At 37.2% G+C, this 288,358-nt stretch overlaps 1 protein-coding gene and 2 long non-coding RNA genes across 6 annotated transcripts in view; all 3 read right to left on the bottom strand.

Annotated features, from left to right (window-relative positions):
* Window positions 1-25,571: 25,571 nt before the first annotated feature.
* LOC105475739 (src kinase associated phosphoprotein 2) lies at window positions 25,572-239,196 on the bottom strand. Of its 4 annotated transcripts, none has more exons than XM_011731226.3 (13): window positions 238,968-239,196; window positions 220,883-220,988; window positions 220,236-220,261; window positions 210,076-210,183; window positions 96,022-96,099; window positions 94,946-95,029; window positions 85,363-85,487; window positions 84,431-84,494; window positions 83,941-84,078; window positions 48,868-48,945; window positions 43,339-43,451; window positions 28,596-28,697; window positions 25,572-28,159 (listed from the first exon to the last, which is right to left on the bottom strand). In XM_011731226.3, exons 7-12 carry the CDS (start codon window positions 85,438-85,440, stop codon window positions 28,605-28,607), a joined length of 564 nt encoding a protein of 187 aa, XP_011729528.2. In that variant the 5' UTR covers window positions 85,441-85,487; window positions 94,946-95,029; window positions 96,022-96,099; window positions 210,076-210,183; window positions 220,236-220,261; window positions 220,883-220,988; window positions 238,968-239,196; the 3' UTR covers window positions 25,572-28,159; window positions 28,596-28,604. The 4 variants fall into 4 exon arrangements, with proteins under 4 accessions (XP_011729528.2, XP_070951047.1, XP_011729527.2 ...); XM_071094946.1 differs by lacking the exon at window positions 238,968-239,196 and adding an exon at window positions 230,428-230,783 and having other exon boundaries at window positions 25,572-28,221; XM_011731225.3 differs by lacking the exon at window positions 238,968-239,196 and adding an exon at window positions 230,428-230,782.
* On the bottom strand, window positions 120,853-137,944 carry LOC139362823 (uncharacterized). Its single transcript, XR_011622253.1, has 2 exons — window positions 128,210-137,944; window positions 120,853-128,110 (listed from the first exon to the last, which is right to left on the bottom strand). It is a non-coding gene; the product is annotated as an uncharacterized lncRNA (long non-coding RNA).
* Window positions 239,197-285,795: 46,599 nt separating the features above from the next.
* LOC105475740 (uncharacterized) overlaps window positions 285,796-288,358 on the bottom strand; it is a 7,563-nt gene continuing 5,000 nt past the window's right edge. The window contains exon 3 of the long non-coding RNA XR_011621673.1: window positions 285,796-286,322. This is a non-coding gene — a long non-coding RNA (uncharacterized lncRNA). The remainder of the gene's footprint in view (window positions 286,323-288,358) is intronic.

Raw genomic sequence — 288,358 nt, forward strand, 5'->3', positions numbered from 1 at the left:
CCTAGTCAGGAAGCTGAGGCAGGAGAATTGCTTGAATCCAGCAGGCAGAGGTTGCAGTGAGCTGAGATTGTGCACTGCACTCCAGCCTGGGTGACATAGCAAGACTCTGTCTCAAAAAAAAAAAAAAAAAATATATATATATATATATACACACACACACACACACACACATATATATTTACATATATATACACACATATAAATTGCATCTGTACTGAACATGTGCAAACTTTTTTCATGTTATTATTCCCTAAACAATACCATATAACAATTATTTACATAGCATTTATATTGTATGAGGCATTATAAGTAATCTAGAGATGATTTAAAGTATTTGGGAGAATGTACATAGCTTACATGCAAATGGTACACCATTTCATATCCACAGATTTTGGTGTCTGTGGTTGTTCCTGGAACCAATTCCCTGTGAGTACCGAGGAGCACCTATACATATCACATGCTGCTTATTCATTGATCGGTGGGTGGACACTGCAGCAGTCTCCATCCCTTGCCTACTGTGAATAACCCTGGTATGGACATGTGGTATCCTGCTTTTATATTTACAAACTCTTCACTAAATTATCAGATTCTCACAATGACCTTGCGAAACACATACCATGATTACGTTCTCATTTTTCAGATGAGGACACTGTGACTTTATACGGCCATGTTTCCATCGTTAATACTGCAATTTGGGGAATTAATGAAGGGCTTGGGGAGCATACCTCACAATGCCAAGGATTCACTCCAAGTGTGGGCACACATGCGTGTGTATGTGTGTGTGGTATACGTGTGTGTATGTGAGTGCAATGTGTGATGCGTATGTGAGTGTATGTATGTATGTGTGTGTGTTTGTATGTGTGGTGGATGTGCGTGTGGTGGATGTGTGTGTGGTGTGTGTGTGATGCGTATGTGTGTGTGGTGTGTGAGTGTATGCGGTATGAATGTGTGTGATGTGTATGTGCGTGTGCATGTGATGTGTGTGTGTGTGTTGTGTGTGTGTGCGGTGTATGTGTGATGTATGTGTGAGTGTATGTGTGTGCTGTCTGTATGTGTGTGTGGTGTGGGTGTGATGTGTATGTGTGTGATGTGTGTGTATGTGGGTTGTGTGCGTGTGTGTGATGTGTGTGTATGTGTATGTATAGTGTGTGTATATATAGCTAGGTATAGACATAGGATAGAAATACTAATAGAATACATGGTTTTGTCCGTGATTCCTGGCCCATAACTCCCATAGCCCTTTTGTTATCATGTTGGGTGCTTTAGGCCTCAGAAAACAGAACCCCTCTCTCTGACTTTCTCCTGCCCTCCTTTTTCCCACTCCTTTTTCTCCCCAAGGCAGGAATATTCCCCCACCTCTTTCTTGGAGCTGACCCTAAAGAAAATTTCTGAGCTACCTTGCCTGACCGTAGGTCATAAGAGCCCCATTTCAGAAGGGGTCCCGCCCTATCCCTGGGGAAGGAAAGCCACACAGAGAGGCCAAGAAGGATCTGGACAGACAGGCCCTGCTGGGCTCCCCACTCCATCTGTTAGTGCTGGATGGTACCCTTTGTGTCCAGTCACCTTTCCACATGGTTGTCCATGCTTCCATCACACCTGTCCAGTGATATCTCCATAAAGGCCAAACAGGATGGGATAGGATGAGCTTTGGGATGGCTGAGCATGTGGAGATGTGGAGGGTGGTGCACCGGGGAGGGCTGGGAGCTCTGTGCCCCTCATGTGCCTTCTCCTATGCGTCTTCACCTATATCTTTCCTACTGTTCTATATGATAAACCGGTTAACATAAGTGTTTTGCTGAGTTCCGTGAGCCACTCTCGCAAATTAATCAAACCCAAGGAGGGGATGATGGGATCCCCAATTTATAGCCGGTCAGTCAGAAGCACAGGAGAGACAACCTGGGGCCTGGGGATCAGCACCGGAAGTGAGGTGAGTCTTGTGGGACCGAGCCCTCGGTCTCAGTGGGATCATCTGTGGTCTCCAGGTGTGTCATGTCAGAACTGGATTGGAGGCCCCTCAGCTGGTGTCTGCTGCAGAACTGATTGCTTGTTGGTGGGGAGAAATCTCCACATGTTTGGTCGAGAAGTCTTCTGTGTGGATCGTTGTGGTGTGAGGGAAGAGGAAAAATCATTTGTGTTTTTTCCTATTCAGACACAGAAGCTCAAAGTTCACAGTTACTATACAATCAAGCAGGGTTTGAATGCAGGTTTTCCCAAATCAGGAGTACTTGAATTTCAGCTCCGGTGGCTAAACACGGGGACCACACATGTCCTTCATTTGTTTTTGACGGGGAAAAGAATACTGTTTAGAAGAGTCTCCTCCCCAGGACTTCATTGAATAACGGAAGGTGGGGGTGACACCCTTGGTTTCCAGAATAATCTGAAATATTCTCAGGGGTCCTGAGTGAATATAATGCTAATCCCCATGAAAACTTTCCATTCTGGGGGTTCCTGAGGCCTGGGGTAAGAAGGAGGGGATGCATCCCCTAAGCTCATGATGGGGAGGCAAAGAACCCCATGTCTGTCCCCTTAGACAGCCTCCTTCCCCTAGAGAAAAGGGGGCTTGATGCCCACAGAACACAGGCTGGATGGGAGGTGGGGGCGTGAAGAGGCAGCCTGGACACTAGTTCCTGGGAGGACTGGTACCCACAACTACCCCACTAACCTCGCCCGCAAGAAGAGCTGTCCCTGAGCCCTGCTGAAAGGCTCCAAAACATTAAATGCCTGCAATTTTGACATGTCAGATATTTAATAAGGAACAAATTAGCACTTGGGTCTTTTTTTTCCCTGAGACAATCCAATTTCTATGCCAGGCACCAACTTCTATATTTCAAAATGCATTTTTGAAGGTTAATTAGAGAAGCAGCAGAGATAGTGTTTTCCAAGAGGGATTTTTCTAGTTCCTTCCAGGTCTATGGATGGCAGAAAAAAATAACTTTCAGACACTGTAAATTGAGTGCGTGAAGCTGTGAGAATAAACCCATCTCATTAGTCATTGTGTCAATTATAGTATCTAAGGAACAATTTTGTAGCAATAGCATATTTATTTGATGTTTCAAAAGCTACCTGGACCCACTGTTAGGAGGTATTGGCTCTTAATGCTCCGAGTACCTCTTTAACAAAATGGCACTCCATAAAAATTTAGTGTGTTCCTACTGTAATTAAATGGCCCTAGTCATTTTTGCATTTATGATATAAACTATAATGGCTGTAAAATCCCGCAATTAACTTTCCTTGCGCCAACATTTCATACTTGAGAAATTCTCATTACAAATTTCATTACTGATTCACTTATCTGTAATTTGTCCTACGTAACCTAAAGAATATTAACAAATTTAGAGTCACTTTTGCTCTATTAAAAACGAAATATAAAAGTCTTTCACCTAGTGAGTCAATCATGATACTTCAAAGACCCCCTGAATGGGTCAAGTGTGATGGTGAGGACGGGAAGGAAAAGAGAGAGCGCATTTGATTGGAAAGAGCGAAGTGGATGTGGAGGAAAGTAAGCGGATGTCACTGAGCTCGCTGGCCTCTGCAGCGACCAGGCACAGACACACTTGAGTGAGTCCAGGGAAAGTGAACCGAGCACTGGAGAAACGACTGGGGAAGTAAATGAAGGGCCGGGGTTTCCTATCGAGGGGCCCGGAGCGCTTACCACTTCTGCTTTGGTTCTGCTCTCTGGTGCTCCTTTCTCTCTGGGGTCAGGGCTGGCTGGAGTGAAGCCTGCCGCGGTGGAACCCGCCCTTCTGCCAGGTTGCTTTGGCAGGAAGTCTGTCTAAGAAACTTCGCTATTACCAATGGCAGTGGCAAGACGGAAGAGGAATTCAACTAAGAAGGTCCCCACCTGAGGGATACGTGTATTTCGATTTTCCATCTCTCCAGGCACGGTTGTCTTGAGGGGGAATTCGGAGAAACTTTCCTCCTCCTTTAAGCCTCCTCTTCCCACACTTTTAAGGCAGAAACAAAAATACATCCACATTAAAGTGAAGTGAAAGTTGACTGACCTAGTGTCAAGGGCCCTGAATTCTCATCCTCGTGCTGTCATGATCTTGCCGGTGACTGTGGCAAGTCTTGTGACCTGTCTGGGCCCCAGTGGCCAGACTAGGAAAGGGAGGAGTTTCACTAGGATGACAGCTGAGACCTTATATTCTTCCAAGAACAGTTCATTTTCTGGTAGAGAAAGCCAAGAGCTTCTCTTTACCCAACAAATGGGTGACATGGGGTGCCCTGCCAGCCGCTGGGTTCAGCACAATGATCTCCACGAGCAGCAGCCTGCGTAAATATTTTCCCCAATAGCATCTATTCCAGCACTTCCCTGCCTTCCATAACTACATTTATTTTATTCTAATTTGTAATTAACTTTTACAAAATTAAGTTGGAGATGGAAAATTACTGTCCCAACATAAATAACCCTGCCGCTGAATGTGACAGTGTTAACGCAATCAACAATACGATTCATAAAGAAAGAAATGTTGTCATACTTATTACTTCTGTGTGCTCCATCTTTTATAGAATATTACTGTGTGAATTGAAATTTTATATGATTTAATAAGCCTCAAAGAGATATTATGGCCAAGTAACCACATAACTGTAACAAATCGTCCTCCTCCCTCATTACAGAGCCTTCCCCGCACGCGGGGCTCTCGCTCTCATTATGAGTGGTGTCTTTGACAACCCAGGGCCCATTAAAAACACCTTGAAGAAAGCATTCACCACGCTGTGGAGCTTCACAATCTATACCAGGCTGGAATCCTTGAGGGTGGAGTTATCAAATGAGGAAAAAATTCCTTTCATTTTTCATCCTAAGACTCAGGCAGCAAACATGTTATCTGGCCCTATAAGCACCCCCATGCTTCTGTGAGACCCAAGCAGGTTCTGCATCACCACGACAGCCGCGGAGGTCAAATCATCAAAACAGCAGCAGACGAAGGGGTTTATTGCTCCTCCAAATCTTCCGCTGGTTTTATAGGGTTACCAGTTTAAAGTTTCTTTGTTTTCAGAGCATCAGACCTCCCATCTGTAGCTGATAGCCATTTTTCAAAGGTTTCTGGCTCACCCAGGAATTCATTAGGGTGGACGAGAAAAGAACAGTGGATAGAATAGACCAGCAGGGCAATCTAAGCCCCATTCCCTGTCTCTTTACATTGGTTCTTGGTCCCCGTGACTCATCCCAACTCCCTTGCATTCCAATCTGGAATGTGAAAGCTGGAAATGTAGGTGCTCTGTAATCACAGGCAGTGGTTTTCTTGGAGCCTGGTGTGATTTTTGTAGCTTGCAGCAATATGTGGGACACACTTGCACTGAAGAATTTAATGACTTGTTTTACTGCTGCCTGCCATCAATATTTATCTACATTAACTGAAGAAAGGCATTACTCGAAATGGCGTTTCACACCTCTGAGCATTATACAGTAATTCTAAAGTCATACGTTGTACCAAATTCTCTGGGCAAACACAGAGATACAATATGAATGCAAATAATCCAAGTTGAAGTTTTTAAAACTTGAATTGTCTGCAGCAATCTGGAAAACCAAAATCAAAATGACTCGAATTGCTATGTCTGGGAATGACTGGATTAAAAGCAATGGAAACAATTGTTTCTCAGCTTGGTTTTTCCTGAATTAGCAGGAGCACATTTCAAGTATGTTTAACAGAAAAGAAAAACTGGGCCGGGCACAGTAATCCCAGCACTTTAAGAGGCCGAGGTGGATGGATCACCTGAGGTCAGGAGTTCAAGACCGACCTGGCCAACATGATGAAATCCCACCTCTACTAAAAAAACAAAAATTAGCTGGGTGTGGTGGCAGGTGCTGAGATCGCGCCACTGCAACTCCAGCCTGGGTGGCAAGAGCAAAACTCTGCCAAAAGAAAGAAAGAAAGAAAGAAAGGAAGAAAGAAAGAAAACCTGACCAGGTGTTAAGACAATGCAGATGCATGTCATGCTTCTTTCTGCACTCAGGCAAGGAAGGCTGAATTATCCTTTCCATTTCCCCTCACCCGCCTCTGCTGGTTAGTTTTTCTCTCTCAGTTTCCCATTGCCAGAGAGCCCTTCTCTGACCATATTGGTCAAATTTCTTGGCTTGCATTTCTTCAGTGGACTTATCTGAAGGAATCTTTTCTGTTACATGCTGGCGTGTGCACTTGTTATTTGCCTCCCCTGCCCTCAGCGAGGAAGCTCCCTGAGGGCAGAAACAACCCTGGGTTCCTCACGTCCTGCACGGAATCCCAGCACAGGCCTGGTATGTGGCGGGGGCCACTTAACATCTGAAGAATGAATTATTATCCACACTGGGAGAACATGAGCTTAAAGCACAGCAGGCATTTCTAGTGACTATACAGACCACATCATTTTGAGCAAACAGCTTTAAAAGGATCATCTGAATATCTTATGCACAAGCTTTACTCAAAGACCAGGGTTTTCAAGGGTGAAAGAATCTGGGAGATCAGTTGCGCCAACCCTTAACCTTACAGAGAAGGAAACTCAGTCTCATGGAGATCAAGAGGCTGGGTCAAGGGTGTTCCGTGCTATGCAGTAGCGGAAGTACCCCCAGAACTAGGGCTACTGGCAGTCTGATGGCTCAGGGCACCTTCTCATGCCCCGGATTCTGTCTCCAAAGACATGCTCTGCAGACAAGCTCTTCTAGCGTGGCTTAACTTTCACATTCTGGTCTGAAATGTTCTTCCTATAATTTTCCCATCTTCGGAAATTATGTTTATGGGACATCTGGGCAAGAGAATTGGTTCTCAATTCATAATAGATAAGGTTTACATTTTTATTAATGGAATTAGAACTTCAGAGAAACTTTATAACTGCACTACGAACCAACCATACTTAGATTTTATATTAATCCTAGATTACTCACCTAGTAACTTTATACACTTGGGAGAAACGCAAAAATTGGAATTAGAAACAGTGAACAGAAGGACACATGTTCAGTCTGATGCCCAGTTTTTCTGAAGTTGTAAAATCCTGCATTATTTAGGGGTTTCTGTGAAACAGGACTGATGTATTGCATATTTTCTTTCAAAAAATAAAGTGGAATTAATCTCTTTCATTTTAAGGCATGCAAGCACTCCTTGAATAAAGCAGAGATGCCTCAGAGTATGAACTGCCAGGCTAAGAGTCACTGAATTAAGAAGCTAAAAACTAGTAGGTAAGACCTTGTATATATCAGCTCACATTCAGCCATGACTTTTAGCATGACTTATAGAGTGATTTGTATCTCTTAAATAAATAGATAGGGATAGATTTTAAAGGGGTCAAGAAGAAAAACCTATTTTGAAAATATTGATGCATCCTGCTGTTAGCAGAAAACAAGGGAAAGGATCTGTCTAGTGTCCTAGGCATTAGCATTCATAGCAAATAAAATTGACTACTAAAGTATCTTTGCTCTAAATGTCATCTGCATATCAACAGTTCTGAATAAAATTAATCGGAAAAGTAAAGCATGGCTTATTAATATGGGGCAGAATCTTTGGAAAAGAGGAAATATGTAAAGCTTTCAACAGCCATTCAACATCAAATCAATATCCCATTTTCTTAGTGATTAATTCAAAATGAGCATCAGCTCTTAATGTTTTAACTGATATATTAGCTCAATCTTTTATTTACTCTCTATACTTCCAATACAGGATAATTTTAGTGTCAGTTGATCATCTCATTGATATTTCCTGTACTATGGTCAGTGGAACCCACATACATGAAAAAAAATGGTTTTAGGTATCTCAAAATCGGAATACAGAATTATTTTGTTCATTCTTTCAGGCTAATAAGCAATGACAGGTATTCAAAGAATGAAACTGTCAGCACTGTGACTCCCACTGTTGTTGGCATCATAATCTGTTTCTTAGTAACACTTGGTCTGAGTAGCAGTAATAGAATTAATTATACTTCATTTTGCTGCCTTTAACAGTATTGACCAAATTTAAGAACAAATGAGAAGTGCTTATCAAGCTTGAAGAAAATAATCCATCAGTGGCACAATTTAAATTCTCTGCAGTTCTCTTATTAATCAAAGTAACACTTACTATCCTATCTCCACTTCCCATTAACAGTCATTAAGCCTTGCTGCTGATTGAAGCAATTTCTTTAGGGATCTCAACCTCATTTTTAAGAGAACCTTCTTCAGTGCAAAACAATATCATATAATTGTGGTAACTTAAAAGAGAGGAATAAGTTTCTTCAATCATATTCTGACCTTGATATTTTTCAATGGTGTAAGTTCAAGAAAGTATACAACTGGATTAGAAACTTCAGGCAGTGGACGGGCCGCCACGGCCTCATCACCCAAAGGAGGCACCAATCCAACAGGCATGGCATGGGTAGACTTGGGTTAAACACCTTAACCACCTCCTCCAATCACCATCGTTTTATCTCTCACAGTGTTAGATGCATCTCAGAAGCAGGAAACACATCGGGAAGGGTTTACTAAGAATACTTTGTCTTGGCTATGGCTCTGGGTAAGCACATGGTGGAGAGGTAGGAGCAAGAGGTCTGTGGCCAGAAGAATTTGAGGTGGCACTCAACACTGCTAACCCATGGGAACCTGAACAATTGCCTAGTTTTTCTCTGAAATGGAAATAATATCATCTGCTCTGCTTACCTTGCCAAATTGTTGTGGAAAGCACATGAGAAAATGTGGATGGAAGTCCTTTGAAATTGTTAGACATTATACGAGTGTTAACTATTTTATACCTAGAAGTCACGGGAAGTGTTTCATTCAACTCTATCCCCAAATCCTTGCCCAATGTTGATGCATATTATTGTTGAATTAATGCTGGAGTAGCCCTATTTATAAAAATGAGAACAAGATAACCCACATTATTAAAATGAAGTAATGGTCTTTTACAAAACACCTGTACTATATGTGGAGGGAATAGGCCATGAACTTACAAAACAAGCGTCTAGGGCAATGGGCAAAAACAACATTTTACTAGAATCAGGGAAATCTGGAGGGCAATGCCTTTGGGCTAAAAATAATTATGGGATCAGCACAATTTTGAAAATCATGAGCTTAAGAGGAAACAGCCCAGAGAATGTTGGTGATTGGGCAAGAAAGGTAAAGCAATCCCTGCCTGCCAATTTGGTCATGCCAGGAAAGATGGTAGAGTTGGAACAGTTTCCATCCCAAAGGGCCCACTGCCTTCTGCCCCATGGAATTTAATGTCAACACCACTGACAGCAGCTTCTGCAGCCAAGCTGCTAATAGACAAGTCACCAAGTTGAATGCAATGCAATCATGTATCAGGATGAGGGGTGGGCATGGGAATTAGGCTGTGAGACTATATCTTATCTGCACTACAAATGTGTTGTGTTAAAGCAGTCTCTCCTCCCCATCTACTTAAACCCTTGGAAATCAGTATTTCCTTCTGGTCATTCATTATAATTCACTGTAATCTCAATACTTATAAAAGCCAAACACAACATGGCACTGGTTATAAAGTTTTAATCAGGTAAAACACTCAGTATTCATTCTGTTCAATTTTATCAGTGAGAAAACAGGCTCAGAGAGGTCCAGTGGTCTCCCTGAGGTCACCCAGCTGGGCACTATTGGGCATCTTTAGTTAATTTATAAGTGACCCTGCTCCTTTGAGTAGCCTTCTGAGATGTTGTAAAGTTCTTCTCTTTCCCCAAGAGAAGGCTGTGTATACCTATGGAGCAGACCTGAAGGGTGCCCTCAGGAAGGACCTCAGCACTTCTGTCCCCTTCTTATGTCTGTGCTTTAAATGCAGAGCCCCTCAGCCGGGCGCAGTGGCTCACACCTGTAATCCCAGCACTTTGGGAGGCTGAGGCGGGTGGATCACCTGAGATTGGGAGTTCAAGACCAGCCTGACCAACATAGAGAAACCCTGTCTCTACTAAAAATACAAAATTAGCTAGGCGTGGTGGCGCATGCCTGTAATCCCAGCTACTCGGGAGGCTGAGGCAGGAGAATTGCTTGAACCTCGGAGGCAGAGGTTGCGGTGAGCCAAGATCGTGCCATTGCACTCCAGCCGGGGTAACAAGAGCAAAACTCCATCTCAAAAGAAGTAAAATAAAATAAAATAAAAGCGGAGCCCCTTTGCTTTTGGTTTGCTGAAAAGATCAGGGCTTCAGAGACTGGACAGCCGGGATAGATCCATTATTTTCTTTTAATGGCCAAAGTCCTTGGAAAGATAAATCAAGACCTGGATCTGAATTTGCTTGGCCAGCATAGACATGAAGACACCTTTCAATAGGCTCCTGGGCCTGATGCATAAAGACGACTACATAATCAATGAAGAGAGGGAACAGCCGCAGCTGCTGAGGACCACTGCTGCTTCCAGCTGCAAACCATGCCCCACTCTCGAGATGTGCCCATGAGAACAGGTTCAGTGGGGAGCAAATTTTCTATCCTTGAAGAGATGAAAGGTACCATCCACCACTTAATTTCTGAGAAGACATTAAATGTATGATTCTCATCTCTAAGAAATGAAACGCTGAGCTGGATTTTTGGATCAATGGAATACCTACTCCTGTTAAAGCACTTAAAAAGGAAAACATCTACAAAATGTCCCATTAGGCTGACAAATTTATAGCAGTATGAAAAGTGTGCCAGCAGTTTCAAAGCCGAATAGAGCGTTGTGTTTAAAGAGTATGAATGGATCTGAGTTCAGCAATATTTCATCTACATGAACAAGTTTAGCTATCACATCTCTTCCCAATATTTCCCACATTTACTTTTAACTATGCGTATGTATGCCATGACAGAATATGGACATCATCTTTAAAAATAAGTTGTAAAATGAATGATATTAAATGGACTTTCACAGCATGAAGACGTGGAAATATATTCTCATCTTGATGTGTGGGGCTGTACAGGCATAAATGCCATCAGCATTAATGGTAATTATGTGCGTAAATCCCCATGCTCTCAATGAGAATATGCCCCTTAGTTTGCAAGTACAATGACTGGCTCATTTCTGAGACTAGAAACAGCTGAGACTTCACCCCCTCTAACTGGGAGAGAGACATGGGGTAGCTGAGAGCATAAAATCTGATCACCCACTTTCCCAAAACATGCAATTCAAGCACTTTAAAACTCCTTCACCTCAGAAACACTGAAGATGTAGGAAAAAGCCTCACACTGCTGTCTGAGTATCCCGGCGATTTATGCTGTATCATTCACAGGTTCCTGTCACTTGCTAGGGCGGTTACACTACAGGAGCTATGCGCTCTCATAACAAACTCATTTTATTATGTTCTGATAACGATCGAGGATAATATTTTTCAGCCAACTCAGAAGAGGCTGTTTACAATAAAATTTTTCAGAAAGTAAGCAAATTTAGCATCCTGTTCACCAGAGCCAATATATTCTAATCTTATTAAAACAGGCAGGCAGATGACAGAGCCCAGGAAAAGGTTCATGTCTTCTCTTTTCAATTCTTAAATTAATAAGGCAGTGTGACCCAAGTGCTTGGTTAGGCTTCACCTTACACGGTAGGAAAACAAAAAAGTCTTCTTGGCCAAAAAGTCAGAAAGCATTAACAGAAAGGGTCGCCCGGTTATAACTTTACAAACACTTCATCAGGGTAAGATGGAGCAAAGTGACATATGTAATTAAAGTATACTAAAGAAAACAAGTCATTGTGGCTTTCAATTACAATGGTACTAAGAAGCAACCATATTATTTCTACAAACTATTTTCACTTAGCACAGTTCAGATGGAATTATTGCCATGACCTTTTAAAAATGTGAAAGAGTGAATCAATACCCTTTCAGAGGCAAGATTGCAGGAGCCGAATTGGCCATGCAGTAATGGTGTGTATTTCTGCATCAGAAGGCAGTTGAAACCTAATTATCGTCAATCACATACAAGGTAGCTCCACGTACTGATGAGCCTGTGCAGGCAGCAGCGTGCATGTGAGGGTCTGGGTGTGAGGGTCTTCAAGATAGACGAGCACGTGTGCTAAAGAGGGCAGGGATCTTGGATGCTTTGGGCCAGTGGAGTGGGGCTTACAGGTGAGTTATAGGGACTGTCACTCATTTACAATAACTAACACTGGCCCGTCAGAAACAGCCACCTGTAAATGATGTATGAGTGGCTGGCAGCCTGCCATCCCCCAATAGACCTTGCAGCCAAGAATCACATTTTATTGTCGAGGTCACTGGAATGCTTACTTGGATACATGCCATATATTATTTAAAAATAACAAACAGCCAATCAGCAACATTTCTTAAGGCTCAAGGGCAAAATAGCCAACCTGCTTTTAGAAAATAGGAAACGAACATCCAAGATCCATTTTAGCAAGTGATTTTTTTTTCAATTGCTTCTCTCCAGATACAAAGAAGCAACACTCTGGAGAGGCCTGAGAGTGGTGACACGGTGTCAGATGGGGAGAACACGTATGAATATTCACTTTTCCTAAGCTGCTTCAGACACGATGCCAGCACAAACCAACAACAAAAGCAAATGCCTTGCAATCAACAATAACGGCAGCCCCAACTGCCAGACTATGAAAGCCATGGAAACCAGTTTGCACAGGAAGGAAGGAAGGATCTTCAGTTTGATTTTTCCATTCAATTGCATAATTCTCAAATCTGCCTGAGAATGGTAAAATGATCCTCTGTACCATGGCAAATGTTTTTCTTGCACAATCAATCTATTTATATGCTATCAGAAGATCATATTATGTTTTTAATTTTATTCAGTAGCCTAAATATGGGTAGAAGTCTCAACATTATGCTATTATATTTCAACACAAGAAATACAGCATTATCAAATGTTATAGATATTAAGCCATGAAGAAATGTTTGGATAACCTCTTGCAACCTTTCTTGAAAATTAAAAAAAAAAAAACAGAAAACTACTCTTCTATAACTGTACAACTGTAAATGTTGTCCCCTCTAGTATGGTGTCGAAGATCTCTGCAACAATCAGCCTTCACAGCCCTGCTCCACTGGCCCCCACTTGTTCCCACAGAAATGAAAGACTCGGCATATTTGTTACCATTATACAGTAATTGGACAATCTTTTGTTCAACGCTCTTAATGTTCTTAGAATAAAAACATTAAAAACACACTTAAAAAATAGGAATACTCATTACACACAAGCAATAGTTTTTAATTTAGAAAAACAGTCTAATTGAAATTACATTTGTTATGCAGACACTACCAATAATTATCTTGGCTTTAAATATGCAAACCCAAAGATTCCTTTTGAATTGGTAACTCTTTTCAGAAGTGGCCACTACTAGTTGAATTCAGTGATCCAGGGACCCGTTGGTGATATCAGGTGGTCCCCAGGTGTATCAGATGGCCTCTTAGAGCGGCTGTGGTAAAGCATGTGGCAGTCAGTTCAGCAACTGAAGAGTTCCATGAGAGTCCTGCCCTAGCAGGAAGTCACCACGCTGCTCCCAATCACACCACCTCAACTGCAGAATTCTTGAAGTACACAAATCCTCTCCCCACATTGTAGCCTCTGGCCTCTAATATGCTCATCGCAAATAAGAGAGACAAGGAACAAGTGATGTAACTAAAGGTTGAAATCCTGTGCCTACTATTGCTCAGGGGTTTTGAGGAGATCACCACTGCTGAAAGCAGTGACTTACAGGTAAGAAGGAACTCTTACAGGATTCCATAACTCACTTGCTGGGCTCAAAAACATCGCGCAAGAGCCTCTCTCTTAAATAGCTCATGGCCAGAGACAACTTTAACACCTCTTCTGTATGATAAATCATGTTATTGCAATTTATGTGACACTAATATCTACTGTACAGTAACCACTCCAAGTCCTCTTAACCGGAGGCTTCTCAACATACTGATTTCTAATGCCCCACAAGTGCCAGAAAGTGATTGCTGTTGACCATTGTCTTGTTTTAATGTCCCTTAAATAATAATAAACTTGAATGCTAAAAAAAATTATTGTCATTCAGGAATATATTTCTTGTAAACTATTGTATGATGTAAAAAAAAAAATAAATTTCCCTCTTGGCAACTTAATTTGTAGATAACTGAGGTTGTTTGTAGATAGGAGTCCTACATTGAATTTGGAATCTATGTGACTGTTTAATGTCATTAAGGGAATATTGTATTGGTTACAATGGCTCAGTAAAGTAACTGGTTTCTATGTGGTTCTATCAATCTATTTCTGTAACACCGTACACTAGTTTTCCCCCTAGAGTACCCCTTGTAATGCTGAGAAAGTGTCAGAAATAATGACTGTCTACCTATATCTGCAATAAAACGTAGAGCATGGATATTATAGTTGTAAGTATCAAAGATTTATTTCATGACTGCAGGTAATGATGAATCTTTTAGCACAACTAATGTCTGGAGGAAACCTCTCTTCTTCTCTGAGCTGTCACATGGAGACTATTTATAGGGCCCTTAGTGCTGTGGGGTTTTAGCATAAAGAGGCAATGTGTCTAAGGTGCCACTGGATGGAAATGTTAGCAAGGGCTTCCTCTCATTGAAGATCTTTTAGTAGATGGCATTAGATTCCCTCTTTGTGTGTTTACGTCCCCCCAAAGACAGGGGACAGATGTTTAACATCAGCCCATTAATCCCTTAGCCCAGGTTCCTGTGACAGCACAAACCCAACAGAATGAGCCCTTTGCCTTTGCTCAGTGTAAATGCCGCAATTTACTGCTGATTTACAGAACAGGGTCAGGCCATTAGAAACTTGGCAATCTTCAGTACAGCTGGAAAACAATATGCATGATAAGCTAAAATCCAATACCTTCTTGCACTAATTAAATGGGTTCCCACCAGGACAAAAACACAAATTACAATACAGGGCTTTTCTGCATCCCTATGCATTTTTCTTCAGCTGTGACCAAGCTTTATTTGTATATTTCTTTTGGATATTAGGTTTTGATTCACTTCCACTATTTAAAGATTGTGTTCATATCATAGTTGTTCACTGTGTCATTCCACTGTAACACTGTTTCCAAATCAGTTGATAATAACTTGTTTTCCTCTGGTGTGAGCAGACAAGTGTATAAACAAAAACACAGATATGTCCTGAGAGCCTTTCTTGAATCTCCATTATATAGATGTGCAGGTCAGTTACAGCTCTTCTTTTAAAATAAACCAAGATACTATCAAAAATATTATACAAACCCCAAATAGCTTATTCTGGAATCAAGACAATGAATTTTATTGCAGAAACTCTTTCATAACAACATAGGACAGTAAAGGAGCGGGAACTGGGTTTGAGAATGAGCACTGCTTTTCAAAAGAGTGGAACTTACAAAGATATTTCATACAAAGAGTTAATACGGGTGCAGTACCTCTTATTTTCTATGGCTCATCTATCAGGATGTGTCTCCGGCCCCAGTGCAAAAAAAAAAAAAAAAAAAAAAAAGACCTTCTATAAAAGCAAGCACCCAGATTATGAGTCTATGAACCCCATGGCTGCCCAAGATTTTCCTGAAGAGTGAATAATATTTAGATCATATGTGGGTTGCCTCCAGATCACCCACTGAGAAGCAGAAGCAAGATTTTGAACAGCTGGAGGTTTAAGTACAAAACAAGAATAGCTACAGGCTTTATCTTGGATCCAAACGGTATGAATAATAATCATCATAAAGAAATACCTGGTAACTATAAATCTCATCAACCAATGTAAAAGAACATTCTAAATCTATTAATATTTTCAAAGACATTATCTTTCCGCCACCCCACTGCTTTGTGACTTGTTGTATCAGCTATATTATTTGCCTTAAAGCACCATCTAAGTGTTTTTCTTCCCCTGTGAGGGGAATCTTCCACAACCTTCGCAAGCTACAGCCCACTGCTCCCCTGCAGGAGGACTGGGGTATCATTAACAACCAAAGACACTTCAGGCACAAGTTGAAACTCCAGTGTTTCCAAACCTTCCTGCTTCCCATCAAAATTCATATCCTGTCACTGTTCTAGGAGCAGAAAGGCTTCTCATTATAGCATCATTCCCCTCTTGCAAAAAACACTGATTGCTGCACTGGTGGCTTTGGAAGGCAAAGATGTAATTTAGCAAAATAATGTACCATGCTGATTAATTTAATGTAGCCCATGACTAATTATGGTAATTCATTACATCTACAATTAGGCTAAGTAATTTATTGCACTGCAGTCTCATAAAGCAGAGGATTTATATCGAGTTTTGAATGTCACCCAAAGGACATTTCTGTACCTTGTCTTTACTGAAGCGGAATAAGGCTGCCAGCTGAGATGAGCCAAAGAAAAAAACCCCCCCACCCCCGCAACTTACGCACTGACACACACTTTGCCATTTTTGATGTTTGTATTTTGCAACTGAATTCAAGTGCAAGGAGAGTTTTTCCTGATCTCCTCTTTCTTTCTCCTCCTCAGACTGTGCCTTTGTCATGATTTGGTGTTGTTTTTGTTTGTATGCTGCATACCAGTTTCCTCTCTGTAAGCTCTGCAGACCTGACACAGGAAAGTGAACAATATATAAAAGCTACTGGGGTCTTCCCAAATATTATTTGCAGGCATTTGGTGGTGATCAGAGAAAACGGGTAATTGTGCTACTGAGGTCTGTTGCTATTCCGCAGATAGTACTGCAGTTGACTTCAACAAAGACCTCATCTTCTCTTTGCCGCATGAAAAGGGGACATATCCCCTCACTTAGGAAAGACGCAAACATAGCATTATTTTGAAATACAGCCTTGCTTGTACCCTGCAGCGGGGTTTGCTCCAGCGATGGGGTACTTTGGAGACCAATTTGTTTAGCTGATCACTGTCTCTTTGACGTGGCTGCAAATGTTACCTTTCTTTTTCAATCAAAAACACAGCAGGGGGTGCCATCTGTTTGGCACAGGCCTTAGCTCACTTCCCCAGTGCCTTTTTGTGCAGATCATTTTACGTGGCAATTTGCTAAAATCTTTCATTCCTTGGTTTTACTAAATATAAGTTTCCAAAATGGGCTGTTTTCTCAGAATGTCAGCAAGACTCACAAATGAATGCAGTTTTTCCTGAACAGCCAGTATCAGACCAAATGGAGCATTTTTCAGACTTCTTTTTTTTTAATGAACAAATACCTCACCGTCATCTGATTGTTTACTTAAAGCCGACATGTTTACTGAGGATGGTGAAAACACATTTACCCTACTGAATTTCACTTCGTTTTCTTTGTTTGGCTTCTACAGAGGTGCACTGTCACCAACACAGGCATCACAATTTTTAAGATCCTTGAGAGAATAGGTAAAGCAAATGCATAGATAGAGCAACCATATTAAATAGTCATTAGGAAACAACAGCTAGCAAGAAAGTGGTTAACTATTTTCCCCAGCTCAGATGCTGTTCAAAGCAATGAATACCCACCTCCCCCCCGCCCCCCCAACAACTCCAAGTAGGAACAGATGATCAGCACCACGTGCTGAAGCCACAGGGATGCGCGTGGATTTCCAAGTGCTTTGTAGAATACAAATGAATTATCCTCATTCTTCTCCTAGCAGAGCATATAGGCCAGACCTCATTAGAATTCAATATCACTCTGCTTTTCTAATGTTAATGTACCAGTTATATAAGAAATACGTGTGTTGGTGGGGCGGGGGCTTATTCCACAATTATGTTCAACATGATATCATAATTCTGAAAACTGGACATAATCTTTATTAAAGGAAATTATTGCATTTTGCCATTTTATCTTTTGTTTCTAATGTAACTTAAATTCCCATTCTAATAGTGGATTATAAGGGCCTTAATTCTTTGTGTCTCTCTTAAAGCTGCAGCGACTACAACACTACAGGCTTTATGGCTTTTTAAAAAATGCCGTGACTAAAGATCAGATTGTGAGGGCTCCACGTCCATCTCACCGTGAAAGGAACACAGCACATTACATTAATAAACAACTGTAGGAGTTTTCTTCATCCAGGAATAACTCAGGGCATTAAGGCTTGAGGTCTTTTGTCTAGAGTGCAGCAAGAAGTAATGAAAACAAAAACACCAACACATAAAAATACAATTTATGCCCTTTTATCAAGGGAAGAAAAAGTTGGTTAACGTTTGAAAAGGGAGCAGTAATGTAAATTTATTGACAATTTTATTGTAATAATTAGATGTTTACACAGTCTGGACATTGTGGCTAAATCACTTCTAGCATGTTTATTTGCAGGGAGCTGTTTTCTGGGCAATGCGGCAGGTTCATTAAGAAGACATACTGTATTAGGATTCAAAGAAACAACCAGCTCCCATTCTCCCCTTCCCAGTTATATGTGTGTGTGTATAGTTTTAAATATATATATATTTATAAATAATGAAGTAAAATACAGAATTCCCTTCATAAGAAAAACAACTTCCCTCGTGGCCCCAAAATAGGTTGAAAATAAATTTTGTGTTGGCTATCTTAATACACAGCATTAGAAAGACAATCTTTAATCACTATAACTAGTTTTTAATACCTAGTGTGTAAATGGCAATCTGTTTTTGACTAAGAATAAACTATGGCAGAGCATTACAGCAGCTCTTGCTTTACCCTTTTCTTCAAAAAACAAAAAACCCCATGGTAATTGTTTTAGATGAGATGCTTCTCTTCTCAACATTTTTTTTAAGAGAAAAACTCAGAGAGAAATATTTCTCTTAAGCAGCCTCGAACCAGATTAATGGATTAAAATTGCACATTTGAATAATTTGACTAAATTTATCTCTATGTGGCTCTTTCATTTTTTGTGTGTTTCTATACTAATCTTTAATATGTTGCTCTGATATGGTTTTCATGTTTCCAAACTGAGCTAAATGAAAATGACAGATTTTCAGTTATGCAAAAATAGCAATGAAGTGTCAGTAAAAATACATTGTGAACAAAATAATCTTTAGGAAAGATGTGAAATGAGAATAATCTTATAGCATGAAATGGGTCCAATAACAGAAGAATATTCAGGCAATTGTATCAATTTTTAAAATTCCAAAACTGTTTAAAAATTAAGGCACTAAATGTTAAGCTATGTTTCCAGCCTCAGTATACATCCATTAGAATTAAGTAGTATCAATATAGAGTATTTATTGCTATAGATCACAGCATTAGGAGAAGCAAAGGATGGTATAATTATAGCTTGAAATTCTCTACTATAATCATTTAGGAAAAGTTTATAAAACAGACTTATCTTTAATCACAGTTGCCACAATTTAATGTAGTCTCATTGTTTTCCTTTATCAAAGAGTATGTAATGATAATAATATAAATACATTATAAAAGTAATAGTTTCCCAGCTTAAATTGGTAAGGTTAAGATGGTAAGAGAAGCTTGGATTTTAGAAAGCAGTAATAGCAGGTACACAATGTGTCTATTTTTTTAAGCTGATAGAATTGACTAATGGTTCAAAATAATCAAGCAATCACATCATAAAGCACCATTTTAAAGAGAAGTGCTAAGAATTAACTCTATACTATCATGACATCATCAGATGTTACCAGAATTATGTACTACATCACGCTATAGATTACAATTGCTAGACTGGAAAATGGAATCTTCGGCAACTCTGCATAACAAATATACTTAATAATCTTAAATAAACTCAAACTTACTTTGATATCTTCTAAGTAATTCACATGAGAAATGAATTTTTAAAAAATCAGATCATGAAAGCCATTATTATTTGAAGGAATATGCTCAATATTTTAGATAATTTAAATTATTTAAGAGTCTTTTGCATCTTTTATTAGCTTTGCCTAAAGTTACAACATTAAAGCATTAAGGTTACATGTAATGAGGTCCTGGTTTGCCCTTATTTCTAGCCCCATATTTTCACAAACTACAAACCAAGATTAGTGCTATATTACAAGGCTAATTAGAGAAAATAAAATTGTGTCACTCCTAGATATGCATCTGATGTTTTTTAACTAGAAAGTGTGTATTCACACACAAACATTCATAGATACCCATCTGGAAGAAATAGTTAATAAAAGGATTAGATAATGGGCAAAGGAAGTCAGTACAAAAATTTTCCTTAGAAAGTCAGTTTAAAAAAATTAATTCTCTGCTAAGTCCAACCAACTACAAACAACATACACCTAAAGACTATTATTAGCAGATTGGTGGTTTTACATATCATGAGAAAAGTTTATTTAGAAACTTTATAGACAGAAGTAACATCTCTGTGATTAAAATCACCATTAACAGAAATTGACCATAGCTTGGAAGCCAATGACTTGATTTAAAAATGCATTGAAAACTAAAGGAGAATCAAATCTCAAACTCCTCTAGGATTATTTATATCAATTTTTACTACAAATAATAATACCAAGGGCTCACTACAATTATTTCAAGTAGTATTACAGCCAATGCTGAGTATCAAAATTTTTTTCCCTTGCTAGCTTTCGGTGCGAAGGAGACATTATTTGATCATTGTTTCATTTCAGTTCTCGTATCTTTAAATGCAGGAAAGCCATGTTTGACACTACTATTGATTTTTCAAGTCACTTCTAAACATAATCTCACTTGAGCCTAACCACAACCCTGACAGGGCAGAGAGAACAGGCACCACTGGTATTCCGCAGGGAAGGAAACCTATTCTAGGGCACAAGGCACTAGCGAGTGAAACTAGAATTTTGGTTGACTCCAGTTCCAGTGTTCTTACTACTACTCACTTTCAGCTGAATACTGCTGGTACAACTCTGTCCCCAACTGAAGGAAAAAGAGTCCTTACTCCTAAAGGGGTAGGGGGTCACTCTCAGCTTCCAGAGTTATGTTACCATAACTGGTAGCAACTCTGTAAAAGATGTTCACATTATTCATATACACAGGTCTTTGCTTCCCCTCACACTTAATTCAGTAGCTACAAGCACTTCGGAATTTTTTAAAAAAATAAATATTCTTATCTGAAACAATACTGAAACCCTTGCATTTCCCTCCCCGTTTATTTTTAAAATATATACAGAAGAAAAGATTCCCAGTTTGTTTCCCAGATAATCCGTAAGGTTCAGATATCACAAAATCAGAGAACCTTTTATGTCTTAGGACACTGCCAGTGGCTTAACCTGCTAAGAGCTGTACCAAGGTAAGGTTATATGCGGCTGTCCTTCTCCTTCCCTGTGTTTATGCCCTATCTTATTTAGACTATGAATCTACTTGGGAAAGACTACGTCAAATTCTATGTTTGAAATACCCCTTGCACAGGATGGCACTTAAATGTAATTTATTCAAAATGGAATCATTTAATTAGATAGGAAGAAAAATAGCAAGCCCTGAGACGATAATAAAGAATAAAGCAAATATGCTGACCAACTGAAACAAAGCAACAGAGATAACACCACACACTCACAAGATTGCTACATTTCAGTTTTTCAATTCAGGATGCTTATAACAGGATAAACACACAGTTACACATCTTGTTTTTTTGCTGGATTCCCAGAAAGTAGAGGGCATACTTGACATTGTGAACTCTGCAGAGCGGTAAGAATTATAAAATCTCATGGCTCATATGATTCCAGCTCCTTGGAATAGCCTGAGGAGGAGGAGGAAAGTGGCACAAGGAGATGAAAGCAGGGAGCAACAGAGACTCTACGGACCACAGGCGCTTGACCTGGGAATTAGGAATTAGTAGGGTATCCTAGATGGGACAGGTTATTTTACACCACTGAGATCTACTTGGTGGGCAGCTGGAGATCAGGATAATGCAGTCATCCGCTCCTTGTCCTTCAGAAGCATGATGTTCTGAGTAGTCGGCATGGAAACATTTCAAATAACTCTACAGAATGAAATACCCCTTGAAAATGGAACTTTAGTACACCCCTTTCTCTTGGGCTATAAGACAGTCAGTACTACAGGGTATATTTTAGACTGTGAGAGGGCTCAATTTTACCACCTCTCTGGTTAAATTCTGGAGCCTAGTAGTGAATGTTAGTCCTTACTTATCTCTTAATCTTTTCACTCTCCCCACCCCTCAGCCTCCAATCACTGAAGTACAAAAATATTTAAAAAGGATTTCTTCAAAAAACACAACAGAAGTCTTTATGAGGCCCAGTACAAGGCACTACTTGGGTGTCCATGGAATAAGACCTTGTACGTACTTATGTATCAGATATTCCAATGAAAATTCTTCTTAAACAAATTCATATCTCAACAAGTAAAAGTCATGTCAGACATTGCCATCACTCGGTTACAAAATTATACATGTTTTACAATGAAGTTTACTGATTGTACGGTTTAATAATCCTTTAAACCATTTTTTTAAACCTATGAATTAAAACCCATCCCCTAAAAAACAATTATTTGAGACAGAAGCAGCTGGATTTACAGTCCTCTTCAAGGCTCCCCCGGCTGGTCCCTTTACTGGGCTTCACATTGGAGGAGGTGGAAAGGATGGGAAAAGGTCCTTAGAAAAGGGTCGCTTTGGCTTGGTGTCCTCTCTGGACTCTGCTGTTTTGATTGACTTCCTATTTTCATCGGGACTGGAAGGTCAAGTGTTCCTGCATAGAAGTTTCTTCTCCATTGCAGATCAGCTGCTTTGGATATATGATCACCATGGTATGCTTTGCTGACTAGTGAGCCAAATTCAGCTATCCAATGGTCAATTATTGAATGATTCTTTTCACGTGCTTCAGATTATTTTATAGAAATGGTGACATCATTAGTGGTCAACAAGCATTTGTTGTATGACTATTATATGCAAAGAATCTAAGTAAGCATTTGGTTTGAATTCATCACAGTACTGCACAGCAGAATAGTGTTGAATTCAGGGGAAAGAGGCCGGTATGAGGCTTGGCTGGATAACTCACTACCCTAAGGCTTTGAAGACAAATTACTTAACCTGTTTCCTAATCGGGAAAATGGTAATGAATAACAGAACTTACTTCATAGGGTTGTTATAAGAATTGAATGAAAAGTGCACAGCATGACAAATAGTAAACACTCAGTAAATGTTAGCTGTTACTATTACTAGTCTTAGTTAAATTGTTATCATCATGTTTGATGTGATAAAGAACACAAGATTTTCTAAATAGACTCCCATGGGAGCTGGGAGGGGAAGGTAGTGTACGGGAATCTGCTTACTTGTTGGAATTTTCTCTTCCACGAAAGCAGCTGTCTCTAACCAGCATACGCTAGTGTCATTAATTTACTCCTTTGAGAGTACCTGTGTGACACTTTCCTTAAACAAGAAGTAAATTGCAGTTCAAGCTACAAAATGGCATCTGCTTTTACTCTAGCAGGAGTGATATTTTTATATTAGAAAGTTGAGGCCAATAAACAGAAAACAGACAAGGGCTGTGCTATATTGCCTCTCTGAGTAAAGGATAACAAAAAAGAAAACTGGAAAAAACAAAACAAAACAAAAAAACAGGAGAGAAACCTAGGAAAACACCTTCTAAAGTCCCAGCATTAGGAAAGGTACTTAAGAGATGGGCTTTGGGAGCAGTTTCTATATTCATACCTTTGCACATATTCAAGTGTTTTGGCTTGCTCAACTTCCAGCCACCTCTCTCAACACCAAAGACCTAAACTGAGCAGTAGTATGACTAAGGCGACTTTCTGCATTTACGGTTCCTTTCATCTTGGGGACTCAAAGCACTCCAGTTAACGTAATCATACAACTTTAAATAAACAGGGAGTAAAAGTTAACAAAAAGGACAAAAGCTAAATTATGATTAGATTTGGCGGCAACTGTGAAACATCCCACTTACTTGCAGAAATTTTTGATCTGCCCAAGGCAACAGCTAGAATGCTTTCAAGATCAGATGCAGGAAAGGCTTCTCTGATATTACCCAAGTGGAATGCAGGGCAGCAGTGATTTGGGATGCTTCACTGCAAAGTGAAAGTAGATCACTTGCCCCAAGGTGCCTGAGGAGGCACTTGTGCCCCTTATTTGAGGTCACAACACTGAACACAAAGAAAGAAAAGAAGGAAACATCTAAGGACAATGTACCACAATTCAGCATTCTTATTATTCACAATCTCACTCAATTCTGTTATAACAATAAAATCCAACCTACTTGTTGATAGTATTACGGGATATACTAACTGTATAAAGCCATTTTCACTATTAAGTTTACTAGTCAAGTTCTTTTATTCTTAAATCTTAGGTCTTGAGATATTGTGGGGTGCCAAATCAGTTAATTAACAAATATTTACTGGATCCACACCATATAATGTGTACCATGCTAGCAATAAATGTTTGTGTATAAGTAATGGTAGAACAGATTCTACTAGCAGAAACAAGAAAAAGCCACTCAAACACAGCATTAACAAAATGTCATTCCATGCTACTGTGATCATATAATTTTTAAAGTATTTATCTCCTCATAAAATAGTATACTATCACGGGTTCTAACACATATTCTGGAAGAACTCAACTCTAAGGCAGTAGGTATATAATAAACTGGCTAAAGCTGAGATGTCTAGAAATCTCTTGTTTCCAATCCAGAGGATAAATTGTTGTGCATCTGAGTATCTATTAAACTTTTATAATAATATTTTAACAATATAGTGCTTGTTTCTCTGTATTTTTGAATACTAAGTATATTACTGATAAATGAGGTCACATTCATCAAATGTTTTTATTTTATATATATATACACAGTGTATACACACACACACACACACAGACACACACACACACAAAGTATTCTTTCAACCTTTGAGTGAAGCTGTGTTTTCCATATCTTGATCATGTGTTGATCCTCACTCTTCACCACCTCTTTCTTTACCATGTGGATTGCTTTTCAATATTCATGAACCTATTAAACTCAAGATAAGTAAAAGTGATCTCTATATGGTGTGTGTCTGTAACTCCAACAAATGAAATACAAATGATTGATTTATCTGAAATTTAGAACTTTACTTAAAAATTCTCATAATGCTTCACTCAGTCTCACTGATGAAGTTCAAGCTCTTAAACAACATGCACATTAGGGTTAATTTTCTTCTAATGGCTGAACTGCAAATCTGAATCCGTAATATATAACTCAGTTCTATTTTAAAGTATGACCCTGGATAGTACCAGTTTATGAATGAGTAGCAAGTAGTAGGGTGCAGAAATTACATGAAATTATATAAAAAGTAGAAATCATAAGAACCAAGAGTGAGCCTTTGTACACGTTTAAGAAACATTTGAATGGATGCCCTACTCTTTGTGCAAGGCTATATTCAAAGTGGTTGTGTATTGACAGCAAAAGTGAAACAAAACAAAACATAAAACAGTAATGAAATCCTACATATATAGATTTCACCTACACATGGTTGAAAAGTGATTTTTTTTTCCCATGGTCCTATAATACTTTACATAATTATCTGTAATTAAATTAGCACACAGTAAAAATAATCAGCTTACAATAAAACAAAGTATTCAAAACACTTGCTGGACTAAATGACATTCTTTTTCCATAAAAGAAAGTGTCATATGCAGCAAAGTGGCAAAAATAGAATGGAGTGAGCTGTGTTAAGTGTAAATCCTAAAGCAATGAAAGTCATTTGTATTATCCTTACTTCTTTGAATAAATTCAGATGACAGCCCTATTTCATTTCTTCATTCAGTTTGGAGGCCAGATGGCATTAGAATCATTTACTTCACCTTGTTGTGCTTAATTACTACAATCAACACACTATTTTCCAAATTAATCATAACAAAGTAATTTCATTAGTAACACAGCAGGCTGTTGAATTATTAGCATCATAACAGTTTGCAAACAATTAAACTTTATTTGAACCTTAAAAATTTGCAGAGTGGAACATTATTGTAAGATCTAATGGCAATAGAGTACAAATTCAGTACAGAGCAAATAATCAAGCAAAATGCTATATAAAATATGACTTACAATCACCTTTGAAAAAAATTAGCTCTCTAACTGTTCACAGAAAAACAAATAAAAGCTAAGCAAACATAATGAGACCATAGCAATTAGAGTATTTTCTAACAAGCCATGTTGTTTAAATTCGTATTAATGATATTATTATGATCTTGAAGAGTAAGTGATATATCGTCAAGGGTATAAAGAAAAGTTTCTCCCTGGTTTGTATACAAATGATTTCATCAAATGAATATAAAGCAGTCATGAATTGAAAGTAATGATTATTTGTCTTGTCAATCCAGTTTTAAGTCTTTTGTTTCCTTTCTTATGTCTCCCACCTATATTCAAGTTTTAAAAGAACAAAGGCCGGAGGAGTTCTGAACAGAAATAACACCTTATTTCTGTATTGTCACTGTTCATGAGACTATCTGGCTTGGAACTGTTGGTCATCACTTGGCAAAGGACTCCCTCTCCTGGATTAACTGTAAAAGGAGGCAGAGATCTAAACTCTTTCCATCATGGGCGAGTTTGTGCCATGGGGGAGGGGTTTCAAGTGGTTTTGTCTGCAATGAAAAGCTGCTGCCATCTACTGGCCTAGGACTAAAAACTTTTCAGCCCAAAGCACAAACCCAAATCTACAAAGGCTACATTGTCATTGAAAACAACGGCTTTTGCTTTTCAGCTGCTCAAGTTTTGAAAACCAGTCCACTAAATTCGTCTTTGGTTGTCCAACTTTTGCCAAGATGATTTCAGTCTATTTCCATGACACTATGTGAGGAAAAGGTAACAACTGCACAAATGTAATTTCTGAAAACTTCAACTTCACAATGTCTATATATATAAACTTGTTTACTCACAATCCCTAAAATCAAATTCCTTTTTTTTTTTTTTTTTACATTTGAGATTGGATGATCATGATATTGAGGGGATAATGGTAAAACAGACCCTCTCAAACACTGCTTATAAACGGTTTTACACAAATAATGGAGATTTTAAAATATTACCAGCTCAGATGCATGGTTAGAATCTTTATAAAGCAAAGATATTGAAAAGTTCCAAAAAGTTAATACTTGATAAGTAATGATTCAATATTAGCAGTTTATGTGTATTCCAAATAATTAATCAGCAATGCATTTTGACATATGTTAAGGCTATATTGGTATCTCACAGACATTTTAAACACCTCTGATTTCAAATATACATGAAAAGGTAATTATATGATTCCATAAATCTTGCTCAGGCAGCACAGAGTATAACTCAAATGTCAGGCTAAAACTACCTTTCTGCTCACCTGTTGGTACATGCTACCATTGGGATTTCTACACTCTCCTCTCCAAACTTCTTTTCTTTTCAGTGCTCTGAAGTATATAGAAAAATCTCAAATCTGCTGTTCTGCAATGGGACGTACATAGGATAGCAATAAGGCAAGATAAGAGATGCTTGGTTATGCCTTTTTACTTTGAGAATACATTGAGATTCTGGTTGTTGTTGTTTTTTTTTTTTTTTTTTTTTGAGATGGAGTCTCACTCTGTCGCCCAGGCTGGAGTACAATGGCGCGATCTTGGCTCACTGCAACCTCTGCCTCCTTTGTTCAAGCAATTCTCGTGCCTCGGCCTCCCAAGTAGCTGGAACTACAGGCGCATACTACCTGGCTACTTTTTGGTAGAGACGGGGTTTCACCATGTTGGCCAGGCTGGGAGATTCTTTATACCATTTTGTTACTGGTAGGATGGAATTTCTTATGAATTTTTTGTTTCATTAAATTTAAACAAAAGTACAGTAGAAAATGTTGCCAGGCCCATCATCGCACCAGGATATTTGTATGATAAAATGCTTTGCATGAGTCATACTTCTGGTATGTACTTGTGTTGCAGGTGACAGCACACTGCCATTTGCAACTCCATCATTTTTTCTTTCTTGTGGCTGTATTTAATAGGAAGTAAATGTGTGAAAATAAATAATAACAATAAAGTTACCTACAAAGCTTGAACATTCTTTAGCATTCTTTGTTTAGCAACCACATTATTTAGCATCAACCAAAAAAACTTGCATGATACATTAAATTTAAAATGCTATGAAATTATATACTACACTCTAAAAATAATTGATTTCCAATGATTAAGAAACATTACAACTCACACCAGAAGTAGCAATAGTAGCCTACTATACTATAGTAGACTACACGGTATGTATAAAATAGTGATGAATTCTTCACACAAATCAAATGGGTAAATAAAAACTATAATTATTTCTTTGCAAAATAGCAACAGGTATAACTTTACTGGTTGCATCTAATTTACATTCATACCCTTCATTTAATTTCACATCAGAGGAATATTTTAATGAGCGACTGCATAAAATAACAGTTAAAGACAAGTAATGTTTAACAAAACAAGGAGAGGTTAGGAGCTGTCACCCGTGCTTTCATGATACTTCTAAATCCAAAGCATTTGCAGACAAGCAGAAGAATTTTCCTTTTCTGCAGAAGAAAGGGAAAGCTGCATTTTAATTTTTGATTCAGTTGAAACTTGATTTTTCCTGCTTAAAAAAAAATTACACTTTTAGCCAAGGAAAAATGTATTTTTACTGAACATTTTGTCAATTCAACTCTTCAGAAAGGCCATAAAAAGTGGTATTTTACTGAAAAGGAGGAAGTTTGGGAAAACAGCTGGTTACTATCAAAGGAACTTTCTCTAAATAATCTATTCATTTCCAAAGTAAATTCCAAGAAGTTTTTATTTAAAAAATTCTTATTTTAAAAATTAAATCAGATCAAATAAAACAAAAAAGATTTGGGGGCACAATCTTTGTGTTATCAGAAAACTCTAAAGACTTTTAAAAAGAAAAAGACTCATAACGAAGAGACCAAGAGAACATATGAGCTATTACAGAATATTGGATTAAAATGTACTTACCCAGGACTCTCAAATATCATACATCTCCATTATGTAGGCTTTAGGCACCAAGCCAATGGCTCCCTTCATTTCTCCTACCCACCAGCCATATCTATTGTATTCCTAATTGAAAACAATATGCAATATTAACCTTTAGACTGGTGTAAGTACAATGTCGTTTGTATGCAACTTCTTAGAAATGTTATTTCTATTTATAAAGTTAAAAGAACTTGAGCTGCAAATGTAAACATTTTCATCTTTTTGTTTCTGGACACTTTAAAATGCTGTTAGGCAACGATTTAAATTAAGGTATAACACAAAGCCTGTTTATTACTGGGCACAGAAACAATCACTCATGATGAAAACCTAGAAAATGAAACTACCTCAGGAAGCCTTCTCTCGGGGACACCCTCTCTCCACAAAGCCTGGGGACACCTTTAGAGGCTATAGAAGGTTAAAGCCAGGATCCTTAAGCTATTATATTTGCCTTCAAGAAGCTTATCATCTAGCAAGGATAAAGTTTTTTTTACAATAAACTATTTCTTAAACTTATATGACTTAAAATGATTTAGAATGTTGACAGAGGTCTGCCCCTTCTCAAGAAAATCTAATATACACACTTTAACAGATAAATTAGAGAATAAGGAAACACTAATAATACCAAAAAAATGCTTAAAAAATAATTCACAAACAGGTTCCTTTAAAATAGTTTCCCTAAGGCATTTATTATTCCTTTATGATTGGCCATAAACTACCTTAGATAAAGGATAGGTAGAAGGAATTTAAAGGTGGTGTTAGAGTCACCCTTATAGTGGAAGATCAATAGGAAATAAAAGTATCGCAAGTTATAAAGGCAAAATATTAATCTAGCTCTAAAACAGAGTGGTTGATGAGTCACCTCTGCATTTACTTTGCAACCTGAGATAAAAAAACCTATGCCTCCTTTTCTCCCACTTTTTCCTCCTTTGACAGATACACCACTGCTTTAGGCATTGTGAATACTCCATAACCAGTCTCATATGTCTGCCAGATTGACTAATGTATTTTTATCTCAAATTTATTTATGTGCAGTGAGATACAAACAAAGTAAAATGAATTACAAGTTTCAAGAATAATATCTTCCAAAAGCAATACTCTTCACAAGCACTGTAGTGCTCAAATTTAATTTTTCATATAAGACAAATTTTTAACATCAATCCCAAAAGTAATTTAACAGGTTATGATTTTCCAGCATCTGAGTCATAGATAAATGTGCATATGTATATTGAGTTATATGTGGGGAGGGAATGTTAATACTAGTACAGACTTAACATTTGTATTGATTAGTATGCTATTGACCATCAGAAAGGAAAATTATGCAATTCTTTAATAGAAATGTAGCATTACATTAGCGTGTATGTATTGATATGTAGTCTATCAATAGAGAGATTATAGGATAAAATCCATAGGCACTTTTTCAAACAGTGGGCAGTATCGGGATTAGGTTTATTGGAAGAACACAGTAGAGGGGGAGAGGGGAGAAAAGACCACTCCTGCAATTGTTATTCTACTGAGGGCACAGCTCTGGCTTGTGAGGCAGTAAACTCAAGATTTTAAGTTTTAAACTTTTAAAGTTCACTGATAGTGTGAACTTAGTGGACAACTAAGCAACGAGGATACTCTGACGCCCAGAACCCAATGATGGCTATAATCTATGCAGGACATATTTATCAGAAGAAAATACTAACTTACTGAAAGTCATGATTAGCAACCATTATATCTTAATAGGTACCTAATAAAACTGCCCTTTTCTAATTTTAAGGCAACGAATACAATTACAGCCTAATGCTTAAAAAACACACGGTACTTAACAGTTTCACAGACTACTGTAAGATTTCAAACTGGATAATTGACAGGGTAGGTCTGAGTGTTAAAGCTCTCACTCAATGCTAACGTAAGATTTTTAAACTGATTATTTGGAATGAGAAAATGAACTAGCCCTCTGCTCCCCAACGACAGACACAGAAAACATTCAATGAGAGGACATGTTATTGGCTTAAACTTGCTTCCAGAGAATGGCCCTCAATCTGGGGGTCAATGCTTCAATTCAAATTACAAGCCAGAAAGTTATTACTTTATAATATTCTACTTTGGTCATAGTCTGTGCTATCAATTAAAGGCATGTTATCATTTTCAAAAAGCTGCTCACACCCAAATTTAAGAAATTAGTTCCCAAGAAATCACATCAACAAGGGCAGACTTCACAGTCGAGAGAATTCTGTGCTACGGTAGAATAGTAAGATTTATTAACTACAAAGCATAGTGGTAAACAGCAGGGAGGAGCTTAATCAACTATGAACAAATCCCTTAAAAGTAACACTCTAGGGAGAAAAAAAGGTTTAGACTAAAATAATCTTAAATGCTTCACTTAATTTAAAATAATTGAAAAACACAGGAAATATACACTTCATAAAAATACTCTAAAATATCAGATTTAAATCAGAAAAGGTAAAACTAAAAACCAGAATATTTATTACCTTATATTTGTAAAGAATTGCAAATTATATTCCTGTTTGGATTAATGCATTATGATCAAATATAGTGAGGTAAAAATACAGGAGGCAAATTTATGGATTTACACTGCAGCCATTAGAGTATGTTGACAAGACTGCAAATACAGGAGCTTTTTACTTTTATCATTATCATTCTCTGTATGAGCCTCCTGAGCAACATGAATCCCAATTAAACCATTTGCTGCCTATAAATTGGAATGAAAATGCTTCTTGGAGTACAGTATTCTAAACTTTGGCCTGAACATTCAATATCATACAAGGTTTCCTTCTGAAAAAGAAAATCTGCCCGTCTTTGCCTTTTCTCTTTTCCGCCCCCAAACAAATGTGATTATGAATAATATATTACTTACAGTGGAAAATAATGCAACTGATACAATGTTGTTTTCCAGTCCACAAACTAATTATAGTATTGTTCTATAAAGTCACAGGTGCATCATTTAAAAAACAAAAAGGAAAACTCTCAAACTTTATCTTCTTAGCAAACAAAAAATAAAAAGACAAACCATGCCAGGCTGTTGTCTAAATCTTTGAAAGGTTAGGAAGCATCACGTAATCTTTATGGAACACAAGGTCTCAGGTACAAGGAGGTCTGCCATCTGGTATCCTTCACCTATTCAGCTCTTAACATCAACTGAAATGCTAACATAGGCAAGTGACTGTACTTCAGGAGGACTGATAAAATAATGAAGAGTCCTTTAATCTACAGGAAACCATTCTAGTCAATTTATAAGAAATATTGCATCCCTTTGTAGGACGTGTAATTATTTTCTATTAATCATGTGCTATAAAGCTACATTATGCGGTTATTCTGTTATCACTAGAAAGAGGCCTGCAGTCAGCTTCTGACAATGTTAGGTAATTACTAACACAAAGCTGCTTTCTCCTCCCGCAGTAATGCTATCAAGATCCAGAGGTGTAGTGATGCTTATTGTATAAAAATAGTACTCAAAAGAAATTCAGTATCTGCAAAATGGATGGCTTCAAGGCAAAATGTAGTGTGGCAATCAAAGAAGCAAACAAAAGCCAAACTTGCCCAGTAATCTGAGAAAATAATCGTAAGGCGGTAGTGAATGCTTGTGATCTAACTCCCATGTTTTCAATTTTCATACCACTATAATCATTTTGTTTGTTTTATTTTGTAGTTGAAATTTTAGGCCCCAATTAATATTTATTGAGCAGTAAGAGTGACTGGGTAAGAAGGCAGGAAAAAGGACTAGTTATGACAAAGTGAAACAGAGACTTTATCCAACATAATAGTAGTATTTACTCATTAACTAAATCTTCTTTCTCTGCTGGAATATTATTTTACACTTAAATAAGGCCCAATATTTACTGAAATCTTTTTCCACCATGACTGTCATTTATCGAGTATGTTAATCCACTTTCTGCCAATGATATGGTAAAAGAATGCTGACTTAACAGCAACCTAAAACATTAATAAAATTTAATAATGTGCTAACCCTTTCAGAAATTAGTTACCGATGTATTTGAAAGCAACAGGTGTTTGCAATGTTAAAAAAATTTTGTGTCCTTTTTCCAAACATGTATCTGTGCTTCAAAACACACCAGCCTTTTGTGAAAATGAAAGTAATTTTATTCACAAAATATAAAATACAGCAAGTTTAAGAACCAATGGACTTGACTGTTGTTTTCTAAGTATTCTTCATTGTGATATCTTTATTCATAAACACTGTAGTACTATGAAGACTAGATACCTATTTAAAGTGTATAAATACTTTCATCAAGGCTACCTCTTTAGTCTCTTTTTTATTAACTCTTATTAGAAACTTTGTAAGAATCTTCTCATTTCTCATACATCCATCGTTTCAAAAGGTTATCTTTAAAATGCACAACAGGAACTGCACAACCTCGGTGTTTTACTATTACTATCTACACATTAACTACCTGAATCTTAGATTCCTAACTTGTTAAATGAGGAAACTGACACAATCTTTAAGGACCTCCATGATGTTTGAGCACCACCATTCAGGAACCTGACTGAAGACACTAAGTTCCCTAGTGGTGTACTGTTTTTCCTCCTTGCATTGTCTACTCCATTTTTAAAGCAAGAGAGACAAAGACAAGGAAGCTGACAGTAAGAATTTAATTCTCATAACAAATTTTAGTTTATATCCCTGAGTCATGATATATTTAATTCCATTTTCTACAAAGTCGACAGTTACAATACCATAGAGTAAAAACTGACATTCAGACTGATGATTCGCAGATAATGTTAAGCAAAGAAGACCATGTCATGCTCAGTAGAGAGTGACTTTGGTATACAGTGTACAGTATTTTACCCACCGATACATGACTCTATTAACTGTTCTCAGGTTCATCCATTCCACTTTATTCTCACTGGCACCACTAATTCAGGCCTTCATCACCTTGCCCTGGATTACTGCATTATCACTGCTACCTCTCTGTTCTTTCCAGGAACTCTTTTCATCAGTTTACCCTGCTGCTCAAGAACTTACACTAACTCTCCACTGCATTAACTATAGACTTTAGCTTGTTTCCACCCTGCTAGCAACCTTTTCCTGTCACTGTTCTAGCCGGCACAGTACAACCTTCTGCACTACACTCATTCTACCTCTGTATGTAGTGCTCGCTTCCCAGAGACATCTCCTCTCCCTCAGCCAAATCCTGTCCAATGACTAAGACCTGACTAACTCAGTTGTCATGAAATTTTCTCTGAATTAGCTAATCCATATTTATATCTCTCATTTCAAGCCAAGCATTTATTCCTCAGTAGATTTTACGTACATTAGTTTTATTCCTTCAACTAAAATAAAGTACAAACTCATTAAGATCAGGGGAAGGATGTGCACTTAACTGTATGCCTCCCACTGCAGGCCATATAAAAGATGTTCCATAAATACGTACTGGATGATGAAATAGACTAAGTCTTCATTTTGGATGATGCACTAGTTGACTATCCTAAATATTTTCTTTAAAAATGTAATTTCCAATAGTAATATATTTTCTTTTGTGTATATTAGACATAGTTAAAGAATTGTAGTAGTGACTAAACAAGCATTTGTTCTGAAGCATTTACGTGTAGCTGAGTGGGCGATCTGAAGGAGCATGCTGTTCCCACCTGTGGCAGGCTGTTGCCACCATGTTTTCAAATGCACTACATGGGATGTGCCTTGTCTAAAAAGCTTAAATCCCATGTGCAGAAAGAAGGTATTTGTCCACATTGGAACAGGGACCAACTAATTCCAGTTCTTGGAAAAAATGAATTCAGTTTAATTTACTTGTAAGCACTGAAAGAAGTTAAGACAGAATTCTGCAAAGGCAAAAAATAGTATGACGGGTAGAATGGAAAAATCTCCTGGTTTTTTTTTAGCTCCTCCTTCTTATCTTCTCAGAAGATACAGAGTCTCATCCTAGCTCTGTTGCTATCTAGCTTTGTGACCTTGGGCGATCCCAAAGTTTCTTCAGGGATGACTTTTTTGTTTATATTCTTCATTGAGACTCTACAACAGTGTAGTTATGTACTTAATATAAATCAATAAGCCTAATTATTATATATTTGGACCTTCACAGAATTACCTTTATAAAATCTTTTATTATATTTACTATGAAAAGTTTTTGTTGGGGCCAATACCTGCTACTTATGCACTTATTTATACAAAGTTGTTGAGGTCAGATATTCAGGGCAGATTCATGTGAGAACATTTAAGCAGCCAGTGCTGGGAAAAGCCAAGATCCTTCCTTTACGATTAAAAGAAATTATTAGCTCCCATCTCTCCCTTTTTTGGTTTGGCTGCCAAGAAGTTCAGGGCCAAGGTGGAAGTACAACCGCAGAAACACCATTGTCTTTTGAGGTTTCTATAGGAGTGGTCCATTTTTCCTTTGGGCTTTTATTTCTTTTTCCCCTATTATGTTGAGCCTCGATTTATTTATCTATAAAGTGAAGGGTTAGCACTAAGGTCCCCCTCACTCTATGATCCTATCATTCTAAGTTCTTTTAAGAAGTCAAGATTATTTCCTGTTGTTAACTGTATTTTGGTAAACGCATAGTAAACATCCACCTGCCATACTGTTAACATATTGGGATACAAAAATACTTAAGACACAGTGTCTACCTCAAGAAGTTCAAAGTTTAGACAGAAAGCCAGAGAAACAGGTAATCATCATATTGAATGTTAGGTAAGAGAGGGAAAAAATGTGTAAAAAGAGAAGCAACTAATCCTATAGCAGGATCTGAGAGGCTTTACATAGAAAGTGACAGCTGGGCTGAGACTCCAGAAGGAATAATGAAAGGAGCAATACATGGAAGGCATGAAGACCTGCAGAGATAAAAGAATGTGCTGTGTTCAGGGAAGAGTAAGTAGTTGAGTGTGGTTAACACAAAAGGTACAGGAGAAGATAAGGGAAAAGTGGTGTAAGTTGCTATAGAAAAACTAGCTTGGAAACATCAGGTTGATTTGGTTTCTCACAGGGTTTCTCTGGCTGCCTACCATTCTCCAAGGTAAGGAAAGAGAAGTGATTCTGGCCAGGCATGCTGGCTCATGTCTGTAATCCCCACACTTTGGGAGGCCAAGGCAGGAGGATCGCCTAAAGTCAGGAGTTCGAGACCAGCCTGGCCAACATGGTGAAACCCCATCTCTACTAAAAACACAAAAAATTAGCCGGGCATGGTGGCAGGAGCCTGTAATCCCAGCTACTTGGGAGGCTGAGGCAGAAGAATCACTTGAACCTAGGAGGCAGAGGTTGGAGTGAGCCAAGATTGCACCACTGCACTCCAGCCTAGGTGACAGAGCAAGACTCTGTCTCAAAAAAAAAAAAAAAAAAAAGAAGTGATCCTGAATCAATGATGATGTCTATTGGCTCTATACTCCCCTTTCATCAATACAGCCATCCACCCTTTCCATAGCATAGCTGTTCTTCTGGGTTTTATATGTAATAGACACAGAAAATATGCATTCATATTTGTTAAATGAATAAACTCCATTCATACATAAAGTTCCAGTTCAAGTTCCATTTCCCATGAATCTTTCCTTACTTACTTACTCCAGTACTTACTGACTTCCCTTTTTTCTGGGATTCTCCAGGACTACAACACTGATACCCTACATTGTGTTTTATTGCTATTATCTATTTTATGCATTGGTCTTCTCTTCGACTTAATTGTAGTCTCCTTGAATAACAGTTTGTGGCTTTTCTGGATCCTGTTCAAATAGTACTTTGCATGAGTGTTCACCAAATATTTGATTAGAAAATGAAATAATTTTGACCATCTATACAAGATTTAATTATGTAAAAGATACTGTCAATAACATGGTTCGCTGTTTAGAACTGGGATGTGATAATTACAATTAACCTCTGATATAGAAAAGAAGTTAAAGTCCTAATCAAGTCCCACTTAAGTGTAGCAAAGTAGAAAGAGAAAAGGCTTTAGGGTCAGAACTGTATTGATACCTGGAGAAGGCACTTAATAGCTGCGTATCCTCAGATAATTTCCATAATAACCTTACTGGGCATCAGTTTCCTCATCTGTAAAATTATAACATCATCTATTTCACAGGGTTATTATATTAATTATATGTGTGAAAGCATATTAAGTACCTAGAACAGGACATTGTAAATGCTCAATAAACACTTTTTCCTTCCCTCTTCCCATCCCTGCCCACTAATTGGTATAGCAAAGTATTATGGCAATAACAAAAAAACAGAGTACTTTGGGATGCAATATAAGGCAATCTGATTTTTATGAGCAAGTCTCCACCCTGTTCTTCCAAAAATAATCTTATCTTCCAAAAAGAACAAGTATTTGAGGAATATAACATTTTATTTATTACAATTTTAACTGGTTGTTCTTTTTTTTTTTTTTTTTTTTTTTTGAGATGGAGGCATGCTCTGTCACCCAGGCTGGAGTGCAGTGGTGCGATCTCAGCTCACTGCAACCTCTACTTCCCGGGTTTAAGTGATTCTCCTGCCTCAGCTTCCCAAGTAGCTGGGACTACAGGTGCACACCATCATGCCCAGCTAATTTTTCTATTTTTAATAGAGACAGGGTTTCACCATGTTGGCCAGGTTGGTCTTGAGCTCCGGACTTCAAGTGATCCTCCTGCCTCGGCCTCCCAAAGTGCTGGGATTACAGGAGTGAGCCAAAACACGTGGTATGCTGGTTGTTCCTTGATAGCTGAATACTCAATGATGAACATCTGTCACTTATCTATAATTTACTAAACATCGACTCAAACTTTTCTTAATCAGTAGTCCAGTCTCTGTGCTGAATGATTTCCCTGGAATATCTAGCTCCATGTTCTAAAGGGATGAGGAAGAAGACATCTCAAACGAGTGAAAGTATGCTATACACACTGAGGGAGTTCCTGATTTTCAAGGCTGAAATCATGAATTGTTCAACTGAGAATTAAAAAAAATATATATCAACATAGTGCTTTTCTTTAAGGTTTTGTTTTGCTGCTGCCAAACTCTTGGTTATTCATGCTGAAGTAAATCACATAGGCCTTGCAGGTGGGCTCCTTTCCAAAGCAGCTCTCTCCACTGCCACCTCTGCTCACCTTGCCTCTCTGACACTGCCTTCTGGCTTTTCCTGTACCTCTCAGGCCATTGCAAGGGCTGAAGCTGCCAGCCTGCCTCCTATAAGTACCTTTTGCTTTCATCTGCCAACATTTTTCTGGAATGTTTCCTCCAATTTATGTAAGAGAAAGTAGGGAAGTACTTAAGCATGTCGTTCACAAATAGATAACAAGAGGAGTCCTATGAGTAGAACTAGAACATTTTCTGACATGGTGTTGTGTCCATAAACTGCTTTTCACTACTAGGAGGAGATGGGTACTAAATAGGAGGTTGGCCTGGTTAATGTTTCCACTGTGCCCTAGACCATACATCCATACTGACAGCATAGAAACTAAATGTCATCAGACCAAACAAATGCAAGCACGAATACAAACACTACTTCTTATCAAAAGGCTATAAAATATAACATTTTGGAGCTAGCTTACTGTCAACAATGCATGTCCCATATTCAGATGTCCTAGTTACTCTGCAGCAGTTGGCCATGCTATTTGTGGCATACTGGGTCATATGGTTACAAATTAAAAACTAAGACAGCTAAAAAGTAACTTATTTCCCTCTGCCAGTAGAGCGCAACAAGACTTTCATTTATTAGCATAGGTTTGAAGCCAAAAAAAGCCACAGTAACTTAATCTTTACATTCTTACAATGAGAAGCAAATGGTCAATGACAGTCACAATTCACCAATCACTGGAAAAAGTCAACCAAACAGATATAAAGGGAGGTACAGCTTGAAACTCCAACCAATATACACCAAAAAGTACCCTTTTATTGCACATTGGTGACCACAGTCTTCACCTACATTTCCTGTGTTTGACTTAATAAAAAGTTTCTCAAAGGCTGCAAAGCTAGTTGCATATGCCCTAGACTAGATAAAATATTCCAGAATTCTTAACTCTCATTTTTCTTTTAATATCATAGTATGCCTCTTTTCTGAAGTGTAGCTTGCCTGTTATTAAATCTCTAAAAATAATTTATTGCTTTAAAAGTAAGTATAAGAATGTGGTTAGCAATTTATTGATGAGTACAGATTGAAAGATAAACTAACAGAGGATAGAAATCCAGAACAGCAAGACAGAATAACATAACCAAAAAGGCATTTGGGACCTCGGAATATACCTATTGCTATATCATCTGGATCCTGCTATTAAAATGATAAAATTTCACAAACATGCTTCTAGGAAAATACTATTAGCTATAATACTATGTTCCTGTTTTATTTAGTGGTAGTAAAAATGAAATGAAAACTAATAAAAATACTTAGCATTATTTTAAACAACCCAATTTCTTAAGGAGATACAGGTTTTCTATCTCAAATATGATTTCCCCCTATCAAATGAATCTGAAACCAATTGTTAATTCATTAACAATGCAACTGTCATTAAAATCACAAATTCTGCTTTCATCAGTCTTTACAAATTTGCTCCATTTTTTAAGAGAAAAAAGAGATTTCCAAATCTCCATTGAACTACTGAAGCTTTTAATTTTAACACATAAAAAAATAGCAGCAACCCTATGTGAATAGAAGTATAAAGCAAAAAGTTACTGGCTTGCCTTTTAAGGCAGGCGGTGTTTAGATTTATTATTAGTGAGGTTCAAAGGTGAAACCTAAGAAAATGCTGGACACTTTGAAGGAGGGGCTATCTCAGCCAGGGGTCACATGATAGCTGCTAATTGGAAAATGTTAAAAAGGGAAGGGGAAAGGGCATAGTTTCTGCCTACTCTTCTTTCTTTATTGCAACATTTGATTTGCTCCGGAAGAAAAATAAAAAATAAAGGCTAAGATTTGTATAACTTTCAAAAGAGGTCTAAAATAAACAAATCACCCCCAGGTTGACTGAGTGCAGCTAACATTCCATCGAGGCTTTCTTGCAAAACAGAAGACAATATATTGAATTTTCAAATAAAACTATATTTCTATAGTGATTTTTAAGTGAAAACAACCTAATCCCCAAGCTAGTTAAATGTTTTTCTGCTATTACATTTACAAAATTAAAACATTTGCCGGGCGCAGAAGCTCATGCCTGTAATCCCAGCACTTTGGGAGGCCAAGGCGGGCAGATCACCTGAGGTCAGGAGTTCCAGACTAGCCTGACCAAAATAGTGAAACCCCATCTCTACTAAAAATGCAAAAATTAGCTGGGTGTGGTCACACACGCCTGTAATCCCAGCTACTTGGGGGGCTGAGGCAGGAGAATCGCTTAAACCTGGGAGGCGAGAGTTACAGCGAGTTGAGATCGTGCCATTGCACTCCAGCCTGGGCGACAGAGTGAGACTCCATCTCAAACAAACAAACAAACAAACAAACAAAATTAAAACACTCTTCATTATATTGCATGGGATTTTATTTCCTGTTTTGTCTAAATGTTAATTTATATTGAAAGTATGCATCTTTTCTTAAACTATTTTGTGTTGCCTTTTTAAAGAATATTTTCAGAATTGACACACTTCTAGAGGATAAATCAAACAGTGATAATTTGGTATTTCAAATTATAAATGAGTCCATTACTAAAAGAAAGCTGCATATCTTTAAAATCTTTTAAATTTTCTTATTTATTATTAATAGACAAGTTATGGCATTAATTTCTTTACAAAGTACACATTTTCTATATCTCTACAAATACTATTTCAGAATCCTTAAAATGTATTCTTCTTTATATATACGATTTCTATATTTAATTCAGAATGATGAACAAAGTTTTTCATGATTAATGCTAATAATTTATTGACATGAAATAGGAAAGTAATAACCCATAGCTGGATTTAAAGTTGAATTTTTGACACCATTTTGATTGTGTACAATAGCTGCAATTACCTGCACCACTCATTCTGAGCCACTAGATGGTGTAAAAAAATAAACTGAAAGGTAAAATTTCATCCCATCATCACAAAATCTAAATATAACTCTGAAAAACTCAAACACATTGCGAGACATCTAAAAACGCTAGTGATTTCTATACTAATTGTACTTAATTTGTAATAATATCAAGCATTCAAAATTGCAGTTATTCACATATTAAATGAATTTATGGTATTAACTTACAGTCTGAGTTTGCCAAAGTTTTGATAAAACTGGAAGGCCAAGTCAATAAAGACTACTAGAAAGTCTCAAGAGATTCCTAGCTGAACCTGTCTGAAGGAAGGTGGGGAAGTAAGTCTTCACAAATATATACTCAATCCAAAGCAACCTGTCTATTTGCAGCCAAGATACCCATCAATAGCTCAGAATATGTCCAAATCTCATCAAGGGAAAGCTAAATGTCCTCTCCTTTTTACCCTCACCAAGATTTACCAGGTTGATTCCACTAGGTCCACAGCTGGGTAACGATGAACACTGAACCTTATTCAGCCAAAGGTAATAATGTGCTGGCTAACACGGTCTTCTTTCTTGGCTCTTTTTTCAAACACCAAAATGAACCCTGGGTAGATTACTCATCTCTAGAAGGCCCTTAATAAATATGATCATGATGGTGAAACTTCAAGCCTTGCAAAACACTGGCAGAGGAAGTACTTTTGATCAGCTCTCTCCCAAATAATAGCATTTAAAAATGTTAGATGGAAGTATGTGCTTTCCATGGGCTGGAACATCTTTAACCTTTGTTCTCCAATCAGGCTTCACAAATAAAATTAGTTTACATAAAATAGGAACTGCCTCCTTCGGAATCCTAAAAGTATGATACATACCTATGATTATACTTTTAATTTCACGTTAACCAAAAATTTTTTCCTGAGGCAACAGTAGAAATAAGATATGCCTATGGTTGCTTGTTTCACAGCCAGTTCTGGAAGCTGGTGCTCTACCTAGGCTTTCAGCAACAAAGACAACCTGATTCAAAAAGAAGGTTTTACAAATAGATCTACATGGGCTCTATAAATTTCATATTTACAAAAGGAGTATAATGGCTATATGCCACTCACTCCTATAATCTGAACTTGCAAGTGAAATCTAATCAACGTTTTAGTTTTATACACAATTGCAGCTAAATTGGTTTTAAAAAGACTGTGGGCTATACAAATTTAGGAATGATTCCAAGAAAGTTTCTTGACAGGAGCTGAAACTAATCAGTTTGACTGCTTTATTAAGTAATTAACTCAAAAAGCTGTCATCTTAACTCAGGACAATTTAATGCTCAATAACAGACTTAATCAAGAGTTGTGACGTAACTATCTATAGCGTCCAAGAACCTAAAACATCTTTCTGGAACAACAGTAACAAAACTCCATGCTAATGAGCAGAAGACTGAGAGAAATAAAGTGACCAGTCTTAGCTTTGGGCACCCTAACTAGCAATTATCACAGTCAGCTTTATTTATTTTATCACAGTTGTCAGAATGGGTCCTGGCACACTGCAGGTGCTTTATGATGGAAGGGAGGAAGGGAGGAAGGGAGGGAGGGAGGGAGGGAGGGAGGAAGGGAGGAAGGAAGGAAGGAAGGAAGGAAGGAAGGAAGGAAGGAAGGAAGGAAGGAAGGAAGGAAGGAAGGAAGGAAAGGGCACAGGAAAGAAAACAAAGGGAAAAGCACTGGTCTGGGAGTCAAGGCACAGCTCAAGTCATGACTCTGGCATTTTCTTGACCCAAGTTCCTTCATCTATAAAACCAAGAATTAGATTATCATCATGGAGACTCATCACTCTAACATTCGATGATTCTCTGTGTTATGATTTTATGCACCAGCCATCTAGTGTTAAAATTCAGTATGTGACCTTCTTTCCAAATTGTCTTCTGCATTTAACAAGTCATACTATCTCTCTGAAAAGTCCAAAATATTTCTCTAATCAAGAAAGAAGCCACATCAACCTTCTAGACTTATGATTTGACATTTTTCTAGTTATATTTCAATTGTTTTGTTTCTAAAGTAGTCTTGTAAGTAGACAGAGGGAAATTTTTAAATTCCCATATTACAATAGGGGAAATTAAAATATGAAAATTAAGGGAGCTCATACACATTACCAGAAGTATAATCACGATAAGAAACTTGACTTTTAGATCTAAGGACAAAAAGATTCTGAATAATCCAGTATTTTAAGAAGCAGATACAAGAATTTATATACACACATACACATACACACACACACACACACACACACATATATATATATAAAAAGATGGGTTTATAGAATTATACTTTGCCATTTTGTTTACAAATATAGTATGCTAAACAACTTAAAAAATTACCTAAGCCTGTCTGAATAGAAAAGCATTGCTTTTAAATTGCCGGAACACCCAATGTATTTACATAAAGATGAAAAACTTGTTCTATAAACATAGTGTTTCCAGTAGTGAATGGCAGACAAACTCAGAATAAGCACACAGAAGAATAAAAAGGAAGAGGAAAGAAAAACATAATAAATAATCTAATACATTACAATGTTAACTTTCACATAAGTATATTGTTTCTGGAGAAGGCAGTAGGTGGATGTCAGCCAAGGGCTGAAGTGATAGGTAAACACACTGTTAAGTTGAATCCTGTTATCTGATTGTGTTTAAAATTTGATTACATTTCACTTGACAAAATAATTAATTATTGTGAACTCCCAATTGTTAACAAGGACCTAGAAGAATTCCAATTGGCATTTTTCCCTAGCGCTATAAATCCAAATGCATTAAAAATCGAGCTTTGTATTCCCTCTTTACAAATGTCATTTTGGGGTATCTTCTTACCTTGCTAAGAATGTAAATCACATCACCACGCTTAAATGACAACTCATCAGAAAAAGCTCCAGTACAATCCCACAATCCCTGGTAAAAATTAGCATAATCAGTGCTCTTATCCCCTAGGAAGAAGAAAGAGAAAGCATGAATTAGGGCCTTCATGTAATAATCCCTCATTTCAAAATAAACCAATAGAAATTAAATGATGCCCTAGATCACCAAAATAGTCTAAAAAAATTCTGTCCTGAGTAAATGAATATTTTATTACATCCACATGAATCCTATACCTCACTATCCTCTTAAGACCACTTGCAAAAAGATCTGATTTTGAATTTTGGCTTTTCTTTTTCTGCCTTTCATCTAAAATCTGTAATTGCTATATGCTGTCATCAAACCAGCACCTAAAAGTTGCTTCCCACTTATTTTAAAAAAGAAACCTAAGCCCACTTGCAACATGTTTTGAAGATGTGTCTGCCACACTTCACAATGAGCAATATCCATGAGATGTGACAGGCTTTGTGAAATAACCATCTCACAGAATTTGAGACACTTCATGAAAATAATAATAGTAAAGGAGCTAATGTACAAATATAAAACCAAAACTAAGGAACCAAAAAAAAAAAAAAAAAAAAAACAACTAAACCCTAGAGCTGGTTAATGAAAGACAACTATGTGGAAACGGTATAAAGAGTAATTGCAGCAATTTTCCTCAGGGACATTCGTACCCAAAGCCAAAGTTATCTTTGACATTTTTTAGCAACTTTGAAATTGCCAGTGTTGAAGCTGCATTTTTCAACAGATTTTTGTCAGCCCCAGTTTACGACATTAGGCTCTGAATAAACATGCAACATACACTGGAGTATCAGCTCATCCTTCTAACAGCATAAGCACAATGGATGTGATGTGCTCAAACTGCCATACAGACCATTAACTGATTGATTATTTAGCACTTTCCACTCTGTAATACCACAATAAATGGGTAATAAATGCTTTGTCACTTATGCAGTGCGGATCTCCTGAAATACAGAACACAGTTAAACACACTAGACGCTTTTGTTACACTAAGAACTGTTTCCTGTTTTTAATTTCATGATAATTGAGTTTTGATGAGTTAACACAAAAAGAATGCAAGTAATATCAATAAGATGTCCATGTGTTCACTAGCCAGGCAGAATATATACGTGCTAACAACTTCCATTCCTGGAATGTCATCTTTGAATTCTGAGGGGATAACTGTGGAGACACATGCTGGACCAGAGTTGTCATCTCAGTACTGTTACATGGCTCTCAAACAGCAGGCTTTTTCGTGATTCCAACACAACTAGTCACATTAGCATGTCATTAGGGTGTTCATCTTATTATACATTATTGTGATTTATACAAAGTATTAAGTTTACTAGAAAACTTTAAAATTCTCTTTAATATATGAAATATTTTAAGGCCAAAAAAAGGAGAATCTGCATAATATGGAGTCTGAATATTTAGGAAATAGAATGTTACTTTTCGCTTATAAGAAAATAAAGATGGACTAGAAAATATACAACCTGGCAAAATCCCTCTATTAAATTTTGTCTCTTGTTTTCTAAGAATTAAAAAAGAGAATGAGGGACAATGGGAGTGGGGAGAGGAGGAAGAGAAAGGAGGAGGCAGTGGGAGAGACAGATACCTTATTGACTTCTCCACACTAGCATTTGAGCACTCATCACATACCAGCAGGGATGTATACAAGCTTGGGAATCCAACCAAGAACTAACAATGCTTGTGGCCACTCTTCATTACATTTTTTTCCCCAAAGCATGTATTAAGTAAATTCTAAAAATGGACACTAGAGGGCACTCCAGCTGGCCAGATCATTTCAAATATTGTCAATTTTTTTAAAAGAAAAAAAAATCACTTAATAATAAAGTGACTGATTTCCTTTAAAAACCACTTATTTAGACAAATAGAGATTTAGAAGTTGAAACATTCTAGTCAGATTAAATCAACTGGTAAATGGGTCAAATGTTGTGCCCCTTGCAGTCCGTCAGTGTCAGTTTAAAAGTCAGGGAATTAGAGCAAAGAGAGGATGACATCATTTCACATGCAAGGCCTTCCCCCACAGTAACTGGCCAGGAGGTAAAAGGATCTAAATGGCTGGTTTCTTTAGTCTGTCCTCCCCATGCTGCTCAGCCTTAGGCTTGCTCCAAAAAAGTGGAAGAAACAAAACTTGGGCTAAAAACTAGAGTAGAGGTTTTGGCTTAGCTATGTTGTCCCATTGGGTTCCCCAGCTGTCCAGGCTGCTTTTCTGTTTTTCAGATTCACTTACAATAGTTTTTCATTCAACAGATTTTCAAAGGGGAGGGGAGAGAAAGAAGGAAAAGTATATGGTGATTTCTAACACATAATCCTTATCACTTTGGGGTCTCTCTTCCCCTCGATACGCTTGCTGAAACTCCCATTAACACTAATGGGAGTTACAGGAGCACATGAGGGGAAGAGAGACCCCCACCGTGTGCAAGATGCATCTCTCCCTAGATGTGCATCATGAGCATTTCATTAAATCTCACTGCTGTAAAGAGGCAACAGAGCTAGCGATTTGGCAATGCTGGAAAAAAGATGCATTTTCAACTGTGCTTTCTATAATCTTGATGATGATGTTACCCAAAGACCAACCTCATTTTTGTGTCCCATATGAGAGATCTGTTAAAGAATAATTTGTTTATGTCACACAGCTATATACATGTATGATTTACTAGTCTATCTATTTCAGCATGCAATACTAGTTATAAAGCAGAAAAATCATAAGTAGGGGGGAAAAAAACCCTGGCAGTATATGTTTATTAGCCTTAGTCTCCCTCAGGGAAGTAATGTTTGAATTCTTGATATGAAATCTGGACACAAAAAATCAGAAACGGTCCTGTTCCTTAGAGAGCAGCAATCTCCTCTAGCTTACTTTTTAAAATTTAAAGTGTAGCTAAACATACACAAAAAATTAAGCACAGACAGCCTCAAAAGCACAGTAGGTTTGCAAAAGGTAGCACTGTTCACCTCTAAACACTGAAAAATAATCCAGTTGAGATATGTATTTTTAAAGATGGGATGAGGCAAATGTCATAAACATGTATTTTAAAGCACAAATTTATGTCTGGTGGTCTTTACTACGTGGATTAATTTTCCTATTCTATCCACATCGTGATTTGTATTTTCAAAATTACAAAAAAACTCCCACATTATGTTTCTTGTCCTGAGAAGCATGAATGATTAAAAAAAGAAGGAAAAAAATTAATTAGCCAGCCTGTGAAAGATTAAAACAATGTTCTTACTCCTGCTTTTAAAAACATACAAGAAGAGACCATTGGGCAAAGCTAACAGAATTGTTATGAAACACGTAGACAGAGGAGATACTTTGCAAAGATGAAAAACATGATGGCCACGGGTGAAACGTATGAGAATAAGACAGTGGAGAATCTCTCCTTTGGTGTGACAAGGTTTAAAAACTATTTTAGAAAGGTAAATATATTCTATAGTGTTCAACAAAATCAAATGGAATCTTTATTTTATATATATACTCACCCACATACTGCAAGATATATAAGTTTGAACATGAAGGAACTTGTAAGAAACACAAGATTAATTTTGTTTTTGCTTACATACTTTACATTAGAAAAGTCTGTGGCGGGGGGTTTAGTAAAATCAGTCAATGTGAAAAATATATAACATTCTTGAGTAAGGTTAGAAGTTCATGTCATGTGATGCTCAGCAAGATAGTAATACCCTTGTCAACTCACTGCCCTGCGTGGCAAACAAACTTCTAGTGTTACATCTTTGACAGCCTAGGGAAGAGCAAAGGTCACTTCTATGCAAAAGCATTAAAACTGTTGCTTGAAAAGAATTTCATGTCACTAAAGATAAGAATTATTGTAGTGTTTTATAGCTATTGCATGAAAGGCTAGATCTATTTACTGCATTCCTTTGAGGAAAACTGATTTTTTTTCCTACCCTCAAAGGCAAAAGTTTGGGAGATGTTTACTTTAAAAGGGCTTTTGAAAAATACAATTGCTTTAAGTCAAAATATTTGTATCTATGGAAGGACCATCTGTATGTATCCACTTTCTATACCAACACTGAAATTTTTTAAAAAAGAAAACTACATGTTTTTGGCAGAAGTTTCATGATACATAACCCAAAACATATATACTTAAATTACTATTGAACACAGTCCTCAAGATTTCACTAAGCCTCAGTGTTTTATAGCTGCATTTTATAGGACTAGAGTGCTAACATGTAATGATTTTGTTCTCACTTCCTTTCTGAAAAAACACTAACCAAAACCTTTTGTAGCAACCTACTTCTGCTTTCCTGTCCAGGTCTAGAATCAGGCCTCTGTTTCCTTTCCACATGTCACAGTAGGAAGGACTCTGGAAAGCTACTTCCTGAACACACACTTCTTGTCCACCCGGCCTTGACAGCTTGAAAGAGTGATGTATGGACATATCAGAGAGGGGAAGGTGACCCTAACTCTAGCTTTTTGCAAGACACAGAGATGATATGGCAGACCTTGCCCCAGCTGACATGTGGCTATGAAGAGGTGTAAAGTCCTGATAAGAAGGCAGTCTTTCTCTTCTTTCCGTGTAAAATAATTGCTGGTTTATCAAAACTAACCTCATGCTTGCACTACAGATATGGTTTATCTCCTGCTATTTGGAAATAACAACAAGCAAGAAAAGTTGTCCATATCATGTGATTTTGCACAGAGTGTATGCAATTATTTTTCCAGTCTCATTCATAATTAGTACTTGGGGATATATGTGCCAAGTGGAAATGGATAAGGGAAACATCCTTCCTAGCCTTTTAGGCCACCAGTGTCCTTTTCCAATTTTTAAGCTGCTGTCACTGGACTCTGGCATTTCTTACCCAATTCATTTGCTTTCTGTGTTAATCATATGCAATGAAGATATGCATGGCCAACATTTAAACAGGCTGCAGATCAATTAGCGGTCTTAAGTTTATCTGATTTTTATCAAAGAAGACAGAGCTGTGGGTCGATTGTCAGAGCCTGTGTCAAGTTGACCTTTTCAGAGATGTCTACATTGCCAGTCCCCTGGGCAACTTGTTGTCCCCTGTTAGTCTCTGAATGGCAGAAGTCTGTTCTGCTCAAGCACAAAGTATACACAGATGTCTATATTACATTCTTATAGGTTTGACAGCAACTGCATGTTGTATCTATAAACTGTCCTTTAGCAGTGACACTTCCTCAATGATGATAAGCTAATTTATGCAACTAAATCTCCTTTGTGCAGAAATGAAAGCTAATTGAGTCATTACAAAGTAATTCAGGAAGGAATACCTTGTATAAATTGGCTTACTTTATAAATCCTTCTCAAGTGGTTTTCATGCATCCTAAATGGGACTAAGCAGCTTACCAGCCATAAGATATCCAGGCCAAACAAGCCAACTTTGGGGAGCTGTGTAAACATCTTTAGAACAGTAAGAACATGGATAAAATGAAAGTGAACAAAAGCAAAATAAGGTTTGCCAAGAAGCTACACAATTCATTACCTGAGGTGTGATGAACACTATCCTGACTCATCTTCCTTTGTTCTTCCACTTTCACTGGAGCACTGTCCTCTTCTTCTTCTGTAAATAAACATTATCAATGGCACACTGAAGGGTTTTCTCAGGGATAACAATACAGTACTCACTCCATTTTAAAAGCCAAACTAAAAGTTTATAACACATAAACATTATTTTTCAAAGAATAAAACAATTCAAGATTCACATTCCTTTTTCAACAATCTAACACTGAATAAATAAAATACTAGCTACTGCCAAATAGCAACCTTTCCAACTGGCTTGGCAAAATTTAAGATACGTACTAATGCACTGCATATTTTGTTTTAAATACTTTTAGAACCTCATCTGGAACAATCTTAATTTCAGGAAAGCCCTTAAATCCACCAAAGTAACACTCAGCATTATACTGATACACCACATTATACTGTGTGGCAGAAGTATCATATATAAAATCATGGTCCCTAAAACATCATATAGCAAGGAGAAAATGTGTTAACCTATAAATGTGTAAACCTAAAAATGCAGTTAACCTATAAATCATTTATTGAGTATCATATAATTTCATGTTTTCTCACTTACTCTTCACAGGAAGATACTATAAGGATCCTCATCCTTCGAGGTAATTCCCCCAAAATTATACTGAGGACCTATTATGTGTCATAGACAATGGTGGATGTTAAAATCTCATAGACAAATAATTTTTAATCCTCATTCTACAGACAAGTATATTTTTAGAGACTCAAAAAGGTGAAGTAACTTCCAAAGTGTGTCATTCAAACTTAAGTTTGTGATTATAAAGTCAGTGTTCTTTATCCTACATATAATCAGTGCTTTATTTACATTTGTTCCACATTCACCTATACCATTCCTTCCCCAAATTATGCAAAGAAATAAGATAAAATTAAACGAGAAGAGTTTTAAATAGACTTAATAAACTAATTATTTTACACCAAGAAAAATATTTATTATATAATTTTTCCTCACCTAAGGATTTACATACAAACCTAGAAATACTTAAGGCAGGACATAAAAACAAATGGCATACCAAAGAAAAACTGGATTCAAAGAGAATCAGTTCCAAGAAAACTCCTAAAACTTTAAAGAAAACTATGCAAAATATATAAATGTAGCCATTGTAACTATTCAATCAATCAATCGATCAATCAATCAATCTTCATTGGATATTAACTAAGTGTAAGACAGAGGGGATCCACCAAGGAGGTAAAAGTAACAGGAAGCCTCTGCTCACAGGAAGCTGACAGCACAGATGGGACAGAAGACAAGCTCTAAAGGAAAACAGGCTGAAGGGGCCTAAATCTGACAAGTGAGGCACAAAGTACTGAAGAAATGCAGCAGAGAAACCACCCAACTAGGGAGTACCACGGAAGGGATGGAGAGAGTTTAAATAAGGAGAGAGGGTAAGAAGGGTATTTCCAGAGGGATAGGTATGATCTTTAAAAGAAAAAGGCACATTCACATTCATTTTGACTAAAGAATCTGGTACACATAGGGGAAGAGCCAGGTAGGAGTTACGCTCATAGTTTGGACCAGCTGTTGAGGGGCCATGAACATCTTGTTATGGACTGTAGGCTTTTATTTGGTGGGCAATAAGAGTCTTAGAAGGTTTTTTGAGCAGAGAAAGGGCAGGACTGAAGCTATGCTTCAGAAATGGACATCTGATCCCATTGTCTCAGATAGCCTAAAGAAGGGGTAAGGAGAGAGACCACCGTGGACAAAGGGGAAGGAAGTCCTGAACTGAAGGGGCAAAGGAAATGGAAAGGAGATGGTTATGAGAGGTAAAAGAACTAGAATGGATAAGTTTTGTGCCTGAATGTGGAGGCATGAAGGGAAAAAAAAGAGCAACCAAGGATGGCTAAGGTTTTGAGCTTAGTTAACTGAGAAATGGGCACATTATTACTAAAAGGAGGACAGCCAAGATAATCTATCTTACTGGGGAACACAAGGAGTTGAGGAATTTAATGTATTGGTGGGGTAACCCAGAGAACATGTCTGGGCAACTGCAAAGTATGGTAGAGTAGTCAGGACTATAGGTAGAAATTTAGGAGTCTCCTGAAAATTTTAAATGGGGATGAATCAAAATCAGCATTTCAATCAAGCTTGAGGGTAGCTGTACTTACACCACAAACAGAACTGTTCTGAATTTCTGTAACTCAATTCAAATAAAATAGTGACAGCTCCAATATAAGGGACACCTGAAAATATCTGGCATTTTATTCATATTGTTAAACCTAACACTGACAATTTAATATGGTTCAGTCAAATAAATAGAAGACCTAATAAAAGTATACTACTTTTTAAAAAAGTATCCTATCTCCTTTCTTTTTAACAATAGTTATCTCACTTATGCCAAACTTCAAAGGCTAGTTTTACTAAATGGGTTAATAGGGTGTTTCCATATAAGGTTTTAAAGGTAGAAGGGACGTTTACAGTCATTATTCCAACCTACTCATTTTACTGACAGATAATTTTGTAAAAGGTGAAGGAGAAAGCTTTCCTTACTTTTCACACTTTATTTCCATAGCACCCACTCCCCTTTTAATTCAGTCACAAATTCAATAGTAAGAAGTAAATTAAAAAATGGATAAAGACATTTGTCCTCAGTCAAAAGCTATAACTGCATCAATACAATAGGTACTATTCGTGACTTTTAAGGAGACCGTGGGGGCCGGGCACCGTCACTCATGCCTGTAATCCCAGCACTTCGGAGGCCCAGGTGGGTGGATCACCTGAGGTCAGGAGATTGAGACAAGCCTGGCCAACATGGCGAAACCACGTCTCTACTAAAAACACAAAAATTAGCCTGGCATGGTGGCGGGCACTTGTAATCCCAGCTACTCAGGAGGCTGAGGCAAGAGAATTGCTTGAACCCGGGAGGCGAAGGTTGCAATGAGCCGAGATCGCGCCACTGCACTCCAGCCTGTGCCACAAGAGCGAAGCTCCATCTCAAAAAAAAAAAAAAAAAGAGACAGTGGGATTTAGATTTCACCACCCAAATCAGCATCAACATATAAAAATTCATTACAATACTTAATGAAAAAACTCTGCTCTTTGACAAAGTTAACAATGAATTTAGAAGTATTTGTTACTATGAATTTTTTATTAAAATTTAAGTGCCAGTAACATGTACTCTGGATTGTATACTGGTGACAGAGAGCTTTGTCCTTAGAAATATGTATTCTTAAATTATCAGAATAATGATATTAAAAGTATTTACTTAAGAATTAATGTTTACTATAATATATCCAAATTGAAATCCATGTGAGATGCCATTTAATAAGCAGATTTTAGAGGATGAGATGCTCATTAAGGACACTTCCTTTTTCCTTTTTAAACCTGGTAGTGATATTTTTAAACCAAAGCCTTATGCATTTCATATATCAATTTTTCTTAACAATATTTAAACAACTCATTTTATCTTGGCTAACAATACAAACAGCTTCCATATAAAAGATAACAAAATCAAATATGGTGTATGTTTTTGAATTTTAGGCAGGGGAAAAAACCTCAGACTGAACCTTGAATAGAACTTGGCACAAAGGAGATGTTCGAGAAATATAGAGTGAACAAATGGATTGAAAAAATCATAAAAATAAATCTTAACATATTCATTTATTAATAGAATAAAGCTCTTAAAAATATGTAAGAATGAGGGACCAAAATTCTACGCAATAATCACCTTCATATTAGAAATGTATACATTCACATGTTTTTTTATTTAGGTTTGTTATTAAATATGTATTATTTTGGTGTTGAGGCACAATGTCATTGTACAACACTAATTAATACCTCAAATAGTCAGTGTTTGTGAGTTAATATATTCCATTCAACATTTTAATAACAGTAAACAAAAACAGCTCAGCTATGCAGTAAAATCCATCAAACCACACAGATGGTTATAAGGTTTTCATTATGTGGTTTCCATAGCAATCATATTGCAAATCTGGAAGCTTCTTGCAAATAAGCAGCTTGTATTTACATGCCTCTCAGCTGCAGCACAAAACTCTTCAACATGTGAAATTATTATTCCAATCACACATTGTTAGAAGAATCATCAGGAGATTTTTTTTTTTTTTTTAACAGGATGAAAATAACAGTAAAATGAGCTAAGTGCAGAAGAAAATTCAAACATAGTCACACGTTTACTAAACTGATCAGTGAGAACAGTAGAAATGTTCTGGTAGTCATCAAAAGGTTTTAACCTGTCAAAAATATGAAACTTCCAGGAGCAATCAGATCCTGCAGAATTAAAAAAAACCATAAACTGCACCCACCCCACTTTTTAATAGATATTCGGCCTTCTCTCTGAGTTGAGCAAAGAGAGGAAGAATGGCAAATAGTTTGAGTCTTCCCAAATCTTTTTAGCATTTGAGAAAAAGCTTACTGTGGGAAAAGTCATGGCCCTTTTTTCCCCCTTTTAACCTATTTAATTTACAAAATTGATCCAGCTCCGTAACAGATGGATTATTACCCCAATAAGGATTGCAAATCTGTCTAGCTATGAAGTTTTTACAAAATGGGCATTTATGGCTTACTAATGTTCTTATCTTCAGGATAAATAACCAAAAAGAAGAGTTACAAGCAAATGGCACCATTTAGCTGACATTGCTTGAAAAAGGGTTGAAGACAATTTGTTAGCACCAACTCAAGGCATATGATGTTCACATCAAGGCTGAGGACTGATTTTATCATCTCTTCCAGAGAGAAGAGGAAGACAATATAAAAAAATCTTTGACTTACAAAATGATCACCTTTCTCACTAAGCACCCTCAGAAAACAGCTTTACTAAATTATAATGTATTTTAAAACATGAAACAGAATCAAAAGTTAAGCTCTGAAATAAAGTTTGGTTTTAGATCTCTACCTGTCCAGGCATTATTTATGTATTACATATTTTTCTCAGGAAATGTGAATATTTATTGCTTAAATGTTCACATTACATGCATTTATATCCATTATGTAACTAAATCCTCCAACAATTCTATGAGGTAATAATAAGTACTTTTATCATAACCATTTTATGAATACGAAAAGTGAATTTATGGAGCCTGAATAACTTGTCAAGGTTCACACATCCAGTTATTGCATAAGCTGGGATTTTAACTTTAGGCATATGCCTTAACTCTAAGCCACAGTGTCTCTTCCTAAATTTTCATTAAAATCTTCAATTTACAGGTGGATTGCTTTCTAAAATTTTACTTAAAATATTGTCTGTTTGTGGACTTTGAAAACATTTTCACATAGATGAGCAGGTTCTATACTTTCACAGCATTGTATCTGAAGTACATCTTAAGCAAACTTTTTAGTGCTGATTTAGAAAAATTGCAACCAGGGGTGCCCAAAATATATGGTCTTCTGTCTCTCCTCCCAGTTCCCCTTCCTCACTTCTAGCTTTTAACACACTTCTCTGTTCCTAAAGTTACACACTATTTGGGCATTGCACACAAGATGCCCCTGAGTGGGAGATGGAAGAGGTGACGTGGAGGAACAGAGGACGCCACTGGCTAGTCCTAGTGGTAAAATGTAAAAGACAGAAGAAGTGCTGGGAGGATTTACACAAACAGCACCCCACCCGCTCTTCTCTCCCATGACCTGTGGCAAGCCACAAAGGCTGGAAGAAGGGTTGGAAAAGTTAGATTCGAATCTAAGGAGTATGGGCAAAAGGTTCAAATTTATGCCAGCAAGGGAAAGTGAGCTCCCCAGGGGTCTATAAATCCAGAACTATTGGTAATATGAAGGATTTTTATATTATTATATTTTATTATACTTCTAAAGGACTGTTCTGTCTATTCAATAGACTATTATTTGACAGCAATAAAATACATATTTTTAAAAAGATATAAACATGTGCCTTTTAGCATTATACAAACTTCAAAATGAATGGAAGGATAAAGATGACTGAAATAGCATGGTTAGAGTCATGTTTACTCTTATGGAAATTTGGCAAAGTAGGGCCTATTGTTACAGCTCTGTTACTCACATAAACTGGACACTGCCTCTAATTCTTAGTGTTATCTCTGTACTTCAAAGTAGGAAGAGTAAGTCTATCCCATAGCACTTTGAAGAAGGACTGGGGGAAGACAACGAGATAACCAGACTTCTCAGGGGAAAAAATGAAGAATTAGTATGCTGTATCAAGTTTATTACCTTAGGAACTAGGAGTTTTGCAACAATTTATTAATTAAGCAACCAGGAAGGTTAATGTGATATAAAATAAGCAACAGTTGTTCAACCACAAAATCTAATTTTCACCTTTGACATTCTATTATTATAAGGTTTAACATGAAAAGGTTATCACTACACTTCAAAAGTAAAAGGAAATACCATTGTAGTAAATTTCTGTACTATGACATTAAAATTAATAATTTAAACACAAATCTGCTTTAGGAGGGCCAAGGCAGGAGGATCACTTAACAGTTTGAGTTTATAGTGAGCAAAGATCAAGCCATTCCATTCTGGCCTGGGTGACAGAGCAAGAGCCTGTCTCTAAGAAAAACAAAAACAAAAACAAAACCCATACACACACAAATCGGAAAATGTGAAAATAATAATTTTTCACATAGATATATTTGTTAACATCATGATTGGGATGTTGAGGAAAAAACTTGAACTCAAGCAAAGATCTCATTTGACAGAGTCAGGACAAAAAATCTTAGAAGGGAAAGAAACCTTAGATAGAATCTCGTTCTGTTTCCTCTTTTCATAGAAGACGAGGTAAACTGTGGGTGCTGAATGACTGGACCAAGGGCACACAGCTTGCACACTGTACCCTTCTGCCTGAAACTGGCTCCTGTGCACTGCAGATATTTCTGAAAATGTTATCTGTTGCTTGAGAAGTACTCCTTTATTTCAGGAGCAGTCTTGTATACACTTGATCATCTACCGGCAATTAGGCAATTATGGCAAACAGGAACGTATAGAGATTAAAAACAAAGTTTTCATAGGTCAGATTTGGTTGGTCAGAAGCGACTGTGAGTTAGAAAATGATCCCACTCCTAAAAAGTACTAGGTATTAGGAAGTTATGAAATGGAGCTCCTTCTTGTCCCACTGAATTATTCACTGTATAACAAAAATTCTCCTTTACAGCCCACATTCTTAGCTTTTTATTAAAGTTTATAACAAATTATGTAATTCTAAAATTCTTTCAGTCCAGGAAAGTCTAAGTTCATTTATTTTTCACTTATAGTAACCTCTATCTGGCTCTGGATTTCTGATACAATTACAGCTCATTGTTTTCATTTAAAATAACCCTTTTTCTTATTATTCTTGTTACAAAAGCAATACCTACTCATTGCTGAAAGTCAGAAAATAGAGATAAGCAAAATCAATCCATCAATCAATCATCTATGATCCAAGCATAACCACTATTAACACCTTCTTCTAGGCTACCTTTATTCAGCTACTGCTTTTTCTTAATTCTTATTTTACATAAAATACCCCAAATGCATATGTATTCACTGTCCCCTTACATTTCTTATCCCAAATGTATATATGTATTTCATTGTAAACTGTTTTGAATCCTTTTTCAGAAAGTAAAATACTTCATCTGAATTTAAATTTTTTTGGCTTGCTTTAAATTTTATTAGATTAAAAAAATAGTATCTAGTGATAAATAGGTTGATGTTATGATTATTTGATTGTAATGTGGCTGTCTTATCAGTGTCTACAACTGCCTACTATAATCTCTGGAAAAACAGCTGATATATGGATGCAGAGCTCATTTGTTATAGGCTTTTGCTCTGTTTCCTCTGCTTGCCTATGCAAATATACCCTTTCTCATCATATGCAGTGCATCTTAACCTCATTTTCAAGAGCCCAAGAAAGAAAAGCACAGTTTCATAGAAAGAACCATCACCATTAGACTTACTGGCTCCACATCCCTTATACCAGCAGTGCTTTCCAAGATGTGTTTGCGAGGTGGAGGGTCTGTGGGGTCAAAGCTATTTTCATAATAATACTAAGACATTATGTGTCTTTTTCACTATGTTAACATTTGCACTGATGTTGCAGAGCAATGATGGGTAAAACTGCTGACACCTTAGCATAAATCAACATAGTGGCAGCAAACTGTCATTGTATTCTTCACTGCCCTGCACTGGCATAAAAGGAAAAAAATGAAAGAAGTCAGTTGCGCTAAAGAATGTCCTTGATGAAACAGTAGTAATTATTTTCACCTAATATCAACCATGAGTACGTAACTTTAATATTCTGCGTGACGAAATCAGAATAATGTATAAAGCATTTCTGCTATACCACCAGATGTGTAAGAATCTGAGTGTCGAGCTGAATTAGCACTTTTTTATTCATGGAACACCATTTTTACTTGAATGACTGACAAACTATGGTTATTTAGACTTGGGAATCTGGCAGACATTTTCTCAAAAGTAAACAAAATAAGCTTGTCATTTCGATGGAAACAACTGACAGTATTTATTGCCAATGATAAAATTTGAGCTTTCAAGCAAAAATTAGAATTTTAGAAACTTGTATCTGCCACTGTAAGCTTGACAGCTCCCCACTATTTAAAGACTTTTCCAAAGCGATGGATGGTGATATAAACAACATGTGGGTTTTTCTTGAGTTGTGTCATAGTTGTGTCAATATTTGTAGGTTCTGCATAATGTAATGAACCAGTATTTTCCAACTGACCAAAGCATAATGTTACAAAATCAAGCATGGGTAAAAGATCCATTCAACAAAGTGCAGGACAGGCCTATGAATTTTAATGTAAAAGAGTATGAAAAGTTCATTGGTATGGTTTCAGATTCCACATTGTACCAGCTTTTAACTACCACTTGTCGCATCTGGGTACAATATCAAAAAAGAATACCTACAATTACCTACAACTAAAGTACCTCCCTTTTCCTTCCTACATATCTGTATGAGGTGGATTTTCTTTATAAGTTAACTGTACTTAAACATATATCACAATAAACTGAATGTAGAAGCAGATATGAAACTCTATTGTCTTCTACCAAGACAGACATTCAAGAAAGCTGTAAAAATGTAAACAATGCCATATTCTTCTAATTATAGGGGGAAATATAGTTATTTTTCCTAAAAATAAGTTATGTACACATGTAATAGGTTTATCATCATGACTTTTAAATTCATTAATAAATCAACATTCTTTAAAGATCTATTTAAATTTCTAATAGGGTAAATATTGAGATTTAACTATTTACCAACCTACTTATCTTTAGATAGTATTTTTAATCTAATAAAATTTAAAACAAACCAAGAAAATCTACAGTGAGATGAAATACTTTACTTTCTAGAAAAAAATTCAAAACATAAACAAAAGCTTTTAAGGGTCCTTGATAATTTTTAAGATTGTAAAGGGATCCTGAGATCAATAAGTTTAAGAATGGCTACCCTGTACTTTCTGGGTAGTTTTAGTTAAATATCTAAACATTGTTCATCTACCACATGAAAAAAAAAAAAAGATATCCTGCTAACCTAGAACACTATTTGATAATTATTTTATGTTCCCAAAGCACACAATCTCAGGATTGAATCACATTAAACTGTTGACTCATATTGAGCTACTGACCAAAATCCCTATGTGTTTTTCCCACTTTCTGTGAAGCCAAGTCTTTCCTTTCTTGTACTTGTGCAACTAGCTTTTTGGAGCAAGTGGAATATTCTATCATATTTCATATTTCATCTTGTTGGATTTGACCCATGATTTTGTTCTATTGAGAGCAGGCCTGTATCCACAACATTGATGAATAGGTTGGATATGATGATATTGAAAATAAAGCCCCAAGGTATTCATAAAATGAATTAATTAGCACTCTTTGGACACAGCTGTAGGGTCAGTTATCCAGTGGTCTCTATATCTACAAAGATTTCATGAGAATCCTGACCACATGTCTTACTGAAGTCCAGTTATATGTCTGCCAATTCCTTGAACCCATACTGGGTTCCAGTAATTAGTGTTTCATCTTCTAGTTAACATAAAAGACTCTCTTTGATATTCTATGTTAGCAGTTCCTGGAGTCCTTTTTATCTCTAGATTTACTATCTAGAATTTTCAGAATTCACCTGTGGTGGATACCAGATACCCTTTTCAGAACCAACATAGCCATCCCCAACTGCTGGGACTCATGCTGCAGTTGGTCCATAACTGTGTCTCTCACTAGAAATTGCCCTCAACTGCAGGGAATTGCTTCACTCAAGGTTACAGGGCCTCCCAGAGAATGGCTTGGAGCCAATGAATAGCTAACGCAGGAATACAAAGACAAGCCCCTATGCCTCAATTTGGCACAACCCTGAAGAGTCATCCTAGCTTTAGTCCGGCCTTCTTCACTTTCATCCAGCATATGTCCTAAGATCACTCACCCATAAACCTTCTACATAAAACTGTCTTAGAGTCTGTTTCAGGGAACCCAACTCGAGACACTTTCTACTGTTTTTGAAAAGTTTATAATACAATTGCTAGACTCCAGACCTCTAAAGTCTTTCTCATCCTTCATGTTTCCCTCAAAATCAGTGACAGCAGCTCAATGACTTCATTTACAATTTCTCTTCTAATGTACAATAGTTTTACCTGGGCCAGAAGATAAACTCAAGTCCTATTTATCTTCAAAGCAAAGCTCAATCCCCTCTCTGGGAAGTGGCTGGCCTCTCACCCCTTTGTGTTCTCACAGACTTGGTCCAGGCCTCTATTATTCCACTCATAAGGTACTACAAACATTCCTCTACTGTCCACTTTTACTCCAGGTGTGGACTCCCCAGTGGCTTACTTAAATTACCTAAACAAGCCTGGAACAAAAAAAGGGTTTGTTTTTGGCTAGCTAGGTAGTTGATCTGAATCTTTGTCAATCCTGGGCTTCTGTTCCCTCTTACCAATCTTATTAGTTAGAGGATGATTCTTAACAGAAAAGGAGCAAATAGAAACTGAGCTGTTTTATCTGAACCACTGTCTCTAGTAAGTTTTGAAAACAAAAACACACCACTATTGTACATTTTTGGTTGTGCTTATCATAATTTATAAATGTAAGCTATTTTCATATTTTCTTTGGTTATTCAGTCATTTCAATTGTTGATGGATACCACCTTTAAAACTCGCATTCAGGCTGGACGCAGTGGCTCACGCCTGTAATCCCAGCACTTGGGGAGGCCAAGGCAGGCGTATCACCTGCAGTCAGGAGTTTGAAGCCAGCCTGACCAATATGGTGAAACCCCATCTCTACTAAAAATACAAAAATTAGCCAGGCGTGGTGGTGGGTGCCTGTAAACCCAGTTACTCGGGAAGCTGAGGCAGGAGGATTGCTTGAACTGGGGAGGTGGAGGTTGCAGTGAGCCGATATCACGCCACCGCACTCCAGCCTGGGCGATAGAACAAGACTTCGTCTCAAAAACAAAAACAAAAACAAAAAAACTTGCATTCATTGAATAGATTCTAGCACAAGGATATTAATTTATTTTAGCTTCTATCTTTCTTTCCCTGAGATCATTTACAATTAAAATTCAAATGGCATTTAAAAATATTCGTTTGTCATTAATACCATACATTTTTGCTTATTCTTTCCCTGAATTTTCTGAAATCTGCCTTCCTACAGTATAAGCAAATGTGTCTGGCTAATGGGCAGCCTTTTCTTCAGTAGCTATCATGGATTCTAAGATGGTATCTGCTTTTGTCCAATTTTTTCCACAATTAAAAGTGGACACCGTATCAGTTTACTTATTTATTTCCTATATCCTTCTGTCTCACTCATTTTAAAATATGCCACTTCCATGTTTGAACTATATCTTTTGTTTTTTTGAGGCAGGGTCTCACGTTGTCACCCAAGTTGGAGTGCAGTGGCATGATCTCAGTTCACTGCAACCTCTACCTCCCAGGCTCATGTGATCCTCCCACCTCAGCCTCCCAAGCAGCTGAGACTACAGGCTCACACTACTACATCCGGCTAATTTTTGTATTTTTTTGTACAGACAGGGTTTCGCCACATTGCCCAGGCTGGTCTTGAATTCCTGGGCTCAATCAATCCACCTGCCTCGGCTTCCCAAAGTGCTGGAATTACAGGCATGAGCCACTGTGCCCGGCCATGTTTGAATTGTATCTGAAGAAAGAAAAAGATATGATGATAATGATTGTTTATTGCTCTCTCTCCCCTTCTCTGTATTTTTAGTGTCAATTCTTCTTGTTTGAAGATTCCTAGTTGCTGCATACTAGAAAAACTAACCATCCTAATCCCTGGTTCTGTGTGTCCCAGTCAGTAAGAAACTGAGGGTGGGGAAAGTCACTCTCAGTCTTACTCCTTTGTGCTTAGTTCGCTGTGCCCTATAGTAATAGCTTCTACCTGCTTAGAAGGCCTCAATCCAAGGAATGAAAGGGATCAAGCACATAGTGTTGAATATTTAATATTTATAGGGCAATTATCAAATAATAGCCTCACTTGTATTTGTCTACTATCACATTTCCCCTCTGCAATATGATGTAACTTCTAATTTGCGAATAGAGATTATGAGACACATCAACATCTCTGCATGCCACCATGATGTGGTATTTCTCTTGAGCACTGGTTATCAAACTTCAGCAGCATCAGAATCTCCTGGTGGGCTTTTAAAACGCAGATTGCTGTGCCCCATGCACAGAGTTTCTGATTCAGTATATTTTGGCTGAGCTCGAGAAGGTGCATTTCTAACAAGTTTCCAGCCCATGCTGCTGGTCCCAGGACAATACTTTGAGAACCATTGCTCAGAGCCATATCTTCAAAGGCACAGGTGTCTAACCTTTTGGCTTCCCTGGGCCACCACAGAAGAAGAAGAATGGTCTTGGGCCACACATAAGATAAACTAACACTAACAATACCTGATGAGCTTAAAAAAAAAAAAAAAAAGTCCACGCATAATGTTCATGATATCCACCACCACAAATGAGCAAAAAAGTCCCCGCATTCAAAGGACTGGACACAGTTGTCCTAAGGCTTTCTTTTACATAAGGTCTCTAAGGTTTCAGTGTTCTATCATTATTTGAAGGTAAGTTAATTAGAACATTGTATCTCCAAATATTACTTTGCGTTTTAATCTTCAAAATACAGATATATGTCACTAAATAATACCAAAATAAAATTAATTATAATGGAATTAGTACAGCAAGAGTTAATGCCATATATGTATTTGAAAGATACAACAAAACTATATAAATGCAATATAATTTGTAGTCCAGAAGTTTATATTACCCTCTTTCACTAGCTATACAAACTTAGACAAGTTAATTAAACTCTCTGAACCTCAATTTTTTCATGTGGACAACAGAACTATAAAATCTGCTTATTATGAGGATGAAATGAGGTAAAGTGGCCAACAGGGATTACAATAATCTGATGGTTTCCTGTGTACTAAACACCACTAGGTATTATATACATAATTCTCATTCAAAACCCATCATTACCATTTTACAGATAATGAAACGAAGGCATAGAAACATTTAAGTAATGTGTTCAGCATAACACAGCTATAATAATAATTAGTGTCAGGATTTACACCCAGGCAGTCTGCCTCCAGAGTCCAGGTTCTGAAGCACTACTGTTTTTCTTCCCTTTGGGTGTAAAACCTTGCATATATTACTTGCTCCTGTTTGTTAATTAATTAAACAGCATTTTAACCTATTGTCATAACATGCAACTTATGAGAAAGTTAATATAATGATTAACATATATTGACATATATTCTTATTTTTAACACTCTTCAATGACAAAATAATTTGGCTAACTGACAATTGTTTTAAAAAAATGCTCCCTTGAAAAATAGTATACACTGCTGAAAAAACAGGAGACAAGTCATGTTTGTAATGGCCACAGAAAGTGAAAAACTTGGCATTTGCCCGTTCCATTTTTCTTCCAGTTGAAAGGCAGCTTGCAAATGGAAAAATCATCTCCCATCATCTCCCTACCAGAGACTAAATGTGATGAAAAAACAAGAGTAAGGCCAAGCCCTGAAGCAAGCAGGGCTGAGAGCAGCTTCAATCCTAGCCAAGAGCCTAAGAAGACTGATTAATCCTGAATAAGATAGCTACAGTTTCTTACCAGATATGACTGCAGTAAGACATGAAAAATACAGTAAATTAAAGCACTTCTCATAATACAAAAGAATAGCACTCTCAAAATATGAATTTCCATGTACCTATGAGTGGCTGTGCACGGACTTTCAGAATTGTTTTTAAGAAGTTTTCAATTCCGATATAAGAGATATCTTCTTGACATACAGACTAATTTATGATAAAATATGTTATAATGGCTGAAGAGAAAAGATGTGCTAGAACTAGGATATTTCTGTAGAAAGGGGCTGCCAAAAGAAGCAAGGTAGAACCTGCAGGGGGAAGAAGGGGAGGTTAGGCATGTAAAACTCATCTGATGGAGGTCTCGATGCTCATTCTTGCAAAATAGCATTTTCTGTCCTTCAAAGTATGTAAGAATAAAAATTTGAGCTCAAAAACCAACACACTTGCTCAGTTTTGGCCCCCTAAAGGGATAGGTTGAACTCTCATTTACAAAGTTTCTCTTACTTGGATTCCAGAAATAAAGCCAACATAAACAAAATATCTGTCTGCTCTTATGTAAAAGAGCCAGAATATTTTTAATGTACATGGCAGGCAAACCAGATCTTACTTTTTTAAGGTCTCGCCAACAGTGTCCCAGAGTAGGAGATGAAGTAAATTTATCCACTCTGGGAAGACAAATCCCTGCCACCTTAGGGGCCTAGGGTCTAGGCACTGCCAGTGCTCCAAAACTAACCTCTAGCCTATTTTCCAGTATGACGAAGCTTTCTGGTTTTCTCATCCCCAAATAACAACTGTTCAGATTTTTTTTTTAAGTTAAATATGAGATTTTATAAACTTTTCCTAGCACTTTTAGTTAAAATAAATGTTATGCTATAATTATGTACATTAAAATGCAATTTGGGATTTTATTTCCATCTAATTAAATAATGCAATCAAACATGTAAATTTAATGGCAAGCCCAACCATAGTACTTAATTAAGGGATCATTCAATGTTTATTGTCCTTGCTTAGAGTAAATCATTGATTTAAAGAGAATATACAAAATGACATATGAACTTTCCTGAACAGTCTACTTAAGAGCATAATGTTAACTATCTGAATGTAGTTTAATTGCATGACTTATTTACACCTATTCTAGCTAAATAAAAGTAGTTATCAACCAGTGATTAAAGAATTCAGGTGGTTTTATAATAAACAACTTTATCATATGACCCTTTACTTAGCTTTGGAAAATAATTTCTGGATTAAAAAAACTCAAGAAGAAAAATTATCTCAATATAGTTCAATTTAGTGAGGAAATACAATACACTACTTGGCAGGTGTCCACAGGAAAAGTCTGGCTCCCAGATGCTTCTTGCCAACCCACAGTGGATTCAACAATGTTTAAACAACTGACAACGTACACTCATAGCTCTGATGACAAAGTGGCCAAAAATTTAGAAGGAGCCTGTCTCATGGGTATTTTCATATATTGAAAAGTTAAAATAAAAACAGAACAAATCATAGGGACATACATACACACTTCACAAAACAAAAGATTCAACACTATTCAGTTAGGCTTTTTTTAAAGTAGATGTTGCCAAAATTATTTTAAAATGAACAAATAAGACATACTGCTGCAAGAAACTCAAAATATATCAATGTTTTTTATTGTATAAGTGTTATTAAAAGTGAGAAATATAACCCTATTTGGTTACCTATGCCCAAAGTCCAACAATAACTCTTTCTAACAAATAGATTAACTGTCTCCATAACTCATTCATTATAATCATACTATTTATATTAATATCCATGACTTTCTAACACATGTACCCATAGCTAACAAGTGCTTTTATTGGTTTGAATAAAATGAAATTGCCAATATTTTCCTAATTTTGACTCCCCAAACAATAATTTTATAAGATCCAAGGGTAAAGTAAAACTTCAAACTTTTGGCACCAAATTTTGACACCAAAACGGTAGCTTTATTTTCTTAGTTATACAATATCTATGTTTCTTTATAACTAGCCCTCACGTGTCTCATTTAACTGAACAGTCTTCTTTCCAACCAGGAATATTATGAGTAAAATCTACATCCTACTGCAGCAGATTCAAGTATAAACAGAATATTGTTAATATTTAATATAAAATCAGCTGTCACAAATGTAGCGAACGGTGAAAAAGCCGTGATACAAATAAAATTACTTTGTGTGATTTTTCCTATTTCCAGATGACAAGTTTCTTTGAGATGATATTCTCTCTCTTAATAAAAAACAACTTCTGTCACATAATGTTTATGTCATGTAAGTTTTACAAATGAATAGTGCAAAAACTGGTCTGACTTTCTAGGGGAGAAAATGACTGATCAGCATACAGAATAAAATAGGTCACTTAAATTAGAAGGACTTCAGCTGATTGAAATGCCAGCCCCGTTTTAAAGATATATTCTAAAGTAACCACATTAACCTAACTTAACATGACTTCAAATGCAAATATGTATTTGTCTTAGCCTTAAAAACCAAAGAGTACATTTGGGTCTGGATGGATCTCTCTATTTGATTTAATTTTTGAGTAATTCTTTGTATATACAAGTGTAATTTTTACCCTAAATAGCATTAAGCAGCTAATTGAGATAATTTACTTCATAAATTCAGCGGCCATTTAAAATCTCTTCCTTCATAAATTTAACAAAAATTTCTTCTTGTCAAGAAGTAATTAAAGCCAGGCACAGTGGGTCACACCTGTAATCTTAGCACTTTGAGAGGCCAAGGCAGGTGGATTGCTTGAGCCCAGGAGTTTGAGACCAGCCTGGGCAACACAGTGAAATCTTGTCTCTACTAAAAATACAAAAATGAGCTGTGCATGGTGGCGCACACCTGTGGTCCCAGCTATTCGGTAGGCTGAGGTGGGAGGATTGCTTGAGCCCAGGAAGTCGAGGTTGCAGTGAGCCAAGATCACACCACTGCACTCCAGCCTGGGTGACAGAGTGAGATACCATTTCAGGAAAAAAAAAAAAAAAAAGTAATTAATATTATAATTATAAAGCCCCTTAGTACATAGGAGACAGGATATTACACACCTAGCACAGAACCTTGCCTATAGCACATACACAAAATGTTGTTTATTTGACTTGAAATAAAGTTTCTAAATCAAGGACTTAAGTCTTCATTGTAGTATTAATTCATTACTTATGGCTTAGCAATTCAACCTCTAGCAATATGGTCAACCAAGCCGAAACAGACCTGTCCTTCCCCAATTGCTCAAAGCAACATACTGATCATTTGCACGGTGGGGTTGAGGCTGGAGTTTCACATCTTCATGGACACAGGAGACAAGGCTTTGGGCCTGTGAGAAGCACAGAGATACAAATGAAACCCCCAAAAGCCCAGGGAAGAAACAAGGAAGCTATCCGTTTTTCCAGGGCTGGAGGTCATGGGGCTTCCTGTGAGAAATCAAACCCCCAAGCCTGTCCAATGTGAGATCCAAATTTATACCATCCTCAAGCATGGTATTCCCAGGCCAAGAAATTTAACATAAAAATTTCAAAACCCCTGGGGTTCTAGCAGAAGCAAATGTAAAACCATCCTTAGGAGAAGCACTTAAGGAAAAACACTTCCAGAACCCAGGGCATATGGCACTCTCATAGGGGTAGGGAGAAAACCTGATAAGCTCACAATACATGCACCTAGCAGAAGAGACTTCCAAGTAAATAGGCAAATTCCTGTGTGGCCAGCTCTAACAGAAGTCAACACTGAAAGCTGAAGGAGCACAGAGAAGAGCTAAGAAATTAAGGAAAAGTCCAAGGCAATGTGAATCTTTATTTTAATAGCATTTCTAAGCTAGAGATTCAAAACACATTATTACACTGGTCCCATCTCTTTGCTTTCACTGGGTGAAGGATTGATCCCACGTGAATGTTTGCTGGGGCTTTGGACCATCTGGTTTTTAAAGTCTTGAGCAATGGGGTTTCTTCCACCACTTCCTCTGGAAAGTCTTTTTTTATTATTGTAGGGGCAAAAAAAAAAATGGGTTTAAATGTTGAAGGGATTTGGGGGGCGTTTTTCAAAGTCTTTTTCTTATTAACTCTTTCTTAAATCTCTTCATGAATATGAACTCCCCTGTTTCCCTATAACATTGAATATGCTATAATCTGGTCTCTTCCATATATATCAATAGTTACCACACCTAAACATTTTTCAAAAGGATCTCCATTTAGTAAACTCCCCAACCTTAATCTTTTTACTTTCATCTTCAGAATGTTCTATAGGTAGTGTTCAGAACCACATATTTCTCATTGGATATGAGTAGCACTGAACAGACAAGCCCTTTTAGGTATCTCATTTACTGCCATAGACTTGGCTTGGATCTTTGTTCTTTATCAGTCTCTCTTCGGCCTTTTTTCATAACCATTTCTTATCATTTGTTATATTTATTTCTAATTAACAAATTCTGAGTCATAATGGTCAACATTGTATCTCCAGTGTCTAGTACAGTGCCTGACATGTAATAGCTGCCTAATAAATATGTGTTGCATGAATAATTGAATTGTTTACATAAAAATTGGGTGTTTTCTTTTTGCTTTTCTCATTTCATGTTTCATTTTCTTTAGTATTCCTTTTCAGTTGATTTATTAGAATATTAGATGATCTCTGCAGAATACTTTTAAATTAATGCTGAGCTCTTAGAAAGTATAAAATAAAATACTTTATTGACATAATTTAAATTCACATACTTTAAAGTGTCTAGACATGTATATCTACATGTGTTGGGGTTACTGTCTTTTATGCTTATATCGTAAGTATAAAATACAGGGAGATGGGATATTTTATTATGGGTACAGATGACCTTCACCTTATCAGGCTAGGTTTCCGGGAAGAACTGAGATGTCGGGTAGTTTCTGAAAGAAAACACAGGCTGCTAACATAAGTGAAATGAGGCCATCTGCTCTATGAGAGAGTGTAATAGGCAATGTGAAATTGGGAGCAGGACTCATAAGCAGTGGGCTGAGAAAAGGAACTAGTTTAATTAAAGAAAAGGGTATGGAGTAGAAAAGGGAAACAAAGGGCTTAAGGTATGTCCAAGCTAGTACTAGGAGTGAGCAGCCTGAATCTTAACCTCAGCCTTCCTCTTTTTGAGGCCCTCCAATGATTCCTCTCTGCCCACTGAATCAAAGTAATTGCTTGAAAGATAATGTTTAAACATTTTCCCCAAGGACTTATCTAATCATTGATTCTTAACTTTGCTTCACCATCTAAGTTGCTTGTGCAGATTTCCATATCTGAGTTTACTTTTAAATATAACATGTACCATTTGCTTACTAGTCACATTAAGTCCTTATAGAAGGCAGGTTTTAAAAATCCTAACTATGATCCTGTGCTCTTTAGATCTACTTTACCTGTGTTAATGAGTGAGTGGAAGCAAAGGAGAATGTCATTTCCTGGGAAATGTCTTGCTAGAGATGACTAGCCTGCCATAGACAACTGGTAACTCAAGTTGGTTCTATTGCTCATAGTAGATGATTTATCTTTAAAGGCACAAAGGATTGATGATATAAGAGCTTTTCATCACTGAATGTATTACATGTCCTAAGTTTATTTGAGACTCTGTCCATTGGAATAGTAACGTTAGATTTTAATGAAGTTATGGGGGATCAGCCATGCTTCAATATACCACTGATAGTATACTGTTTAGTAATCATTCTTTTAGGATTCTGCAGTAATTCATGTTAGGAAAATAATCATCATAGAGAGAGAAAGTTTCTCTTAATTTACCTAATGCACCCCTTTAACTAAAGAGTTTGCACTATTCAGGTATTATTTATTGAATTCTTATAAGGAAGGCACTTGGTCAAGTACTCTGGGGGTGCCAGGAAATACAAGGTTTGATCCTTGCACTAGAGGAGTTTGCAAATACAATAAAATTATAATGAACCATCCATTTGCTTGTTTGCCAAACAATCACATGAAAAGTAGTAAGATTTACAGAATAGCAGATATCAACATTTAAAATATCACGAAGTTGTGATTAATATTCAAATGAATGGTGTTAGAAAAGTTTAGAGTTCAGAGAAGCAGAGGTCACCTCATGCTGGGATGGCTCTTTTGGGGAGATGGGATTTGATCTGGGCCTAGAAAGTAGGGAGGATATGGTTAGAAACTGAACAAAGGGGACAGCATTCTATAAAGACAGAAGTGTATGAACAAAAATGTGAGGTTGGAAATGTATGGGATGTGTGTGGGGAAAATAAAGAGCAAGTCAGCTTGTTAAAATTGGAGAAGTGTTGCATTATAACAGGGATTAGGCTAGAATGTGAGATTTCAGTAAGACTGTGGAAGACCTTTGAATGCCAAGGTAAAAAATATGCATTTTATCCTATGGTCTGTGATAAGCCATTCAACATTTTGGAGCAGCAGAAAGATAGGACTTAAGAAACTTCTAAAGTCTTTTTTTCTTGAAAACATTTTCCCCACTAAATGAAAAATTATTAACTAGTTTATAAAGAAGGTTTTGAATTCTTTTATATACGTTGTCTCAGCTTCAGATGAGATGTTCTGAATATGTGTTAATTTCCAGAATGCTGGAGGATAATGATATTATAATATTATATTTACTATTATACCATGATACTATACTGTATTTAGTATTAAATCACCCTACACTTATAAAAATACTGTATTATGCCCAATAAATATAGAGAATTTCAAGGGTATTTTGTTTCTAGTGGAATGACCACAAAGGTTCCACCTGAGTGGGTTTAATGAAAATACTACATTTATACGAATGCCATATAATGGTGTAATAAATATATAGAATCAACAAGGGTATTTTCATTGTTTCTGATGCAGTGACTATAAGGGTTCTACAAAGGTGTAGATAGAGGAAACAAGGGCCAAGGTAAACAGTAATACATACTAGGCTTTGGAATTGGCGAGAGTATATGTTTTTTAATTGTTTTTTTTTTCTATAGTTAAGATTTCATATATCTGTTCCTCTTATTAAATTATGGTATATTTGAGAACAGGGGCTATTTATTGATCATCTGAGTATCCACCCTATACCTTGCAGATAGTGAGATATGTTAGAAAATATGGTAGAGTTCATCAGAGACTTTGTGGATTAAAAAAAATGAAAAGGCACATCAACTAAAGTTTGATCTATGTGCTATTTGACTGGATTTTTGTCACTGAATTAATTAACTCAATATATTGATTTCGTATAAGGTATCTAGAGCTACACCGTTGATGAAGGCAGTCCAGGGAAGGGCTAAGGGTTAGTGAAGAGTTCAGTCTCTCTGGAGCATAAGTCTCAGCAGCAGAAATGGGATTGGAAAGGTGGATTTGTGTGGGACCACGGAAGGGGCTCAGGGCCTGGCCAGTGAGTTTGAACTTGGTTTACTAGGCACTGGGGATTCATAAAGGTTAATGAGCAAGGGATTAATTTGACCATGTTATATTTTAGGAGACCAATCTGTTGGCATCATGTAGAATAGGCTATCAGGCTGGTTAGAGAGAGATACACACACAGGAAGTGGGGAGACCACTTAGGAGCTCTTGTAATGATCCACGTGAGAAATTATTAAAGCCTGAGTGAATAGAGAGCCAGGGATGGATGATGTTTTAGTGGCAGAATCAGGAGTAACTGGCAACTGATTAAATTAGGAGAGGTGGGGAGACCAAGAAAGGAGTCAATGTTGGGTTTGAAGGTTCTGTTTTTAAACTTGAGTAACAATTGATACTGTTAATAGAAATAGAAAAGAAAGGAGGTAGAGCAGTATAGGTTGAATATTCCTCATCTGAAATGCTTGGGACTAGAAGCGTTTCAAATTGCAGATTTTTTTGAATTTTGGAACACTTGCATTATACTGGTTGAGCATCCCTAATCTGAAAATCTGAAATCCAAAATACTCCAACGAGCATTTCCTTTGAGTGTCACATCAGAGATCAAAAAGTTTCAGATTCTGGAATGTTTCAGATTTCAAGTTAGGAATATTCAACCTGTAATTTGATCTTAAATATGAGTTTGATATGATGGTCAAAAATTATTTGAAATAAAGCCAGAGCTCAGAGGAGAGAACATTTGTAAAGATGAGATTTGGTTGGTATATTATCTCTTCTGGTGTCTTTTTTTATATGTGTGCAGTAAATGCTTATCTGATAACTAAGGACAAGGCAATTCTTAACATATTTTTGTTGAGAGACAGTCCAGTTATTGGCTAAGAGCTTAACCTCCAGAGTCAGAATGCCTAGGTTCAAATCCCAACTCTGCTATCTTCTAGCTTGTGACTCTAAACAAGTTACTGAATCTTTCTGTGCCTTAGTTTCCTTGTCTGTAAAACAGAGATAGTAATAATACCTATACCATCAACCACTTATGCTTATTAAATAATACTTAGGAAAGTACCTGGCATATGCTAAGTGTTAACCATTATTATTATAATTATCATCATATCTTCTACATTCTTTTGACGAGCTAGCTACCCAGTGAAGATGTTTTACTTTGCTCTGACCATATGCACCTCTGTGTAGTGATGTGGAAGGTATAAAATTGTCCAGGGAGAGAAAGTAAAGAGAAAAAGGTCTTTTCCAATCCAAATTTCTTATCTCATAAACAGCATCTGATGTATGTGGGCAATCTTATATAATTATACATGTCAGCCTCACTAAAGTAATTCAGGACACATTTTTCAAGTGTCATTTATGCACATGGGGCTGTGATTCTATCCTAAGAAGGCCCTGCTTAACCTGGCTGTTGCCTTTCTCTCCAATTTCATTTTAACCTCTCTGCCTGGCTACATATGGCCCTCCTTTCTGGTTCTTGAATACCCCAGCATTGTCCATGCTCAGAGTCTTTGTATTTGTGTTCACTGTGCCTGGAAAGTGCTTCGTTTGGCTTTTTGCATTTACCAGTTTTATCCAAAAGTCTTCAGTTTAAATGTCATCTCTTCCTTAACCATAGAATACACATCATTTACACCCTCTCACATTATCCTCTTATCTTATATCACCTACTACAACCTGCAACTATCTTAATAGGGACTAGGTCTGCCTTTTTCATGCCTAAACTCCCAGCACCTAGAACAGAATCTGACATGTAATGGGCTTTCAATAAATATTTGCTGGATGAGTTAATTAAGTGAGTAATAAGAAGATGATATGAGGAGAAGGTCAGAAAAGATAAAAACAAAAAGCTTCAGTATTACAAAATGATAGACTGGAAAACAAATAATTTGAAACAATCAGTAAAAAGCAACAGGAAATATGGAAATGTAATACAATGCTAAGATGCTCATTTGTAAATATAATATGTAAACAAGAAAAACTGGAGAAGGGCAAAGGTGGAGACAGTTTCAAGACAAAAGTGGTGGTGAGTAAAATCAAATTTCTAGAGACGAATTTGAGGACCAAGACTGATGATTAGGAGAGTCCTGGTGACTCTGAAGAAGCTGGTTTAGTTAAGGAATAAGGATAGAAAACCAAACTGCCTGAGGATAAAGAGTGAGCAGGTGAAGAGACAACAGGAACAAAGAGAGCTCTTCCAAGAATTCGTGTGCTTACGAGAAGCACAGTTAGGCTGTAGTTTCTTGAACCAGGATGTGAAAAGAGGTCCACGCAGGAGGCAGATTTGGGATCTAGTCCAAACAACTCAGACCTTGCAAATGAATGTCCTTATTATATATTTTTAAAAAACTGCGCCATCTTAACTTCTTTAATAAGGAACAAAGGGGATAATGGATAAGTGGATATAAGTTGTTATTTCTTTGTAAGAATTCTAATGAAGTTCTAATAAAGAGGAACACATCTATAAAAGAGTGTTTTATTTGAAACAAAATTAAGGTAAAATTTCACTTACGCGTAATTAAGTTAAATTGGATTTTTTCCCATTTTGTTGAAAGTTTTGCATTACTCAACTGTAGCACTTGCTGAGGCCAGATATGAAGAGTGTTTATATTTATCACTGACATTTTGTTGAACTTGTTCATTCTTATTAATCACTGCTTTAAAGTAAGCAGCTGAATACTCTTAGGAAGTTGATATTCCCAGCTGACCTATCTGCAAAAATAGTGAAGCTTGATACTCTCCTGCTGCAGTCTGCCTCTACAGATGTATGTGTTCATGTGGCTATGTGTACATATGTGTGTATTTTTTTTTCTGAAAAAATAAAGCAGCAAATACATTTTCGTGAAGCTACTACAAACTTTATCATAGTCTATCTTCTGAAAGAATGGATGAATTAAAAACAAAAGCAGGCTGTGATCTATTTATATTCTATATGGGAGACAAATCATATCTGAAGAATGAAGACTCCAGTTTAAAAGTCTGATATGAAGGTGATCAGAAGCTATGTCTTTACTTGTTGAGATTTCTTGGTGGCAAAGGATGAAACACTTGATTATGTTCAGATACAAACCCTATCCTGTGACTATCTGACCTTCTGGTACAGTGTTAGGATTTTTCATCTAGGATTCACAGGAAAAACGTGATAGCCTACCATTAACATAGTTTTTCATTTTGCTTTATAAATATTAGCATTTTAATTTAAGTGGTTGACATTTGCTTATCTTCTGCTTCAGAATTTTAATATGTATTCTATTGGTTCTCTCAGCAATGTAAATACACACACACACACACACACATATATATATGACTCTCTAAAAGTTTTGAATTCAATGGCTAAGTGATCCAAACCACCAATAATTTCTAGTGATTCTATTTGGTTCTTTAAAAAAATCTGATCTTTTTTTCACAGGATCTTCTTCTCTTGTTAAAGTTTCTTTTCCTTATTTTGTCTCTTGAATCATTTTAAATGTGTTGATTTTATAGCCTTTATAGTTCTGTCATCTTCAGTTCTTTGGGGATTAATTCTCCCCAAAGAATTAGCAACATGGCCAAGCACAGTGGCTCAAGCCTATAATCGCAGCACTTTGGAAGGCCGAGGTGGGTGGATCACCTGAGGTCAGGAGTTCAAGACCAGCCTGGCTAACATAGTGAAACCCCGTTTGTACTAAAAATACGAAAAAAACTAGCCAGGCATGTAGTGCACACCTGTAATCCCAGCTATTCGGAGGGCTAAGGCAGGAGAATCACTTGAACCCAAGAGGTGGAGGGTGCAGTGAGCCGAGATCATGCCATTGTACTCCAGCCTGGGCCACGAGCAAAACTCTGTTCCCTCCCCAAAAAAAGAGTTAATAACAATGCTACAAGTTGTTATTTGTACTAATTTCAGTGTATTTCATATGGAAAACTACATATTTTGTCATTTCCATTGTAATTTCCTCTTTTAACTCATGAATTATTATTTTTTCAGCTTCCAAACACATGGGTTTGGGTATTTTAAACTACCTTTTCAGAGCTGGCTCCTAATTAAATTTAATTGTAGTTAAAGACCATAGTCTGTATAACACAGATTCACTGTAATTTGTTGAGAGTTTAACTGTGAACACATATGTAGTCAATTTCTATGATTATTCTATGTGTACTGTATGAACAAATATTCTCTGCTATGTGATGTTAGTTTATATCTTTTTTGATAGATTATTAATTTTGTGGTTAAATCTTTATATCCTTACTTATTTTTTGCCTCCTTGGTCTATCAGTTTTGGAAAGGGGTATCTTAAAATTTCCCATTATGATTAAGAACCTGTCAAATTAGTCTTACATGTTTATATGTTATAGATATTAATGTTATATAGTTAGATGCATTTGAGCTTTATCTTCTTTCATTTTTGTTATGCGGTGTCTTTCTGTAGTCCTATTATTGCTTTATACCTTAAATTCCATATTATCTGATGTTAACATAGCTATAGTAGCTTTCTTTGGATAGAAATGCCTGGTGTATTTATTGCCATTTCCTTACTTTGAAACTTTCCATGTGGTGTTTTTTTTTTTTTTTTTTTTTTTTTTGAGACAGAGTCTCGCTCTGTCGCCCAGGCTGGAGTGCAGTGGCGCGATCTCGGCTCACTGCAAGCTCCGCCTCCCGGGTTCACGCCATTCTCCTGCCTCAGCCTCCTGAGTAGCTGGGACTACAGGCGCCCGCCACCGCGCCCGGCTAATTTTTTGTATTTTTAGTAGAGACGGGGTTTCACCGTGGTCTCGATCTCCTGACCTTGTGATCCGCCCGCCTCGGCCTCCCAAAGTGCTGGGATTACAGGCGTGAGCCACCGCGCCTGGCCTCCATGTGGTTTTGTTTCAGGTGTATCTCCTCTAAGAAGAATACTGCTAGAGTTTTAAAAATATCTAATGCAAACATTTATTTTAATATATTAATTTATATTTATCATTCTTACTTTTATATTATGGCTTAATTTTACCACATTTTCTCCTTGATTTCTTGTTTCTTGCCTTCTTTTGTGTTTAAATTGTTTTACGTGGTCACCTTTTATTTACCCTCTGCTTCTTTGAGCAATGCAAGATTGCATTCTATTTCTTTAGTACTTAACTCTAAAATGTTAACATATATTTCCTAATTAAACATTTCCTAACAAAAACTAAAATTAGTATTCCTCTCCTCCCTCCTTCTGAACAGGACAACATCTGGCATGCTTTCACTACCCCCTCATCTTCATCTTGCCCCAGCTAACTTTTAAATTATTGCCTAAATTTAGTTTTGCCTCTTTTTTAGATTAAAACAAAGCTTATTTTAAAATAATCAGTAAAGTTACTAACACATTTTGCCCATTTCCATGCTCCATCTTTCCTGTGTATTCTCCATCTTTCCTGTGCTCACTCCTCTTCTGGCTGAAGCACATATAAGGGGCAGAGCTGGGATTCAAAGTGATGTGTGTTTCCTTTCAGAGCCCCTTCTCTCAACGACAACAATCTACTAGTCACAGATACAGAGGAAGGTACTCTGGGTGTCTGCAGCAAGGTGTAGAGCCAGACAAGTGACAGATGGAGAGAAACAGGGGAAGTGGAAGATGGCTTATAAGAAGGCTTTGGCCTGGCGCAGTGGCTCATGTCTGTAATCCCAACAGTTTGGGAGGCCGAAGTGGGCAGATTGCTTGAACTCAGAAGTTGGAGATCAATTTGGACAATATAGCAAAACACCGTCTCTACAAAAAAATTAAAAATTAGCCAGGCGTGGTGGCATGCACCTGTAGTTCCACCTATTTAGGAGGCTGAGGTGAGAGGACAGCTTGAACCCAGGAGGCGGAGGTTGCAGTGAGCCAAGATCACATCATTGCATTATAGCCTGGGTGACAGAGCAAGACCCCATCTGAAAAAAAAAAAAGGGCCAGGTGCAGTGGCTCACGCCTATAATTCCAGCACTCTGGGAGGCGAAGGTGGGTGAATCACCTGAGGTCAGGAATTCAAGACCAGCCTGGCCAACATGGCGAAACCCTGTCTCTACTAAAAAAACCACAAAAAATTAGCTGGGCGTGGTGGCGCGTGCTTGTAATCCAGGTACTTGGGAGGCTGAGGCAGGAAAATCACTTGAACCTTGGGTGTGGAGGTTGCAGGGAATTGAGACCACACCACTGCACTCTAGACTGGGTAACAGAGGAAGACTCTGTCTCAAAAAAAATAAATAAAAATAAAAATAATTAAATTATTAAAAAATTAAAAGATTTTTTTTTGAAAGTATCAAGATATAAAGACACAAGGCTACTTTTAACACTACCTGCTGGAAGACTCTGCCAGCAAAAAAGTAAAAACAGAAAACTCATGAGATGTGAATATAATATATATATATATATACACACACACACACACACAAGACATAAATAAACATGGGTAATTCAAGGTATGGTAGTAAATCTAGGCTTAGGCCAGAAAGGGCACCTGTGTAAGAATGCCGGGGGATTCTCAACACTTAGGCACAGTGCCTGGCACACAACAGGTACTCAAGAACACTTATGAAATGAAAGAAATGAAAGCAAAGAAGAAGAGAAAGGATGAAAATGAAAACAGAGGAGAGGAATGAGTAAATAAAAGAATGAGAAAAGGAAGAAGGTAAAAACTAAATAGGAAGAAAATGAAAGGAAGAAAATTTTACAAAAGGGCAGAAGAAAGCAGATAAAAAGAAGAATCTCTTCTTGTTTTAAAACTTTTATATGTGTATGTATATTTATATATAGGCAAAAAAAGGAACAAAAAGATTCATATCGAACTGTTAACAATGTTTACTTAGGGTACGGAGTGACTTTCACTTTTTAATTTTAATTTTATTTTATTTCATTTTGTTTTGTTTTGTTTTGTTTTTGAGATGGAGTCTCGCTCTGTCGCCAGGTTGGAGTGCAGTGGTGTGATCTCAGCTCACTGCAACCTCCACCTCCCAGGTTCAAGCGATTCTCCTGCTTCAGCCCCCCGAGTAGCTGGGACTACAGGCGCATGCCAGCACGCCCAGCTAATTTTTGTATTTTTAGTAGAGACGGGTTTCACATGTTGGCCAGGATGGTGTTCATCTCTTGACCTCATGATCTGCCCGCCTCGGCCTCCCAAAGTGCTGGAATTACAGGCATGCGCCACTGCGCCCGGCACCACTTTTTTATTTTATGCACGTCAGGAATATTTAAACTTATTCCAGTAAGTATGTATTGTTTGTAAATAAGGATTTAAAAATTAAGACTTAGCAGCTAGTGAAATGGCTCATGCCTGTAATCCCAACACTTTGGGAGGACAGGGCAGAAGGATCCCAGAAGCTGGGAGTTCAAAAGCAGCCTGGTCAACATAGTAACACTCCATTTCGACAAAATTAAAAATTAAAAAATTAGCCAGGCATGGTGGCGCATGCCTGTGGTCCCAGCTACTCAAGAGGCTAAGGCAGGAGCAACACCTGAGAAGTTTGAAGCTGCAGTGAGCCATGACTGCACCACTGCACTCCAGCCTGGGTGAGACCCTATCTTTAAAAAGAAAAAAAGGAAACCTAAGACTTAGCAATAACGAAAGGAAAGTGAACAAATAATATAAAATAATCACCCAATGTGGCTTGTTGTGAAGTACATTAAGGTAAGTTCCTCTTCACAGATCCCCTTGGAGGGCTGCCTCCAAGACTTCCCATCTGACTCCAGGGGCAGAGATCATCTCAATCCTACTAGCCTCTTCAAAGTCCAGGTCCGAAAAGATAGAGGTCACATAAAAGGGTTTCCACTTCTCCTAAAGCCACTCGTCAAATTCCAGACAGCCCTGGAATTGCTCACTCTTGCATTCCCCCAAGATGCCTGACTCCCTTTACAGACAGTCCAATCCCACACCCACAGGTCTTTTCCTTCAGCCTCAAGAGAACGACCCTATGAGAACAGGCTAAATCAAGTATTCACACATCTACAAGGTATTTTTAGAAACCTCTTCCTTCCGAGATAGTAGCTCATGAAAATAGACAAAATGCTTCCTTCCTTTTTTATCTTCCTGGCTTGCTCATTTCCACGAGATGGATAGAACTTCAATACTCCCCCTTGAAGGAAACGTCATAGGCAAGTCAAGCTGATCTCTTATAACCTAGAGACATTCTATGTAATCCTAGTTTCATGTATGTAAGAAAACCTATGTTGTGTCCATAAAAATGAATTAACTCATATGGAGCTTAGGTTATGAATCTTTATAATTCAAGTGATATGAATAAAAAGGTGATAAACCAAAAGCTGTCTATCACATCCCCGTAGCCAGGGTTTTTCAACTTCAGCACTACTGGCATTTTGGGCCAGAGAATTCTTTGTTGTCGGGGCTGCCCTGTGCACTGTAGGTCGTTTAGCAGCATCCTTGGCCCTTACCCACTAGATATCTGTAACACACACACACACATGCACACACAAATACATACATATCCCAGTTATGATAACCAAAAGTGTCTCCAGGCATTGCCAAATGTACTCTAGGGTATATTCCTTGGCTGGGAACCACTAATGTAGTTCCAATTTGCAAAAATGAGTCATTTTATCCCACCACCAATGGAAATATATGTTTTGTGTACACACAGGTATTTTGGGTTTAGTATGTGTTAAGCCATCTCTTGTAATGAAAAGAATTTGCAATGCCAATGGCAACACAGAGAAAAGCTACAAGACAGGCATTTGGAACTGTATTCCAAAGCTTCATACCATATTATGAAACAACATAAAGAATACTATAAACAAATATTCAGCAGACACATTTATATTCAGCAAAGATAAAAATAAAAAAACATTATATGTGTGTAGTGACCCTATTTTATGAAGGATTTAATTTTTTTTTTTATAACTTCAGATAACCCTCTCAGCAGAGTAGAGAGCTGAAACCATCTGTATTAGTCTGTTCTCAGCTGCTAATAAAGACATACCCAAGACTGGGTAATTTATAAAGGAAAGAGGTTTAACTGACTCACAGTTTAGCATGGTTAGGGAGGCCTGAGGAAACTCACAATCATGGCAGAAGGGGAAGCAAACATGTCCTTCTTCACATTGCAGCATCGGGAAGAACGAGTGCCCAGCAAAGGGGGAAGACCCTTATAGAACCATCAGATCTCATGAGAACAGGATGGGGAACACTGCCCCCATGATTCAATTATCTCCACCTGGTCCCTCCCAGGACACATGGGGATTATATGGGTACTATAATTGAAGATGAAATTTGGGTGGGGACACAGCCAAACCATATCACCATCCAAAAATTCAACTCTAATCTAGTCATCTACTTGGGAAAAAATATTCCCACAATATCACCACATTGATAACTTCACCATTCAGTACCTAGTTTAAGAAAAAATAATGTTAGCAGGCTGCCTAGACTAACAATATTAACATACTGAATATATGTGGTTCTGCAAAAATTAATTGACATCTTTCCACTGCATTCCAAAGAAGAAAGGAGAAAAATTGTTTGGTGAAGTCAGGATCTACTATCACTTAAAACATTGTTAACACTACAGATTGCAGGGTCCTTTGTAACCTTGATATTAACTTAGTAATATGAGTGATAATTATTCAGAAGGAAAATAAAGCCAAAATGTATTTTGGGGGCCTATAACCACTTATTGATTAAATTAGCATTTGTGTCCATTTGCTGTAAACTACTTCAAATTAAAGTATCCAAACACTGTTCTTTTTTATGTATATATAATAGTCTCACGGAAAAAAAATTATAGCTGCATTTTACTTTATGTTCCATTTTAGATGCAGATAGTTGGACTGAATAAATTTAAAATGTAATTGAATGGCCAAAGGATAAAAATATCCTTTTCTGACTCAGAATAGTTCAATCTGTCATCGTAATTTTTTTAAAAAATGAATTCACACTTAAAAAAAAATAGGTTAATGGAATAGAAATTTGTCTTCCTGTTTTATGTTGCCCTCTCTCCTCCAGTCCACTTGCCAGAAGACATTTCAAGTGCAATTCCTCTGAAAGCTACAGATTTAATAAGTTAATGGATGGTTACCATTCTTGTTACTAGGCTGATTCTATTCAGTTTAGATCTAGAAAAATCTTTTTGTTGTTGTTGTTTCTGCACAATTTCCTGCCATTAAAGAAAAAAATCAAGTGACATGGTGAGTAGAAGAGAAGAGCAAACAGGGTTAGTTTCTGCAGCAATTTCCCGAGTATTATTTTCTTCTTTTGAGATTCAAAATGAGACAAAGACACTCCTCTGTATTTCTAATGAAAAAGTGGGCAATAAATTTACAAATCTGTGCTAAGCCAAATGAACTCATTACCATGTTATGAAACAGTTTAACACACTGATCAATATATTAGCTGCACAAACACAAATATGCTACAGTATTATTACAATGTAAGCAAACCTGAGTGGCCTATGCTAATAAGCAATAAGACATAAAAGATGTAAAAGCATTAGGATATTTGAAGAAAAGCCAAATACCTTTAATACTCCCCAGAAATGGCATTCTCGCAACTCTTTTGTACATATGTATAAATCCCTTAAACACAAAGAAGTCTTACAAATTTATTCCTATTCTTTTATCAAGTTAGTTAAAAACAAATGAACAAGAAATTAAAGAGAAGGTACTGTAATAAAGTTAGAATATTCTAACTGAAAACAATTATAATGAAACGATTTAGATTCCCATAGAATTATAAACATTTTTCAAGGGATATTTTGCAATGCAATTTTTTTTTTTTTTTTTTTGAGACACAGTCTCACTCTGTTGCCCAGGCTGGAGTGTAGTGGCTCGATCTTGGCTCACTGCAGCCTCCGCCTCCCATGTTCAAGTGATTTTCCTGCCTCAACCTCCTGAATAGCTGGGATTACAGTAGGCACCTGCCACCATGCACAGCTAATTTTTTTTTCTTTTTTTTTGTATTTTAGTAGAGATGGGGTTTCCCCATGTCGGCCAGGCTGGTTTCAAATTCCTGACCTCAAGTGATCCACCCACCTCGGCCTCCCAAAGTGCTAGGATTACAGGCCTGAGCCACTGTGCCTGGCCCAATGCAATTTTTAAAACAATGTTTTCTTCTTACTCTTGAAACTTAAAACACTGCAGGTTTATTTCATAGTTTTTAAAAAATACACTTATTAGAGTAAGAGCTTTTGTTTCTCAGAAAAAGACCTTTGTAATTTAAAGTAGCATGCTAAATTCTTAGATTTTTCTTCAAATACATTTGTATACCTCATCTTTCAACTAAGAGTATTAGTTTTCAACAATGCATAATTGACAGAAAATTGTGTTGAAATTGTAGTATTATTTAATTCTGGGAATTTAGCCAGTCAGGTATCAGAGATACACAGTTCTTTGAACAGAACTGGAAAAATATCAATAGTATGTAAATGTGCTTACTGCTCTTCCATTGTTCTAACTCCTCTATCAAAATTATATTCAAATTTCACAGAAGTGAAAGCAAAAAGCTTAATTCTTGTCCTGAAAGAGAGACAATTTTTTAGATTAAAAAAGTTACCTTCCTAGTTTCAGATATTTAATCATACAAAACCTCTAACTCTGAGACACCTTTAGGGCCTCTACTAGAAAAATTCCCTCTGTAGCTGTTGGCACAAACTTGACAAACTTGCTGAACTGTGCAGATGTTGAAGCAGCTCTCAGTTACACCGGGGAAGAAAGGGGAACGAGACATTCCACAGCTGCCTACAACAGCTTCCTTCCCAGGGGCACAGTTGCAGGCTCTATCAAGCTCAATCACTTTGCAGAGCAACTGGGGATCCCAAGCAGGGGCAAAGAAATCCCAGGGCAGCTTAAATTTCTCCCAGTACCACAGCAAGAAGTAACACTACTTAAAAAGTAACCAGTTACTTTCAACAATTATGTTTGTGGTGGGGGGAGGGGAGGGTCGGGAGGGTGAGGAAGAATGAAGAATAATATCTGTAGTAAGAGAAAATAAAAGATGTTTCATATTTTTAAAATTTCAAGCTACTTATATCAGATCTTCCTTAGGTCTTTGTTATGAAAATAACTATGAATATTTGCTCTTTATTCCTAATCAATTTTTTTTTCTTTAGGGGTGGGAGAGAATAGCCAAGTTGAAAAAATACAGAACTTAACAGTTATTTCAACAATTGTAACACATTCATTGCAGGGTTTTAAAAGGATGCAATGACAGTAATATGTTTAAATGTATTCCACTCTTCCATTTTATGAGTATACATTCTTACAAGTTCTTTTAAACGTTTTTAAATACTAAAATAATTGTATTAATGATATGATGTGACTAAAAACAAGCAGCTAGGGAATGTTCTTCCCTACTTGAGGATAACTGATGCTACAGTAGATGCCATTTCCTTAGGGTAAACCAGAAAGGAAGGTGTTAATAAACATGTAACTCCACTAAATAACTGAAATACACAGATCTCTATTCCCCATAAAATTATACTTTTATACTAATCTTCTGGGGTAGTAAAAGACAATATATAGATACATACATAGTTTTTATACCTTAAATTTATAATATTGTTAAAATTATTACTTTTTACTTGGTTAGAAAACCATTACTGTACCACCACATAAGCACTTGCAAGAATTCACCAGATACAATAATAAAAACAAAAATGATGGTGATGTTACAATTAATTGTGGGTTTGCTATGATCAAGCACTATGCTGAGAGCCTTCAATAAATCACTTCACCTACCCCTCCCAATGATACTATTTCCATTTTATAAATGAAGAAATTAACTTATAAAGTCACTAAGCTAGTAAATGGTACAGCCAGAATTTAAATTTTTATATTCTAAAGTCCATACTCTTGTTATTATATTGTATTGTATTGAAAATGACATTTGTACATTAATTTGGAACATTTTAAGTATTTTTGAAATCAATTTTAAAGGTTTACATTGCATCATTAAATTGTTATATTCAGAGCAAAATGGCCTCTCTACATGAGATGTACTAGTTAAATCTTGCTTATATTGCTTGTAATACCTTTTTCTTCTCTAACTACTGATTTTTTTTTTAATAGCCAAAAAAGCTCATTTCAACCTAGAGTATTAGCAATACAACAATTTCCTAAATGTTTTCATATGTTTCCTAAATTTTAGATGTCTATCTTTTTATTTTAGATTGATCCTCATGGCCACAAGTCAAGTAGCTAATAGATAATTAATTTTATGTTATATAACAGACAGGCATGTAAACAAAACTAAGAAAACTTTTTTATTCCATATTGATGCTAAAATATCAACAGGAAGACTTGAAGCCTCAGAAGGCCTTTATTTATAGTTCAACAACATTCCTCCAAGACAATGCAATATACTACAAGCAAGGAGAAATCCGAGGCAGAAGTTGATGACATATGGGGTATGTGTAGAACTTCTGGTTAATGGAAGTTCCAAGATGTATAAATAAAAAACGATGTGTGAGTTGGTGGAAAAAACTATAAGGCAAGTCAATTTTTTAATTAAAAAATTATGTAGCATAAACAATGCTAATGAGCCAAAAGTCCCAAGAGATTAGTATTGTATCTGCTTCATTTTAATGTTTCATTCACTTTTTATAAGTTACATCTACTCACTTGAAATATCTCAAGCAGAACCCTTTTTATAAAATAGAGTTTTAAAGATATTCTTTGTCCTTGTTCTCAATAGATCATCATTTTCTACTCAAGTTGTCAATTTGAGGACAAATCACACACACACACAGCCCTAAATCTTTAAATGAATCACCAGAAAGTAAATACCTGGAAGTTCTTCATAAATTTCATCATCTATTGGTTGACTGCTTGTTGGTGGATTGCTTATTGGTAGAGGATGATCAACATCATCATATAATTCTCCTCTCTCATCATAATCCTCAGGAATAATATCAGATTCCATATCTATAAAACACATTTCATGATGTAAATTTTAAAAGAATGCAGAAGATATTTTTAAAACTATACTTCATAAATAAATGCAGCCCTACAAAATAACAATATTGTTACATGTTATGTCCTTAACTAAAATCATGTTTAAAATTGTTTTGTAAATATGTGAATTTTAAGGTAAGCCAATTGGTACTTACAAAAAAGATGCTGTTTAAAATCTGAAGTAAGTGGTCTGTATAAATAGCAGTCACATTCACTTGGTCATTCTCACAGAAGTCAGTAAGTTTTTGTATATGAAAACCCAAACTACTCTGTTATTTAGTATTTAAAGACTGTGATAACTCATTCAATTGATTTATCTTACCTTGCAATACAAATTTCAGCTGCTGTACCCATTCCTCAGCATCTTTGGGAGAAGCTGCTGTAAACTAATATAAAATAAACAATAAAAACGAAAATCACCACAGTAGAAATGAAAGGTATGTTGTATTCTTACCATTTATTTAAGACTATTAGTAATTCTTTTCATGTCTAGTGGAACATTTCTTGCAAGGATGCTTCTTATAATGTACAGTTAATTTTGACAAATTTATGCAATTGAAGCAGAGGATGATGAATTTGAAACTCTGATCAGCAGCTGGCAGCTGTGCAGGAAAAAAAGCTGCTTCTCTTCATCAATGTCAAAGACAGAACTGATGAACAAAATTTGCCCTTGACAATTAGAAGACACCCATGAATTTCTTTAGACTGCTGGATACAGTTTTCTTAAAAATGTTCTTGTCAGATTCCAACACACTACCTGACAACTTAATTAACTGGCTTTCAACTGCAATCTCAGATATTTAAAACTGATTAAACATACATTCCATATTGAAGCCTAGCTGATAGCTCTTGAATTGCAGAGCTGATGTGTACCTTTACCTTCATTTTCTCCCACACTCCTAAGCAATACAATATGTATTATCACTCTGATATTTGTCTTTTGATAATTTTACTCTTTCTGCTATGTAACTCTTTTGGAAGATCACCTAGTTCTATCAGATATAAATGCAACATGGGAAGTAATCGATAAGTTATATATTCTCTTTATCTTTTTCAAGAAGATAGCGTTTGAACTAATCCGAAATTTAAAAAAAATTCCCCTTATATGAATGTTCAATGCATAATGTATTTAAACACCAGTATTTTTATTATTGTTAACATGTCAAGGAGAGTATTAATCAAATGTCAACGTCTCTATAAATGAAATCAAAACATTTTATCAACTTAATTTCAAGGCAACATAAAAAGTACAACCTGATATATACGTTTATCAGGAGCAGAGATTTCAAAACAGCAATCTTTCTTTCCATCCTTTCTTAGAGTGTTATTCATTCTGACACTGTAGCCATCTAATGCAAATTCACCTTTCTGTTGTTTGTCTGTTGAAGATAAAACCAGTTAGAATTTCATTTATTAATATTAATGCTCAATTATCTTTTATTTAAAAGTTCTTCGTCAATTCTTGGAAATAATTTTTTTTTGTTATATTGCTTTAGTAATATAATGCTTAGGTAATGTTTTTAGAAATTATTTTTAATTCTGAAACATGTAAGTATTAGGGATGATTTGATTTAAGAAGGAGGTCTGCAGATCATGGTCTTATTCAGAAGGAAGTATGGAAACATGACACTCTAGGGTAGGGAAAATTCAGGAACTAGAACTTAGAACTTGATAGACAAACCCACCACAAACCTGTGGCTCTTTCAGATTTAGTTGGCCAGTGGGAAGATCTGACCAGCTGAAAATTTGTTGAGCTTTATTTACTGTTATCTCCTTTCACCTACCCCTCCCCAGCACCACCACCAAAAAGAAGCTTCTAAAACAAAAGTTTTCTTTAAAAAAGGTCTCCTAACTTGGTACAAATTTATCCCTAACTTTACAAAGCAAACTGAAACTAAACTAAACTACCAATTACAAAAAAGATGTGAAGGAAAAAAAAACTATGTGGATAGAGAAGAGTGGTAAAGCAAGTACAGAAGCATTAGTTACCAAAAAAAGAGGGAAAGTTTCTTATCCAATCAGTGAACAGTTGAACTAGTAAAGCACATTTGAATCTCACATGATAAAGAGGCAAAAGATGATTAGAGCTTTGGTCAGATATTATTTTAAAGACAAATAAAGTGGGAATATAACAAAAGACTTAACATTCTGAAACTGAAAACAAAATCAGTCAACCTTCCTACTTCACCCAGTTATACCATTTTGATAGAAAAACTGCACAGCTATAGGTTTATTTCCTAGATTAACAAACAATATTAAAAACATGAGTAGGGACAAACTCTTTTACTGAGCTCAGGGTAAATACAGAAATGCTTTCATGTTGTGGGGTGTGCTTTTTCAGTTCAGTGTACCAATAAAAGATACAGCACCTTTTCTTAAATACACAAGCTAAATACCTAAAGTAACTAACAGACATTTTTAAAAGGTCATAGAGATTATATCTTGTTCAAAATATCAAATGAGAAAAAAAATCTCAGTTCCTGGGAAACCCTAATCACATTTAGTCATAATTTACATCTCTCTGAACATCTGAAGAAACAATCAAAGTTTATTTCATGAAAAAAATTTACAATAAACTATGTTTTTCACAAAAACTACACAGTACTTTAAAGATTAGAGCAGCATTTCCCAAAGATATTACTAGGTTTCTGTGATCAAATCAATTTGGGAAACGTTTTACTGAATTAAACAGAGTTAAGCGGTTTTGTTAGTTCAGGCCTTCTTGGGGCCCATAGTACATTTACATACTAATTAAACTTCTAAAAGAAAAATTCAGTATGTAGCATTTCCAAAAATTATTTGTCTGTGGAATTGTTTTTTCACAGAATATTTTATGGTACTCCCAGGATATATTTTGTAAGACACCTAACTAGGAAACTATTGGGAAAAAAGTATTAAAATGATAAATGGTTAAGCATGGTTGGTTTCTTGTAAAATTCTCAAAAAAAGACTAAATCATTCACTCACTCATTTGACAAATTGATACCGAGCACTTGAAACAAGCCAGGCAGCATTATAGGTTTGCTGAGATAAAAGCTAGAACACCTTATCAGACCTTTTGCACCACCTTCCCAATGATCTACTAAATTGCAAAAGGAACTTAATGTTCACGACGAAAAGTGGAAGTAATGTCAGGCAAAATATCAAAGCCATACTGGACAATTTTGAGAGATTTCCTTAAACTCTCCAGAAGAAAGAGAATTTTCAGGGACCAGATTTAGAGGAAAGCTGTTCCCTTGCTGCACAAGGGTTCGATTGCTCCACTCACTAGGTCCATCTGGCCTAAAACCTATGCCTTCTACCTCCAATTTCGGTCTAAAATTCTCATCAATGTAACTTGAATGGAGGTGGAAATGCATGAGGAGTGGGAGTCTACACGTGGAGATGTAAAATCAGCACTACAAAGATTTAGTTTGGAAGAGCTGAGGGGAACAGATCTTTCTGGGCCGGATTATCTAATAATCTAGAAATAAGACATCAGGCAGCAAAATTAGGCAACCCCAACTTAGACTAGCAGATTTATTTTAGCCAAACTCCCTAGAAATATGCTATGGGGCTATGTATCAGAACTTCTGTTACAGTCCAAGAGGAGGACAGTATCAGCCTCTACTGAGATGAACCAGAGAGAAGCCACAAAGCCAATTTATAGGTAAGCATCTCAGATTTTATAGACATGTACTTGTTCAAGGATAAGTAAGAGAGGAACAGCAAATACAGATGCCATAAAAATATTATGTAAAACAGAAACATAACATAGCACTTGAGAAGTAGAAAGCACAAGCAAAGTAGGCAAAATGGAAGTAAACTTTAGCCAACTGCTTTGCATATTTTATAAAAGTAAACACACAGATTCTGAAACAGATGAAAGATGAAACAATGTAATATAAAATAAAAAGAGAAAAGGCTGAGACAAGTAGGAATTAAAATGAAACTGGCAAAATTAGGAACAAATAGGCTGTACAAGGAAGTGGAAAATGCAGCAGCAAAACAAATGATGTATTAGAAGTAATAAAAAGTAGAACTAACATTGTGGAAAACCAGATCAGATATACCTTGAAAAGCTCACTCAGCAGATAGAAAATAAGACTAAGGGGAGGGGGAAGGGGCAAAAGGGAGTATGATAAATATGGAGGGCTGAAAAAAATACAACCTAAGAAAAATGGGTTTTCTGGAAGAAGAGTAATAAATAAATGCCAATAACCAAAGACATAATATAACAAAAGAAAACTTCATTCAATCAAAGAAAGACCTAACTTTGCAGAACAAAAGGATGCTGTTGTTTAACCAAGCAAAAATAATAAAAAGAAACTAATATCTAGACCTATCCAACTGATTGATTGTATTTGAGGATAAACACTTATATAAACATCCAAGTCAGGTAGGGGTATGGGCCCAGAAAGGTTGAAGAGAACAGAGGAAACTCACAACTCTTTCTAATAGCTTTTGCAGAACCATAACCATGAAGTAGCCATATCTCCAATTAGCCAATACAGGACAGGAAGTTCAAGACATGAAATGGGCAGACATGGCTATAAGACAACACTGTTCTTCTCCTTTCACATTTGTTTCTCTTCTGGTGAGAGAAACTTCATTATATGGTAAGTCATAAGAATTTACATATAGATTAGTTCCACAATGCTTTTTGGGATAGTTTCAAGGGTACCTGTTAACAAAATTATCAAAAATAGTAAAATGCCAATCAAATAGGAAATAAAGCTAAAAAGTCCATTTACCCAGCACTGTGAAAGACTAATATTTTATCTAGGTGAACTTCACAAATAGCAAAAGCTTATTCCTTTAAGTGCCAAAACTTTTAAAAATGTTAATCATTGTGATGCAAAGCTTTCGAAAATATATCCTTCCCTAAATTTACAAACAAGTCTTTTAAACATAACATTGTTTTCTTAACACAGTATCATTTTGAATGTTAGTTTTTGTAACACATTGATACCCTCAGAATTTTTTTTTTTTTTTTTTTTTTTTTTTGAGACGGAGTCTCGCTCTGTCGCCCGGGCTGGAGTGCAGTGGCCGAATCTCAGCTCACTGCAAGCTCCGCCTCCCAGGTTTACGCCATTCTCCTGCCTCAGCCTCCCGAGTAGCTGGGACTACAGGCGCCCCACCTCGCCCGGCTAGTTTTTTGTATTTTTTAGTAGAGACGGGGTTTCACCGTGTTAGCCAGGATGGTCTCGATCTCCTGACCTCGTGATCCGCCCGTCTCGGCCTCCCAAAGTGCTGGGATTACAGGCACCCTCAGAATTTTTGAGGTGTTTGTTCCTCTATTACATTTGTCTCAGCTTCTGTTTCACACTTTAACCTAACCTCTATCATGCTTTGAATGTAATGTCTACAGAACTGAAGGCTGCCAGGAAAAACTAGACAATGAAATCTATTGTAACAGTAATTCAATTTTACACTAATCCTAATTCAGTAGGTTCAAGGTAAAAAGCAGTTGTCTCTGATCTCCTACAAAACAAAATGCATAAGGCTAGTAAGAGCAATTTCCTTCTACTTTTTCACTGGCTTTTAGGTTTACAGCTGTGTTCTGGGGTTTTTATAAGCTGTCAAAAAGACAACTCACATTTACTGAGCTTCTATACATCAAGAACTTAATAGAACATATCTCATATATACCTGGTAATAATTCTATACAATAGAAGAGACATATTATATTCCCAGCACTGATGGGAAAACAAACTTTAACCAATTTGCTCACAGTCACACAAAGAGTAAAGAATAAAAGCCAGGACCCTAAGAAAGTCTGATTCTAAAGCCTTGTTTTTTCAGCCATTTCACACTGTTTTCCAAAAAGGTGTTTCTCAAAGTATATTTTAAGAATCACCTATGTTAGAATCATCTTGGATGCCTGTTAACACAGAATTGGCTACTATTCTGCACTTGCTATATAGGAATCTCTGTGGGTGAGTCTAGGAAACCAAATTTTTAGCAAGCAACCCACGTGATTTTGATACACACTACAACCACTGTCCTCAATACAACGTGAAATTTACAAAGTCACAGTAGAGAAAATAAATGTTATTTTGCATTTCGTCCTACAATGTAGGTCAAACTTTCTCAGTTTTCTTTATGGGTTTCTCTACCTCTGCCCATCTCTTTTTTTTTTTTTTTTTTTTTTTTTTTTTTTTGAGACGGAGTCTCACGCTGTTGCCCAGGCTGGAGTGCAGTGGCGCGATCTCGGCTCACTGCAAGCTCCGCCTCCCGGGTTCCCGCCATTCTCCTGCCTCAGCCTCCTGAGTAGCTGGGACTACAGGCGCCCGCCACCGCGCCCGGCTAATTTTTTGTATTTTTAGTAGAGACGGGGTTTCACTGTGGTCTCGATCTCCTGACCTTGTGATCCGCCCGCCTCGGCCTCCCAAAGTGCTGGGATTACAGGCTTGAGCCACCGCGCCCGGCCTGCCCATCTCTTAAAAAGCTATGATGGGTTGTTCTAAGTCTTGCTCTCTTCTTACATTACACTCTCCCTGGGCAATCTCATCTAATTCCAAGAATTAAATTCCTATCAATATACTTGTGACTCATGATTCTTTACTTTTAGTTCATTTTGAAAACTGTATATCCAAATCTTGGTCTGCTCACTATATATGTTTCATCTCTCAAATGTCCTATAGGTTCACTGAATAGAAAGTGTCCACAATGGAGATCATCTTATCCCCACTCCCAACACTTGTTTTGGCAACAACTGTAATATTTCTTGTTGTAGTCCCCATCTCAATAAATGCCACCTCCATTAATTCAAACTCCCAAACCAGAAAACTGTGCACCATTTTTTATTTTGCCCTTTCCTTCACCAACTGCCCCGACGTTACCCCCTACACTCTACTGCCACCTACCAAAATCTAAACAGACCTTCTATTTTTCTGGCAAATATACTTGCTTTTTCTCTTCTTCATTGGCTCTCAGAAAAACATGCTTAAAACACCAACCACTCTCATACCATTTTAAATATAGCATAAATATTGCAACTGAATAATTCCAAATCTTTTAGCATCCCTACAAGTTATGGACATTTATTATTTGGGGCTCCCCAGCATCCATGCATCTTTCCTATTTTAATTCCAAGACTGCCAGGGATAGGGCTTAGTTTTCCACCACAGAAACTGGAGGGAGGTGGATTTTCCCTGTTCCAACTTAATCAAAGTGGATGCTCCAGACTGGAACCTAAATCTCAAGTAAGTAACAAAAGGATCAAGACAGGGTTCAGAATCCATTCTGGTGGCAATGGCATTCATTGATTGATGGTAGTGCACAGTGGCAGCAGCACATGTCCTGGCTTGGCAAGGCCCAAGGCCAGTAGTGTGTCCCAGTAAGATTTTTCATGGATTATGCTCAAGATCCAGCCCCCTTACCTACCTTAGTTCTTGCTTGCTTGCTGAGCCTGTGTGTAGCATTCTCAGCAGTTCTGAGAGTTGAGATTTTCCTAATAATTTCCCTTTCTGCATTAAAAAAATTGGTTTCCGATGGGCATACCAAGAACACTAACTTGGTACAAATGGCTAGCAATAAAAAATATGAAATGTGTTCAGCAATATCTACTAGTTATATTTAAGAAGGCCTTTTCCCCTCAGTGTATAACTTATGTTATTTCCACAAGTATTAATACTCAGTAGGGAAAAGAAAAATATGCCCATCAATACTTGACCTTGGCACTAAATTTTATCAAACTGATTAGCAAGATGTTCCAGCTCCTCAGTTAAAGATATATGAACATTTTCCTTTGGTTTATACAGCTTGCAGATGCCGATGCTAAATCAGCCACTTGAAATTTATCTCTGGGGTTTTGTGTAGAAGTTAGACTAGATATTAAACCAACAACATTCATGGTCATCAGATCCTTAGTAAAACTTAGTTGGTACCTGACTATTTCAGCATGTTGATGAAATCCTACTAAACATCAGATGTACATTTTAACTGCTGTATACTGTTAGAGGGTCTCTTAGCCATAAAGGCAGAAAGTAAAGGTATAGCTTTAATTTAGTGTTTGTAATCCCAGCTACTCAGGAGGCTGAGGCAGAAGAATCGCTTGAACACAGGAGGCGGAGGTTGCAGTGCGCCGAGATCATGCCACTGCACTCCAGCTTGGGCAACAGAGCAAGACCCCATCTCAAAAAAAAAAAAAAAAATTTACTGTGATAAGTTTTAAAGCTAATACTTTCATATCAAAGATCCAAAAGTCTATAAAATTGCAATAATTTCTGATAAAGGTAGAATTAATGGTTCCTATTTCTTAAGGAATAAAGATATCCTTCTTCACCTACCAGATGGAGATAGAATTTAAATTTTTAAAATATCAGAATTCACTTACACATTTTACATATATCATCTTGATATAATTATAAAATTACATAATTATAATTATAAAATGACAGAATTTGTTTCTGTCAAGTGAATCACAAGAAAAAAGGTAAGCTTTTACAGCTTTCTATTAAGTTGCTATTATAAAACAACAGAACTTCTAATTATATAAATATAAGTACTGTCACTTTAACATATTCACAACAATATTAAAAGAGAAATATGATGCTTTTTCAACATCAAAATATATTTTATAATTTTAAAACTTCAAAGAGAACATATATGTCCTCTTTTTTTCCTATCATTGGTGAAGTTGTGGAGAAGTGGAGAGCAGGGAGGTAAATTTCAATGAAAACTTTTATTTCTCTGCCAAGTTCTGAAAGTTTTGTTAAATTCTCCATATGAAGCCCAATTTTCTACTGACTTTTATTATATATTGAAAAGATATTACAATGAAAAAATTAAAACCACATAATGTAACAAATAACCTTGGAATGACTTTGTAGATCAGGGTGACTTGTAGCTCCCATTTACTAGACGGTGCTAATGTATTCTTTAATCAGGTTTCAGCAAAAGTCCTGAAAGGAGGTACTAAGAACTGACAATCCCCTCCTTAAAAATGGGGAGAGACTAGGTTCATATCATAATGTTGATTCAAGATCATACAGAAGATAAACAGAAAAAGGGGAAAAAACCCACAATAGTTTAGAACAGGTTCCTAAATGGGCCATCACTTACGTGCACCTTGGAGGGGTTGGTAATAATCATCAAGTTGTAGAAAAAGCATAGCTTTGGAGGCAGAGAGATCTGCATTAAATCCTCGTTCTGCCTCTTAACAGCCCTGTGTTGACCTCTCTTGTTTAGACTACTTCAAAGTCCTGCGAAATGGTCCTGTTGACCCAGACTCTATCCATCCAAAACCATTCTCCATAATCCTATTACAATTACTTACTAAAAACCAAATCTGGTCATACAATGCTCTGCTTAAAGGTCATATTCAAAACAAAATCTTTAGCAAGGCCCTTATTCTCAGAAGGTTCTTATCAACCTGGTCTAATCCACTTCTTTAGCCTTACGTGCTCCCTCCCCTCACTCACTCCAAGCTCCAGCCTTCATTCCATCTTTGATCCCATCCACAGTCTTTCACAACTCAGAATCTCTGCTATTCCCTGACCTGGCAAGCCCATTTTACCCTTCTTCCCTGTCTTAGTCTGTTTATGCTGCTATAACACCCAAAATTGGGAAATTTATAAACAACAGAAATTAATTTCTCAGTTATGGGAGCTGGGAAGTCCAAGATCAAGGTACCAGCAGGGTCAGTGCCTAGTGAGGGCTGCTCTCTGCTTCAGGATGCCACCTGATTGCTGCATCCCCCAGAAGAGTTGAATGCTGTACCATCACATGGTGGAAAGGCAAAAGAGGGGTTCCACAGCTCTCTCCAGACTTTTTTTTTATAAAAAGACATATCCCATTCTTGAGGGTAAAGCCCTCATGCCTTAATCACCTCCTAAAATCCCCAGCTCTTAATACAATCTCCTTGGGAGTTAATTTCCAACATGTGAATTTTGGAGGTACACATACATTCACACCATAGTATTCAACCAACAAACTCCTACTCATTCTTTCAGGCCCAATGAAGTGTTCTCTCCACCAGGACATCTTCCCTAACTTCCCTAGGCAGTTAGCTTTCCCTCATTTGTGATCCAAAGATAGCTTATTTAAATTACTTACTGTACTGCATTGAAACGGTCAGTTTACCTGCCCAGCTCCCTCTTCTAACCAAACAACATCCTTCCCTCTCTCACTGATATCCACAAAACCCAAACTGTGAGCACCTCTAAGGATCTTTGGATCCTCAGTGCCTACTAGCTAACAAGTGTCTGAAAAAATATTTATCAAATTTAGAAAAAGAATGAGTAAGTGAATGAACGAGTGAATGACTTGAAGGACATCTGAACATCTAGGACCTAAGAATTTTGATGAATGAGACTCATGACAATCAAAGGAAAAGGAAGGAGATGAAAGGATGAGTAAGATTTCCTCAGGTGTTGAAATATGTACTATATGTATTTGTTGCTTAAGGGTCCCAAATGGCTATAAATAATAAATACAGACAATATTTATTGGTGCCATTCATATTTAATTTTATCTAATTTTATTTTAAAATACTTAAGAAAAATAATCTATTTTCTGCCATTGAAACTCCCACGACCCTATGTTCTTAACTTTTCCAGAAATTCTACAACAGTAGACTGGATAATAAATATTTCCTAAGGTGAAAGGCCACATAGATTAAAGTTATTTTACTCTCTTTTCCAATTCAATACAACACAATTGTTTTAGTTCTGAGGGCATTCTGGTATTTGGAGCATTTGTCAAATAATGAATCGTAAATTAGATTATAATTGTTATAGTTTCCAGTTATTATTTGTTTGTCTTCAGTTTACTCTGTACCCAAAAGAGGGGGAAGGGATGGCCAAAAAATTCTTATGCAACAGTAGTTGATATAATTGAACACCAACATTACCTTTATCACTTCCATAATAATAGAATACTGTTTTACTGAGAGCACACCACCGTTTCTGCCATTCAAATCCCAGAAAGCTGTGATCTGCAATAAAGAGGGGAAAATGTAAGGCCATTTCCTTACTGTAAAAGAAAAAGTTAATTAATATGATTTCTAAGATTCCTCTGGGCTCTAACATTCTGTGACTAATTTGTATCTTCTTTTCCAAGAGACAAAAAACCAAACAACAACAAACCAACAAAGCCAAAGGGAATAAAGTAAAGTAGCTACGGGGCTGCCATACTTATGGGATCAACAGCATGGCTAACCCAGTTTTCTGACAGGGACAGTCAAAAAGGCATCTGACTATACAATCTTGAGATAATTGATCCATTTGGGTCTCATTTTCTCATCTGTTATAAAAAGAAGGGGGAGGAGCTAACCTAGATTATTTTTGTTACTCTTTCAGTTTTAAAATTCAGCTAAGAAAAGCAAAATGAAATATAAATAGAGGCCCAAAGGGACTACCAGAGAGATAAGCAGAATGGTAATGAAAAGACTGCTTTTCATTTCTCATATTGTAAAACCACCTCCATATTTCATTTCCATTAAATATTGGTGTTGAAAAAGTGAGACCATATGGTCAACTCCCAATTATCACAGCCAATGGAGAGGAACACTGAAATGAATAATAGACAATGGCAGACAAGATGCCAGGCTTGATCTGAACCATGGTGCATGCCAGGTTGGGCACAGGAGAACCTGCTGCTCAGCCCAGTGAGATACTGGTGAGAAATCCCACCTTTGAGAATATAGTCATGGCCTGCAGCTTTCCTTTGAGAGGCAGGAAACAGCTCCTGAATCATTTACAAATAACCAAGGTTGACAACTAAAAATCTGACCTAATGTTTCTTATTAAAAATTATTTAAAGCTAAGAGCTATATTTTGTGGTTTGGATAATGTCATTCAGATTTTCTTACAATCTTAAAACTCTTTAATCACCTAAAACGAATATTGCCTCCACATGTATACTACAAACATGTTCTATCTAAGGATGAAACCATTTTTACATTTTTCATTAGAACCTTAAGTTTACCTTTTCTGCGTTTTTCAAGGTAGCCAGCCTTTAGAACAAAAGGAAGGTCTTGTGCTGCAATCGGAGGAAACTGGGCTCCTATGAGAAGTTGGGGAGAGAAAAAAAAAAAGCAGTGGGTAATCCATTTCAGGAAAAACAAGTGCCAGATCTCATTAGATTCAGTGTGCTTTTAAACAATTACTGAAATTGTTTAAATCTAAGTCTATTAGCCTTGTTTCATATCCATTCCATAGATTAATCCCCTCTATCCCTCCTAAAAGTCTCAAAAAGTAAAAAAAAAAAAAAAAAAAAAAAAGTTCTGTACTCCTACATCTTAATATATCCTCCCAAAATACAAGACTGAGAAACTATTATAAATAAATGCAATAAATCTCTGAAACAGAGGTTAAGAATTCCTAACAAATCATAGCTTCTTTATATTTATATTGAATTAATTCTTTAAAAATTTCAATACATATTGACTCTTACCTGCATAATCCCTATTCCTACCAAGTAAAACATAAAATGCTTTTCCCCTAGAAGCAAATGCTGAAACTTGTTTCTCTGAGCCCACAGCAAATATTCTCTCTGTTTGTATTCAGAGAAATCTTATGGACATTCCACTGAGTGAGTATGCTTTAGGTTTTTATAGGGCATTTAAGAGTCTAAAACTAGATAGATCTGATAAAACTATTATAAACAAACACTGGATCCCTAAAAAAAGTTTCTAAATCAAGCTAAAGTTAAGTTGATTAGAAATTGTATATTCACAGTCATGGATTATAGGTTACTCAATTTTACAAGTGTTCAATATTTTTATAAACTTCATTAGAAACATAATAGTTATCTGCCCGGTGCAGTGGCTCATGGTTGTAATCCCAGCACTTTGGGAGGCTGAGGCAGGCGGATCACTTGAGGACAGGAGTTCAGGACCAGCCTGGCCAACATAGTGAAACCCTGTCTCTACTAAAACTACAAAAAAAATTAGCCAGGCATGGTGGTGGGTGCCTGTAATCTCAGCTACTTGGGAGCTGAGGCAGGAGAATCACTTGAACCCAGGAGGTGGAGGTTGCAGTGAGCCAAGATCACGCCATTGCAATCTAGCCTGGGCAAAAAAAAAAAGAAAGAAAGAAAGAAAAAAGAAAAGAAAAGAAATATAATAGTTATCCTCAGCGTTTTACTAGAACTCTAGCAAGTGAAAACAACCAATCAAAAGAAAGTTTGTATGGAATACATCCAGTGGAAGTGGTTTCAGTACAGCTTAGGATAGAAAATGTGTTTGAATACAAACATACAATTAGAATGAATAAGATCTAGCATTTGATAGCACAACAGAGTGACTATAGTCAACAATAATTTATTGTATATTTTTAAATAACTAAGTGGCCAGGTGCAATGGCTCATGCCTACAATCCCAGCACTTTCGGAGGCTAAGGAAGGAGAGTCGCTTGAGCCCAGGAGTTTGACACCAGCTTGGGTAACACGGTGAGACCCCTATCTCTACGAAAAATTAAAAAATAACTGGGTGTAGTGGTATACACGCCTGCAGTCCCAGCCAGTGGAGGAGGGGGGTAGAGGTGGGGAGAAGGGGGTCTGAGGTGGGAGGATACCCCAAGAGGTCAAGGCTGCAGTAAGCCATGATCATGACACTGCGTTCCAGCCTGGGTAATAGAGACAGACCCTGTCTTTAAATAAATAAATAAATAAAATAAAATAAAATAAAATAAAATAACTAAACAAATATAATTGGATTCTTTGTAACACAAAGAAAGAATAAATGATTGAGGTGATGGATACCTCATTTATCCTGATGTGATTATCATGCATTGTATGCCTGTATCAAAATATATGATATGCCCCATAAATTTGCCTACTATGTACCCACAAAAATTAAAACTAAAAAAAAAACAGAATGGGTTTGATAGGAAGTTTATTATATACAAACTCATCACATAATTTTACCAGCTTTTTTTTTTTTAATATCATGGGGATCACAGTAGTGATAAAGTCATGGATATTTTGTCTTAAGAAATAAAGCTTAAAATTAGAGTACTAATTTCAGCTCCTTGGTGGATCAATTTCACTTAGTAAACACAACACAGTATCATTAAAACATATTTAAAATTGAGCCCTGATTTTGAAATATAAATGAAATTTTAGGGAAAGTGTACATATTTTAATAGCTGTTCAATAAATGTATCCAGTTTATTTTTTTCAAAATAAACTTGGCACATATAAAGGTATAAATTATTTATTACAGTATTTTGCACATAGAACAAAAATTACAAACAGAAACCTTATCTATGTAAACAAGTCCTGGTCAACCACTAAACTAAAGCGGCTAATTGTGGGATGATTTGGTCTCATTAAGGGGTAGTCCCACAACTCTCTCACTTCCGCTGGGCATAATAAATGTTCTTTACATAAGGAATGGATGTTCACAAAATCTTAAGAAAAGTTAAATTATTCTGAAAAGAAATGGGTACCTTTAGCATAGCTTTCAACTCTAAAATATTACTAATCAAAAAGGAGACAGAGAGAGATGGGAAGAAGGGAGGGGGAGAGGAAGTGGGGGAAAAGGAAAAGGAGAAAGGAAATTAGAATTTACTAGCATTCAATATACACATAGCCTGAGTCTTTTGCTTTAAGAAAAATGTTGACTAAATTTCCACCTGATACATCACAATAAAATTTGATGTCATAAGCAATACTTATTCTGAATTCTAAATTCATGTTTCTAATATAAAATCTTTTATTTCTTCCCTGGGGAGTGGAGGCATAATGTTTTTTAACTGAAATTTCATTTTTCTAAACCTTTATTGCTGTTTGTCCAATATCCAGGATTTGTTTAATAGCCACGTGAATTCTTTAAAACACAAAAGTACACTAATAGCAATCCCTGTAAATATTTTAGATTTTTAAATTTTCAGAAGAACCATTTGGTTTGTATATCACCATGAGCATACGGACAATACTTTCTGATGGCAGGGATGGAAAATCTGTCATAATATATAAAAAAGTAGTAATTTCCGTTAAAAATATGAATTCTTATATCATTTAGACCTCATATCACTATGCCTACAATGATTAATGCTATTGACATTTAGGAAGATTCAGATTGGTATAAAGAAACAAGACTATAAATATACAGGCATAATGATATGTGAAGAAAAAGAAATTAAGGCTAATGTAAGCCTATCTGCCAGGCAACAACAAACAGCTGCCACATGTTTGCCATACACTGCAATTACATTGCCTCACTATGTAACACAGCCAATTATACAACATTCCAGTGAATTCACAATCATATTCTCAGCTTCACTATTAAAATTCAAACCTTGTCCTAAAGAAAAGTTTTACACTGGGTCTTAGTCCTTTGCACATAGTAGGCATTCAGCAAATGTTAGCTTTTATTAGCTATTATAGTTAAATATTGTTATATGTTACTATAACTGTAACTACTAGTTCAAGTGAATGGATGCTAATGTAAATATAAGACTACGTTGCTCAGAGAAAGTTAATCAGAAATGAAAGACAAGAAAAAGCATGATTCGGCAACTATACAAGTTAAGCATTGTAGCTACTTTTAAAGCAGTTCAAAGATTTCCTTTTACTTAAGTGAAAGTGGTTAATGAAAAAATTATATCCTAAGGGGAAAACAAAAATTAACCCATATTCTGGGGACTAGACTATGCTACAGGAGTTTATTACATGGACTTGCTTAAGTGGCCACAAACCTTCAGTACCCGAGAAAGTAAGGTATATACTGAGAAAGACTAGTTTTCTTTCTATAAAATGATTATGTATTTCTTATATGATAATCCTACTTTTCTAAAGCAGCTCAAAATATTAGACGTTAAAATCGACACCCTACAAGGGCAACTAAGCAAGGAATGGGTCTTCTTCCAATGTGCAATTTGAGAATCTGAAGCATTCAAAATGGCAAAAAGGTCACAATGAATTCAAATAAACAAGTATCAAGTGCTGACATTCCCAGCAATTCAGGGAAAAAGGCAATAGTGAAATCCAAATTTCCCTCTAGTTAGGCTGATACTTTATTCATAAGGTAACTGTTTCTAAAAGATAACTCAAGAATTCTAGTATGTGTCTTAAAGCTTTTGCCTTAAAAACAAATGGTGTATATCATAGACATAGTACAGCAAGCTTCAGGTATGGATACCAGAATTTGAAAAGCAGAGAAGAGATACAGAGTATAAAAATAAATAACAAATTACCTTAAAACTAAGGTATTACCCACTCTTGGTGATTTTATTAAACTATTACTTTATCTTTTTTTTCTTGAATCTAGGATGAAAAACATTGGAATGTTTAAATGCCTGTAATATACTTAAGAAATAAGCATTATCTTTTAAAAAGTGCTAACAATTAAAAATAATTATTTCAAAATGAAAAACAGTAGTTACTTCAATTTCAGAGAAAAATATGAAGTCTGTGGTAGGAAGTATCATTTAGCAACATTCCAGGTGTTAGGCTGGTCAGGTCTAAACCCAGTCTTGGCATTAACAGGGTAGACAACTGCATTACTGTATTTAGGACAAAGAAAAGTAGAAAAATGTGTCTAGATCACAGAAGCTTCACTCAGAAGACAAGGCCTAGAACAGCATGCAAGTCCCTTGAGTAGGCAAGGGAATGAGAGTGAGAGAGAGTTAGAGTTGGGGGAGAGAGAGAAAGAGCTAGAGTTGAGGAGAATGGGAGGTCTAATGGTCCTTTCTTTTTTTATTTAGATTTCTCAAATCTAAATGAACAAATGTTGATTCACAATTTTGTCCAGTATTGGGTGCCTCAATACACTATATTCCAGGGTCTTCCCTAACATTGATGTGTCTCCTAATAGACTCTTCCCTGATACATACACACACACACACAAACACACACACACTATATCCCAGTCTAACACCTCTTTAAATGCATTACTTTATCTAAGACAGTGTGAGACATCACTATCAAAGTGCAATGATTCAGAGACATTTTCAAAATAGCTATGTTTTTATTATCATTTTTATTTTTTGATATGCAACTTTGGTGATCAATTTAAATGCTAGACTTCTAAGGAATCCAAAGGCTTATTTTTACTATTTTATCATCAATAAATCATCATATTATTGGCTTCATTACACTAATACGTTCACACTTTTTTGGTTGTTTAATCTAGACTTTATGCAAAATTACAACTAGGTTTCTGAGCTTCACCTTTTGCTCCCTTCAATTTTCCCTTTTCTAGTTGGCATTTATATAGTTTTCAACATGAACACCAAGCTTTCACATAGTGTAATTCTTCCTACCACCTATACTCGACTAAAGTTTCCTTTTCCCTTATATTGGAAAAGAAAGGAAAGATACTTTTAAAAAGACTGTTATTATTCATAAGAGTTTTCACTCTGAGTCAAGATATCGGTCCATTTAGTCAAATATTCTGTGTCACCACATGATGTGACTGTTTTCCCTGAACTCCAAAAAGTAAAGAACAAACTTCTCAACCATACAACCATATCTTTTTTCCTGACAATTCATATAAATAAAGCATCTACAAGTTTATCTAAACCTTTCAAATTCTTCATTTTCACCTAATAGTTGGGATACTGAGTTCCATAAATTGGCCACCTCCTAGGGGGAGATAGTGCTTCCTTTTATCTCTTCTAAACTCATGTAGTAAACTACCAAAAATGCAGCCCAGGTTGTAGTGCAGTGGCATGATTTTGTTACTACAACCTCTGCCTTCTGGGCTCAAGCGATCTTCCCACCTCAACCTCCTGAGTAGCTGGGATTATAGGTGCACAACAGCATGCCTGGCTAATTTTTGTATGTTTTGTAGAGACAAGGTTTCATCATGTTGCCCAGGCTGATCTCAAACTACTGGGATCAAGTGATCTGCCCGCTTTGGCCTCCCAAAGTGCTGGTATTATAGACATGAGCCACCATGCCTGGGCAATAGACCCATTTTTTTAAAAAAGTGTTTACCCACTTAATGATTGCTTTATATTTGAAACATGCATTAGGCTTTGATTGTCCAAAAATATTATCTCATTTCATGATGGTGATACTCTCACCTATCCACCAGTGGTTATTTTATTATCTAGATTAGCTTCTCCAATTGAAGTTCATTTTTCTTAAGAAGTGGTAAACAGAATGAAAGTACATTTTCAGGTGCCAGTATGTCATAACACCAATATAATCCCAATGCATTGTAATTTTGTATAAAGGTAGAGAAATGCTTTCTGTTTTGCTTCCACTATCCTTACAGTTGATGTCCACTATCTTAACAACATTTTTGGCTGAAGGGTACATTAGTACTTAGCTTTAGGAAATAGTCCATAAAAAAGCCTCAGTTCCCAGAGCTGTGACTGGCTCAGAATTCATCATTCCACAAGTGCAGTTTAATTACACTTTATAATTATACACATAAACTTACAAGCTATTTTCTCTGTTTCTAGAAATTATGTAATAGATACAAAGATGCAGGGATGCAGACACTTCGTTTCTTTTTCTAACAGGTTTTAAGTATAAAAATTCACTAGCATATCTGCAAAGTAAACAAAGAACCAAAACAAAACAATACTATGCACCAACAGGCCCGGCGCGGTGGCTCAAGCCTGTAATCCCAGCACTTTGGGAGGCCGAGACGGGCGGATCACGCGGTCAGAAGATCGAGACCATCCTGGCTGACACGGTGAAACCCCGTCTCTACTAAAAAATACAAAAAACTAGCCGGGAGAGGTGGCGGGCACCTGTAGTCCCAGCTACTCGGGAGGCTGAGGCAGGAGAATGGCGTGAACCCGGGAGGCGGAGCTTGCAGTGAGCCGAGATCTGGCCACTGCACTCCAGCCTGGGCGGCAGAGCGAGACTCCGTCTCAAAAAAAAAAAAAAAAAGAAAGAAAAAAAGAAAGAAAGAAAGACTATGCACCAACAAGGAGAGAAACCTACACTTAACTTGGATATAAATATTAAATAAAATGTTTTAGTGGTATGGCACATATCCAGAAGCTTAGCTCTACATTGACACTGACTTCAAAATCCGTGGCAGAGATTAAAGAAGTCTGCAATGTAATCTCAGTTCTAAACTTTTTTTTTTTTTAACCTTAAACATGTCACTTAGCCTCTCTGGACTCAATTTCTTCTTTTTAAAACCTAAAAAAAAATAGGTTCAATAATCTCCAAAGCCCTCCCAATTCCAGGACTTCATGAAATATATCCACACTAATATTTTTCTTGTCCTTTCAGTAGCAAATGGCCAAGGTCCAAGATAGATTGAAGTTTCAATTATATCAAATGTGGAAATTGCTCACAACATATTTTTTATAGAACAACTAATAACTTCTTTTACATCTAGCATAGAACTATTTTATGTCATTTAAAAGGTTTAATATTCAGCTAGAACCTTGCCCTGGAATATGTGTGAGAGAAATAAATATATAAATTAAATATTTTTCATATTTGAATAATTCTCCCCTCCACGTGGGAAATTTGGAATTTCAAATCTGTTTATCAGTATTTTTAGTAGCAAAAGGAAGATATTATATATTCAATAAGCATCTCAAACAATAATAACTGCCGTAACTCTAATAGAGGACTAATTGTGTTACTTTAGCATAGTCTTTGCAAAAAGCTTGTTTTCTCATCATAGCACTATTACTTTCTTCAGAAGAGATTCACCAGTGAATACACTAGTACTAGTGATCTCTAAGCCTATTATGACATTTCTTTTAAGAAAAACAAAAACAGGCCGGGCGCGGTGGCTCAAGCCTGTAATCCCAGCACTTTGGGAGGCCGAGACGGGCGGATCACGAGGTCAGGAGATCGAGACCATCCTGGCTAACACGATGAAACCCCGTCTCCACTAAAAATATAAAAAAATTAGCCGGGCGTGGTGGCGGCGCCTGTAGTCCCAGCTACTCGGGAGGCTGAGGCAGGAGAATGGCGGGAACCCGGGAGGCGGAGCTTGCAGTGAGCCGAGATCGCGCCACTGCACTCCAGCCTGGGCGACAGAGCGAGACTCCGCCTCAAAAAAAAAAAAAAAAAAAGAGAGAAAAACAAAAACAAAAAAGCTCACACCATGCTTTGACATTAAGATGGTCAACTTTCAATTAGTAGAACCATAGAATTCTCAGGAGGGTTATGCCTTGGGGAAAACGCTTTAAGAACTGACATAGCAGCCTAAGTGACAACGCTGGGGTAAAAGCAGAGGTTACAACTCAAGGGTTTAACATCTGCTAATCTCCTCCCTCCTCTGAAAAGTGGCCATTTTGAAGGCTACCAAGCAAAAACGGAATAACCATGAGGATAATTCAAATTTGCCTTTATTAACTCTAAAGGAGTTAAGAGTGGAAATTTTCACTATGCCTTCAATAGGTCTATTTGGAACCAAAGAAGACAATAACTATTAATATCATAGCTACATGCACGTAAGATATGCTCATGAATATAATCCAAAAGATTAAGCATTTGTTCAGAGTCCAATCAAAGCTTCTATTTTACATCTCTTCCTTCCTCCTCTCCTCCTCCTCCCTTCTGTTCTTCTCTCCTTGCTTTTCCTCCTCTTCCCTCCCCTCCACTCCTCTTTCCCCTCCCTCTCCTCTCTTCTCCTCTCCTTTCCCTTTTTTTCTTCCTTCCTTTCTTGCTGCTACTAATTTTCATAGAAATCTACAAAACTACAAAAAATTCTAATGGCAAGATTCCAGAATAATGAAAAGAAATCTGAAATCAATTGTGTTCATCAACATCCATTAAAATAATGCTCCAAAAGTCACAGATCAATAGTACATGTGAATTATATGATACAGAGTCCAATTATCCTTCTCCATTCATTTAAAACTGCTTCTTTTACTTTAACATACACAAGTATACGACCAGAAACTGAACTATCTTATTACATATCTGAAGATTGTTTCTTTAGATAAATCTTTAATATAGAACTTCTGTCCCTTTCTCATAAAAGTAGATGTGAAAAAAATCTCTTTAAGATTTCTGATTTGTTGGTCTAACAATAAACCACTAGTTATCACATTGTTAAAATATATTAAACTTGTTCCTTATAGAATTTTAAAATATGGTTTTTATCTAAAAATTTTAGAGTTATTAATTTGTGGAAAACCTTATAAGACTCTCTCAATTATTTCCAGGGAAGATAGCATATCAATATACTGACTCAATCATTTTAAAATAAGGTTTTACTTTAGAGACAAGACTACTAGTTTATATATTTATAATATAGGGCGCCTTCCGTGTTTTTATATTTTAGTAAAGGTTACTTTTAAATAATAGATCTTTCGATTCCACATAAAAAATTTAAATCAAATTTTACCTTTCACATAAAGTAACTCCTCAGCAAGTCTTGATCTGCCTATATCTTAGTCATCTACTCTGTAGCAAGTAAAACATTAAATTCTAAAAAATAATAGCCTTCTAAAAAAGTCTATAATACATACTTTGAGAAAATGAGATGCAAGCTTAAAATGGAATACATTTCTCCTTAAGTTAAAAATGTAATTCTAAATATATCAAAATGTTCAGTCTCTAAATATATAAAATTAAATATATACAATTAATTATGAACTGGGTTTTAATTTAATGCATCTCTTTCCACAACAAAAGTGCCCCCAAACTGATACTGCATTTTAGATTCATGTTCAGAACCCTGGATTTACATTCAAATTGCAGGATGGCTACCAGCTCTGTGACTTAGCAAGTTACTCAATTTCATTAAGCTTTAGTTTTCAAATATTTCAATGTAGATAATAGGCGGGCATGCTATGGAGAGTTACTGTGGGGATTTAGTAGGATAGCACTTAAGATAAGTCTTTAAGAAATGTTATCTCTTATTACTACTAGTATTTTTAAAAGGCAACTCCAATTTGCCACAAGTCCATTGTTCCACACACACACACACACACAAAAGGAGGCTGAAAATATAAACCACTAGAATAAAAACATGAATGTTAAACACCTTTTAACCACATGACTTTCTTTCTGGTTATAGATACTTGGCCAAAACCAAATCTGATGCACAAACAAATATTTGACAAGATTATACATAATAAAGATTAGCATAAATGAAAAGGAACGTTCTTAACTCATATATTAAACAATATTTTACTAGTCTATATTATGTGCCAGGCTCTTTTCTAAACAGTACCCAAAACAGAAAACCAGGAAACATAAACTCAACTTCACTGGAAATTTGTTGAAGGCATCTTAAAAGTCAAACAATTATGTATAAAATTTAAACAATAACAATAATAGGTCCTCGGCTGGGGGCAGTGATTCACACTTGTAATTCTAGCACTTTGGGAGGCTGAGGCAGAAAGATCACTTGAGGCCAGGTGTTCGAGACAGCCTGGGTAACAAGCAACACCGCATCTCTATAAAAAATGTATTAATTACTCAAGCACGGTAACTCACACCTGTAGTCCCAGCTACTCGGAAGGCAGGAGAATCGTTTGAGCCCAGGAGTTCAAGGCTGCTTATGATAGTGCCACTGCACTCCAGCCTGGGTGACAGAGTGAGACCCTGTCTCAAATAATAATAATAATAGGTCCAACTTCTTTCTTCCTTACCTATGCTATCTCTGTATCAAACACAACTGTTTCTATTATCTCCACACTATAAGCTTAAATATGTTTTTTTACAGCACTATCAGTGGCATGATTACAAATATCAGCACTGCAACAGTTAACATTTATTGAGCCTTTACCATGAGTTAGGTAAAGATGATGATACCAGTCATCATCTCATTTCATCATCATATAACCCTAAGAGGTAAGTATTACTAACTCTATATTACCAATCAGAAATCCAGGTCACACACAATAAGTGGAGCCAGGACCTTAAGTCTACTTGCCCAAAAGCCCATTTTCTGAAATGCTATGCTCCACTGCTGATGGAATAAATGAATACCATCTATAGAAACTATGTCAGACAACATCATTGCATTACTTTTCTATGGCATTAAAGCAATCACTATTATTTAAGATTAGTTCCCTAAGTGTAACATGATATATTTTAATATACCGTCCTTTTTTTTTTTTTTTTTTTTTTTGAGATGGAGTCTTGCTCTTTCACCCAGGACTGAGTGCAGTGGCACGTTCTTGGCTTACTGCAACCTCCACCCACCAGGTTCAACGATTTCCCTGCCTCAGCCTCCCAAGTAGCTGGGATTACAGGCACATGCTACCATGCCCAGCTAATTTTTGTATTTTTAGTAGAGATGGGGTTTCACCATGTTGACCAGGCTGGTCTCGAACTCCTGACCTCAGCCGATCCACCCACCTTAGCCTCCCAAAGTGCTAAGATTATAGGCATGAGCCACTGCACATGGCCAATATACCATACATTTAAAATGTGGGGGGGTGTTTCATCTGTAAGATTTTGGGTCAATTTTGCTTCTTAAGAATGTATTTGAAATACTTCCATTTTGGTTTAAAAACATATATACACAAACATGGAACAAACTAGTAATGGGAAAAATGATGTTTATGGAAGGAAAAGGAGGTTCCTTTTGTATGCAGATTCCTCTAGCAAACTGCATAGAAATAAGAAATGAATATAATTTAGACTGAATTCTTTAGCTTCTTTCCACTCAACTATGCTTTATTTTTACATAGGCCATAGGACAATTCTTTCATTGATTTACTTACTTTTGCAACAGCTTTATGTTGTGTATTTTGAGGTATAAATTTTAAAAATTATTTTCAAATTATAAGTAACATTTTTATAATTTGTGATATTCTTTAAACTCATTTATTTTTCCTATTCTGTATACAAAAAGTTTAGAGTCATTAATAACATAAGATTATATCTTAAGTATCTGAAATAGGAATATGCAGAGTTATAATGTCTTCTACATTGTACAGTATAATAAAACACGTTTTTGTTTCTGTCTTAAGAAAAATAACAGGTACGCAAACAATTGTCATTCTATTCCCATTTCCCAAAACAACCTTATTATTGAGGGGTGGTTAATATGAATAAATAAATAAGAAAAATAATAAGTGACAAATGTGTAGTTTGAAAACTATCAAACATGAAATTATTTTATGACTAACTTATTAATAGAGGTAAATTGCTGAATTAAGGCTCTCACTCTGTTTCACAGTCCTACTCTGATTATTTGATTACTAAATTGAGCTTGATTACTAAAGCAAATACGTACCCAAACATTCTTAATGCTTTAGTCTTCATAAGTAAATAGTATACCTGTTTCTGTTTAAGAAGGAAACTACCTAATTTTTTATTTAAATCAAGAAGTCTTGGCATTTTCCCTCTTCTGTCATTCAAAGTACCTACTCTGGTTTAAGGTGTTATAAGTATCTTCCTAAAAACACATGTGTATGCAATCTTTCTCCCTCTCTCTTACAGACACAATTTGTCTTCCTTTCACCTAAAACAAGAGGTTTTTCCATAACTCTTTTTTCAATATAGATATGAAATTCATACATTCTTACCTATTATTATTGTTAATTTAGTAATATACTGCTTCCTTCTCCCCCCAAAAAGCATTTCACAGGCATTTGTACGATACATTTGGTGAGGCAAATTAAAAGTAAACAGGAGCTATCAGTGTGTATACACACAGGGTGGGACAGAGGGGGAGGATGGAAGATGGAGAAGAAGGGAAGGGTAAGGAAGGGGAGCAGGCAGACTGACAAAGTAAATACCTGTATAGAAAAATGTTAATGTTAGGGGAATTGGGATGAAAGGTATATGGGAACTCTATGTGTTATTCTTGCAACTTTTCTGTGTCACTATTTCAATGTTTTTTAAAATCAAGGCAAAATTAGAAGTCAGGATGGAACAGAAAACAACTTGGAACCACAAAGTTATTTACACTTGTGAGGAGTGGGCCAAAAATTCACTTATAAGCTTTATAACAACCAACATGAAGCAAGAAATACAATAAATTATATGAGCCATTGCCCATAAGATAAATACAGATCATTGTTCAGGGAAGAAAACACAACTATTTCTGGCTCCTGGTACTGAAATGAGAAAGAAATTTCTCCCATAGTTCTCAATGTCCTCAATAACATTTTTACAGTATATAAAATAAAAGTTTCATAGGACTGTTTTGTGTAACATCGTTCATATTAAGCCAAAAGCTTAATGCCAAAGTGAAATTCAGTAAAAGCAATTCTACAGAGTACAAAACGAGAAGGCCCTAGTATACAGCTAGCTCCCAAAAACTTTGTTAAACTCAAGGATAAGATCATAGAATATCTATAGGAACAGACACCCTGCACAATTTTCAGACAATCATTCCAAAACCCTGTTTGCCTATTAAATCTCAAGAAAAAGCTCCATTCTCTGCACGAAGCTAACACAACTCTTTTATGTTGCTGCTTAAGTCAAGAGCCATATCCTTTAACAACCAGCCAGGCTGGGGGTAAAATTAATACACTTATTTATCAATTTACAAAGTTTAAAGACTTTGCAGGGACATAAACGTGGATGACGATCATCTTAACACAAAAACAAATCAGCAACTGGCCTATAAAGTTCTAACTCAGTGCCAGGACAATTCTAGCCTGCAAAATTTTAAGCGTATACCTACTTTGTATCCATAAAATGTCCACAGAACAACATGTTACTGAGAATGATAAAATGCTTGAGTCTACTCTTCAGTATGAACTGGTAATCATATGTACACCTAGGTAACTGAAAGGATTATAAAGCATTGTTATCCGTATAACTGAGTAAATTACTAGAGAATTCATACTATAATTTCAATATTAGAACAGTTAATGTGTAGCAGTTTTTCTTCGTACTCTGGAAATAAAAGCATACCACATGCTTAATCCTTTTTCTGATCCCTAATTTCAAAGGGGAATAACTGTCAACAGCCATTTGTGAGACTGGCCAGGGAGACAGACATAGACATTCATGTGGTATTTACAATATCAGGCTAAAATGATGTGCCACAAGTGTGTCTTTTTCACTAGAATTTGAGCAAGGGGATCATAAGGCAGTGTTCCGAAACTTGAGTGTGCATGGAAATCACCAAGGGTACTTCTTTCAAATGTAGAAGTATAATTTTAAACAAAATCATCTATATGGCTCAGAATGGTATATTTAAAAAACCTTGTTTTGTGTATAGGATTTGTAAAATATGGTCTAAGTTAATGTTCACTGCAAAATAAAAAAAATCAATACATAGATAAAACACAGTTCTGCAATCAGTACACACTGAAAACAGAAGGAAAATGCCCGAAATATAAATGATAGTGCAGCTAATGATTTGTATTTATAACTAGCTAAAGTTAAAGGGTCATTAAAATAATTTTGTAAACATTGAATACACCTTTCACAGTAGTCTCGAGAGAGAAAGAGAGGCTGTCATAACAAAACACAGTATTAAGCAGCCAGTTGCTTGCATGTGTTGGTTCATTCATCAGGCAGTTACTGAGCACTCAATATGTACCAGGTACTGTGATGGAGCAACAGGTACAGCTACAGTCCTTGCCTTTGAGAAGCTCATGATTAGGTGCAATTCCCCACTAATAAAGAGATTCAAGAAACCAATGAGGAAAGAGAAAAATGGAGGCAAGATAGCCGTAAGACATGAAGAACAAAGAGGTCATCCTTATATTTATATCCCATCTTAATATCTACTTTCACAACTACTAACACGCCCATTCAGTTCTAAACTTTATAATCACCAACATGAAGAAACATAATAAAAAGGAAGAAAATTGGGACAGAACATATAATATAAAAAGTGCCCATTTAGCTATGAGATTTTAGCATATTTTTTAAAAAGTAAGCCAGACACAGTGGCTCATGCCTGTAATTCCAGCACTTTGGGAGGCTGAGGCAAGTGGATCACTTGAGGTCAGGAGTTTGAAACCAACCTGGCCAAGATGGTGAAACCCCTTCTCCACTGAAAATATAAAAATTAGCAGGGCGTGGTGGTGTATGTCTGCAATCCCAGCTACTCTGGAGGCTGAGGTGGGAGAATTGCTTGAATCTGGAAGGCAGACGTTGCAGCAAGCCAAGATCACACCACTGAACTCCAGTCTGGGCAACACAGTGAGACTCCGTAGCAAAAAAAAAATAATAATAAAGTATTCAAGATGTGGAAAAAAAAACCCAACTGACAAATATAGCAACTGATATTTACTATGAGGAGACATCAAAAGGCAATCCATTAATATGTTCACTGTGTGGGCTATCTCACTGCAGGATCTGCCAGAGCTGACATAGCCCAATCGTCCATGGTCTCCTTTTCTCCCAACTAAGAGCTGTCATTACCAGAACAATTTCACCAAGAAATTTTAACTATTTAGTTCAAATTAGAAATGTCAAAATTAAACTTTGAAAAAGAAACTGATGGAATATTGAGCAGAACAAAATGATTGCTAACAACACACAACAACTGATGTAACTTCATGCAAACAACCAGTGCTGTTCAGTCACACTTGAACATCACATCAAGAGCAGTTCAGTGCTCCTTCACTTGCCCTGTAAGGCACTGGAAGTTACCTCAGAGGAGGCTAAGGCAACAAAACGGTCTGAACTCTGAATCTGTAGTTTGCTCATAAATATTTGAAATATACAATGACCTCTTGAAAATATGAAAAAGACTTAAAATCTGAAAGATACACATCCCACTAAAATTCCATATGAATAAATGGCATAACAAGAGTTATTCCAAGTCAATTTAGATATGGTAAGATCTTATGATAAGATATCATATTGCATGTTTCTCTAAGAATTCAGCTGTAATTAATCATGTCTGAATAGATCATGATGTATATTCTCACTGAAAAACAAAATTTACATACATAATGTTTTATCTACCTTAATATTGTTAACAAGTTATTACTTAAATTAATTCAATTAAGTCCCCTTCACCTGGATAGCTTTAAGTCTCACACAAGACTCACAGTCCTAATGTACTTTTAAAAATACAAAAATAATTTTTACAAATTCCTCAGAGGATGTTGAAATATGGAAATTTAAGACTTAGTCCAATTCTTTCTCACCAACCAAAGAAGTCAGGTGTACTACTGTAATTCCATACATGGATAAGAACTGGTACAGTCATTAACTTGTCAAATGATGACTTATTCAAGGTGTATTTATAGGAGAAAACATTTGCACGGATGTCACAATGAACCGCAAATTAATAAGAAAAAAGTGAACAGGTCAATAGAAAAACAGGTAAAGGATATGAACCCAGCAATTCATGGAAAAAGTACAAAGGTTAATAAACATGAAAAGAGATGAGTGTTTATTGATTTGTAGTCTTTCCCCAGCTCTCCCCACCTCCATTAGAATGTAAGTTCCAAAAGCCCAGAGACCACAACTGTCTTCTTCACTGCTGTATCCCTAGGGCCTAGATTAGTGCCTGGGACACAGAAGTGTTTGTTAAATTTGCTGAATGAACAAACAAATGAATAAACCTCACTAAAAACTACTTTTTAACTTACAGGACTGGCAAAAACTGTAAAGATTAAGAATATCAAACAGGGAGGAGGGCAAGAAAAGATGGTACTTGCATCTCTACTCACCCTCTTTTGGGGAGTATAGCTTAATACAGGTTTGTGGATGAAAATTTGACAATACCCTGATAATTCAACTCCCAAGAATCTATCCTACAAATTAAAGTGCTGTTACATGATGGTGTATAAGCCAGAATATTCACTGATATACCATTTGTGACAACAGAAATATGGAAAATGCCCAGCAAGAGGAACAGTATGAAGCCATTCCAAATAATGCTATAGATCTGTATGCATTAATATGGAAAGATATATACTAATGTAGAAAGATGCCCATGATACTTGGTTGAAAAAACACAAGTGGTATATTAATATATATAGTGATATACTTTTTTTTTTTTTTTAGATGGAGTCTCGCTGTGTCATCCAGGCTGGAGTGCAGTGGTGCAATCTCGGCTCACTGCAACCTCTACCTCCCAGGTTCAAGCGATTCTCCTGCCTCAGCCTCCCGAGTAGCTGGGACTACAGGGACGTGCCAGAATGCCCGGCTAATTTTTTGTATTTTTAATAGAGTTGGGGTTTCACCGCGTTAGCCAGGATGGTCTCAATCTCCTGACCTCGTGATCCGCCCACCTCGGCCTCCCAAAGTGCCGGGATTACAGGCGTGAGCCACCACGCCTGGCATGATATACTACTTTTTCAAATTTAAGAAATATCTGGTTCCATGTTTTTTCTAGCACACATATGTATTCTTACAACTCAGAAAAAATGTCTGGAAGGGCACATAGAACTGTTAGCAGTTCTTACTTCTAGGGAGTGTAGGGAATTTTTTTTTCCTTTTGCAGAGAGGGAACAACTTTGTTATAAGCAGGTATTACACATTTAAAATTTTATATAATATAACTTTTAAAATAAAAAACAAAAAATGGGCTTTTAAGTAATTTAAATCAATTTATATTATTAGACTCATAGCCAGGAAAAATGCCACCCATAATCTATAAAATTTAATTTAATCAATACAAGTATAGTTTTATAGCACAATGATACAATTTGAAAACAATATTCCCAACATATATGAAGGTACTACTTTGAGAATGTTCACATACCTGGCTATTCTTCAAACAGGCCAAGTCTCATGTACCCACACAAGTTTTCACTCTGCCTGAAATGTGCTCTTCCCTCACCTTTCTCCACTTACCCAGTCCTCACTACTATCATTGCCTAGAAAGCTTCAGCTTACCCTTTAAGATACAACTCAACTCACTGAAAAGCTTTCCTGTTGTGACATAAAGAAAACATTTGCAAGACAAATGATTTCTTAAAAAAATTAAAGGAACATATTTTCTCTGATATAGATAATTGTAATTCTTGCTACTAAATTTTTAGAGTAATAAAAAGTTACTTAAATGAAAATAGCCATTAACTTTTAATTACCCAGGTATTTCTACATTTTCTAAAAAGCTCCACGTGCTTATAGAAACATACCCAAAGGCTTCAAAACAATTCCTGATCTGAGAAAAATTCAAATGGATTTTTGGACATCCACATGAACTAGACATGTTCTTGTTTAGAAAGCTAGCATTTCTGACAAATTTTCCAAAATGAAACGAATCTAAATTTGTTGATATTACAAAAATAACACAATAATGTATTTTTGCTCTATGTCAACTTACATGTCTTCAAACTGATGTAAAATATGCATAAAATAACTGTGCCGGGCAATAACTAGTATTCCAAATTCCACCTGGGGAAATGAATTTTATGGCTATACTATAAACTTCTAAAATCCTGAAGTTTTAATAGATATGCTGACACAACCTTAACCATAACAGCTCTAGCAACTGCTGCTATAATCAATCTGTCAGTTTCTATAACGGCTATGACAAATCCATTAATATGAATGATGTACACTTCACATAGCGCACTACACAGCAACCGCACAAGTTATGTCATCTCCATTCTGAGTGGCAAATCAGTAATCAATATTTGTAAAAGCAGCAGCTAATCCTTTGTAAAATCACTGGTTCAGTGATTGAGGAGTTTGCTCAATCCACACAGTTAATCCCTCTTCATCTGCTTGAGCCCTCTCTTTATCCCTGCCTCTTACAACGCTAGGTATGGCAGATTAATACATTTCCACACGCTAAACATGACCTGACAATTGACACAGGATATTGCTGACAGGATAAGCTCTACAAACACTGGCCTTTTAAAAAGGAAGCTTAAAATTAACATTCAGAAACCCAAAGTTTACAAATAGGCTCACCACTATCCATTCCCAACTCCAGTTATCTGATTTATTGAGCTCACCCTCCTTGGGAAATAGATCCCTATTTTTGGTTCGAACAAGTCTTGTTGATGATTGTAGAATGCTTATTCATAAACCATGTCCTGTTATCCATCCTTAAAATAAAGGTAAATACAAGTTTTCTGGCCAAGAGACCCATTTGTAGAGAACCACTTAAAGAATTCCTATGTGTGAAGTAAAAGTGACAGTACTCAGCTACTTCAAAGTTCTACATTTGAAGAAAATCTCAAAAAAGCATCTTAATGCTTAAAACAAAGCTTTGAGTGAAAAAAAGATGCATTTCCATACTGAAAAGTGATTAACAATACTGTAAGTAAAGTGCTCTGTGATAAAAGGAACATATTTTAAAGATATAAAATAAAAAGTTTAATCATCCTTAACAATTAGATAAAATGACAGATCTTTTTTTAGGAATTACATTAAATTTTACTTAAAGATCCAACATAAATTTCCTTAACAGAGTTATCTCAATTCACATATTCCATGAATCCTTGGAATTCAAACTACTTGAAATTCTAAACTAACTGAAACTACTCAAAAGGAGAGAAAATGCAAATTCATGTCAAAGTAATAGTAAAAAATAGGCCTAGAAAGAAAAATTATTTCCTAACACGACAGTAAATGAAATTTTTTTAAAGGAAATTGATTTTTTTTTATATAAAGGCAACAAAACTACTTTATATATACAACTTCTGGTTATAGTCATGTTCCCTTATCTATCGATGGGAAATATGTTCCGAGGCCCCCAGTGGATGCCTGAAACTACAGATAGTACCGAACCCTACATATACTATGTTTTTCCCTATACAAATATACCTATGATAAGGTCTGATTTATAAATTAGGCACAGCAAAAGAATAACAATTAATAATAAAATAAAACAATTTTAATAATAATAAAACTATACTGTAATAAAAGTTAAGTGAATGTGGCCTCTCTCAAAATATCTTATTGTACAGTAACTCGCCTGTTTTCGGACCCTGGTTGACTGTGGGCAACTGAAACCACAGAAGCAAAACCTCAGATAAGGGGTGACTACTGTAGTTGTGTCAAATTTAGAGGGAATATCAACCAAGCGATTATATCTTATAGTTTTCATTCCTCCTTGAGAGAAACAGGAGGCCAGAGGAAGGCCAAAAAGGAACAATATAAAAGGATCAGGAAAGAACTATCTGACCAGAAGCCAAAAGCATATAGAATTTTAGAAAAGGAATGAATCAACAGTCGGTAGTATAAGTTGTTTCAGAAAGGCCAAGAAAGAAAACTACTGGAAATTGTTCACTGAATATGGAAATTAAGAGGATATAGTGATCTTGTTGAGATATCAAGGAAGAGGTAATATGGGCAGAAGGTAGTCTGTAGTAATGAAGGAATGAAATGGGAGAGAGTGGAACAGGGAAAACATAACTGGTCTTTAAAAATAAATCTGTAGTGAAGAGAAGAGAGGAAAGAAAAATCAGAGAGGAAAGCATTTCCAGTTTTCTTTCTAATTCAATTATTTGTAGCAATATTCCCTGTTCCATATCAAGTTACACTTTAATGCAACACAGTCTTCAAAATAACTAAAAGCCAACACTGCAATTAAAAAATTTAATAATTTTAACCTTATATAGGAATAATAAATTTGTAATGTTAAAAATGAATAACAGCTTAAAGTGATAACTAGCATTTGAAAATTTAGGCTGACATCTCCAACATGATGCAAGGATATATAGTATGTTGCATCTTTTTAAAATGTAATCTTACAATTTAGTGTCTTTTTCAGATACTAAGCAAAATAATTTGCTAGTTAGTGGAATTTGGTATAAAGAGAATTATATATATGACCAAATCCTACAAGACAACTGGCTCTAATTTGCTTTACTGAAGGAAGCTGAGGCACACAGCGAATAAAAAGACAGCAATACTAGTGCAATATTATAGGTGAGGCCAGACATGGTGGCTCACACCTGTAATTCTAGCACTTTGGGAGGCCGAGGCGGGCAGACTGCCTGAGCTCAGGAGTTTGAGACTAGCCTAAGCAACATGGGAAAAACTCTATCTCTACTAAAAATAGAAAAAATTAGCCGGACATGGTGGCACACATCTGTAATCCCGGCAACTCCGGAGTCTGAGGCACAAGGATCTCTTGAACCCAGGAGGCAGAGGTTGTAGTGAGCTGAGATTGTGCCATTGCGCTCTAGCCAGGGCGACAGAGTGAGACCTTGTCTCCAATATATATATATAAAATAGGGTGATCTTCCCATGTCAAGAATATGTAGAAGATTAGATAAGTAGAGAAGTTTGCCAGCAGCTAAGAAAAATAAATTTCAAAACTCTTTTGAACCATAAAAATAACTTACAGGCCACAGTCACCAATGCTATTTCATACTATCTTGAAACAGTGACATTTCCCCAGTACATTTAAATTATGATATTGCAAAGTTCAATTTATTCATAGTTTTTTAAAAAAACACATCTATTACAGCTACTCAGGAGGCTGAGGTAGGAGGACTGCTTGAGCCTAGGAGGTCAAGGCTGCAGTGAGTTGTGAATATACCACTGCACTCCAGTGTGGGTGACAGACTGAGACCCTGTCTCTAAAAAAATTTAAATTTAAATTTAAATTTAAAAAAATCCACACATCTCTTATACAAACTATGTGCTTACTCATATTTAAATCTTTTTGTTCTATTGCTAGCTGTCTTTGACCTGCCTTTGAATCTTAAGACTCTAGACATACAATTAATGTTCTCTCCCATATAAATACATACACGTGTATGTAAAATGTATATATATGTATGTGTATCATCCACATACACATGCAGTGCTGCCCAATATATCCTAAAGAAGCTAATGCTTGCCTTTTAAAAAAATAGTGATACCCGGATGGGAACGGTGGCTCACGCCTGTAATCCTAGCTCTTTGGGAGGCTGAGGCAGGCAGGTCACGAGGTCAGGAGATTGAGACCATCCTGGCTAAGACGGTGAAACCCCATCTCTACTAAAAATACAAAAAAAAAAAAAATAGTGATGCCCATAAACAGCTTATGTTTTTCAATACAACTAAAATAATTTCCTAAGAAATAGTAAAAAAGTTTTTAAGGTGAAGGTAACTGAATGATTCAAAGGAAATAAATTTATAACCTCTTTCAAAAATCTTTCAGACTCTTACTTAGACACCCAAGTAACCAAAATCATAAATTTGCAACCCAATTTGCCAGTGTTACATGTATAGCCAGAAAACAAAATAACACCCTTACAAGTTCCAGTATGTAACAACATTGGCCTCATTAACAATATATTTTAACTGAACAAACTTGCTAGTCAGGCATTAGTTTTTTCCTTAGGATATAATGAAAAAACAGCATTGTGCATCTCACTGACCAATCGAAGTTTACTTGTTCTGAAGAAAATGTTATCTTCAAGTCTGAGATCTCAGGTTTCTATAAGTATTTTCAATTATATTTTAATAATACAAAATATTTACTTGCTTGAATATAAATAAAAACATTTTTCTTGTGTTTTAGTTACACAGATAAAACCAAAATTACCAAGATTTTCCATATAAGAAAATCTTTAAAAAGGAAAGTAAGTGCTCGCTTTGAAAATGATCTAGTAGCACCATAAATTTCTTTGTAGACTCAGACATAAAAGATATAAAGTCTGAATTTTTTATTCCAAGGGATTCCAAAAATTTACAAAGGCAAAAAAAAATTTATGAAACTCATCCCATTATTATGGCTCAGTGCACCGTATCAGGAGTTTACATGATGTCAATTTATCCATCCCTGATAATGTTAATTTTCATCACTTATTTAAGGTGTTATCTGCCACATTTCTCCACTGTCACGTAACTGTTTTTCACTTTATAGATAATAAGTATCTCACAGAGAGATACTTTGAGATGATGTAAAATATCCCATTCTTCAAACTTTCATTAGTTTTAACATCTATAGATTTAGAATTCAAAGATTCTTGCTGGAGTTAATTACAGTCATGCATCACTTAACAACAGGGATACATTCTAAGAAATACATCATTAGGTGATTTTGTCATCGTATAAACATCGTGACATGTACTTACACAAACCTAGATGGTACAGCCTACTACACACCTACGCTATATTACAGCCTATTGCTCCTAGGCTACAAAACCCCTATAGCATGTTACTGTACTGAATACTGTAGGCAACTGTAACACAATGGTAACTACTTGTGTATCTAAACATGGAAAAGGCACAGTAAAAATAAGAGCATTATAAACTTATAAGACCATCATCAGCTATACAATTTGTTGTTGACTGAAAGGTTGTTATGCAGCACATGACTGTTCTTCTATCATCATCTCAAATGGTGATGTTTCCAGCCTTTTTTAAAAAACTAAATGAAGATGTCAAATACTCTTTATATGAGAAAGATGAAAGCTCGACAAAAGATAGCAGTTTGGAAATTCAATAATTTAAAGAGAAATAGCTGATTCTTTCCCAGGTAGTCTGCAAACGACTTGATATGTATGTGTGTAGGAAGGTGTGGGTATATATGTGTGTATATTAATATTTTTGTAACCATCCAGCAACTAGGTACAGTACCTAGTAGTGCATATATTGAGAATAACTATGCAATAAAAAATAGTAAGAACATAGTCATTCTCTACAGAAGAAGAAGAAAACATAGATTAGGAATCAGAAGACTACTCCTGTTGAACCCTAAACTTCGTGTGGGTTCCTAGATGATTCAATCTTTCTAGACTTCACTTATAAAATGAGAGGCATAGACTAATTTTTAAAATACATTGATTTATACAAATATGTTTTTAAAAAATTTACCTTTATTATATAACTTTTTTTCATAATCTCTTCTTTTTTAATCTTTTTTTAAGTTTTATTATACTTTAAGTTCTGGGATACACATGCAGAACGTGCAAATTTGTTATACAGGTATCCACGTGCCATAGTGATTTGCTGCACCCATCAATCCATCATCCACATCAGGCATTTCTCCTAATGTTATCTAACACAGGGTTTCACTGTGTTACCCAGGATGGTCTCGATCTCCGGACCTCGTGATCTGCCCGCCTCGGCCTTCCAAAGTGCTGGGATTACAGGCCTGAGCCACGGTGCCTGGCTGTGCCACATTTTCTTTATCCAGTCTAACATTGATGGGCATTTGGGTTGGTTCCAACTCTTTCCTATTGTGAATAGTGCTGCAATAAACATACATGTGCACATGTCTTTACAGTAGAATGATTTATAATCCTTTGAGTATACACCCAGTAATGGGATTAATGGGTCAAATGGTATTTCTGGTTCTAGATCCTTGAGGAATCGCCACACTGTCTTCCACAACGGTTGAACTAATTTACACTCCCACCAACAGTGTAAAAGCATTCCTATTTCTCCACATCCTTTGCAGCATCTGTTGTTTCCTGACTTTTTAATGATCACCATTCTAACTGACGTGAAATGGTATCTTATTGTGGTTTTGATTTGCATTTCACTAATGACCAGTGATGACGAGCTTTTCTTCATATGTTTGTTGGCCGCATATAGGTCTTCTTTGGAGAAGTGTCTGTTCATACCCTTCACCCACTTTTTGATGTTTTTTTCTTTCTTGTAAATTTGCTTAAGTTCCTTGTAGATTCTGCATGTTAGGCCCCCTCTCAGATGGATTGCAAAAAATTTCTCCCATTCTGTAGGTTACCTGTTCACTCTGATGATAGTTTCTTTTGCTGTGCAGGTCTTCAGTTTAATTAGATCCCATTTGTCAATTTTGGCTTTTGTTGTCATTGCTTTTGATGTTTTAGTCATGAAGTCTTTGCCCATGCCTATGTCCTGAATGGTGTTGCCTAGGCTTTCTTCTAGGGCTTTTATGGTGTTAGGTTTTACGTTTAAGTCTTTAATCCAACTTGGGTTAATTTTTGTATAAGGTGAAGGAAGGGGTCCAGTTTCAGTTTTCTGCATATGGCTAGCCAGTTTTCACAACACCATTTATTAAATAGGGAATCCTTTCCCCATTGCTTGTTTTTGTCAGGTTTGTCAAAGATCAGATGGTTGCAGATGTGTGGTGTTATTTCTGAGGCCCCTGTTCTGTTCCATTGGTCTATATATCTGTTTTGGTACCAGTACCATGCTGTTTTGGTTACTACAGCCGTGTAGTATAGTTTGAAGTCAGGCAGTGTGATGCCTCCAGCTTTTTTCTTTTTCACTTAGGATTGTCTTAGCTATACGGGCCCTTTTTTTGGTTCCATATGAAATTTATAGTAGTTTTTTCTAATTCTGTGAAGAAGGGCAATGGTAGTTTGATGGGGATAGCATTGAGTCTATAAATTACTTTGGGCAGCATGGCAATTTTCACTATATTGATTCTTCCTATCCATGAGTATGGAATGTTTTTCCATTTGTTTGTGTTCTCTCTTATGTCCTTGAGCAGTGGTTCATAGTTCTCCTTGAAGAGGTCCTTCACATTCCTTGTAAGTTGTATTCCTAGGTATTTGATTATCTTTGTAACAATTGTGAATGGGAGTTCACTCATGATTTGGTTCTCTATTATTGATGTATAGGAATGCTTGTAATTTTTGCACATTGATTTTGTTTCCTGAGACTTTGCTGAAGTTGCTTATCAGGTTAAGGAGATTTTGGGCTCAGACAATGGGGTTTTCTAAATATACAATCATGTCATCTACAAACAGAGACAATTTGACTTCCTCTCTTCCTATATGAATACCCTTTATTTCTTTCCCCTGCCTGACTGCCCTGGTCAGAACTTTCAATACTATGTTGAACGAAAGCGGTGAGAGGGGGCATCCTTGTCTTGAGCCGGTTTTCAAAGGGAATGCTTCCAGCTTTTGTCCGTTCAGTATGATATTGGCTGTGGGTTTGTCATAAATAGCTCTTATTATTTTGAGATGCATTCCATCAATGCCTAATTTATTGAAAGTTTTTAGCATGAAGGACTGTTTTTACTGAAGGCCTTTTCTGCATCTATTGAGAAAATCATGTGGTTTTTGTCATTGGTTCTGTTTATGTGATGGATTATGTTTGTTGATTTGTGTATTTTGAACCAGACTTGCATCCCAGTGACAAACCCGACTTGACCATGGTGGATAAGCTTTTTGATGTACTGCTGGATTCGGTTTGCCAGTATTTTATTGAGGATTTTCATATCAATGTTGATCAGGGATACTGGCCTGAAATTTTCGTTTTTTTGTTATGTCTCTGCCAGGTTTTGGTATCAGGATGATGCTGGCCTCACAAAATGAGTTGGGAGGAGCCCCTCTTTTTCGGTTATTTGGAATAGTTTCAGAAGGAATGGTACCAGCTCCTTTTTGTATCTCTGGTACCATTCAGCTGTGAATCTGTTTGGTCCTGGGATTTTTTTGGCTGGAAGGCTATTAATTACTGCCTCAGTTTCAGAACCTGTTATTGGTCTATTCACGGATTCAACTTCTTCCTGTTTTAGACTTGGGAGGGTGTATGTGTCCAGGAATTTGTCCATTTCTTCTAGATTTTCTAGTTTATTTGCATAGAAGTGTTTATAATATTTTCTGATGATAGTCTGTATTTCTGTGAGATCAGTGGTGATCTCTCCATTATCATTTTTTATTGTGTCTATTTGATTCTCTTCTCTTTTCTTCATTTGCTGGCAAGTGGTCTGTTTTGTTAATCTTTTCAAAAAAACCAGTTCCTGAATTCACTGATTTTTTGAAGGGTTTTTCATGTCTCTATCTCCTTCAGTTCTGCTCTGATCTTTGTTATTTCTTGTCTTCTGCTAGCTTTTGAATTTGCTCTTGCTTCTCTAGTTCTTTTAAATGTGATATTAGCTTGTCGATTTTAGATCTTTTCTACTTCCTCCTGTGGGCATTTAGTGCTATAAATTTCCCTCTAAACACTGCTTTAGCTGTGTCCCAGAGATTCTGGTATGTTGTGTCTTTGTTCTCATTGGTTTCAAAGAACTTATTTAATTCTGCCTTAATTTCGTTATTTACCCAGTAGTCATTCAGGAGCAGGTTGTTCAGTTTCCATGAAGTTGTGCAGTTTTGAGTTAGTTTCTTAACCCTGAGTTCTAATTTGTTTGCACTGTGGTCTGAGAGACTGTTTGTTATGATTTCTGTTATTTTGCATTTGCTGAGGAGTGTTTTACTTCCAATTATGTGGTCAATTTTAGAATAAGTGCAATGTGGTGCTGAGAAGAATGTATATTCTGCTGATTCGGGGTGGAGAGTTCTACAGATGTCTATTAGGTCTGCAGAGCTGAGTTCAAGTCCTGAATATCCTTGTTAATTTTCTGTCTTGTTAATCTAATATTGACAGTGGAGTGTTAAAGTCTCCCACTATTATTGTGTGGGAGTCTCAGTCTCTTCGTAGGTCTCTAAGAACTTGTTTATGAATCTGTGTGCTCCTGTATTGGGTGCATATATATTTAGGAGAGTTAGCTCTTCCTGTTGCATGGATCCCTTTACCATTATGTAACGCCCTTGTCTTTTTTGATCTTTGTTGGTTTAATGTCTGTTTTATCAGAGACTAAGATTGCAACCTCTGCTTTTTTTTTTTTGCTTTCCATTTGCTTGATAAATATTCCTCCATCCCTTTATTTTGACCTTATGTGTGTCTTTGCATGTGAGATGAGTCTCCTGAATATAGCACACTGATAGGTCTTGACTCTTTATCCAATTTGCCAGTCTGTGTCTTTTAATTGGGGCATTTAGCCCATTTACATTTAAGGTTAGTATTGTTATGTGTGAATTCGATCCTATCATTTTGATACTAGCTGGGTTATTTTGCCCATTCGTTGATGCAGTTTCTTCATAGTGTCAATGGCCTTTACAATTTGCTGTGTTTTTGCAGTGGCTGGTATTGGTTTTTCCCTTCCATGTTCAATGCTCCTCCCTTCAGGAGCTCTTGTAAGGCAAGCCTGGTGGTGACAAAATCTCTCAGCATTTGCTTGTCTATAAAGGATTTTGTTTCTCCTTTGCTTGTGAAGCTCTTTGGCTAGATATGAAATTCTGGGTTGAAAATTCTTTTCTTTAAGAACGTTGAATATTGGCCCCCACTCTCTTCTGGCTTATAGGGTTTCTACAGACAGATCTGCTGTTAGTCTGATGGGCTTCCCTTTGTGGGTAACACAACCTTTCTCTCTGGCTGCCCTTAACATTTTTTCCTTCATTTCAACCTTGGTGAATCTGACCATTATATGTCTTGGGGTTGTTCTTCTCGAGGAGTATCTTTGTGGTGGTCTCTGTATTTCCTGAATTTGAATGTAGGCCTGTCTTTCTAGGCTGGGGAAGTTCTCCTGGATAATATCCTGAAGAGCGTTTTCCAACTTGGTTCCATTCTTCCTGTCACTTTCAGGTACACCAATCAAAGGTAGGTTTGGTCTATTCACACGGTCCCATATTTCTTGGAGGCTTTGTTTGTTTCTTTTCATTCTTTTTTCTCTAATCTTATCTTCACGCTTTATTTTGTTAAGTTCATCTTCAGTCTCTGATATCCTTTCTTCCTCTTGATCGATTTGGCTATTGATACTTGTGTATGCTTCACAAAGTTCTCATGCTGTGTTTTTCAGCTCCATCAGGTCATTTATGTTTTTCTCTAAACTGGTTATTCTAGTTAGCAGTTCCTCCAACCTCTTATCACAGTTCTTAGTTTCCTTGCATTGGGTTACAGCATGTTCCTTTAGGTTGGAGGAGTTTGTTATTACCCACCTTCTGAAGCCTATTTCTGTCAATTCGTCAAACTCATTCTCCATCCAGTTTTGTTCCCTTGCTGGCAAGGAGTTGTGATCCTTTGGAGGAGAAAAGGCATTCTGGTTTTTGGAACTTTCAGCCTTTTTGTGCTGGTTTTTCCTCATCTTCATGGGTTTATCTACCTTTGGTTTTGCTGTTGGTGACCTTCGGATGGAGTTTTTGAGTGGTCATCATTTTTGTTGATGTCGATGCCATTGCTTTCTGTTTGTTGGTTTTCCTTCTAATAGACCCCTCTTCTGCAGGTCTGCAGGTTTGCTGGGTGTCTACTCCAGACCCTGTTTGCCTGGGTATCACCAGTGGAAGCTGTAGAACAGCAAAGATTGCTGCCTGCTCCTTCCTCTGGAAGCTTTGTCCCAGAGGGGCACCTGCCAGATGCCAGCCACAGCTGTCCCGTATGAGGTGTCTGTCGACCCCTGCTGGGAGGTGTCTCCCAGTCAGGAGGCACAGGTGTCAGGGACCCACTTGAGGAGGCAGTCTGACCCTTAGCAGAGCTTGAGACCTGTGCTGGGAGATCTGCTGCGCTCTTCAGAGCCAGCAGGCAGGAACATTTAAGTCTGCTGAAGCTGTGCCCACAGCCACCTGTTCCCCCAGGTGCTCTATCTCAGGGAGATGGGAGAGTTTTATCTATAAGACCCTGATGGGGGCTGCTGCCTTTCTTTCAGATATGCCCTGCCCAGAGAGGAGGAATCTAGAGAGGCAGTCTGGCTACAGTGGCTTTGCCAAGTTGTGGTGGGTTCCACCCAGTTTGAACTTCCAAGTGGCTCTGTTTACACTATGAGGGGAAAACCGCCTACTCAAGCCTCGGTAATGGTGGATGCCCCTTCCCCCACCAAGCTCAAGTGTCCCAGGTCAACTTCAGACTGCTGTGCTGGCAGTGAGAATTTCAAGCCAATGGATCTTAGCTTGCTGGGCTCTGTGGGGGGTGGGATCCGCTGAGCAAGACTACTTGGCTTCCTGGCTTCAGTCCCTTTTCCAAGGGAGTGAACAGTTCTGTCTCACTGGTGTTCCAGGCGCCACTGGGGTATGAAAAAAACTCCCACAGCTAGCTTGGTGTCTGCCCAAATGGCCACCCAGTTTTGTGCTTGAAACCCCGGGCCCTGATGGCATAGGCACCCAAGGGAATCTCCTGGTCTGCAGGTTGCAAAGACTGTGGGAAAAGTGTAGTATCTGGGCCAGAATGCACCATTCCTCACAGCACAGTCCCTCACGGCTTCCCTTGGCTAGGGTAGGGAGTTCCCTGACCCCTTGCGCTTCCTGGGTGAGGCAATGCCCCACCCTGCTTCTGCTCGCCCTCCTTGGGCTGTACCCACTGTCTAACCAGTTCCAATGAGATGAGTTGGGTACCTCAGCTGAAAATGCAGAAATCAACTGCCTTCTGCATTGGTCTCACTGGGAGCTGCAGACCAGAGCTGTTCCTATTTGGCCATCTTGCCCAGGAATTCTACTATGTAACTTTTATACATGTCTGAGAAAAAAACACTAAAAGTGGAGACAAGTATAACAACTGTTTAGGTAAGGCTTACTTAATAATATTTGAAAGTAAATAAAATTGTAACTCCTCTCAGGAACCTTCTAGTTATGATCTATAACACAGCAGTCATTTTATCTTATTGTTTATATTAGATGGTATGGTATAAATGTTATCCAACAAAAGCAAAGAAAGTATTGTTCCTGTGAGATAAGTGTTACAACTTGTTAATATGACACCTTTCTCTAGGTGTAGCTAGTGATAATAAGGGTTTTAGATGATCATCAGTCTAGGACTCAAACCTAAAGGTACACTTGCCTATTGTAATCAACGGGCCTGGTTTCTAAAACTTTTCCTCCACACTTGACCAAAAAACCAAATTTGAACTGTTGTCCAAATTTAGCCTTGGTTTAAAGGGGAGAGAAGTCAACAAGTTGAATCCAATAAGACCTATCTACTGTACATCTAATGATAAGCAGGGGATGTAACTGATATTCACAAAGTTATAGTGAGCTTGTGATACCAGTGGATAGGCACAAAATCTAGGCTGGAGTCAGCTGCATACGTATATTTTGTATAGTATGTTATAGGAATATGCATGCTTGTGTAATAAGTAGAAGAGTATATACTTATATAATTTAATAAAATGGAATATTCATATTTATATAGCTGTCTTTATGTCTGCAAGTTAATATTTACTCTTTACCTATAAAACAAGAATTTACAAGCTGTGTTAAAAAGTGTATGAACCTGACAAAAGTACCACTGATTTAGTAGATTTTGAAAACAATAAGTACTGTGTAAAAAGCAAAAATCAGTATTTTTATAGAAAATAAAACGATCAAAGTAAAAACTGATGCTCTTTTATGCAGGTTATTCTTTGAATATGTAGCTAAAAGATGATACCAGAAAACCAGCAAAGAGAAAGTTATACTGAATAACAAACGGGTGTGGACATAGGCAGGTCTGGGCACAAACTATCTGAGGGCAGGACCACTAAGAGTTTTATTCATCTTCCTATTCCTCTTGCCTGGAAGATCATTATTTAATAGATGCATGTTGAATAAATAGGGGTTATTAAATACAGACATGTACTATGGGGATTACACTTTATACCAAAAGACTAATTTTAATTTTTATGTCAAATTGTAATAACTATGGTGAGCTATAAAGGCAAATTTCTCCCTCAGAAGGAAATAAAACTTTCATTTAAGTCAATAAACACTATATAAATATCAGAAAAAGCAAAGCATATTGAATTTTTTGGTGTGCAATCCTTTGTTTTTTCACCTCTTATTTTAGGTTCGGGGGTACGTGTGTAGGTTTGTTACACGGGTAAGTTGTGTGTCACTGAGGTTTGGTGTACAAATGATTTCCTCACCCAGGTAGTGAGCATAATACATGATAGGTAGTTTTTTGACCCTCACCCTCCTCCTACTATCCCCGGTCAAGTAGGCCCCACTGTCTCCTGTTCCCATCTCCATGTTTATGTGTACTCAATGTTTAGCTCCCACTTACAAGTGAGAACATGGGGTATCTGGTTTTCCATTCCTGTGTTAATCTGCTTAGGATAATGGTCTCCAGCTGCATCAAGGTTGCTGCAAAGGACATGATTTCATTTTTTATGGCTGCATAGTATTCTGATATATAGGTACCACCTTTTCTTTATCCAGTCCACGGCTGAGGGGCATCTAGGTTAATTAGATGTAGTTGCTATTGTGAATAGTGCTTGTATGCAGCACTTTACAAAGCATTTGGCAAACATTCAAACGGTCACAAAAATTCCAAGTGAAACTCTATCCATGTGTGTGTTTGTTTTGTGGGAATGAAGTATTTTTGTGGCCTGTAACTTTAATTGGTGGCAGTTATAAAATATCACTTTAGAGTTATACATGTTCATTCTGTTGTTCATAGAATCTAGAATATTTAATAAACTTTTAGCACTAATGGGAAATTTTACATTCTTACAATAAGGCTGAGTCCAGTGAGATTGCTAACTCTGTTATACCTGCCTTCATGTAGTTGTATCAGATAAATCCACTGATGGTCTTGAAGATCCAGTCGGTTATCTATAAAATACATCCCCACAGAGGATGAAGATGATATTTTCCAGAAATGCAGTCTGCATGGTTTGGCATTGAGACTCATTTTAAACTCCCTGAAACAAATGAGCTAATTCAGGCATGTAATTACATAGGTCTACAACTAGCAGCCACACAACATTACTGCATGCACCCTTACTGTGGCTGTTACTTACAGATTGGCTGAGGACATCCGAAGACTAGAATGAGATGCCATTTTACATTTTTCTCTTCCTATCTCCCCATTGAGGACATAAAGGTGAAAACCTTCTTTTTTTCCATTGCAGGTTATCGGAATTGAGATTTATTGCCCTTCTGAGGATGAAGGCAAGATAATTTGTATTAAGTTAGCATTTGCCTTAGGTATTTCTTGGCATGTTACAGGCTTTTCTCAGTTACATTCATTCTGCATCTTCCAGCTAATACATTTCCAAAAGAACATCAACAAATGCCAGTTTAATAAAGTGATTCTGCAACTGGATAGCAGGATAAAGTGCTAGGCACCTTCCAACAATTTCTCCCTTTTTCTTCTCCAACTAAACCTCCTAACTTCAATTTCTGATAACTTTATTTCAGAATAATATGTATTTTCACACAGTCTCCATCTCACATCCACAAGGCATGAGTCATTATTCAATGAACAAAAAACATTTATAATGAACCACATATATGTCAAGAATCTCTGGGGAGGCATAAAACAAAGACAATACAGGTTTTGCAGTTATCTCATATCTCAGTTCATATCTTGTACTGAAATGCAACAAGATGTGACAAAACAATAACCATATTATAGAAGCTTAACACATAAACAGAATCAAATGCAACTAAAACATCAATACCTGGGGTAAGGCTACTGTAAGGTATGACAATAAAGTATGAAAGCCCAGTGTCACGGGGAGAGGCAGGGTTGAAGAATTATCACTTGGTACATGTCTCCTCTTTCTCCTACACTCCAACTTTTTTACAGGTAAAATCAGATTTTAAAAGCCTATTGGCAGGACATGGTGGCTCATGCCCATAATGCCAGCCCTTCTGGAGGCCGAGGTGGGTAGATCACTTGAAGTCAAGAGTTCGAGATCAGCCTGGCCAACATGGAGAAATCCTGTCTCTACTAAAAATACAAAAATTAGCCGGTAGTGGTGGTGCATGCCTGTAGTCCCAGCTACTCAGGAGGCTGAGGCAGGAGAATCTCTTAAGCCTGAGAGGCAGAAGTTGCAGTGAACCAAGATTGTGCCGTTGTACTCCAGCCCGGGTGACAGAGTGAGACTCCGTCTCAAAAAAACAAAAAATAAATAAAAATAAAAGCATATCAAGGGCCACTTTGAAGACAGAAAGTCTACACACACACACACACACACACACACACACACACACACACACACACAACACAATATGCAAAAGGCAGAAAAGAAGGAAAAAATGATCCCAACTTCTTTACCTGAAGAAAGAACAAGATCAAGTTGTGTGTGTGTGTGTGTGTGTGCGCGCACACATGTGTGTATACCTATGTGTATATGCTACCAGTCAAAATCAACTCTCCTGTGAATAGCCAACCCCTCAGTTCCAGGTGACTATCCTCATTCACTCTTTCCCAGAATGAATATGAATCATGCCACCACTTCTTTTGCCAAAGCCTAAGAAGCCAGCAATACCATTCTAAAACTTGGGGCTTCAAGATATGCTATAAATAGTAAAATGTTTTATGGTGCTGATTCAAATTCTAGGTCAGAGACATGTGGATAACACGAAGAATCTAGATAGATTTTTTTTAACCCTGTTGAAAATATTTTGAGTTATCAGACTACAACTGCAATAAAAGGAACAGCCTGATAGTGGTATAAGCTAACAAGCACCTAATTTGTTACTGTCTGTGATAGGTAAATGGTATCACATCACACATGTTGATTGGGACTAAAGAGTTGCTAATTCTTATTCTAAAGGGATCTTTTAAATTCACAATACCAAAGTCTGTCACAGCCATTGATTACAAAACTATCTGCAACGATTAGGGTCATTTTTTGTGAATCTTAAGAGAGAGATATACATGCACACAAACACTATCAAGAGGCAACTCTGTTCCCTTTTCTCATAAACATATACACATACACATTTATATTCACACCCAACCTTATACTTTACCTCCTGATTCAGAGAAAGTTCTTTCACCCTGGCATCTCAATATCTCCTTGTCCAGTGGTGCCTCCTCCACAACAAAAAAACATGATCAAGTTCCCTTTTTAACTTTGCAACTCTCTGGCTATTGTCCCTTCCTTTCTCCCCTTCACTACTTAACTTTTTAATTTTTTGGAAATTTTTATTGAGATACTTATAGATTCACATGTATTTCTCAGAAATAACACAGACTCCCTTACACACTTTGCCCAGTTTTCCTCAGTGGTAACATTTTACAAAACTATAGTATAATTACACAACCAGGATACTGACATTGATACAATTCACCAATATTATTTAGATTTCCCAGTTTTACTTGTACGTGTGTGTGTGTGTGTGTGTGTGTGTGTGTGTGTGTTTTCTATGGAATCTCATCACCTGTGTAGGTTAATGTATGCACCCAGTCAAGATCCTGAAAAGTTCCAACACCACAAGGATCTCTCCTGTTGCCCTTTTATAACTAAAACACCTCCCTCCCACGCCCCCTTCCCTAAATTCTGGCAACCACTCTGTGTCCTCCATTTCCATAATTTTGTCATTTCAAGAATGTCATATAAATGGAATTATACAGTATGTAACCTTTAGGAATTGACTTTTTTTCGCTCAGCGTAACTGCCCGAAATTTCATTCAAGTTGTCATGTGTATCAATAGTTTGTTCTTTTTTATTGTTGACTGGTATTCCAAGGTATGCATACAGTACAGTTTGTTTCTACCTGGCTTTTGAGAAGAGTAGTTAGCTTCTCTACTTCTCATGTTTCATTCCTCAATCCATTACAATGTGACTTCTGCCCATACTGCTCCACGGATATCTCATATGCTGATTACATATTCAATGGACAATTTTTAGTACTTATCTTTCTCAAACAGCTGACACTACTGATTCATCCCTCCCCTAAAACGCTCTTCTCCTTTGGCTTCTAGTCAAACCATTTTCTCCTGGTCGTTTTATACAGTTTTTCAGTCTACTTTTGTAGACTCTTATGCCCCTTGTCTCAGTCCTTAGTGGTGAAATCCTCCCAGCATTCTATCTTCAGTGTTTTCACTTCTAAAATTCTACACACCCTTCCAGTGTAATTTTACCCACACTTATAACTTCTACTGCCCCCTATATGCTGAAGACTCTGCCAAGATCTTTCTCTTAAATTCCATATGAATATTTTCAAATGCCTAAATGTTTTATCTTCTAAATTTAGTGTCTAAGACTGAACTTGTTACCTCCTTCCTCTGTATGACTGACCTAATTCCAACCACCTCCTTTGCTTCCTATAATCTCTATCTCTATGAATGGCATCACATCTATTTAGTCATCTCAAAACTTCAGACTCATCTCTACTTCTTTTCCTTCACCCTCCATAGCTAATCAGTCCCTATGTCCCATCAACTCTATCTCTGAAATATCTGAGTTTATGTCCTCCTCTTACTCCTCACTACCATTTCTTTAAGTTCTTATAATTTATCATTTCTTTTGGATCAACAACAACAGCTTGTCCCTACTTCTGGTATTTCAAGGCCATTCTCCATACTTCTGCCAAGGTCCTCTTACTTAGACACCTATCACAAATCTGATATGTCATTCCTGCATTAAGATCTTACAATGGCTCCCCACTGTCTATGTGATGGAGCCTGACTTTTTAGCACAACATACAAAGCCCTTCTATCTCTTGCCTGCCTCTCCATCTTCTCTCACCTCTGGCACATCTACATCCTATGCTGTCATCATTCCAAACTACATGCCATTCCCAAATGTTGTGTCTCACAAACCAGTGATTCAGGTCTCCACATGAGGAATCTGGAGTGCTTTCTCAGGGAACCAAAATGTAGTTGGGACTTCCAGGAGGTCAAAAGAGTTGAAATCATTAATTGGTTTAATATTCAGAGGAAAAAATATTAAATGTTTGAAAATATTCTAAACTTAAAAAAAAATTTAATATTTTAACATGAAACATATTTGCTTGCATAGCAGCCATCTGGTTTCTTCAGCTCCAGAGGATGACACTCAAATACCCTCCTGAATAGGAGGGTATTTTTTCTGTCCTGAATAGGACAGAAAAAGATGTGAGGTAGTTGATATAAGCTTTCTAGATGCTTGAATGAAACACAAAATAAAATCTAAGTTATGGATTTTTTTCAGACATAAGATCTTTTTCTCTCCTAAGAGACTAAATAGGGACAAAAAAGAGGAAATAAAATTTGCTTTTGATAAAATTTGCTATTTAAAAAGTACGCATTAATAGTTCTTTGAATATCTGATATTATTTTCTCAGATGTGTAGGATCCTCAATTATTTAGTTTTAATCTTCTGTCAATCTTCTTGCTATGCTTTTAACCAGTGATAACAGACTGATCCATCTATACCCCTAGGCAGTGTACTCTTCTGCTTATCCACATGGTAGCAGCGTGTTTCAAATTAAGGTCACCAGTGTGGAAATATAAATGAGTACCCAAAATGCTGGCAGAAAGCAGCTGCTCCTTGTTTTACATACATAAACAGAAGACTACCAAATAATGATGGTAACAAGGTATCAAAAAGTCCAGAGTGTCCTGTCAAGACGAACAAAATACTTTCAAGAAGGAGTAATAAGAAACATGTCAAAGACAGGCATGAATGGTATTTCGAGGTAAAAACAGGAAAACAGACCAAGTTCTGGTAAATACTACCTGGCAAAATCCTGGTAAAATACTATGTACTTATTTTTTTTTTTTTTTAACAACTCAACACCTATAAATGAACTGATTGTAGGTATTTAAATCCTGGGAATATAAAATTTTATAAGCTATAAATTTTGAAATGCCAATCCTATTAATTATATTTTATGTTAGTTCTATAGCAAAAGGTAGCACAGAATCCTTTTGATGACCCTAAATTGATTCCTAACCACTGAGAGCTAAATCAGAACACTGCCAGGCTATAAGAATTGTAATGACAAGTCTAAAAGTTGTTTGTTATAGGAAAATCATTACTGGTATATAAGAAAGCCCTTATTTTTAAGCGATGGGGAAAAAGCATTTCAGGGAGGCAAAATTCACAGTACTTAAAAGAACAGGGCTCGGTTTAGCCTAGTCTCCCTTGGGAAAATACGTTATTTAATCTCAGTTTCCTCAGCTGCAGAAGGGAACAATAAAAGCACCAATCTCAATTTGATGACTAAATGAAATAATTTATGTAAAGTACTTAGAGCAATATTTGACAGTGTTCTAGGCCCTTCTAGTTCCATACTATGATTCTGCTAACAATCAGTGCTGCACACATACTCATATTTTTAAATTCATATAAAGGACATAAAGAACAGCAAAGAACTTTGAATTGATGGACATATTTCTATCACTGATTCATTATTCTTCACTATATTAATCTGTTTATGTCTGTGAAGAGTGCAGCACATCAGTAAAAGTCATTAGCTCAGAAGTCAGGTCCAGGTTTCCCAGTTCAAATTCAGCCACTAAAAAGCTGCATGACCTCAGATAAGTTACTTCTCTGGGAAAGCAGGTAACACCTTACATCAAACAGATATGTTTCCTCTGTGTCTAAAAGAAAGACATTTTGGGATCAAGTAATGTAAACATGTAGTACAAATTACATACATATTGTATACATGTATATAATATACAAAATAAATTTAAAGCAAAATAAATTTATTTCCTCTCCTTCCAATATTTGATATAATTTTTGAAGTAAATAAATGAATTACAATGATCTGCACTGTCACATCAAAAGCAGTTATAAAGACTATTTTTCAGACTGTGTAACGTCTGCTTTAATAGCCAAGACATTCTAAATTTAAGTCTAGAATTTCAAAGGACTCAGTAAGTGAAGCCCACTTGTTGAAATGAACTAGGAGGTGGTAAGTTTGAATGAGTGACAAGATTTAATTTTTAAAGATTTTTTCATAAAGCAGTAATAACTGTTCTTAATTTGTGAATAGAAATGTGAATTCAAATATGTTATCAATAATTCCATATAAATGTCTGATGGAGGACATCCTGCTTTTAAAAACTTATTAAGGATTACTTGTAATTGCTATCATTAAATATCTGTTTATAAAATAAAAGAATGATTGTAATAAGATATTTCCTCTACAATCTTTTTTACACAGTGAATTCTACTTTTACTTACATACATACAGAATATAATTACCTGTCCTTATTACCACAAAGTATGAACTAATAGAAATAATTCCACTCATTTTATAAGTAGGTCTCTATGTTATAGATGGGAAAAATCTGAAGCCTAACAATACTCAATGAAATTTAATAAAGATAAAACGCAACTTTGTTCATTGACATCAAATATCCCGATTAATATCTAAGACAGAAATGGAATACATTTTAATCTTTCCCTAATCTCAAAATTGACAACCACATGACAAAGCATTTCAATTTATATCATTCTATAAAATATACTCTGTTTAAATTAACATTAGCTTCTTAGTGGGATTCTGAGGGAAAATGTTCATGCATGACTTGATTTCAAGGCAATGAGAAATTATTGGAGCATTTTGGTTAGGGAAGTAACATAACATGTTAAAAAATGTAGAGGGAAAAATTATTGAATTGGTCATAAATTAGATATAAACAACAGAAAATATGCCTAGAGTCTGCTTTTAAAAAAACAAGTAATTTGTATTTTAAGACAGGAGAGCCTGTTATACAATAATCCAATCCGCTAAAGTCATCATTAAAAACAAGTTGAAATAATTTCTATTTGAAGTTAGATGACCTGCGCTGACTAAGCTCATATGTACAAACATTACAAGCCACGAGTGCCTGAAGTGAGAACAAGCAATTAGGGTCAACCAAAGGAAAACACTGTTATCTCTGACTCAAGAAATATAATATATTCAATAGAAAGTACTTGTAAGGTATGTACATGTTAGAAAATCACTGAGGTAAGTGTGAAAGACAGCCAAACTGGCCTGTTTTATCCCTGACTGACTTTGGAACCTCTCTGTGCTGATGCCTGTAAAATGAGATATGTCAGTGGCTCATAGAGTTGTGTGGATTAAATGGGTCAATGTGTGAAAAGTGCCCTGAAGAGTATCTGGCACATTAGCAAATGCTCAATAAATGTTGCAATTATTCTTGTGGTAAAGATGTTTTACTCTGCTTAGTTCAACTCATGCTTCTGTCATCTCTGTCTCTCAGAAGCATTCAATCGGTTTTGAATGACCTAAATAATTTCCATTGTTGCATAGGGGCTATCTAAACTAGGGATGGATAATAATTTTTTCAGCTTTAACGGCCAGACAGATTCTGTTACAACTACTTACTTCTTTTGAAGTAGCTTGAAAGCAGCCACAGATAATACATAATGAATGAGCATGATTGTGTCCCAACAAAACTTTACTTATGGCCACTGAAATTTGAATTTCATATTGTTTTCATGTCATGAAATATTGTTTTGATTTTTTTCAATCATTAAAAAACATAAAAACCATTCTTAGCTTACAGGCTGTACAAAAACAGGTGGTAAGCTAGTTTGCCCAAACAGACATTGATAAATACAGAACCCTCTTGGTCAGAATTCCTCCATATATAAAACCAAAGTAATTGTGATCATCTTTCCCAACTTTTAAATGCTCACATAGCAAAATTTATTTTCACATGAGGAATAATGTATAATTCATGGACCCAATCTTTTCCCTAACTTGCTCCAGTCCAACATACTACATAAAAAATCATGGCTAACCCAGTGCAAAAAGGCTATTGTACTTAGTATCATCTGAGTCTCAGGCCATAGTGTATTAAGGATATGTTTACAAAATTGAAAGTTTCACTTTCAGAGATCACTATAACATACAAATTTCTATTATAATGTTAACTTTACTTACCAATGTTTATTTTACAAGATAACTAGAGCTGTTGCCTTTTTGTCATTAACACAAAAGAAGACATTTATCCAATCTTACTAAACCCCTGCCAACAGACATAATTGTTATAAAAGATGACAAAGATGGAAGCTTATCCCTCATCAACACAGAATCAATATAAATGTGACCCTCTTACACTATGTAAAACAGTGCATATTGCATGATGGTAGCTTTGAACAGAACAGGGTGCATCTAAAACACAACAGAAAAATAATCTTTTGTGGGGTTTTTCCCTATTTCCTTCATTAAAAAAAAATAAAGTCATATTTGCCCACCTTTCATATGACTTCAATTTATAACAGTTTAAAAATCCATATATCCGTTAAAAGAAGATGGAAATGCAAATACCAACCTGGGTGCTACTGCTCCTTTTCAGAGATATTTGCATATTTATCTGCTACTAAAATAGCTGACGAGTCAACTTTGCAACAAATCCTTAATTCCAAGGGAGACTTATTAATGGACACCTTTTAAAAAGCTCGACATTCCCCCTAGGCTTTGTGAAACTGCCATTTTAAATTTCATTTAAACAGTGAATCAGTGCTAACTCCTAAATAAAACAGAAGACTTTAAATTAACAGCTAAGACAATTTTTGATACCTCCCTTTGCTAATCCATCACCAAGACCTATGATCTGACCTCCTAAGGATTGCCATCACTTCTGTCTTGGTTAGCACCTCCACCGCTTTTCTAGACCAGCCATTGTCATCTCTCCCTGACTGAAATAGCCTCCTAGCAGCATCCACTCTGATCACTCTCCTCCACGCTGTTCCTCCCACTATAGTCACTCTTCAAACCTCATCCTGTTTCTTCTTCAAGGAAGCTTTCCCTGACCTCCCTGACTAGGTCAAGTTTCCCTGTTAGCATCATGTACCTCTCCTTTATGGGATGTGCTTATTAGAACTTGTAGATAATACTGGTTTTATTTGCTTCTATGCTTATGTGATTAGTATCTATTTTCTCCACTAGACTTTAAGTTTCATAGGAGCAGGACTGATGGATTCCCAATACCTAGCACAATCCTGGCATATAACAGGAGTCTAATGATTTTGCTGACCACTAAATATGCTATAAGCCATTATAACATCATTTGTGTACATGTTGAGAAAATTATTGTTGCCACCGAAAAGTCACCTGGTAATTATTTAACTGATAATTAATATAAGGTAGTGATAAACCTCCATTAGCCAAAAAGCCTGATTTACCAGAATAAAATCAGATGTAAAGCTACATCAATTTATAATACATAAATATCATCTTAGGCATCTTGTGAAAAGCTTGGTTAAAAGTTTGCTTTTACTTTTAAAAAGTTAACTGAAAAAAGAGTTGTATTAAATGACACATCTTAGAAACATGCTGCTATGGTCTAAACATGTGTCCCCCCCAAATTCATATATTAAAACCTAACCCCCAAGGTTGACAGTATTAAGAGGTAGAGCCTTTGGGAACTGGACACTATGGCGCATGCCTATAGTCACAACTACTCAGGGGGCTGAGGTGGGTGGATCACTTGAGTCCAGGAATTTGAGGTTTCAGTGAGCTATGATCACACCATTGCACTCTAGCCTGGGCAACAGACTGAGACTCTGTCTCTAAAACACAAAAAGAGGTGGAGTCTTTGGGAGGTGATTAGTCACAAAAGCAGAACCACTGTGAATGGGATTAAAGTCCTCATAAAAGAGGCAAGAGCTGCCTGCTCTTCCACCATGTGAGGGCACATAGAAGGCACCATTTATGACAAATAAGCCCTCACCAGACATCTTGATGTTGAACTTCCCAACCTCTAGAACTGTGAGCAATAAATATGTGTTGTTCATAAATTACCTAGGCTAAGGTATTTTGTTACAGCAGCCTGAACGGACTAAGACACATGTACAGGGGGCGGAGCAAGATGGCCGAATAGGAACAGCTCCAGTCTCCAACTCCCAGCGCGAGCGACACAGAAGACCAGTGATTTCTGCATTTTCAACTGAGGTACTGGGTTCATCTCACTGGGGAGTGCCGGACGATCGGTGCTGGTCAGCTGCTGCAGCCCGACCAGCAGGAGCTGAAGCAGGGAGGCATTGCCTCACCTGGGAAGCGCAAGGGGGAAGGGAATCCCTTTTCCTAGCCAGGGGAACTGAGACACACAACACCTGGAAAATCGGGTAACTCCCACCCCAATACTGTGCTTTAAGCAAACAGGCACACCAGGAGATCATATCCCACACCTGGCCGGGAGGGTCCCACACCCACGGAGCCTCCCTCATTGCTAGCACAGCAGTCTGTGATCTACCGGCAAGGCAGCAGTGAGGCTGGGGGAGGGGCGCCCGCCATTGCTGAGGCTTAAGTAGGTAAACAAAGCTGCTGGGAAGCTCGAGCTGGGTGGAGCTCACAGCAGCTCAAGGAAACCTGCCTGTCTCTGTAGACTCCACCTCTGGGGACAGGGCAATAACAAACACAGCCGAAACCTCTGCAGACGCAAACGACTCTGTCTGACAGCTTTGAAGAGAGCAGTGGATCTCCCAACACGGAGGTTGAGATCTGAGAAGGGACAGACTCCCTGCTCAAGTGGGTCCCTGACCCCTGAGTAGCCTAACTGGGAGACATCCCCCACTAGGGGCAGTCTGACACCCCACACCTCACAGGGTGGAGTACACCCCTGAGAGGAAGCTTCCAAAGCAAGAATCAGACAGGTACACTCGCTGTTCAGAAATATTCTATCTTCTGCAGCCTCTGCTGCTGATACCCAGGCAAACAGGATCTGGAGTGGACCTCAAGCAATCTCCAACAGACCTACAGCTGAGGGTCCTGACTGTTAGAAGGAAAACTATCAAACAGGAAGGACACCTACACCAAAACCCCATCAGTACATCACCATCATCAAAGACCAGAGGCAGATAAAACCACAAAGATGGGGAAAAAGCAGGGCAGAAAAGCTGGAAATTCAAAAAATAAGAGCGCATCTCCCCCGGCAAAGGAGCGCAGCTCATCGCCAGCAACGGATCAAAGCTGGACGGAGACTGACTTTGACGAGATGAGAGAAGAAGGCTTCAGTCCATCAAATTTCTCAGAGCTAAAGGAGGAATTACGTACCCAGCGCAAAGAAACTAAAAATCTTGAAAAAAAAGTGGAAGAATTGATGGCTAGAGTAATTAATGCAGAGAAGGTCATAAACGAAAGAGATGAAAACCATGACACGAGAAATACGTGACAAATGCACAAGCTTCAGTAACCGACTCGATCAACTGGAAGAAAGAGTATCTGCGATTGAGGATCAAATGAATGAAATGAAGCGAGAAGAGAAACCAAAAGAAAAAAGAAGAAAAAGAAATGAACAAAGCCTGCAAGAAGTATGGGATTATGTAAAAAGACCAAATCTACGTCTGATTGGGGTGCCTGAAAGTGAGGGGGAAAATGGAACCAAGTTGGAAAACACTCTTCAGGATATCATCCAGGAGAACTTCCCCAACCTAGTAGGGCAGGCCAACATTCAAATCCAGGAAATACAGAGAACGCCACAAAGATACTCCTCGAGAAGAGCAACTCCAAGACACATAATTGCCAGATTCACCAAAGTTGAAATGAAGGAAAAAATCTTAAGGGCTGCCAGAGAGAAAGGTCGGGTTACCCACAAAGGGAAGCCCATCAGACTAACAGCAGATCTCTCGGCAGAAACTCTCCAAGCCAGAAGAGAGTGGGGGGCCAATATTCAACATTCTTAAAGAAAAGAATTTTAAACCCAGAATTTCATATCCAGCCAAACTAAGTTTCATAAGTGAAGGAGAAATAAAATCCTTTACAGATAAGCAAATGCTTAGAGATTTTGTCACCACTAGACCTGCCTTACAAGAGACCCTGAAGGAAGCACTAAACATGGAAAGGAACAACCGGTACCAGCCATTGCAAAAACATGCCAAAATGTAAAGACCATCGAGGCTAGGAAGAAACTGCATCAACTAACGAGCAAAATAACCAGTTAATATCATAATGGCAGGATCAAGTTCACACATAACAATCTTAACCTTAAATGTAAATGGACTAAATGCTCCAATTAAAAGACACAGACTGGCAAACTGGATAAAGAGTCAAGACCCATCAGTCTGCTGTATTCAGGAGACCCATCTCACACGCAGAGACATACATAGGCTCAAAATAAAGGGATGGAGGAAGATTTACCAAGCAAATGGAGAACAAAAAAAAGCGGGGGTTGCAATACTAGTCTCTGATAAAACAGACTTTAAACCATCAAAGATCAAAAGAGACAAAGAAGGCCATTACATAATGGTAAAGGGATCAATTCAACAAGAAGAGCTAACTATCCTAAATATATATGCACCCAATACAGGAGCACCCAGATTCATAAAGCAAGTCCTTAGAGACTTACAAAGAGACTTAGACTCCCATACAATAATAATGGGAGACTTCAACACTCCACTGTCAACATTAGACAGATCAACGAGACAGAAAGTTAACAAGGATATCCAGGAATTGAACTCATCTCTGCAGCAAGCAGACCTAATAGACATCTATAGAACTCTCCACCCCAAATCAACAGAATATACATTCTTCTCAGCACCACATCGTACTTACTCCAAAATCGACCACGTAATTGGAAGTAAAGCACTCCTCAGCAAATGTACAAGAACAGAAATTATAACAAACTGTCTCTCAGACCACAGTGCAATCAAACTAGAACTCAGGACTAAGAAACTCAATCAAAACCGCTCAACTACATGGAAACTGAACAGCCTGCTCCTGAATGACTACTGGGTACATAGCGAAATGAAGGCAGAAATAAAGATGTTCTTTGAAACCAATGAGAACAAAGATACAACATACCAGAATCTCTGGGACACATTTAAAGCAGTGTGTAGAGGGAAATTTATAGCACTAAATGCCCACAAGAGAATGCAGGAAAGATCTAAAATTGACACTCTAACATCGCAATTAAAAGAACTAGAGAAGCAAGAGCAAACACATTCGAAAGCTAGCAGAAGGCTAGAAATAACTAAGATCAGAGCAGAACTGAAGGAGATAGAGACACAAAAAACTCTCCAAAAAATCAATGAATCCAGGAGTTGGTTTTTTGAAAAGATCAACAAAATTGACAGACCACTAGCAAGACTAATAAAGAAGAAAAGAGAGAAGAATCAAATCGACGCAATTAAAAATGATAAAGGGGATATCACCACCGACCCCACAGAAATACAAACTATCATCAGAGAATACTATAAACACCTCTACGCAAATAAACTGGAAAATCTAGAAGAAATGGATAATTTCCTGGACACTTACACTCTTCCAAGACTAAACCAGGAAGAAGTTGAATCCCTGAATAGATCAATAGCAGGCTCTGAAATTGAGGCAATAATTAATAGCCTACCAACCAAAAAAAGTCCAGGACCAGATGGATTCACAGCTGAATTCTACCAGAGATACAAGGAGGAGTTGGTACCATTCCTTCTGAAACTATTCCAATCAATAGAAAAAGAGGGAATCCTCCCTAACTCATTTTATGAGGCCAACATCATCCTGATACCAAAGCCTGGCAGAGACACAACAAAAAAAGAGAATTTTAGACCAATATCCCTGATGAACATTGATGCAAAAATCCTCAATAAAATACTGGCAAACCGGATTCAGCAACACATCAAAAAGCTTATCCACCATGATCAAGTGGGCTTCATCCCTGGGATGCAAGGCTGGTTCAACATTCGCAAATCAATAAACATAATCCAGCATATAAACAGAACCAAAGACAAGAACCACATGATTATCTCAAAAGATGCAGAAAAGGCTTTTGACAAAATTCAACAGCCCTTCATGCTAAAAACGCTCAATAAATTCGGTATTGATGGAACGTACCTCAAAATAATAAGAGCTATTTATGACAAACCCACAGCCAGTATCATACTGAATGGGCAAAAACTGGAAAAATTCCCTTTGAAAACTGGCACAAGACAGGGATGCCCTCTCTCACCACTCCTATTCAACATAGTGTTGGAAGTTCTGGCTAGGGCAATTAGGCAAGAGAAAGAAATCAAGGGTATTCAGTTAGGAAAAGAAGAAGTCAAACTGTCCCTGTTTGCAGATGACATGATTGTATATTTAGAAAACCCCATTGTCTCAGCCCAAAATCTCCTTAAGCTGATAAGCAACTTCAGCAAAGTCTCAGGATACAAAATTAATGTGCAAAAATCACAAGCATTCTTATATACCAGTAACAGACAAACAGAGAGCCAAATCATGAAGGAACTTCCATTCACAATTGCTTCAAAGAGAATAAAATACCTAGGAATCCAACTTACAAGGGATGTAAAGGACCTCTTCAAGGAGAACTACAAACCACTGCTCAGTGAAATAAAAGAGGACACAAACAAATGGAAGAACATACCATGCTCATGGATAGGAAGAATCAATATCGTGAAAATGGCCATACTGCCCAAGGTAATTTATAGATTCAATGCCATCCCCATCAAGCTACCAATGAGTTTCTTCACAGAATTGGAAGAAACTGCTTTAAAGTTCATATGGAACCAAAAAAGAGCCCGCATCTCCAAGACAATCCTAAGTCAAAAGAACAAAGCTGGAGGCATCATGCTACCTGACTTCAAACTATACTACAAGGCTACAGTAACCAAAACAGCATGGTACTGGTACCAAAACAGAGATATAGACCAATGGAACAGAACAGAGTCCTCAGAAATAATACCACACATCTACAGCCATCTGATCTTTGACAAACCTGAGAGAAACAAGAAATGGGGAAAGGATTCCCTATTTAATAAATGGTGCTGGGAAAATTGGCTAGCCATAAGTAGAAAGCTGAAACTGGATCCTTTCCTTACTCCTTATACGAAAGTTAATTCAAGATGGATTAGAGACTTAAATGTTAGACCTAATACCATAAAAATCCTAGAGGAAAACCTAGGTAGTACCATTCAGGACATAGGCATGGGCAAAGACTTCATGTCTAAAACACCAAAAGCAACGGCAGCAAAAGCCAAAATTGACAAATGGGATCTCATTAAACTAAAGAGCTTCTGCACAGCAAAAGAAACTACCATCAGAGCGAACAGGCAACCTACAGAATGGGAGAAAATTTTTGCAATCTACTCATCTGACAAAGGGCTAATATCCAGAACCTACAAAGAACTCAAACAAATTTACAAGAAAAAAACAAACAACCCCATCAAAAAGTGGGCAAAGGATATGAACAGACATTTCTCAAAAGAAGACATTCATACAGCCAACAGACACATGAAAAAATGCTCATCATCACTGGCCATCAAAGAAATGCAAATCAAAACCACAATGAGATACCATCTCACACCAGTTAGAATGGCGATCATTAAAAAGTCAGGAAACAACAGGTGCTGGAGAGGATGTGGAGAAATAGGAACACTTTTACACTGTTGGTGGGATTGTAAACTAGTTCAACCATTATGGAAAACAGTATGGCGATTCCTCAAGGATCTAGAACTAGATGTACCATATGACCCAGCCATCCCATTACTGGGTATATACCCAAAGGATTATAAATTATGCTGCTATAAAGACACATGCACACGTATGTTTATTGCAGCACTATTCACAATAGCAAAGACTTGGAATCAACCCAAATGTCCATCAGTGACAGATTGGATTAAGAAAATGTGGCACATATACACCATGGAATACTATGCAGCCATAAAAAAGGATGAGTTTGTGTCCTTTGTAGGGACATGGATGCAGTTGGAAACCATCATTCTTAGCAAACTATCACAAGAACAGAAAACCAAACACCGCATGTTCTCACTCATAGGTGGGAACTGAACAATGAGATCACTTGGACTCAGGAAGGGGAACACCACACACCCGGGCCTATCATGGGGAGGGGGGAGGGGGGAGGGATTGCACTGGGAGTTATACCTGATGTAAATGACGAGTTGATGGGTGCAGCACACCAACATGGCACAAGTATACATATGTAACAATCCTGCACGTTATGCACATGTACCCTACAACTTAAAGTATAATAATAATAAATAAATTAAAAAAAAAAAGTTGTTTTAACATAAAAGTGTGATGAGTAAAAAAAAAAAAAAAAAAAAAAAAAAAAGACACATGTACAAAAAAGAACAATAGAAAGTACCAGATTCTTTCTGCCTTTCCTGAAATACATATGATTAACTCAGACCACTCTCCTGAGCTCCAGACAAGTATCTAACTGCCCACACTGTCACTTGTGTGTCCCCAAAACAGTTACAACTTGATATTTTTAATTCTCCCAAGTCATTCTTCCTTCTTGCATTACCCTGGTGGAATGTATCATTCCCCATGAATTTACCTAAGGCAGGTATCCAGATGTTGTTGTTAACTGTCTCCTCTCCAAGTCAATCACCAAGTTCTGTTGACTTATGTTCCTAAGAATATCTTGTTTGTTCTCTCCTTCTTCCCTCCTGCCTTTATTCTGGTCTTCCTCCAATCCATATTGTTACTAGGTTGATGTTTTGGGGAGAAAAATGTGACTCCCCTACCTGTTTCCCCCACCAATATTTCTCTGATTATCTCTGAACTCCTTAGCAATATATACAAGACCCATCAAGACCAGAACAAACCAACTACAAATCCAATATTAATTGACCCACTCTCCCACCCTTTCTTATTTAACTCATACTCATCCTTCAAGAGTGAGCTTAAGTACCATATCTTTCAGGATGCCTCCTTCTGGATTGGAAATCCCACCTATAGGCTCTCCTCTACCATAACACTTCCAGTAACATGCTGAAACCACCTGGAGCTGGATCATAAGCCAACTGTTAGCATCTCTTCCCACCTCCACAGTGACATCATGTTGGTTGCTAAAGGGACCAGAAACCTAACAGCAGATGCAAAAAGAAATCTTACCTGAACTGCCCTGACCTGACTAAAGTAGAGCATTAAAAGAGTCAGCTGCCACAATTCCACCCTCACTTGTTCACCCCACTACCCCCATCTCCAGTTAGGGAGGCACTAACCTTGGGCACAGGGACATTCCCGAAAACAAATTGTGTAAACAAGCCTCATCAGAACTTTCCATCCTTTAAAGCCCTAAACATCTTCCTTTTGTTAAGCTGGTATATAAACCTTTACCTCTGGCTGTTCAGGGAGTTACCTATTGTTGAGTGTTCCCATATATGTGTGAATAAACCTTGTATTTTCTCCTGTTAATCTATCTATTGTCAGTTAATTTGAAGGTCCCCAATCATTCAGACCTAAGTTAATGGAACAAAAGTTTTACCCCCATGGTGAGAGTATTTACACAAGGGAAAGCTGTAAAGACTACAAGCTACAAATCAGGTGTTCTTCTTCTGTGAAAGCCAGTGATAAAATATTTACCAGAATATCACTGCTTCTCACCCTGCACTCTAATTCTCCATGTTGCTGTCTGTGGCTCCTCAACCAGAATTTGCTTCTAAAGGTAATGAATCATTCATATTTATCCCTGTATTCTCAAAGCCTGATTTACCTAAACAAAACTGGATATAAATCAACATGTGCTGCATCAAGTCCTAACAAATAATGATCAACACAGGCATCTTCTGTAGAAGGCTGACACACAGTGGGAGTTCAAAGTCATTATTGAAGAGTGAACATAAGAAGTTTAACAAATTACAGAGAAAAATTATTTTTAAAACATTAAGCACTTATTGGCCGGGCACGGTGGCTCAAGTCTGTAATCCCAGCACTTTGGGAGGCCGAGATGGGCGGATCACGAGGTCAGGAGATCGAGACCATGCTGGCTAGCACGGTGAAACCCCGTCTCTACTAAAAAATACAAAAAATTAGCCGGGCGAGGTGGCGGGCGCCTGTGGTCCCAGCTACTCCGGAGGCTGAGGCGGGAGAATGGCGTGAACCCGGGAGGCGGAGCTTGCAGTGAGCTGAGATCCGGCCACTGCACTCCAGCCTGGGCGACAGAGCGAGACTCCGTCTCAAAAAAAAAAAAAAAAAAAAAAAAAAAACATTAAGCACTTATAGTAAAGTTTTTCCCTCTCCTGTTAAAAATTAATTCCCATGCCTAAGTGTTTAGGGGGAAGTATACTGATGTCTGCAATTTACCTTGAAATGCATCAAAAAACTATAAATAAGAATAAGCTAATGAATATAAAAAGGGGTGGGGGCCGGGCGCGGTGGCTCAAGCCTGTAATCCCAGCACTTTGGGAGGCCGAGGCGGGTGGATCACGAGGTCTGGAGATCGAGACTATCCTGGATAACACGGTGAAACCCCGTCTCTACTAAAAATACAAAAAAATTAGCCGGGCGTGGTAGCGGGCGCCTGTAGTCCCAGCTACTTGGGAGGCTGAGTCGGGAGAATGGCGTGAACCCAGGGGGCGGAGCTTGCAGTGAGCCGAGATCGCGCCACTGCACTCCAGTCTGGGAGACACAGCGAGACTCCGTCTCAAAAAAAAAAAAAAAAAAAAAAAAAAAAGGGGTGGGAAGCTGATATGTGATAAAGCAAGGACAGGAAAATAAGATCTAAGTGGTAGATAAATAGGTATTTACTGTAAAATTCTTCCAATTCTTTGAGGGACACCTGGAGATTTTCATAATAAAATGTTGGGGCAAAACTGAACTGTCATTTTTTTGCTCATGAGGTGTGCAAATAGTTTTTACCTTCATTAAAAGCCTATTAAGCTCTTTCAATATACCCAAGTTCTGGAAAAAAAAAAATCATGCCTTTAGGATCCTGTGAGGAAACAAAGTTTTAAATACAACACTCAAACCTTCCCTTGACGTCAATGGGCATATAACAAGAATATAAAAGGAGGCCCACAGAGCATACGTCTAAATATTAAGAAGTTTTATATCAAGCTAATGAATCTGTTAACCAAAACATGGTCTATCCTCCAAACTTGACAAATATACACCATCATAATAATATGGAAGACTAGGCTCAAATTTAGAATGTTGGACTCCTAAGAAATCCCTATCTCCTTTCTCCCTACCCTGGCTCCATCTTATACCCAAACGAGGCTTGTGGAGACGCCCACCCTTCCATGCCCTGTCCACAGTCCCTGGCACACAACCCATAGTTACTAGTTACCCCCATGCCTATAGACATACACAGCAGTAATATGCTCCCTATACCATAAGACAGAGCCATTGAAGAGGCCCACACAGGCCCTGGGAGCAAGCTTGGGGCCATCTCAGCAGGGATTTCAGGGACCCTCAGAACTGGAACATAGTCTAGAAGATGAAGTGAGGTGAAATGAGATGCAGACATTAGTTGGGAACCTCCCTTCACCCCAGGAATTGAACCTGTGGGACAGGGCACAAATGGAAAAGGGCCCAATTAGGGTCCTCCAAAGTACAGAGGCCCGTCTTGTCTGGGTCTAAGGAGTGTACCAGCAATTCTATACAAATTATTTGGTAATCAAGACGGGGGAAATTAGGATGCAGGGGAATTTTTTTCTTTTTAACTAAAATCAATATTTAATGTAAAAATGTTAAATTAATTCATTAATCCAATATTCATTAAAGTTCCACCATTCTACAATTAGGGATACAGTGTTGAACAAGACAGATAAGGTCTCTAGCCTCACAGAAATTACATTCTAGTGAGGAGAAACAAGTAAAAAACATATAAGTAAGATTATTTCAGATAATGGCAAATGTAAAACAGGCTAATGGGATGGAGAATGATGACAGAGGTTGGAAAACTATTTTAGGAAGGGTTGTCTGGGATGACCTCTCTGAAGAGGTGACCAATGAGCTGAACTGAGGAATATAAAAGAATCAGTCAGGTCAAGATGGGGGAAGATGGGAGGGAGTGAGGAAGAGCACTCCAGGCAGAGTAATAGGGGACCTAAGGCAGTGGCAAGCCTGGCAGTTTCAAAGGGTGCATGTGTGCATGTGCTCCATAAAGGAAAACATTCTTAATTATAATAAACATGTGCCCTAGCAAGAGAAGGGTCACGAGCTCTTTTAGTATGCAAATTATCTCAGTCTGTATCTAAACACATACATTCTGCACAAAGTGATAGTTCTAGAATATCTTGTTTTTCTGAACATATTATTTCACTTTATTCTACCTATAAAATTGCCCAGTTTTTTTTTTAAGGTTAACTTATCTCTCCTCCTTCTACAGATCATTCTTTTTTAGACAGCAATTATCTAATCTGTAATTAACTCAATATTTTGCATCTCTGTTTCCCATAACTAATTAATTTTTAATCATTTGAACACATTATACATCCACATGGGACAAAAAATGAAGTTAAAGTAGAAATCCTAAGCCTTGAAGTTCTCAAGTAAACTCATTTTTAGTTTTCATGTACTCAAGATCCAGCTATCTCATATTAGAATGTAAGTAAGAATGAAGCTAAGTTCTTCGTTTGACTTCAGAATTTTGCTTTAATTCACAGCCATGAATGACTTTTAACCACCAGTATTAGGGTGTTTTTGCACTGCTATAAAGAAATATCTTAGACTGGGTAATTTATAAAGAAAAGAGGTTTCATTGGCTTACAGTTTTGCAGGCTGTGCAAGTATGGTGCCCAGCATCTGACTGGCTTCTGGGAGGCCTCAAGAAACTTTTTTCTTTTTTTTTTTCTTCTTTTTTTTTGAGACAGAGTCTTCCTCTGCCACCTAAGTAGTGCAGTACTGCGATCTTGGCTCACTGCAACCTCTGCCTCCTGGGCTCAAGCAATTCTCAACCTTAACCTCCTGAGTAGCTGAGACTACAGGTGTGCACCACCACGCTTGGCTAATTTTTGTATTTTTAGTGGAGATGGAGTTTCACCATGTTGGTGGCCAGGCTGGTATTGAACTCCTGACCTCAAGTGATCCACCTGCCTCGGCCTCCCAAAGCATTGGGATTACAGGCGTGAGCCACCACACTCGGCCAGGAAGCTTTTATTCATGGTGAAAGGCAAAGGGGGACCTGGTGTTTCATATGGCAGAGCAGGAGCAAGAGGGAGGCAGAGGCGCCACACACTTATAAACAACTAGATCTCACAAGTACTCACTCATTATGGCATACTATTGTGAGGACAGCACCAAGCCATGAGGGCTCTGCCCCCATGACCCAAATACCTCCCATGAGGCCCCACCTCTAACATCGGGCATTACATTTCTTTTTCTTTTTCTTTTTAACCAAGTGTTGCTCTGTCGCCAGACTGGAGTGCAGTGGCTCAGTCTTGGCTCACTGCCACCTCCACCTCCCAGGTGTAAGTGATTCTTATGCCTCAGCCCCCTGAATAGCTGGGACTATCAACATGAGATTTAGGCAGAGGCAAATATTCAAACCATATCACCACCTCTTTTCAAACTCCCACAATCCACAAATTTGTTATTGGTCAGAAGAAGGTATTAAGGAATGTGTGGACAAATAAGAACAGAATCACTATAGCTTCTAAGAACAAAAAAGAAAATGGGTTTGAATAGTTATAAAATACATTAAAGATGTTTTATTAGACTTAATGAAAGCTGACTGTGATCATTTTATATTGTTATGAAGTTACAGTACCAGAACAATCAGTAGATAATTAGAAGCAAGTCCTGGTTTCTTACAACAGCTGTGCCACTGGCTGTGCTCTTAAGCCAAAGAACCTTTCTATCCCTTCATCTTCCCAATGGTTAAGAGAAAAAAGAAAAAGAAAAAATTTTAAAAGAGAAATCAGAAAGCACTTAGCATTCTGAAGGAAAAAAAAAACAAACTATTATATAAATCCAAGTAATAATTAGCTTATCTTTCTTACATTACAAATTAAGAAAAGTAAATATGTCATAAATTAAATAGCCCAAAACTGTCAGAATTTAAATTGGCCCTGTTCTAACTGAAAATAAAGGAGCATATAAATACCAAACAATGTATTAATCTTATACCCCTTTATAATAGCTCAAAAGAAAAATCAGGCAAGAAAGCTGACTTTTTGTTATTATGAGCACAAAATGCAACTCTAGCACTAATCAAGTGTGTAAGTTGAAGAACTGAAATTCTACTCATGTAAATTTCTTGTAATTTTTTCCCAAATCCTAAATCCCACTCCCCTCTAATTATATGCTTAATACCATATATATGTAAACACAGATACATGTGCACATACACACACAAATTAATTGCAAAGTTCTATGGTATACATAATAGACTGACAATTTTCTGAACGTAGTCTCTTTGGAATAATTATGAACAGAATGTAAAATGGCTCCACACTAAGAAGCACATCTACCATTGGTGTAGAAATAGTAAAATACTCTGTGAGCTAATGCCACAAAATGGCAGCAGACACTTCAAATACAATATGAATCATTAGTTAAGTATTATTAGCAAAACCCAAGACCACGATATATTTGTTCTACTCTGTTAGAATAGACTTTTCATTTATTAAAGTTTAATTTGGAAAGTAGAAGAAAAACATTCTTTTTCCATTATAGTAATATATGCTGACATAATGAACCTAAGAAAGCTTAATTTACATATCTAAAGATTTCAAGGCAAAGATTTTTAGATTAAAAAAATTTTTAGCTCAAACATTTTTATTACATAGTTAAGTTCACAATAATATCTGATGTCCAAAAATCTTCTATTCTAGTAGGATTTATAAGTGCCACTTAAAGTAAGTTGAGGCCCAACATGTATCATTAAATAAGACCATATCATATTCTGATGGCCTTCATGTAACCAATTTTGTTTTAAACGGGATCTGCTTTAAGTTGACTTACAATGCATTAATAATAAGCATCATTCACACAGAGGTATTCAATTGTGTTACAGTTACAGAGTTATTACACTGAATATTCTACTATTCCAGTGTTTTTTAAATGTGTATTTTGCATCATATTACCTAATTTTTTTAAGTAGCCACTGTTCACTTTCAAGCTTTTTCATTTCCTCAGCAAAATAATAACTCTTGGTCATCAGAGGCAGCCAAATATCAAGCCTTAACCATCTGTCAACTGGCTTGAATTCAGCAAGCATGCTCCTGTAGTTTTAGTTCTAATTGTGTTTAATGCCGCACTAATTATTTCAATGGGGAATAATTTTGTACAGTCAAAGTTGACTCATTTTATAAACTGGAAGCTCCTCAGCTATAAATTGGCAGGTCTCATCCTTCATTCCTCCTAAGCGTTGTGCCAAAGGGGAATAAGTATATGGTTGCTCTGTGACCAAATGTCATGTGCTGGGCAGAAACATTGATCCTGGCTATTAATCACTCTGCAAGCCCTCCCAGTAATCAAAGGGCACAGCTGCAATGATATATGACCAGTGTCAGAGCAGAAAGCCCTTCACAAGACTGCATGCCTACCAGCTGATGGCCAGTATGTACTACCGCTTGCACACTGGCCAGCCCAAAGTGCCCAGGCTAATTAATCATCGCCTCTAACTGTTCATTCTATCGTTAAACACCTTTATTGGCTGAATTATAGAAGGATTCTTAGCCCCCTAATTACTTAGGTCTGGAAGCAAGGAACCTTCTCACCTGGATACAAAACCTGCCTATTACCTGTTTCAGACCCAGTCTGCCCTTTCATTCTCTTCTCCATAGAAGTTTGCTGACCTAGCAGTGAACTAGAGACCAGGAGAAAATTGGATGTTGTGGCTGATTTTGGTGTAGTTCACATCAAATGACCGACAGAAGAGCTACATAACATGAAATCATCTAACTTAGTAAGGTGAACTTACATGTGAATTTTACAATATGAGTCATAAAACATTGATACAGGAAACTGTGTGGTACAGTTATTTAAGAACAAACCAGTTTTCAGAAGAAATACTAATAAAAGGTTTTACCAGTTATAATTCAATTACTGTTGGGATTTAATATGCTGTCCTATTTGGTACAAACTTCTACTTCAGTAAGAACATTCATATGTTGGTCATTTTAATAAAACATTTTATATTTCATACTTGCTTTTGAAACTAATATCCTAACATTTCTAAGTTTTTTAAAGTATCCAGGACAAAAGTGAAGACTTTGGAGATTTTAAAGAAATATTTGGATTAGCTTTAAATTTGTATGTAAAATAATTTTCTCACTTTCAAAACAATGCTAATCCAAGCAGAAAAGCAGGAATCACATATCAAGAGGACCTTAAAATTATTACTAAATACTCATATCACATAAAAAGTCTTCAATACAGCAACACTTTCTATTATGCTAAGACACCAGAGGACTTCATGGTAGAAAACTGTCGAGATTTTAACAGTCACACATGGTGAAATGTCTTCCTTAAAGAAATATATATAGAACCAGTACAATGGTATAACTCTTGAACATCATATTGAGATTTTAAAACTTGTTTTAATTTTAAAAAAATCCAGGATGTACAGTTGCTAAGTAAATTCAATAATATATTTCTTAACAGGGCAAACTCCAAGAGGTAAGGAGACATGTGCTGCTTCAGCCAGTGTTATCATGTCACATATTTAGGAACACGACCAAAAGTAATAATGATAATGGTTTTACTTCTGTAATACCAAAAGTGATTATTAGCCTGTACCTAGTTCAATACAAAATTTTTCTTTTCTTTTCTTTTCTTTTTTTTTTGATATAGGGTCTCGCTCTGTCACCCAGTCTGGAGTGCAGTGGTGTGATCATGGCTCACTGCTGGCTAATTTTTTCTATTTTTTTTAAGACAGGGTTCTCACTTTTTTGCCCAGGCTGGTCTTGTACTCCTGGGCTCAAGCGATCCTCCTGCCCTGGCCTCCCAAAGTGCAGGGATTATAGGTTTGAACCACCACAACCAGCCTCAATACACAATTTTTTAAAAACTGATTGTGCTTATACTTGGTTTTAGAACCATAAACCAAACCAATCTAGTATCTTTAAAGCAGACTTGACAATTAGGTAATTATCTATTTTGGTTATTTGCAATTATTAGAATTCTTGGATTAAAATAAAGATAAATAGGTAGTAGAATTAAAAGGCAGTACAGCCATTAAAACACCTAACTAGAAGGACTAAAATGAAGAAATGGACAATACAAATGAAGAAAAGTGAAAATGCAAAGCAACTGTTATTTTCATTGCTGGTGGGAAGGCAAAATGGTATAGCCATCACAGAAAACAGTTTGGGAGTTTCTGATAAAAACATATATCATAGGATCAAGCAATTCCACTCCATAGAGATTTGAAAACATAGCCTTCAAAAAGTCTTGTACACCAACACTTACAGTAGTTTTATTCCTATCAGTCAAAACGGAAAATGTTCCATCATTACTGAGTAGAAAAACACGTTGTGATACATCCATACAACAGAACACTACTCAACAATAAAGTAAGGAACTACAGAGGTATGAAACAACATGGATGAATTGTAAAAGCATCATGCTAAGTATAAGAAGCCAGATTTCTCTGGCTACATATTGTATAATACTATTGATATGACCTTCTGGAAAAGGCAAAACTATAGGAGCAGAAATTAGGTAAGTGGTTGCCAGCGGCTGGGTGTGGAGGCAGGGTACTGATGGCAAAGGAGCACAAGGGAACTTTTTGGGGTGATGGAAATGTTCAATATCATGACTGTGGAAGTGGTTATCCAGCTGCACACAGCTACCAAAACTCATCACATTGTTCACTTAAAGGATGAATTTTATTGTATGTAAATTGTACCTGATAAACCTGATCTAAAAACAAAAAAGACAGTGAGAGAAGATCTCAAGAGTAAAAGTAGTTGATTTATTTCTATATATCTCACATACATTTATTTTGGAGCCACTGACCTGTGTATTCCAAACACATTTATAATTTAGTCTAATGAATAAAAAAAACTTTTATTTGAAAAATAAGACTTTGCATTTTAAGAACCGTAAATTCTAACTCAGATGTAAATGGGAAACTATGAAACATCAAAATATCTTAAAAAGAAGATTACTTTTCTTAACATTTTATCATTTATAGAGCTGAAAAAATTATCTGATATAAATTATCTAATCTGAAAATAAGAGTGAGTGAGCTGTTCCAAGATCTACAGAAATAAAGGCACTTTAGTTCAATTAAATGATTTCCCTGCAGGCAATGTCTTTTCAATCTGAGCTAATGACATCATTTAAGGAGGATGGTCCATTTAACTAAAAGGATCTTTTACAAGGCAGACAGACAGAAGGCAATCTAAGAATGTTTGCAAGGACTTTTCATATTTCAAAATTATAATGGTGAAATGCCTACATAAAATTCTTAAAGTTAGATATTAATCAATACATTGCAGAAATAATTTCATAAAAAGAATGTAATAAAGCTCTTAGGAAGTCTTCCTCATGATTTTTCCCTTTTAAGAAACCAATTCTTTTCTAATGGCAATTAGGCTACGCCAGACTAGCAGTGACACAATGTTTGCTAGAAATCAGGGCCTTATTTCTGAAGTGCTAAACTTCCTTACCTATCTGCTGTTTCTACGCTAATGCTTCCCCAGTCTGACAGACTTACTTTTACCTGACTTGACCCTTCTGCAAGTGAAACAGGTAAAACACAATTGCCAACTATCCTTTACCAAACCATGTTGACCAGAAATTATACTAATTCTCCAAAATGAGAAAAGGTTCAGGAATCCTCCACATGAGAAAAGGTTCAAGAATCCTCCAAGGGGCCCTTTCCTTAACCCTGTGCCCTAGAATCAGAAATTGAAAACCTTAACTGAAGTATCCTTATGTAAGAATTCCTCACAGCTCAATATCCATACAAGAGAAGCCACTTCACCACCACAGTTTGTGGGAGGACTGATAACTCAAATTGTACAGTAGATTAAATACACGAAATTCTCTAGGAAAGGTTGCCTTTTCATAAGTCTAAGTTTTAAATTTTTTTTCTGTTAAACAGTATAAATAGTAATTAGTATTTTGTGTGACCTGGCAAGGAAGTTAGACCAGTAAGGGCAAGAGATGGAAAGTCTTAACCCCAAATAAGAGGTATGTAATCTAAGTTATAAAAGCACCACCAACAGGCTGTATGATTTTGGACAAGTCAATTAACATATCAGTACTACAGTTTCCTCATCTGTAAAAGAATCTCTGAAACCACTTTAAACTCTCACAGTTGATGATCCTCTCATGTATCAGAAAAACTTCATTTATAAAAGCAGATGAATGAAATATAGAGCGATTACAAATGACTCAAGTTTTACACTTGCTAATATTGGCAGCCTCTGTATAGCTGCAAGATCTAGGCTTAAAATACAATTAATTAGCCTGGCTGTCAGGAAATGTGCCTACCTAGGAAATTAAAGCTCAAAAGAAATCAAAGCCAGAGTAAGGAATTGGTTAAGTATCTACAGAATTTCTGATGTATTAGCTGAAGCTGCTTCATCCAATCCTTCTATTTGGAAATGGTCATAACAAATTAAAAGCCAACAAGAAAACTGAGCTGCTATCCCAGCAGGAGCCCCATTTTTTTTAAGTTGATACTTTTTCTCAGGAAATAGTGTATCTTCTTTTATATTTTTAAATATGAGATGTTAGTAACATTCGAATTTTCATTTATAAAAATTACAAAGCCAGTATATTTCACCTATAATATTTTGTCTCAATAATCCTAGGGGTAGGAAAAAGTGGCTAAAGGAATAGACTAGGGTAGACACCTTGATAGCAATAACTTAAGCATGCCCTGAGCATACGCTGAGAATGACCCTGTATGGCAGATATACCTGAATGTGTGTACCAAGCTAGGAAATCTGGGAGTGACCAACCCAAAGATTTCTTCCTTGTCTATAAGCAACATCTGAGCCCCCGGCCATCCCATGGAACATGGATTGAGGCCCTGAGATTTGGGTTGGATAAAGGTTACCAGGTGGAGGTCATTAAGGGGAGGGCACCAAATAAAAATGCTATATAAACTGCAAGCTGTTTGCAAGTGGTTGCAGTTTTCCTGCCCAGCCCACCACCACTGGGCCACGCAATTATCTTGTCCAGCCTGCTGCCACTGGACTGTAGGAAGGCAGATATCTTGTCTAGCCCACCACCATTAGACTGTAAAAAGGTGAATATCTTGTCCAACCCCCTGCCACTGGACTGTAAGAAAGAAGATATCTTGTCCAGCCCACCATCACTGGACTACAGGAAGGTGGACATCTTGTCCAGCTCGCCACCACTGGACAGTAGGAAGGTGGATGTCTTATCTGGCCAGCCACCACTGGACTCTCTCCCCTGTGTGTATGTAAGTCCCTAATAAAGCCCCATGTCTCGTTTGCTGGCTCTGGGTCTCTTCTTCAGCCTCTTGAATCTGGTGCCTCCCCTGTTGAGGTTAATAGAGGTTTGGCACAACATAGACAAAACAATGTTGATCATAAGTAGATACATGTTTGAGAATCAATTAAAGAGATTTTACTATATAAACAGAAAATGTCCTAGAACTTCAAAAGAGCCACAGAAATTCACTATTACTCTTGCTACACAGTATTTGCTTGTTTATACCATCAAATTCCTCAATCTTTGAAATTCCAGCCAAGTTCCTTATCACTTGCAATAGACAAACTTCAGTAATTATATACAACCAAAGAGGAAGAATGTGAAAGATCCAGATGTTGTTCCTTTCCAGTAAATAATTTATTCACCTGGATGAATATACTAATATTAAGTGTGATCACTTTTTCCTACCAGAAAGCTCTAAGTTTTTGAATAAGATCAAATTATCTAAGTACTACATATTTTAATCTTATTGTAGATCATAGGATGAATAAACTCCTAAGTGGATTTTTGAATTTTTCTTCTCATTAGTAAGAACCTCATCTTGATAACTTTAGAAGCAGTTAATTCAATGTAATCAACATTTATTAGCAAGATACTATTCTCAGCACTGTAAGTGAAACAAAATTTTAGCCACCTCAAATCCACTTTGGAAAAAATATGAAGTATAATATAAACAATAGGGTCATTTAAGCCCCTACGTTATATTTAGATTTACTGGGCAACAACCTCGTGATCCAGATACGGTCTTATAAAACGATAAGGGAAGCAGGCACCTATGAAGAGTACCATTTGAGAAACTTAGGGAGTCACTTAACTCTTGAAAAAATAAAATCTCTCCCACTACCTGGTGATTCATACTTAATACATCATTAGTGGTTAATTGTTAGGGCTTATTAAGGAATGTCTCCTTGATAAGTGCAAATAGCAGTGCATCAATTACAGTGGACCCTTGAAAAACACAGGTTTGAACTGCACGAGTCCACTTATCTGTGGATTTTTTCAATAAATATATTGGAAAATTTTTTAGAGATCTGTGATAATTTGAAAAAACTCACAGATGACCTGCATGGCCTAGAAATATGGAAACAATTAAGAAAAAGGTATGTCATTAATGCATAAAATATATGTAAATACTAGTCTATTTTATCATTTACTACCATAAAACATACACAAATCTATTATAAAAAGTTAGTATTTATTAAAACTTACGCACACACAGATCATACATGATGCTATGCAAAGTCAATAGAAATGTAAACAAATGATAATGTAGTATTAAATCATAACTGCATAAAATTAACTGTAGTATATCCTGTCCTTTAGTAATAACATCATAGCCATCTCCTGTTGCTGTTGGGGTAAGCTTGAGAGTTACAAAAATCTGCTTAAAATGCTATGTGACACTAATCATCTCTAAGTGAGTAGTTCATCTCTCCAGTAAATTGCATAGTGCAGTAAAAAGTGATCTCTTGTGGGTCTCACGTATTTTTTATCATGTTTAGTGCAATACTGAAAACCTTGAATAACACCACGGGACCCATACAAAGTGCCACTGGTGATGCTAACAGTGCCTCTGAAAAGCAGAGAAAAATCACGACATTACAAGGAAAAGTTGAGTTACTTGATATGTACCACAGATTGAGGTCTGCAGCTGTGGCTGCCCGACATTTCAGACAGATAATTGATTGTATAAACAGATGATATAAACTTGTGGCATCAATAAATACAGTACTGTAAATGTCTTTTCTCATTAATTTTCTTAATAACATTTCTCTAGCTTACTCTATTATAAGAATGCAGTATATAATACATATACAAAATATGTGCTAATCAACTGTTTATGTTGTTGGTAAGACTTACGGTCAACAACAGGCCATTAGTAGTTAGTTTTGGGGGAGTCAAAAGTTATACGTGGATTTTCAAAAGCACAGGGATTGATGTCCCTAACCCCTCACATCGTTCAAGAGTCAAGTGTATATCCCTTACTCCTTTACTATGAGCAGAGCACAAAACATTTGGACAAATGGTCATAATAGGTTAAGATTTGGTGGGAGAAAAGTAGAGGAGAAATCTGGAAGAGATAAAGAAAACAGGGCATCTTCACCTATGAATCAGAAGTGTTGGACTTGACTGTAGTCCCTGACTCCTGAATGGCACTTCTGGATCCACCGGGGATTACGGGACCTTGCTGCCTTGAAGGAAAGGACACAGTCCTGGCTGCTTTGCCACTGACTAATTGTAGAGCCCCAGAGCCTTGAGCTAAAATAGGCAGTAGCCACGGGGTGGTTACAGCAGACCTTGGGCAAGACCCAGTGCTGTGCTGGCTTCAGGTCTTACCCAGTGCAGTCTTAGCGGCGGCAGCCACAGGGGTGCTTGTGTCACTCCACCCCCCCAGCTGTAGGGGGCTCAGAACAGAAAGAGAGACTCTAAGTTTGGGAGAAATTAAGGGAAGGAAACAAGAGTCTCTGCCTGGTAATCCAGAGTAGTCTCCCGGATCTTGTCTAAGACCGTCAAGGTGGCACCTCTATAGCATTACTTGGTTAGGGGTGTCCCCTAAAGCAGATACAGCTTAGATCACAACACTCAAGTCCTTTAAAATATCTGGAAGCCTTCCCAAGAAGGATGGGTATAAGTAAGCCCAAACAGTGAAGACTACAACAAATGGCCAGATACTAAAGAGCATCTACTGGCACCGACACCATCCAGGAAAACATGACTTCACCAACTGAACTAAATAAGGCACCAGGGACCAATCCTGGAGAAACAGTTATGTGACCTTTCAGACAGGAAATTCAAAATAGCTGTGTTGAAAAAACTCAAAGGAATTCAAGATAACATAGAGAAGGAATTCAGAATTCTATCATATAAATTTAACAAAAAGATTGAAATAATGAAAAAGAATCAAGCAGAAGTTCCGGAGCTGAAAAATGCAATTGGCGTACTGAAGAATGCAACTGGTATACTGAAGAATGCATCAGAGTCCTTGACCAGCACAATTGATCAAGCAGAAGAAAGAATTAGCGAGCTTTAAGACAGGCTATTTGAAAATATACAGTCAGAGGAGACAAAAGAAAAAAGAATAATAATAACAGAGAACTTCCAACACCTAAAGAAAGATATCAATATCCAAGTACAAGGTTACAGAACACTAAGCAGATTTAACCCAAAGGTTAAGGCATTTAATAATCAAACTCCCAAAGATCAAGGATAAAGAAAGGACTTTAAAAACAGCAAGAAAAAAGAAATAAACAGCATACAATGAAGCTCCAATACATCTGGCAGCAGACTTTTCAGTGGAAACCTTGTAGGCCAGGAGAGAGTGGCATGACATGTTTAAAGTATCGCAGGAAAAAAACTACCCTAGAATAGTAGACTTGGTGAAAATACACTTCAAACATGAAGAAGAAACCAAAAAAGAACCAAGCAGAAGTTCTGGAGCTGAAAAATGCAGTTGGCATACTGAAGAAGGCATCAGAGTCCTTTAAACAGGAGAATTGATCAAGCAGAAGCTAGCTGAGTAATTTCATCAATACCAGACCTGTCCTACAAGAAATGCAACCGGAAGTACTTCAATCAGAAAGAAAAGGACATTAATGAGCAATAAGTAATCACCTGAAGGTACAAAACTCACTAGTCATAGTAAGTACACAGAAAAACACAGAATAGTAACACACTGTAACTGTGGTGTGTAAACTACTCTTATCCTAAGTAAAAAGACTAAATGATGAACCAATCAAAAATAACTACAACTTTTCAAGACACAGTCAATAATAGAAACAACAAAAACTTAAAACATGGGGGGATGAAGTTAAGGTGTAGAGTGTTTAACGAGTTTGCTTTTTGCTTGGTTGTTTGCTTATTCAAATAGTGTTAAGTTGTTATTAGGTTAAAATAATGGGTTATAAGATAGTATTTGCAAGCCTTACTGTAACTTCAAAACAAAAAACATACAATGGATACACAAGATATAAAAAGCAAGAGATTAAATCATAACACCAGAGAAAATTACCTTCACTAGAGGAAGATAGGAAAGAAAGGAAGAAAGGAAGGGAAGGGAAAAGAGAGAAAAGGGGAGGGGATGGGCGGGGCAGGGGCAGGGGCAGGGCAGGGCAGGGCAAGGGAAAGCAGGGCCAGGTCAGGCCAGGCCAGATCAGACCACAAAACAACCAGAAAATAAATAACAAAATGTCAGGTATTAGTCCTTACTTATCAATAATACCATTGAATGTAAATGGATTAAATTCTCCAATCAAAAGACACAGACTGGCTGAATGGATGGGAGAAAAAAAAAACCCATTGATCTGTTGCCTCACAAGAAACACATTTCACCTATAAGAACACATAGACTAAAAACAAAGTGATTAAAAAAAGATATTTCATGCCAACGGAAACCAAAAAAGAGCAGGAATTGCTATACTTAGACAAAACAGATTTCAAGACAAAAACAGTAAGAAGAGATAAAGAAGGTCACTATATAATGATAAAGGAGTCAATTCAGCAAGAGGATTTAGCAATTTTAAATATATATGCACCCAACACTGGAGCACCCAGATATATAAGGAAACTATTATTAGAGCTAAAGAGAGAGGCCTTGATACAATAATAGCTGGAGACTTCAACACCCCACTTTCAGCATCACACATATCTTCCAGATAGAAAATCAACAAACAAACATCAGGCTTAATCTGCACTATAGACCAAATGGATCTAATAGATATCTACAAAACATTTCATCCAAGAGCTGCAGAATACGCATTCTTTTCCTCAGCACATGGATCATTCTCAAGAACAGACAGAACAAGTCTTAAAACATTCAAAAAAATGGCCGGGCGTGGTGGCTCACACCTGTAATCCTAGCACTTTGGGAGGCTGAGGCGGGCGGATCACCAGGTCAGGAGATGGAGACCATCCTGGCTAACACGGTGAAACCCCGTCTCTACTAAAAATACAAAAAAAAAAAAAATTAGCCGTGTGTGGTGGTACGTCCTGTAGTCCCAACTACTCAGGAGGCTGAGGCAGGAGAATGGCATGAACCTGGGAGGTGGAGCTTGCAGTGAGCCAAGATCACGCCGCTGCCCTCCAGGCTGGGTGACAGAGCGAAACTCCATCTCAAAGAAATAAATAAAATAAAATAAAATAAAAACTGAAAAACTATCAAGCACCTTCTCTGACCACAATGGAATAAAACTCAAAATTAGTAACAAGAGGAATTTTGGAAACTACACAAATGCATAGAAATTAAACAGTATACTCTTGAATAACCAGTGGGTTGGTGAAGACCTTAAGAAGGAAATTGAAAAATTTCTTCAAACAAATGATAATGAAAACAGAACTCACTAAAATCTATGTGATACAGCAAAAGCAGTACTCAGAAGGACGTTTATAGCTATAAGTGCCTATACTGAAAAAGAGGAAAATTTTCAAATAAACAATGTAACAATGCATTGTCAAGAACTTGAAAAGCAAGAGCAAACCAAACCCAAAATTAGCAGAAGAAAAAAATAAAGATCAGAGCAGAAATAAATGAAATTGAAATTTTAAAATAATACAAAAGATCAACCAAAAAGTTGATTTTTTGAAAGGTTAAACAAAATTGACAAACCTTTAGCCACACTAAGAAAAAGAGAAAATCCAAATAAATAAAATCAGAAATGAAAAAAGAGAAATTACAAGTGATACTGCAGAAATTCAAAGGATTGTCAGTGTCTACTATAGCAAGTACATGCCAATAAATTGGAAAATCTAGAAAAAATGGACAAATTCCTAGATACATATGACTGACCAAGATGAACCAGGAAGAAATCCAAAACTTGAACAGACTAATAACAAGCAACAAGATTGAAGCTGTAATAAAATGTCTCCCAGTAAACAAAAGCCCAGGACCTGATGGCTTCACTACTGATTTCTACAAAGCATTTAAAGAACTAATACCAATTCTACTCAAACTATTCCAAAAAAATAGAGCAGAACAGAGTACTTCCAAACTCATTCTACAAGGCCAGTATTACTGATACCAAAACCAGACAAAGATGCATGAAGAAAGAAAGAAAGAAAGAAAGAAAGAAAGAAAGAAAGAAAGAAAGAAAGAAAGAAAGAAAGAAAGAAAGAAAGAAAGAAAGAGAAAGAAAGAAAGCAAGCTATAGGCCAATATCTTTGATGAATATTGATGCAAAAAATCATCAACAAAATACAAGCAATCTGAATTCAACAATACATTAGACAGATCATTCATCATGACCAAGTGGGATTTATCTCTGGGATGCAAGGATGGCTCAACATATACAAATCAATCAACATGATACATCGTATCAACAGAATAAAGGATGAAAACCATATGATCATTTCAATTGATGCTGAAAAGGCATTTGATAAAATTCAACATCCCTTCATGACAAAAACCTGTAAAAAAACTGGGTATAGAAGGAACATACCTCATCATAATAAAAGCCATACATGACAGACCTACAGCTAGGATCATACTGAATGAAGAAAAACTGAAAGCCTTTCCTCTAAAATCTGGAACAAGACAAAGATGCCCACTGTCACTGCCGTTATTCAACACAGTACTGGAAGTCCTAGCTAGAGCAATCAGACAACAGAAAGAAATAAAGGCATCCAAATTGGAAAGGAGGAAGTCAAACTATCCTTGTTTGCCGATGCTATGATCTTATATTTGGAAAAACCTAAAGACTCCACAAGGAAACTATTAGAACTGAGAAACAAATTCAGTAAAGTTGCAGGATACAAAATCAACATGTAAAAATCAGCAGCATTTCTATATGCCGACAGTGAACAATGCAAAAAAGAAATTTAAAAAGTAATCCCATTTACAATAGCCACACATAAAATTAAATACCTAGAAATTAACTTAGAGAGGTGAAAGATCTCTATAATAAAAACTATAAAATACAAAGAAAAATGAAGATGACACTTAAAAATCGAAAAATATTTCATGTTCGTGGATTGGAAGAATCAATATTGTCACAATGTCCATATTACCCAAAGCAATCTACAGATTCAGTGCGATCTCTATCAAAATACCAATGACATTCTTCCCCAACATAGAAAAATAATCCTCAAATTTATATGGAACCACAAAAGACCTAGAATAGCCAATGTAACCCTAAGCAAAAAGAACAAAACTGGAGGAATCACATATCTAACTTCAAATCACACTACAGTTATAGTAACCAAAACAGCATGGTACTGGCACAAAAACAGACACATAGACCAATGGAACAGAATAAAGAACCCAGAAGTAAATCCACACACCTAGAGTGAAATCATTTTTGACAAAGGTACTAAGAACATAGACTGGAGAAAAGACAGTCCTTTTTTTTTTTTTGAGACAGAGTTTCACTCTTGCCCAGGCTGGAGTGCAATGGCACGATCTTGGCTCACCACAACCCACAACCTCCGCCTCCTGAGTTCAAACGCTTCTCCTGCCTCAGCCTCCCAAGTAGCTGGAGCTACAGGCATATGCCACCACGCCCGGCTAATTGTATATATTTAGTAGAGACAGGGTTTCTCCATGTTGGTCAGGCTGGTCTCAAACTCCTGACCTCAGGTGATCTGCCCACCTTGGCCTCCCAAAGTGTTGGGATTACAGGCATGAGTCACCACACCCAGCCAAGACAGTCTCTTTAATAAATGCTGCTTGGGGCCAGGCGCAGTAGCTCACACCTGTAATCCCGGCACTTTGGGAGGCAGAGGCAGGTGGATACGAGGTCAAGAGATTAAGAACATCCTGCCCAACGTGGTGAAACCCAGACTCTACTAAAAATACAAAAATTAGCCAGGCATGGTGGCACGTGCCTGTAGTTCCAGCTACTCACGAGGCTGAGGCCGGAGAATCACTTGAACCCAGGAGGCAGAGGTTGCACTGAGTCGAGATCACGCCACTGCACTCCAGCCTGGTGACAGAGCGAGACTCTGTCTCAACAAATAAATAAATAAATAAATGCTGCTTGGAAAACTGGAAATCCATATGCAAAAGAATGAAACTAGACCCCTATCTCTCACCATATACAAAACTCAAATCAAAATGGATTAAAGACTTAAATCTAAAGCCTCAAACTATGAAACCACTACAAGAAAACATTGGAGAAAATTTCCAGGACACTGGTCTGGGTAAAGACTTCCTGAGCAATACCCCACAAGCACATGCAACCAAAGCATACATGGACAAATGTGATCACATCAAGTTAAAAAGCTTCTTCACAGCAAAGAATACAATCAACAAAATGAAGAGAGAACCCACAGAATGGGAGAAAATATTTGCAAAATACCCCTCTGACAAGGGATTAGTAACCAGACTACATAAGGAGTTCAAACAAGTCTACAGGAAAAAAGTCTAACAATCCAATCAAAAACTAGGCAAACCCTTTAAACAGACATTTCTCAAAAGAAGACATGCAGACATATGAAAAGGTATTCAACATCACTGATCATCAGAGAAAGGCAAATCAAAACTACAACGAGATACCATCTCGCCCCAGTTAAAATGGGTTATATCCAAAAGACAGGCAATAGCAAATGCTGACGAGCATGTGAATGACAGAGAGCCCTTGTATGCTATTGGTGGGAATGTAAATTAGTACAACTACCATGGAGAATAGTTTGGAAGTTTCTCAAAAAAACAAAAAATTGAGCTACCATAGGATCCAGCAATCCCACTGCTGGATATATACCCAAAAGAAAGGAAATCAGTATATTGAAGAGATATCTGCACTCCTATGTTTGTTGCAGCACTATTTATGATAGCTAAGATTTGGAAGCAACTAAGTGTCTATTAACAGATGAATAGATAAAGAAAATGTGGTACATATACACAAAGGAGTACTACTCAGCCATAAAAAAGAATGAGATCCAGTCATTTGCAACAACATGGATGGAACTGGAGATCATTATGTTAAGTGAAATAAGCCAGGCACTGAAAGACAAACACTGCATATTCTCACTTACTCGTGGGATGTAAAAATCAAAGCAATTTAACTCATAGACACAGAGTGTAGAAGATGGTAAGCAGAGGTGAGGAAGAGTAGTGGAGGATTGGAGGGGGAGGTTAATGGGTATGAAAAAAATAGAAAGAATGAATAAGACCTACTATTGAATAGCACAATAGGGTGGTTATAGTCAACAGTAACTTAATTGTATATTTTAAAATAACTTAAAGAATGTAATTGGATTATTTAGAACTCAAAGGATAAATGCTTGAGGGGATGGAAAGACCATTCTCCATGATGTGCCTATGTCACACTGCATGCCTGTATCAACATGTCTTATGTACCCCATAAATATATACACCTACTATATACCCACAAAATGTTTTAAAAATAATTTTTTAAAAATTTTAAAACGAAGTGTTCAACTACATTTCCTGTTATCCTTTCTAACTCTATACTTCTACAATTTGTTTTAATCAATAACACAAATTATAAGCAAATAAGAAATATTTATAGCTTACATTATCATGTTTTAGAATCTTTAACACATAATCTTTAATAAAAAGAATGCGCCGGGCCAGTCCTGGTGGTTCAGGCCCGTAATCCCAGCACTTCAGGAGTCCGAGGCAGGCAGATCACAAGGTCAGGAGATTGAGATCATCCTGGCTAACATGGAGAAACCCCGTCTCTACTAAAATTACAAAAATTAGCCAGGCATGGTGGCACGCACCTGTAGTCCCAGCTACTCAGGAGGTTGAGGCAGGAGAATCGCTTGAACCCAGGAGGCGGAGGTTGCAGTGAGCCGAGATCGTGCCACTGCACTCCAGCCTGGGTGACAGAGTGAGACTCTGTCAAAAAAAAAAAAAAAAAAAAAAAGTGCCAACTTTTAATGCACAAATATATAAAAAGGCAATTTATTTAAAATGCAAATAATGAATGAAACAGTTTTAAAATTCACCATCAACTAGTAAAAATAAAGCCAGTTAACAGTGAAATACCATTATACTACAATTTTAACAGGGGTTAGTTTCGAAATCAGATTATAAAGCTGGGCATGGTGGTGAGCAATTATATTCCCACCCACTTCAGAGGTTGATGTAGGAGGTTCCCTTGAGCTTGAGACCAGCCTGGGCAACATAGTGACACCCTGTCTCTTTAGAACAAAAACTTTTTAATCAGATTAGGAAACAATCAACAACTATGAGGTCATATACGTACAGAAAATGTCTCTAGACAGTTATATACCATAATTTTCATAGGAATTATTTCTGTTACCAGTGATTACTTTCTTCATTATTCTAATCAGGTGTGCTGGTTTTAAAATGAGTTCACAAATTTCTTAACACTCCTCCTTCGAAAGGTAGAGCCTAATCCCTTTCCCCTTGAATGTAGGTCAACTTCACCCACTTGCTTCTAAAGGACAGAATGTGGCTAAAGTGATGCTATGTGACATCTGAGGCTAGGTCATAAAAAATTATATAGCTTCTACTTGGCTCTTTCTTGGGGGGAAGCCAGCTACAAAGTCATGAGGGCCCTCAAGTAGACAGTGGAAAAACTCATGTGAAAAGGGACCAAGGCCTCCTGACAACAGTCAGCACCAGCTTGCAGCCACGTAAGTGAGCCTCCCAGAAAGTGGATTCAAACTTTCTGATCACTGCAGCCACAGCTAAAATTCTGACTGCAATCTCATGAATAGTGCCAAGCCAGAGACTGCTAAGCCATTCCCAAATTCTTGACTCACAGAAATGTGAGAATAAATAAAATATTTATTACTTAATAATAAACATATGTACACTTCATTTTACTGCATTTCACTTTATTGCACATTGCAGACATTGCACCTTCTACAAATTGAAGGTCTGTGGCAACCCTTGTGTCGAGACAGTCTATCAGCACCATTTTTCTAACAGCATGTGTTGGCTTTGTGTCTCTGTGTCACATTTTGGTAATTTTCACATCTCAGACTTTTTCATTATTATTATATCTGTTATGCTGATCTATAGTTACTATTGTAATTGTTTTGGGAACCATGAGCCACACTCATATAGGATAGCAAATTTCATTGATAAATATTGTGTATGTTCTGATTGTTCCACTGACTGACTCTTCCCGTTTCTCTCCCTCTCCTTGGGCTTCCCTATTCCCTGAGACATAACAATATTGAAATTAGGCCAATTAATAACCCTACAATGACTTTTTAGTGTTCAAATAAAAGGAAGAATCACACACCTCTTACTTTAAATAAAAAGCTAAACTCACTTTTGTAACTCCAGCACTTTGGGAGGCCAATGTGGGAGGATCGCTTGAGCCCAGGAATTTAAGACTAGCCTGGGCAATATAGTGAAACCTCATTTCAATCAATCAATCAATAAATAAATCAATATAAAAAATATAAATAAGCCAGGTATGGTGTTGTATGCCTGTGGTCCCAGCTACTCAGGAAACTGAGGTAGGAGAAGCCCTTGAGCCTGGGAGTTTGAGGCTGCAAAGCAAACAAAGCTAGAAATGATTAAGCTTGGTAAGAAATTCATGTTGAAAGCTGGGACAGACTGAAAGTTGGCCTCTTGCACCAAACAGCCAAATTGTGAATACAAAGGAAAAGTCATTGAAGGTAAATACAAGTGCTGCTCTAGTGAATACACAAATGGTAAGAAAGCAAAAAAGCCTTTTTGCTGATATAAAGAAAGTGTCAGTGATCTGGATAGAAGATTAAATCAGTTACAACACTCCCTTAAGTTGAAACCTAATGCAGGTCAAAGCCCTAACTCTGTTCAATTCTATGAAGACTGAGAGGTAAGGAAGCCACAGAAGAAAAGCTGGAATCGAGCAGAGCTTGGTTCATGAGGTTTAAGGAAAGAAGCCATCTTCATAACATAAAAGTGTAAGGAGTTTGGAAGTTGATTCCAACTCTTATGGATGACTTACAGAGGTTCAGGACTTCAGTGGAGAAAGTCGCTGCAGATATGATGGAAATAGCAAGATAACTACAATTAGAAGTAGGCCCTGAAGATGTGACTGAACTGTTGAAATCTCATGATAAAACCTGAACGGAAGGGAAGTTGCTTCTTAGGATGAGCAAAAAAAGTGGTTTCTTGCGATGGAATCTACTAGTAAAGACACTGTGAACATTGATGAAAAGACAATAATGGAAGGATTCAGTATATTACACAAATTCAGGCGATACAGCAGTGGCAGGATTTGAGAGGACTGCTTCTGATATGGTTTGGCTCTGTGTCCCCACCCAAATCTCAACTTAAATTATAATCCTCACGTGTCCAGAGAAGGACCCAGTGGGAAGTGATTGGATCATTGGGGAAGGGGGGGTTCTCCATGTTGTTCTTGTGATGGTGAGTGAGTTCCCACAAGATCTGATGGTTTAAAAGTGTTTGGCAGTTCCCCCCTTGCTCTCTCTCTCCTTCCACCTTGTGAAAAAGGTGCTTGCGTGTCTTTAACTTTCTGCCATGATTGTAAGTTTCCTGAGGTATCCCCAGCCATGTGGAATGCGAGTCAATTAAACCTCCTTTATAAATTACCCTGTCTCAGGTAGTTCTTTATAGTAGTGTGAAAACAGACTAATACAGTCTCCAATTTTGAAAGGGAGTTCTACTTTGGGTAAAATGCTAGCAAATGTCATCACATACCACAGAGAAATCTTTCATGGAAGGAAGAGTCAATCAATGTGGCAAAACTCACTGCTATCTTACTTTCAAAAATTGCCACAACCATCCCAAACTTCAGCAACCACTGTCCTGATCAGCTAGCAGTCATCCACATTGAGGCAAGATGCTCCACCAGCAAAAAGATTACAACTTGCTGAAGGGTAAGATGATTGTCAGAATTTTTTTAGCAATGAAGTATTTTTAAATTAAGGTATACACATTGTTTTCTAGACATAATACTAATTGCACACTTAATAGACTACAGTGTAAACGTAACTTTTATGCATATAAATCAAAAACCTCATGACTTGCTTTATTGCAATATTCATTTTATTGCAGTGGTCTGAAACCAAACCCACAACAGCTCTGAGGTATGCCTGTGATAATAAAATAATACATAGGTTTTGGGGTAATCTGCTATACAGCAATAAATAATTAATACGTCTGTATAGGGCTGTGGTCAAAAGTGCAGGCCCTGCAGTATTCATAATAACCAAAAGATGGAAATAACCCAAATAAATGTCCATGGACAGATGAACGGATAAATTTTGGTATATATACATAATGGAATATTATTAGCTTTAAAAAAAGAATGAAATTCTGATACACGCTACAACATGATGACCCTTAAGGACATTATGCTAAGTGAAATAAGCCAGACACAAATGGACAAATACAGTATGATTTTACTTACATGAAGTACCTAGAACAGGCCAATTCAGAGACTAAAAATAGAATAGAGATTGTGGGGGCAAGGGTAGGGAGGTGGGTGAATGGGGAGTTACTGTTTAACTGATACAGAGTCTCTGTTTATGATGATGAAAACATTATGAAAATAGTGATGGTGGTTACTCAACATTGTGAATGTACTTAACGCCACTGAAATGTATACTCAAAAGTGGTTAAAATGGTAAATTTGATAATATGTGTCTTTTACCATAATTAAAAAAAAAAGGAGGGGACAAGCCTTGGAATAAGATGGCTTGGGTCTCAACCTTGGTTCCGAAACTTACTAGGCATGTAACCTAATTTCTTCATGTACAAAATGGGTATAACAACAATGCCTACTGCAAAAATCAACTCAAAATGAATTAAAGACTTAAGTGGAATACCTGAAACTAAAAGTATTAGAAGAAAACAGAAGAAAAGCTCCATGATGTTGGTCTTGGCAAAGATTTTTTAGATACGACCCCCAAAGCACAGGCAACAAAAGTAAAAGTTGGTAAATGGGGTTACATCAAACTAAAAAGTTTCTGTACAGCAAAGGAAACACCAACAGAGTGAAGAGACAACCTACGGAATACAAGAAAATATTTGCAAACCACACATCTGGTAAGGAGTTAAGATCCAATATACATAAGGAACTCAACCCACTTAATAGTAGGAAAACAAAACTCAATTAAAAAGTGGGGTGGCTGGGTGCGGGGGCTGTAATCCCAGCACTTTGGGAGGCCAAGGTGGGCAGATTACCTGACGTCAGCAGTTAAAGACCAGCCTGACCAATATGATGAAACCCCATCTCTACTAAACATACAAAAATTAGCCAGGTGTGGTGGCATGTATCTGTAATCCCAGCAACTCAGAAGGCCAAGACAAGAGAATCTCTTGAACCTGGGAGGCAGAGGTTGCAGTGAGCAGATATTGCACCATCGCACTCCAGCCTGGGCAACAAAAGCAAAACTTTGTCTCAAAAAAAAAAAAAAAAAAAGGTGGGCAAAGGACCTGAATAAACTTTTCTCAAAAGAAGATATACAAATGTCCAACAGGTATATGAAAAAAAATGTTCAATACCACTAATCATCAGGGAAATGCAAATGAAACCCACAATGAAATAACATCTCACACCCGTCAGAATGGCTATTATCAAAGAGATAAAAGATAACCAGTGTTTGTGAGGATGTGAAGAAATGGAAAGCCTTGTATACTGTTGGTGGGAATGTAAATTAGCACAACCATTATGGAAAACAGTATGGAGGTCCCCCCAAAAAATTAAAAATAGAGCTACCATATGATCCAGTAATCCCACTTCTGGGAATATATCCAAAAGATATAAAATCAGTATGTCAAGGAGATATTTCCACTCCCATCTTCACTGTAGCATTTTTCACAATAGCCAAGATACGGAATCAGCCTAAGTATCCATGAAGACGAACAGAAGAAGAAAATGTAGTATACATACAAAACGGAATACCATTTAGCCTTTAAAAAGAAGGAAATTTTGTCATTTGTGACAATGTGGATGAACCTGGAGGGCGAAACGTTAAGTAAAAAAGCCAGGCACAGTAAGACAAATGCTGCAAGATCTTAACTTATATGCAGTGTTAAAAAGTTGGGCTGGGCACAGTGGTTCGCACCTGTAATCTCAGTGTTTTGGAAGGCTGAAGCAGGAGGATCACTTGAGGCCAGGAGCTGAAGACCAGCCTAGCCAACCTAGCAAGACTCCATCTCTACAAAAATAAAAAAATTAGCCAGTCATTGTAGTACACCCTTGTAGTCCTAACCACTCAGGAGGCTAAGGTGGGAAGATGGCTTTAGCCCAGGAGTTTGAGGTTACAGTAAACTAAGATTGCACCACTGCACTCCAGCCTAGACCCTGTCTCTAAAAAAAAAAAAAAGAAGAAGAAGAAGAAAAGAAAAGAAGAAAAATAAGAAAGTCAAACTCACAGAAACAGAGAGTAAAATGGTGGTTACCAGAGGCTGAGGAATAGGAGGAATGGGGAGGTGCTAGTCCAAGGATATAAAATTTCAGTTAGATAGGAGGAGTAAGTTCAAGAGAAATCTATTGTAAATCATAGTGACTGCTTAACATACTGTATACTCGAAAATTGCTAACAGTGGATTTCAAAGGTTCTCACCACAAAAATATAAGCATGTGAGGTAATACTTGAGCTAAATAACTTGATTTAGTCATTCTAAAATGTATATACATATCAAAACATCATGCTATACACCATACATATATATATATTTTTTGTTTGTTTCTTTGAGACACAGTCTCACTCTGTTGCCAGGCTGGAGTCCAGTGGCGCAATCTCAACTCACTGCAACCTCCACCTCCCAGGTTCAAGCGATTCTCCTGCCTCAGCCTCCTGAGTAGCTGGGATTACAGGCGCACACCACCATGTCTGGCTAATTTTTGTATTTTTAGTAGAGATGGGGTTTCACCATGTTGGACAGGATGGTCTCGATCTCCTGACCTCGTGATCTGCCCACCTTGGCCTCCCAAAGTACTGGGAATGCAGGCATGAGCCACCGTCCCCAGCCCTATATATAATTTTAATTGTCAATTTAAATTTTTTAAATTAAAAAATAAAAATAAAACGAAGTCAAGTAGTTTGGCCAGTCACAAAGCAAGTATCAGAGATTTCATCTCTTGTTTGTTAGCATCCAAAGCTCATGTCCCTAAACACAACAAGCCTGAAGAACAGGTTCATGTTCTACCGGAAAAAGATCACAGGCTTTGGAGAAAAAAAAAGACCTAAATTTCTACCTCAGCTCCACCTTTATTTGCTGTGTAGCTTTGGGCAAATCACCTAATATCTCTGGGCCATAGTTTCTTCAGTAATAAAACAGTAATTCATCATTCATGCCACTGAAAATTATTCTGATATATTTCTCTACTGATTTTACCTTAAAGGCTTCAGGAAGCCACCTGCGCACTGAAATTTTCTGATGAACAAATTGAAAAATCCCATCCATATCCCCAAACCACACCATCTTTCTCTTTCCCTATTTCTACACCCTCTTTACCTAGTAGAAAAGCACCAGAAACCTCCATTTGCCTCTGTTCCTCTTCTCTCTCAACAAATGGACCTATATGTAAAAACTTAAGTCCAAAAGAACACCATTTTGTATATTACTTTGTACTTTTTATATCTGCAGTGGGAGATGGAGGGAAGAAACCAGTCAGTAATAAAACAGATCCCCCCTCCACCTGCAGGTGATAATTGTTATAAAGCCCCACTAAGAAAACTGTCATTTGTTATGTATCCCAAAATAAGAAACTGTTAAGCTATTAAAAGAGGGGAAAGGGGCACTTAGTAGTAAATGCCACCTAATGATATAGACTAATAAATACAAGTAATTTTAATGTAGTAGATTAGAGTTTTAAAATGCCATTTTGCAACTATTTACAAGAAAGTTTAGTAATTTAAAGCACATTTTCAAGGAAAATGCTAGCAAAAGCTATAACCTTAATTTATATAACATCAAAGTCACATTCTAACTTTGGGAATTTATTTGCAGGCATGTTAATTTTTAAACAATTTAAAACCACTCTTAAAAGTATTTTCCATTTCCTCCTAGGGCCCTGTTTGTTTTTAAGGGAACTGTTTCAAAGATGTTAACCGAAATTGCAAAGGGACAGCTGCTTGATACAAAGGGGCATATTACTGCCTTGCAATATCAAATCACTCAACCTCACTTCTTTTCCCTTTTTTGGGCTTTAGGTTGCCACTAAAATGGCTATTCATTAGTAAGTACATAGAGTGATGGTCATATTATGCATACTGATATGCCCCAAGGTCCTTTTATTGGGAAATGAGAGTATTTGCCCACATACACTTTATGTCTATGTTAATGTCTGCACTTGCTTTAACTTCTCTAAATCCCAAAACATGTTTCAAGATTTGTTAACTGGATAATTCACACCAGTACACTTTTTTGTTGTTCATCTTAAATTATGGAAACTCTCATATCTGTTCTAAACCTTAGGAGACAAAAATACCAAAAAAAAAAAAATCCCTTAAAAAAGCACCATATGTTCTAAACATAACATCATAGAATATATCAACCAATGGCAATTAATCTTACAGATGCCATTTCATTTTACCATGAATTATGTCGACAAAATATGTAAAACAATGGATTTAAATGATGTATATCAAAATGTATTGACTCATAGTTTTGCATTATTTCTTTAAGGTATAATAGGTATGTTAAAAAAAACTATTACTAAAAATAATGCAAGAATAAAATTATCATCATCTATGGTGGTATCACTTTTTATACCATCTTCCTTAAAATCTTGAGATTCAAGTCCTAACCATATAGTTTCAGTGAGAAAAGCCATAAAATCATGCTTTTTTAAAAAAGAAAAAAAAAAAAAAAGCCTGTTTTTTCCGGTCCTGGTTTCCCAGGATCATAAAACTCAAACTGTCCTTCCCAAATTTATCTTTTCTCACTTGTTTCCTAACTGCTGAGTTATAAATATCTCTGTCTTCTATTAAAGACATATATTTTCTTCTGCAAGTTCATTCCTGTGAGAACTATATTCCAAATTCTATACTCACATTGTATTGAGAATTCAAAATTTGACTTCTTATCTTATATAAAAACTAGTTCTTAAATGTGACAAAGCTATACAGATGTTCTACTAACATCAATTTTTCTTTCAACATTATTAGTTAAATTTTCTCTAGCATTACTTCTAGTTGGAGACTGCAAACACCCAGAATATTGATATAGGTACATACATTGGAGTCAGAATTGATTTTCTATCATTGAACCTGCTAGGCACAAAAGTAACAGTATGCAATTGTATTCATGCTGTGCAAATCTCCTTGATAATATATTAAAAATCTAGCACATTGGGGTTTCCATACTGATTTACACTATACATACCTTTTGTCTATACTTCCTCAAAAAATGGCATATGCAGCTGAAATTTTTAAAAGCCAACAACAACAAAAATGGTTATAAGCTTGCCTTGTATTAGAACTTCTTTTGTCCGTCAATCAACAATAAAGTATTATTCTACCATCACAAAAGGAAAACCTTTGGAGGCAGTAAAGGACTATGGGTTGTGCAAATGTGCAGTTGCTAAGAAGCAAATATGCCTCTCTTCTAATCAAATAGCCCAGCTCAGCAATGCCGCTGGCTTGGGGCAAAAAGCAAATTCCACCAGCCACAAACTTAGAAACAGTCTTGAATTATTTGTTGCTGACCGCTGGCTGAACCCTTCCTGATGAGCACCATCACCATTAGCCACTACTCAGTGTATTCCATCAACCAATAGCAATAGCAGCATGCTACAGCTCAGGCTACAAGAAATTGATCAAACAGGGTAATGAGACTATTTCTTCACGAAGGTTATTTTAAATGAATATAAATATTTTCTTTCTACATAATTTGCCACAGAAAGGTCACTGAACTCTCTGTGATTCCAAAGAAAAATGTTCTACTGTCCCCTTTACATATTTGAGTTAAGATAAAGCCAACAAACAATTCAGGGCATTTCTTGATATTAGGAGCAAATTCTCATGAGCTGGCATTTGAGACAACAGATTTAGCTGTGATATTTTAGCTTCATGTGAAGCTACAGCTAAAAACTGATCAAACGATGCTACTCTATAAATATTAAACTAATCATGATTTACTAATTAAAAATATTTATAAGAGTACATTTTTGTTTAACAAAAGCACAATTAATCTCTAATGTAGGAAACTGTGAGAACATGAATCATATGTATGCCTTCTTAGCTCAAGTTATTAAAATTTGATATAATTGTTGTAAATTATTTAGTGGAGAATTCATTTTCTATAGCCCACCTCCTCCTGCTAGACAGTAGAATAAAATGCATGTTAACTATTCCAGTTGGCATATGAATCATTTCACTGACACGTGATTTAGCTCCTCTTACAGAGAGATATTTACTGCTCCTTTTCTTTACATACTTTAAATGAAAAATTATAAACAACTGGATTTAACATCACATCACAACCAAATTACAGCAATTTAGCTTTATATGTTATCTAATATTCTGCAAAGTCCAATTTGTAGTTAGTAGGCTTCTAATATGGTGGTATTAAAATAATCCCAGCAAAATCACTCTTTAGGAATTTCAAACACCCTTACACCAGCAAAAAAAAAGATTCATTATAAATATTTCTAACATATCAGTATCCTGCCATTATTATAATGCAACATAGATTAATAGATTCTAATTAAATATTTAAACTCAAGAGAAACACTTTTATATGAATGAAACCCTCTAAAGGGCCTTGTAAAAGATGTTTATTGTGTTCTAAAATAACTACTTTAAAACTTTCTAAACGATGTTTATCATGTTCCATTAAAAATACATGCAATCAAATATGACATATACTTGTCAAAATGAACTGCTTTATATGCAGATTCTTTAAGAGTTTAAAAAATTATTTATTTTTGTTTATGATCCTTACTTTAGAAACAAATAAGTCAAATAATTTTTGCCTTCGTCAAAAACATCCAGTTAACTGTAATATGAAAAAACCACTTAAGTTTGTAGAAATGTGCTTAGGCAATTCTTTTTAATTACTGAAACTCAGAACTACCTTTCAAAATTACCCTTTTAAATTGTTCATGAATGTCATTAGACATAACAGTAAAACCACCTTATCTACAAAATAAAACAGAAGATGATATACAAATGGCCATTTTTTTTAAGGGGATAAAGTATTGCTGGGTATTAGAAGGTTATCTGTGCCACTAATAGGGACTTCTAAACATTCATGATTAGGAAATGACTGCAGTAATAACAGGACTTTAAATGCAAATTCAAATAATTTAAAAACACATACAGGTTTGAATGAAACAGAAAACCTGTACAATTAATTTTAATCGCTCTTGAAAGGGAGAGCTACTAAAGAACTAGACAGAATACAATACAGAGAAGAGAATCTCAAGGTTGATACATTATACAGGATTTGTTTAGGCGCATTCTACTTTTTTCACAATAAAATCCTGCCATGCTATCATAAATGGCAAAAGAAGATTCTCTAAATAAAAATCAATAATTAGTTTTAAAAGGGTCGAATAGCAAAAAACATCCCATCAGCTGTCTAACAATATGACAAACTCAGTAACAACCACAAAGAACCAATATAACTTCTGGTGCCAAGGAGCCAGATGGTACTGCTGGAAAAAATTAAGTCTACAGATTGGCAGTTCGACCCTGTGATTATTGCCCAAGGGAGGACAAAGTGGAAGAAGAGTGGGAGGTTCAGTATGATGGAGAATAAATCAATTACCACCAACTCACTACATCCTTCCTATGATACCCAAATAACAGATTCTAAATACCACATCAGTAAATTTTTCAAGGTTTAAGTAGCCCCAAACTTAGTTGGGAGTGATAACATAGTATATAGTAAAAAGTAGAATATAATCTCAGTTTTTCATCATAGGCCCTAGTCAATTATATTGATAACCTGACTCAACTGCATAAGGTCCACATAACAATAAACACTAAAGCATTTTAGTATAGCTCCATTACTTAAAAATCACACTTCTAAAAAAATTTTGAAATTTTGCTTGACATTCAATGACAGCATTTGTTAAACTTCTATTTATTTTCCAGATGGAGAATTATAAATAGATAATGGTTGCATATGATGATCTCATGACTAAATAACTGACTTAACATGTTTTCTAACAAATATTTTGTTCATGTTTTTGCTTATAAAAGGAAGTGTTTCGCACTCTGTGCTATATAAAGAATGCTAAAGAAATAGCAACATCTCAAGACACGTTCAAAATCCAACCACATGGTAGATAAAATGTAAGTGCATTTATGAGAAAATATTGTGCAATTATGAGAAAATATCAATTTTACTCATACTTTTGAAATGAAAGATGGTTACATATTCAGCACTAACTGGCAGAGCTTATGCTGAGAAAAATTTTTTGTTTCTTTGGCCTCCCATCACTGAAGAATACATACAGCTGTTTTGCATTACTCTAGTTTTAGTAGGCCAGATATTAAGATAAGAATATTAGGAATACCAAGATATTAAAGATAAGAAAATTCAGGCTGTCAATTTTTAAAATACAGTCAATTTTTACAGCTGTTTTGTATTATTCTAGTAGTAGTAAGTCATATATTAAGATAAGAATACTAAGATATTAAAAATAAGAAAATTCAGACTGTCAATTTTTACAATATAAATATGTGTTGACGCACTTAATATATTAGCAGTTACACTGAAAGCTGGCCTTTGGATTTTGTCTCAACAATCAGTAACAGATAATTAGATTTCTGTAGTAAATAAATTTGATAAGGCAAAAAAGTGTTCTGATTAATTAGTTGCTAAGTATGAAAGCAAGAATAAATTCACAAGGATTCTAGAAAAGTATTAGTCAAATCACAGGTATAAACTAATTTGATCAAAGTTCACCGAAACCTTTCTGACACATTTTCTAACATATTACAAAAGGATAGGAAATGAATTGCTAACATGGGTTGCTCAGTGCACTATCTGAATCCCTGCTGTGGGCACAGTCGCAGTGATAAAAAATTTAATCTGAGAGGATATGCTTTACCTAAACCATACCTAACTCACTTTTCCTCATCAAACAAAAATTGTGTATGTATACTTCAAATAGCTTGTTTAAAACATTTATAACATTTTAAATGGACATCAGCATTTCAGCATATTAGTACACATTCCCCCACCATGATTTTGGGATAAAAAGCTGTTCAATCTTTATATATCTGGACTAAATAACAGACCAGCAACGAGTTTATAGTCTCGGAGGAGTACAGCTAGTTCACAGGAGTGTAAACATTCACACAGGTCAATAGGTTTATATATCTATCAAGATTTATAAAAATACATTGAAATACATCTTTAGATGAAAACCAGATAGAACAGAAAGAACAGGAGATTTAAAATAATATCAACAGAGAAGAAATATTTCACGATAACAGACACTATTAAAACTCAGTGGATAGTAAAACAGAGCAAGAAAAAAAATTGGGGAACAATTTTCACTAAAGGAGCTATTATTATATAAAATCCAAATATCATGTATATAAAGAACAACACTTATGTCTCATGCATTTTTACCATCCAAAGGAAGAGTTTTAGAATTCCAGTTGATACAATTCAAGACAACAACATTAAGACTTTAAATTTATTTCATTATAAAACATATAGACACATGACACAGGTTTAATTCTTTTTAAAAAATCAAATTGTCTCTGTTTGCAGATGACATGACTGTATATTTAGAAAACCCCATCATCTCAGCCCAAAATCTCGAGCTGATAAGCAACTTCAGCAAAGTCTCAGGATACAAAATCAATGTGCAAAAATCACAAGCATTCTTATACACCAATAACAGACAAACAGAGAGCCAAATCATGAGTGAACTCCCATTCACAATTGCTACAAAGAGAATAAAATACCTAGGAATACAACTTATAGAAGATGTGAAGGACTTCTTCAAAGAGAACTACAAACCACTGCTCAAGGAAGTAAGACAGGACACAAACAAATGGAAAACATTCCATGCTCATGGATAGGAAGAATCAATATCATGAAAAATGGCCATACTACTCAAAGTAATTTATAGATTCAATGCTATCCCCATCAAGCTATCAATGACTTTCTTCATAGAATTAGAAAAAACTACTTTAAATTTCATATGGAACCAAAAAAGAGCCCACATAGCCAAAACAATCCTAAGCAAAAAGAACAAAGCTGGAGGCATCATGCTACCTGACTTCGAACTATACTACAAGGCTACAGTAACCAAAACAGCATGGCACCAGTACCAAAACAGATACATAGACCAATGGAACAGAAAAGAGGCCTCAGAAATAACGCCACACATCTACAACCATCTGATCTTTGACAAACCTGACAAAAACAAGCAATGGGGAAAGGATTCCCTATTTAATAAATGGTGTTGGGAAAACTGGCTAGCCATATGCAGAAACATGAAACTGGACCCCTTCCTTACACCTTATACAAAAATTAACTCAAGGTGGATTAAAGACTTAAAACCTAAAACCATAAAAACCCTAGAGGAAAACCTAGGCAATACCATTCAGAACACAGGCATGGGCAAAGACTTCATGACTAAAACACCAAAAGTAATGACAACAAAAGTCAAAATTGACAAATGGCATCTAATTAAAGAGCTTCTGGACACCAAAAGAAACTGTCATCAGAGTGAACAGGCAACCTACAGAATGGGAGAAAATTTTTGCAATCTATCCATCTGACAAAGGGCTAATATGCAGAATCTACAAGGAACTTAAACAAATTTACAAGAAAAAAGCAAACAACCCCATCAAAAAGTGGGTGAAGGATATGAACAGACACTTCTCAAAAGAAGACATTTATGTGGCCGACAAACATGAAGAAAAGCTCATCATCACTGGTCATTAGAGAAATGAAAATCAAAACCACAATGAGATACCATTTCATGCCAGTTAGAATGGCAATCATTAAAAAGTCAGGAAACAAACCGGGCATGGTGGCTCACACCTGTAATCCCAGCACTTTGGGAGGCTGAGGAGGGTGGATCTCCTGAGGTTGGGAGTTCGACACTAGCCTGACCAACATGGAGAAACCCTGTCTCTACTAAAAATACAAAATTAGCCAGGCGTGGTGGTGCATGTCTATAATCCCAGCTACTTGGGATGGTGAGGCAGGAAAACCGCTTGAACCCAGGAGATGGAGGTTGCAGTGAGCCGAGATCGTGCCACTGCACTCCAGCCTGTGCAACAAAAGTGAAACTCCATCTCAAAAAAAAAAAAAAAAAAAAAAAAAGTCAGGAAACAATAGATGCTAGAGAGGATATGGAGAAATACAAATGCTTTTACACTGTTGGTGGGAATGAAAATTAGTTCAACAATTGTGGAAGACAGTGTGGCAATTCCTCAAGGATCTAGAACCAGAAATACCATTTGACCCAGCAATCTCATTACTGGGCATATACCCAAAGGATTTTAAATCATTCTACTATAAAGACACACGCACATGTATGTTTACTGCAGCACTATTCACAATAGCAAAGACTTGGAACCAACCCAAATGCCCATCAATGATAGACTGGATAAAGAAAATGTGGTACATATACACCATGCAATACTATGCCGCCATAAAAAAGGATGAGTTCATGTCCTTTGTATGGACATGGATGAAGCTGGAAACCATCACTCTCAGCAAACTAACAGGAACAGAAAACCAAACACCACACGTTCTCACTCATAAGTAGGAGTTGAACAATGAGAACACATGGACACAAGGAGGGGAATATCACACACCAGTGCCTGTCACGGGGCAGGGGCTAGGGGAGGGATAGATAACATCAGGAGAAATACCTAATGTAGATGACGGGTTGATGGATGCAGCAAACCACATGGCACATGTATACCTATGTAACAAACCTGCACGTTCTGCACATGTATCCCAGAACTTAAAGTATAATAAAAAAAAAAAAAAAAGAACTTTCCCATACTCTCTTCCCTTCTCAATGTTCACAAGACAAAAACCACTTTAACACTAATCACGTTCTGAAATGTTAATTTTTCAATGCCTTCAATTGCTAAAAGATAGCATCTTTACATGCCTTATATCTGTATGTTTAATAATATTAGGTAATTGCTGCTAATTTTTTAAGGTGTGATAAGAGTATTAAGGTTGTTTTAAAAATAATCACTATCAATATCTTGGAATATTTAGGAATGACATGTGGAATTTTATTCAAAATTATCTAGAAGGAGCAAGTATAAATACAAACAAAACACTACTGTCTACAAGGTGATAACTATTCAAGCTGAGATATGGATACACAGAAGTTTTATTATAATATTCTATTTCTGTATGTTTGAAATTCACAAAAGTTAAAATAAAAATACTTAGAAAATTTTTTAAAAATCAAATATAAGCCTGGTGCACAGGCCTATAGTCCCACCTACTTGGGTGGCTGAGGCAGGAATATTGCTTGAGCCCAAGAACTCGAGGCTGTAGCGCACTATGATTGCACCTGTGAATAGCTACTATTCCAGCCTGGGCAATATTGCAAGATCTTATCTCTTAAAAAAATCAAATATTTAAGAACTTGATTTTTAAAACTGTTAATAATTGTCACAAAACATAATCTTTCCATTTATAAAACAGGATCTACTAATAAGTTTTCTCAAAAGTTACCTCCTAGTACATTTAAAATGAAGCTTTATTTATAAATTATTTTCTTAATTTAATGTGACAGTAACTACATATCTTGGGTTTTTTGGTCATCAAGTATGTAAACAACCAATCAAAGAATGAAATCATTTGAAATTTCAAGATTATCTACATTTAAATCCATTGGCATATTTCTAACAAAATAATCTAGTTAATGCTTCTCAGGGTTAAGGCTCAGTTTGATCAAATTCTCATATGCTATTGTTGCATTACTTTCCTACTATCTAACAGACAGGAAGCTAAATACGATTCACCCAAATAAAAAAGATCACGGAAATTTAACATAGGTCAAAACACTGGTCATGACATTTATGAACCACCACATAAAAATGCCTGCCATATTTATTAGTAAAAAGTTGAATATTAAATCATAAAAATAATCATAGTTATCGACTCATCTTTTAGCTACTCACAATATATGATTAAATAAAATATTGTCCAACACAAATTAAACTACTTGTGTTCAAACATGGATAAAAATTCCAAAGAAAATATGTACTAAAATCAAGTCAATTATTCATCCCTTGGTCATCTTGTGACATTACAGTAACCAAGAGCTAACATTGGCACGTCCTATGTACCCATCCCTACTACAATCTCATGAAATACTATTCATTATCCCTATTTTTACAAATTAAAAAACTAAGGCTTAGACAGAAAATTTGTTCAAAGTCATAGTGTCAAACCAGAATTAAACCCAGGTATGTAGGATACAATAATCTGTGCACTTAACAACAACAGTACTATTTACTCATGACATGATCAAACACAGAGTTTATCTTCTTTAAAGTCCTTGAAAATTTAGTATGCAGATACTAAAAATATATCTGATCTGCCTTGAATATAGCTTAATATTATTTAAGTTGCCGGGACAAGACATAGTAATGTAACATGATGCCTGAATTACATGGAGAAAAATAATTAGATAATAAAAACAAAGAGGGAGGAAAAAAAGCCTAAAATCACATCAACATTCTAACAAACGCCAAAGAAAACTACCGAGATAAAATGTATCACCATGACTATAATCATACTAAGGAATGAAAGTAATTAACGGTTTCTAAAATTCTGTAAAACAGAATCATAGGCTTAGAAACAAAAGCAGCAATTCTCCCGGTTTACCTGTGAGGAAAGTTGGAGAAAATGTCTCTATTCTAAATCTTCTCATCTATCTCATTCTATCATCTCTGGCAAGTCTTCTCTTTCTCATGATATTAAACATGTTTAGGCAAATAAATCAATGATTCTCCGTATCTCTATTGTATATCTCAGACTCCCTCTTAAATATCTTTGACTGGATTCTCAACACTCCTTCAAGCTCAACAAACTTGATCTTTCTTATCTGCTTTTCCACTTTCTTTATAGGTAATATCACTTCCCCGAGAAAATAATCTAAGTGTCAAGATTCATGTTAAGCATAATCATGAAGTCTACCATTGGTTGTACCCCTGGCTACTTACTCTCCTTTGTCCCTACCCATCAAGTTGATCACTGGGCCTCCAGTTAGGTTCTTCCCAGGCCTGAGTTCCCCAGAAGTGTACCAAGCCCTGCCTTTCTTCTACACTTCCAGTTCCCTCCCATAACAAACTAAAATGTATTTGTCGTTTGACCCATTCCTTACAACTCTTATCTCTGCCTGCTTAATCTGATACATTAGCATTTATCAAATAATTAATAACAATTATTAATGTAAGTATTTTCTTTGCCAAATGCAATCTTTATTCTTCATTTCTATGGTAATAGCTTCATCCACTATCACCTCTGTTAAGTATGACAACTGAAGAGCCAAAGTAGTAAATGTAACAGATACGTCATTTGGTTCTCAACTACCCATTTGTATGTATACAAACATGCCTCATATTACTGTGCTTTGCTTTACTGCACCTTACAGATACTGCATTTTTTACAAATTGCAGGTTTGTGACAACCCTTGTTGAACAAATCTATCGGCACCATTCTTTCAACCGCACATGCTCACTTTGTATCTCTGTGTCACATTTTGGTAATTCTTTCAATATTTCAGTTTTTCATTATTATTATTATATCTGTTACAGTGATCTGTAATCAGTGATCTTTCATGTTACCATCTAATTGTTTGGGGGCACTATGATCTGCACTCATATAAGACAGCAAACTTTGATAATAAATGTATGTTCTCTGACTGCTCCACAACTCAACCTTACCCTATCTCTCTCCCTCTCCTTGGGCTTCCTTTTTCCCTCAAACATAACAACAATGAAATTAAGTCAATTAATAACCCTACAATGGGCTGGGCGTGGTGGCTCAAGCCTGTAACCCCAGCACTTTGGGAGGCCGAGGCGGGTGGATCACGAGGTCAGGAGATTGAGACCATCTTGGCTAACATGGTGAAACCCCATCTCTACTAAAAATACAAAAAAAAAAATTAGCCGGGCATGGTGCCAGGCGCCTGTAGTCCCAGCTACTCGGAAGGCTGAGGCAGGAGAATGGCGTGAACCCAGGAGGCGGGGCTTGCAGTGAGCCGAGATCACGCCACTGCACTCCAGCCCAGGCGACAGAGTGTGACTCCATCTCAAAAAAAAAAAAAAAAATTACCCTACAATGACCTCTAAATGTTCAAGTGAAAGAAAGACTTCCACATCTCTCACTTTAAATCAAAAGGTAGAAATGATAACGCTTAGGGAGAAAGGCATGTAGAAATTCAAGATAGGCCAAAAGGAAGGCCTCTTGTGCCAAACAGCCAGGTTGTGAATGCAAAGGAAAAGTCCTTGAAGGAAAACAAAAGTGCTACTCCAGTGAACACACAAATGGTAAGAAAGCAAAACAGCCTGGCCGGGCGTGGTGGCTCACACCTGTAATCCCAGCACTTTGGGAGGCCGAGGCAGGTGGATTACCTGAGGTCAGGAGTCTGAGACCAGCCTGCCCAACATGGTGAAACCTTGTTTCCACTAACAATACAAAAATTAGCTGGGTGTGGTGGCGGGCACCTGTAATCCTAGCTATCAGGAGGCTGAGGTACGAGAATTACTTGAACACGGGACGCAGGGGATGCAGTGAGCTGAGATCATGCCACTGCACTCCAGCCTGGGTGACAGAGTGAGACTTTGTCTCCAAAAAAAAAGCAAAAAGCAAAACAGCCTAATTACTGATATGGAGAAACTTTGAGTGGTCTGGCTACAAGATTAAACCAGATACAACACTCCCTTAAGCCAAAGCCTAATCCAGATCAAGGCCCTAACTCTCTTCAATTCTATGAAGGCTGACAGAGATGAGAGATGCAGAAGAAAAGTTGGAATCTAGCAGAGTTGGTTCATGAGGTTTAAGGACAGAAGCCATCTTCATAACACAAAAGTACAAGGAGTTTGGAAGAAGTTAATTCCAACCCTCAAGGATGACTTTGAGGGGTTCAGGACATCAATTGAAGAAGTTACTGCAGATGTGGTGGAAATGGCAAGAGACCTACAATTAGAAGTGGACCCCGAAGATATGACTGAATTGTTGCAATCTCATGATAAAACTTGAAGGGATGAGGAGTTGCTTCTCAGGGTGAGCAAAGAAAGTAGTTTCTTGCGATGGGATCTACTCCTGATGAAGATGCTATAAACACTGTTGAAATGACAATTAATTTGGAATATAACATAAACATAGTTGATAAAGCAGTGTCAGGGTTTGAGAGGACTGACTCCAATTCTTACAGAAGTTCTACCATGAGTAATACGCTAGCAAACAACATTACATGCCAGAGAGAAATCTTCCATGGAAAGAAGAATCAATCAATGAATCAATCAATTCATTGTTGTCTTTATTTAAGAAATTGCCACAACCCCCCAACCTTCAGCAGCCATCCACATTGAGACAAGACCCTCGATCAGCAAAAAGGTTATAATTCTCTGAGGGCTAAGATGATTGTTGGCATTTATTAACAATAAAGCATTTTAAAATTACAGTATGTGTGGGGTTTTGTTAAGACATAATGCACACTTAATAGTGTGCTGGGAGGTAATACAGTAATAAGGAATACAAATTGGAAAAAGATGGTGCATCCTTTTTAAAGGATGACAAACACAAGTAAGCTCAGTATTGCCAGACCATCCAATTTTCCCAGAGAAGGCATAAATGTGAATTTTTCTGGGTTGGCACAAATTTTCAAAAGTCAAATACTGATTTGGCTAAACAAAATATACCTATAGGCCAAATTTGTAACTTGGCCTATCAGTTTAAGACCTTTGTTCTAGACACTTTATATACTGTCTCAATTTTAAACCAATCCATCAGTGAGTTGTATATCTAGACCAAAGGTGGGCAAACTTTTTCAGTAAAGTGTCAGACTAGAAATATTCCAGGCTTTGTGGGACTATGGTCTGTGGAACAACTACATAATGTTGCTGTTGTAGCACGAACACAGCCATACACAATATGTAAACAAATACGTATGGCTGTGCTGTATAATTATCTATAAAATATTGCAACAAGCCAAATTTGCTCCATGGGCTGTAGATTGCCAACCCCTGATCTAGACTGTTATTTTGGCCCCACACAAAAATGACTTGTCCTAAGCTGTATTTTGGCATTATGCTACATACCTATGTTGGTAGATGTTTTCAGAAAGAACTCCAGAGCATTATTAAATATACTCTTGTGGTTTTTATTTACCACATTATATGACATTCTTTTTAAAGCCCTCTTCAAAGAAATTTCACCAGATCCTAGTACTACAAGTACTAAGAACTATACTTCTCTTGAGTACTTGATTTATTTTTATAGCAAGAACACTATAAATCTTGCACCTAATCAGTTTTCCTTCTTTGCATTGGCAAAGAAAGCAAGCAAGCGAGGGTCAAATAAGTAAGTAATCTCCAGCAAAAGCTAGAGTACTTATGGTAGGCATTTGAGATACAGATAATACTACCCTTACTTTAATTTTCCTATGTATCCTCCTTTTCCCCACCTTTGATTTCCTCTTTTTTTTAACCTTGGTATAATACATATATCTTCCCTAACTGCCTCAATTGTTTTTTACAAAATAATAGAAATTAGGAAAAAATGAACAAAAAGCATGTCTATCCAAAATTTCTAATTTTTGTTTAGTTCTAATCTATACAATTGCACCTTTTCATATAGGTGCTAACAAGTAAAAGTGATTGGTTTGTTTTATCTAGTTAATCCTTTCTTCTCATACATTGCTAAAAAGAGAAAGAATATAACGGCCAAACAGCAAACAGTTAAAAAAAAAAAAAAAAAAAAAAAGGAGGACTTTCACTAACTGGAACATCAGCTCTTATGAAAGGTTTGAAGAATTAATGACAACAAATAAATGAAAAATTTTTTAAATTAACCAGTCTAGACAGTTTTAACATTTATTTTTGCCTCCAGCTCTTCTCTCTATAAATCAATTCAAAATTTAGCATGCTAAATAATTATTTTAACCTACTGATAAACATTATACTCTCCTCTAAGGAACTTGAAATATCCATTACTGAATGCATATCTATAACTATTATCTACCCCAGCCTCTTATTCTCTCTACACACGTTTTTACAACACCTAAGTTTAGTCATACTTTCACATATCCTACCTTGTAGTGGCTGTTTTTGCCTGCTCTGAATTGCTTATTTCTTTAAGAGTACCTCAGTTTTCCTTTGGAGAATGGTACCTGCCCCAGTCTCCATGGCGATCAGGTGAAGCTGGCCTCACCCCTCTCCACAAACTCTTTTTTGGGCACATGATCCAGACTTAGCAAACTAGTGCAACACACACACACACACACACACACACACACACGCCACAGTGATTGATTTAGAATAAGCACATGACCCAAGCTAAGGATTTCTGCTGCAATTATTGAGAGATCTCTATTTCAATGGGGTTGCTAATCTGGTAGAAATATCTAAGAAGCTGCTGGTGGGTGGTCATCTTTGCCACAGCCATCCTATGGGCACAGTGTCTCTAAGAAGAAGCTACACATAGGAAAGCAGTATGTGAGTGGGAATACTCACTACAGTTTGAGCACCTACCTGGATCTAGGTGGCAAGAGGCAAGATTCCAATTCTCTTCACTTGTGAAAAATGAATAGAAGTGACATACCCTTCACAAGTGAACCAGTAAACTCCTCTTTCTGCTCTGTGCTTAAGCCAGTTTGAGTTGGGTTTCTTTTCCTGTCCTGTCCATTCAAAGAGTCCTGATCAATATATGCCTTTATCAGGTTGTTTCCCAAATGTGAAAAACTATTACCTCCATGTTCTATATATCAAAAATCTTATTCTCCCAACCTGGTTCAAATGTCATTAATGTTATCAAGTCTGTCTTTATTCCTACCATAATTACCATCTTCTTTCTCCTTCTGTATTTCTTGTAATAGTGATTAAACCAATCTGCCTTGAATTAGTTGATATTTATATCTCTCCTCTCTCTACTAATCTACAAATAAGGTCTTTAAAGACAGTGACATACCTTATTAATCATTTTATTCTCCCAAGTCTAAAATAGCTAACAGTAAAATCTGTTGAAATAAACTTTCATTCCATCTAGCACTCTGTCTAAAATGTACAACACTATTACCCTTTCTTACTTTTATTTTAAAAATCAATTACTCACCTCTTATAAGACATATTTTCTTTTAGAAAAGAAACCCTATTTTAAGCATATTAGGGGATTATAACATACATAAATCCCAGGACATGAACACCAAAATAAGTCCTATTCAGTGAAAGAAATATATGTGTATTTCTTTTCCCCGTGGTAAGAAATTTTACTATTTTTGATATTAAAATATACTTCTTATTAAACTCCTTTAGTGTTAAAGAAAGATATGGGCATGTTCAAAATAGAAAAGCTCACAGGTGGTATTAAAAAGCAAGGAGGAGCTTCTGGAGGCATTTATACAAAACAACACAAAAGCACCTCTGGGATGAAATTACTTTTCTGACATAGTCTTTAAATATGACATTATATGTTTCCGCTTTTTAGGTATGGAAAAGAATTAGTTGATATTCAAATTCAATTACCCTTTTCTCTAGATATTCCAAATGAAAAACTTTCACCACGCTCCATTGCTTGAGTCTCATACAAAAATATAATTAATATCTGATTATGACATTGGAATCTGAAAGTGTATTTGATGAGAAATGTGGGATTAAAAGGCCTAAAGTTTCTCCATAGTGAAAATAAACCTAAATATTTGAATTAAAATATGACTATGACTATGGAGAAAGATACAGAGAAAGATATAGGAATTCAAAGTAAAAAGCCCAGCAATCAAAATAGTTCTGGCACTACTGTAAGTAATTCTCTCTGAACCTAGATCAATGGTTTAATCTGTGGTAAAGAACCAGTTTTTCCCACCACATCACAAACCCCACTATTTTTGTAAAAATGACAACAACAACAAAAATATAAATTACTAGAAAAAAAGATCATGTACTTAGATAAGGCAGAAATATCAAATTGCTATAAACATTTCTAAGTGCTTATTCTTAATTTTTGTACTTATGTTGTCGCTGACCAGTAACAAACAGACCACAAATCAGGACCAGTCTTTAGGCCACACAGTGATAGCGAGTGCTGCTTAGAAAATTCACATGGCCTCTTTGTGTCTCAGTACCCAATGTGACTGACACAGGGAAAAAATACATACATACATACATACATACATACATACATATCTTAACAAAGGAGAAGCGATCAATTCAAATAAACAAACTAACTTTCTTTTGGAAAGCTAAGAACAGTAACCATTTTTTCAAGACCATGATCACAGCACCCCTCAGATCCCACCACTGTAACTACACATTGACAAAGCCTGGCCCTAGAAAACCCAGAAAGTCAACAAAATGATATATTAGACTTTGTGTTCTCTGAAATAACTTAAGGAAAACTGATATTAGAGTTGTGTGATTATAGGTTTATATTTGCAATGCAACAAACATTTCATTTGCATTTCAAATGTATGTATTATGTTGCTAGAAATAATAGTGATATATAAACAAAATAAGAATTCTTTTTGCCAACGATGTTAAACGCTACAGAATTCAAGAGTTCACTGAGCTTAAAAGGTACAGCAAGGCCGGGTGCAGTGGCTCAGGCCTATAATCCCAGCACTTTGGGAAGCTGAGGCGGGCAGATCATGAGGTCAGGAGATCGAAACCATCCTGGCTAACACGGTGAAACCCCATCTCTATTAAAAATACAAAAAATTAGCCAGGCGTGGTGGCGGGCACCTGTAGTCCCAGCTGCTCGGGAGGCTGAGGCAGGAGAATGGCGTGAACCTACGAGGCGGAGCTTGCAGTGAGCCAAGATCTCACCGCTGCACTCCAGCCTGGGCGACAGAGCAAGACTCCAAAAAAAAAAAAAAAAAATGGTCCAGCAAGAAAATTACCTTTTGCCATCTGCACAATTTTTAAAATATGCTCTAAGCAACAATAATCTTAAAGGTGAACTACGATTTGTTTCTATTTTAATTAGTATATTAATCTCACAACTCCTTAGAGTAAAAAACTCAGTATTTTGAGAAAACAGCCTCAAGTTAAGAACACCTTAAGAATCCTCGGCCAGGTGCAGTGGCTCACGTCTGTAATCCCAGCATTTTGGGAGGCCGAGGCGGGCGTATCATGAGGTCAGGAAATCGAGACCATCCTGGCTAACACGGTGAAATCCTGTCTCTACTAAAAATACAAAAACTTAGCTGGGCATGGTGGTGGGCACCTATGGTCCTAACTACTCAGGAGGCTGAGGCAGGAAAACGGCGTGAACCCGGGAGGCGGAGCTTGCAGTAAGCCGAGATCAAGCCACTGCACTCCAGCCTGGGCGACAGAGCAAGATTCTGACTCCAAAAAACAAAAAAAAAAAAAGAATCTTCAGTTAGGCAGACATCTTAGACATGTCACAAAAGAACAAGTGATGGCCAGGAACAGTGGCTCACACCTGTAATCCCAGCACTTTAGGAGGCCGAGGTGGGCAGATCGCCTGAGATCAGGAGTTCGAGACCAGCCTGGCCAACAAGATGAAACCCTGTCTCTACTAAAAATACAAAAATTAGCCAGGTGTGGTGGTGTGCGCTTGTAGTCCCAGCTGCTTGGGAGGCTGAGGCATGAGAATCGCTGGAACCCAGTGGGGGCAAAGGTTGCAGTGAGCTGAGATCACGCCATTACACTCCAGCCTGGCTGACAGAGCAAGACTCTGTCTCAAAAAAAAAAAAAAAGTACAAGTGACAAAAGAAAACACAGATAAATTAAACTTCATCAAAATGTAAAACTTTTGTGCCTCAAGGATACTATCAAGAACGTGAAAGGAAAACCTGTAGATACTGAGAAAATATTTACCAATCATATATTTGATAAGTGACTGGTATCCACAATACATAAATAACTCAGAACTTAACAATAAATAGGCCAGGTGCAGTGGCTCATGACTGTGCTCAACACTTTGGGAGGCTCAACACTTTGAGAAGCCAAGGCGAAAGGATTGCTTGAGCCCAAGACTAGCTTGGGCAACAAAGTGAAACCCTGTCTCTACAAAAAATTAAATTAATTTATAATTAGTTGGGTGTAGTGGTATGCGCCTGTAATCTCAGCTATTTGAGAGGCTGAGTTGAGAGGATTTGTTAAGCCCAGAAGATAGAGGCTGCAGTGAGCCCTAATCATACCACACTGCACTATGGCTTGGGTGACAAAGCAAGACTCTGGCTCAAAACAAACAAACAAAAAACAATAAAAAGCCAACCCAAATGAAAAATAAGAAAAGAATTTGAAGTGGGCATTCTCCAAAAACATACAAATGGCCAATAAGCACATACAAAGGTGATTAACATTATTAGTCATTACAGAAGTGCAAATCAAAACTGCAGTAAGATCCACTTCACATTCACTAGAATGGCCAAAATGAAAAAGACAGTAAGTGTTGAAGAGAATTGAGGACAAATCAGAACCACCCCATATCGCTGGCTGGAACATAAAACGGTGCAGTCATTTGGAAAAAGTTTGGCAATTCCTCAAAAAATGAAACCAAAATATACCATATGACCCAGTAATTTCACTCCTAGGTATATACTCAAGAAAAATGAAAAAATATATTCACATAAAAAGTTTTACACAAATGTTCATAGTGGCATTATTCATAATAGTCAAAAAGAGTAAACAACACAAATGTCCATCAATTGAGGATGGATGAACAAAAGGGGCACCTCCACACAGGAAGCATTATCAGGCCATAAAAGGGAATAAAGAACTGGTAATATACTGGATGAACCCTGAAAACATTATGCTAAGTAAAAAAAAGCCAGACACACAAAGTTCTGATATATGATTCCATTTATATGAAATATCCACATTATGCAAATCTGTAGAAACAGAAATTACATTCACAGTTGCCTAGACCTTTGAGGGAGATAGAGGAGAAGGGCTGGGAGAAAATTGAGAGTGACTACTCATGGCATGGAGTTTCATTTTTGTGGAGATGAAAATGTTCTAAAATTGACTGGGATTATATTTACATAATTTTGTGACCATATTAAAAATCACCTGAATTGTATACTTTAAATTAGTATATTCTATGGTTAAATATATCTCAATCAAGTGAGTAAAAAAAATACTTTAAGAATCCTAGACCCTACCCCTAAACTGTTGGTAAACTATGTAAAATCAAAATAATCTAACTCAATAAATGCATGTCTTCTCAAGCCATAATTTTAGAAGGTTTTATTTTAAAATTGCATTAGTCTTACCCTCAATTCTGTAAACCAATGTGCTATTCATATATAAAGAGCTCAAGAAAATAATTTACCTGAGCTAATTCTTACACCTTCCTTGCAGAGATATTTTCTTCAATAGTGTTTATGTTTTGTTTTTTGTTTTTTTTTTTTTTTTGAGACGGAGTCTCGCTCTGTCGCCCAGACTGGAGTGCAGTGGCGCGATCTCGGCTCACTGCAAGCTCCGCCTCCCGGGTTCACGCCATTCTCCTGCCTCAGCCTCCGGAGTAGTTGGGGACTACAGGCGCCCGCCACCACGCCCGGCTAATTTCTTTTTGTATTTTTAGTAGAGACGGGGTTTCACCGTGTTAGCCAGGATGGTCTCGATCTCCTGACCTCGTGATCCGCCCGCCTCGGCCTCCCAAAGTGCTGGGATTACAGGCTTGAGCCACCGCGCCCGGCCTGTTTATGTTATTTTTAAACATATAGCATACTCAATTTTTCCTCAAGTGTGAAGCAAGGACCCTGATATCAATTCTGAGTTTTGAAAAAGAAACACTTTGATAAGCACATATGAAAGCTGGAGAACAGTACCTTCTCCATGTTTAATTTTTGTAAAAATAAAAAACAGCTTTGCCCTAATCCTCTCTGGGCTTATTTATCAACAGGGCATTTATTTTCTACTACTGACTTTGCAGCCCTGCATTTTAGTTGTGTGTACTACTTTTTCTGTTTGGACTTGTTATTGTCTTTAGCATTAGACCATTCAGTTCTTGAATGAGAATTATGAGGTTTTGATTGGCAGCCTTGTTTCCTAATAATTTGGGACCATTTTTCCCCACTTATTTTCATATATAGCTTCATAAGTGATCTTCTAATGCAATCCAAACTCATTCAAATGCTCTTAAAAGTTTGTAAATTTTTAGTCACTAGCTACCAAGCTCATGTATCAAATACAGTGACTCCTTCCCAGGGCTCATGATGCCTACGTATAAAATTTTTCCAGGTATAAAATTTCTTTATTCTTATATGCTCATTACTCAACAGAAGGAAGCTAAGGCACAAAGAAGTACAAGGGTTCAAGAAAAAGGCATGATATATTTGCTATAGAAAATTTAACCACTAAATTTTCAACACAGAATACCCCATTGAAAAAATGATTGTGTATTTAGAATCCCTAAAACTTCCAACTGCAAATCCTACAAAATTCATCTTAGCCAGTAAAACATATGAGCTATATAGTATGGAAGTTAGACAACACTCACAAACAGTTGTGTCAAACACAAAAAGGAAAATTTACTTAAGATAATCCCTAAAATTGACTGGATAACAAAAATAACTCTCATTTAATATGTCTTTACCATGGGTCAGGAAGTACTCTAAACTTTTGATATGCCTTATCCTACTTAATCCTAGGAATAACCATAGGTTATAGGTACTATTATTATCCTCAATTTGACAGATGAGAAAGCTCCGAAAAGTTAAGAAATTTGCTGGACGTCCCATACCTTAGTCACTCTAAATAAATACCTGAAGGCAGAGCCAAACTTTTTACATGCCACCCTTGTCAATCTTCATCTCCCATTCTCCAACCTTTCTCAGTCATGTTAGTCTTTCCATAGTTCTTCAAACTATGGTCATTTCCAGCTCCATGTCCCCTCGTCCCTCATTCCCTTAACTTATCTAGAAAGCATTCTTCCTTCCATTCTCTACTAATTAAATTTCTATCCACCCTTACTAAATTCTAGTTCAAACTCCAGCTTCTTCCACAAAACATCTATCCACTGACACCAGTTGGCAATAGCTTCTTCCTTCTTTAACCTCTTAGAGTATTTATAGTCAATGTCACACATTTCTGTAACTGAACAAAGTTGGTAAGGTTTCCAACTATTAGATATGCATACCTTTTACCCAAAACAAGACTGTAGTCCTTTTATAGGAAGGAACAGTTCTTTTCTATTGCTTATAGCATCTTGGTTCTTCTAGAAATCTAGTATTCACTCTAAGTGACTATATCTAAGACTTGACTGACATACTTATTAGGACTACCTTTGACTGATGGCCAGGGAGCTACTTCTTCCAATGACTCTAACAGACTAGTTACAAAAAAAGTTTTAGGATACAGCAGCCTCTTGGTGTCATTAAAAAGGAAGCACAGACTAAGCATCGACCTTTCCTCCTAAAGTTTCCTTGAAATTCCTTTTGTTTGTTTTTAAAGAATAAAGCCTTGAGCTGGGCATGCTGGTGCATGCCTGTAGTCTTAGCTGAGGCAGGAGGATCACTTGAGCCTAGGAGTTCAAGGCCAGCCTGAGCAACACAGTAAGACCCCATCTCTAATAAAGAAAGAAAGAAGAAAGCTTTAATAACACTGGTAATCACAAAAGGGTAAAGAAAGTAGACCAAAATTTCTGAGTAATTCCTTGCAACTGGAAAAGCAGATGAGACTGCAGTGATGAAAATACAACAGAGGACACCTAAGCCCAGGAGAATACCAAGGAGAGTAAGTGCTAGTTTTCATAAAGGAGACTCAGAGATGCTACAAGCAAAGACACAGGATGATGAAGAACTCATTAAAGAACTGTAATCAAAGTAGCCAGAACCCTTGGGTCCATCCTCAAAAGCAGCTAGCAGTAAAGGCTTGTATATTTGGGCTAAATCCCAAACTCCACTCTCTCATTCTCTAAGTAAGTGAACTAGTTCCCAAAGGAGCCTTCTCCAAGAGCATTGCAACCAAGAGAGAAGTTGAGCAGTGTGTCAGATAACTCTAGACTCTCTACCACCCCAGCACCAAAAAAGTAGAGGGTCAAAAATCTGTAACTAGTAATGAAATAAAAGCATTAAACTTCCCCCTGAGGAATGTTCTATTTATTTTGGCAATTGTGGAGGGTACTAGTCTGCCTCCTCCCTCCGTACCAAAATGCTCTGTAGGCAAGCTGCCTCAAGGCAAGCTGCTAGTTCACTTACAACCCCCAAGTCGACCTCCCATTCAAAGGAAAAGTCTTTCAGGACAACAGACATGCAAAAGTAAAGGAATCCTACAGAAGTTACCTACAGAATCCAACTAGGTCCCTCACTCACAAACATGAATCACTAATTCAAGCTCTCCAGATACTTGAGGAAAACCAATGGCACGGAGAAAAAGGCCCATTGTTTAAAATCCAACTTGTAGACAAAGCAGTCAATTTAGAGAATCAAATATAGATGTTATAGACCTTAACAATGCAAAAGTCATATAATTAACAAAATTTAAATTGAAGAGCAGGAAGAGAAATGGAATCAAGGCTGGGTGTACTAATTTCCTTATATTTTAAAACAAGGAATCAATAGGCACTGTCTGAGGTTGGCACATTACAAAATAAGAATATTATTTAATTGAAAAGCAAACACAAAGAGAAATACAAAGGGAGAAGCAGGAGAGGAAGTTTAAGGAATCATTCACTGTAGAGGAAGTCAACAGATATCATCTACAGTTGACCAAACAAGAACTAAAAGTGTAACATCTAAAGTTCCTATGGTAACTACTGAAGAACCTGTACCAAGAGGGGCTGCCTCTAGAGAGTAGCAGTTTCAGGGGGTAGGGTGAGGTGGAAAAGAAAGCATTTACTTTTTATTGTACAACTTTCTGTTTGTTTTTATTTTTAATCATATGCATGTCTCTTACTATGAAAAAACAAAAACAAGGCCGGGGGTAGTGGCTCACACACTTGTAATTGCAACACATTGGGAGGCCAAGGTAGAAGGACTGCTTGAGACCAGGAGTTCAAGACGAGCCTGGACATCATGAGAACACTGTCTTTGAAAAAAAAAAAAAAGTTTTTGTTTTTTTTTCTGAGACGGAGTCTCCCTCTGTTGTCTAGGTTGGAGTGTGATAATGCGATCTCAGGTCACTGCAACCTCCACTTCCTGGGTTCAAGCGATTCTCCTGCCTTAGCCTCCCAAGTAGCTGGCATTACAGGCATGTACCGCCACACCCAGCCAATTTTTGTATGTTTAGTAGAGATGAGGTTTCATCATGTTGGTCAGGCTGGTCTTGAACCCCTGACCTCAGGTGATCCACCCACCTTGGCCTCCCAAAGTGCTAGGATACAGGTGTGACCCACCATGCCCAGCCTGAAAAATAATTTTAAATTAGCTGGGTGTGGTGGCACATGCCTGTAGCCCTAGCTGCTCAGGAGACTGAGGCAAGGGGATCATCTGAGCCCAGGAGTTCAGGGTTATAGTGAGCTATGACCATACCACTGAACGCCAGCCACGGTAATTGGGCAAGATCCTGTCTCTCCAAAAAAAAAAACCACACACACACACACACAAAAACAAAAAAACTAGTCTGATTTTAAAAATTATATGGCATAGAAAGACCAGAGGTGGTGGTTTATTACTTGAGAGTTACATGTCCTGGTCAAGAAACAAACCTCTCTCAAACTCAGTTTTGTCAATTTAAGACAAGGGAAAATGTCTTCCTCGTGGGGAAGTTTTGAGTAGATTAAAGGAAATAATGCACACGGAAGAATCTGGCACACAGTGTCAGACTTATCTCTGAATAAATATTAATTAAAACTTGTTTAATCCTTTATCTTTCCATGAAAATGCTACCCCAACCACCAGCACAGTCACCTCCAAGTTATGTTTCTCAGAGAAAGGAAATTCTCTTCGGGATACTGTGCCAGAATAGCATGCCTTCCTCTTAAATCAAATTGGTCCTTTCACTATCTTAAAGAACCTTTGCTCTTTGATTTTTAAATTCCAAATTCGCACTTTGGCTCAGTTTGTAAACAGGAAGCTCAACTGAAAACAGGAAGCTATACAGTACAACTTCTCCCAAATCAAAAGACTGCAGGCCAGATCCACATATATACAGCAAAAGAGATGAGATAAACCTGTTACATGCCTACATACATCATACTTACCACGGGCCTGGTGCTATCTAAAGATCTGTGATTGGGGTTTGGACTCCCCTGGATTAAGGCACTGCCCTATTTACAGGCAAATATCCCTAGGGGTAATTTATCAGAGCCTTTCCATTATACTTGAGAGTTTGGTTTGAGAGGGGAGAAACTCTGGAAATAGGTTCAAAAATGGGACAACTACCTACAGACACAAAGCTCAGGAACCACGCCCTAAACAGCCAAGAAAGCCACAGCCTAAGGGTGCTGAGTGACTACAAGAGTGCTGGAAGTGGAGGTAAGTGAGCACATAGAAGAATATTTTTTACGTACTTCATAGTGTTGCCTATTTCAAAGACTCTTCACACATCTGCACATGCAGGCTACAAGTGCAACTGCTTGGTCTAATTCACTCTTCTTTTCAGCTGCAAAGGTCAACATGATAAATGCCTCTAGAACAGAGCTTTTCAAACTTCAATGTGTACCTGGGGATCTTGTTAAAATGCTGATTCAGATACAGGGTCTTGGGTGGTGTATTAGGCTGTTCTAACATTGCTATAAAGAAATACCTGGCCAGGCGTAGTGGTTCATGCCTGCAATCCCAGCATTTTGGGAGGCCGAGGTGGGCGGATCACCTGTGGTCAGGAGTCCGAGACCAGCCTGGCCAACATAGTGAAACCATGTCTCTACTAAAATACAAAAATCAGCCATGCATGGTGGCACGTGCCTGTAATCTCAGCTACTCAGCAGGCTAAGGCAGAGAACTGCTTGAACCGGAAGGTGGAGGTTGCAGTGAGCTGAAATTGTGCTACTGCGCTCCAGCCTGGGTGACAGAGCGAGACTCTTGCCTCAGAAAAAAAGAAAAAGAAAAAAAAAGAAGAAAAGAAAAGAGAAAGCAAAGAAAAGGGAAAAGAAAGAAAAGGAAACAGAAAGGAAAAGGGAAAGGGAATGGAAAAGAGGCCAGGCGCAGTGGCTTACACCTGTAATCCCAGCACTCTGGGAGGCTCGGGAGGGTGAATCACAAGGTCAGGAGCTCAAGACCAGCCTGGCCAAGATGATGAAACCCCCACTCTACTAAAAATACAAAAATTAGCTGGACATGGTGGTGGGTACCTGTAATCTCAGTTACTCAGGAGGCTGAGGCAGAGAATTACTTGAACCCGGGAGGCAGAGGTTGCAGTGAGCCAACATCGCACCTCCAAGAAATAATGAACTATGTGAAAAGACCAAACCTACATTTGACTGGTGTACCTGAAAGTGACAGGAAGAATGGAACCAAGTTGGAAAACACTCTTCAGGATATTATCCAGGAGAACTTCCCCAGCCTAGAAAGACAGGCCTACATTCAAATTCAGGAAATACAGAGACCACCACAAAGATACTCCTCGAGAAGAGCAACCCCAAGACACATAATGGTCAGATTTACCAAGGTTGAAATGAAGGAAAAAATGTTAAGGGCAGCCAGAGAGAAAGGTTGGATTACCCACAAAGGGAAGCCCATCAGACTAACAGCAGATCTCTCTGTAGAAACCTTACAAGCCAGAAGAGAGTTGGGGCCAATATTCAACATTCTTAAAGAATTTTCAACCCAGAATTTCATATCCAGCCAAACTAAGCTTTGTAAGTGAAGGAGAAATAATATCCTTTACAGACAAGCAAATGCTGAGAGATTTTGTCACCACCAGGCCTGCCTTACAAAAGTTCCTGAAGGAAGCACTAAACATGGAAAGAAACAACCAGTACTAGCCACTGAAAAAACATACCAAATTTTAAGGACCATCAACACTATGAAGAAACTGCATCAACTAACATGCAAAATAACCAGCTAGCATCATAATGACAGGATCAAATTCACACATAACAATATTAACCTTAAATGTAAATGAGCTAAATGCCCCAAATAAAAGACAGAGACTGTGAGGCAGGAGGATCATAAGGTCAGGAGATCAAGTGAAACCCCGTCTCTGCTAAAAATACAAAAAAAAAATTAGCCAGGAGTGGTGGTAAGCACCTGTAGTCCCAGCTACTCAGGAGGCTGAGGCAGGAGAATGGAGTGAACCCAGGAGGCGGAGCTTGCAGTGAGCTGAAATAGCGCCACTGCACTCCAGCGTGGGTGACAGAACAAGACTCCGTCTCAAAAAAAAAAAAAAAAAAAAGACACAGACTGGCAAATTGGATAAAGAGTCAAGACCCATTGGTGTGCTGTATTCAGGAGACCCATCTCACATGCAAAGACACACAAAGGGTCAAAATAAAGGGATGGAGGAATATTTACCAAGCAAATGGAAAGCAATAAAAAGCAGGGGTTGCAATCCTAGTCTCTAGTAAAACAGCTATTAAACCAACAAAGATCAAAAGAGACAAGGGCATTACATAATGGTAAAGGAATCAATGCAACAAAAAGAGCTAACCATCCTAAATACATATGCACCCGATACAGGAGCACCCAGATTCATAAAGCAAGTTCTTAGGGACCTACAAAGAGACTTAGACACCCACATAATGACACTGGGAGACTTTAACACTTCACTGTCAATATTAGATCAACAAGACAGAAAATTAACAAGGATATTCAGGACTTGAACTCAGCACTGGACTAAGCAGACCTAATAGACATCTACAGAACTCTCCAACACAAATCAACAGATTATACATTATTCTCAGTACCACATTGCACTTATTCTAAAATTGACCACATAATTGGAAGTAAAACATTCCTCAGCAAATGCAAAAGAATGGAAATCATAACAAACAGTCTCTCAGACCACAGTGCAAGCAAATTAGAACTCAGGATTAAGAAACTAACTCAAAACCGCACAACCACATTACAACCTGCTCCTGAATGACTACTGGGTAAATAACGAAATTAAGGCAGAAATAAATAAGTTCTTTGAAACCAATGAGAACAAATACACAATGTATCCGAATCTCTGGGACACAGCTAAAGCAGTGTTTAGAGGGAAATTTATAGCAGTAAATGACCACAAGAGAAAGCAGAAAAGAACCAAAATCAACAACCTAATATCACATTTAAAAGAACTAGAGAAGCAAGAGCAAACAAATTCAAAAGCTAGCAGAAGACAAGAAATAACAAAGATCAGAGCAGAACTGAAGGAGATAGAGACACAAAAAAAACCTTCAAAAAATCAGTGAATTCAGGAGCTGATTTTTTGAAAAGATCAAGAAAATAGATAGACCACTAGCCAGACTAATAAAAAAGAAAAGAAAGAAGAATCAAATAGACACAATACAAAATGATAATGGGGATATCACAACTGATCCCACAGAAATACAAACTACCATCAGAAAATACTATAAACACCTCTATGCAAATAAACTAGAAAATCTAAAACAAACTGATGAATTCTTGGACACATACGCCCTCCCAAGTCTAAACCAAGAAGTCAAATCTCTAAATAGACCAATAACAAGTTCTGAAATTGACGCAGTAATTAACAGCCTACCAACCAAAAAAGGCCCAGGACTAGATGGATTCACAGCCAAATTCTACCAGAGGTACAAAGAGGAGCTGGTACCATTCCTTCTCAAACTATTCCAAACAATAGAAAAAGAGGGACTGCTCCCTAACACATTTTATGAGGCCAGCATCATCCTGATACCAAAACCTGGCAGAGACACAACAAAAAAAGAAAATTTCAGGCCAATATCCCTGACGAACATCGATGTAAAAATCCTCAATGAAACACTGGCAAACCAAATCCAGCAGCACATCAAAAAGTTTATCCACTACAATTAAGTTGGTTTCGTCACTGGGATGCAAGGCTGGTTTGACATATGCAAATCAATAAACATAATCCATCACATAAACAGAACCAATGACAAAAACCACATGATTATCTCAAAAGATGAAGAAAAGGCCTTCAATAAAATTCAGCAGCCCTTCCTGCTAAAAACTCTCAATAAAGTGGGTATTGATGGAATGCATCTCAAAATAGTAAGAGCTATTTTTGACAAACCCACAGCCAATATCATACTGAATGGGCAAAAGCTGGAAGCATTCCTTTTGAAAACTGGCACAAGACAAGAATGCCCTCTCTCACCACTCCTACTCAACAGAGTATTGGAAGTTCTGGTGAGGGCAATCAGGTGAGAGAAAGAAATAAGAGTATTCAAACAAGAAGAGAGGACGTCAAATTGTCTCTGTTTGCAGATGACATGATTGTATATTTAGAAAACCCCATCATCTCAGCCCAAAATCTCCTTAAGCTGATAAGCAACTTCAGCAAAGTCTCAGGATACAAAATCAATGTGCAAAAATCACAAGTATTCCTATATACCAATAATAGACAAACAGCCAAATCATGAGTGAACTCCCATTCACAATTGCTACAACAAGAACAAGGTACCTAGTAATACAACTTACAGAAGATGTGAAGGACTTCTTCAAGAAGAACTACAAACCACTGCTCAAGGAAATAAGACAGGACACAAACAAATGGAAAAACATTCCATGCTCATCGATAGGAAGAGTCAGTATCATGAAAAGTGGCCATACTACCCAAAGTAATTTATAGATTCAATGCTATCCTCATCAAGCTACCACTGACTTTCTTCATAGAATTAGAAAAAACTACTTTAAATTTCATATGGAACCAAAAAAGGGCCCATATAGCCAAGACAATCCTAAGCAAAAAGAACAAAGGTGGAGGCATCATACTACCTGACTTCAAACTATACTACAAGGCTACAGTAACCAAAACAGCATGGCACTGGTACCAAAACAGATATATAGACCAATGGAACAGAAAAGAGGCCTCAGAAATAATGCCACACATCTACAACCATCTGATCTTTGACAAACCTGACAAAAGCAAGCAATGGGGAAAGGATTCCCTATTTAATAAATGGTGTTGGGAAAACTGGCTAGCCATATGCAGAAACATGAAACTGGACCCCTTCCTTACACTTTATACAAAAATTAACTCAAGATGGATTAAAGTCTTAAATGTAAGATATAAACCATAAAAACCCTAGAAGAAATTCTAGGCAATACCCTTCAGATATAGGCATAGGCAAAGACTTCATGACTAAAACACCAAAAGCAATGGCAACAAAAGCCAAAATTGACAAACGCAACCTAATTAAACTAAAGAGCTTCTGCACAGCAAAAGAAACTATCATCAGAGTGAACAGGTAACCTACAGAATGGGAGAAAATTTTTGCAATCTATCCATCTGACAAAGGGCTAATATGCAGAATCTACAAAGAACTTAAATTACAAAAAAACAAACAACTCCATCAAAAAGTGGGTGAAGGATATGAACAGGCACTTCTCAAAAAAAGACATTTATGCAGCCAACAAACATACGAAGAAAAGCTCATCATCACTGGTCATTAGAGAAATGAAAATCAAAACCACAACGAGATACCATCTCACGCCAGTTAGAACAGTGATCATTAAAAAGTCAGGAAACAACAGATGCTGGAGAGGATGTGGAGCAATAGGAATGCTCCTACACTGTTGGTGGGAGTATAAATCAGTTCAACCATTGTGGAAGACAGTGTGGCGATTCCTCAAGGATCTAGAACCAGAAATACCATTTGACCCAGCAATTCCATTACTGGGTATATACCCAAAGGATTAAAAATCATTCTACTATAACGACACATACACATGTATGTTTATCACAGCACTGTTCACAATAGCAAAGACTTGGAGCCAACCCAAATGCTCATCAATGATAGACTGGATAAAGAAAATGTGGCACATATACACCATGCAATACTATCCAGCCATAAAAAAGGATGAGTTCGCGTCCTTTGCACGGACATGGATGAAGCTGGAAACCATCATTCTCAGCAAACCAACATAAGAACAGAAAACCAAACACTGCATGTTCTCACTCATAAGTGGGAGTTGAAAATAAGAACACATGGATACCGGGAGGGGAACATCATACACCAGGAGCTGTCGGGGGGTGGGGGGGCTAGGGGAGGGATAGCATTAGAAGGAACACCTAATGTAGATGACAGGTTGATGGGTGCAGCAAACCACCATTGCATGTGTACACCTATGTAACAAACCTGCACGTTCTGCACATGTACCCCCCAGAACTTAAAGTATAATAATAAGGAAAAAAAGAGGTTTAATTGGCTTATGGTTCTGAAGGCTGTACAGGAAGCATGGCACTGGGCATCTGCTTGGCTTCTGAGAAAGTCTCAGAAAGCTTACAATCATGGTGGAAGGCAAAGCGGGAGCAGGCACAACACATGGTAAAAGCAGGAACAAGAGACAGAGAGTGAGGTTGGGAGGTGCCACACACTTTTACATGACCGGATTTTACAAGAACTCACTATCACGAAGACAGCACCAGGCCATAAGGGATCTGCCCCCATGATCCAAACACCCCCTAACAGGCTCCACCTCCAGTACTGGGAATTACAATTCAACACGTGATTTGGGCGGGGATAAATATCCAAACTATATCAGGTGGAGACAGAGATTTAGCATTTCTAACAAGCTCCCAGATGATGCTGATACTGTTGGTCTACTGACAATACTTTGAGTAGGAAGGGGCTAGAAAATCATTTCCTTTTCAGTACAATATCCACCTCTCTAACCCAAGGTCTTAACAACACTCCCTTAATCAAAAGCAGCAGAGCAGTATGCTAGCTGGGGAAGAGGGAAAAAGTAACTCTCTTAAGAGCAAAGCATGATCCTTACAGTTCACAGACACGAATTCAAATTCCAGTTCTGCCACTATGTAGCTATATGTCATTGGACAAATCACTTAACCTCTGTATTCTTAGGTTTCCTCATTTGTCAAATAGTGATAGTACTATCTACCTCAAGGAGATACTGTCATGATTAAAAATAAGTAATGTAGCAAAGCATTTAGCTTGCTACCTCCACTAGATGGTCTCTATGCCTTAATTTAACCTACATTCAACTGCCAGGACAATATCCCTCAAATCTGCATCCCTCACTTCAGTATACTCCTTCAGGGATCTCTTAATGACTACCAAATCAAAGGTAAATTCCTTAATTTGGCATTCAGCTCCTACTATAAATCACGCACCGACCTCCAAGACCCCCTCCACTCCTTCCTATTCAACACCACCTCTGGTCGTCACCCATATCTTCTCCACGCAGATAACATCACCTCACTGCCACCATTCAATTTACTAATTCTGAAATGTGGGGACACAAGCATTTAGTGCTCTAGGGAACATCTAAGCAATTACCTGGTTCAAACTCTTCATTTCATATACTAGAAAATAAAAATCCAAAAAGGCCTAAGCAACTTGTCCTTGGCAATAAAGTTATCATTAATTATAATGAAAACCTGGTTTCTGAGCTTGAACTCCAAAAGTTCTTTTCAGTCTGTCTTCCCATTCTCTGCAACAAACCTCAAGACCCACATAAAACTCACTTAAATAAAAGGTCCTCCCTCCACAATCTCTTAGAATTTAGGCATAAAGTTTATGCTGTGGTTTTTTTGACAGGATGCTAAAACATATGGCTGATTCAGTCAATACATCAGGAAGTAAAAATCAATAAAACCAACTATTTGCCTTGGTATAAACCAAATAAATTGAATATTATAGTATGTAGTATTTATTCTTTCTGGAATCTGCCTTAATATAATTTAGATTGCTAGTTACCTTATTCTAGGTGATTATCTTCTCCTGCCATCTAGATTACATTTTTCTTAAAAATAGGAACTTTATCTTATTCACCCCCCAATTGCCCTGTCCAAGTATCTTGTTCTCCTCTTCATGTACTGTGTAAATAACTAATTTGCTGAATTAAAGATGCATTATTTTTCATAATGTTGAGTTTTATTTAACCTTTGCAATCTTTCGTATCTAGCTCACTTTGTTATAGTATCATCTGTCCACTCTGTTTTATTCTGATGAATTTTCCTGATCAATAGCATAAAAACTTAGAAAGATAATTCTCAATGACTATGTGTTTTATTTACTAATATATACCTTTGTATCACAAAAATATTTTACATCTGTGTACTTTACATCCCCAATTGCACAATATATAACTTGAGGATTAAAAATATGTCCTCTACTTTCTGTCATTTCCTCAACTATAATCCCTGTGCTACACACATAGCACAATGACTAAAAGAATCATTGTTATTAAACTGCTAAAACATACATAAGCTAGCAATTTGGCATATTAAGATAACCCAAAAATTTTAAAAACGAAAGTGCAATGTTAATGCATGTTATATATGCAAAAATATGTACAAGAAAACTAATTACATTTTTCAGAACAAAATACAAAGGTAATTTTAGGTGTCAAAAATATAATAGTAGGTGAAAAAAAAAAAAACCACCCTAAATGCTAAGTTATTGAAAAATTGTTTTTCTAGTTTTAAACATTGTTTCATACTTACCCTAAATGCTAAGTTCTTGAAAAAAACCTTTTTATCTAGTTTTAAACATTGTTTCATACTCTACTCATATCAGAGAAAAGTAAAACATCTATTTCATGGCTTTTGTAAGAACTGATTAGTGCTACACCTAATTTTACACACAAAAAGACTTCCTCAAAAGTTTGGTACATTAAATTTATGTGTGTGCACATGGATAGGTTTATATCTAAGCCTGTTTTAGACACTTTCTAAGAGCTAATTATTTATAGGCATCCTGGAGACAATCTTTCTAAAGAAATCTGTTGGAAAAAATGATTTATATGCTTTATTAATCCAAATTTTTGTTCATTGGATTTTTGTAAAGAAAGGTATACCAAAAAATCTTTTTAATATTATAAATTATGATAAAAACAGTTCAGCCTTTTTCTTAATCCCTGAGATTTAAAAAATAGTTTCATTCCTAAAAAAAATTTCTTCATACAAACCTATGTCCTTGAAATGCCCACAGCCTTTCAGTAACCTAGTTTATTCAGAAATTTTTAGTTAGAAAGACACCAGGACAATAAATGACTGTTTTATATTTTCAGCTTCATTTTAGCCTACCTGTATTCATACCCTAGAGGTTCCAGATTTTTATCCACAAAGTGATTATGGTCTAGGACTGAATCAGATTTGTAACAAACATCTATTGGGATCCTTCGACCTATCATTGACGGGCAGAGCCAATATATGTCTTCTAGCTCACTGAATCCTTTCAAAACCTTACCTTAGGGACTTTCCACCGTGCTATATAGTTAGAAGCTTTCTTTCACAAATGACAAAAATGAATGAAAAATGATTTCAGAATAGAAAAATGGAAACCCAAGTAATTATATAGTGTCTAAAGTCTACTCTGTATCTACTCACCTTAGTGCCTAAGCATTTTAACGTGTACAGAAAGGGATATTCTTTAAGGTTGTAAATCTCATTATCTCTAACTTTATCTGATTACTGACATGCACCATTTATATTGACACTCCAATATATCCGGCCACATGATAGCATAAAACTTCTAACGGTGATATACAATAGTCTAGAAACTATTATGATTTGTTTTTTTGTTTTCCAGAAAAAAATCAAGCATAAACCAATAAAATGAAACTCCTAATAAGTATACTTTCTTCTAAATAGAATATCAAAATTAAATTCTAACAGCAGTCATGCAATCATTTATAAATAAAATATAGATTCTTATTCTTTTTCCTAAAAAGGTAATTTGGCATGTCATTCTCTCTTTTTTTGCTATTGGTCTCAAAATGCAGTTCTTCTCAAAAAATATAAAACATAAGAAGCATTTCCAAAGAGGGAAAACAAAAATTTACAAAGTACAATATTTTTATGCTACGAGCTATACAAAAATCTGTCACCATCTATGTTACAATTCTAGTCATCAATAAGGTACTTTTTTCCAATGTACAACTCAAAAATCAATTATATCAACTCTTTTGTATAGAGAAGCAGCATACCTTTCAGGCAACTAGTATTAATGAGTAGACATGACTATAGAATCTCCATCTGTTTCTCTGACAAAGCTGTGGCTACTCTAGTCTCTCATTGAAATTCCATTAATCTGGTGTACCAAGGTCCAATGCGAAAATCAAAACTGCATCTAACCCTTTATCAGCTCACAATAACCTACAAGTGAACTCTGCCTGTTAGCATGCAGCAAGTTATGATTTTGCTATCAATCAGGCAGTTGGCCAATGAAAAAAAAAAAAAAAAAAAAAAAAGGCAGGCTGAAAACAACATACCTGGCAGGGTTTGGAAACTTTCTTTTTGCTGTTTTCATGCCCATTCGATTTCTATATGGTGCCTGGACCTTGTGAGATTATACATTATTCTTCTTGGCTGTGATTTAATTGCTACTAGCAATCAAGTCGAAGCATCACTGAAGTGTGCTTGAATTTCATTAGAAGATATAACTTATGCTACTTTCCTACAGTACCTAATAAACCATAAAGAAACCAAAACACATATGGCTTGAGGGAATAACTGGAAAATTAGGTGGCCATTTGGGAACTGAGTGAACTTTTGAACCACAGGAACAGAGAAAAAGAAATATTAAAGCAAAAGACAGACTTAGAATGCACATAGAGATGTGCAGGTTTGACCTTTTTGGTACCTTGAAAATTACATTAGCATTATGAAAAATACATATCATGTTTAGAGTTTATAGCCCATCAAAGTTCAGATACTTTGTTAGTGCCTACCATAAGGTAAAAGTCAAAAGGACAAAACAACAATCTGATTTGACAAAAGGCCGTTTGGTGACCTGTGCTAATTTGGTTATGCTTATCATTAAATGCATTATCTTTTTTAGAATTAACACATTATTAGACTGAGGTCACATGATGAAGGAAATTTATTCATCAAAGGAAAGAGAACACACACAAAATCTATGTTGAAGGGAGAAAGACTGATACATTGAGATGATATTTTACAGTGAATATTAAATGTCCAAGTAGTAGTTTAAAAATGAATTTTAATAATGATATTCTTAGAAGAAAATGTGAAAGTATCAAAAATAGTATTATTTATATATCAAAAATGAGTAATACTACAGGTTAGTTTTAATCTACTCAAGAATTGCTTAAACACTAAAGAGTAGGCACTATTAACAAAAAATTTGATGTTACATATAAATGTTATTAAATAATATTTAAAATCAATAAAACAACCTTTTAACAAATCTTTTAGTGTATTTCCTGAATATTTGGTTATAAAAATATATGATAAATTATTTACTCTTAAAAAGAAAACACAATAATGTAAATGCACTATAATTTAATAATAATTTATTTTTTCTAACAAGCTACTAGAGGATTTCTGGCTCTCATAGATATTTAATTGTTGAATTTCTTTTTAGGTTGCAAATTTTTCAAGAATACACATAGCACTCCCCTGAATATCAAAATATTTACGCTATTTTAAGAAACTATGTACATACAGTCTATGAATATATTCTGCGTATGTCTCTCTTAGTATAAATATTCTGTCTGTGTTTGTGTGTATACACACACATATTTATATACACCAGCATTTTACAGAGAAATAAAGCAATTGCAATGCGTCTGAAAAATAGTACCACTTAAATAACAATTCGTTGTTTTGCCTGAAAATATTATTTATTTAATTATAAAACATTTTCTAGTAGAAATGCTTTTTGAAGATGAGGTTTTGGTGAAGAGAAAAGAAATGATTATCTCTTTAAAAAATAGAAAGTGAATATAACAGCAAAAAAAAATCCCTCCCTTTAAAAAAAGAAATTAAATGTTTGCCAAAGCATAACATTCAACATAAAATAGATATGACTATTATTGCTACACTTTGTACAAAGTTCTGGATATAAAAAAAGATTGTTTTGTACTGAATCAGTGGTTAGAATGTTTATCACTTATGCATGTACTTGACTTATCCCCGTTCTGCAATAGACATAATTTTATACCTCATAAAAGCAATTTATGTTTCCAAAGGGAATAATCTGGATAACATAAAATGTGAAGTGTTCTGTTGCAGGAAGCATATTTTCATTCAGCAATTGTATTTAGAGATGGAACTGCACAGTTTGATCGTCACATAGTGGCAGAAGGTATTATTCATTTCTATGTCTATGTGAAACTTTGAGTGCTACAAATTAACATGCATGACTAATTTATCGATACACAGTCTTAATTTATAACTATATATTACCCTTATAAGGTTTCTATAATGGAGATATACTCAATGGCTATAACAGAGAAAGTACATACTACACTAAAAACAAGTTTCATAACTTTGGCAACATTCAATAGCTTTTAGAAATTACTAAGAGATAAATTTATTACTAATTCAGTCAACAAACACTGCAATATTACTGCATAATATGGGGCACTTTTAAGTGACAATCATAAAAATGAAAATGTGTATTAAAAGAAGCATTTTATAAAAACCTGTCTCAATGTGAAGAGGCTATGTCAGAAAATTAACTTAATATTGTATTAACTCATTTTGTATAAAGTTTTCAGAAAAAAATAGATCAAAAATCTTTTTTATTATTTATAAAATAAATAATACAATAAGCCTTTAAGTAGCACAATAAAATTAAGCAAGAATCTGATAATATTAAATTAACTAACAAACTGTTACTAATAATATTCATATGATGATACAGGCACTCTCTCAAAAATTTTAGTAAAGAACATTTTCAAGAAAAGCCATTACATACTTAGGAAAACCTTACTAGAACCACTAGAGAGAGCTCTTCTGTTCCTTAGAAGGTTTTGGTAAAGGTAAGTTAACCGAAGCCTCTATGTTCATCTGCTTTCTCATAAAACTACCACCTATATACATAGCATTGTTTTGTGTGAGTGTCAGAGTTATGTGGGAAAATGTCACATACCATCAGAGGGGGTTTCATCGTCTTTATCGTATCGTTCTGAGGCTAATGAAATAGAGTCTGGAGGCCCAGCAAAAGGGTCATCATATTCTTCCCCATCTTCTGCATCACCTGTTAAAAAAAAAATCAGAGAAATGCCTTTTATACTTTAGCCATTTAAAGCAATGTTACTTAATGCTAATGTTACTTTGTTAGAAGAGGTAAATTTTACTTACTACTAAATTGAGTCATTGTCATAGAAAAACAAAGAAAACTTTTAAAACTAGGTAAAAACAGGTCTTATTTTAGTTTATAGCCATTGTAACCTAGATATAGTAAGAGTTTTTGAAGGTCATTATACAATTGCTTATTATTGACACAAAAGAATACAGTCCAAACTTATGATGATCTCTACAAAGAAGAATCCAAAAAGTAGAAACAGGGTAAAACAGAGTGTAGTGTATATCCAAACAAACAAGCAAAACCAAAATAACAATAACAACAACAACAAAACCCAGGAAGCACAACAGAAAACACAATACAAGTAATTCCATTTACCTACTCAATAATTTGAAAAATTATGATGAGAAACTAATAATTTGAAGCTATATGAATATTTTGTATTTTCATTAAAATAACAGGATTAGAGAGGATTAAAAATAATCCGTTGCATTTTCCAGACCACAAATCTTTTATAGAAAAAACTGCTTTAAAATTTTCATAATCTTTTGAAATTCAAGTAAGGGTAATTTACAAACTATATACTTTCAGTTTAATTCAATGGTATGTTGTTATTTTTTAATGTTCTGGCCAGTTTCCTACTTGATTTTCAAATCCTAGGTTGGTTGGTCGATTTTTTGATTGATTTTTCTATTTTAGGCTAATTAATCTCCACAAGATCTTGTGGTTTCAATTTTTTCCATGTAATCATTTAAAATAATTTTTTTAAAAAACACAAATATTTGCTAGCCCAGTTACACATAAGCGTTCATTTCTCACCCAGATTTCACAACAAAGAAAAATGTATGCTTAATTCCATATTATTTGACTGTTGAATTCAAGTCACATGACAGAAAAACAGCCACCTCAGGGATTACCCAAAAAGCACAAGGAAAATCCCCATTGGAACTGCAGAGTAGCTACAGTATTACTTTTGAACCACAGTTCCTGGCAGATCCAGATTAAAGCTACTTGTCTCTCCAAAACGGTATCTGTGTCCTCTGACAACCATTTGATGGGTGTCACCCTATTTGTTACCACATTTCTGGTAGAGAAAATAGCCTCTTGCAAGACAACACTGTCCAAATAATTTTTTTTTAATACATATTCCTCTCTATTTCCTTATAGTTTTGCCACTTCATGAGCAATTGTCATCACAGAGACATCTCTCATTAAGACGACAAGGGCAGAACATAGAGATGGCTATATTGTCATTCTTAGGGATTCCACTACTAGGTACAGTAAATACAGTGATGTTACTCCCACAGTTAAAATTATAAGGAACACATAAATACTACTTATTCTTTGGAACTTAATTTCTTTCTCTTTCGAGATATTCAAAGTCCTTTTCAGAACACTCAGTGATCCCTTACGATATTTCTCTTATGAAAAGAAGTGCTAGGCTGGTGGCAGTGCTCACGCCTGTAATCTCAGCTACTCAGCATGCTTGAGGCCAGAGGGTCACTTGTGGCCAGGAATTAGACACCAGGCTGGGCAACATAGCAAGACCACACCTCTAAATAAAAATAAAAACAGGCCGGGCGCGGTGGCTCACGCTTGTAAACCCAGCACTGTAGGAGGCTGAGGCGGGCAGATCACAAGGTCAGGAGATCGAGAACATCCTGGCTAACACAGTGAAACCCAGTCTCTACTAAAAATACCAAAAAATTAGCCAGGCGTGGTGGCGGGCGCCTGTAGTCCCAGTTACTCAGGAGGCTGAGGCAGGAGAAAGGCGTGAACCTGGGAGGTGGAGCTTGCAGTGAGCCGAGATCACGCCACTGCACTCCAGCCTGGGCAACAGAGCAAGACTCCATCTCAAAAACAAATAAAAATAAAAATAAAAACAATTAGCCAGGTGTGGTGGCCTGTACCTGTAGTCACATTTGTGAGAGGCTGAGGTAAGAGGACTGCTTGAGCCCAGGAGTTTGAGGCTGCAGTGAGCTATAACTGCACCACTGCATTCCAACCTGGGCAACAGACCAAGACCCCATCTCTAAAAAAAAATTTTTTTAACAAAAGAAGAGTGCTCTGAATTCAAATATAAGGTAGGAAGGAACTTCATAAAGTGCTAGTAAAAATGTTTTGATCATGTTATGACAGTTCATGGAATACGTAGCAGTAGGGATCAAGAAATTCTCAGTTACTCTTAGTTGTTAGGGTATCTTTACATTCTTAATGAAGTTAAGAATTTTTGTGGTATGAATTTTCTAAGAATATTTCCCATCTCACACAAAAAATCTTGCTGCAAAAAAACGTATTAGGATACTTCAAAAACATCACTAGCACTTAGCATGTGGCGTATTTTGCTATTATGACTATTTAAAAAGAACAGTAAAACCAAATAATAATAGCAAAGATTTTGAAAAAAAAATTCAGATGTTCAGGCTTAAATTATATTAAATTTTGTGTGGAAGTAAACAGAAAAAATTAAAACTTAGTTTTTAAAATTAGAAGTAGTTTATTATCCTTTGAGAATATCCATTAATATGTGTATGTATATATGTGTATATACGCATTTATATACACATACATACACACAAATGCAAACGCCATTCGTTATTCAATATGTATAAATATATACATACATATCAAAAGTTCATTACTAAAGCTATAAACTCAACAATATCTAATATGAGTTCAGAGTATTTATTCTACACAAATTGATCACTAAAAGGTGAAAGACCTGTTAGCCTTTCATGGATTGGTTTTTATTAAAGTCATGGTTTTGACTTTTACAGAAAGTTATGGTTTTGTTTTTATTAAAAAAATAGGCTGGATGTGGTGGCTCTCGCCTGTAATCCCAAGACTGTGTGAGGCCAAGGCAGGTGGATCACTTGAGCTCAGGAGTTCAAGACCAGCCTGGCCAACATGGCAAAACTTGCCTCCACTAAATATACAAAAATTAGCCAGGCATGATGGCAGACACCCGTAATCCCAGCTACTCAGGAGGCTGAGGCAGGGAGAACTGCTTGAATCCGGGAGGCGGTGAGCCAAGATCGTGCCACTGCAGTGGGCCAAGATTATGCCACTGCACTCCAGCCTGGGCAACAGAGTGAGACTCCATCTCAAAAAATCAAAATAAAAATAAAATGCTTTGGGGTGATATATTAAAATGAAATTGTCTTCAACTTACCCATTCTAAGAATTGCAGTTTACTGCTAGTATTTAAAAAAAAAAAAAAAAATCAGTGTGATGTTTATATTTACCTAAGATAAAATGAACTAAGTACTGCTACTGGCTTCATTTCTTCCTTATTTTTTTTCTCCCCATAATCCTTTGAATTAACTCAGAAAGCAAAGAATCTATACGTTATATATACAGGGATAGCCCCTTTTTAACCTGCATATAGTTGAAAGGACACATCATTTTTCAAGATGGTCTTCTTCATCTTACTATTGTTCAGTCAACAAACACTGCAATATTACTGCAGTGATGGTCCATCCCTTTTCCTCCCCTCTAGTTTTTTTTCAACCCAATAAAGAGTAAAAGCTGCTGTCTTATAAGGAGTTTTAACTGAACACAGGGGTCGCTGTTGAGTAGTGCAAAGCATTTTTCCTCCCTAGGGCTGAGTATTTGTAGTCAAACCTGCAAAGACTTCTACAAATTAAAAAAAAAAAAAAAGTTCAACTTGCACTTATGTAATACAAAACTAAACTCCAAATCAACAACAGGCATCAGGTAAACATATCCAATACAATTTACAGACATAAGTGAAAGCATTACAGCCTAATCACACATCTAAAAGAAAAGCACACTCAAATGAAATGTCTACAGAATCATTAGTTGGCAGCCATTCTATTACAATCACACACAATGTCAGTGGTGCTGTAAGCCTGTGCCACTGACAATAGCATAAATTTTACATCTAATTTCTGTGGTCATAAAATTAATGATCAGTTTAAAAATACTTCTTTGTAAAAGTTATTGCGCAAAGAAAAGACATGAATGTGTCCCTGTTATGTACTCACAAGGATAATTATGGGGTTGTTGCTCATTAATACTGTTTCTTGTTTCCCTAGAAAAGCATTTGATTTATCCCACAACTTTCAAAAGTTTAATTAACGATACAAATTTAACAGAATAAAAGACAATGATCCAAGACTTACCTTCCTATAATTTCAGTAGTAACAAACATTGCAACAAACTCAAGGTTTAATCATACTACAGCAGCATATTTTTCTGAAAACATTTTTAAATTTATACTAGCTGGGATCACTATTAGCCATTCTTTTTAACATGGTTCATTATCAATTAACATTTTCCCAAATGCCTAGAGATGTAGCCCAACAACAACTGAATAGTCATAATCTCTACAATCATTGAAGCTGATTTACCCAATTTGTTGCTTGTTTTTTCAGAACAGTCCTATTTTAAACACAATCAGGTAAACAGGAAATGAAGTAATATACAGGTTGAACATCCCTAAATCAACAAAACTCCAAAATGTTCCAAAATCCAAAACTTTTTGTCAACATGACAACACAAGTGGAAAATTCTATGCCTAACATCTTTGCTTTCTGATGGTTCAATGTTCACAAACTTTAGTTCATGCACAAAATTACAAGGTGTATATGAAACATAAATGAATTTAGTGTCTATGCTTAGGTTCCATCCTCAAGATATCTCATTATATATATGCAAATGTCCCAAAATCCAAAATCTGAAACACTTCTGGTCCCAAAAACTTTGGATAAGGGATACTATTAAACCTGTACCTAAAATCTGAGTGATAACCATTCTTTCTTACTGAAAGACAAACAGGGGGAAAAATTACTCTAGTGAAAATAAATTAATTTCTAATTCTCTACTTAGTTCACTTGTCTAAACTAATATTTCAAGTAATAATATATAACTAAATTTACATAATTAAGCATTTAACTTGTCATTTCTTCAGGAAAGTTTCATTCTTAAGGCTTTGAAGGATATAAGTCACTGAAAAGAAGATTCTCCTTGTAATTCTTCTACAGTAGGAGGGCTAATTTACAGCATGCAAATACTGAAGACAACTTCTGGCACGAAACTGGCGCAGAGCTTTAAAATAAGAATACCATTTTTCAAGCACTGCCTGTGAAATATACTCTACTACTATAGGTCCCGTCATTTCAAACATGCTTGAGACATTTGTACAAGGCCAATGGTGGGGGTAGGTGATAGAAGGAAAAAGCTGTGAATTATTTCCTCAGATTTCATTGTGGAGTTATCATTCAACAGAAAACACACTATGTTAGGAACGGTAAAAAAAGGAAATTAAACATCATCCAAACTTCAGACTTTTCTGCTATTCTTATTCTGCTATTCTTAGTCCATTAATAAACTTAAGAAATAGTATGAGCGAGAAGGTGAAAGGAAACTGCTTTCTAATTAAATCTACGCATATTTTACAATATCAATAAAATACTAAGGCAAAATCTTTTTTTTTTTTTTTTTGACAATTAGAGCAAAAAGATTTTAAAGGAGAAAATGAGACTTTTTAGCTGTAGCACCTGAAGCAATATATTCCCCTTTTTCAAAACTGTAGATACCAGGCCGGGCACGGTGGCCCACACCTGTAACCCCAGCACTTTGGGAGGCCAAGGTGGGAAGATTACCTGAGGTCAGGAGTTCGAGACCAGCCTGACCAACATGGTGAAACCCTGTCTCTCCTAAAAATACAAAAAATTAGCCGGGCATGGAGGTGGACGCCTATAATCCCAGCTACTCGGGAGGTTGAGGCAGGAGAATCGCTTGAACCCAGGAGGTAGAGGTTGCAGCGAGCAGAGATCGTGCCACTGCACTCCAGCCAGGGTGCGACAGAGTGAGAGTCCATCTCAAAAAAAAAAAAACACAAACAAAACAAAACTGTAGACACCAACATTTTACAAATTTGAAAAAAAAGTCTCATGAAATATTTGAGTAATGCTAATAAATACACCCTTCTTTTAATAATTGATAATTTTCCCCCAAATTGTTTGAAAACCGAATTTATGAATCAAGATTAACTTAAATCTTCTTGACAAATAAAGTTGAATCTGAAAGTACGCAATAATATTTATTAAACACCTACTATCTACTTTCACATTATCTTATTTCAGTAAATCAGTCTATAAAGAAAGCAATCACACCTAAATCATCTTTGGAGAAAACCGAGACTAATACATGATCAAGACACAACTACAGGCAAAATTTTTTTATCATGTACTTAACATATACAGCATTAGAAAATTCTAGTTAATAGTCCATAACAGTATTTACTAAATAGTAATATATTCTCATTGCAAAAATAATTATTTCAAGTCACATTAAGAGACCTATGACCTTGTTATGTGATAGAGAACAATGCTGAAATAATCACATAGCATAATTCCAGTGCATGAAGCCTAAATTCCGGAGGATACTTTATAGTATGAGGCAATATTGCAAGTAAAACACTAAGGTTAGAAACTAGGTTCTTCTGTTGGCCAAGCACGGTGACTCATGCCTGTAAGTCCCAGCACTTTGGGAGGCCAAGGCGGGTGGATCTCTTGAGCCCAGAAGTTCAAGACCAGCCTGGGCAACGTGGCGAAAACTCATCTCTACAAAAAAATACAATACACAGGCAGCGTACCTACAGTCCCAGCTACTCAGGAGGCTAAGATGGAAAAAGAATCACCTTAGCCTCCCAAAGGAGCTGAGGGAGGCTGAGGCTGCAGTGAGTCATGATCACACCACTCCACTCCAGCCTGGATGACAGAGTGAGATCCTATCTCATAAAAAAGAAAAAAAAAAAAGGAAAAAGAAAAGAAAAAAGAAACTAGGTTATTCTGTTACATACAATACTTTGAAGGATATAAAAAGGAACTATCTGTTCTAGATAAAACCAGCAATATTTCAAATGAATAACAAGGACTAGACTCAGCAAGAAGTGTTCTAGCTGATTAGATTCAAATCTTTCCTAAGTACAAGTAAAATTAAGGAATTTAGAAAATCAGCTGATAATTATTCTAAAGATGCAGTCGGTCAGATCTCTTCAACAGAGGAATCAAGACTTGCACATATAAGGATAAAAGAAGAATTTTAATAAATTAAATGAAAAAGAAGGTTGTAAAACAATAGCTTTCTATGGAAATTAATATAAACAATTGAAACATTAGCTTAATACACAAGCTTCAATAACTAGAAACCACTGTAATAAAATGAGTTTCTACCAGTGTAAACTATTCTCACCCAAAAAAATGGAAATATCAAAAAAAAATCCTAAGATCTATGCAGCCTAGTGTTTCAACTACCATATCAACTCAATTAATTTTAAATTTTAAGAATCGACAGCCAGGCATGGTGGCTCACGCCTGTAATCCAGCACTTTGGGAGGCTGAGGCAGCTGACCTCTTGAGCCAAGGAACTAGAAAACAGCCTGTGACACATGACAAAACCCCATTTTTACAAAAAAAAAAAAAAAAAAATTAGCTGGGCATGTAGGCAAGTGCCTATAGCTCCATCTACTCCAGAGGCTGAGGTGGAAGGATCACTTGAGCCTGGAAGGCGGAGGTTGCACTGAGCCAAGATGGTGCCACTGCACTCCAGCCTGGGAGGCAGAGTGAGACCCTGTCTTAAAAAAAAAAAAAAAGAAATACCTCAAACTGTAAAATCTGTATTGTTAAATCTCAGGATGGGAGATTATATAGAGTAGAAGGGAAGGATTTGTGAGGGAAGTAAGGAAGGATGATACATATCTGTGTGCATTAGAGAAATTAATAACTTATTAAATATGAATAAATCTGCATTAACTCTTTTTATTTAAGAACTCTCTACCTGGTCCTTTTTTTCCCCCCAATAGTGACATCAAAATGATACTTAACTGTCATTTAAAATATATATACACATATATGTAAATAAAATAAGGGTGTAAAGGTAGAAAGGAGGAAAAAGGTTATGTTCACAATGTGACCCTACATTGACTAGAGAGAGAGAGAGACAAGAGGGAAGAGAAAGGACGGAAAACAGCCAAAAGGAATTCTGCCCAGACCTCCTTGTATAAAGATAATCCAAAACCTCAAGGGGAAAACGCAAGGTGGAGAAAAGGCAACACTCCCAAAGCATATTTAGAATTGAATTTACTCAATGTAGAGACCTGAAAATAAATTCCTATTTTTAAAAAGAGATGTACTATATCTTGAATAATTACTTTGCAACTATTAGGTCTGTACCTTTTACTATGCCTAACAAAGTACAGGAATAGTCTTTTTAGAACAAAGCTGAATATACTTTGAGTATACAATGGCATAAAAATACTCAGCTCAATTTCTCCAAGGTATACACCTAATTCATCTACAGGCTTACTTTTAAACAGGCATTCTTCATAATTATTTAAGTCAATACAGCAGTATTGAACTACAAATGACTTATCGAGAGGAAAATGATTATGAGCAATCCCTAAATTCTATGCTTTTTGAACTCCTATTTTATGCTCATTTTTCAATTTCTATCAAATACTATATAAATTTCCATTCTCTTTAGAGACAAAGAATGTATCTCAGTAATGTAATTTTAATACCCACACACCTGAACGAATTCTAAAACAAAATACCAAAGGAAAAGTTTCTACACTATTACTGATCCATATGCAATTACACAATTGCTTCATATCATGCTTTTTTAGCTTAAAAATTTTAAATGCACAAATAATTAAACCACAAAGCACAATGCAAGTTCAATAATCACTGGAATATGCCTTTTAAGAGAGGCAGAATCTGGTATCTAATATTCTTCCATAAAGTATACTATATATCATAATTAAAATGCATAAATTCATTTCTACATTCATCTAAACAAAATGCAGCAGAATTAAACCCATAGATTAGGATTTTTTGCAGAGCACAAAAAAAGTGGGTACTTGCAGGTAATAGTTTCCTGCTCATTTCTTTATTTAAGTGTTAAAAATCTTAATATGAAAAAAAAATCTCTTCTCATTCCCTTCAATCATACCAATCTTGATGATCTAATGTGAAAATAAACTGTGACTTCCTTTTAATTGATTTTAGGTTTGTCTGGTTAACTACTTTGTTTATTGAAACTGTTACCACCTTCCCACTTATCAGTTGGCACAAATATGATTTACTCTGGGATCTGTTAGCTTTGGTTAGAAGATGCCACCCTGTGTGTCTTCCTCAAATCCGGAACCTAGCTCTATGGAGGTTAACTAACTTTATATTGTGACCCTCAAACCAGTATCCACAAGCTGTACATCATAACCCATGAATAAGTACCACGGAAGTAAGGGCCACACCCAGTTTCCCTTAAAGAATTGAATATATAAAGTAGTAGGAAGTTCCTATACCTTTCCTGATCTGTTTTTCAGTCTGCTAAGCAGCTGTCTCTCAAATCTAGAGGGAGACAATCAGGTTATCAGCATTCTCACATATTTCCAAAAAAATGAAACTGAATTCCCTTCTTTAAAAAATGCCTATGGCCCCTATGTATTCATATCAAAATAACCACAAGGAAAATAAAAACTTTCACTTGAAAAAGATTTTATTGTTTGTTCTCAAACAAAAATTTATACTGTTTTCAAATCATCCTTCAAAAACATTACCTGTGAGCACTCAGCCACAGGCCCTTCTCCTACCACTATAAAATAATCTCTGCAGTGATAAATGGCAGTGGGTTAATATCTCACCTCTGCTTCACCAAGTTATTCCACATGTAATTGGAGGTTTTCACCTTTCCTGACAAATTTCTGCCACAATGTACTCTAAGAAACACAAAACCTAAGAATGTTAAGTGCATAAGATTTCTGCGTCGGAAGACTGTGCAGAGTAAATTCTGGATATACTGTTTAATTTTCTTCTCAGCAGGGGGAGCTAGCACTCTCATCTTGAAGGTCTAAGTACACATTATAGAAATTTAAATTTTGATTCCAGCTATCAAATTTCAGTACGTGTTAGATTATCCTATTGAAATCTCCACAGAGGAAAAAAAAACTTTCAAGTTTGCCAAACATAAAAACTTACCTTTGTCTTGAAATTCCTGAAGATAGCTACAAAATAAAGAACATTATATTTTTAAATGAGGTTGAAAAATCAAAACAAGGTCTAATCAGTAACAATAATTAAAATCCAAAATCTATATTAAAAATACACACCTAGATATACATTAGAAAAAACTAATTCCTGTCCTGAAATGACAATTCCAAAATGCTTAAAAATTTTAAATAATTTTTAAAGATCTAAGTACAGTAGTAAAATGAGGACATATCTTAATATCTATGACATGTAAATATATTACATTTATTCATTTAAAGTAGTAACAATTAAAAGGATTATCTTTCTTCAGTGTCTGAGGTATTTTCTGTATATTAAAATCCTCAATTTACCTTTGTCTTATCATTTAAACCAAATATACCCTCAGATAATCAAAATAAACAGTTGAATTCTGCTAGAATGCTCAGAAAAATACATAATCAAGAAGGGCATTATAAGCATATCTGTGTTTAAAAACTATATAGTGGAAATCTATTTTTTGCCCTTTAAAAATACTTAACACCAATCAAATTAGAACATTAAAAATTTAACTCCATAATAATCGATTTCTTATTAAAATGTTAGTTACAAAACTGCTTCTATGTAAGAAATCAGTAAAGAAAAGGTAAGTGACTTACACAGACTTTACATCTTTTATCTTCTTAATAAGGGATTCTCTCTTTTCCTTTGCTTTCTTGGATAAATTTTCTCCTTTCAGTGTGTCTGCTACAAATGTTTCAACATCTAAACCACGCAATGTAAGAAACAGGATACAAATTATAAGAAATAAAGGTTTCGTGAAGATAAATAGGACAATGATTGTTTCTACACATAAGCGTTAATACCTGTACAATTTGTTATATTTATCATTCCAAAGCGTAACAGTTGAAGTATGTTTCAAATACTAAGTTGAACAAATCTGATCACCACTTAGCTAATAAAATGTGTATGTTGTATTTATGCTTACCACAGCAAATACTATTTGGATGTTTGGCATCATTAAACAGGAAAGAAGCACACAAGTTTTAATAAACTATGGTGCCAATTCTTTTATATGGAAGCAAGCACCAAGTTTTTATGCATGTGTTAATATCCTTTTCCAGTATTTTGTAAGTTCCGGTGTGAAAACGTCATTCATACATTGTATCAATATAAGCTAATGTCTCTGGCAAGGGTCTGTTTTCCCTAGAATAATCAATTTTCAGGTATATCCAACATGTAATGCTTTAAAGGAAAAAGAAAATCCAATTTTCTAGCCAAGATTCCCAAATCAAGCCCTCCTCCTTCCTACCTACCCACTCATTCTGACTACCCTCAAATAAAAAAGATAACCAGCTGTGTAGTTTTGTGAGCTCTTGCTTCTTGCCGTGGTTTACCACCTGAGATACTTCTTAAGGAAGAAGTACAAACATAAATTATTGCACTATATAAAAATATAGTTACCAAGAAATAAGATTTCTATGGCTTTATGTAACATTCCCTCATAGCCTCTGTTTTTTTAATTTTAGTAAACTTCTAAATTACTGTGTTGTCTGGTTCTCTCTAGTGTAAAATTTTTTTTTTTTACACTACAGGTTTAATTTTTATACTAGTTCCATTCTTCTTATTCATGAAATACTGTGCAATTTTAATTTTATTTTCAGAATTTCACAGCTCATTTTGAAATATCTAATATGGAGGATATCATTAAAAGGTGTTTAAGTAGGCATGGCTATAAATCATTTATTATTTCATATGGAAGGGATATATGTTTTACTTTCTTTTTCCTTAACTACTTTGTATGGCATCAAAACATAATAATATTACATATAAATAATTCAAAGTAGTATGGTAAACAATCTCTCAACTGTACTTAGAATTAACCATTTAAAACCTAGTATATGGGATGAATGTTTGTAATTCTTGATTACAAAAGTATCTTGATCCAATGAGGAAAGCTGATTAAACTTCTATACATTCATAATAAATGTGTAAAGGTAATTTTTCACTAAGTCAATATGACAAGTAAAAGAATTAAGAATACTGTAATAATTTTTAAAAATAGCTTATGGTTTGAAGTCTATTAACAACTAATGTGTTAAAAATAAGTATCAAAATGAAATGAAAGCAAATGTCACAGCTTCTCTTTGAGTTATATTTTGATGAGGGGGACATAGAGACATAATCTAGTACTAGTGCAAATTAGACACAGACTTCTAAAGTGAATTCAAAATAACAAAACTTACAAAGAAGCATGCTGCTCTAAATGCTTTAAGTTTTGTACCCAGAAGACCAAGCAACCTTTGGACATTTAGACATTAGCTGAAATGGAAAGATCACTGGCTCCCCTCAGATCATTACATTAACTTTTGCAAGAAAGTGGAATAAGGGAAGAAGCAACATCCCTACTGCTGATTCTTCTTCCAACCAGACTCAATAGGAAGAATCACTGGCCCAGTGACTGGGGAATAGTCTGCTTAGTGTTATTTTCACTCAATGTTTGCCTTTGATTCCTTCTTCCATGAGTATTTAATTGCCTATTTTACATTTTCATTATACAATCCAAGTTTAAACAAACAGAATCTATTTTCTATCTCTGGAAGTAATAACAACAAATTGCCCCCAAGAGTTTTTTCTTTAAAAGGTCATTTCAGTTTTATAAAAACTCAGGAAAAAAAAAAAAAAAAGGATGCAATAAATACTCTACATAGTGCTCTCTAACGCCCCCAAACATGTTTTAAAATACTGATCCATGTTACTATTTTATGACAAAGTATTTTTTTTGAAAGAGTGTGCAACTGCAGGAAGAATCGGTAATTTTCAAGGATGGCAGAAATTCAGAGACTGGGTACGGGTTTTTTTTTTTTAAGAGTAGCCTTTTTTAACATACTTATTCCTAAGCTTTTCCCAGAAAAGGTTTAAAGCAACTAAAATTATTTAATAAACAGTGCCTTTTTCGTGATTATTTCTCAAAGGTGATGTGGAGAGGGTAGAAACTGCTCTGCTAAAAAAACAAAACAAAACAAAACAAAAAAAACCTTTAAACTGGAAGCAGTTCCTGAAATAATTTTAGTTTGTTGATTGTCCACAGACTTGGTTTTTAAACTTTTGCAACCTAGGTTATTTCTTAAAATCTACACTTTACCCGTTTCTTTTAGAATCGGATGAAACCAGCCTCTTTCAGGCACAGGAGACTCCTAGACATGCCGGTGGCCTTCGGCTGGTGCCTGAACAACACACCGATCCTGATCTCGCAACGCAAAGACAGACCAAGCGCCGCAAAGAAGTTGTAGGGCTGCGAGATGCTCCAGCTCTGCAGTCGGAGACACGCACATCTAAACCCCAGGGTTTCTCTCAGGCGGTGCTGTGAGCATGGAGAGCCAGGTCTGGGGCAGTGCCCTCGCCAGACAAACGGGGCTGGATCTGTGGCTTTGCAGCTCAGAGCCAGGGTAATATTTCAAAAGCGAGCAATAAAAGTCTTGGGCGAATCAAGTGCTCTTCTGGCTGGTTGGAGAAGAGATTTGAAGCTTTTTATTGTGCTCTAAATAGCCCTGCAAACGGTAAACTAGCAAGCACAGTAAACTAACAAGAGCGTTAGCCCTCTTCTACCTTCCTTTGAGGGTCGTGTTCCTCGGTTAATATGTAGATTTCACCATTCCTGACTGCCGGTAATTCAGGGAAACGCAGTAATTTAATTACAAGAAAAGGTCAGCCCCCCTCGCTCGACTCTTAGCCCGGTTTTTAGAATTCTTCCTCAGAGGGAGGGGCTCAACTCACACTCTCACGCATACTGGCCACGGGAGAGAAGCGTGTGAGGCCCACTCTGCGCCCACGGGAAAGGGTTTAACTACCGGGTTTAACTACCAGGTTTAACTACCCCCACAAACCCCCATCTCCTGCCTCCGGGCCAGCAGCCAAATAGATTGCAGGGTCTGCACTGCTTGCATTTAACCCCAGAATTACCCCTATCTCCATCAGCCTCCACCCCAGCCCAAGTCATCAGCAGGAAAAAGTTATCCCGGTGAAAGTAAATGTGATGGGATTTTAGTTACTATTACACCTCAACACTGTCAAGAGTAAACCTTATCTCATGGTACAGCTGTAAGGATCTGGGGGAGAAGGCCTCTGAAAAGATCAGATTTACAACTGCTCTGCCGATAAATGTCAAGGTCTGAAAACAAAATTAAAAGATGACGTATGCTGGCTCAGCAATCTTAAGCAGTTTAAGTTAGAAATCTCTCAATTGCCATGGAGACCCCTAAGAGGCAAACACACCAAATCACTAAATAGTACTCCAATTTTCCTTTTTTCCCCCTTTTAACATATAGACCTCCTAAAAAACAGTCACCCCACCTTTCCCTAGAGTCACCAGTGGTTGGGACAAGTATCTAACACACACACTAACTGCTTTCTACCAACTTCTACACAGATCACATAGTGAAAAGGTGGAACTACACTAGGTCAGAAAAGTTTACATTTTTTTTGCAAATGATAAAATAACTCTCAGTTTCTGGATATAGTATCTAGCACAGGTTCCCACTCTTGAAAAGCAGTTTGGCCACTTGTCCTCACAACCCCCAGCTATCAAACAGCCTAGAATATGGCTTGCAGACTGGAGGTTAAAAACAAGTCACAAAGGTAACACCTCCTCTTCCTGCCTAATCCTCCAATCACCCAATACCTCCTGGCACATGCATATACACACACTCAGCCTCCATGATGGCCTGAATTGTATGGGGGAGGGAGCAAGAATTGAGCTGAATCTACCACCATATGCTCAGCCGCAGATCAATAAAATAAAGGTAAAACCATCACACAGCACCCCCAATGGCCTTACTAACTTAATTCCACATCTCTCTCTACATTGTGAATTGGGCCAGATTTCTCTTTGCTTTCACTGAGATGTGCTGTCACCAAACTTAATATGATAGGGATCCTAGCCTAGAATCTAAGCTGCCGTTAGGAAAAAAAAAAAAAAAAAAAAAAAAGACAAGCTCTTCTCTGTTAAACCAGGGTATGGCTCTGACCAAACAGCTACTGATGAAAACATAAAAATCAGTTAAACTGGGCACATGCAAATCAATGGAGCCAAATGCCCAAAGTTGGAAAATGGCTAATTGAAAAGTTATTGATTGTTCTGATGTCCTTCCCTAATTACTCAGCACGTGCTTTTACAGGTTGCAGATGAACTGTGGACTTTTCAAATATGGAAAAGGTGACATGACCTGGCACAAGAGCTCTCATGGTACAGTGGGTAAAACATACCAGAGTCTTACAATCCAATCATTGGACAAAATTTCCAAAATTGACTTTGGGAAGCTAAATGATATATTTTGATAGAAAGCTGGGAGATCGCGCCACTGCACTCCAGGCTGGGAGACACAGCGAGACTCTGTCTCAAAAAAAAAAAAAAAAGAAAAAAAAAGAAAGCTGGGCTGTTTAAAGGTGGGGCTGAACATCTTTCAACCGCTGAAAGATGACTCTTGATAAATAGCACCTTACAATAATCAAAATCTTTTTACCACACATTTTCAAAGAAGCCACAGTGAATAACACATTAGTCTGAGATTTACACTATATTCACTTTTAGGCAGCATCTATTGTAATGTGTTCAGAATGTGATTGAAAAAGAAATGTAAACTCAGTGGAATGAAAAAGATAGACTTAGCTTTAATTGAAAAAGACAAACTAAGTGAATAATGAGTATATAAAATCTAGCCTATGCCACTTTTATCACCCATATATGACACTTAATCTGAAATTTATGAGAGACAACTGTGTTTCAAATCACCAGCAGCTTTTCCTAGGCTGTTGTGTCTACCTTCCTTCTAGTAATACTTTAACGCTGGTAACAGGAGCAATAAGCCCGTTTGCAAATTTTTCATATAATGCTAACTTTTTAATATGTTTAGATTCTTATTTTTGAAGAAAACCAATGATAATTTGGATTGGGTAGCTATAAAAACTGTACATAATATCAAGAGCCTTATATAGTAATGAGATGAAAATACTTTCAATGGACAGCCATGCCAAAAGATCTCCTCCCAAGACAAAGTAGGACATTATATACTTAAAATAGGCAAATAACTTTCCTAACACCACATCTTAATTCATCTGTATTATTTAACCCATACAAAAAATCTCTATAAACTTCTAGTCCCTTAATTTACATATATTCCTATTTCCAGAAAAGAGTATCTTGGAGGTACAATAGATTTCATTTTGAGATTAAATGTTCTCATATCAACTCTATGCTCTTTAGTGATTGCTGCCCAGTTGGGGGAGGCTTGTTCTTGCTCCATAGGAAAATCCAGGTGCTAAGGAGGTAGGTGACTACTGGTGACTCAGTAGGTGGCACTCTTCCCTTTACATACTCAGCCAATGTCCCAGAAGGAAGTTATGAGACACTAGATACACCATAAATAATTCTCATAGGAAAAATAAAACCAAAATGTTGACCAAATTATAAATGGAACTTTGGAAAGGTGGAAATCAAACCGTAATATACTCAGCATTGAAAAAATTCTGCGTCTATTTCAAATAAATTGCACTCTTCACCTAGTGCCCCTACAGGAATCCCTTTAGGGGACTGATTATATACCCTAAATAATATTGTGTGAAAAAAAATTCATACATTATAATCAATGTGTGAAGATAATCAATGTCCCCTAAACATACTGATTATCTTCACACATAGTGTGTGGGAAAAACATTTTTAATGTTCTAAAAATTCCCAGTAGGGAAAATGTGGTATTTCTAATCAAGACTGCCATGTGAACAAAACCTCAAGATCACTTTGCAGAAACTATATAACCACTTTATTTATTGTTTGTTTGGTTTGGTTTCATTTTTCAGAGCACTAACAATCACTATTTTCCTCTTTTAACAATGGTTTCATTTGCTAATTTAGTAAACAGAAAATAACATCTTCTTAGAGCTTTCCTTTTAAAATTTGTTGTCCTAAAACAAATGAATGAGGATGAATGAGAATATCTGATTGCAAGCCACTAAAAAACCATTATTTAAAGGGTGATTAAACAAATAAAGGAGGCTGGAGGGAAGTGGTTCTAGTTCCTCTTACTTTCTGGCCTGCCTAGAGAAAAAAAAAATCACATAAATCAAGATTATTCTTGCTGCTAGTCCTTGTCAAAATATTTGGATGTGAAAGAAGATTAAATGGACAAGATTTGGGATTGTCCTTTGATTTCAATTATCCAGGCTAAACCTGTTCTTCCATTGTTGTAGAAAAGAAAAAAATCAAAGGTTGCCTGTAATGCATATGGCAGCTCAAAATTTGCTTTCAATAACGAAATTCTGTAAGTCCTTTTCTGTTCATATAACCAGAAGAATAATCAACATTTTATAAAAAGCATAGGTCTTCAAGACTGACTCCACAGAAAATATAACTAAAAATCAAACTAGATAGCCACTTTTTCAATGGTATCTTTACACAACACATGTGAGTTAACAATAATAAGCTTTTTTTTTTTTTTTTTTTTACATTTCTATGGAATGTTTTTTATAGGGGAAGGAAGGGAGAGGGAACAAATGTTGAAAGTATAGCATAGAACTGCCATAATCAGAAAAATAAAGAAAAACAATAAATAAGAATACACTTGAGTACCTTCCCTTTTAAGCAGGTGAAATTTCAAACAATAAATATGACATATAATGATTTAGATAATAGGCATATGGAACACAAACAGATACATCTAAACAACATTATTTTTAACAGTCATTATCTTTTGATTTTATATTCTTCTTTCTGAAAACAAAGGACTTTAAACCCCTGAAAAGTTTAGTTCCTTATCTTCTCTACCTTAGAATTCTAGCATAGTACCATACATTCTAAGAGCACTCAACTGTTAACTACAACAACATAACCAATATCTCCTTAGTTTCAAAGAAATATGCTAAATAAGCCAGCAATATCTCTAATATTCAAACCAATATAAATGCTTCTATAATGTTAGTTACTCTAAATCTACTCATATACTCTTACCCAATAAACTTGAATTATGAAAAGAATCATGTATAATGCCAACAATATTTTTAGATGAAATACGTGAAATAACTGCTGACAGCATCTATTCTTGAAGCCTTCTCTACCTCAAAAAAGATTTTAATTATAGTCAAACATAAGATGTTAACAATTTTCCAAATAAGTTTTTTAAAAACCCGAAAAACACTGATTTGTTAAATTTCTTTAAATATAAATACACCCCAACTCACTTCCATACTTCTTGAAAATATCCTCTGAAAATAAAGTGTAATTTAAGTTTCTAATTCCAAAAGTTTTAATTGTAATATTTGTTTTTAATACTTCATGTGTTTTAATATGTGATTTGCTTTAATAATATAAAATAGTGAAAATGTCAATAAAATGACTTTAATTTCAGACGTTATGCTAGTATATTACCTGACTAAAGAGAGAGGGCAGAAATATATCGGAAATTAGCATTGGCAGATAATTTAAAGATGTAATTTTGAGTTTTTAAATTACACAAATAAGGGCCACATGAAATACTTGTGATCTATGGGAATAAGAGAATAAAGGTTCTCATGACCTACATATCATATTATCTGTGATGTATGATTATGGATCCAAATAACAAACTGCACTATGGGAGTTACCAAGCTTTAAAACGTGCACCTAGAGGTCTATATGTTAGTTCTTAAATTCAAAAATACAGACATAGAATATCCTGAAAATTGTTTCATCTATTTTTGGAATAATGATAAACACTTTTCTGCACTGGTTATTACAATAATATTCTAAATAAACAATTCCAGCACTGTAACAACAAAAAATGTTAAGTGTAGTAAAACAAAATCAGTAGTCACGCAGATGTAAAAAAGCTGCCTGAAGTCAGTCTTTAGACTTCTTTAACTATTTCCCTTAGTGGTACCCTTTAATGACAACAAGCATTTCTTAGAGTGAAAGGCTATCCCACCACAAATGCATTCAACATACTGTACCGTAATCATACAAACATAAGTCTACATTCATACACTTAGTTTTCATTTCCCTACCACATTAATAATGCCAAGCACCAAAACTGAATAACAGCATATTAGGAGATTTGGACTCACATTGCTATAGGAGTAACCTACTATTTCAAATGTCACATTTTAGATGATGTTGCTTTTTAAGAGTTATAATAAGCAATCTGTAATCTATTCATGAACAATACTGAAAGATAAATATTTTATAGAATCTAAAACTAAAAATCGAAATTCAGTTTCCAGAATTCTGACGTACACAAGACAAAATAAATGATGGTTGAAATTCCAGAACATTAAGATAGGCAAGATTTGTGCTACCTTAAAAAGATATATTTTCTAACTTGTACAGAAATATAAATTTTTATTGGTTCTTAGTGAACATACACACCTCCATATCCAGAAAATTAATGAACTAGTAGTGGATTCATAATGCTACTGAAGAACCACGTTTTTAGCTCCTAAAACAAGTTCCTATAAATGGTAATGTAAAACTGAAAAAAGGAAGATAAGGGTGCAAACATGAAGTACTTTCATCGTGTCACACAGGAAGTAGAACTTTAACATATCCTTCCTTTTTTGCTTTAATATATTACTGAGGCTGGGGACAAGTGGCCATTTGAGAACCAGACCTTCTTCAAAAGTTGTAAACGTGAGTGAGCTGAATGTTTAAGAAAAACAGGAGTTTTAGAAATGACAAACTCTTTCACCCCATAACCCCTAACACCTGTGGCTCTGACATCTCTTTGCATCTCTACATCTTCTACCTCCATTGGCCAGACCACCCAAGAACTACTTCTTTGACTTCTGCTCCCTTCTGCCTGCTCACGCAGCATTCATTATCATTCTCTCCCTCTACCACTCTTCCTTCCCCGCCCTCCTCTGTCACACTCACACACACACACACACACACACACACACACAGTCTTCACAATGCACATAGAAACGTCCTGATCTCACTTGTGTAGACCACCAAAAAGGGCTTCGCCACCATCCCCGCACCAAATTTCAACACACACGCCCACTCCCTTTCTGAGACGAAACAACCCTTCTTCTCTCCTCCCTGTGCCAACCCCACTGGCTAGAAGACGTAGGGAGCGTGCGGATGGAAGATAAGGGCTCTGAGTGCTTCTGTCCCCACCGGCTTACCGTTCCCTCGCCCCCGCCCCAACAGCATTACCGCCGCCTTCCCGCTCTTTACCTGCCAACAGGTTCCTAATTTCCTCAGGGAGGGGGTATGGAGAGGAGGTGCTGCTGGGGTTGGGCATGTTAGGGAGCGCAGGGCGTGCGGGGAAAGAACCTGCGCTGAAAAGGTGACCGACGGGTTGGGGCTGCGGCTGCGACCTAGACTCAGGCTAGCGGCCCGGATAAAAACAGCGGGGCTACAAGTCGGGACACTGGCGGGCCAGGGCTCACAACAAGGAAGTCACTGAATCTCCAGCAAGCAGCAGCTGGACTGTCGGCCCAGCCCCGCCCAGAGGGTCGGGGCGGGGAGATGGGTAGGAAGAGACACGAAGGGCCTGAGGGGTCCAACTGCGCATGTGTATTCCTCGGTTTTCCCGGCCCCAGAAGAAAGAGCCTCTGGGCAAGCCACGCCCACCGCTACGCCGGGAAGCAGGAGGAGGAGCCGCTGGTGGGAAGTGGGCGGACTGAGGCTGTGTCACCTGATCCAGCGTCCGAAGCGCCTTACAGCCATTTTTGGTGCTGGTGCCACCACAGCTGCTGATCGTTTCTCCAGGATTCCAGAAAATAATGTATCCGTGATACACAGTGTATAGAAGTTTTCCAATTACGCCTTCTGCGTAACAGTTAGTCCCACCGCAGTTTAACCCACAAGGAATTTTCTATTGTCCAAAACTATTATGGCCTTCTTTGTCCGATTGAACGGAGGTAACGAAGTCTCATCTTCCGCCAGTCGTCCCGGAGAAGCCAGTCTGGAGCCGCCCCGCAGCGCGCCTTGTGATTGGCTCTTACATTACTTTTCTACCTAATTCATATCCTTGGGGTGACAGATTTTCCCCACTATAAGGAAGAATGGGAAGTTCTAAGCACTGTCCTTTGGCAGGAAAAAACAAAACAAAACAAAAAATCAGAAGGCCTAATAGACATAGGCACCACTGTCCATCTACAAGCATCAAAAATAAAATTGCTGGTGGTGATTAGTAGAATAAAATTATAAAATCTGCTCACTCCAGCTTGACCATTTAGTCAACAAATACTTATTGTCTGCTATGTGTAAAGCTTCTTAAAAGTTTTCTCTTAAAAAAAAAATGGCTTCTTTAAAACCTTTAACAGGCATACATCTTTGTGCTTCCCAGATACTACATTTTTTAACAAATTGAAGGTTTGTGGCAAGCCTGCATCAACCAAATCTGTGGGCGCCATTTTTCCAAAAGCATGTGCTCACTTCATGTCTGTGTCACATTTTGGTGATTCTCACAATATTTCAAACTTTTTCATTATTATTATTATATATGTTATAGTGATCTTTGAAGTTACTATTATAATTACTTTGGGGCAGCACAAACAGCACCCATATAAGACAGCGACTGTAATCCATAAATGTGTGCCTTCTGACTGCTCTACCAACCATACTTTCCCCCCATATCTCTCCCTCTCTTGGGCCTCCCCATTACTTGAGACACAACAATATTGACATTAAGCCAATGAATAACCCTACAATGGCCTCTGAGTGTTCCAGTAAAAGAATCACATGTCTCTCACTTTAAATCAAAAGCAAGAAATGTTTAAGCTTAGTGAGGAAGGCATATTGAAAGCCGAGACAGACCAAAAGCTAGGGCTCTTGCACCAAACAGCCAGGTAGTGAATGCAAAGGAAAAGTCCTTGAAGGAAACTAAAAATGCTACTCCAGTGAACATGCGAATGATAAGAAAGTGAAGGAGACTTATTGCTGGTAAAGAACGTTTTCATGTTCTGGATGGAAGATGAAACCAGACATAACATTCCCTTAAGCCAAAGCCTAATCAAGTGCAAGGCCCTAACTCTCTTCAAGTCTACAAACGCTGAGAGGTAAGGAAGCTGCAGAAGAAAAGTTGGAAGTTAGCAGAGGTTGGTTCATGATGTTTAAGGAAAGAAGCCATCTCCAGAACATAAAAGTGTAAGGTGAAGCAGCAAATGCTGGTGAAGAAGCTGCAGCAAGTTATCAAAAAGATCTAGCTAAGGCCAGGCATGGTGGCTCATGCCTGTAATCCCAGCACTTTGGGAGGATGAGGCGGACGGATCACGAGGTCAGGAGATAGAGACCATCCTGGCTAACACGGTGAAACCCTGTCTCTACTAAAAAAAAATGCAAAAAAAAAAATTTAGCTGGGCATGGTGGCCAGCCGTGGCTGGCGCTTGTAGTCCCAGCTACTCAGGAGGCTGAGGCAGGAGAATGGCGTGAACCCAGGATGCGGAGCTTGCAGTGAGCCAAGATAGCACCACTGTACTCCAGCCTGGGCGACAGAGTGAGACTCCATCTCAAAAAAAAAAAAAAAAAAAAAAAATCTATCTAAAATATCTGATGAAGGTGGCTATACTAAACAAAGAGTTTCAATGTAGATGAAACAACACTTACTGGAAAACAGTGCCATCTAGAACTTTTGTAGCTAGAGAGTAGAAGTCAATGCCTGGCTTCAAAGCTTCAAAGGAGAGGCTGACTCTCTTGTTAGGAACTATTTCAGCTGCTGACTTTAAGTTGAAGCCAATGCTCATTTACTGTTCTGAAAATCCTAGGGCCCTTAAGGATTATGATAAATCTACTCTGCCTGTGCTCTATAAGTGGAACGACAAAGCCTGGACGACAGCACATCTGTTTATAGAATGATTTGCCGAGTATTTTAAGCCCACTGTTGAGATCTACTGCTCAGAAAAAAAGATGCCTTTCAAAATATTGCTGCTTATTGACAGTGCACCTGGTCACCCAAGAGCTCTGATGGAAATATGTAAGAAGATTAATGTTTTCATATCTGTTAGTACAACATCCATTCTGCTGCCCATGGATCAAGGAGTAGTTTCAACTTTCAAGTCTTATTTTAAAAATATATTTCATGGCTGGCCATGGTGGGTCGCACCTGTAATCCCAGCACTTTGGGAGGCTGAGGCAGGAGGATCACTTGAGGCCAAGAGTTCAAGACCAGCCTGGGCAACATAGTGGCACCCCATCTCTACAAAAAATAGAATAATTAGCCAGGTGTGGTGGTGTGTGCCTGTAGTCCTAGCTACTCAGGAAGGGAGATGTAGGATCCCTTGGGCCCAGGAGTTCAAGATTACAGGGAGGTATGACTGTGCCAGTGAACTCCAGCTTGGGCCACAAATGAGACGCTATCTTAAAAAAAATATATATATATATATGTGTGTGTATATATATATATATGGCTATAGCTGCCATAGATAGTCATTTATCTAATATATCTGGGAAAAGTAAATTGAAAAGCTTCTGAAAAAGGTTCACCATTCTAGATGCAATTAAGAATATTCATGATTCATGGGAAGAGTCCAACATTAACAGGAGTTTGGAAGAAGTTGATTCCAGCCCTCAGGGATGATTTTGAGGGGTTCAAGACCAGTGGAGGAGGTCACTAGAGATGTGGTGGAAATAGCAAGAGAACTACAGTTAGAAGTGGGGCCTGCAGATGTGACTGAACTGCTGCAATCTCATGATAAAACTTGGAGGTATGAGGAGTTGCTTCTTATGAATGAGCAAAGAAAGTGGTTTCTTGAGATGAAATCTACTCCAGTCAAGATGGCGTGAATACTGAGATTAACTGTGAATAATAAGAAAGGATTTAGAATACTACATCAACTTAGTTGATAAAGCAGTGGTTGGAGAGGATTGACTCCAGTATTGAACGAAGTTCTACTGTGGGTAAAATGCTAGCAAACAACATCACATGCCACAGAGAAATCTTTCATGAAAGGAAGAGTCTATCGAGGAAGCAAATTTCATTTTTGTTTTATTTCAAGAAATTGCCTCAGCCATCCCAGCCTTCAGCAATCACCACCCTTGTCAGTCAGCAGCCATTCACACTGAGGTAAGACCCTCCACCAGAAAAAAGATAACATGCTGAAGACTCAGATGATCCTCATTATTTTTTAGCAATAAAGTTTGGGGGCTTTTTTTAGAGATGGAGGTCTCCCTATGTTTGCCCAGGCTGGCCTGGAACTCCTGGGCTCAAAGGATCCTCCCACCTTAGCCTCCTGAGTGGCTTGGGACTACAGGAATGTACCGACATGTTCAGTTTCAATAAAGTATTTTTCAGTAAGGTATGTAAGTTACTTTTCTTTTTTTTTTTTTTTTTTTTGAGACAGAGTCTCGCTCTGTCGCCCAGGCTGGAGTGCAGTGGCCGGATCTCAGCTCACTGCAAGCTCTGCCTCCCGGGTTCACACCATTCTCCTGCCTCAGCCTCCCGAGTAGCTGGGACTACAGGTGCCCGCCACCACACCTGGCTAGCTTTTTTGTATATTTTTAGTAGAGACGGGGTTTCACCGTGTTAGCCAGGATGGTCTTGATCTCCTGACCTCGTGATCCACCCGTCTCAGCCTCCCAAAGTGCTGGGATTACAGGCTTGAGCCACCGTGCCTGGCATTATTTATTTTTCTAGACATAATGCTACTGCATACTTAATGAACTACAGTAAACATAATGCTTATATGCACTGGGAAAGCAAAATATTTGTGTGACTTACTTTACTGCAATAGTTGCTTTATTGGTTTGGTCTAGAACCTAATCTGCAAAATCTGTGAGGTATGCCTGTGTGTGTGTGTGTGTGTGTGTACACTCATATTTATTACATATATGTACACATATACATATTTATTACATTCAAGTGCCTCTTAACCATTAAAATCCCTCAAAACCTGGTGTAGAACCATCAAGGAAAATTAAGTCACCAAAATCCCTGAAGAACACAGAATAGAGGCTGAAGAGGAAGGCTTCAGCCAGAAACTGCCTAGGCAAAGCATTTAGTGAGTATACACTGTGTATTTCTCTTAGTAGAAATATTATTGACATTCCGGGCGCGGTGGCTCAAGCCTGTAATCCCAGCACTTTGGGAGGCCGAAACAGGTGGATCACGAGGTCAGGAGATGGAGACCATCCTGGCTAACCCGGTGAAACCCCGTCTCTACTAAAAAATACAAAAACCTAGCCAGGCGAGGTGGCGGGCGCCTGTAGTCCCAGCTACTCGGGAGGCTGAGGCAGGAGAAGGGCGTAAACCCGAGAGGCGGAGCTTGCAGTGAGCTGAGATCCGGCCACTGCACTCCAGCCTGGACAACAGAGCGAGACTGTCTCAAAAAAAAAAACAAAAGAAATATCATTAACAACATGAGTCATTGAGATGCCCCCTGCCACACCCTCCATCTCTGCTTGGCAAGGCACATTTTCAAAACTACGTAAATGTCAGCTTCTATATTAAGTCTTCACTTAGATTTCCCTTGGTAGAGGTAGTGGCTCTTTCCTAGAAGTTACTATTATATCTTATGTTGTGCCTGGGCGCCAGTCACAATGTAAATTGTTTATTCCTTTGCCCTCCAGCCTTCACTAGATCAATTAAACTTTAGTTTTCATTAGAATCACAGAGAGAACCTATTACATTGTGAATTCTCAAATCCCATCCCCAGAGATTCTGAGTCAGTCTTATTAGGATGGGGCCTGAGAATCTGCATGTTAAACAGTCCTCAGCCGTAGCTCACACCTGTAATCCTAGCTCTTTGGGAGACTGAGGTGGGTGGATTGCCTGAGCTCAGGAGTTTGAGACTAGCCTGAGCAACATAGTGAAACCCCATCTCTACTAAAATACAAAAACTTAGCCGGGTGTGGTAGCGTGCACCTATAGTCCCAGCTGCTCGGGAGGCTGAGGCAAGAGAATTGCTAGAACCTGGGAGGCAGAGATTGCAGTGAGCCGAGATCACACCACTGCACTCCAGCCTGGGCAACAGAGCGAGACCCTGTCACTGGAAAAAAAAAAAAAATCCTCATAGGTGAATGCAAGACATCGTGAAATTTCATTTTGAGAATCACTTTGCTACTTCCCAGCTACTACAGGGCACAAAATTTGTTGTAACTTATCTTTCATCCTCAGCTGGAATCCTAAACCTAACACAGAATAACAACTTTATTAATAGTTCATCAAAAACACTTCAGTCTAATAAAAAATTGGAAAGTCAAATACAGTATGACATTTTTGTGTAATTCTCTGAGACAAAAGTAAACTAGTTATAAAAGGAAAAAATAGAGCATTTTAGAGTCTGTATATTGCCTCTCAAAACAAACAAACAAACAAACAAACAAAGACAAAAACTTTACGGCTGAAGTAAAACATGCAAAAATAAAAACAAAAAAAAGACACCCCCGCAAACAAACCCATTCCCCAAAATGGAATCTGAAATTCCTACCCAGATGTTTAAATGTGATGAATTATAAAGAGCACGGAAATTTTGAATTATTTTTGGTGTAGGTAAAAATAAATAAATAGTCATTTTACAATATAGGTCTTCCAACTTCAAAGAATTGAGAACTATTTTTCTTAAGCTACAAAATTATCTTCCTTCCTAAAGAAGAAAACGACTATTTCATGGACATTTTATATTAGGGAGGATTCTTCCTCCCTCTACAGTTATCACATATAATTCTTTGTCTTGTCACATTTTTTATTAAACCAGGCCTCCAAATGTTCCAATCCTTTGTTTCCTTCTGATAGAACTGAACCTTTTTTTTAAATTCCTGTGTCTCATTTATTCATGTATACTCCAGTCATTCCACTAAGGAATTGAGGTGATTTGCTCTTGTATCAAATAGACAGCTTTCTGGAGTGGATCAAATGGACAGTGTCTACACTGCTCATTATGACAAGTCGTTCTTGTTAGTGAGAGACAGGAAACTATTAAGATTTCCTTAAAATATATAGCATCTCATATTCCAAATAAAAAAAAGGCAATAACAGAAGATGGACTTTTTGTGTGAAACACATTTCCCCTATTTAGGAAGCCATTCTCAGACACAGGTCCATGATGGATTCACTTGGGCAATGCTTTGTATAGTCTATCATTTTTACTGTTTATTGTTAAAGTTATTGAAATTGATTATAAGATGGAAAGTGTAATAAAGAGAAGTTAGGAGAAATACATTCTTATTTCTCTGGTTTCCATAACAAAAACCAAGAAGTAAATCAAATCATACTTTACATTCTTTAAACTAGTCATATCAGGTTGAAAAAAAAGAATAATAAATGTAACTTTAAATCTCAACCTAAGAGAGGTAGCGGCCTCCCTACCATTCTGCAGAGGAGAGACTAGACCCTGCTAAAATCTTATGATTTGTCTTACCAAAAGTAGATCCTCCAGTTCAAAGATATACGTATATATCCCTATAACTGAAGCTAACTGCCTTTCTTATGTTCTTTAAAATTAGCTTAGGGGTACTGAATAAGTATTTTCCCACAGGCCTAGGTTTAAGAGAAGCTAAATAAACACCAAAGAAAAATAGAAAGTAGGCCAAAATACAATTTACTTTTCTCAGCCTTATCGGGAGAACCCGCTGCCGATGGTTAACATGGGTTCTTTTCTATTTCCTAGGCATCTTGGCTGGTTTGAGAAATAAAGGGAAAGAGTACAAGAGAGAAATTTAAAGCTGCGTGTCTGGGGGGAAACATCACATGTCAGCAGGTTCCATGATGTTCCCTGAGCTGTAAAACCAGCAAGTTTTTATTAGAGATTTTCAAAAGGGGAGGGAGTGCATGAATAGGGTGTGGGTCACAGAGATCACATACTTCACAAGGTAATAAAATATCACAAAGCAAGTGGAGGCAGGACGAGATCACAGGACCACAGGATGGGGCGAAAATAAAATTGCTAATGAAGTTTTGGGCACACATTGTCATTGATAACATCTTATCAGGAGACACGGTTTGAGAGTGGACAACCTGTCTAACCAAAATTTATTAGGTGGGAATTACCCCATCCTAATAAGCCTGGAAGCGCTACAGGAGACTAGGGCTTATTTCATCCCTTCAGTTTTGACCATAAAAGGCGATCGCCTTAAGGGGGCCATCTATAGACCTACCCTCAGGGGCGCATTCTCTTTATTAGGGATGTTCATTGCTGAGAAAAAGAATTCAGAGATATTTCTTCTATTTGCATTTGAAAGAAGAGAAATATGGCTCTGTTCCGTTGGGCTCACTGGCAGTCAGTTCAAGGTTACCTCCCTTGTTCCCTGAACTTCGCTGTTATCCTGTTCTTTTTTCAAGATGCCCAGATTTCATATTGTTCAAACACACATGCTCTACAAATAATTTGTGCAGTTAACACAATCATCACAGGGTCCTGAGGCAACATTCATCCTCCTCAGTTTAAGAAGAAGATGACGGGATTAAGAGATTAAAGTAAAGACAGGCATAGGAAATCACAACAGTATTGATTGGGGAAGTGATAAGTGTCCGTGAAATCTTCACAATTTATGTTCAGAGATTGCAGTAAAGACAGGTGTAAGGAATTATAAAAGTATTAATTTGGGGAACTAATAAATGTCTATGAAATCTTCGCAATTTATGTTCTTCTGCCGTGGCTTCAGCCGGTCCCTCCGTTTGAGGTCCCTGACTTCCCACAACACAGCCTCTCTTACCTTCATTTTTATTTGGCTTTCATAGACATGTGGAAGAAAGATTATATTTATACTTAGGCATTATATTAGCTATCTATTGCTGCATAACAAAATTAAGTAGCTTAAAACAAACAGTATCTCACAGTTTCTGGTGGTTAGGAATCCATGAGCAACTTAGCTAGATGACTCTGGCTCAGAGCCTCTCATGAGAACTGCAGTCACCTGAAGACTTCACCATGGCTAGAGAATCTGCTTTGATGTTGGCTCATCTACAGGACTGCTGACTAGAGTCCTCCATTCCTCTTTGTCTGTTAGAAAAAAGCCTCACTTGTTCACAACATGGACTTCTCCATAAGGCTGCATGAGTATCCTCATGATATGACAGCTGGCTTCCCAAAGCAATTAATCCACAAGACAGAGTAACCAAGACAGAAGCTGCAATATCTTTATGACTTAATCTCAAAAGTGACATCACTTTACTGCTGCCATATTTAATTGGTAACACAGACCAAGCCTGCTGGAAAGGGGGAAGGGACTACAGATGGCTGTGAATACTGGAGGTAGAGATCATTGGGGGCCACACTGGAAGCTGGCTATCATAGTTGTCCTTCTGATGCCCAATGGTTCACATCCCTCCCACATGCAAAAATACACTGATCCCCTCCCAAAGCCACTTGCAAAGTCTCATCCCATTGTCACATAGGCTCAAAGTCCAGAATCTCATCATTTAAATGAAGCTCAGGTGTGGATGGTTCTCCTCTGGTTTAATTCCTTAAATACAGCTCTTTGAGGCTGGCACAGTGGCTCACGCCTGTAATCCCAGCACTTTGGGAAGCCGAGGTGGGTGGATTACCTGAGGTTGGGAGTTCGAGACCAGCCTGACCAACATGGAGAAACCTCGTCTCTATTAAAAATGCAAAAAATTAGCCAGGCATGGTGGTGCGCACCTGTAATCCCACTAATCATGAGGCTGAGGCAGGAGAATTCCTTGAACCTAGGAGCCGGAGGTTGTGGTGAGCCTAGATCGTGCCATTGTACTCCAGCCTGGGCAACAAGAGCAAAACTCCCATCTCAAAAAAAAAAAAAAATACACACACACACACACACACACACAGAGCTCTTTAAGTACAGATATCTCAAACTAAAGCTTTATGTACTACGAAGACAAGTTATCTTGTCCCCACATACTCAACATACAAGAGGAGACACTCATAGGATAACCACCACAGACATTCCTATTCAAAGGGGTTGGGAGAACAGGAAGTAAACAAAGATCACTGGTCCAAAGCAATTCTGAAGCCCAACCAGGAAAATGTGGCAAGTTATTTGATTAGGACACAGTTCTATTCCCACCTGGAAATAACTTATCCTTGGCTCTTCGTTATTCCCTCTGAGCCACCCGTCTTTTTCCATGAACGGTTGTATAATTTTCTCAACCTGCTTCCTGACAATACAACTGAGGTGGGGGGTGGGGGGTAAAAAGATCTCTTTTCATTTTGTACTGTCACTGTCCCAATTCTCTATCAGTCAGAGTTCAAGTAGAAAATCAAAACTACTAGAATGAAGCTAGAAAGATGGAAAGAGATATAATATATGGCAATTTGTTACAAAGATTAAACCCTTCCCAATTGTGAAAGCTGGTTAAACTGTCTCTTTATATAAGGCAGTTATCTTTACATCTGATGCTCGAGCTCAAAGTCCACGGAGCAGGGAATCAGAAAGGGAAGATGGAAGAACTTCATGGCAAGCTGGTAACTAGAAGTATAAGCCATAGTTCATGAGCACAACCTGAAACCCAAGTTAGCTCTCACTTGATGGTATGGATGTCCTTCAGAAGCCAGAGTCCTTCATTAAAGAGCTAAATGCACACACTTGACCAAGAGTCAGAGAAGTAGAAGGAGGATCCAATAGAAAATGAAGCAGTAGCAGGCTCAGCTGCTGACTTACACCAATGGAGTGAGCAAAACAGTAAGCAACAATACGTGTGAACTACAAAATGACTGCTACTTCATTTCTGCTCTCCAAATCTTACAAAAGAATACGTTTTGTGGCCTAGCCTAACCAGAACCTGCAGAAAAAGGATTCTAGTAAATTTAGGTCGACAGCCATTGTACTATCATAAGTAAAATGTGGACTAAACAAATGAAGCAACTGGGCTGGGCACAGTGGCTCACACCTGTAATCTCAGCACTTTGGAAACCTGAGGTGGGTGGATCACCTGAGGCAGAGTTTGAGACCAGTCTGACCAATATGCTGAAACCCTGTCTCTATTAAAAATACAAAAATTAGCCGAGCATGGTGGCATGCAACTGTAGTCCCAGCTACACAGGAGGCTGAGATAGGAGAATTGCTTGAACCCGGGAGACAGAGGTTGCAGTGAGCTGAGATCATGCCACTGCACTCCAGCCTGGGTGACAGAGTAAGACTCCATCTCAAAAATAATTAAATAAACTAATAAAATAAATTAAGCAATTGAAGTTGCATTTATTTTGCAGCCTAATCCATCTAAACAAAGTGTAAAACCTATTGGCTCTCAAGTTATCTTGTAAGGGCTCTTTTAAGAATTTTTACAAATAAAGATTTGTTTTCATTTTCTAAGTTATTATTCCTTGTTTTCATTTGAAACTTCCATGGTTAGTTGGTATAAGTTTATCATTGTGTGGCAGTAAACAAGAAAAAATATTCTCACTGGAATTCATATGAAGTCATTTACTCTGAAAAGATGTGACATAGAACCCAACCAGAACCAAAGGTGCAGTTCACAATTTGAGTTTTTAGTTCATAATTGTTATTAATCTTATTAGTAAAATTTACTAAGTTAGCAAGATTTGCTGTCCATCTCATTCACATACACACAAACATACACAGTCATGCATCACTTAACAACAGGGACACATTCTGAGAAATGCATCATTAGGTGATTTTTGTCATTGTGTATGTCTATGTCATCATAGAGTATATATATATATATATATATATTTTTTTTTTGAGATGGAGTCTCGCTCTTTCGCCCAGGCTGGAGTGCAGTGGCGAGATCTCAGCTCACTGCAAGCTCCCTCTCCCGGGTTTACGCCATTCTCCTGCCTCAGCCTCCCGAGTAGCTGGGACTACAGGCTTCCGCCACCTCGCCTGGCTAGTTTTTTGTATTTTTTTTTTAGTAGAGACGGGGTTTCACCATGTTAGCTAGGATGGTCTCGATCTCCTGACCTCGTGATCCGCCCGTCTCAGCCTCCCAAAGTGCTGGGGTTACAGGCTTGAGCCACCGCACCCGGCCCATCATAAAGTGTATTCACACAAACCTAGATCTGTAGCCTACTACACATCTAGCTAGATGGTATAGCTTATTGCTCCTCTGCTATAAAACTGCACAGCATGTTAATGTGCTGAATACTATGGGCATTGTAACATAATGGTAAGTATTTGTGTATCTAAACACAGAAAACATACAGTCAAAATACAGTATTATAATCTTATGGGACCATTGTCATATACGTGGTCCATCGACCAGCGTCATTATGTGGCACATGACTGTACTCAGGCACTTTGCTGCCCTGGTCAATCATTTTAAGAACAAGCAATTTAATATGAACTAGAGTTGAATAATTAACATAATGCTGTATGTCTTTAGGGTTCTACAAATTAGGAATAAGGTGAGAGAACTATCCATCCCATTCCAGACTTGTCAGAGGCTACCTGGTTCCCTGCCCAGGTAGCAGCCCTCTTCTCCCTTTAACTGAATTGATTTATTTTATCTAAGATTCTCAGTGCTCAGGAACCTAACCATCAGAAGGGTCAGCTTTCATGATAATCTGGCTCTGATCTTATATCCTAGCTCTAGTAACTGAGTTTCTCCTGCCCGGTTCGGAGACCAAGTCCTTACTGTGCTTATTTTTAATAAAGAGACGTATTTGTCTTGATTACATCTAGGCTTCTTGGACTCTGGCTCTGCCTTACTCTTGGTCTTAATTTATAGGCTGCTGCTATATTCTACCTGAATCTCCAGAGAAGAGATGGGCCCAAATCACATTCTTTGTTTTTTTGAGACGGAGTCACGCTCTGTCGCCCAGGCTGGAGTGCAGTGGCGAGATCTCGGCTCACTGCAAGCTCCGCCTCCCGGGTTTACGCCATTCTCCTGCCTCAGCCTCCCGAGTAGCTGGGACTACAGGCGCCCACCACCTCGCCCGGCTAGTTTTTTGTATTTTTTTAAGGAGAGACAGGGTTTCACCGTGTTAGCCAGGATGGTCTCGATCTCCTGCCCTCGTGATCCGCCCGTCTCGGCCTCCCAAAGTGCTGGGATTACAGGCTTGAGCCACCGCGCCCGGCTCCAAATCCCATTCTTGCCTTTTATTTCAGGCTTAGTCCCCAAGATGTATGTGCACTAGGAACATGCCAAGAAAATTCTCGTTCTTCATTACTACCTAAAATTTAATGCAAAATCCCTTTTCTTCATGTGAATTGTTTTACTACTCCTTGATGGTTTGATGAAGTTACCTTGAACTGTGAGCAGGTACTTTAAAAGACAAATCTTTTGATTCTCTCCCTTTAATTCTTATTAAATAAGAATTTAAATAAGAGGTCCAATTGAGTGATCCTAAATATCTCATTTGTATTCTTGGTCCATCACAGAGTCAGGGAAAGTTGTCCTTGAGCTCTCCTAAGGGGAAAAATGCAGGGTCACTGATACAACTTAATTTTCCCCAATCCACCCTACTGCTAAAGATGACCCTTCCTGCACTACTTGAAATTTTACCAATCAGAGAGAGAGTGGATGGGTAACTATCTTCCTTTTTACTTGGATCTAGGTTGGTTTGAGAAATGTTTAATGATTTAATACCTGGATTTAATGGTTTAATACCTGGATTAAGCACACTATGACTTTGGATGAAAGATAATTGAGACAGTATTTTGGAATTTAAAACATTATAAGGGAAGGCAGGCTGCATCAGTCTTCCAAATAATGGTTTCAGGACTAGCAATGTAAAGTAAGCAAGATGTTCATGGTCATATGTTATGCTGTGTGCCCTGCTCTCTCTTTAGGATAGCACTGATCCCCACAAAATCCTTATTAACATTTAATGAAAAGACAGTCTCCTAGAAGAATGAAACCGAAGAATGCAGCTGCCTTATTAATTAAACTTTGGAGGATTCGCACTTGGCCTCTGAATCATAATTTATTCTATATGAACTATTGACTGAATTTTTGTACCACTGCCCCATGAATTATTTTGTCACAGGAATTTTATTTTTGTTATTGCAGCTATTTAAATAACATTAATCTAGATGAAACATAATTTTCTAAATATACTTCTAGAAATCATTTTATAGCTAAAGAAAAAAAATACCCCCACTTGCAGTGAGCCGAGACTGTGCCACTGCACTCTAGCTTGGGCAACAAAGCAAGACTCTGTCTTGGGGAAAAAAAAAATACCTCCACTAGGTTGGCAAAGATTCTAGAACATTAAATAATTAAAAACAGGTCTGGATTTCTTTCCATATGTAAAGATAAAATAGTAAATTGTAACCAGAGTCCTTCCTATTATTATAGTACATCTGTTCTCACTAGGCAATTTTAAAATACCAAGCTGTCTTCAGCAACAGTAATTCAGTGGGTTTGTGCTTAATATATTCATGAAGGGCTGTGATGGATTTGATAACCATAAGCAGCTCTTAACATTAAATTGCCATTTAATTTTTTTCAGTGACTTTCAAAGTTGTCAATATTAAACAGTAGTGTCGTACAAATGACTAAGACCAATATGAGTACAATTAAATAAGATTTAGGCTGGTCACAGTGGCTCATGCCTGTAATCCTAGCACTTTGGGAGGCTGAGGCGGGCAGATCACTTGAGGTCAGGAGTTCAAGACCAGCCTAGCCAACATGGTAAAACCCTGTCTCTACTAAAAATACAAACATTTGCTGGGCATGGTGGCACATGCCTATAATCCCAGCTACTCGGGAGGCTGAGGCACGAGAACTGCTTGAACCTGGGAGGTGGAGGTTGCAGTGAACCAAGAGTGCACCACTGCACATCAGCCTGGGCAACAGAGCAAGACTTTGTCTCAAAAAAAAAAAAAAAAGATTTCAAAGGTGCTCAAAATTCTCCCTTTTTCTATAGTGTCCCACTACTAGGCAAAAGAAAAACACACACACACATACACACATTTTTACAGGACTTTAAGTACTGTCTTGTATATCTGCTCACAATTTGCATTGCATATTACAATACTTAGAAATTATTCCATCCCTACCCCCATTTCAACCCCATTTAATTTTTATACTTTTTCCCTATATTCATCCATCAAATCCATGCTTAATTTAATTTCATAATACTAAACAATTTTTTACCCTCATCCCTAATACCATAATTTTAAGATACTTTTATTTAAATAATTTAGATCTCAACTCTTCCCCTTTCAGTTCTTCTTTGTTTAATGACTACTTTAGTGTGGTTTTATGTACTGAAATTTGGTAAACAAAGGAAGTCAGCACTGTTGACATCTACCCAGTCTTTACAATTTGTGGGCTGCCATAGACACGTCTATGGGACAAGAGAAGACATCAAGAATTATATAATTTACCATTGATGTGCTTTGCTGTCCTTCAGTCCATTTGTTCAACATTCTAAAGACACATTGCAGTGTAATGAGAAACTAGCTTCCTCCTTGTTTTAGTTATTTGCTTTGATCCTAAAACCATGTTATCACTTCAAATGTGATGCCTCCCCCAGGAACCCATATATAAGAGAAAAAAATCACTGACAATTCCAATTCCTCTCCAGCCAGCTTGCTTTATATTTCTATAAGCATTTGCTTTTACTTTTTAAATAGCTACCTTATTTTTTTCAGAGGCAAAAGAATTATTTTTATATTCTATGCAATGCTATGAAAACAAATAACTTTTAAAATCTAGAAAAATTACCTAACTTGCTAGAGCACAAAGGACTTCCTGAAGCATCCCCAAATTATCTGCTTTCTTTTTATTGTAATTGACTGCTACACATTAGAAGAGGATTTTCTTTTTCTTTCTTTCTTTTTCTTTTTCTTTTTCTTTTCTTTCTTCTTTCTTTCTTCTTTTGCATTTCTTTCTTTTCTTTTCCCTTCCTTCCTTCCTTCCTTCCTTCCTTCCTTCCTTCCTTCCTTCCTTCCTTCCTTCCTTCCCTCCTTCCTTCCCCTTTCTTCTCTCTCTCTCTCTCTCTTTCTCTCTGTCTTTTGGATCTTGCTCTGTTGCTCAGGCTGGAATACAGTCGTAAAATCATGGTTCACTGCAGCCTTGGCCTCCAGGCTCAAGGGAGCCTCCAACCTCAGCCTCCTGAGTAGCTGGGACTACAGGCATTACAGGCATGCATCACCATGCCTGGCTTTTTTTTTTTTTTTTTTTTTTTTTTAATGGAGACAGGGTTTCACCATGTTGCCCAGGCTTGTCTCAAACTCCTAAGCTCAAGCAATCCACCTGCCTTAGCCTCCCAAAGTGTTGGGATTACTGGTGTGAGCCCCCAGTAATCACTTGAGTCCAGGAGTTCGAGACCAGCCTGGGCAACACAATGAGACCAACACGATGAGACCTCTACAAAAAATTTTAAAATTAGTTGAGCATGGTGGCACATGCTTGTTGTCCCAGCTACTCAGGAGGCTCAGGTGGGAAGACTGCTTGAGCCCAGGAGGTTGAGCTTGCAGTGAGCTGTGATTGTGCCACTGCACTTCAGTGTGGGAGACACAGCAAGACCATTTCCAACAAAAAAAGAGAGAGAGAGAAGATGAACCTGAATTAATAGAAAGCATTTCCCATTTACATTTTCATATATCATTTCTTAACTTAAAAAATTAAAAGCTAATATTAAAAAACAATAAATTTGACATGAATTACTGATAAGTCTTCAGATTTCATGCATTCAAATATATTCACATTCTTGATTTGTAATAATTAGAATCAGTAGCAGTGTTACCGAAAGTGTAGTCTACTGGCAGGTGCCAATCAACAAACTATTTGTTACCAGTACAAGAAAAGATGAGTGTAGAAAGCCAGAATATTCAGAAATGTTTTATAACAATTTGACACAGTTTTGGCATTTTTTTTTTTTTTTTTGAGATGGAGTCTCGCTCCATGCCGGGCTGGAGTGCAGTGGCCGGATCTCAGCTCACTGCAAGCTCCGCCTCCCGGGTTCACGCCATTCTCCTGCCTCAGCCTCCCGAGTAGCTGGGACTACAGGCGTCCGCCACATCGCCCGGCTAGTTTTTTGTATTTTTTTAGTAGAGACGGGGTTTCACCGTGTTAGCCAGGATGGTCTCGATATCCTGACCTCGTGATCCGCCCGTCTCGGCCTCCCAAAGTGCTGTGATTACAGGCTTGAGCCATCGCGCCTGGCCTCTTATTGTATTTTATAAATGTATCAGTCAACATAGATTAGAAACTTAAAAAATAAATGGTCTTTCATCAAAGATAGCTTGAGAAGCACTGGTATAAATTACTAAAATCAACAGATACTAACCAAACTTAGTTAAGCTAATAGTTTTAAACTCTTTTCCTACTAAATTATGTTTTTAAAATCAGAAACACAATGCCTGTTTTGACTATAAAATCAAATGAAATATAATAGAAAAAATTATCACTTTTTTTTACAATGCTATGATCAGTAATATCATTCTTAGATATGAAAACAAAGTTTGCATCTTCTCATATGTATCCCTAACACCAAACACATTCACAAATTAAGTTCTCAGTAAAAATGTATTCAATTAATGTCACAATAATGCAGATTGGTCATGATGAGTAACTAAATCAAATCTTTGCCATTCAATTCATAGAATGACTTCAAGTTCCATCTCTTCCTTGTGCCCTTTCCTCCCTTTTTTTGGGAATGTCTATGAGTGCTACATGAACGGAGCATGAAAGTTAAGCTTCCAACTTTCTGCCTAGAACTTCGCATATACCTGGCACATGGTAGTTGTTAAGTAAGTGTTAAATGTATGATGAAATGTTTTCTAGCAGTACAATAACTGCAAGTGGAAGGCAAGATTATGAAAAAGGAAAATCTAAGATCTCTACTGTATCAGTGATTGCCACAAAAATTAAGCATAACAAAGTATCTCAAAATTCACTGATTTAAAAGAACAATAATTAATTTGTAGAGATCCGTGGATTGGCCAAGGGTAAACTGATTCAGGCCAGACTCAGCTAAGGCAACTCAGCTCTATTCCACATGACTCTTGTCTTGGGCATGTTCTTCTCATGGCAATAACAGAAGTACAAGAGAGCAGGCCCAATCATACGAGCACTTTTTAAGCCTTCAATTATATCATAACTACCAACATCTCACAGGCCAAAGCAAGACATAGGGTCAATTCCAGAGCCAAGGGGTGGGGATACAACTTAACCATTTTGGGAAGGCACTGCAAAATTGCTGGAAAGGGTATGAATCTATAATCCTATTTATTGGTAGGGAGTGAAGAGTTGGAACAATAATCCAGTCTGTCACACTGCAGTAGGCAGGAAAATATGACAAAGACGTCCATATCCAAATTCCCAGAACCTGTGAATATGTGTTCTTACATAGCAAAAGGGACTTTGTAGAGATGATTAAAGATTTTGAGAGAGGGCGACTATCCTGGATTATCCAGGTGGGCCCAGTGTAATCTCAAGGGTCTTTATAAATAGAGGAAGGAGGGTCAGAGTCAAAGAAAGAGATGAGATGACAGAGACATAGAGAGCGTTTATGATGCTATGCTGCTAGCTCTGAAGATGAAGGAAGAGGCCACAAGCCAAGGAAGCCAGGTGGCCTTAAGAGCTAGAAAAGGCAAGAAAACGAATTATCCCCTGGAGCCTCCAGAAGGAATGCAGTCCTAATAACAACTTGATTTTAGCCCAGTGAAAACCATTTCAAACTTCTGACTTCCAGAATCATAAGATAATACATTTGTGCTGTTTCAATCCACTATTTGTGGTAATTTGTTACAGCAGCAATAGGAAACTAATATACATACCTACAAAATCTATAAATTGAATAAGATTTCTAAATAATCAATAGAACCATCATATGTAATTATACTACCAAATAAACACCATTTGAGTTGATAGGATTATTTGTAGAAAATATATTAAGGTTTATGACTTTAGTTTGCTTATTAATGCATGTAACTGTTAAACAGTTTCTTCATTCATCAAACATATATTCCATCAACAAAATTACTGAGACCATCAACCCTAAACTCCTGGCTTGAATAATGAATAGAGTTTGAATAGAGTTTGACAACCTCATATTTACAAAGGCAATAACTATGATACTCCAGCCTTTATGAACTTCCCTGAGTTTCTTCATATCTTCAAATTCATGCTGATCTGCCTTCCAATCTGCTTTTCAGAGATTACCATCCACTCACTAAACTTTTTAAAATCTAGCCCTCATATTATCCCCTCATTGAGACTCTGAGGTCAGAGGGCATTATTTCATTTGTGGTTAGTCTAAAAATCTCCAAAGTTCTTCTTGATTGCCAAAATGCTTTCATTTTTTCCTTATCTATGCTTACAGTAAAATTTCTCTAGATGGAATTCAGAAACATTCCAAGCAAAAAAATATAATTTTAAAAACTGAACTGTACAGTGCTTGCTTGGGAAACTTTAAAAAATTATGTTGTAGTTTTATAAAACGCATAACAGCAAGCCAAACTTCAGCCTTTGAAAAGGCTTAGCTTTTTAAAGAATACTCACGTTCATTCTGCCAAGTAGTTTTGAACTTTCATTGCAAATTATTTTCAATTGTTTACTTTTAATAACAAGTGCCTTTGAATGCAGTACCTATATTGTGCTGATTCTCTGGAAAGATTCTACTTAAGAATTACCATCTGTCCAGTAAATGAAAGTTGTCCAGTTTAATCGTACTAATTCCTATTATTGTATCACACACTTGTGGAACCATCCTTTATTATTTCTACTACTCATGAAGTCTCATCTATAGGAACTTAATACTGGAGTTTTTCAATACTACATTTTCTGATGTTGTGGGGATTTGCTGCCTTTATATGATTGCTTTAAGTAGCAACAAGTCAAAAAGCCATCATAAAACTCAGATTAAGCAGCTGTTATTACTGACAAGTTCGATAGTTATTTGAATACATGTAAATGAAGGTCTGCTCCTAAAATACATCTTCTGATCAGCTTGAATCAGCTGAAATACATCTTTTTTTCTTATTGCTTTAACATCTTTTCCATTTGTGGAAACATATTCAATTGCTTCTTTTTATTGATACACATAGTCATAAGACATGCAAAATATGAAGCATTTAATGTTTCTCCACAAATATTCAATCCTGTTTTATTAAAACGGTATTGCCAACTTCCATGGCAATGGGCTCCATTTAAGTAGCTAAATACAGTACTAATTTTCAAAATAGGAAATTTTGGTCAACTCTTGATGTAAATGCAAGTTATTTCAATAAAGTCAGTAAGCCATAACCTCTTTTTTTTCAGTGGAACTACTCAATTAACATTGCACTTCTTATTGAGTTTTATATACGAAAAATGAAAACTACAAGACTAGAGACAAAATTCTGCCAAAGCTGCTATTATCTGGGTGGTGCACACATGCACACTAGTTGGAAGAAGTTTTTGTTTGTTTGTTTGTTTGTTTTGAGACAGAGTCTCACTCTGTCGCCCAGGCCGGAATGCAGTGGCACGATCTCAGTTCACTGCAAGCTCTGCCTCCAGGTTCATGCCATTCTCCCACCCGCAGCCTCCCGAGTAGCTGGGACTACAGGTGCCCGCCACCATGCCTGACTAATTTTGTTTCTGTATTTTTAGTAGAGATGGGGTTTCACCATGTCACCCAGGATGGTCTTGATCTTCTGACCTCATGATCCACCTGCCTCGGCCTCCCAAAGTGCTGGGATTACAGGCATGAGCCACCGCTCCTGGCCATTTTTGTTGTTGTTGTTGTTGTTTTTGTTTGTTTGTTTTTGTTCTTTTTAGACAGAGTCTCACTCTGTCACCTGTGCGTGTACAGTGGTGCCATCATGACTTACTGCAGCCTTGACCTCTTGGGCTCAAGCAATTTTCCCACCTCAGCCTCCCCAGTAGTTGGGACCACAAGTGCCCAACACAATACTTGTTTTTTTTTAATTTTTTTTTTTTTTTTTAGAGATGAGATCTCACTATGTTGCCCAGGCTGGTCTCAAACTCCTGGGTTCAAGTGATCCTCCCACCTGAGCCTCCCAAAGTGCTGGGATTTCAGGCATGAGCCACCACACCTGGCTAAGAAATATTTTTATTTAGAAAAATACTGCAAAAACTAGTCTTGTGTATTTTGAAGCCACACTGAGATCCTCTCTAGAAATAAGTAAATTGGGGAAAAAAAAGATTCCTCTCTGGGAATTACAACAAGAAATCAACACATTAAAGGGTGACAGTACATACATGCAGCCACATAAAAGAGGCTTAATAGGCTGGGCACGGTGGCTCGCACCTGTAATCCCAGCACTTTGGGAGGCCAAGGTGGGTGGATCAGCTGAGGTCAGGAGTTCGAGACCAGCCTTGCCAACATGGTGAAACCCCATCTCTACTACAAATACAAAAATTAGCCGGATATGGTGGCACATGCCTGTAATCCCAGCTACTCAGAAGGCTGAGCCAACAGAATGACTTGAACCTGGGAGGCAGAGGTTGCAGTGAGCTGAGATTGCGCCACTGCACTCCAGCCTGGGCAGCAGAGTGACACTTGGTCTCAAATAAATAAATAAACAAATGAGGCAGACTATCTGTCTCCTTTGTTTAGAAGACTTAGATATAAACTTATTAAATATGGAGACCTATAATCTTAGCCATGGAGTCAGCTCTAAAAGTACAGAAAAGACAGAATTACACAGGCAAGCACTGACATTGTTCATCCAAGCACTATTTAAGGAAGAGTGACTGTTAGTCAGGAGCCTTTCCTTTAATGAAGAAAACAAGTTTGTTTATAAGCAGACGGGAATAACCCCATTGAAAAGAAGACATTTAAAATATTTAAGATATAGGAGAGAGAAGGGATAACCTATAGCATAGATTTCCTGAGAAGACAAGAAGTGCTGGGATCCAAAGCATAGGTAAAGATATTGACCTTGGGTAGGAAGAGAGATATTCCTTCTATTGTAACTTGAGGGAAGGAGACCAGGATAAGTACGGACACAGGTGGGTTTGGAGACTTGGTATTAGAAAGTTGAGAGACCTCCTATGAGAAGGTTTCTATATACTCTGAGAAGTAGGCCATGAGATCATCTACTAAGTGTTAACATCAAGGGAAAAAAGAAGGTAGAAAAGAGGGGAAAGTGGAGGTTTGATTTTTTAAAAATGTTTAATAAAGATTAGCCTAGCAGTAGTAATGTCTTCCTCTTCAACTAGCTTGTGGCTAACACTCAATTAATTTGACTCAAGAAATCAGAAATGGGGTATTTTTATACCTATATAAATAAAGGCAAAAGTGCTGTTACAATGTCACACAACAAAATGACTATTTACACACTATTTAAATGTCAATTTAGGCCCATTTGATCTAGAGTATAGTTTAACTCTGATGTTCCTTTGTTGATTTCCCAACTGGATAATCTGTTCATTACTGAGAGTGGGTTATTGAAGTCACCACTATAATTGTATAGCAGTCTATTCCTCCCTTTAGGTCTATTAACGTCTGCTTTATATACTTCGGTGTTTCTGTGTTGGGTGCACAGATATTTATAATTGTTATATCCTCTTGCTGGATTGACCCCTTTATCATTATAGTGAACTTCTTTAACTCTTTTTAAAGTGTAAGTTGTAGTCTATTTTATCTAACTATAGCTACTCCTGCTTTTGTTGGTTTCCATTTGCATGGACTATCTTTTTCCATCCTTTCATTTTTTAGTCTATGTGTGTCTTTAAAGATGACGTGGGTCTCTTGTAGGCAGCATATAGTTGAGTCTTATTTCTTTATCCATTCAGCCACTCTGTCTTTTACTTGGATAATTCAGTCCATTTACATAAATGTAATTATTGATAGATAATGACTTACTACTACATTTTGTTACTTGTTTTCTGGTTGTTTTGTTAACTTCTCTCTTTCTTCCTTCCTTACTGTCTTTCTTTGTGGTTAAGCAATTTTCTCTGGTAGTATGTTTTATTTTATTTACTTATTTATTTATTTTTTGGAGACAGGTCTTGATCTGTCACCCAGGCTGGAGTGCACTGGCACAATCTCAGCTCATTGCAGCCTTCACCTCCCAGACTCAGGTGATCCTCCGTCCTCAGCCTCCTAAGTAGCTAGGCCCACAGGTGTGTGCCACCATGCCTGGCTAATTTTTGTATTTTTAGTAGAGACAGGGTTTCATCATGTTGCCCAGGCTGGTCTCAGACTCCTGGGCTCAAGCAATCCACCTGCCTCGGCCTCCCAAAGTGCTGAAATTACAGGTGTGAGCCACCACACCCAGCCTCTGGTGGTATGTTTTAATTCATTGCTTTTTATTTTTAGTATATTTATTATAGGTTTTTCCTTTGTGGTTACCATGAGGCTTACAAAAACATCTTATATATATATATGACAAGTTATTTTAAACAAATGACAACTTATCTTTGATCACAAAGAAACCAACAAATAAAGGAAAAACTAACACCACACTTTAACTTCATTCCCCTACACACACATTTTGACTTTTTGTTGTCTCTAGTTATGTATTTTATATTGTCTATCTCTTAACAGGTTACTGTAGCTAGTATTGTTTTTGATAGATTTGTTATTTAGTCTTCATACTAGATTTATGAGTGGATTGTACACCACAATTATAGTGTTAGAGTATTCTGAGTTTGTCTGTGTACTTTCTTTTACCAGTGGGTTTTATACCTTCAAATGTTTTCTTTTTGCATGTTAATTTTTTTCTTTCATATTAAAGATCTCCCTTTATCAGCATTTCTTGTAAGACGGGTCTGGGGTGATAAGTTCCCTCAGCTTTTGTTTGTCTGTGAAAGGCTTTATTTCTCTTTTCTGTTTGAAAGATAGCTTTGCTGGGTACATAATTCTTACTTGGCATGTTTCTTTCTTTCAGCACTTTGAATATGTTGTCCCACTCCCCCCTGGCCTGTATAGTTTCTGTTAAGAAGTCTGTTACCAGATGAATTGGAACTACTGTATTAGTCCATTTTCACACTGCTGATAAAGACATACAAGAGACTAAGAAGAAAAATAGGTTTAATTGGACTTACAGTTCCACATGGCTGGGGAGACCTCAGAATCATGGTGGGAGGTGAAAGGCACTTCTTACAAGGTGGTGGCAAGAGAAAAAAATGAGGAAGATACAAAAGTGGAAACCCCTGATAAAACCATCAGATCTCATGAGACTTATTCACTACCATGAGAACAGTATGGGGAAACTGCTCCCATGGTTCAAATAATCTCGCACCGGATCCCTCCCATAACATGTGGGAATTATGGGAGTATAATTCAAGATGAGATTTGGGTAGGGCCACAGAGCCAAACCTTATCAGCTACTTTATATGTTATTTGCTTCTTTTCTCTTGCTGCTTTTAGGATCCTCTCTTTGTCCACGACCTTTGAGAATTTGATTATTAATTGCCTTGGGGTAATTTTGAGTTTTACCTGATTGGTGATCTCTGACCTTCCTGTACCTGTATATTTATCTTTCCCAAGTTTGGGGAAGTTTCCCACTATTATTTCTTTGAATAAGCTTTCTAGCCCTGGCTCTTGCACAGCTCCCTCTTGAATACCAGCAATTCTTAGATTTGCTCTATTGGTGTGATTTTTCTATATCTTATAGGCATTCTTCATTCCTTTTCTCCTCTGGTTGTATATTTTCCAATAGCCTGTCTTTGAGCTCATTAATTCTTTCCTCTGGTTGATACATTCTGCTGGATCAAGAGATACAAGAGAGCCGCTAGGCCGGGCGCGGTGGCTCAAGCCTGTAATCCCAGCACTTTGGGAGGCCGAGGCGGGCGGATCACAAGGTCAGGAGATCGAGACCACAGTGAAACCCCGTCTCTACTAAAAATACAAAAAATTAGCCGGGCGCGGTGGCGGGCGCCTGTAGTCCCAGCTACTCAGGAGGCTGAGGCAGGAGAATGGCGGGAACCCGGGAGGCGGAGCTTGCAGTGAGCCGAGATCGCGCCACTGCACTCCAGCCTGGGCAACAGCGTGAGACTCCGTCTCAAAAAAAAAAAAAAAAAAAAGAGAGCCGCTAATGAATTTTTCAGTTCGGCAAATACATTTTTTCAGTTCTAGGATTTGTTTCCTTTTTTATCACTTCAATCTCTTTGTTAAATTTCTCTGATAAGTTTCTTAGTTGCTTTTCTGTATTATTTTGGAGATCACTGAGTTTCCTTAAAACTGCTATTTTGAATTCTTGATCAGCGAGCTCACCTATCTCTGTCTTGTTAGGGTTGATCACTGGCTCCTTGTTTTGTCCATTAGGAGAGGTCCTGGTTCTCTGTTTGCTATTGTTTCTTGTGGATGTACATCCATGTCTTCACACTGAAGGATTAGTTATCTATTTTAGTCTTCTCTGTCTGGCTTGTTTTGGTTTTTATTGGATATGTTTGCTTAGAGAATTCTTTGTAATATACCTGTTGAATACCTTTTTTTGCTGCAACACTTCCTCCTTTTTGGCAGTATATGGCTCTTAAGCCCAGGTTTGCCTTGGCTCTAGCAAGCTTTGAAGCAGTGCCCTTCACAGATAGAGGAGGTCCCAAAGGGGATATCTTTGCAGTGTGGAAAAACTGCCTAGTGGTTAATGCCTAGGTGATCCATGAAACATACCTCCTTGTGCTGCTGAACAGCCACTCTGATTTGATGTCTCTTTTGGCCAAGATACAGAGTAGAGTTTCCCAGTCTGTGGATGCTAGTCCCACCTCCTGCCTTTGTCTCTGACTGTCTTCATGAATTTCACCCCCGCCCCCTCCACCCCCTGTCTCCAGGCTCTTGCAATGTTTTCCATGGATTGAAGCAGGTACAGGGAACCCAAGATGGTGGGAAAGTTGGTTGTCCACCTTGATCTAACTTTTTCCAGTGTAGTAACCATGAGTTGGGAAAAATTTTCTGCAAGCTTGGTGCCCGGAAAATCGAGGGAAGGGTATCATGGATATAAAAGTCAAATTCTCTTAGTGTCTACATGGAGTTCTTCACTTCTGTGTGGTCCCAGGAACTGTCTCATCCTTATATTTCAGTTCTGGAATACGGATGGTAATAATCTCAGTGCTATATGTTTATTTTTAATTTATTTTATTTTATTTTTTGGAGACAGAGTCTCACTCTGTCACCCAGGTTGGAGTGCAGTGGCATGATCTCGGCTCACTGCAACCTCCGCCTCCTGGGTTCAAGCAATTCTCATGCCTCAGCATCCCAAGTAGCTGGGATTACAGGTATGTGCCACCGCTCCCAGCTAATTTTTTTGTATTTTTAGTACAGGGTTTCACCATGTTGGCCAGGCTAGTCTTGAACTCCTGGCCTCAAGTGATCTGCCCCCTTGGCCTCCGAAAGTGCTGGGATTACAGGCGTGAGCCACTGGGCTCAGCCTCAGTGTTATATATTTTAGCTTTCAGTAGGAGGAAGTGAAGTCACCTTGCTTCTACCTCACCATTTTAACGAAGTGACATCACCTAGTCACACTCTCTTGAGGACAACTTGCACTAATTTGTATCTATTATAATGCATATATTTATTTTATTTCATTATAGAATGGTAAAAACAAGTAGTACAATTGGGATAAGAACTCAGGCCTCACTTTGGATTTTAACTGTATTGTAAAATATGTTTTTTCACTATGATGTTTATTTTGTTTGTTTTGCTTTTTATCTATGTGTCCACAAAAAAGACACCATGCATTTTTAATCAGATTTTAAATAAGTGGTGGTTCATTACCAAAGTGGACTCTATGAGCCTTAAATTTGGTGTATTTAGGCTGGATGCAGTGGCTCACACCTGTAACCCCAGCACTTTAGGAGGCCAAGGTGGGCAGATCACTTGAGGACAGGAATTCGAGACCACCCTGGCCAACATGGTGAACCCTGTCTCTACTAAAAATACAAAAAATTAGCCGGGGTGGCGGTGGGTGCCTGTAATCCCAGCTACTCAGGAGGCTGAGGCAGGAGAATCGCTTGAACCGGGAGGTGGAGGTTGCAATGAGCCAAGATCATGCCATTGCACTCCAGCCTGGGCGATAAGAGCTAAATTCCATCTCAAAAAAAAAAAAAAAAAAAAGAGGGCTCTGAAGCTGCTAGGGCTCTCACCTCCACTTATATCTCTGGCCAGAACCTAGCTACATGGCAACACTGGCTCAAAGGGTTCTGGGAAGTGTTTATTTGGATGGCCCCGTGCCCAGCTAAAAATTCTATTTGTCTGGAAGAAGATCTTAGGGAATGACAAGAAGTCTGCCATAGATGTTGAATATGTTTCTTCTTGCTGGATAACAGCAGAACATAAACAGAGCTATGCCAACACTAAGCTCTAAAATCCTACAAAAGTTATTTAAGATAAAAAGAAAACTTTTAGGGAATAGCTCTGCCTTCTGTTTGCCACATGCTACTTGCACCTTGTTAATAGCTTGTATGTTCCAAAGTCTATTCCTTTGTTTCTCTGTTTAGTTTGATAAAAGCTTTCCTCACAGATTTAATTGTGGCATTTTCTGAATTGAGATTAGCAATCTGTTTCAAGCTCCATATAATGGGAAAATTAATTTACATGTATTTTTTAATCTATGCTAAGAGTCTCAGAAGTGAGTTTGCAACATTAGAAAAACCAAAAAGTAATTGTCATAAGAGAGAAATGTAATAGTTTTTCCTCACTGACTGCAAGGCTCCTGGCTGAGACCCCAACAACAAAAGACAGATTAAAAAGAGAAAAGCATATTAATGTATTTAACTTTTACATCAATTACACAAGAGCCTTCAGAAATGAACACCCAGGCTGGGCGATGTGGCTCAGGCCTGTAATTTCAGCACTTTGGGAAGCTGAGGTGGGTGGATCACTTGAGGCCAGAAGTTCAAGACCAGCCTGGCCAATGTGGTGAAACCCGCCTCTCTACAAAAAATACAAAAAAAGAAATTCAGTCAGATGTGGTGACATGCATCTGTAGTCCCAGCTACTCGGGAGGCTGAGGCAGAGAATCGCTTGAACCCAGGAGGCAGAGGTTGCAGTAAGCTGAGATCGTACCACTGCACACCAGCCTAGGCAACAGAGTGAGGCTCTGCCTCAAAAAAAAAAAAAAAGGGAAATCTGTGTAATTTTATGGACTGTGGGGCAGAAGTATGATTGAGGGATAAAAGGGTATGGTAATAAACTGGGGGCAACTTAGCAAAGCCTGTGTATTCAGATTCTTTTCTTCTCTGTGTCTCTGTAGCTTTATTCCTTTCCTCTAGATATAGACCCCTTTGGAATGAGGGTCTTATGGTCTGCTTTGGAGGAAGTTCAGATAATTTCTTTTATGGCCTGCTTCAAGGAAGAAAGGTGAGAGACAGTCAAAGAGGCCTTCCCGCTTCAGCTGTTTTCTCAAATGCCAAGGTGCCATATTTTGGGGTAGTGTGTTCCGCACCCTGTCATTTTTGCATTATCTTAGAAGGCCTTAGGTTTGGGATCTACTCTCTGTTAGCTAAGAGCAGGGCACTATAGGATCAACTGAATTATCAAAGAAAATATATAAATATATATTTAGATGCGATTGAATTGATCCTTTACATATTCTTAATAGAATCTAACTTTATATTTGAATTTATTGTGCAAAATAATTGGCTGAAATAGCATTTGTTTGTGAAAATACCTTATTTTAAAATAGAAATAAGTTATAAAGTTTTTGTATGACAAATTAAACCAGTGCTCACTAATGAAGGGTGATTTAGTCTTTCAGTAAACTCAAAGTTAAAGCAGAATCTTCAAGTGTAAAGTATTTTCAGAGGACAATATCAAAGCAGAGATTTAGAATATTTTATTATTGCAATATTTCAAAGTCTGGTCCTTTCTTAGGCTGCTTTTAATTTTTTTTTTCCTCTTCCCTCAAGTTTTTTCCAGCACTTCCTGTTATAGTAGGAGCTTTAGGAAGGTTTCTTACACCTCATTAATGAAGATTTTGAAGGAGCTTTTGCTCTGGATCTTCTTGTTCATCTCTCTGGCATCAGGAGTTGAGTACAACTTGCTAAAAAAAAATCTGAGATGAAAAGACACAGGCTTTTGAGGGTTTCTTGGAAGTGCTTCTGGGACGGCTAGAAGCATTTTAATTAGAGCTATTATGTCTTATGCTCAGAATACAAAATACACATATTTATGTTGAAACTGTTATCACCGCACACTGAGCCATTAATACATTACTATTCTAAAATAAAAAACATGAACTATATAACTGATCAGTCTTCAGTTGCTGTGAGGAATAAAAACAAACATTAATAATTCACTTGCTGTTAGAGCATTCCTACTTTTAAAAGGTGCAGTACTCTTTATTTTTAATTATTTAATTTAAAATGCTATATAACATAAAAGGTTTGTACTAATTTACCTTTAAGTGTTCTTAAACCTAGTTATAAACAAATGCACTTAATAAGTTGTTATTCATTTGCTTAGAGCACTTCCATATTTATTGGTTATTAATCTAATTTAGTTTCACAGCCTTCCTATGAGATCAAGATATTAATCTCCCAGTTTTATAAACTTAAAAACAAAAATAAAGAGACTTTAAGGTGTTCAACAGTAATTTCATGGTGTGCTAGGAATTAAAATTAAACTTCCCACATTGTGTAACATTATCTAGTTAATGGCCTATACTTCTGGGCTAATTAGTAAAAAAGAAAAAAAAGAGAAGATTTGAATATTGAGAACCTGGTGGGCATCAAATATCAGCTACTATTCAGGTCATCTAATTTGTTCTCTGACTTAGAATAAAAGTCACATTTATGCCCAATTTGGTATCCTTTCTATATATGTGTCAATTGGGACTCATTAGGCAACAGTTAGGAAGACAAATAAAAGGCATAGCACATTGGAAACAATGCAGTTCCTGTATTTTAGAGATTCTGGGCAACGCTTTATCTTGAGTTTCATATTTCATCACAGAATCTCCATGGTACCTGGGTAGCCATTGGGTCTAGCTGTGTATTATTACTTGAGAACCAAAAAGCACCTTTGGTATAGACAGTTCTGACTCTGGAAAGTTCAGTCCTGCCCTCAACAGTGACAGTTACTGTATAGAGTATCCAAAAACTAGATGAAACTTATATGAGGAATTAAAGTTATAGCTCTGCTATGCCATAAAAGTCTGATGGCCAAAATGTCTCTCCTAATGTCCCTTATGGTATCTAATCATGCCCACAGTTCTCACTCAAGTGTTTTAAAAGAATCTCCATCCCTGCTACTATTACCTCTTATGTTCACACTTGGCCTCCATGAGACTGACTTGGCATAGGGATTTATAGTAGAGGGACACCTTCGAATAAGAAAAATGGATGTCCTCTTTTCTGTTGAACTAAATAATAACTCTATTCTAGTAACAGCTATAGACCCAACTTATCAAATTCCCATTAAAGTTAATTCTCAAGGTCTAAACCTACAGGATCAAAATTGTATTTATTCAACTGAAGTTCCTAGTTTCCACAAGGTTGTCTCCGGATGAGAAGTGAAAATGTTAGGTAAACATCCACAAGGCTGAAAACAAACATGGTTATTTAGGGAATATCCATGTAACAGTCATAAAAATTCACTTTGAAACTGAAAGTTGAGATCATGTAGGCAAAGTCTCTATATCCTATGAATATGTAAAAAGCAAGAAAGAGACTGAATATAGAGGCTAAGCTTTCATACCAATTTTGTTTACCCCATAAAATTTCAACTCTTGTCCAAAGCTCTGTATTCTCTCACTTTGATGCCTCTCAGTCACTACTATTAAATCCTAATGGTTTCTGCAGGATTGGATGGGGCTGGAGTCGAGGTATCTCATGCAGATTTGGCTTTTCTTTGTTTGACTGTAAATTTGGATAGGAAGTGGTTTTGCTGGTAGATCTGGGAATAGAGTCAGAATAGACTAATGTGTGAATCAGCAGATGGACACTTGACCTTGTGTGGATGAACTGGGAAAAAATTAAAACATCACTAGCCTAATATTTAGACTTCATCTCTATTTTCAGTTTTTAACCCTGTCTTGTATAGCTCTGGAGTGACACAGAGCAGGTCTGGAATTCCAGCTCTGTCAATTTATGAAGGAACTTGGGCAAGTTATTTACTGTCTCTGAATTCCAGTTTACTCATCTGAAAACTGAGGAAGAGATGACTGTTGTGGGGATCATAGATTGAGTTTGTATGTCTGACACATGACAGTAGCTAAAGAACTAGTCAGATAATGGTAAACATTAACAAGCTGCCAGGTGAAATGTAAGTGAGACTTTTGTTTTATTTTTGAGATAGAGTTTCACTAGTTGCCTGGGCTGGAGTGCAATAGCGCTATCTCGACTCACTGCAACCTCTGCCTCCTGGGTTCAAGCGATTCTCCTGCCTCAGCCTCCAAGGCGCGGTGGCTCAAGCCTGTAATCCCAGCACTTTGGGAGGCCGAGACGGGCGGATCACGAGGTCAGGAGATCGAGACCATCCTGGCTAACACGGTGAAACCCCGTCTCTACTAAAAAATACAGAAAACTAGCCGGGCGCGGTGGCAGGCGCCTGTAGTCCCAACTACTCGGGAGGCTGAGGCAGGAGAATGGCGTGAACCCGGGAGGCAGAGCTTGCAGTGAGCTGAGATCTGGCCACTGCACTCCAGCCTGGGCGGCAGAGCGAGACTCCATCTCAAAAAAAAAAAAAAGTAGCTGGAATTACGGGCACCTGCCACCATGCCTGGCTAATTTTTTGTATTTTTAGTAGTGAAGGGGTTTCACCATGTCGGCCAGGCTAGTCTCGAACTTCTGACCTCAGGTGATCCATCCGCCTCAGCCTCCCAAAGTGCTGGGATTACAGGCATGGGCTACTGTGCCCAACTAAAATGTGAGACATTTTAATAAATGGTCCCTCGTATTAAACTCCCCCAACTGTTCTGGAACCACAGGAACGTGTAAAACTAGTCTAAAGTTTATAAAGACAGGAAACTAGAAAGTTCACTACTTCGTTCAACAAATATAAGCATAGAGAAGGATGCAAAGCTGCCAGACTATGAGGTAAGTCATGTATACACATCACTATATTAGAGGGTAGAACAAGATATGTGCCACAAGAGAAATTTAGTTAACATCCTATAGGGCTTTGAGAAAGAAAATATCTTTTCAGCTGAATTATAGAAAATATTTTATGGAGGCGGGGCGCAGTGGCTCACGCCTGTAATCCCAGCACTTTGGGAGGCTGAGGTGGGCGGATCACGAGGTCAGGAGATCGAGACCATCCTGGCTAACACAGTGAAACCTCATCGCTACTAAAAATACAAAAAATTAGCTGGGCGTGGTGGTGGGCGCCTGTAGTCCCAGCTACTCGGGAGGCTGAGGCAGGAAAATGGCATGAACCTGGGAGGCGGAGCTTGCAGTGAGCCGAGGTAGCGCCACTGCAGTCTGGCCTGGATGAAAGAGCGAGACCCTGTCTCAAAAAAAAAAAAAAAAAAGAGAAAGAAAATATTTTATGGAAAAGGTAAGTTTAAGCAGAGTGTTAATAAGTAAATAGGCAGACTGCATATATGATATACTAATTCCATTTAACCAAAGCATGGAGTGAATGAAGAAGTGAAATGTGAGATAGACAAAAGGTAGATTTGGTCCAGACTATAGAAGCATTGAAAGGCCAAGCTGCAGAATTTGAGACTTTTGAGCAGAGGAATGATATGATCGATGTAATAGTTTTCCTGAGAGAAAATTCATCCGGAAGCTTTGTGAAAGAAAGACTGAAGGGAAGAGATACCAAATCCAATTAGGAGATTGCATAGTGATACATGTGGAAGATTGTGAGGTGCTGATCTGAGGTAAGAGCAATAGAATTAGAAGAGAAGGAGTGGATTCAAGAGTTGGGGGAATCAGAATATGTGAGGATTAGCAAATATGCTGTTAATTACTAACAAAAGGAGAGTAAAGTATAGACATTTCTAGCTTCTTATTTTTGTCTTAACCACAAAAATGGATGTTCTGATTCTGCCTTTATTTTTATTAGAATAATGGACTATTTTTAAGCTTTATGTTAATGTAAGTGTTTAATAAACATGGGATGTTTGATAACCAATTTTATAAACTGCCAATATTACTTCATTAGGAATTAAAAGCTAATTCTACATTTGACTTCTGTTTTATTCTTCCTAAAAGTTCTGAACTGTTATCATTCCTAGAAGATGGGTCTCAATCCTGTCTACCCATTGGAATCCCATAGAAAGCACTTTAAAAATTCCAATATCTGAACAAATGAATCAGAATCTCTGGGAATTGGACTTGGGCATCAGTATTTTCATTTTAATCTTCCCAGTGATTTCAATGTACAGCTTCAGTTGAGAATGACTGGCCTTGAATAAGATATACTTTAGTCTCTAAACAAGAGCACCTGTTCGTGTTGCTCTCTGTCCATTCATTCTAAAACTCACTGAGCATACTCCTGGTGGTCATTCTTATGTCTTAACTGAGAGTCAGGTCCCCAGGATTCCTTTATATTCAGCATTCCTTAATGGTCTTTCGCCACTCCATGCCACTATATCTTGGAAAAGTGAATAATCAAATTCCTATAAAAATGAGAAAAAATCAATCTGAAAATAAAGTAGACATCATTGATAGCAGAGAGCAAAGACAGAAAAAACATGGGTGAAATAAACTGTTATATCAATCAATCCAGAAGACTTGTCTGCCACTGGATTTTAGGTTACGAGAGCCAAAAAATTTCTTTATTGTTCAAGCCACTTTGAGTTGGTGTTTCTGTTACAGCCAAAACCATATCATATCATCCGTCTTTTATGCACTTGAAATAAATGGTTTTAGATCTTATCTGTTGATACTAGACTTCAGAAATGACAAAGTGAAAATGTGAAATGTGACATCTTTTATAGGGTATCCAGCCACAATATTCTTGTCTTAGTATAGACATGTGGGGTGTAAGTGCTGCACAGCTGTGAAAACTTCAACTTTGAAATCCGACACATTTTCAGGCTGTACTCTGACCATTTGGCTCTGTTCTTTCATTTCATTGTTAGCAGCGCAAACTATATTATGTGGAATTTTCTTATGGTATTAGTTCAATGAATGTTCAAAGAAGAAAATAATTCCAAGGTCTAGACTCTCATTATGTTCTTGAAATTTAATCACACCTGTAATATTACCAGAAACTACTATCATCTATTAAATTTTATGTGTGTTGAAAATATACAAAAAATCCATTTCTTCAAAAGATGCTTCTTGAAGTACAGAAGAATGTGAAAAAAGAGGCAATGTAATAATCTACATTTATATTTTATTATATATGTTTCGGGAAACTCTGTAAAGAAGAAGTTATTAACAATGGTTAGAAGAAGTGGGGGGAATAGGTAGATGAGAATGTTGTGGGGAGACATGTCACTGTGTACCTTTTAACACCTTTCTGGTCTTTGAAATAATATGATAATATTACCTATAAGCAATTTTAATTAAAATTGATCCTAAATTAAAATTGATACCTGATTCCTAAATGAGTAAAAACCCTTCATGCCTTTTTGTTGTTGTTCATAGTATTCCAAGTCTAAAAACGCTAAAATACTATCCCCTTCCTTCTTCAACAAGATAAAAATCCTGTTCTTGTGCTCAGTTCAATTGCCACTTCCTTAGTTAATCTTATTCCAATATCATCAGGAGGAACTCTTTCCACCTTGCTCCCATGACATCACTTCAATAAAAAGTAAACTCAATCTTAAAATTCTAAAATATACATTTTACCAGAAGTACTCCCAAATTAACTGATTATTCTGACATTGAGAACCCACCAACATAAGAAACCCTATCATCTCCAGTCAATGCCATATTAGACTTTTAGCTAAAACAATACTAAATGAGAAGTTTAAAATTTAAAACATGAAACTTCCTTTGCGGACTGCTCTTCTTAGTGATCCCATTCTATTAGGACATCCAAAACATTAAGCAAGCTCACAAATGACCGGTAAGCCCCACAGAGAAAGCATCAAATATCCAATATAGAGTAAAAATAATCAAAGTAAATAAAGGGAGGGAGACATGGCTAAATGTGAGAAATCGAAGAAGGCTGAGTTGGTACTCCAGCCCAGAACATCTGAAGAATAAGCACAACTCACAAACCCTTCAACTAACAAGTGGCATATCAATACTGGTTCATTACAGCTCAGTAAAGGTTGTTAGAATAATTGTCTATCAACTTGACTCATCTGTCGTTTCAAACAAGATCTTGTTCTCAACTTTCCCATCTCTAGAAATAGACAGAGTAATCCAATCCTAATAACATAAATGATAATTCCAGCTAGCATTTGTTAATTGTTTATTATACACATCTCCTACCAAGTATATATTCCAGGCTCGAGCTAAGCTTTTAAGAGACACTTGCAGATCCAACCAGATTTATCAAAAAATCAATACGCAGATCATGTAACAAACCTAATTTTTAAAAATCTATCCTTTGAATAGATTTATAAATCATAGTGCAGCGACACATTATAATGGTATAAAGCTGCTAAAAATAACTGACAACTATGTTAAAACATGGAAGAACAGGTAGTATATAAAGTTAAATCTATAAAAGCAGAATGACAAATGGTATGTAAACTCATTAAAATTATGTAAAAACATGTGTATATGGATGAGGCTCAGAAGATAATATACACATTTTAAGATGGTTATGTTAGAAGAGCGGGATTACAGATGATCATTTTTTCCTTTTCTCAAAATTTCTTTCAATGTTTTTGCTAGCCCATGTATCATGTTAACCTATATTGGTCAGCAAATAGGTTTGGCTGCATAATAAGATCTAACATATTGGCAAATTAAAAGGTTACAGTGTATTTCTCTCTCATATATATCTCCAAATATATAAGCCACGCAGAGCTGATACAGTGGTTCTACTATGTCGAACCTCAAGTTCCTATCTTTTTATTCTGCCATCCCTTCTTCTGAGTGGTCTCAGATGGCTCATCATCTGTTTATATTCCAGCCAGTGAGAAGAGGGAAAGGGCAAGAGACAAGCACACTCTATTTCTCTAGAAGAACAGTGCCTGGTACACAAGAAGACAAAAATATTAAATGAATGAATGAATGATCAACTGTGCAGTAACTCTAGTTTTGAAAGACCCAAGCAGGGAAATCCTCTAATAAAAGATATTTCACATTACTAGATATGGGCCTCTCATGTTTTCTCACTGACCTTAGAAGTATCAGGAGTGTGGAGAGTAAGATGCTTTGCAAGCTAGTGGGAAAATATTCTATTGTTATTTATACCCATTTAATCTTGGAGGACTGACTCAAGCTATAGGCAGATGCCTCACAATAGGCAGATGCATTTCACTCAGCTCCACTAAACTACTTCATCCAATCTCCTGGCCAGCTAATCTTCCTATAACCTTCTGAGTTCAAGGTCATAACTGGTGGTGTTAACAGAAATCATCCCAACTGGGTCTGTAATAATAAATGTCAAAAAGACTTGTAGGTAAATTTTTATTTCCCTTGCTTCTAGCTTGAGGCACGTACGATATCTACTGAATTCAGGGATACATCTCAGGGAGAATCTGTGGGTGAGGAGAATAAAAGTGCTGCTACCCAAAAGGGAGATCTTGTTTTCAATTCAATTTGCTGACTTCCCAACCAAATTTAGCATTATGTGAATACTCAATTATGGCTTTTTATGCATGCCTTATAGATAAGTTGGTAAAAATCCTTCAACTGGAGGTAATTTAAGCAGGTGCAAAGATAAATCAACACAATGTGAAGAGATGTTCTTCCTGCTAAATTATTAGCAATCATTACCTTAGATACTACAATTCCTGCTAAGGTGTGACAGGACGTTGATGGTTTATAGAAAGTATTTAGCATGCTAATATTTCTAGTGTTTCCTTATGCTGAAAGCAAATAACATTCATTATATATTATATGACTTCCTGGTATGGCACATAGGAGGCTACTTGTAAGTCAAATTATTCATATGATATTGCCTCTGAAGTGACACAAAACTTTAGTTCTCATATAACCATTGATTTTTAAAAACGTTTCCTTGAGAGAAAAATTTTTAATAAACTTGAGGGCTACAACAGTCACCAAATTCCAAAATAAAAATCATTATTTTCCTTGTAAATCAGACTTTCCTCTTGGGTTCCACATTAATTGATGTCAAGACAACCCACCTCAGTCACTTGATGGTATCTACTGTGTTTCCTATCTTTCCAGTATCCAGGGAGGGGTCCACAGTACCCTCCTCATCTCCTCTGAACTAGGTAACAACTAATAACTTCCTAACTCTTCTCTCTACCAACAGTATAAACCTTGAATTCCTTTCCTATAACATTTAAGGTGTATCCTAATTTGGATTCGCCTTACTTTCCAGCAGTATTTCTTTCTACAAACCCTCAGCATACCTGATCCCTAAATAAGTAAAAACCCTTCATGCCTTTTTGTTGTTGTTCATACTATTCCAACTCTAAAATGCTGAACTACTATCCCCTTCCTTCTTCAACAAGATAAAAATCCTGTTCTTGTGCTCAGTTCAATTGCCACTTCCTTAGTTAATCTTATTCCAATACCGTCAGAAGGAACTCTTTCCACCTTGCTCCCATGACATTGTATTTGTTCTGTGTGGTATTAATAATAGTATCACACATATGACAAAATAAATATATGTTATTATTTTTAAGGCTTTACTATGTGCCAGATACTTTGCTGAGTAAGCATTAACTCATTGAATCATCATCATTATTATTCCACATCATAGGGGCTTCTATAAAATTAAGTAACTTATTTAAAGCCATGCCCCTAGAGAGTAGGGAATTTGAATCCAGATCCTCTGACTCCAGAGATCATGTTTTTTTTAGAGCATTCTACCTGATACTGGTAATATTTAGAACTCTATCTCTCTGTCTAAACTGTAAGTTCTTTGAGATGTGGGAGTATGTCTTTGTAGCTCTGTATTCCCACAGTGTCTAACACTGCGTTTCATGCATAATAGCTGTTCATATTCCTTTATTTTTTTTTTTTTTTTTTTTTGAGACGGAGTCTCGCTCTGTCACCCAGGCTGGAGTGCAGTGGCGCGAACTCAGCTCACTGCAAGCTCTGCCTCCCGGGTTCACGCCATTCTCCTGCCTCAGCCTCCAGAGTAGCTGGGACTACAGGCGCCCGCCATTACACCTGACTAATTTTTTTTTTTTTTTTTAGTAGAGACGGGGTTTCACCATGTTAGCCAGGATGGTCTCAATCTCCTGACCTCATGATCCGCCCGCCTCGGCCTCCCAAAGTGCTGGGATTACAGGCGTGAGTCACCGCACCCAGCCCATATTCTTTAATGAATAAATGGAAAAGAGGATGTGGACATTTGAGAACTCTAATAGAGTTTTCTTATACTACTCCTTTGTTTCCTACCATTCAGATCCTTGGCTCATTACTGCAGATTACAAAAACTGTATATAAACCATAAAGAAGAAGCTGCAGCTGTAACAGGGCTCTGAGACCCATGTTAGCTGAACTGTGCTGAGAAGTGAAGCTGTGAAAGTATCACATGATGAGCAGCCCAACGCAGGCTCAACACTTGCGAGTCAGCTAGAAATATAATGGCAGCGTGAGCTAATTTCCACACTGGCAACAGTTTTGTCTAAGCCACAGCATCCCAGCCCTCCAAGCATTACAACTACAATATTTATTGAGCAATAACAATTGCTAGATACAATTCAGAATGTTGAATTGGGCATCATCTTTACCCAGGAGACTTGTAATTTAAATTCTACAGGCATACAGAAACTTAAGGAGGAAAGAAGGCAATAGCTTTCTCTCCTCTATCTCCCACCCCCTACATGTAAACAATGCAATATTCCTCCGGCAATTCAAGATGCCCCCTGGATACTGTATTAGGCACTCAGTGAAGAAGAGTTAACTCACCGAGGCTGAGGTGATAGCATTTAGTGTGCTGGAGTAGTGACTTGCAATATAGACCCCAGTGTCCCAAACAACTTAGTACAGCTTCTAAATGTGGTTAATACATTTAGATGTGAGATCAAAGATGTAGCTAAGGTTGGACCTAGAAAAAAATTGTAAATGAGCTGGAAATATAAATTGCACCTCTCCTAATAGCATTACCTTCTATTCTTTGGTATATGCCTCCTTCATTCCATTAGGCATCATCCCATTTATAATTTCAACTAATCTCTACTAAACATTTAACTGGCAATGAGCCAATTAATGCATTACATTTTAAAGTTAATTTTTATTTTTATCAAAGTAATACATGTACATAATTTTAAAAATCAAACATGAGAAAAAAGCAGTCCCCAAGCCAAACTCCCCTTCAACTCCTATTCCTGATTCCTTATGGTAACCACTTTTAATTTTTTTTTTTTTTTAGCTATTTCTTTTGATGTTTACATCCATTTTTAAAATAATGTGCTTATACTGTTATTTCTTATTTTTGAATTTTAAACATTATTTAATTTACTTCATTCTATGGAATATGGTTTACCTCTTTTAATATAACCCCCGACACACACACCCAAAACACGTACATATTTCCCCTTCTCCATCTTTCCAACATAATTGTGGCATACACTTGGGCTAAATCCATAATTACAGTTTATATAACTATGAATCTATTAACATTATTTACATCTCAGTTTTGGAGTATATTGTAATTACATTTCTTATACAACTTTATTTCCCAAGAGTTTATATTTGCGTCTATTCTTTTTGGTTGCTTGATTTTCTCCATAGCTATCATAAACTCATTCTCAAATGCTCCATTGGACTGAAAACTCTTCTCAATATAGTCAAACACTTCATGTAATCTATCAGCTTAATCTATTTCTTGGAGACATCCATATGGACTTTCCTCTCCTTCTATTAAATTCTGTACTGTTTTCTAGGATGCTGGATATCTGCCATTATGGGGCTTTCCTCTGCCAGCATCCTGGCAAAATCCAGATCCTTTGCCTCTCTCCTGTATTAGATCCCTTGTCTTTTCCATTCCATGACTTCTTCTTTCTGATTTTACTTCTTTATCTTAATGGAACATATCTTCCCATACGTTCTTGAAAAAATGGTACAAGGGCAGTAACTCTGTTGAGACTTCACATATCTGAAAACACATTTACCCTCATATTTAGCTAGGTATAGAATTTTATTTTGGTAAGTATTTTTTCTCAGAAATTTAATAGCATTTCTCCATGTTTTCTAGCTTTTGTTAATTTGTTTTATTTTATTTTATTGTTTATTTGTTTGTTTTTAGAGATGGGATCTTGTTCTGTCACCCAGGCTGGGGTGCAGGGGGTGCAATCAGCTCATGACAGCCTCAAACTCCTAGGCTCAAGCAATCCTCCTGCCTCAGCCTCCCAAGTAGCTGGGGCTTAGTTTTTTATTATTTGATAATCCAAAAGAGTGAACATCAGTGTAGTTGGTGGCAGAACTAGGCTTCCAGCCTATATCTAATTCCAAGCCCAGGAATATTCTTCTCCTATGATATCGAACCTTTGTATACTAAAGTATGAAGGTATAAAATTGAGATATTTCCAGCGGTAGCTGCAATTTGATAAGGGACTCATTTGCAGACCTAAAGCTTGAGTCGAAGAAGTAGTGTTATAATGGTAAAACAAGATATGCAGTTAAATTGAGGGTCAGGACCCCTGAAACCACAGGATATAACTTGTCTTCTATTTCTATTAAATGTGTCAAGTTGTTAGCATTCCCCAAAGTTTCTTGGAACTCCAGAAATTGCATGTTGGGAGATAATTCTCCATGGGTCTCTCACATTTCTGCATGTCTTACAAGCAGAAACATTGACTGCCTCTGTTCTAGACTATTGTTTCAAGCAATCATCCTTGAGTGATACAGATAGTGTCTTGGTCTGAAGCAAAGGGCAGGTTTGCCTTCAGCTCTGGAATATAGAGACAGTATCTCCTAGAGCAAAAGACAAACATGCTTATGGCCCATTATAAATGATCTGGGTTCTCTGAACTCAGGGTTCTTCATTTATAATACTCCCCATTGCATGTGCAAATATCACTGCTCCTCTTCACATTGCCAGGTTGTATTTGAGGCTTAAGGGGCTGGCATAAATGCTGATATTCTGTCTACTGTTAATGCTATAAGTAATAAACTGTCCTTGGTCTCTGACCCAGGAGTATTATATCTTCTGCCAGCACCTACAAAACTGACAGGCTAACTTAGCTTGTAAATAGGATACAATTTCAGGCCCTTTTCAGCTTTTGAGACATATAACCAAAATATATAGAAAAACAATTCAGGGAGTATATAGATTAAAAAGAGTTTCATATTTACAAAAATTTTTTTTTGGCTTGGGAATACAGAATTAAAACCCAACCACAGTCTAGAAGTCCAATATACTTGAAATTTGGCTTCAACAAGTTAAATATTTCTCCAATGCACCTAAAGTGCTTAGGTGTTTCTTATTAGTAATTGATATTTCTATGACCGAGCATTCTCTGTTTACTTTTAAAGAGCTTCCACAAAATTTTTATCTTCTAAGATATAACTATCTGGGGCCAGGCGCGGTAGCTCAGGCCTGTAATCCTAGCACTTTGGGAGGCTGAGGCAGGCGGATCCTGAGCCAGAGCTCAGGAGTTCGAGACCAGCCTGGACAACACAGTGAAACCCCGTCTCTACTAAACAGACAAAAAATTAGCCGGGTGTGGCAGCGTACACCTGTAGTCCGAGCTACTGGGAAGGCTGAGGCAGGAGAATTGCTTGAATCCAGGAGGCAGAGGTTGCAATGAGCCAAGATGGTGCCACTGCACTCCAGTATGGGCTACAGTGCGAGACTCCATCTCCAAAAAAAAAAAAAAAAAAGAAAAAGAAAAGAAAAGAAAACAAAAAAGATGTAACTATTTGGGAGGTAGCTGGGAAAAGGATCCTTTACAATTAACTAAAGCCTTCAAGGTCTATTTCAATTATTCTTATAGACCCAAAACACAGTAGAATGTCTTAAATGTCTTAGAAATCCTTAACTTAAAGGATAATATAAGTAATGTCTTTTGAATGCATGGCCTGTTATTCATTTCTACTTACAGCATCATTAGCAACATCAGTGAATACACTGAAGATTGTGAACTTTGACCTCGTAAAGTAGTATATGTGCAGCATTACTGCAGGTTAATCATCATCATCACTGTCACTCTTTAAATACCCAGACAAGACATAATGTCAAGAAGAAAGCACCTGTTCGTCATCATGCACCACGTAGCCCTGACCCAATGAGAAAGAACAATCCAGAGCCTTACATATATGAGAGGAAGTCTCTGGAACACTGCAATTCTAAAAAATTCATTCATTGGGCTGTTTACCTCCCAAGGTCATCCTGGTGCAAAGGTCACCTAAAAAAACTACAGGAAGGTTCTGGAATGAACCAAAACAGCAAAATGTTGAAATGCCACAGCTGTGATAAAGGAAAAAGAACATAGATTGTGGATTCAGGAAAATGCTATTCAAATTCTGGTTCCACTCTGAGCAGTCGTGAAACTTTGTGTATATTATTTTTACCTTCTCTGAGCTCAAATTCCTTATCTGAAAATTGTGATACTGTTATATGAACTGTGATAAAACCTGACAAGACTGTTTGAGGATCATAATATAATGTTATGTGCAGCATATCTGACATAATGAACTCCTAATATGTATTTGTTGAATCTAAACTGCAGAGAAGGCCCTGAGCCTTCCAGATTGACACGATACAGAATCCTCAGACCCATTAAAAACTTGATAAGCTGGGCACGGTGGCTCACACCTGTAATCTCAGCACTTTGGAAAGTCGAGATGGGAGGATCACCTGAGGTTGGGAGTTCGAGACCAGCCTGACCAACATGGAGAAATCCCATCTCTACTAGAAATACAAAATTACCCAGTGTGATGGCGCATGCCTGTAATCCTAGCTACTTGGGAGGCCGAGGCAGGAGAATCTCTTGAACCTGAGAGGTGGAGGTTGTGGTGAGCTGAGATGGCACCACTGCACTCCAGCCTAGGCAACAACAGCAAAACTCCGTCTCAAAACCAAAAAACAAAAAAACATACCTGATGAAGCTGGGCGCAGTGGCTCACGCCTGCAATCCCAGCACTTTGGGAGGCTAAAGTGGGTGGTCAGGAGTTTGAGATCAGCCTGGCCAACATGGTGAAACCCTGTCTCTACTAAAAATACAAAAACTAGCCAGGCGTGGTGGCAGGCACCTGTAGTCTCAGCTACTCAGGAGGTGAGGCTGCAGAATCACTTGAACCCAGGAGGGGGAGGTTGCAATGAGCCTAGATTATGCCACTACACTCCAGCCTGGGTGACAGAGCAAAACTCCATCTCAAAAACAAAACAAAAAACTTGATGACATGACTTTGTCTACTTAAAATGAGTCTGTTTTTTCCTTATGTTAGGTAAAGTGCTCAGCACCTTCAGTAAACAAGCATTAGTCAGCTCTAGACAAAGCAAAAAACTTTATAGCAAAAAACTTATTTATAGCAAAAAACTTCAGAGAGTTTACCTTATTTCTGAAATTATTACATTAAAATAAAGGTGAAAATAGAAAATAGGTGGATGTATACCTGTTAATAGAGAGTCTGAACACCAAATAGGAAATTTAGGCTTTATTCCATAATCAATAATGACAGCTTAAGAAAAATTATTCTGATAGCAATACATGAAATGATTTGGTGGTGGTCAAAAAATAAAGTAAGAAAGGTCAAGTCCAGACACTGTGGCTCGTGCCTGTAATCCCAGAACTTTGGGAGGCTGAGGAGGAAGGATCACTTGAAGCCAGGAGTTCAAGACCAGCCTGGGCAACATAGCAAGACCTGTGTCACTACAAAAAAAAAAAAAAAAAATTAGCTGGGCATGGTGGTGCATGCCTATAGTCCTAGCTACTTTGAGAAGCTGAGGTGGAAGAAATGCTTAAGCCCAGGAGTTCAAGGTTACAGTGAGCTATGATCACACTACTACATTCCAGCCTAGGTGACAGAACAAAACCCTATCTCTGCCAAAAAAAAAAAAAAGGTAAATAAAGAAGGAAGGGAGGAGGGAAGGAAGGAGAGAAGGGAAGGGAAGGGAAGGGAAGGAAAGGGAAGAAAATAAAAAGAAACATCAGTAAGGAGGAAATTTAAATATTCCAGATCAGAGGCATCAAGCATTCAAGTAATGTTGGTAGTATTCATGTATCTGATATGAAGTCAAAAAACCTCTTACTGGCTATAAACTGCTCATGGAAAATGAGTAAATAGTTTACCCTTCAGATGATAGTGAATTTATCATACATCAGTCCTAGTAACCACTTCACGAAATAATTTCTTCAGGTAGTTAGGTTGATTTTTTTACATATCATTCTTAACAATAACATGGATATAAAAATACTTCTTGGTTTCAACAGACACTTTTGTATAAAATTTATTTATTCTAACATAAACTCCTCGTTTTTGAGGAAAGAACATAGAAAAGTTATCTTGAAATTATAACATATGAATTTGAGAATTCAGTGAAACAATGTCAAATTTTGGTTTAAGCTTTCAGTTCATAAACATGTTAAGTTTTTTATAAGATTAGTATAGGAAATGGGCATTGACACTGAGTACTCTGTTACAGGGCTGTATGAACGCAGAAGGCTCACAAGTTGAAGGAAATTGTAGCTAACATTTCAGGTTATTCAGGGCAGAAGAAATCATCTCATTATTTGTGTTCCATTTATGACTGGAAACTCATCCTCTCAAATATTGCCATGATTTTCAGCACACAAGATCATTTAGGTTTACCATCTCAGGGGCTATTATGAAATATTGGGTGGACATTACTGGGTTCATGTGCTTGTTTACTTCTTTCATTTTTCTCTTTGCTGATCAAAGGAAATTATAAACCATTATGTGCAACTATGTATCATTACAAATTTATGAGAGAATAAATTACTCCTTTGACAGATTTAAGAATGCAAAAGCCTTAAGGAGATGCTTTCCTCAAAATATAATTCCATTTCCCACTCCCAAAATTGATATCTCTCAAATTCCCTTCTCCTATGGAACTGCTACTCCCAGTGCAGAGAAAATAGAACATATATATGTATATATGTGTCTGTGTGTGTATACATATATATTTATATATACACATTATATATACACATTATATATATAATTGAAGTTTCATTCACTCTACTATATTCAATTCTTCAAACAAATTCATAATTGTATTCAATATTCATCTTAATAGCAAGATAAATCTTATGGAAAATATCAGTACTGTAATAATAAAGAAAGAAGTATAAAAGCTTGTGAGTGGTAAACCATGCCCCTCAAAATATAACAGTTTTAACTCAACTAGAACTCAAATAATGAAGGCTAAGAACTAAGACTAAGACTTAATTCTAAGACTAATAATTCTGTACTCAATGATTTTGAGTATGGAATTCTCAAATAAAAGTTAGGAAGAGTTAAATTCACCAAAAAGATCCAAAGAAACATAGTTTGATGAAGTAATGAACAACTATTATGCCAAATGCATAGTATTAGTAAATCTTCACACAGTCTTGATTAGGTAGCACAATAAGAAAGTCAATGATTGGTAAGGTAACCAATCAAGCGAATTCCCCTCAGTACTAGAATAAAGAAGATAAGTAAAATTGAAGTGAAAAGAAAAGAATTGTGGTAGACTATGAAAGGTGGCCCACAAATTCGCGTATGTGACTTTGTACCACTATGACTTTGTGCACTATGACTTTGTACCATATGGATGAGCCTGAACTAGCCTACTAATGATGATAGATACATGGCTATCACTTCACCAGACATAGAACAATCACCAGACATGTGTGGAACCATCCTAGACAATCTAGCTATCTCTTCTGATGGAAGAAATACACAGTCAACCCACAAAACTGTGAGAAATAATAGATATTATTATAATTCACAAAGTTGTGGATAGTTTATTAGGGAGCAAAAGCTAACTGATAAAGAAAATGGTACTAGAACTGAAGTGCTGCTGTTACAGCAACCTGAAATATGTAGCATTAGCTTTGGGACAAGGTGATGGATAGAGGCTGGACAAGTGACAGGAAAATTGTAAGCCAAAATTGAGAAAATAGATAATAAATTGTTAAGAGCAAGAAAAGTGGTAAGAAACTGCTATAGCACTCTGGAAAAATGGCAATCTGTATTATATAGCAGTGCAACAATAGCAAAACGTTGCCTATGATAATATGGAAGATAGAAAATTTACCCAATGGGCCGGGCATGGTGGTTCACACCTGTTATCCCAGCACTTTGGGAGGCCAAGGCAGGCAGATCACCTGAGGTCAGAAGTTCGAGTCCAACCTGGCCAACATGGTGAAACCCCATCTCTAGTAAAAAAAAATATAAAAATTAGCCGAGCATGATGGCAGGCACGTGTAATCCCAGCTCCTCAGGAGGCTGAGGCAGGAGAATCGCTTAGTTTGCAGTGAGCCAAGATGGTGCCACTGCACCCCAGCCTGGGCAACAGAATGAGACTCTGAAGGAAAAAAAAAAAAAAGAAAGAAAGAAAAGGAAGGAAGGAAGGAAGGAAGGAAGGAAGGAAGGAAGGAAGGAAGGAAGGAAGGAAAAGGAAGGAAGGAAATTTTCCCAATAACTTAGAGAATCAGCTAAGGAGATTCCCAGGCAAAATGTTGAAGGAGTAGATTTTTTTTTAATTGCATAAGATAACATACAAAAACAAGAGAGAGCTAAAGAAAGAACTGTGCAGTTTTCCTGCAGAATTCATAAGCAATATAAAGGAGCCAGGACTTGAGAGCTGGGGGAAAAACACTTCATATTTCTGGTCTCTCTAGCCATTAAAAGATTCTCAAAGTAATAAATGACTGGCTGGGTGTGGTGGCTCATGCCTGTAATCCCAGTACTTTGGGAAGCCAAGGTGAGATGATCATTTGAGGACAGGAATTTGAGGTTACATGAGCTATGATCATGGCATTGCACTCCTGTCTTGGCAACAGAGCAAGACCTTGTCTCAAAAAAAAAAAGGAAATGACTTCACAGCAAAGATCCAGATCAAGGGTGTGGCTGAAAGACCCCTTGTTAAACAACTGAATGGTGTAAGGTGGTGCCTAGAACCTTTTTTTTCTTTTTTTGAGATGGAGTCTTGCTCTGTCGCCAGGCTGGAGTGCAGTGGTGAGTGGTGCGATCTCGGCTCATTGCAACCTCTGCCTCCCGGGTTCAAGCGATTCTCCTGCCTCAGCTTCCCAAGCAGCTGGGACTACTTGGGAGGCCACCATGCCCAGCTAACTTTTGTATTTTTAGTAGAGATGGGGTTTCATCATGTTGGCCAGAATGGTCTCAATCTCTTAACCTCCTGATCCGCCCACTTCAGCCTCCCAAAATGCTGGGATTACAGGTGTGGGCCACGATGCCCAGTCGGTGGTGCCTAGAATCTTAAGGATGTATCACAGCAGCCTGGTATATAGCCCAAAGATGAGAGTGACTTTCTCAAAAAGAATTAGTGATGTGGTCTTCAGGGCATGGAGTAGGCCTGAATCATATTCACAGGAGGTCCACAAAGTTCCAAAAAATTTTTAAAAGAGTTATACTGATAAAAATCCCTGCAAGCTTGGACTAAAAAAAAAAAAGAGAGATCAAAATGAGAAGAGTTCTCTGGGCCTCCAAATTTTCACATGCAGGAAGCAGGCTAAGAAAGCCACACAACTGCAAACATAAGCTATTTTTTATTGAAAAATAAGAGTGTCTCAGAGGGTAGAGGAAAGAGCCCATAGTACAATAAACCTCCTTCCTCTGAGAAGAACATCAAAGGACAGTAAGTTATGGAGTTGAGCCTAGGAAGAACTGGGGCCTAATCAAAAAACATTCTCTGCTTCTTGAATAGAGGGACCCCAGCAACATCTGACAGGTTAGACTTCAGAATTTTTATGGACTACTAACTGCTACATATCTCTCATTTCCTCCCTTCTTTAAATGAGAGTATTTGTCGCTCTATTTTAAGGAGGGTATGGGGGCAGATAGCTTCAAGAGGAGCTGCACCTGAAACGCTGCACCTTATCCACTTCTAAACTAACTGCATTATCACAAGATCATAGACTTCAATACCGATACCTCGGAATAAAATAATGGGGGGAGTCTCATGAAAGCAAGGATTTTTCTCTGTTTTGTTCCTTGTTGTATTCCAAACACCTAGGACAGTGATAGGTTCATGATAGGCCCTCAATAAATATTAATTAAATTAATGAATAAACTCTTTAAAAAGTTTAAACTCACGTGTCATTTCATTGTTCTTTTTGTATTGTATTAGCAGACATTTGTGGTTTTCTTTGCCAAAAAACAAAAAACACAGGCCAGGCACAGTGGTTCATGCCTGTAATCCCAGCACTTTAGGAGGCTGAAGCAGGAAGATCACTTCAGCCTAGGAGGTCAAGGCTGCAATGAGTCATGATCGCCCCACTGTATTCCAGCCTGGGTGACAGAGCAAGACGCTGTTGCACAAACAACAACAAAACCCCAGTTTGACCTAAATGTGGTATCCTGTTCACAATAGTAGTTACCTTCAAAAAGAGGTAAAACCTCAATGTGAATCCAGCCACTTGCTCGGAGGAGCATCATAAGGAAATAAGAGAAGTCCTTCAAAGCTCCTAGTGAGCTGAGATCAGCTTGTACTCTGAAGCAAGAGATTCTATTAGTACCTTTTCTTAGTATTCATAACTACAGTATTATAACTTGTCATACAATTATCTAGCTTTTCTAATTCATCTCTTGACTGAATCTATGACCTCCCAGGCTAATAAATTCCACAGGTTGGCCATACATTGGGTAAAGAAATATTTTCCTTATGCTTTTTACATTCTAAATTTATTTCAGCCATTAATTTTACAGAATGAGTGACCCTTAACAGTTGGAAGACATAAAATTAAGTAAATTGGACCTACAATAAGGATGTCATTGTAGCAGTTTTGTGTGGTAATGTTTCATTTATCATGTGAACATGTGGCTGTGTTAGAAGAGCATGAGTAGCTAATTATTTTCCTTTCAGATTTTTACTTTCAGAGTAGAACAGAAAGGAAATTTCAGGATAAAGATAAAGAGAAAAGAAAGAAAACAAACAAGGGATATATGATACTGTCTGGATCATGGACTGCTAGCTATCATTCTACCTGTGTTCTATAAAATTGCTATGGTCTAAGATAATAAGATAAAGAAAATGGATTCAATCAGTTTTAAAGCTGAAGTTTTCCTGGGTAACGATAACAGCATTTGACTATGTTTATCCCTTAGATTAGAAGCAAATGAAAGAAAAAGGATTTGCTGTTCACGGAATTTTATTCTTAAGGCTAATGCTGTCTGTAAAACAATTAACAAAGTATTTTCTAATGTAATTACTGCCTGGGATCTGTGTGTATGTGTCATTTTTCACAGTCTGTTTCATTGAAATGTATAAGGTCAGCTAATAAGAAGCAGTTTGCTGGCCAGGCGTGGTGGTTCACACCTTTAATCCCAACACTTTGGGAGGCAGAGGCAGGTGGATCATGAGGTCAGGAGTTTGAGACCAGCCTGGCCAACATGGTGAAATCCCATCTCTACTAAAAATACAAAAATTATCCAGGCATGGTGGAGCATGGTGGAGCATGTCTGTATTCCCAGCTACTCGGGAGGTTGAGGCAGAAGAATTACTTGAACCCAGGAGGTGAAGTTGCAGTGAGCTGAGATCGTGCCACTGCACTCCAGCCTGGGTGACACAGCAAGACTCCGTCTCAAAAAAAAAAAAAAACGAAGAAGATGTTTGCTGTCTGCTGCATGATTAATCAGGAATCAGGTTGGGGGCCTCAGGAGGATTAAGCCTTGGAATAAACAGGGATTATTTATTTATTTAGCTTTGGCAATTTGGAAAAGCTTTACTCACTGAACTAATCACAAATTTTTTGTAAGAACACAAGATTCCCCATTATTTAAGGTTATATTCCCAATAACCTCTTTTTTTTTGGACAGGGTCTTGTTCTGTCACCCAGGCTGGAGTGCAGTGGCTCCATCACAGCTCACTGCAGCCTTGACCTTCTGGGCTCAAGCAATCCTCCCACCTCAGCTGGGATAACAGGCATGCATTACCATGCCTGGCTAATTTTTGTATCTTTTGAAGAGATGGGGTTTTGCCATGTTGCCTAGGCTGGCCTCAAACTCCTGGGCTCAAGGAATCCTCCTGCCTTGGCCTCCCAAAATACTGGGATTACAGGCATGAGCCACTGCATCCGGTCCCAATGACTTCTTTTAGGAATAATACGCAATCTTAATGCAGAGCAAGAAATGGTGGACATTGGGGAGTAAAACAGTGAAGCATTTTGTCACTGGCAGGTTTTAGAGAATGAAAGTGTGCACACTGATAAAACAACTAATGTTGCAGATTATAATATATTGTTAATCAATATCTACGTATGTTGGCACACATGCATTAGAAAAAGAATTACAGCTGGAAAGAATTCTGCAATCATATGGCACAACTTCAACATTTCAGTGAAGAGGAACTATGAACCTGAAAAGTGATGTGTACAAGGTAACAAAGCTACTTAACAGAAGGCTGAAAGGTTGGGCAACAGTGCTGACTTTCTTCAACGGCAACAATTCTGCCTAGGTCATAATAACATCTTGAAAAAGGAGAACCTTCTGACACGTGACCAAAGTCTGATCACTTTTAAGATTTCACGTATGGCCGGGCGCGGTGGCTCAAGCCTGTAATCCCAGCACTTTGGGAGGCCAAGACGGGCGGATCACAAGGTCAGGAGATCGAGACCATCCTGGCTAACCCCGTGAAACCCCGTCTCTACTAAAAAATACAAAAAACTAGCCGGGCGAGGTGGCGGGCGCCTGCAGTCCCAGCTACTCGGGAGGCTGAGGCAGGAGAATGGCGTAAACCTGGGAGGCGGAGCTTGCAGTGAGCTGAGATCCGGCCACTGCACTCCAGCCTGGGTGACAGAGCGAGACTCTGTCTCAAAAAAAAAAAAAAAAAAAAAGATTTCACCCCAGGCTGTTTTTTGCTCAAGCCCAGATAAATCTGCTTCTCTTTCTCCAGAGCCTGGAATGCTAGAAAGACTCTTTTACTTTGGGCACAATCGGTGGAAAGGCAACTTAGAAACTTACAAGGAAAGAGTTGCAGTGGTGCTTCTTCCTCCATAATCTCCCTGCTGAAAGATTAAAGTATTTTCAGTAGTGTAGCCTTCAATACATATGACAACATTCATGAGTGTGTTGATCTAATATATACTAAGATATTATTTCTAAAAACATATGATTCTAATTTTCTTTAATGACATATAATTATAATATTAGGTCACATATTATGGGTCTGGCCAGAGGCATGGAATCATGCTACTGTTGCTTCTACTACCACTAATTCTCTACTCTATAGAGATATTTTTATGCTTTGTATGTCATTCTGTCACATGAAGTGTGTTGTAATGAGTGTATTTATGAGTCTAGCCATTGGGAGTGGAAACTGATGTATTATGTAGCCTTGCACCTCATGTGCAGCTGAATTATTATGCAGATCTTAACAGCCAAGAAGTCTGTGATCAGAGAAAAAAAGAATTTCAAAACATAAACTACGTTCCTGGCACGAGCTTCGAATACTGGACATTCATAACCCACAAATGCCCAGACTATAAATTTGCAAGTTGCATTAATATGGCAGTAAAAGTCACTTTTCTGAAAGCTGCACTTGTAAAATATTTATAAATTCACATGGTTGTTCCTGGCAAATAACTACATCTGTCAGCTCTGTCTTTTTGCTCCCAAAGCAGCAGGGTTGGTGTCCTGTGTAATTCACAATATGTTCATAAAAAATTATTTTGAAAAATCAAGATAGAAGATATTTTATTCTAGGGGGCAATATATCTGCTCCTCCAATGGTATGGTGTTACTATTTGATTTCCTGAGATCTTTTCTCATCAAGGCTTTTTCTCTGAACAAGTTTTCACTTTATTGGACTTATCTAGTTTCCAAATTAGCAAGGCAAGTCCTGTGGGGTTGTCTTTAAAATCTCACATTAATATGTACAACACAGGCCGGGCATGGTGGCTCACGCCTGTAATGCCAGCACTTTGGGAGGCTGAGGCAGGCAGATCGCCTGAAGTCAAGAGTTCGAGATCAACCTGATCAACATGCTGAAACCCCGACTCTACTAAAATTACAAAAATTTGCCAGGGGTGGTGGTGGGCGCCTGTAATCCCAGCTACTTGAGAGACTGAAGTGGGAGAATCGCTTGAATTCGGGAGGCAGAGGTTGCAGTAAGCGGAGATGGCGCTACTGCAGTCCAGCCTGGGCAACAGAGTGAGACTCGGTCTCAAAAAAAAAAAAAGATAAAAAAAGTACAACACAGTGGCGTTTTTCCTTCCCAAGTCAATATGTATATATCAATGTCACATGGTAAAGGAATTTTCTATGTATATAATCTCCCTATAGTGTTTAGGAGATGCTTCATATAAGAGACCTTTTAGATAGACCTGTCTAGATTTTTTTCTTAAGACAGGAAAAAAAATTAAAAGACATCAGATTATATTTTCATATAGATGTATGCCATACAGATGTAGTCCACTATTTCTAGTGGGGAGAAAGCCCCCCAGAATCATACCTACTAACATACTGAGTACTTGACAATAAAATATGCTGTTGTGTTTGTATTTGTATAATTTTTACTGCCACGTAGCTTTTCCTTCCCTCTCTCTCCATGAAAAAGGATTTAGGGCCTGGGCGTTGAGGTTCATGCCTATAATCCCAGCACTTTGGGAAGCCAAGACAGTTGGATCACAAGGTCAGGAGATCGAGACCATCCTGGCTAACACGGCAAAACCCCATCTCTACTAAAAATACAAAAAATTAGCCAGGTGTGGTGGCGGGCGCCTGTAGTCACAGCTACTAGGGAGGCTGAGGCAGGAGAATGGTGTGAACCCGGGAGACTGAGCTTGCAATGAGCCGAGATCGCGCCACTGCACTCCAGCCTGGGCGACAGAGCAAGACTCCGTCTCAAAAAAAAAAAAGAAAAAGGATTTAGGTTGTTTATAATGCAAACATAATTGTTATAAAGACAGAACAGTTAAAGGTGAGATCAGAGATATAAAACATCAGATAATATTAAAGTCCTTAAATTTGGGGAGGTAATGCATCCCTTTGAGAATCTGATTAAAACTTTGTGCTCTTTCCCCAGAAAATGCAAGTAAGTATATACACACAAACAAAACACATAATACACACTTTTGTATACAAACTCAGGCATTCAGAGACCACCAATACCATTCCACAGACCACCACAGAGGAAGGAGAAAGAAAATGTATATCAGGAAACTGGAATAAAATTATTAGTACCATTAAGCATGAAGTTCAGCTCTAACTTTTAGTCAATCCAGAAGGGAGAATTCAATGGGTTTCATAGATCTCAATGTTTAACAGAGAAATACACATCAGGTTTTTAGGAGATGTATTTTGAGAGGAATTTGTCAGGTGGATGAATCTTGGATTTATTTTATTTTATTCTTTTTAATTTTTTTTGAGATAGAGTCTTGCTCTGTCGCCCAGGCTGGAGTGCAGTGGCATGATCTCTGCTCACTGCAAGCTCCACTTCCTGGGTTCACGCCATTCTCCTGCCTCAGCCTCCTGAGTAGCTGGGATTACAGGCTCCTGCCACCACACCCAGCTAATTTTTGTATTTTTAGTAGAGATGAGGTTTCACCATCTTGGCCAGGCTGGTCTTGAACTCCTGACCTCGTGATCCACCTGCCTCGGCCTCCCAAAGTGCTGGGATTACAGGCATGAGCCACTGCACCTGGCCTCAGATTTATTATTAAATACACAATGAACAATGTCTTTAACAGGAATTTTGCAAAAATGGAAAACTATTTTCACATGGCCATTTTTACATTGTTCCCTTAATAAATCCTGAGGATATTCTTAATAAGTGGTAATTTTTATCAGTAGCTATACCAACTAAGCCTAGATAATCTGGCTTCTGTATCTGACCTGACATAGCAACAAATGGTTTCCCTCTAGAGAAAGCTCCAGTATTCATAAGGTGCAATGTGCTTGCAGCAGCCTTCCTGGAACTACAACTAAGAAGCTGCAGCATCAGCAAGGCCTGAGAAATTGTATAGACTCACTAACCCACACATCTGGCAGGACTCATGTGTCAAAAAGGTGACTCTAAGCAAGACACCAAGAAATACATGAATGAATTTAAGAGGCAAAACTAAAAACTGTAAATAGGTTAGAGTGGGAATGAAGGTGTACCCTACTTGATTTCTGCTCACTGTGGAGAAGCCTATGGTTTATGCGCTGATCTTATTTTGTCCGTTAAAGCCCCTCCAATCAGGCATATCACCTGGGGATGGGAACACTGATTGCATACCAACTAGGAATAGAAGAATTCAAAGCTAAAGAAGGAAGAATCTAATTTCTGATTAAGAATATCATTAGACAGAAATTGACTGTCTAATTATGTTGATCCATCACATGCTATTCTGGTGATCAGCAGCCCAAATCATATACATACACTTTTTTTTTCCCCAAAGAAATTGTCGTGTAATCTTTTTAAAAGCAGTATGAACTGATATCTTACCAAGCCAGAAGAACAAAATTTCTTTTTCAGATGCTTATGACAAAAGGACTTGGAATTATCTGTCTAAATAATGTCAAAATAGCCATTATTTCCTTCCACAAATGAAGGAACGGGATTGGGGATTAACTTTGTGGGATTCATTTAATTTTGCACTTGGCATAGTACATGGAAACAGTAAACAGTTTACAACATTTGAGCTTGGAGACTCTGGGTTGAATATTTAAACCATTGCTTGAGACATAATCAGTGGATAGAAAATTCTAAGAACGGCAGCCCTACTCCAGAACTTTCTAGTGGGTGACATCTGGGGTGAATTAAGTTTCTGTTCAGTCTCAGCTTTAGCTACAGATGTGGAGGTGTAAATGTGCTTTCCAGGAACTGCAGATTATATGATCATGATGTAGACTACTTTTATTAGGAGTTCAAGTACCACATTTCCAGAAATATAAAGAATGACAGCAAGGAAAAAAGCCTTTAGAGCTTAAATTACAACCACATCTAATGAACTCAGAGGTGTTTTTCACTTACTAGGGTATTGCTTTTCAACTCCTGTAGCTTAAATGAATCTAGTGATCGTAACAGTAAATATGATTTCCAAAGGTATCCCAAGAGGTATCATTAGTCACATATTACATCCTTTTCTAATTTGTACACTTTCCATGTTTCAGGGTTTCACAGGACTGCTGAAACCTCCAGAATTTCATGTTTCCCTCAGCAGTCTACAATAACCCTTAATCTGAATGACATGTATTATTTCCTCAGCAAACATGTGATGTGGGAAGCTTAGTAAAAGATTTATTATAAGAAAAGGCTCGATGTTTTATTTCCTCCCCTAATTGAATACATTATTGCTCTCTGTTTAGAAATGCTACGTTGATGTATTACACCTCAGAACAACTATGCACATGCCATCTGCAGCAGGAAGGTTTATTAGACTACAAATCAAGATACAGATGTTGGAGGGAAAGCTACGTATGCTAAGTCATAATACATTAAAGCACATTTTAAATCTATATGTCATGGTGGTCCAGCAGATTTTTATTTTTTTAAATTAGGTATTGGTACTTACGAAAATTCAGGAACTAGAAGCCCTCTCTTCATGTACACGATAGGTAAAGTCATAAGCTGCTGAGGTGATAGGTATAACCTTGTAGATGGGGAAAAGGACTAAGTAACTTCAAAAGAAAAAGCTCACATTCTTATTCCTTAGTACTAGTGAAAAGATCCACATTTAAAGTCAGCATTCTAAGCCAAATGAGCAGATAAGTCTTTTGGGAGTGTAAATGATCACATTTTTATTGATCTTTTTCACATATTTAGATTTTCATCAATTTACCAGAAGAGCATTTATTGAGTACCTGTTACTGGCTAGGTGACTCTAGGATGTGCTCTAGGATTTTATTAAAATAAGACTCAGTTATATTATTTTGATATAAGAGGAGTTGTTTATTTTTTCTTTCTTTCTCCAACTGTTCAAGTTCAGGTCCAATAATGGACAAACTGCCCCCAGAAAGTTTACAAGAATATATCAACTACTTCATTGGTTGAAAGAATTAGAGGAAACTTGGCCAGCACAGCTGAGAGGATTGCTTTCCTGAGATATGACGTGATTCTCCTCCATTAGACTCACAAAAATATAACTCAATTGTATCAATCTTAAACAAATAAAATCTAGGATGATCACATTTTCTAGAAGGATTAATGTTCTGTAGATCTATTGATCTTCTACATTCTTCTTAAAGTATCCAGGGTAATCATTAACAATACTTTGTTTTGATTTACTTGCCTGGTGTCTGAGGCTCTTCCAGCTCTCTACAATACATTTGCGCCTTATTCATCATGCTTATTCTGTAGATAAAGACAACACATTACTGGCATTTGTAATTGGGAGGCTTAAAATTTTTAAAAATAAAATTAGAGATAATCTAATTTTTAGATTAGGGTTAGATTTTTTTAAATAGGGTATAGAACTTCAAAAGATGGTGGTTTTCTCTTTCTCTGGAAATATTCAGAAAACAGTCTACCTTTGGTTGGGAAGCACAGGCAAGGGCAGCAATTCAAGAAACCACTGTAAAAATGCACATCTCACCCAGTAAAGGAGAGATCTTACTTCCTATTAAGCATAGTTAGATGGGTGATTATTATTAATCATATATCACATTTACATAACAATGAAATTTGGATGGCACTATCATACACTGTCTCATTTACCATACGAAGGAAGCATGTATTCGTTCCTCAAATATTTTATGAATGCCTACTAGGTGCCAGACAGCATACTTTGTACTTGGAATGCAAAGGTGAGTAAGACAGATTCTCAGTGAGCTTACTTTCTAGTTGAGGAATACAATGTTATTAAATATAACGTGTTATAATACAGACATGATGAAGTCCTGAGGCTACATGGGGTTACTAGTATTTTAGCCTCATTTTACAGGAAAAAAAAAACTGACCAAAAATATTGACAATATTATAGGGCAGTTTTAACAACTAAATGAGAGATCGTATTAAGTTACTTAGTACAATGACAGCCCATAGTAGGGAGTCCACAAATGTTATTATAAAGAGGTAGCATAGAGTAATAGTTTGGAGAATGGGTTCTGTATCAAACCTTTTGGCTTGGATCTTGGTTATGTCTTAGTTTGTGTGGCCTTGGGAAAGTTATATGATATATCTAGATCTCAGTTTCCCCAGGGCTAAGATGAGAATAACAATCACAACCACTTCTCAGGGTTGTTGTTTTGAGAATCAAGTTGTCACACATGTTCAAAAGAAGTTATTCATGGTAAAGATCAACGTTGAGAGCAGGTTCAAAAACTATATCACACCAAACTTATAGTTAGCCTCTCATAAAATAGAAATATTGTGGCCCTGAAGAGTGAAATGTCCTTATTTTTACCATGGGGAGAACTCCCCAGCAACGAGTTCAAGCTAGGAGAAGGCAGCAAAGAATATTTGGCATCTTGAGGGTTAGAGAGAAAACTGGCCTGAAGAGAGAGGGCCAAAAAGAGAGGGAAAGCATGGACACCAGCAGGGGTTAGGGGAATGGGACTTGGGCAGAGGTTGGACTGAACAAAGCAGAGGGAAATGACTTTAAGAAGAGAGGAGGAATATACCATCCACACATCTCCTAGCACTAAATAAGGGATAATCTTTCCAATATATCCAATCTGTATTTTGCTAAGTGTGGGGTATTTATTTTTATTGGATAATGCCTCAAATGTTATAAACAGAGCTAAGTAAGAGTATTCAAAATAGCCCAATAATTATCTTTCATGGTGTCTGGTACCAACATGCTCTTTTCTCTCATTTAGATTCCCACAAAGAAATTGTTGGACATGAAAAAGAGGCAGATATTGGTTCATAGTATGTCTCATGATACTGAGAGAATTTTCAAGATTGCAATTTTTCATTTCATTTTTTTTTTTGAATGGCTGATTTAAATGTTCTTTCTGTACATAGTGGGACAGGAATTGTACAACTATTACTGCAATCCAATTTTAGAACATTTTCAGAGAATGAAGGCGTTTTAACCTGTGATTTAAATGCTACCAGTTTATGGATCTCTGTTCTTGTACCAGAGACAATCTGAAGATTCTCTCCAGAAGTAAACATCCTAAACAGCAATCATCAACATTAAAACATGAGCCTATTTTACTCTTTGAGTGGCTAGCTTCCTGTGAAAGAATATACATTGCCTCTCTTCTTTTGTTACCTTTCTGATAACATTGGCTATGCTGTAGGCCAATGTATTACATTAGAGAGCATTTCGAGGAAAAGGTTTCTTAAAGCTCCTTATATATATTACGATTTTCTGCTATACATCATTATTACTAAAATTATTCACAGCTAGTGTAGCATGTTTAGGCAAGCTCAGATACTTG

Source organism: Macaca nemestrina, chromosome 4 (genome assembly GCF_043159975.1).
Source record: "Macaca nemestrina isolate mMacNem1 chromosome 4, mMacNem.hap1, whole genome shotgun sequence".
NCBI classification, from domain to species: Eukaryota; Metazoa; Chordata; class Mammalia; order Primates; family Cercopithecidae; genus Macaca; species Macaca nemestrina.

What these genes read in the sequence shown, in the direction of transcription:
- LOC105475739 (XM_071094946.1), bottom strand. Translation starts at nt 230,494, where the DNA reads ATGCCCAACCCCAGCAGCACCTCCTCTCCATACCCCCTCCCTGAGGAA. An exon ending in TTATTATGGAAGTGATAAAG is followed by an intron (nt 85,488 to 94,945) that starts GTAATGTTGGTG and finishes TATCTTCAACAG; the next exon opens with ACAAACAACAGAAAGGTGAA. An exon ending in CTGATAAACGTATATATCAG is followed by an intron (nt 84,495 to 85,362) that starts GTTGTACTTTTT and finishes ATTTTATATTAG; the next exon opens with TTTACAGCAGCTTCTCCCAA.